Source organism: Schistocerca piceifrons, chromosome X (genome assembly GCF_021461385.2).
Source record: "Schistocerca piceifrons isolate TAMUIC-IGC-003096 chromosome X, iqSchPice1.1, whole genome shotgun sequence".
NCBI classification, from domain to species: Eukaryota; Metazoa; Arthropoda; class Insecta; order Orthoptera; family Acrididae; genus Schistocerca; species Schistocerca piceifrons.
In genome coordinates this window covers 499,061,907-499,277,382 of record NC_060149.1, presented here as the reverse complement: position 1 = coordinate 499,277,382, position 215,476 = coordinate 499,061,907, and the positions used below count along the sequence as shown (strand labels likewise).

The following is a 215,476-nucleotide window of genomic DNA, read 5'->3' as shown; positions in this document are numbered from 1 at the left end:
TTCAGCAAATTTACTGAAGAGAATGCCTACACTATATAGTCCATCCTCGTCTGGTGTACTGCAGCGTAGTATGGGATCCTTACTATATAGATTTGGCGGACGGCTCGCTTTGTATTATCATGAAACAGGGGAAGGAGTGTCACGGATATGATACATGAGTTAGGGTGACAATGATTTAAACAAAGACATTTTTAACTTCAGGAGATTTTTTCGATAAATTACAAATACCAGATTTATCTTCTGACTACGAATATACTTTGTTGAGTGCCACCTGAATAGGAAGAAATGACGACCATGGTAAAATAAGAGAATTCAGAATTCGCACAGAAAGATTTAGGTGTTAATTTTATCTACTTACTGTTCGAGAGCAGAACGATAGAGAAATAGTCTGAAAGTGGTTCTATGCACCCACTGCCAAATATTTGAGAGTGGATTGCCGAATAAACATATGGATGTAAAAGTAGTCTGGCCGTTGGAAGGATCAAGCGTTGTCATGTGACAATGACATCTGCATCTCCGCAAGTCACCATGAAGTGTGTAGCAGAGGGTTCTTGTTATTGTATCATAGATCAAGGTTTCTCTTCCGGCTTAACGGCAAGCGCCGGCACGAAGATGAAGAACGCAAGAGAAGAGAAGGCTGTGAGACAACGTCAGCCAATAGCTCGCTGACTAGCACCGTACCACGACAGGGGCGACCTCTGTACGAAGAGAATATAAGCCTCGCTCCTGCCAGCCTCGGCCGGACAATACTAGACCGGCACTAGCAGACCCGGACACTAGAAGACGGATGTCAGCAGAGGCACTAGCAGAGAGGCAATGATATTAACGATAGAAGTGACTTACGAGCGAGTGAATAACTTACATGGACATTGTAATTAGCGAAGGACGCTGACTGTTTGCATGTCACCAATCACTTGCGACACGTTCTTGTCAACCGAAGTTAAGAATTGTCAATCTACTTTATTATAATAACCATTAATGTGATTTGCTTGAATTGTTGTATAGCTAACCAAGAAAGCGGCATCCTTTAGGCATCCTATAAGAGACGAGTGGGCAGGACCCCTCAGTTTCTACACTTTCTGTTCTTTCTGTAAAAGAATGGAGCGCCTAAAGAACTACTAGACATACGACCCTATGTGATATATATATGTATGTAGAGGTGAATACTTGTAATTTAAACAAAACTGAGTAGTATGTAATTTAAAGTAGGTCAGTTTACATACATATTATTATTTAGAGTATATGCAATGAGTAACCAACACCTCGTCAGCTGAACTATCCAGTCATGCCACATCGCCTAATTTAAAGAATCAGTTTGCTGATAGGACGAAGAATTCCGCCTTATGCAAGACACCTTTTTTTGTTTTGTTTCACCCAGACATGTTTCAGAACTTTTTGTGCTATCTTCAGTGGGTTATTTTTTATTTTCTAACTGTAAAATTGTTGTTACATATTACCATTTAACGAAGCTTTTGGTACATAATATTTTCAATTGCGAATGAATAATTGTTGTAAAATAGTATACATCATTTCTCATAGTTCACAGTTGAGATATGTATTAACGACTTGATGCACTGAGTGTTGTTAATAACATTATGCCAAAGTTCTACTTACAGCTTAACTGGCAGAAAGAGTGGATGTATGCATTAGTTTACATACCTTACATTATGTTATTAGACATTTATTATGGTAGCTACTGCGCTACACAATCTACAACTTCTCATCTGCAAACAGCAAAACATAATTTTTATTTTCCTGTTTATTATGTATTACAAACGGAAATGAGTGTATATTACGTTTTTTGTGTGTAACTTACGGTTTTGATATTGTGGTGCTTTCTCATATGTTGTTGGCGAAGTGAATAGGCTGATTTCGTGACCTATGGTCGCTTGACACTGCACTTTCTCCGATTTTTCAAAACATTGGCAGAGTTTTCGCCGTCATTACGTGTTGTTGTGGCTGTGTAGTATTCAATTGTTTCGTAGCGTGATTGGCTGGGTGAGGCGCCTGATTTTGAAGTGTATTTGGCGTCTGTGGTGTTTGGTTTGTGTTTGTGTGTGTGTGTGTGTGTGTGTGTGTGTGTGTGTGTGTTCAGGACTGGGGTGGAGGGGGAGAGAGAGAGAGAGAGAGAGAGAGAGAGAGAGAGAGAGAGGGAGGGAGGGAGGGGGGGGGATGGGAGGCAGAGAGAGAGAGGGAGAAAGAATTTTTTTTTCCCCATGAGTAGTTTTGGTGTGGGTGTTATTTGCATAGTTCTTCTACTGTGGCGAAGAAGGTTTTCTTGCACGGTGATGTGTATTCATTGAGTACTTTCTTTCCTTGGTCTATTGATTTTTGGATGTGATAGTTTTCTTCTATTGTTAATTTTTGCTATAAGCTGCTACTAGTTTTAAGGATGTGTGAGTCAGTTTCAATGTTTGTTGGGTGGTGATTGTGTGCTATAAGGTGATCTGCAAATGTTGAGTGTGAGCTATTGCTTTTCAGTGCTGTGAGGTGTTCTGTATACCTAGTTCTGAAATTCCTGCATGTTTGGCCCCATATACAGATTAAAGTAGTTGCAAATAAGTTGGTGTATACTGGACAGGCTATATTTGTCAGTGTTGGTGGTATTTCGTCCAAGCCCGTTTTGTATTGTGTTGTTGGTTCTGTGTGCTATGTTGAGCCCTTGTTTCTTTAGTATATTACCCACTCTGTGTGTGACTCTCTTGTTGTAAGTCATTATGTGCAAGTTGTTGCTTACGGTCTGCTGATTTATTGTGTGTTGTGTAGTGTTTGTTTGTGTGTGTGTGTGTTTGATGGTTATATGTTGTTCGTTTTTGTATTTTGTGGTTTATTTTACCTACTCTCTTTGCATCATAACCATTCTCCTCTGAAATTTGTTTTATTGTGTTCAGTTCTTGTGTGTAGTCATGTTTGTTTATGGGTATTTTGTTCAGTCTATGTAGTAAATATCCGAAGCTGGCTTCTTTGTGAGTTATGGGGTGGTTGGATTGGTTATGAATAATGGTGCTGGTGGCTGTGGGTTTTCTCTACACTGTGAATTCAATTTGTTGTTTCTTTTGTGTAGGGTGAGATCCAAGAAATTAAGCTTTTCATCTGTTTGTGTTTCAATGGTGAACTGTGTTTGTGGGTGGGTGGAGTTTATGCTGTCATAAAGTTCTTTTATGCGAGACTGTGGTTCATCTGTTAAGCAAATTATGTCATCTACATATCTGTACCAATATATTATTTTGTACTGTTTTGGTATTACAATTTTGTCAAATATTTGTTTTTCTATATGAGTGCGGAAAATGTTAGCTAGGAGGCCACCGATTGGGAATCCCATGGTTAATCCATCTTGTTGACAGAAAAATCTGTTGTTGAATGTGAAGCAGTTTTTCTCTGCGATGAGCCTGAGTATGACTGATATTTCTTGTATGTTAATAGTGGGTATGTTTCCTCGTATTTGGAGGTTTGTTTATATGATATTGATGGTTTCTTCAGTTGGGATGTATGTGTACATGGAAATTATGTCAAATGAAATTAATGTTGCTGTGTTTGGTATGTTTTCATATCTCATTTTTTCTAGTAAGTCACCTGACTTTTTTAGACTTCTGTTTTCAGTGTATTTGTAAATTGTCTGCAGCCAGAGTGTGTATGTGTGTGTGTGTGTGTGTGTGTGTGTGTGTGTGTGTGTGTGTGTGTGTTTGGCTAAGTGGTATGTTGGTTCAAAAAATGGCTCTGAGCACTATGGGACTTAACATCTGAGGTCATCAGTCCCCTAGAACTTAGAACTACTTAAACCTAACTAACCTAAGGACATCACACACATCCATGCCCGAGGCAGGATTCGAACCTGCGACCGTAGCGGTCGCGCGGTTCCAGACTGAGCGCCTAGCACCGCTCGGCCACACCGGCCGGCAGTATGTTGGTGCTTTGCTAAGTTTATTAATGGAAGAATAGATATTCCAGGTTATTGAACTTCAGGCAATGATTTTAGGGTGGGGGCCTTGGGATTTTTCTGTGCCATTCTTTTAATCTGTATTTTTGCGAAAATTGTTTACATGTTTTCCAGGGTTTTCTGTAACTTTGGTCGCAGTTTGTTGGATCACTTCTTAATTCTGTGATGTTATTGCTTTGGCTGTATTCTAATGTTTTGCCAATGTATTAATGTTTGTTTATGACTACTACTGAATTACCCTTGTCGGATTTTGTGATGATGGCATTTTCTTGTGTTAATTTGTTCTGTAGTTTTCTGTAGGTTTTTTCTTCAGCACTCATTGTGTTTTCTTTTATGGTGGTTTTGTTCTCTCTGATTATGTTTCTTATTTACTCAGCTACTAGTTCTCTTGTTAGATTTGCAATGAATTCAGGTGCGATTAGTTTTTCTTGTTGCTTTATGATGTGTTCAGTTTCTGTTATGATATTTTCTATTGTCCTGTGTGACACCATTGTGTTTATGTTATATTTGGGACCCTTTTTAAGTAGGCTGCTTTCTTGTTCAGATAATTTTATGTCTGTTAATCACTCTTTTGTGAAAGGTGTGTTTGTTGTATTGGTGGTGGGATTGGTAAGTGTTTGTGTGGTTTATCATTTTCGTGAGTTTCTTTTGTTGGTTTGTCTGTTTTCTGCCTATTTGGATATCTGTGTATGTTCTAACCATATACAGTACATCAATTGATCAAAAATTGGTGGATACTGTATGTGATTTGCTGGTTCCATATGCAATTTGTATAGTTCAATATTCAGAGCCTGTTTTTTGGAATGCAAAGACCGGATTTCATGCTTTATCCACATGATTTCAGCCTTACGTTTTGTCTGCTGTACTGCTGATGACATGTTGTTTACAGTTATGGTTACATAGTTACGTACTATTTCATAAGCCAAACATATTGTCAAACGAAGTAGTTTTATCATTTTAAAGTTTGTCACTGTAGTAATTGGGGCAGGAAACTTGGGGGGTTGTTGTACATCTGATGTTGAGAAAATATATTCTGCATTAGAATGTTAAGAGTGTTGCATTCTGCACAACTAATACTTCTGAAACCATATGGTTTTAACAATATAGCACTATTAGATGCAGACCCATGTAACCACAGGAGTGTGTGTTTATGCTCCACGATCATTTCTCTCATCCCAGTACCTTCCTGGTTCTGACTCCAGACAGTGGAATAATACTTCAGAATTGACAGCACGGTTAATTTACGTGAAATGTTTCAAACTCCAACTATCAGAAGCTTCATTTTGTATAAACCACATGTTTCTTCTTAACAGTCTGTTACATCACTGCAACACACTCACGTTTACTATACACCTGCAAAAGAGGTGCTACCCTTCTCGACATGCATGCATCTGCAGAAAACTTGTGCATTTGGATGGGTTCCATGGGTAAGATTGGTGCAGAACAGTCTTTACTGAAAAGCAGCTATGAACACAATTCGCCTTATTCCTTCACGAGATATGGAATGTAGTGAATGTTGGACCCTCATACTTCTTGTTAGTTACAGGTTAAATTGGCGACAGAGTTGCAGAGAGGATTGGTCGAGGACAATGTAGGAGTGATCTGTCAATCTCAGACTTTATCCTACGAATGCAAAAATTCTCTGTGATGCCCATCAACACAGAGAAAAATGGCAAGTCGTTATTGTAAATTCTGCACTGTGATCGATGTGATGGAAATATGTAGACAACCAAAATGCATCGGTATAGGACGCTGTCTGGTACAGTTTATTGTACATAGCCGAATGGAGATACTGCACAGTCATATATTTGCATTCGCAGTCTAGTATATGGTACCAGCAAAGTAGTGGAGGGGTGCTGTAGCAATGATACAGAAATCAGGAGGCATTCAGCTGTGGCATTGGCTGGCATTGAAATTACGGAACAACTGGTATGCTTTGTTTTATATAACTGAATGGACATACTGCACAATAGTGCAATGTAGTATAGGGTCTATATGACCGAATGGATGTACTGCACAGTCATCTATCTGCATTCGCAATCTACACTTAAAATTGCTACACCAAGAAGAAATGCAGATGATAAACGGGTATTCATTGGACAAATATATTCTACTAGAACTGACATGTGATTACATTTTCAAGCAATTTGAGTGCATAGATCCTAAGAAATCAGTATCCAGAACAACCACCTCTGGCCGTAACAACGGCCTTGATACGCCTGAGCATTGAGTCAAACAAAGCTTGGATGGTGTGTACAGGCACAGCTGCCCATGCAGCTTCAACACGATACCACAGTTCATCAAGAGTAGTGCGTGGCGTATTGTGACGAGCCAGTTGCTCGGCCACCATTGACCAGACGTTTTCAGGTGGTGAGAGATCTGAAGAATGTGCTGGCCAGGGCAGCAGCCGAACATTTTCTGTATCCAGAAAGGCCCGCACAGGACCTGCAACATGCGGACGTGCATTATCCTGCTAAAATGTAAGGTTTCGCGGGTTCGAATGAAGGGTAGAGCCACGGGTCGTAACACATCTGAAATATAACGTCCACTGTTCAAAGTGCTGTCAATGCGAACAAGAGGTCATCGAGACGTGTAACCGATGGCACCCCATACCATCACGTCGGGTGATACGTCAGTATGGCGATGACGAATACATATTTCCAATGTGCGTTCACCGCGATGTCGCCAAACACTGATGTGACCATCATGATGCTGTAAACAGAACCTAGATTCATCCGAAAAAATGATGTTTTGCCATTCGTGCAACCAAGTTCGTCGTTGAGTACACCATCGCAGGTGCTCCTGTCTGTGATGCAGCGTCAAGGGTAACCGCAGCCATGGTCCTCGAGCTGATAGTCCATCCTGCTGCAAACGTCGTCGAACTGTTCGTGCAGATGGTTGTTGCCTTGCAAACGTCCCCATCTGTTGACTCAGGGACCGAGACGTGGCTGCACGATCCGTTACAGCCATGCGGATAAGATGCCTGTCATCTCGACTGCTAGTGATACGAGGCCGTTGGGATTCAGCACGGCGTTCCGTATTACCCTCCTGAACCCACGGATTCCACATTCTGCTAACAGTCATTGGATCTCGACCAACACTAGCAGCAATGTCGCGATACGATAAACCGCAATCGCGATAGGCTACAATCCGACCTTTATCAAAGTCGGAAACGTGATGGTACGCATTTTTCCTCCATACACGAGGCATCACAAGAACGTTTCACCAGGCAACGCCTGTCAACTGCTGTTTGTGTATGAGAAATCGGTTGGAAACTTTCCTCATGTCAGCACGTTGTAGGTGTCGCCAGCGGCGCCAACCTTGTGTGAATGCTCTGAAAAGCTAATCATTTGCATATCACAGCATCTTCTTCCTGTCGGTTAAATTTCGCGTCTGTAGCACGTTATCTTCGTGGTGTAGCAATTTTAATGGCCAATGCTACAGAAATTGGAAAGCAAACTGGTGTGTCATTGGATGGTGTTGAAATTATGGAACAACTGGTAAAATTGCTAACACTGATCACACTATCAACTGTAGTTCATATTACAGTACATCGTCCCTTATCAATGGTGTCTTTCTCTCCTATTCGTCCACTGGTGTGCTGTTGATTACCACATAATGACTGACTGGCGCCACTTGGTTAAGATGGAGATAACCTTGGATATTTGCTACTTTTCGCTGTAGAGTGTCGGATTAATTGCAGAGGCCGTCTCCTTCAGACAGTTGTTCGGAAGTATTCCTAATTGCTACAGACTCATCCTATTTCAATATGCAGCAATCCCCTCCACATGTTTTTCTTTTTCACCAATAAGATAGTAGTACCTCTTTTTATTTCCGCAATTCTGCACGGGTTGTGAACTGCACCTTCTGGCAATGGTCAACACTCGAACAGTAATCATGTGGCTTACTTATTTACTGTTGGTACTGTTGGATCATAGAGCAGCAGTAAAGACCTTCCACCTGGTTCTGTTGGCAGCCAAACATTTCACATCACTCCATGTTTTACCAGCTTTCAAAGCTTCTTCTTCCACCGTTCTTTTCCATGTTTTTTTCAGGCGGCCACATCTCCGTATTCCTTGTGGGTTGCAATTCAGTGCTGCCTTTTCAACAGCTCCCTGTTGTTTGCGTATTGTGTGACCAATCCACCTCCATTTTCTTTCCTTTATTTGTCCATGGATTGATCGCTAGTTTGTCATCTCACACAATACGTCATTTGATATAACATGTGGCCACCTCACATTTATAATTGGCTGAAGACACCGGTGTATGAAAACTTGCAGCTGGTTTAGAATCATGCTTGTTACCTTCCATGTTTCGCAACTGTACTGGAGGACCGACTTTACGCTGCTATTGAACAAGCGCAGCTTGGTTCGTCTCGAGATGTTCTTATTACTCAACACAGGGTACAGTTGCACAAAGGCTCCATTTGCCTTCCGTATCCGACTCATTACACCCTCCTCGGCCGCTCCATCTTTACAGACGGTACTTCCTAGATATACAAAGAAGTCTACTTGTTCCAATTCCTTTCCATACACTGTTAGCTTAGATTGTTTTTCAGATCACATTCTCATTTACTTAGTTTTTTGAACATTTATTTTAAGTCCTGCATTTTCTGCTTCCTTTTTCGGTGTTTCCAGATTTTCTTCCATGTCACGCAATCTCTGTGAGGGCAGACAGATATCGTCAGCAAAGTCAAGGTCTTCAATCCTGTCTTGCATTCCCCACTGAATACCTCTTCTCCTGCCATCAACAACACTTTTCATTGCGCTGTCCAGTACCAACAAGAACAAGGTAGGTGCCAGAATACATCCCAGCCTCACCCCAGCATTTGTTTGGATAGATTCAGTAAGTTTCCCATTGTGTAGCACCCTACATTCATATCCATCATACATGGCTTTAATAATATCTATTATCTTAGATGGTATTCCATATTCTTCCAAGGCATGCCACATAACTCTCCTATTGAGAGAGTCAAATGCCTTTTCAAAATCAATAAATGTAAGGTAGAGTGTGTTCTGCCAATCCGCACTCTGCTCAAGTATTATACGCAGTGTGTTGATGAGATCGACAGAACTTCTGTGCTCTCTAAACCCAGCTTGCTCTTTTCTCAGTCGTGCTTCGACTGGGTCCTTGATACGATTTAGCATCAATCTACAGAGTACTTTACTTGGTACAGATAGGAGGGTGATGCCTCGCCAGTTATTACAGTTGGTAGTATCCCCTTTCTTTGGCAACTTAATAATCAGCCCTTCTTTGCAATCCTTTGGTATTTTATCTTCTGACCATATCTTCTCAAACAATGGATGCAGTAGATTTACAGTGGTGTCAATGTCTGCTTTTAGCACCTCGGGTGCAATATTATCCATTCATGGAGCCTTCCTGTTCTCTATCTGTTTCAGAGCTATTTTAATTTCAGTCTTAGCTGGTGTGTTTACATTGATTCTGTTACTGGTATCTGGAAAATTCCGTTGCCTCTCCCTCTCTTCAGGTTGCTCTCTGTTTAAGACTTCAGAAAAATGTTCTCTCCATCTTCTAAGTTGGTCTTCTCCTGTCATCAACAGTCGACCCTCCTTGCTTTTAACAGGCCTGTTCTTGTTGAAACCTTTTTTAGACAACATTCTAGTGATGCAGTACAGTTCATTTGTATCACCCCTTGCTGTAGCTGTCTCTGCTCTCAGAGCTTGCTCATCCATCCACTTTCTCTTAGCATTCCTCACACTCGTCTTTATTTGAGAGTCAGTTGCTGCATACTCAGCTTGCATTCGAGTTTTCTGCTGTCTTGTTTTACTCGTATTTAGTTTTGCCTTAATCTCCTTCCTACAGCTGATTAAATTCCATGTACACTCAGACATCCAATCTTTCTTCAAATGGTTTTTAAAGCCAAGGACCTGTTTGGTCACATTGCAACAGACGTTCTTAATCTGAGTCCATGTATCATCAACAATATTTTTACCATTTTCCTGTGCTTCTTGGAGCGCCTCGTAGCGGTTCCTTAGCTCAATACAGAAAGGTTCTTGTTCTGCTGTTATTCTAAGTTTTCCCACATCATATTTTTTGTTCCGCTGTTCGAACTTTCTATTTGTAGCCACGACTTTTAGTCTAAAATTTGCAACAATAAGGTGATGATCACTGCCAGCATCAGCCCCACGTTTATTTCTCACTTTCATCAATGACCCTCTAAATTTTTTGCTTGGCACTATATGATCAATTTGGTTTTCCGTTCTGTGATCAAGGGATACCCATGTAACCTTATGGCAACTCTTGTGTGGGAATAATGTACCTCCAATCACCAAATCGTCACTGGCACAGAAATTTGAAAACATATCCCCATTTTCATTCATTCCTCCGATACCGTGGACTCCCTTCACATGCTCTAGGCCTTCATTGTTCTTTCCAACTTTTGCATTTAGGTCTCCCATAATAATCAAGATGTCTCTCTTACTGGTACTTCTAATGGTGTCACTTAAGGAGAGGTGAAACTCTTTTATCTGTTCAGTATCTGAGGTTTCTGTAGGAGCATAGCATTTGATAACGGTGACATTTCGAATGTTTGTCATAAAACTTGCTGTCAGTAGTCTTTCTAAAACCGGCTTCCATTCCATAAGGCTCTTTTTCGCTCCTTTGGTTAACAGAAGTCCATTTCTGTGCTCTGCATCCTCTCCAGTGGGTCCAGAGTATAAAAAGGTGTATCCATCTTGTGTTTGGATTTCTCCTAAATCTAGCCATCTCACCTCACTAAGTCCGAGAATGTCCAACCTGTAACTCGTCATCTCCTTTGTAACCTGTTTCAGTCTGCTGGCATCTCTTAATGTTCTAATATTCCAGAAACCTATTTTTGTTTTCTTTTCATGCCAAAGGTCGTCATATTTGAGTCCGTCCGGTTGTTCTTTTCTGCTGTTTCTTTAATCATTTGTTTTAGGGAGTGCCGGTGATTGGTCCACAGCTCCCTAGTCTGGTTGTGGGGCTGCCAACTAAGAGTCCCTAGCTTGCCCGATTTTCTTTTAAGGGTTTATTCCCCTAGGGCGGCTGCCTTCCCTACGCCTAACAGTCCCCCCCCCCCCCCCCTACCCTTTATTATGATTTGAGATGGCAGGAAAAGGGTAGGATAAGGACAGGCTTGGGACAAGTAAAAAGGACCAGCGTCCCATTGTGGTTCCTCCCCTCTAGCTACAGTAATCATGTACATGACTGCAAAATGAGGAAACAATGCTCTTCGAAAGGGAGCACTGAGACATCCGCCACCTCACCGCTGTGGAAGATGAACTGTATAGGTCATCACCTTCAGATACCTGTTGGATATGCTCTACGATGCCAAAAACTCTTCATTTTTATGTGTTGCGATGTCTTCCACAGTTTTGTCAACGAGAAACATCACCTCTGTGTTTTATTTCTACCATCCCGCGTTTTGCAGGAAACTGCATAGTTTTACACTACGTGATATCCAGCTTTCTGTGAAAGCCAACGGATCGAAATATGTTAATGTTGATTTAGCACCTAACACAGATCTTAAAGTCATGAGAGAAAAACAATAAGTATGGTGATGTACAAAGCTGTAGTCCTACACAGCTTGGATGTATTACAGACGAACAAACAATGTATCGAAATCCTTATGAAGGAATAATACAGAAACCCTCTCTTGTGATAGATAGTCTGTTGAATACAGCCTTCCTCCAGTGCAGTCAACAAAACTTTATGTGGGTATGTGCAAGCAACTTAGACCACTGGCCATCTGCTCGAAAGGAGCGATATATGTATATGTAATACGCTCGACGCCAACAAGCAGACGGTATTTGTTTTTCGTTATATGTGGTAAAACCTTATACGAGGTTCTATTACAAGGTGTGGCATGACTTGTTAAAGTTTGGATTCATATAGTTCTCTCAAAACTACTCCAAGGTTGCTCATAAAACTAATAGAAATCGGCTGTATCTATTCTTGTGGAATCATGACTGTTTTTATTATTATTGTCACGATTACGTGTTTAAAAATAGATGTTACTGCAAGTCCTATATTATTTCATATTCCATAACCTCTAATTACACTCCTGGAAATTGAAATAAGAACACCGTGAATTCATTGTCCCAGGAAGGGGAAACTTTATTGACACATTCCTGGGGTCAGATACATCACATGATCACACTAACAGAACCACAGGCACATAGACACAGGCAACAGAGCATGCACAATGTCGGCACTAGTACAGTGTATATCCACCTTTCGCAGCAATGCAGGCTGCTATTCTCCCATGGAGACGATCGTAGAGATGCTGGATGTAGTCCTGTGGAACGGCTTGCCATGCCATTTCCACCTGGCGCCTCAGTTGGACCAGCGTTCGTGCTGGACGTGCAGACCGCGTGAGACGACGCTTCATCCAGTCCCAAACATGCTCAATGGGGGACAGATCCGGAGATCTTGCTGGCCAGGGTAGTTGACTTACACCTTCTAGAGCACGTTGGGTGGCACGGGATACATGCGGACGTGCATTGTCCTGTTGGAACAGCAAGTTCCCTTGCCGGTCTAGGAATGGTAGAACGATGGGTTCGATGACGGTTTGGATGTACCGTGCACTATTCAGTGTCCCCTCGACGATCACCAGTGGTGTACGGCCAGTGTAGGAGATCGCTCCCCACACCATGATGCCGGGTGTTGGCCCTGTGTGCCTCGGTCGTATGTAGTCCTGATTGTGGCGCTCACCTGCACGGCGCCAAACACGCATACGACCATCATTGGCACCAAGGCAGAAGCGACTCTCAACGCTGAAGACGACACGTCTCCATTCATCCCTCCATTCACGCCTGTCGCGACACCACTGGAGGCGGGCTGCACGATGTTGGAGCGTGAGCGGAAGACGGCCTAACGGTGTGCGGGACCGTAGCCCAGCTTCATGGAGACGGTTGCGAATGGTCCTCGCCGATACCCCAGGAGCAACAGTGTCCCTAATTTGCTGGGAAGTGGCGGTGCGGTCCCCTTAGGCACTGCGTAGGATCCTACGGTCTTGGCGTGCATCCGTGCGTCGCTGCGGTCCGGTCCCAGGTCGACGGGCACGTGCACCTTCCGCCGACCACTGGCGACAACATCGATGTACTGTGGAGACCTCACGCCCCACGTGTTGAGCAATTCGGCAGTACGTCCACCCGGCCTCCCGCATGCCCACTATACGCCCTCGCTCAAAGTCCGTCAACTGCACATACGGTTCACGTCCACGCTGTCGCGGCAAGCTACCAGTGTTAAAGACTGCGATGGAGCTCCGTATGCTACGGCAAACTGGCTGACACTGACGGCGGCGGTGCACAAATGCTGCGCAGCTAGCGCCATTCGACGGCCAACACCGCGGTTCCTGGTGTGTCCGCTGTGCCGTGCGTGTGATCATTGCTTGTACAGCCCTCTCGCAGTGTCCGGAGCAAGTATGGTGGGTCTGACACACCGGTGTCAATGTGTTCTTTTTTCCATTTCCAGTAGTGTATAAAGTAGACACCACTTGATTTCTAGTTCTTTGTGGAACCTCGAAATGACAGTATTTTTCTCGACATGTTAGTAGGTTACGTGAAACAGGCTGTGATGGTCAAATTGCTTACAAAAGTAGAACGCAAGAATCTACTGTATAATGGAAACTTTACCGACATGTTGATACAGTGGAGTATGAAGCAAAAATGTCAAATTTAAGCATGCACACGGTATTTGTTCTTAATGTACTGGAAGAGAGATATGCAGTAAAATCTTATAGGAGGTTCTCTTACAAGAAAGGCTCTCATGATTTGCTTTGTAAACGCCATTATGATATCAAATCACATTGGTAAAATGGGACCTGCCATAGTGTACAAAACAGCAGCGTCCTTTTGAATTATAACTTGCTTTTGTCCAACGTAAAATGATTGTGGTTTCTCCGACATTTGATCAAATGGCGTGAAAGATTGTATTCTCTAACGTTATTTCATGTGTCTGAAATGTCTGTATTACACATGTGCTTGACAGTTTACTTACAGACACTGATTTGAACGCAAGAAATGCTCTCAGGTAGTGTAATTTGTCCATCACGCCGAAAGAATATGCTTGTAGCGAGGACATTCTACAGTGATTGGTAGTTTTCACAGCAAAATAGTGCAAGTTTTTTCTCTGATTTTGTGCAGGGAGGCGGGGGAGGGGGGGGGGGGGATCATGTATATAGGAAGTGTATAGCCTGATCTCTGAGTTTTGGTCATTTGCAATCCACTGTGGTTCACTTCATTGGATGTTGAAAAATAATGAGATGCAAATTGTATCCTGCAGTTGCATGTAAAAACTATGCAAACTTTGCTCATAAAACTAAAAGAAAATGGAGTGCTCTTACTTTTGTGGAAGGAGGACATTTATTACCCTCACGATGGTGTTTTCCTTTTTAATAGAAGCTTGATTAGAGGAGGTCGTTGACGTTAAATTTATCTCATGTTGTTTAATTGGCTTTACATTCTTTTGTGCTGGTAAACGACCATCACCTCAAGGCGGGCTGGGTGCCACTCGTCTTCTGGTGGAAGGCCGATAGGTTACAGAAAAACAGCGAGGCGCTCGGTAGCAGTTGACCATTTGAAAAGCTTGTGCCCCACCGTAGGTGGAGGGAGGGAGGGAATGAGGAAGGGATGAAAGGAATTAGAAGTGCCTATAATTCCACTAGTTCTAGGCTGTACGTCGAGGAGAACGTATCTTCAACTGCTGTCCAACTGCAGTCTTTTGGGATGACGATTTTGCCTAGTACATGTGTTGCATTGTGAGTGCTGGTTTTCTTTCGCAACAGTTTCGGTGTGTAAGTAGAGCAGAAAAGAATTTTTCATCAGTTGCCGTGGCATGTTTTCGGTTCGATCACCTTGGCTTCAGGGTGATGCGTCTGTAGCGAACTCTGATGTCAAACAGCGAAAGATACAGTCCTCAGCTGTACTTTTACAGGTAATACACTCATTAAACTCCTCTCTGTCCAACACCAGCATCTTGTCAGTTGGACACAATTCCCACCAAAAAAAATAAAGATAGTACCTCCAACACCAGTCTTTTTCCCACCAGTTTGTAAGTGAAGGGTAAGGGTTGAGTACGTCTGCCACTAGTTTCGAGTGGTATTGTGAACTTTTTTTCCCCAGGAGCATAACACCAGTTGTATGGCATCGTCAAGTTTTGTGGTGTATTGCGATTTTAGGAAATCCTTGTGTAGCGTTAGCCACATAGTTGTGTAATTACGACTGACCTTTATTTACGTAATTAGGACCGATCTTTACATCAGTTTTCCAACCAAAATAAATTACATCAACCTAACTTTCCTCTTCAGCGTCTGGACAGTTTCCATGGTTTAGGGGGTGCACTTGGGATCTCCGTCCCGAAGGATCTCGGTTCGAGTTCCGGAAAGGGCACTGCCAATTTTTAATGTCACTCCAGTTGAGGAATGGGGTGGGATGTCATCACAACCATGGAACAAAGAAATTACCACTAAAATTAGAAATTCCCACAAAAATTCGAAATTCCCGCCAAAAGTCGAAATACCTGTTAACAGGGTAGGTAGGAGAGGGGGAGAGGAAGGGGGTTAGGGGGAGGGAGAGGGGAACAATGCGCCAGCTGAGAAAAACACTTGGTGTCATCTGGGGGTGGGGGTAGGTGGATGTTCGGGGGTGGGTGCCTGGTTGGGTGTTGGTGGGGGGCAATTAATTGATCAATTTAATTACTTTGCATATCAATTTCATATCGATTTGATACTGAAATTGGGGTGGTGCTGCCACCTCCCTACAACTTGTGAATATGCCACACCCACTGCAAATAAGCAGTTACGTGAGTTTCTGGGACTCATAAACCTGCATAAGAGTTTGAGCATTTCATCAACATGGAGGCATTGCCCACCCCACACATATGTGAGGTGACGAGAAAGAAGTAGCTATGGATATGGGACAATGGTGTGGGAAAAAGAGTTTCAGCCCCTAAATAAGGTATCGTCAAACCCACAAATTCTTGAAAAAATGGTTCAAATGGCTCTGAGCACTATGGGACTCAACTGCTGAGGTCATTAGTCTCCTGGAACTTAGAACTAGTTAAACCTAACTTACCTAAGGACACCACAAACATCCATGCCCGAGGCAGGATTCGAACCTGCGACCGTAACGTTCTTGCGGTTCCAGACTGCAGCGCCTTTAACCGCACGGCAACTTCGGCCGGCAAATTCTTGAACATCCTGACTTTTCTAACGAATTATGCATTATTACGGATAGTGCCAAGATGGGATTGGGCAGGGAGCTGTTCCAGGAGTTCGATTAAGATTGACAGCTTTTGAGAAAAGCGACTGCATTGGGCAGTATAGTCCTGTCTAAGAGTGAAAAAAAACTATTCGATTACGGAGCTAGAAGGACTCTTAATAGTGTGGGGCTTTAAGAAATTCCAGTATCACTTATACGGAACTAGGACAAGTATTAACAGACCAAAAGGCGTTGCAGTTCCTGTTAACCACGAAGTTATCGCTTGGATGCTTTCTTCTCTGAGTACCCTACCTTCAAGAATTTAACTTCACAGTTACTCACATGCTCAGTTCTGTAAACATTCTAGATGATGCACTGCCACATTATCCCGTAGGCTTATAAGAAAATGCCCTTGAAGAGCTAGGAGATAGCCAGAGTAGCCTCTTATATACGAAAAATGTGGTGTTCGAGGACTTCGCGGTGTCTTCGCTTCGCGAAATAGTGAGAGAGCAAGACTGTGACCCAGCACTGAATACGTTAAAGAATACGAGACGTTGAAGAAACGGCCATCCGGCAGTTCTGTCTTCCGTGAAAAGACATCTTGTTCCGCCATCGAAATATAGACGAATCAGTTTGGTTACTCTGTACCCCAGAAGAGCTCGTTAACAAATTATTCTGGTATACGCATTTTGGGCCACGAAAATATTTTTTGAAACTTGCTATTTTCGGAATACGGAACGCCGAATCCGGAGGGTGTTGGCAAGATGCAAGCGGTGTCAGAAGGCCAAACCCGCCACTTCATCCCATCAGACACCGCTGTTTCCCACTGTACTGGAAAAGTTACCTCCTAGGACATCTTCCGCAAGTGAGGAACAGATACTGTTATGCGCTCGTTACAACGGAACAGATGTCAAAATTTTTAACTTTGCTTGCTTTTCGTTAAGCAACGGGTAAAATGGTGTCCACTGCATTACAGCGCCGATTTAAACAACAAATGGGAAGAATGGTGCGCGATTTCGATCTTGGTGCTGGAAAAACCATTCTAAGGAGACACAGGATTCGTGCAGTTTTTATTTCGGCCTTTCAACAGAAAAATGGCTCTGAGCACTACGGGACTTAATTTCTGAGGTCATCAGTCCCCAAGAACTTAGAACTACTTAATCCTAACTAACCTAAGGACGTCACACACATCCATGCCCCAGGCAGGATTCGAACCTGCGACCGTAGCGGTGACGCAGTTCCAGACTGAAGCGCATAAAACCACTCGGCCACTCCGGCCGGCCTTTCAACAGAGCTCGAATTCCGCCGACGGAATCATGCGTCAAATGGCCACTCTCTACCACCTATACTGTGGAAAACAGCACGCGTCGCGGGACGTCTTCCTTGCTGACTGCCAAGAAGTGATGAAGAATCTTCCTCATACTGCCACCTAGATACCACCCATCACTGTACTCACGAATCACCTGTCAGTAGATAGGATCAGGGAGCTGATGCAATTTCCGCCCAGTGAGCGTCACTGGCATAAATAAATAATTACAAACGATTCACGAAGCTGGACAAAAGCGTAAGCAAAGAGCTCGTAAAAATTGGACTTTTTAACAGTATCACGTAGGGTAAAAGGTGCTTATTAAATCTCACAGTCGATTCAACAAGCTAAAGGCCTTGTATTCGAAATTCTTCACACTCTAGAATGGGCTTCTGGGCATTCGACGTTTTGTTAACACCAATTTTATTGAAGCTGAAACAATCAAATCACGTAAATCCCGCGGTATGCACCATTTGCGCTACGTGAAATCCTTCATAGAGTAATGTCACAGGATTAAGCGATGAGCATCGTTAAAATAAATTTTGTGAATAAAAATGGGTATGACAGTAAGGATAATTTGATCTTTACATGTTTGCAACCGTTGGTTTCAGGTTCTCAGAAGTGTCATGAGTACTGAGTATTACGGGGTGGATGAAGTGAAGCTGTGCCACGAAAACGACGAATTTTGTTTGTTTGCTGTTTGTCGATGTGGAATTGGTTAAGTTATTGAGGTTGACCTTCGGTAATGATTTAGTTTTTGATGTTACGGTACATAAAGATGTATTTATATAATAAAGATGAGATATTTTCTGCCGGCCGCGGTGGCCGTGCGGTTCTAGGCGCTGCAGTCCGGAACCGTGGGACTGCTACGGTCGCAGGTTCGAATCCTGCCTCGGGCATGGTTGTGTGTGATGTCCTTAGGTTAGTTAGGTTTAAGTAGTTCTAGGTTCTAGGGGACTGATGACCTAAGATGTTAAGTCCCATAGTGCTCGGAGCCATTTTTTTTTTTTATATATTTTCTACAGAGCACGAGGTGTGGTCCAAAAAGTTATTTGTGGAAGTGCTGAAGTAGTTTCGCATGTGATAGTTCACAAGTGTTCGATACAGGGAAAACATGGTGTACTGCGAGTGTGGTAGCTCGTGTCTGACGGAATCTTCGTTACACAATCTATGTGGGCATTCAGACGTAGTCCGTGTTGTTCGGGAGTTGCTGCTGTTTTAGGTTAGTAAGTACATGAATGAAGTTGTTGTACGCGTGTCAAGGAGTGTTGGAGGTAATACATGAGGTGACGTTGATTAGGCGCACTTCAAGGGAGTTGCAACCCTTTTGCAGTTTAGTTTTGAGGTAAAATTGACGTGGCACGCTCCAAGGGAGGTGTCGACTTTTTGCAGAGTAATGATTCTTGTAGTGTCTCAATGAAGCGGTGAATGACGATAGGAGATGAGTGGCAACGACCAAGCTTCCAGATGAAAGAGAGAGTCCTTGTTGCTTTATGGCGTGCAACTGCCAATTACGGAGACTAGAGACATAATACCGGTAACGACTTTACGTACTTCTTTGTCCATTAATAGTTGATGACGGAGATCCATCACGTGATATGGAGGTGAAGTAGCATATAAGGGACTAATAAAAGACATGACTCGCAGAGAAGGAATGTCATATAATATGCAGCATCAGACGTTCACTTATGCACAAATAGCCAGGACAAGTGGCGGCGGCATTAATGTTTCACGCCAAAAGAAAATTGGAAGGGGCATTATACAACTGGGTATTGTAAGATGAGGTAAGGTTTTCGGGAAATATGCAGTAGCTCGTCGTTTGTTTTTTAAAAATGTTACTAAATGGCCATAATAAATGTACTGTGTGAGGCGTTTATGCTTATTTTCCTTGGCGATGTGCACGTGTTATTTGATTTTTGGATTGTTACAGATGACATAATGGATCACATAAGCCAGATGTCATACTCATGGAATTACGAAACGAGCAAGACTCGACAAAATAATGTTTGGTTTGTCCAGCAGTATAGTTGGCAATAATAGGGGGGTACGATTATCAGAATTATTTGGCTGCAGCTGTTGTGTTAGTTGTTCTTAACGTGTTTATTAATCTGCTTGTAGTACCACACTATAATGATTCTCACTAATGATGTTTTGTCTCCCTTCGGGAATCTTGCAGGTGGTTGACCATTTGTTAGTTAAGGACGAAAATAAACGAATTGTTCTTATTATTTTATATATTTATAATTTGTGTTTTTCTGATTAAGATGCAAACATTTTAATCATGTCGGCTAAGGACGCCCTTGTAGACCTATAATATGCTCTTGAAGTCCCTTCAGGAGAGCCGTGGCACAAGATGCCACTCCACTATTTAATAATGAAGTAACGAAGATTAGTTAGATGATACAACTCTACACCTGCGTAGACGTGGACTTGCTTTGATTGAATCATAAAGTCACTCATGTAGTATTGTAATCCAGTATGTGAGGAGCCAGTACTGAGAACTGAGTAACTAATCTGTGCAGATGGTGTGTGTGATCAAGGAACGTGGAGGTCAATGAGAACTGCGGTTCTGGATATATGGAGGCGCAGAGGCGACATGTGGTGACACACAGGGGCGTGGGGTGCGACCAGTGGAATGGCTGGCTGCTAGGGAGAGTAGCGACCCACCCTCCAATGGGGCCTGAACCGCTCTGCGCGAGTGTTGGTGGTAAGAAGCGGCCCTCCAGAGCCAGCTTGCTACTGCGTCACACGTCACTGGTTGTAAACCGAAAACCACCTGATCGTACACAAGCGCCCGATCACAGACGCCCAGAACCGGCTTGCCGCTATGGCACACGCTACACCACCTGTCAACAGATGAACCAGCAGATTCAGCACAGATGACGGATAGATGATCCGCCAGAGCACCTGTTCGTCCAGCCAACTTTCTGCTAGGTCAGTTTAGCGCAAAATGGACATTAGTATATGTGCCTGTGCATGTTGATAAGGTACCTGAGTTGTTGGCCCCCAACAGTAATACCCTGCTTCAATAATTAAATAACTCACTCAGATGGCACAAAACATGACTGAAGCCAGTGCTCAAGTCAACTGTCTTCTCAGTGTGACAGGTCACAACTTTCATCTGCCAAGACATCTTGGCGCGAGCAACCAGCTACTCTTAATACATTCTTGGTCGGAAAACCACGTCAGGTGTCTCCGCTTCTACATACCCTTCTTTTTGTTGGGAAAGCACTAAGCTGCGACCCTCTCGTATCGCTAGTTCGTATACCTTGGTATTCCTTGGCCGCCTAGTCTATATTCAGTTCATAGAGCTAACAGTCCCGTCGCTCCCTGGTCGAGTAAAACATGCAGCACCTCCTGAATGAAGTTGGGTGCAATGCATGATAATCTGTCATCATTGTTGCTGAAGCAACGTGTAGCGGCATAGTACATGAATAACACAGGCCCAAAACGCTCTGGCAACCAGCAGATTGAGAGGAACCCGTGATGGTTGGCGGCCATGACGACGCTCACTTCAAGAGGGAGAAGCCGCAGTCGTTGACAGAATAGGCCGCACCCCCTTCCGCCAAACGAACTCCACAGATCTATGTTAAAAGATACTTGGTTTCACAATCTGCGTACGTACTTCCCACATGACATAAAACGTATTTTGTCTCTAATCACCTTAATGATATTTCCTACAGGTTATGCAAGTTCTATGCCTCACTTGGTACTTGTAGTAACAGTAGTTTTTGTCTTCAGGTCATGGCCGCTGATTAGGCGCTATACTTCGTCATGTACAATAAGAAACTTATAGATCCTTGTGTTTTGTATGTGGCCTGCCATCGCTCATCTTTAATTTCAGTCAGTAATTTTGGTCGTCGGCATCAGTGACTCACATGGGATAATTTAGCGTATTCTATTGTGTCATGACGATTTTTCGATGTCTTACCTTAGGTAAATCAGTAATTTTGGTTGTCGCATTCAGCGATTTACGTTGCGTTGTTTAATGTATTTTCGGGTACTGTGATGTTTTTCGGTGAATTACATGATTTCAGTCAATAATTTTGGTCGTTACCTTCTGCGATTGACGTATAATTTGATGTACGTTCCGGTACTGTGATGTTTTTCGATGTCTTACCTACAGTAACTACAGTAAATTTGGTTGTCTCTTCTGCGATAGATGCTGTGTAGTTTAGTATATGAGAATTTTTCTGGTAGCTTACATCTGTACGTACACATTCTGTTAATATGGACGCCCACTTGGGTCGCTGATGTAAATATGTCAAAGGATAAGTGCTATGTACATGTTCACGTACTGACGATGTTTCCTTATTGCTGTATTTTAACATATGTATTTTAATCTTACGGAGTTACGAGTGCTTACTTGAGAAAGCAATCTCTAGTTTGAATGACAGAGTATGAGTTAGAATAGTTATTTCAGGTTTTCTGCCCTATCTAGCCTGGAGTGTGTGTGTCCCTCTTTGAATCTGTTCCGAAACCAGCTCCAGGGACATGGTATATGTGTTGTTGTGTTGGTATCTTGCTCAAATCTATATGTAAAGTTAAAATTGTACCAACTTCGACTGACAGAGGGAGATGATGTGGCTAGTGCTTAAGACAGAAACAGTCATAAAGAAAATCAAACCGTAAGGCACAGTTCAGCACTTCCCTTCTCACCTAGTCTCTTACAACATACTCGGGACATTGTTGTTGTTGTGGTCTTCAGTCCTGAGAATGGTTTGATGCAGCTCTCCATGCTACTCTATCCTGTGCAAGCTTCTTCATCTCCCAGTACCTACTGCAACCTACATCCTTCTGAATCTGCTTAGTGTATTCATCTCTTGGTCTTCCTCTACTATTTTTTTCCCTCCACGCTGCCCTCCAATACTAAATTGGTGATCCCTTGATGCCTCAGAACATGTCCTACCAACCGATCCCTTCTTCTGGTCAAGTTGTGCCACAAACGTCTCTTCTCCCCAATCCTATTCAATACTTCCTCATTAGTTATGTGATCTACCCATCTAATCTTCAGCATTCTTCTGTAGCACCACATTTCGAAAGCTTCTATTCTCTTCTTGTCCAAACTATTTATCGTCCATGTTTCACTTCCATACATGGCTACACTCCATACAAATACTTTCAGAAATGACTTCCTGACACTTAAATCTATACTCGATATTAACAAATTTCTCTTCTTCAGAAACGCTTTCCTTGCCATTGCCAGTCTACATTTTATATCCTCTCTACTTCGACCATCATCAGTTATTTTGCTCCCCCAATAGCAAAACTCCTTTACTACTTTAAGTGTCTCATTTCCTAATCTAATTCCCTCAGCATCACCCGACTTAATTCGACTACATTCCATTATCCTCGTTTTGTTTTTGTTGATGTTCATCTTATATCCTCCTTTCAAGACACTGTCCATTCCATTCAACTGCTCTTCCAAGTCCTTTGCTGTCTCTGACAGAATTACAATGTCATCGGCGAGCCTCAAAATTTTTATTTCTTCTCCATGCATTTTAATACCTACTCCGAATTTTTCTTTTGTTTCCCTTACTGCTTGCTCAATATACAGATTGAACAACATCGGGGAGAGGCTACAACCCGGCCTTCCTCCCTTCCCAACCACTGCTTCCCTTTCATGTCCCTCGACTCTTACAACTGCCATCTGGTTTCTGTACAAATTGTAAATAGCCTTTCGCTCCCTGTATTTTACCCCTCCCACCTTTAGAATTTGAAAGAGAGTATTCCAGTCAACATTGTCAAAAGCTTTCTCTAAGTCTACAAATGCTAGAAACGTAGGTTTGCCTTTCCTTAATCTTTCTTCTAAGATAAGTCGGAAGGTCAGTATTGCCTCACGTGTTCCAGTGTTTCTACGGAATCCAAACTGATCTTCCCCGAGGTTGGCTTCTACTAGTTTTTCCATTCGTTTGTAAAGAATTCGTGTTAGTATTTTGCAGCTGTGACTTATTAAACTGATAGTTCGGTAATTTTCACATCTGTCAACACCTGCTTTCTTTGGGATTGGAATTATTATATTCTTCTTGAAGTCTGAGGGTGCTTCGCCTGTTTCATACATCTTGCTCACCAGATGGTAGAGTTTTGTCACGACTGGCTCTCCCAGGGCCATCAGTAGTTCCAATGGAATGTTGTCTACTCCGGGGGCCTTGTTTCGACTCAGGTCTTTCAGTGCTCTGTCAAACTCTTCACGCAGTACCGTATCTCCCATTTCATCTTCATCTACACCCTCTTCCATTTCCATAATATTGTCCTCAAGTACATCGCCCTTGTATAGACCCTCTATATACTCCTTCCACCTTTATGCTTTCCCTTCTTTGCTTAGAACTGGGTTTCCATCTGAGCTCTTGATATTCATACAAGTGGTTCTCTTATCTCCAAAGTTCTCTTTAATTTTCCTGTAGGCAGTATCTATCTTACCCCTAGTGAGATAAGCCTCTACATCCTTACATTTGTCCTCTAGCCATCCCTGCTTAGCCAATTTGCACTTCCTGTCGATCTCATTTTTGAGACGTTTGTATTCCTTTTTGCCTGCTTCATTTACTGCATTTTTATATTTTCTCCTTTCATCAATTAAATTCAATATTTCTTCTGTTACCCAAGGATTTCTACTAGCCCTCGTCTTTTTACCTACTTGATCCTCTGCTGCCTTCACTACTTCATCCCTCAAAGCTACCCATTCTTCTTCTACTGTATTTCTTTCCTCCATTCCTGTCAATTGTTCCCTTACGCTCTCCCTGAAACTCTGTACAACCTCTGGTTCTTTCAGTTTATCCAGGTCCCATCTCCTTAAATTCCCACCTTTTTGCAGTTTCTTCAGTTTTAATCTACAGGTCATAACCAATAGATTGTGGTCAGAGTCCACATCTGCCACTGGAAATGTCTTACAATTTAAAACCTGGTTCCTAAATCTCTGTCTTACCATTATATAATCTATCTGATACCTTTTAGTATCTCCAGGGTTCTTCCATGTATACAACCTTCTTTCATGATTCTTAAACCAAGTGTTAGCTATGATTATGTTGTGCTCTGTGCAAAATTCTACCAGGCGGCTTCCTCTTTCATTTCTTAGCCCCAATCCATATTCACCTACTACGTTTCCTTCTCTCCCTTTTCCTACACTCGAATTCCAGTCACCCATGACTATTAAATTTTCGTCTCCCTTCACTACCTGACTAATTTCTTTTATTTCATCATACATTTCTTCAATTTCCTCGTCATCTGCAGAGCTAGTTGGCATATAAACTTGTACTACTGTAGTAGGTGTGGGCTTCGTATCTATCTTGGCCACAATAATTCGTTCACTATGCTGTTTGTAGTAGCTTACCCGCATTCCTATTCATTATTAAACCTACTCCTGCTTTACCCCTATTTGATTTTGTGTTTATAACCCTGTAGTCACCTGACCAGAAGTCTTGTTCCTCCTGCCACCGAACTTCACTAATCCCCACTATATCGAACTTTAACCTATCGATTTTCCTTTTTAAATTTTCTAACCTACCTGCCCGATTAAGGGATCTGACATTCCACGCTCCGATCCGTAGAACGCCAGTTTTCTTTCTCCTGATAACGACATCCGCTTGAGTAGTCCCCGCCCGGAGATCCGAATGGGGGACTATTTTACCTCCGGAATATTTTACCCAAGAGGACGCCATCATCATTTAATCATACAGTAAAGCTGCATGCCCTCGGGAAAAATAACGGCTGTAGTTTCCCCTTGCTTTCAGCCGTTCGCAGTATCAGCACAGCAAGGCCGTTTTGGTTATTGTTACAAGGCCAGATCAGTCAATCATCCAGACTGTTGCCCTTGCAACTACTGAAAAGGCTGCTGCCCCTCTTCAGGAACCACACGTTTGTCTGGCCTCTCAACAGATACCCCTCCGTTGTCGTTGCACCTACGGTACGGCTATCTGTATCGCTGAGGCACGCAAGCCTCCCCACCAACGGCAAGGTCCATGGTTCATGGGGGGGGGGGGGGGGGGGGGACTCGGGACATGGTAGCACAAAATTTTTAGATTTTCTTGAGTTTACCATACTTGGACAAGTCTTGATAAAACAACCTCAATGCAGCTCTTAAAACTGGGTTGGCAGGTAATGAAACGTGCTAGGCTGTAGCCAGCCTCATGTTTGATTCTCCTTTTTACTCAGCACGCTGGATAAGATAGGTTTAATAAATCAATAAACTACCAAGTATAAGCAAAAGAGCAGTGTATAACCTGGGAGTGGGTGATAATTGTACAAGATTCCCATTAACTTCCCTTAATTCTAAAGTTCATGCTTAATTCAATTTGGCAGTTATCAGGAGGTGAAAACATGGCACTTAACAGTTTCAGCTCGCCTTGGCCTGGCGGCTGACTGGACGCACGCTGGAGTGTAATGTGGTCCACCTGAGTCTGGTGCGCGGCAACCTGTTGTCGCTTTCACCGCAGCATAGGGTAGCGTACCTCTCTGACAAAATCAGCAGAGCTTGAAAAAGAAGAGATCATCGAACTCACCCTGTCCTCGCTATTTGGCGAATAAGAGTACTGAAAGTTTCTCCGAACGACAGACCACCTACGCAAGTGGCGTGTCCCGTGCGGTAACATCGCAATATTGTGCAGAAACCACGTGGTATGCCGTCTCAGATTGCCCAAAATGGCAGTTTTGGCGGGCTTACACCCTGAAGCGGAAGGAGAGGACAGTATCAGACACTTCCTCGCTGGGAGCCATAGTAAACACTTTATCAATGGAAGCCAATGACAACATTTCTCTGCTGGGAGCCATAGTAGATGGACTTGGTCGTCACGAGGCTTAGATATGCAGAGAACGGCCTTCTTCACAGCAAGAGGGGCAGGCAGTTCATGATCAGATGGGCCACGTCATGCTAGCGTCCAACCCCACCTGAAACCTCACAATGCTTCGTCTCATGAAAAATGTGTAGCAGAACGGTATATAAAATTCGTACGGAATGACGGGCATGTTGGTTCAGACTGATGAATCTCTCATTGACTGGTGACTTTTAAGCCATGATTTTACTCTTTGGAGTTATATTTCTCTTTACTCACTAACCTTCTGAGACTATCATCACGAACACATCAATTTTGTGATTAGTAGTCAGTTAACACGATTTCTTGTTCGTTTGATATATTTTATAAGAACTTTTCCAGTCCAGTCTATATGAAGATCCACAATTACCACACTCTGATATGTGTATACATTGATGAGCCGAAACATTATGACCACTGCTTAATAGCTTGTGTGTCCATCATTTGAACGAAATACATCACTGATTCTGCGTTCATTGGAACGAAACACATCACTGATTTAGTGTATCACAGATCTGAAAGGGGTAGTAGAGCAAACTATGTATGAGCCCATTTTGTTAGCGTGGGTTGCCTACATCAGGGGCAAGTATGAACTCAAGGGCAAACCTATTGTTCTCCTTTGATTGGCAGGCACTTAACCTATTGTTTTTTGTTTTTCTTTCATTTACAGGTACTTAACCCATTGTTCTGCTAAAAGGATCCTTCCTTTTGATTGACAGGTCCTTAACCTATTGTTCCCCCACCCCTCCCCCCACCCTCATCCCAACCATCAGGAAACCTCACCTCTCGCTGCTAAAAGTATATTTTCAGGTCTAAATTACTGGAATAGCCCCTCACTCTTATCAATTTGATAAACTACTTAATTAAATTGATCAATTAATTAACCTGTCCTCCTCTGGTAAACCCCTCCCCTCCCACCCTCCCTCCCAAAAATTGGTTGCTCTGTGGTGGAGACGAAGGATTTCATGACAGAAAATTCAAGGACATACTGTTTGTTTATAAAAATTCTGTTTGCAGGGGTTGGATTTCTGTTGCTCATCATTCTCTGGTGTTTGGAGGGATGTAGGTCTTGTAAGAAGTAATTACATCGATTGCTTTTCTTTTTTTATTCCGGTCGCGCAAGGAAGACCGTCACGGGCCATCCATCGCACGTTATTACATTGGCAAATCTTTCAACCGCGAAGCACGCCCCCCCCCCCCCCCCTCCTGTTCACTGAACCGCACAGAACACCACCGCACACGCTCTCAAGAGTCAGGATGCACCGGCGGCTCCCGCAAAGTGACGACACGGCCGTCAGCTGCCAATCCACGTGCAGTTGTCAATTCGGGTCCCGCAAGGATGAGGTGGCGGCGTCCCTTTGATACATGACACCTGAGAAATACCTGTAGAAATACGAGTTCACCTACGCACCATTGTTGGCGTGATGACGCAGAGCTGCGGGTCCAGCGCTATAGAAATCTATTCCAATGCATCCCAGAATAGCTCAGCGTGCATTGTCCCTAGCGATCCTAATGGGACATGCAAGCTGACTCATCGCCGCGAAATGTTAGCGTAGTGACTCACCATCTACAAGGTTCTCGATGTTGTACTGAGGTATTATGGCTAATTAAATAAGAGCCAAGTCAGCCTCTTGGAAATTGTAAAGTGTCATAGAAATAGTTAAGTCGCTTTTGTAGGAGCTTCCGTGATATCTCAACTTGCCTGCATGGAAATCCTCGTCCTAACAGGACCTGTTCACGAAAATAGCCCAGAATAACACCAATTGCATTATTCCTCGCGATCCTAATGGGACTGCCCGTCCGTCACTGAATTTACCCGTCAAACTGTTACTGCTGCCAGTGTGGGAGCACTATCCGCCTTTTCTTTCTGGAGACGAGTCTTTCAGTGGCAAAAAAACTATTTTATACAGATCGCCATACTGCACTAATAGTTAAACCCCACAATGTTGTCAAGTACATCCCACGTACTCACCGTGCCACAGTGCAACGCCGACGGAAGAAATTACCGCCCTAAACGCGGCCCATGACCGCGGCCGCAGAAGCAGGTGTCAGTCAGAGAGAGGCCAGCCGGCCGTCAACCAATAACTTACCCACAATGGACAAAGGTTCCTCACTTTAACGTAGACTTCTACAAGTATGAACAGACGCGAGGTCTTCCTCCGCTGCTTTCCCTACCGTTTTCGTACAAATGTAAATGACCACCGTAGGAAGGCTACGTGATCTAGGACATAGTCTAGGAGAAATAACTTTGGAATGCAGCAGCGCTACGTTTCTTTTGTAGGAGCGCCCATTCACTATGAGCCCTCGAGAACAACTGTATCACAAACTAACTCGTTATTTTCTTTCGTCCACTCTATAGGTTAGAGATGATAACCGATCAACAGCGAAGGAAAAGCTGATGAGCTCCAGGTCTTGCGTCCAGCGAACGTATTAACAAATTCAAAATGATAAAGCAGTTTGTTGCGATTATCCTGCCTAGGGGCTCGCACCGTAAAACTTTGATGGGCAGAGAACGGTGGGCATCATTTTCCATTTTTCAATTTGGTCAACAAATCCGTAGATCAGTACTCTCAGTCACAACTGATGTGAACTGAGTTAAAAACTAGCAATGCCACTCGATGTGAAATAATTATGGCAAAAACTATCGAGCATTAAAATTGTTTTCAGGCAGTCATACTTTCACTCTCTCATCCTATATCTTCCGAAACGTTCCTAGAATTATCGCTCGAGTTACTGGACAGTAGTCACATCTATTGGCGTACACGGTTATCAGACAAAAATGTCAGAAGCACCCTCATGTTTCTAGTTACTTTCACAAACAAGTAGGATAACTCGAGGCTCTTTCGATCATTTCCCAGTCAAATCCTTATTTTTAAAAAATACAGTATTTCCTCTAACAAAATTTGTGTAGGGATAGAGCATTTTAGCATACAATTTAAATTTTAATGAAGTCTTCTAGGATCAAAAATACCACACAACTAACTACCTGCATTATAAGCGAATGAAAAAACTCACAAGGTAATTCGGAGCGTCACTGGAGTTATTCTGATCAGTATGAAGCGCAAAAAATAACTTCGTATACAAAATGTTAGGTTCTTCATGGGAAACAAAAAGAAACTTATGTCACAAATGTCACAGATGCACTTTTCCCCAGCTAGTGGTCCATGAAGGCTAGTGATATTCAGAGACGGAGTTCCAACTGCCATATCATGAACGTTGTCTTAGAGATGTTGCTGACCTCCTCCTAGATTTATTTTCTTTTTTTGGTTCGAAATGAAGCGTTTGGTGTACAAGACACCGACAGACACTCCACAAAATTTGGCTGAAGCTGCAGACATTATTCGTGAAAACACCTGCTTGTTCTGAACTGTTAGACACATGCTAGACACGCAGCTACCAGCTGTGTATTAATGTAAACCAGGTCCGACCACGGCGTGCTAAGCTTCACATGGTAAGGTGTGCGGGTCGCGTGTAGGCCAAGGCTCGGCTTTGCTCGTTCCTTCCCTGAAGTATTTTGCTGAGTGCGACATTTCACTTAGTTAGCTGAATGCGTGGGGTCTGTTCCTTCGGACATGTCTGAAAGAACACACACCACGCGAAATCCACAGCTGTGATACGTATTACGCAAACTGAAGGTAGAGGAAGGAAACGACAGGGAAGGAAAGGAACTAATGATACCAGCTCCATTGGGACTTAATATGCGGAATCAGCGGCGATGAGTGAAAATGTGTCCCAGACCAGAACTCCAACCAGGGATCTCCTACTTACTAGGTAGTTGGGTTAACCACTGCACCACCCGGACACATTGTTTATTGCAAATGCGCGGACTATCATGGCACAGTCCCTCGTCGACTCACACTCCCACCTAGCGCCACATTCTGCAGTCCCCGTCCATGTCCTCCATACTCGCTTATTTTAGATTCCAGCTCGAAGTCGAACATAAATGTGCACTCACACTGATCGTTGTGGATTTATTGCCCAGCGAGGCGAATAAATTATATGAATGTATGGTGTCTGTTTCTTTGGATGTGTGCTGCTAAAACTGTCTTGTGACTGATGATGCCAGGTTCAAAACACACAGCTTCAAAGATTTCAGGTCTATCTGTTGCCATTAGATCTGTCATGAGTAGTCTTTCAAACTACCTGCTCTAGGCAGTTTTCAGAGTGTTTTAGAAGTATTTCGCTGGATGTTTTGTCATACCCATCACTTACAAGAAGGAAATATTCCCAAACAATTATACAGTGACTAAAGTATCCTCCGAGGCTGAGGATTTGGCTGGGGAACATTCATACTAGCACACTGAGGTTTACTCTAAGTGTTTTCGGTTATATCTGGAGTGCACCAACGTAGTTTCAACTTCATAACACACGTATCATCACAACCAACTGATGCATAACATCATTGTGTTTAGTTTCATAGACCTGTTTCGTCAGGAAGCAGCAATATATTGCAGTCCTCATGGAAAAACAATGCATCGAATGACGTATACTACATTACGAAAAATGTTCATAAACTATCATTCCCATGTGGCCCTGCTTGAAAAAGGACAGTTACATTTTACCTAAATGTGATTGTCTCGACATCGTGCAGCTGACAACGGAAAAGCCATTCACAGTGTTTTAAACTGGTGGAATAACTGTAGGGGGCGATCAAAAAGTTTTAGTTTGAGGGCGTTGCTACAGCGCATACGCAGTACCAAATGTGCCCTAACAGGATCAACATGCTGCTGTTCTTTTCCTGGCTGCCGAAGGATAAACACCAGTAGACATCCATCAGGGAACGAAGAATGTTATGGGACAGCAATTAAGACGAAACGTCAGGGAAAACTGCGACAAATGGTGCTGCCGCTTCATGATAACGCACATCCCCATATCGCAAATGTCGTAAAGCAGAATTTGAGCTAAATCAAGTGGGAGGCACTAGAGCACCCGCCCTATCATCCTGTTCGCTCCCCATGCGATTATCACGACGTCTGTCCCTTCAAAAAGGCCTTAAAGGGTCGATGATTCCTGTCGGACGACGATGTGCAGCCCTTCGAACGGAAACTTTTTGATCGTCCTCTTACGTATTTAACCGCCATTTGTTTGCTAAAGTGGTAAAAATTTTAAATCCTGTACGCAAATTCCACTAGAATATGTGGTAGAGTTACTGGAAAAAATCGACAGTCTTGTTACTGATATTGGTAATATGCACTGCATCGAAAATGATATGCTGCTTAGCGATAGTAATTTAAATGTGTTTACTCTCTTTATATAACTGTTTCTGTAACAATATTGTAGTGGTTATAATTTGTGACATATTGGAATGCCAATAACTATTAGAGGTGGGCGATCAGCCACGAAATGTTGTGTTCTGTGAGTGGAATTTAAATCACATTTTTCTTTGTGCACGCTTCCTGCGCACGGGGTCCCGGATTCGATTCCCGGCGGGGTCAGGCATTTTTCCTGCCTCAAGATGACTGGGTGTAGTGTCGTCTTCATCATCATCATTCATCCCCATTACGGTCGGAGGAAGGCAATAGCGAACTACCTCCGCTAGGACCTTGCCTAGTACGGCGGTGCGGGTCTCCCGCATCGTCCCCTACCGCTTCTCGGAGTATGAGACATCATCATCACCACGTAACGAATAAAAGATAACTATGCCGTTTTCCATTTTAGCACATCAGCTTCGTTTTACTGTAAATTACACACGGCAATCTGGTGTTATAAAGACGGTATAGTGCTATACAATGGTTGGAGAAGACAAAACTAACACCCACACAAAATTCTGTAGAACCTCCTTTGATAGGCAGAACAGCTCATAGTGTCCTGGAGATCGATTCATACATGTCTTAGACGTATATATACATTATCATTGCTTGCAAAGGAACTATCCAAGTTACTTGAAAGTTGGCTGGGATAAGTATGAGACCAGTCACTATTATTAAATTACACACGTCGACGACACTTTAATATTCAAATGTGATAGTTCTTCAAATCAGAGGAGACGGACATTTCAACGCCACGATCGTCAAACCAGTCTCGGATATTTTCGATTGTAAGAGTTTGAATATTTAATCCTCTTGTGGGGAAGGGGGTTAATCTTGTGGCAATGAATAAACCGTCGTCTAAAGCAGCATCTAAATCCAGCTTGTGCTAAGGAATAGTCGCTGGCAAACATGACATGTTTTCATTCGTTGGTACGCTAAGATCTGGCTCTCTAGCGCTGCTGAAGCACTCTCTTTGTATTCGCCTGGTTTATACGAGGTTTGACAATAGCACCACTATGGCACTACAGATATATGTTCTCTTCAGTTACTGTCTCGCTTTTTTCGTTGATAAGATTCTATACGCACACATTAAGCCAAGCCGTTACCTCCACGGTCTAGAATGACTGCAGTCTTCTTTAATGCCGCCCTAAGCATACAACTGAATTTAGTCATTCTTCCTAAATTACACATAACTTATGATGTTTCCCCATTAACCATGTACGCTGCTTTAACACTGGATACAATATCTCTACATGCCTCTAAAATATTTGCGACGATTATCTCCTATTTTACTGGAAATTTGCTCTCGTTCAACGTCTTAGGTCTGATGTTTTGGCTTATTAACACAATCAGCAGCAGATGCACCGACACCTACAGATAGCCACCGACCAAGTATGTGTCTAACAGGTATTCAGATATTACACTCCAGAGAAGAGAGATTATACATACCACTTATTACTTTACCCAACCTATGTAATTGTGTGTGAAGTTTTGACGAAGAATGTGAGATTCTCTCAGTACTACGTTATGCATACGTTTCTCTAGCCACTTGTTTGCCAGTTGTTGTGACAGATCGGGGTGAACAAGTATTCTGTTCTTGTTTGCAGCATTAATACGGTATCTGCAGCATTATTTTAAGTTCAGACCTCAAACGCCGCTGTACTACCGCCTTTTCTGTCAAGAACCTCGGTTTCATCATATCGACCAGAGAGGTGCGTATTGATAACAATCAACTTTGTGAGTTCTCTACGTAAAGCTATACAGTGACACTGCAGTTACAGAGGAAAAAGAAACTTCATAATTTTTAGTAAAATTCGCTGTATGTGTGCACCATACCGTGTGTACGCATTTCGTAGTCTGTTGTACCTAGAGTCTTTCCCACACGCTTTCGTTTCAGTTATCTCCTACCTGATTTTCACACCACTTCATGCTTCACATCTTCCAACTGGCTAACTATCCGTAGTTCATACTCAGAATCATGCAATAGTAATCTAACGAGCGGTCATGTTGATGTCTTGACAACCAAACTCTTCTGATCTGAACCCTAGGGATGCTATTTGATGCCGGCTCCGCGCCTGCAATTTACGGAAATCATGTGAACACTTGATGCCACACACACACAGAAAACTACAAAGAGCTTGTGCAGACCACGCCCCGAGGTTTCTTGGCTAGGCCTTCGTGTTTTCTTGGAGCTTCCACGATTCGCTCAGATTCGGTGATATTTCTTGGACGGACACCTGTAGCCCAATTTTTGCCTGCTATGGAATCTTCTGCATTGAAATTATGGGCAATCCGTTTCGTACTGCAATTTCGAACGTACGTTTTCTTACATCTGACATAATTAAACCGATCATCATCTCTTCAGATGTAAGAACATGTTCCAATTCGTTTTCAACTTAGTTGGAAAACACTATACTACAGCCAAAAAATTTTCGATCCCCGTTTACATTTTTCTTTCTATTTTCAGAATGCCTCTGAATCATTGGCTTAGGCACATTTTATATGTGTGCATGTTCATTTAACCCCTGGTCCTCATTTAAAGATATTGAAGTCAGCTGTAACGTTTCCATCTGTCCCCCACTTCCTGTAACGCCCTCCTGTTGCGATAGTGCAATAAAAAATAATTAATTACTTAGGACGAAGAACGCATTAAAGATTCAGCACACCATTATAAACATAATGTTGTACTAACAATACTAAATTCAGTTTTTAAATCTCATTATAGGTCAAATGGTTGAAATGGCTCTGAGCACTATCGGACTTAACTTCTGAGGTCATCAGTCCCCTAGACTTAGAACTACTTAAACCTGAAATGAAATGAAATGTCGTGTGACGAGGGCCTCCCGTCGGGTAGACCGGTCGCCTGGTGCAAGTCTTTCGATTTGACGCCACTTCGGCGACTTGCGCGTCGATGGGGATGAAATGATGATGATGATTAGGACAACACAACACCCAGTCCCTGAGTGGAGAAAATCTCCGACCCAGCCGGGAATCGAACCCGGACCCTTTGGATTGACAGTCTGTCGCGCTGACCACTCAGCTACCGGGGGCGGTACTTAAACCTAACTAACCTAACGACATCACACACATCCATGCCCGAGGCAGGATTCGAATCTGCGACCGTAGCGGTCGCGCGGTTTCAGACTGTAGCGCCTAGAACTGCTCGTCCACTACGGCCGGCTCATTATAGGACAAGTTTCTTAGTTCGATACAAAATCGGAAGTTAATAGCGATACATTATAGGCAACGTCGTCATTACCTCTTTGTTAGTTTCCTACAAACGAACCATAACGAATACAAACTCATTATTGTCTGAAAACTAAAGTTATTCCATGTATACTCACCCATAGATAAATCATTATGTTAAAATTTATCTTATAATAGTAACTGTCTTCCATTGGTGCACAAAAAGTTAGATCGAAATTACAACAAAATCAATGGTGTCTTCAGATGATCTCATCCTCAAGACACAGAACTCATTGCTGACAACATGGCTCCTAGAAGCACATGGTTTATGTTGACGACACTGAATGTCAGACAGTACAAGAGGTACGAATCTTACTTTGGTGGTACAAAATACGAGACGTTACAATATAGGCAACTTCCCCCTACTCTGATCTTGACTGCTGGTAAATGCATGTAATTCAGCTTCACCTTCAGATACCTCAATTACTTTCAAAGTCATGTGACTATGATACAAAGAAAGGTTCGTCCGTCAGCGACCTGCTGATTTTGAATGTCAGTAGCTCGCTAGTTCATACACATCCCATTCAAAAGTACCACAGATTTTCTGTCCACTAACTTATGTTCATCAACTTAAGGTAGCTCTGTCTATGTCGAGAGAATAATCACCTAGATGCTCAAGCTTACCTGAGCAAGAAAGCCAAGAATCTCATTTTTTCAAGCTGTGCTCTTGATATCAAACTTTACAAAATGCCTCATCCTTATACAATAACATAACGCAATGCAATCTAAGGTCTGCAACTCTGGACGGGGACAGGAACTGATCTCAGGACACCGTGTACAGAAGACTTGCATGTCAGTCACCTTTTAACCGGTGGTGACAGCTTGATGTTAACATGTATTAATGGCAGCAGGGGGTAATAATTTAGTCATTAAGCTTGGCTAACTTAAGCTCTCCATAGACTGTCTGTAATTAAAAGGTATAAATCAGTACCGGTAGTCACCTTGTTGAAGGAACCACACAGACATTCGCCAGAAATAATTTAGAAATCCCATGAGAAAGTCTTGTGTTCACATGACACATACAACTACATCTTCGGCAGACGTGTAGTCCTGTCAGACTAAGTTGGCATTAAAATATGGGCCTAAGGAGTGTAGAATGGCGTTAAATAATACCACATTCCTGTTATGAGCTCTGACTGACGTTCAGTGCTATTACCAAACAACTTTTTGGTTCCCACATTCTCACACTCGGAATCAATGTTCACTGATGTCATTACAATCCCACTGGTGACAGCAGTCCTGAGGGCTTGACAGGTCATCCTGGCCCCTCCACATCTAACCACTGCATGCTTAACATGTTAACTCAATGGAACTGTAACATATTACTTTCCCCTGCCAGAATTACAACTGCTAATTTCCTACTGTTCTATGATCTGTGCTGCCTCTAAAAAACAAATTTCCCTGAATACCATTCTCTAAGTCTTTGAGGTTACCCTGCATTCTGTTGGAACAAGTATCTACACTATATTTTGCTTGCATCACAGTCCACCTGCAGCAGAAACCATAGTTAGTTAAAGAATATGAATGGTACCATTAAGTCATGGTGGGTCTTTGCCATCTCATTACCTTACTTGCTACGTGCTTACCTGGTCACCATCCGTTCATACATTTCAATTTTAACCACAATTAATCCATATTTGCCAGACATGAACAAAATGTTCTCTGTTTGTCTTTGAAATACGTTGGTGATGTCTTACACAATTACTTTCCAAGCTACCTTGGTGACTTGTTCCTGCACACTGTTGCTAATCCTTCTCCATTGATGACACTTTCAAAATGATTGGTTCTGTTATTAAGATGTCTAGAATATTTATTTTGTGTGTAGGTTGTCATATTAGTAGTTTGAGGCAGTTGTCAGGCAAAGTATAGTGCACACCTGACCTATCAATGGAGGATTTACAAGTTTCCACTGTGTAACTGAGTCAAGAAATTTACTATCTCATAACAGAACCAGTGAAGCCCCTGGTTTAGACTCTCCAGAGGGCCTAATCAGTCCTCGGAAAGAGGACACAAATCAATCACTGTGTATAGATCTCACAAGTGAGGCTAGCTGCCTTTATCACGACCATCAGTCTCTACTATACTAAGTTATTCTGTGGTATCATTACCATATCAACCAGTTTGCACAAGATCTGATGCTGCAAAAATTACATTATTTCCATTAGTCTCCGCATTTTCTCTAAAAAGGTTACTATTGCAGTAGTGGACAAGCACTCTGACCAATGTCTCTACAGACCTAGCTCTACCCAATGATGGAGGATGGTTGAAATGATGTCACCAGACTGTCCACAGTGTATGAACACACATTTCACAGGCACAAGTGAATTTTACCTTTAACACTTATATATATACACTCCCGGAAATGGAAAAAAGAACACATTGACACCGGTGTGTCAGACCCACCATACTTGCTCCGGACACTGCGAGAGGGCTGTACAAGCAATGATCACACGCACGGCACAGCGGACACACCAGGAACCGCGGTGTTGGCCGTCGAATGGCGCTAGCTGCGCAGCATTTGTGCACCGCCACCGTCAGTGTCAGCCAGTTTGCCGTGGCATACGGAGTCTTTAACACTGGTAGCATGCCGCGACAGCGTGGACGTGAACCGTATGTGCAGTTGACGGACTTTGAGCGAGGGCGTATAGTGGGCATGCGGGAGGCCGGGTGGACGTACTGCCGAATTGCTCAACACGTGGGGCGTGAGGTCTCCACAGTACATCGATGTTGTCGCCAGTGGTCGGCGGAAGGTGCACGTGCCCGTCGACCTGGGACCGGACCGCAGCGACACACGGATGCACGCCAAGACCGTAGGATCCTACGCAGTGCCTAAGGGGACCGCACCGCCACTTCCCAGCAAATTAGGGACACTGTTGCTCCTGGGGTATCGGCGAGGACCATTCGCAACCGTCTCCATGAAGCTGGGCTACGGTCCCGCACACCGTTAGGCCGTCTTCCGTTCACGCCCCAACATCGTGCAGCCCGCCTCCAGTGGTGTCGCGACAGGCGTGAATGGAGGGATGAATGGAGACGTGTCGTCTTCAGCGATGAGAGTCGCTTCTGCCTTGGTGCCAATGATGGTCGTATGCGTGTTTGGCGCCGTGCAGGTGAGCGCCACAATCAGGACTACATACGACCGAGGCACACAGGGCCAACACCCGGCATCATGGTGTGGGGAGCGATCTCCTACACTGGCCGTACACCACTGGTGATCGTCGAGGGGACACTGAATAGTGCACGGTACATCCAAACCGTCATCGAACCCATCGTTCTACCATTCCTAGACCGGCAAGGGAACTTGCTGTTCCAACAGAACAATGCACGTCTGCATGTATCCCGTGCCACCCAACGTGCTCTAGAAGGTGTAAGTCAACTACCCTGGCCAGCAAGATCTCCGGATCTGTCCCCCATTGAGCATGTTTGGGACTGGATGAAGCGTCGTCTCACGCGGTCTGCACGTCCAGCACGAACGCTGGTCCAACTGAGGCGCCAGGTGGAAATGGCATGGCAAGCCGTTCCACAGGACTACATCCAGCATCTCTACGATCGTCTCCATGGGAGAATAGTGGCCTGCATTGCTGCGAAAGGTGGATATACACTGTACTAGTGCCGACATTGTGCATGCTCTGTTGCCTGTGTCTATGTGCCTGTGGTTCTGTCAGTGTGATGTATCTGACCCCAGGAATGTGTCAATAAAGTTTCCCCTTCCTGGGACAATGAATTCACGGTGTTCTTATTTCAATTTCCAGGAGTGTGTGTGTGTGTATATATATATATATATATATATATATATATATTAATAGAGGGAAACATTCCACATGGGAAAAATATATCTAAAAACAAAGATGTCTGCTTGTGTCTGTATATGTGTGGATGGATATGTGTGTGTGTGCGAGTGTATACCCGTCCTTTTTTTCCCCCCAAAGGTAAGTCTTTCCGCTCCCGGGATTGGAATGACTCTTTACCCTCTCCCTTAAAACCCATATCCTTTCGTCTTTCCCTCTCCTTCCCTCTTTCCTGATGAGGCAACAGTTTGTTGCGAAAGCTTGAATTTTGTGTGTATGTTTGTGTGTCTATCGACATGCCATCTTTGTTTTATATATATATATATATATATATATATACATACAATGAAGACTCCAACATTTATAGAAGAGGACATGGTATTTGGTTAATTAACTGAAAAACTTTCAATTGGGTATAGCACATGTGACTCCAAGTAACGCAGACTTAGAAAGCTAACAGCAAATTTTGCTGAGAGATGTCAGTTAAGACAAGGAGGCAATAACCAACATATTAATTTGTGATATGATGCTGAAAGTTGGTAAGGTATGCAATGAAATACTATTATTGAACATCTGAACTCATGCAAAACAATACTGTGAGCCACCTACTTTGTGTTACTCTCAGTGGATGGACATTCAATACATGGCATGTTAATAAAGCACTGCGTCATCAGGCCAGGAGTGGCCTACCGGGACCATCCGACTTGTGTCATCCTCAGAGGAGGATGCGGATAGGAGGGGCGTGGGGTCAGCACACCGCTCTCCTGGTCGTTATGATGGTTTTCTTGACCGAAGCCGCTTCTATTCAGTCAAGTAGCTCCTCAATTGGCATCACAAGGCTGAGTGCACCCCGAAAAATGGCAACAGCGCATGGCGGCTGGACGGTCACCCATCCAAGTGCCAGCCATGCCCAACAGTGCTTAACTTCGGTGATCTCGTGGGAACCGGTGTATCCACTGCAGCAAGGCCGTATATGGAATGTTCATCAACATGATGTAAATGTAATACAATGAAAGTGAATAATGAACATAACAAACTTTCTATAAACAATGTGAAAGCACTGCTCAGAGTTACATATCTAACCCCGATGAATAAATGTGCATGTGAAAACACAGAGCATGCCACCGGAATTCTAAATGATTTTAATTTTAAAAATTGGGATAAATGTTGCAGGTGATGTCAACCAAGTTATCAAAAGAAAACAGGAGTGAGAGGGCTAAGCATGTATGTCAAAAATTTTGAAGAAAAATAGAAATCAGTTTCAACATTACACATCTTTTTGTTACAGATGTGTATTAAGCACATTCTTTTACCTTTTTGTGGTGATCTTTGGGAGGTCTTAGCTCCTTATCTGAAACAAATTTGTAACTTTTTGGAACACAGATTTTGCAATAAAGAAGTTATGTTCCAAAAACAATAAATTTTACTGCACATATATTTCATATCAAGGGTGCGGTTTCTGGGTTTATGGCAGTAAAAGGGAAAAGTTCTTTTAAATATTGGTTCAAAACAAATTTTATTACATAAAAATGCTAATAGGTACAAAATTTTAAATTTTTGTAACATCTTTATAGCATAGTTTTTGAGTATTACATACATGGTGTCATCTATTAACCTGTTCTTTTCCCAAAACATATTCTCTCTTTTGATGACATTTTAACCAAAATTTTCTGCATCAGCTACAATAGCAGATGCAATTGCAAGCTTCTAACAGCTTCTCTCCAGAAATGTACCACACGTTTTTCAGTTTTCACCCATACTATCTCTGTGGCATTCAGTTCATACAAGTATGGAGCTAATATGAGAACTGAAACTTCCTGACAGATTGAAACTGTGTGCCGGACCGAGACTCAAACTCGGGACTTCATTCTGGAAACATCCCCCAGGCTGTGGCTAAGCCATGTCTCCGCAATATCCTTTCTTTCAGGAGTGCTAGTTCTGCAAGGTACGCAGGAGAGCTTCTGTAAGGTTTGGAAGGTAGGAGGCGAGGTACTGGCAGAAATAAAGCTGTGAGGACAGGGCATGAGTCGTGCTTGGGTAGCTCAGTTGGTAGAGCACTCGCCCGCGAAAGGCAAAGGTCCTGAGTTTGAGTCTCGGTCCGGCACACAGTTTTAATCTGCCAGGAAATTTCATATCAGTGCACACTCCGCTGCAGAGTGAAAATCTCATTCTGAAAATATGAGAACTGTGCACCCAAGGCATTTCACTAATTTGTCAAAACAGTACCTCTTTACAGGACTTTCAAACTTCTGAATCAGTTCAAACTTAATTTTTCCTCCACATGGTACATAATTATTTTGTTGTTAATCAATGATAGTGATTTCAACAGCATATTTTGTGAGTGGTTTGTTTCTTGCACACTATAATAAGGAGTATGACCAAAAATTATAATACTACCAATGAGTAGATGGAGGAGGAATTGTTCCTATACCCACTTATCAAAATTATATCATTCATTTACCTGTGATAAACATCACTAGGGTTTCAGGCTCTATAAAAATCATTTCTGCTCCACTGATAAATTTGCTCCTGGTATTTGTAGTGACACCCATTATATTTTTGCTCTGCCTGCATTTACTACATGTAATACCATTGCTCACCCAAGACTCATCTAAAACAATGTTCTTGTTTTATGAATGGAAAGTTCTGATGCTACTGAAGTATTTTGCTTGCTAAGTAACAATCAGGTACTCAAAATTTTCCTGTTGCTAGCATGTCTTTTCCATTTTAACCCAATTGCATGCAACAGTTTTCATAATGTGACGGCAGACTGAAAATTTGATTCTTTTCAAACTTGTTGTGAGGAGCTTTGGCTCAGTTGCTACTTTATTCTCCACTATCTATTAGTGTCTTGTGTTAAATTCCTACCAAAATTATCATAGTAGACTGTATTCTTCACATCTTGAATGCTTTTGACAGGGTATAGTCAAGAGTCCTGCTCAGATAGCCTATTGATTATGAGACCACTCGTGATAAGCAGGAAATCCGGGTTCAAGTCACAGTACAGCACAAATTTTCATTGTCATCATTCTATTCTCCAGCTTATGCTTGCCCTTATATGCAGTCGCGAATACATTTAATGTATTTCGTAATGGCTGCAGTCACCGCAGTGCCTGTTCCTTTGGACATGTATACATGTCCGAAGGAATTTTGCACTGTAACCAGAATAACACAGGCACTGCAATACTGTATTTCTCTGCCAATAGCAGGCAAGAGTGACTTTCGAGTACAGTGTCTGACCTGTACAGGAATATACATAATGGATGTACAGCTACAGGTCATAGATGCATGGTTGACGACATACGGAAGTTTGGGTCTGGCCGTGGGACATGCACAGACAGAAAAATGGTAAGGCGACAGCTCATGATAAGAGGGAAATCCAGGTTCGAGTCCCAGTCTGGTACAAATTGTCACTGTTGTCATTCCAATCTAAGCTGACGATTGCCCTTATTCGCAATTGCAAATACATTTACTGTATTAATAATTGTGAGAAATAAAAGGGGAGCCAATGACTTCTTTGTTTTTTGTTGGTTTGTTTTACACATTATTAGAACTGCACACTGTTCAGTATTATTCCACTTATTCTTTTATATTCTTACAAAATATAAACTGCATTTTATAAGTAATAAAAACTAGCTGAGCGTGTTAGTTCAGCATTTTTATGTAACCCAAGCAATGACGACTCAAGTGCAGTTTGCATGCACAAAAATAAAAATTATCTACATAATTATTGTTGTTATTTTGTATTCAACAGGTCATTCTTCCTCATGATCATAGGCAAGACTTTCCTGTTAACACTGACAATTCCTGAGTCATTTGTGAAAAACAGAAATATGTTGTATATAAGCTCAACAAAGTATTGAAGCAATGTTTGCTATGACTTTTATTAAGGAAATTGCACCTTGTAGCAGTATTTTTTTTTCTGTTACATCCCTCCGTTTCACATTAAAAATCAACAATTTTCAAATAAAACCAGAATTAAACTTTGACAATTTCAATTTTGCAATACATACTGTGTATTTTTAAGTAAAAGACAAAAGGATAATTATGTAGAACAAAAATGTTTCATAGGTTATGCAGTGACTATCTTCAGTCAGTTTCTAGATAGTCCACCACTTCTGGTTTCTGTGGGAATCTAATAAGAGACTGACAGTATATGCAAACAAAGCAAACGAAATGAAGTGACACATGATAGGTAAGCAACACGCCTAATGTACAGGTAACGAAAATGGTTACAACCTAAGCTGATGAAAGCTACTAGGAGAAATACCTACTCTGTGCTTATTTATGGTAATGTACAGAAGCCTATGGTAGTTTTACAACTCTGCACACCACGCATATTACCGACATTCACACTGCTGTGCAGTACGGATGCAAAGATAAATGGGGTAATACATCAAACAAAATGTAATTACTTTTTAATGAGCTAATGGAGACCATGGGTCCTTTATACCAAAATACTCAAAGTATCACTGAAAAACTTTCTAGATTTGTCCATGTAGTTGGAGTTCCTTTCCACTTTTATTTCCTAAGGAAATTGCATTTACTAGCACTATATGATAATTTTTTTTTTTACTTTTATTGCTCTCTGAAAACAATATCTTTCTTTATGAGTCATCAAATTTTCAACATATTGTTCTATGTTCCCATCATTTTATTCATTTCACCATTTGATTGTGCATTAAAATAGCTGTACACACTTTTTATGATGTTTGGCATTTCGTATGTAGTGGGGGGGGAGAAAGTGCAATGATAATTCCAGTGCCAAATTTGTTATTGTCTACACCACTGTGACAGTTTGAGCTCTGAACTACTTGCAAAATGTCTTCATCCATCATAATTGACACTGAACACACATCATCCTCAACTGCAACATATTCAGCCAGCAATATTATAGGACTGTCCAATAACATAGACACTTTGCAAAGCATTTCATTAAATGTCAAGTTTAGTTTGAATATTCACCAACTGTGAAGAACCCCTCATAATGAAAGTAATTTTCAATCATCTTCAGCATCAAAATGCATTCACCAAATTCTGACATTGATTGAAATGTTGCGACACTGGCACTACCTAAGAGACATGCAGAAACATAACAACCATTGTTTACTTTGACTTGTCTAATGACAAAATTATATACCATAAATCTCAACGACGTGGCAACTGCAGAAGGAGGTTTATTTGTTGTTCGGGAAACTGCATGTTTTCATTCATGTTAAATGATTGTTGTTTTGTGTTACAAGAAAAAACTGTGAAATGATGAGGGGTGTTCAATAAGTAATGCAACAGAATGAGATTTTCACTCTGCAGTGGAGTGTGCGCTGATATGAAACTTACTGGCAGATTAAAACTGTGTGCCGGACCGAGACTCGAACTTGGGACCTTTGCCTTTCAAGGGCAAGTGCTCTACCAAATGAGCTACCAAAGCATGACTCACGCCCCGTCCTCACAGCTTTACTTCTGCCAGTACCTTGTCTCCTACCTTTCTAACTTTACAGAAGCTCTCCTGCGAAGGCAAAGGTCCCGAGTTCGAGTCCCGGTCCGGTACACAGTTTTAATCTGCCAAGAAGTTTCAGTACTGCAATACCTTTTTTCTGCAAGCAGGTTGGTTTTATTTAGGATTCCAAAATACCATATTATTCCCCACTCTTTTTTCTACAAAAACGTACTGCCTATCAAGGAGTGCATCCTTCACTGGGCCACTGCTGGCTGGATAAGGAAGAGCAGACCAATGAGGTTTTGTGAGCTGCTCTTAGGTGCACAGACTTGTGCGAAGCCTTGCATGCTATCCAAGCATGACTCACGGCCCACTCCCACAGTTTCCCTTCTGGCAGTGCTACTACTTGTACCTTCCAAACTTCACAGAATTTCTCCTGCATACCTTGTGGAACTAGCATTCCTGGAGGAAAAGATATAGTGGAGAAATTGGTTAGCTAGAGCCTTGGGAATTGCTTCCAGGATGATATTTCAGTCTGCAATGGAGTGTGTGCCAATTTGAAACTTCCTGGCAGATTAAAACTGGATTCTACAACAGGACTTGAACAGTGGACTTTTGTATTTCACAAGTAAGTGCTCTAAGGACTCTCACAGGCAATAATTAATTTGAAGAACTTTGAGAGGCTATGAAAAATATCTAGGGATTCCACCTTTCGTGTCTGCCTGGTGCGTGGCAGGCAGAACTCTCTCTTCCACTTCTGCTACCAAATCTTAAGCTTCTGCTTTGACATGGTTTTAACTTTTACAATTTTTTGTTCCTAGCCCTCTTCCTGCAGCTTTTCCCGCATATACATTTGAGACATATATTTAACACATCCCCTCCTACCCCTCTCTGTCTCTTCTTCTTCCCTCTGCCTGTCTGTCTGTCCACCTCATTGTCCCACATTTATCCATCTGTATATGTCTCCCCCCCCCCCCCCCCTCTCTCTCTCTCTCTCTCTCTCTCTCTCTCTCTCTCTCTCTCTCTCTCTCTCTCTCCCCCCCCCTCCTTGTCCCCTCTCTCTAACCATGTTCCTCTCCTTCCCTCTGGCCATATCCTCCTCCCCCTTCCTCTTTCCATCTCTGCCTCCTCCTCTTCCACCTGCCCACCACCTCTCTATATCTCCTACCTGCTTCATTCAATTATTTGCCCCTGATGAATAGGGTGCCATGCAAAGCAGGTCGATAAAGCTGATCAATACTACAATATAACACATCTGTCATGCAGATTAGTTTACATGGCAAGGCTCACAAAACAGTTTCTTGCCCCTGACATGTACACTTACCTGCAAACCAGGTCGATTTGGCAGTCTGGTTCTGTTCCCACACAACAAATCTGTCTTGCAGTGCAACCTATACATCATAGACTGGAAAAAATACGTTTGAGTCCGTATCTCCACTCCTATTTGAGCTAGGAGGTTATAAACCCCACACATAGGTTAAACACACAGCAGCAGCATGACCCAAGCTCAGGCATTTGAAAAATTTAAATATTTAATTATCAGGTCCGCCATATATGTAATTATCAGGTTGAGATATTAAATAAGCATAAGGATGAACATCATGCTGTCTAGTTAATAAAAAATCTTTTTTTACCATTTAAAGAAGCATCTAAAGTGGTTTTCAATGGAATTGGGCATTTACTATGGAGGGAGGTGAGGGGTCAAACAAATTCACAATACTAATGCTTATTCCAACATCCCGGTCTTCAAGAGAGAGAACTATTGCAACAAATAGAAGATGCTCAAATATTCTCAAACTTTACAGTAAGAGAGGACTTGTTACACAAAGCAACTTCCAGCACAGGAACCTAGCAATCTCTGTATGAGCTTATGAGCTTCTCATCCAATACAGTCAACAATCATGTGTAATCCAGCATTATTCTACCTCTATACAATTCAATTTAGATGTATCTACCATTGCCTACACTTCATTCAAAATAACTTACAAGTTAATCTGTTGTTGCTCAATATTGCCAAAAGATTAACAGTTAGCTTGGAATATACAGAGTGTTTCACTAAATGTGCTTGCCTCCTTAAGTTACGAAGCAATAGGCAACAGAAATATTTATTGTGGTAGGTCACCATAAGAAACGTTACACTGTCTGCGGAACTATTAACATAGTTTATTGTGTTGTTATCCAAAGAATTACAGCAAAAAGATACAATTCTTTAAATGGAATAATCGTCGTTTCTATCACGCAATGGAATCAGTAACACCAGCAGTGTATACATCAATTTAAATTGCATTCCTATCACTTTTAGTTTGGGAGCTACAACCCTTCAAAGTTTCAGGGGCAGATACCACACGTTGTACATAATACATGGCTGTGTTGTGGGTGATGGATGTTCTGGAGGTGGGAAGTTAATTCAATGTTCAAATGTGTGTCCATGTTCCTGAATGCCAATGCAATGTGCCTTCTAAAGGATCTACGGACGAGATGTAACATCACCAGTGTCACAGAGCAACATGCATCCTGTGCCGTTTCAGATCATCTGGGGATGTGGGCTCAGTGACATAAACACGATCCTTTAGATATCTCCACAAAAGGAAATCTAATGGTGTTAAATCAGGTGATCTTGCAGGCCATGAATGAGGACCATGGCATCCCAACCACCTTCCCGCAAACCTGCTGTTTAGTTCTTCCACAACAGCGTGCGCAGAATGGGCTGGGTGACCATCGTGCTGCATCCACATACGGACTCTCATGTGTAGACACACACGTTCAAGGAGACCACCCAAACTGTCAACTATAAACGTGCAATATAATTCACCTGTCAGTGTACCTGGGAAGTAGTCTTGACCGATGATTTCATCCCCACGATTCCACAACATACACTAATAGACCACCTACATTGCCGGTCAACAGGTCGTACCCACCAAGGATTGTCTGTGGCCCAGTAATGCATGTTATGGCGATTCATTGTACCATAATTTGTGAACGTGGACTCATCTGAGAACTAACACCTTGCAAAGACTCCAGCATGAAATTACGCACGGTTCATTCACAGAATGTAACTCTTGCACGGAAATCATTCCCATGCAGCTACTGGGTCAGTGACAGGCAGTACGGGTGAAACCTGTGGGCATGTACTATACGCCACACAGATGTGAGACTGACACCAGCGACTGCAGCAACGGCATGTGGATCGTGGTGTACTGCAGCCAAAACCAACTCCATAAGAACGTAATGGCTGCCAGATCTCTTCACCTAGGATATTTCACAGCGTATGCCATGGCTGCTTCAGTGGCATCGTGTCGGCACTCGCCGAGCATCAGCAACATGTAAACGTAGTCATTGTTCGTACATGCTATATTCATCCGATGCCAGTAACTGTGGTATATTGATCACCATTTGTTTGTGTGGCTCGAACTGTGAGGTATAGGGCTGTGTGCGGTGACACTCGGCAGTCTAACAGCACATCGAGGAAGCTTCTCGCTCCGTGACACCAGCGACATTACAAGTCAGCCACACCACATCTAGAAGGTGCATTGCGTTATGCGCAGTGTGTGTGGTATCTGTGCCTGAAACTTTGAAGGGTTGTAGCTACCAAATTAAAAGTGATAGGAATCTAACTTAAATTGATGTATATACAGCTGGTGTTACTGATTCCAATGCATGATAGAAACAACTATCGTTCCAATTAAAAAATTGTATATTTTTGCTGTAACTCTTTGGATAATAACACAATAAACTATGTCCACAGCTCTGCAGACAGTGTAACATTTCTTATGGTGACCTACTGCAATAAATATTTCCACTGCCTATTACTTCGTAACTTACAGAGGCAAACACATTTAGTGAAACACCTTGTATATATTTACAGCTGTATAGCATGTCAGTTGGTTGAGAGCAAATCAGCTGTATTGAACACATCACACTGACTTTTAACTTGAACATTCCATTCACATTCTAACTGCAAAGTTTAATTACTGTAGCACAAAGATTTTACTAATGTTTCAATCACTGTCACTTTCTGAATCACACTGGATCATTATTAAATTACTTATAGATCTCTGACATCCTCATATTCACAGCAGTGTTTCTTTGTGTTTAGTTACTGCATCCATAGTGAAACTGCTTTTACAGGTTATCTAATGCTTTGAGTTGCACTTCCTGTCAACTGTGGTGGATGTTACATAGATGATCATGTTTACTTGTCACCAGGCACCTGTAAGCAACAGAAACACAGACAGCTATAGTAACAATTTTATTAAGATGTTTCCAATATAACAGTGCAGCAAGAGTCAACTCAAGTGTTAGATACCACTTGTTTGCTTTGACCCATGACATATCTGTATTGTGTGATATCCTGCTGGTGTGGCATATTTGAAAGGTGTTGGGTCTGCAGAGGGTGTGTTGGAGTATGCGGTGACACACACTAGTGTGGGATGTTCATGATTCTGAAACATTTGTGGGTGGTGTTAGTGCCACTGGAGTCTCTGACTGCTGTTAGTGATACTAATATTTGAAGAGTTTATGGTTGTCTGTTATTGACATATTTTGATATTGGCAGTTAAGGGCAACATATTCTTTTTCAGGTTTTTATTTATTAGTGTAGTATATTGTTTATGGGTACATGGGTAGAGATTTAATTTTATGGCTTTTTTTTTCCTCGTTATGGATGTGACAACTAAAATGACAAGCAGGTTCCTCCGTGTCGATATGGGGGACAATTTGTTAAGCATGATTAAATTTCTGTTTTGCTTCTGAATAATGGTACCACCCCAAACTGCAACTACAAACATCATTTGCAACTTTGAATTACAATGCAACAGCTCAGCAAACATTTCAAAATTATGTAGAATGCAAAATAAGTTACTGCAGACATGTCTTTCTACACCTACATCAATACAAATATTCCACAAGCCACTGTATGGTGCTTGGTGGAGGGTATCCTGTACCACTACTAGTCATTTCCTTTGCTGTTCCACTTACAAATAGTGTGTGGGGAAAATGACTGCCTATATGCTTCCATATGAGCCCTCATTTTTTTGTACACCTTATCTTCATGGTCTTTACAATCAATGTATGTTGGTGGCAGTAGAATAGTTTGGCAGTCAGTGCCAGTTTTCTATATATTCTCAATGGTCTTTCTTGAAAAGAACATATTCCCTCCAGGGATTTCTGTTTGAATTTCTGAAATCTCTCTATAACACTAGTGTTGTTTGAACCTACTGCTAACAAATCCAGCAGCCTGCCTCTGAATTGCTTTGATGTCTTCCTTCAATCCAACCTAGAATGGATCCCAAACACTCTAGCATTACTCAAGAATCTGTCTCACCAGCATCCATCCTATAAGCAGTCTCCTTTACAGGTAAACCACTCTTACCTAAAGTTCTCCCAATAAACTGAATTTGACCATTTGCTTTCCCAACAACAGTTCTTACACGCTTGTTCCATTTCATATCGCTCTGCTACGTTATGCCCACATATTTAAAGAACTTGACCGTGTAAAGCTGGTCACAAGTAATAATGTACCTGACCATTAAAGGTTTGTTCTTTCTCCTCATCTGCATTAACTTATATGTTTACACATTCAGAGCTAGCTGCCATTCATCACATCAACTGGGAATTTTGTCTAAGTAATCTTGTATCTTCTTACAATAACTCAACTTTGACACCTTACTGTACAACACACAATCATCAGCAAACAGCAGCAGATTGCAGCCCACTCTGTTTGCCAAAGCATTTATGGATATCAAGAACAACAGTGGTCCTATCACACTTACCTGTGGCATTCCTGACAGTATCCCTGTCTCTGATGAACACTTGCCATTGAGGACAACTACTGGGTTCTACTACTTAAGAAGTCTTCAAGCCACACACATATCTGTAAACGTACTCCATGTGCTCCTACCTTTGTTAGCAGCCTTCAATGTGTTGTTATACACACTGGGACAAATCCACTAAAAGCAGCAGTAAAGACGAAATTATTCATGAGACAAGAAACCTAGTTCATTAAATGAGAAGTGTATATGTATGATCAAGGTTCATAATTAAGCAGTAACACAAAATCGAGATCAGTGAGTGAATATGGTAACCTTGGAGCAGTCTTCACAGACGTGAATAATTTTCAAAATTTACAGTGCCTATAAGAAGATGGTGTGCATTTAACTAGGTTGGTGTCTGTAATATTCAAGGTGTTTACTCATATCTGCAAAACAGTCAGAAACTAATATGGTCTGATAGGAGTGAAAAATCAGATGTGCTAGCTGAAAAAGACAAATATACGCCTTATGACCCCATAGTGAAAAACTTTGGTATATAAAAGTATCACACAACACTAATTTCATAAAAATGGTGGTAGGCTTATGTACAGAAGAAGATGACATGAAAAAGATTGTGAACCAAAAGAAAAACACTGGTAAATGCTCAACCACGCAATACTGAGAAATGATACATTACTATGTTTATCCATCAAAACGTTCATTCTCCATGCAATAAATTAATTTGAAATTATACTTATAATGAATTAATAAATGATTATGCCAAGTGTCTAATTGAGTAATAGTTGAGGGAGGATAAATCAGTGACAGTAAATTAGAGACCTATGAATTGTTGTTGCTGTTGTTGTGGTCTTCAGTCCTGAGACTTGGTTTGACGCAGCTCTCCATGCTACCCTATCCTGACCAAGCTGCTTCATCTCCCAGTACTTACTGCATCCTACATCCTTCTGAATCTGCTTAGTTTATTCATCTCTTGGTCTCCCACTACGATTTTTACCCTCCATGCTGCCCTCCAATGCTAAATTTGTGATCCCTTGATGCCTCAGAACATGTTGCACCAACTGGTCCCTTCTACTTATCAAGTTGTGCCACAAACTCCTCTTCTCTCCAATTCTATTCAATACCTCCTCATTAGTTATGTGATCTACCCATCTAATCTTCAGCATTCTTCTGTAGCACCACATTTCGAAAGCTTCTATTCTCTTCTTGTCCAAACTATTTATCATCCATGTTTCACTTCCATACATGGCTACACTCCATACAAATACTTTCAGAAACGACTTCCTGACACTTAAATCTATACTCAATGTTAACAAATTTCTCTTCTTCACAAATGCTTTCCTTGCCATTGCCACTCTACATTTTATATCTTCTCTACTTCGACCATTATCAGTTATTTTGCTCCCCAAATAGCAAAACTCCTTTACTACTTTAAGTGTCTCATTTCCTAATCTAATTCCCTCAGCACCACCTGACTTAATTCGACTACATTCCATTATCCTCGTTTTGCTTTTGTTGATGTTCATCCTCCTTTCAAGACACTGTCCATTCCGTTCAGCTGCTGTTCCAGGTCCTTTGCTGTCTCTGACAGAATTACAATGTCATCGGCGAACCTCAAAGGTTTTATTTCTTCCCCATGGATTTTAATTCCTACTCCGAATTTTTCTTTTGTTTCCTTTACCTATGAATTAGCAGTTTACAATTCTAGAGGGGTGGAAACTGCATCTTCACTGAAAAAAGGAGTACTGTAAAACTACTTTGTGTCTGTAACTCTTCTTGTGACTGACAGATTGCAGTGGTATGCAGGAGAGGGGGGGGGGGGGGGGGCATATAGGTGGTGTGCTGCCAGCTATATTTGACAGAACTGGCAACACAGCAAACAAGTGGCACTTGATAAAGAGCTACAATTGGCTAGTAGTTGGCTGCTACAATTTTACAAAGAAGCAACTTATTAGTATGACATTGCACCCGCCTATGACCTAATTGTGTGCTCCAATTCAGTTGGAAAGGGTGTCGAAATCGTTTTAGCCTTTCAGAAGGCAAGCTGGCCCATAATTTTTGGAAATGGTATATGCAATTGCAGCTGCTACTGCGAGACAGAGTTGACATCCAAGCTGGTCGCACACATGCTCTATTGGGGGACAGATTTGGATATCTTCCTGGGCAGGGGTGTACCTCACCATTACAGAAGCTTCCTAGGCACATGTGCCATGTGTGGATGAGCACTGTGTGTTGAAAAATGGCACTACCATACTGTTGTACCTGAGGTAACACATGAGGACGCAGGATGTTCATGATATGCTGTTGCACCATTAGCATTCCTAAATCACTACCAGCTGTGACCTACAGTCATACCCGATGGCTCCCCACACTATGATGCCTGCAATAATACTGCTGTGCCTCTTCAAAACATTTGAAAAATAGGACCTCTCCAAAGATCGATACTATACTTGCCAACAATAATCATTTGGGGTAGTGCAGAATCACTATTCATTGTTGAATACAATGCAGTGCATCTGTAGTTCATGCTCCCCAGTCATAGCACCACTCCAAATGCAATTGTTTGTGTTGTGATGTTAACAGCAACCTACGCACTGTGCAGCAATTTCCTAGTCCGGCTGTTGCACCAATGGTGCAGCATGGAACAGAACGTTGCATGGAGTCCAGAGTGATCACTCAACTTCTGACGCTGTTCATGCCCCTTATATACCCTACCAGACCTGGTAAAAAGACTGAACACAAACAACATTAATGCAGTTCTACCTGTCATGGAGAATTTACATATCTGACAATCATGTGCAAGTGTAGGAAAAGTTCTATTGACATCCAACTACTACTTCTGGGTGCTCCACATTCTTTGTGTCAGGATATGTACATTAAAAAAGAAAAAGATGACGAAACCTTATTCATTTGTAGGTACTTTCATATAAACTGTAAAAAAAACGCATAATGCAAGAACTGAGATAATGAATCTGTTCATCTCTTACAACCTAGAAATCAAGTTGCATTACCAAACATGAGAAACTTCTTGCACAGAAGTCCAGTTTCAATTAAATAATACTTAATGTCCTTCAGCATCAATACAAATCAGAAACACATATACTTAAGGTAGAGGTAGAATACTACTACAGCCAAACCACAAGGTTCCACTTGTAAAGTAATTAATCACAGAACAGCAAACCAACCACGCCCAGAACTAGATCAACTGGATTTTACAGCGAAAAGGGAGTCGAAGCATTTATACATGATTCACAATGCCTATGTCGTACAAGCTCAACACTTCCTGAAGGACATGGCGGTGAAATTCATCTTTCATCTTATCATCAGAGCAGAACCACCATTCACACAAATGTTCCTTTAACTTTTGGAATAGGTGGTAGTCACTGAGTGCCATGTCTGGACTGTATGGCGGGTGGATGACAAAGTTTTTGCATGAGACTGACGGTTTGACAGGCGAACTGTAGGTGGGCGTTCTCATGGAGAATGCTTCTGGCCTTGGTCAACATTCGTCTTCTCCAGTTCTGAATTGCCCTTTTGAGTTTCTTCAGTGTTTCACAGTACCTATCACCATTCATTCACTGTTGTCCCAGCAGACAGAATGTCGGCCAACAGTACCCACTTCTGATCCCTAAACACAGTTGCCATGACTTTACTGGGAGGCACTGTTTGTTTGAATTTTCATGGCTTGAGTGTAGAGGGATGCCACAAACCACATGACTATTGTTTCAGCTCAGGCATGAAGTGGAATGACCGCTTTTATCACATGTGACAATCGAGTCCAAGGAGCTGACCTTTTTGACTGCACTGCGGTGAAGAAATGCGCAGGAAGAATCAACTCACTGCCATTGTGGTCTTCTGTCAGGGTATGCAGTATCCACCTTGCACACATCTTCAGATATTGCAATTTATCTGTTAAAAGCCTTTAGATGATGCTTCAGGAAATCCCAGGAACCAAAATTCAGTGAGCATCCAGAGTGATCCTCTGAACTTTGTGCATGGTTTCTACAACCTTCACGACTGCCTCTTTGGAAACTGACCCCTACCACTCCTGCAGTAGCTTGTTTTGCATATCGCATGTTTTTAAAATGTTTGTTGAGCTGGTGCACTGTAATTCAAAGCTGCAAATGGATTTTGCAGTGACAGGTGATAAATTTCAACCAGTTTAATGCTTTTTGCATTGAAAAATTGAATAACTGTTAACATCTCATTTGATAGTAGCATTCAATGAGAGCCCCCTTTTGAATGGCTGTCAAACCAAGACTGAGCTTCCAAGTAACATTCAAGTGATGTGCGCGTCTGTTTAGGAGTGAAAGAAACAGGACTCAAAAATGTCACCAACAACCGTATTAACAATTTCACTATGTCCCCTAAAAATAGGAGACCTCACTTCTGGGGTTGTTCTTGTAGCTTTCCCACTTAAAAATAGAAATTTAAAAATAACCTACATAAACAACTGAAACACTCTTAGTGTAAAAAGGGGTCATGTGCTTAGAAATGAGAGTCTACAGCATTTCTACAATGAGCAATAAAGCCTGTCAACTGATTGATTTTTAGAAAGTATAATGCATGACTGTGGAGCATAACAAAAAGTGCCACAATGTTGGAAACTGACAGATTCACAAGAAATTCACACAGTAAAATCAAATAGATTTAAAACATTATAAAATAAGAAAATAACAAAGAATATTAATAACACTTAGTCGAATGAAAATTCTTGAATTACCAGCAATACAATGGATCTTTTTAGCAATTTTTTAATGTAGTTGAGAAGTTTGCTGAGAAAAACGTAACTCATGAAAGTTATATGCATACAACACCAAATACAGAGTAAGTACATCAAACAACATTTCTAATGGTGATGGACATACAGGAAGTACAGCAAGAAATTTGGCTAATGTGCATAAAAGATACCACAAGAGATGGGTCACTGGCTACGCCATCATCGGTATACCATTCTTGGTCCCTCGAGGTTCAATCAGCATGATAGCAGAGAATCTACCTAAGATAACTGTCAGAACCAGTTTACGGCATAATGGGGGAATGTATTTGGTATTAGGGAATTCTGACAAGAGTATGTTAGGGAGTGTAATGGAGTTGAATTAAGAGGCATAGGTTGTAGCTGGTAGATAGGTCTGTGGCATTGTAGTGCTCATGAAGCACAGTACCCTGGACGGGTCTCTTAAGGATGAGACGTAGAGTTTAGGATCTAAGTGATAGTTCTCTTGATATTAAGATCAGAAATATGACTGTACTGGTTTTATCATGGACTTCTTTTTGTAAATAATTAATGTTAATCTCTTCTTACACAACTTGTGTGTGTTTCACAATGTAGTGATAATACACTATTATGTGTTTTTTTTTTTTAGTGGAAGAAAAGTGTGTAATACTTAAGGACCAGTACAGCACCTAATGTACAGAAGTACCACCTGGACCATGAAACAAACAAAGCAGCAAACAAATTCTGCAGGTAGCACTACCAAGAAAAAAAATTACAAATGCCATAGCTATCACTTCAATTCAGATGGAATATGGCACAATCTCATAGAATTTTTTTTCAATTCCCACAACGAATGCAAATAAAATCACAACTTACGCAAATTTACATGCTCACACAGCCTTACAATGAAGTATCAATATCATCTCCTGAGGCTTAGTGGCTTCCACTAGGTCTTTGCCCTTCCTGGTTACCTTTTCACTGTCACTTTACATTGCATCTGAAATTTGTACAGAGTAGCATTTTCTTTGTATATCACCAAGCTATATTTTTATTTGGTTACTATGTGGTACTTCTCGGAGGCCGAAAGCTAACAAGGGGCAGATGGTAGCAACCTTGAAAATCCCTGTTTGAACAAAGGAGAAAAAGAAAGGGCTATCATGGGTATCAACCTTTTAGAAACTATTTCTTTTTTACTTACCAATGAACATTAATTTTCAGACAGGAGAAATCCAACACTGGAAAAATGAACGGTGGGGTCAAAAAATTCACGAGTAAATGCACAAACCTGGAAAGGGGCACTTGGAAAATTAAGCTCAACACAGAAAATGCTGGTACAGCCTCGTGTACTAGGTAGTGGAACAACTGACCATTTATTGCATACCATTACATAAAGACAGCAAAAATACAAGACAATGGCTGGCAAGTACATACCTTCAGGAAGCGAAATTTTAAATACTTTAATTTCTGCATTTTAAAGTAGAAAATTTGTCTCCAATTGCCCTCACAACAGGTGGGTTTCCTGCAACCTGAGGTCTAAGTGAGCTGTACATGAGGAAGGAATTAACATGTTTGAGAGCTGGAACATTTTTTCTGCTTTAAAATATTTTTAAATGTGTTTCTCAGCAGCAATTGAAATGCCACCCCCTGAATGTAAATACTGACACGCCATCCTGCTTTGAATTTGACAGTTGACTCAAGTGAACTTTCCTTTTGATACTAAAAAATAATTATATAAAGACTGACTAACATATACATTGCTACCTCACAATAACTACAACTCACTCATAGTGTGTTGGCTATACCACATCCTGTGCACTAGTAAATATTTATGCTGGAAGAACTAGAGCAGTGATATTCAACCTGCATACACATACCCCCAGGGGTACATGATGACTTCATAGGGGGTATGCAAAATTTAAAATATACATACTATGAGTATACTGTAATATGTTTCCTGAATTATCGCAAATAATGAAAACTATTACAGCTAGAGGGATCTGAATTGTCTTCTATCCAAGAATCCATTTTACTTACTCTACTGGTATACCTAACAATAATGTTTTACAGCTGCACTAGCTAATGATTTATACTGTTTGTTTCAAAACACTGTCAACAATAACAGTGTCTCCAAATGTACATTACTGACTGATTTACAATCTTTCCATACCCAGTGTATTTTCATGACTTATGTGCAGGTTTGTTTTCTTTACTCACAGGCCTCACTTCTCATTATTTATATTTGTGAACTAACTTTCAGATTATCACTGCTGAATTTATTTTCATTATTGTGGTATATGTTTTAACTTTCATTGTAAGATGGATAAATTTGTTACAGGAGGAAAACATAAAATCAATTATACAAGTAATAGTGGTGTTCTACCATCACCAGTAAAAAAACAATGTGTGTTCCATCAAAGGGCATCACTGAAAACAGTGTTAAAGTTGAACCACCTATGAGCAAGTCAAAAAACCCGAGAAATGTGACAAACAGATATTACAGTGAATCTTACATTAAATATGGATTTGTATCAAATATGTGTGTTGCACTACGTCCCCTCTGAATTATTTACAACCAAACTCTGTTGAATAATTCTATGAACCCATCCCCACATCACCAACATTTGGTAACCAGTCCCGCCTATCAAAAAATACAAGTCGATAAAATTTTTCAGATGCATAGTAGAAAATTTCAATAAAATTTCAAATGTAATAAAAAATGACAAAGCTGGTACTGGAGAAATCTATGAGTAGGTGTTGCTAGTTGCAAAAAATAAATCAGCTCTTCTTATTCCTGGTTCTTTGATTATAGCAGAAAAAGTTACACAAAAATTCCACTAAAGTAATTAAATATAACTCCAAATTCTGACAGCTGTAGGGCATAGAATTCATGATATGGCACAAGATATTGTTGATCAAATAGCAGAAAATAATAAAATGAACAAAAGATTTCCCATTCAAATCAATGAACAGGTGGCCGTGTCTGATGAAGCTGAACTACTTATACATGTTCGAAATTCTGAGATGCTGATGAAATTCTAGGATATATACAATTATCAAAATACAACTCTGGAGAGGAAATTTTTTAATCTCTCTACAATTTTATAAGATTAAAATTAAGTTTGTCATGAGACTGGTGTGTAAGTTTGTCATGGGACTGGTGTGTAAGTTTGTCATGGGACTGGTGTGTAAGTTTGTCATGGGACTGGTGTGTAAGTTTGTCATGGGACTGGTGTGTAAGTTTGTCCACAGATGCTGCTGCTTCATTGACAGGTAAAAAGTGATCTTATTGCTCATATTCGTGATATCCATCACAATATAATTTGGGAAAATTACATTATACACAAAGAAAATATGGCTGTGAAAAAAAAAAAAAAAAATAACTCCTGCTTTACACAAAGTATTGAATACTGCTATAAAAGTAGTTTATTTAATAATGTCATGTGGACTGAATTACTGTCTTTTCAAAAGTGTGTGGAGTTAGGAGCTAAACACAATTGTTTTTGCATGCCAAGGTACACTGTTTATCGTGAGGGCACATACTGACTTGTCTTTCTGGACTTAAAAATGAGGTAAAATGATTCCTTACAAAACTGGAATCTGATATGGTTAAGCATTTTGAAGATGGAAAGCGGATTTCCCAGCGAGCTTATTTGCAGATATACAGCGTGCGTCAAAAAAATGTATACACACTTTGAACTGTCACAGACAATTTATTTCCCATTCTACAAGGTTAAATACCTGTGAGAAAGGAATGTTATGTTTCTTCAACAGGTGGCAGCAGTGGCAAAGAAGTAACTGCAACATGGCGGACGTGCGTTTGAGCTTTGAAGCACGGAAGCAGATAATTAAGTGGTACTGGAAGTTTGAGAATGTAGCGGCGGTTCAAAGACAGTGGAGAAATGAGTATGGTACAGAACCACCTTCAAGGTTAACAATTACATGTCCATGAGACAAATTCGAAATTCATGGAACGGTGTGTGATGTGCATAAAGGTCGATCAGGGCGACCTCGTACAGCTACAAGTGATGATTCCACAACTACGGTCTTGGAACTGTTTCAGCGTTCGCCTCAAAAATCTTCACGGCAAGCGGCACGTGAGAGTAATGTAAGTGCTAGTAGTGTGCTACGCATTCTGAAGAAAGGCAAGTTTCGTGTGTACATTCCAAGGCTGGTGCAACAGCTAAGTGACGACGATCCAGATCGAAGGTTAGAATTTTGTGAATGGGTTCAGGAGATGGTGAGACGTGAACCGGGATTTATGGGTAGCATAATTTGGCCAAATGAAGCCCAATTCAAACTCAATGGAACTGTCAATAGGCACAATTGTGTGTACTGGGCTCATGATAATACTCACATAACAGTTTAAAAGGCTGTGAATTTGCCTGGTGTAAATGTGTGGTGTGGTTTGTCTGCAAGGGGACTCATTGGGCCTTTCCGCTTTGAAGGTAGTGTTACTGGAGAAACGTACCTAACAATGCTTAGTGGTGACTCGTACTCAGAAATTTATTGATGCTGAAGGCCACCAGTTTGAACATTAATCACATTTGCAAAGTACATTTATTTTTCTAATTGGACTTTAAGTTTTCCATTTAGAAATTTAACATTGTAGAACAGGAAATAAATTTTCTATGAAGCTTCAAAGTGTATATACATTTTTTTGACGCACCCTGTATTCAACAAATTTAAAAAGCCCAACCTTCAACTCTGAGGTTTTGATTATATTTTTGAGGCTTATGAGAAAGTAAAGGGATTTTTATTTTGGATTGATTGTGTTAATAAAGAGGATATTGCAGTTGCTTCAACTGTGTTAGAAAACAATGGGAAAATGACGTTAGGCTTGCTGATGGACTTTTGGAAACAGTGAAATGCCACCTAAAAAACCTCATGTGTCAGTTTTTAAAATACTTTCCAGAAATTGAGAAATGCAATAAACCACAAGAATGGATTACAGATTCATTTTGCATCACCACCAATTCCCCCTATCTCCTTACAAAATTAAAAGAAAGTTTTTTGGAAATGTCCATTGACAGTTCACTGAAAATAAAAATAGAAAAACATGTCACTATATGATTTCTTGTCTAATGCACACAAAAAGTAAACTGAACTCCACAACACTGCAATTACACACTCACTTTTTACTAATTTTATAATCTATTTTAGATATGGTTATGTATAATTTGAAGTAAGGTTCACTCTTTGGACTCTGCCTAGGAGCACAGACTAAAATGGAAATTTTTTTGTAAGAAATAACAATGGGCTAGAGGATCCACCAAAAGCATAAGCACAGACATAGATGGCATCAGATCCGGGAAAAGTAGTAAAAATGGAAAGACTAATTATGTGTCCAGGTACACTAACTGCAGGATAGAATTTAATAACAGACAGGTTCTTGTTAATATGAGCAATTACCTCACCCGTTTATTCATGACACGGGAGGGGTAGAGTAGAATCTAAGCAACTTGGTGTAGTGCTATAGAATACAAAATGAAAGTCACTACTGGTACTGGTTCTACCAGCTTCAATGATACATGATGAGTTAGTTAAGAATGGAATTTTTATTACAAAATTTTATGTGAAGTATTCAAAATTGTGTCGACACAACTTGTTATTTCTTTGTTCCATGAGAGAAACAGCAGCAGCTTAGTGAAGAGCATCTTCAGAGCTGTAAGAATTCAAAACAAAAACCAACAGCACAGTTCCATCTCACAGTCTGAGGCTACCCGTTTGAGAATTGGAGCACCGAGTTCCTTCTGTGGGTTTTATATTTTAACAACAACAACAACAAGAATAATAATAAACTTTTGATATGTTAGCATTTATACATGAAATGTGTATTGTGCACATGAACATGGTGTATGTGTTATGCCAATAGAACTGTGATGAGAAAGTGTTTTCGTGAAATCTGGCAGTATCAATAATGTAACAACAAAAATAATCAATTATTGATAATATAAATGGACATATAAAAAAATCTACTCACCAAGTGGCAGCAGGGGAAAACACACACACACACACACACACACACACACACACACACACACACACACACACACACACACAAGGGCAACACTTACAAGCTTTAGGAGCCAATGGCTCCTTCTTCTGGTGGAAGAGTTGAAGGGGAAGAGGGATGAAGGAAAAGGACTGGAGAGGTTTAGGGAAAGGGCTACAGTTTAGAAAAGAAGCACAGGTCAGGGGAGACTTACAGGACAGGATGAGAAGGAAAGACAGACTGTTGGAGGTTTTCAAATCTCGTCTGGTGCAGTTCCAACAATCAGTCTTTCCTTCTCATCCCATCCAGCAAATCTCTCCTGACCCAGAGTTCTGGGTAACTTCTAAACTGTACCCCTTTCCCTCAGCCTCTCCAGACCTTTTCTTTCAGCCCTCTTCCTTCCCCTTCAACTCTTCTGCCAGAAGGAGCCACTGGCTCCGAAAGCTTGTAAAACATAATCCTTTTGTGTGTGTGATTCCCTGCCACCGCTTGGTGAGTAGACTTTATCAGTATCAATATTGTAATTTATAAAGTATTTTGAAAAGATCATATTAGAGGAATTTCTCACCAAATTGAACTATAGTTCAAGTTTAAATCTTGGTGATTGAAAATGTGTAAGATTTTTGGCAAGAGAATAATATGCAATCTAGTGACCAAATATTAAAGGGTTATTTTGGGGAGAAGCAACTAAGTTCGTGGAAGGCAATTTTAAAGTTAAAAAGGGAACGATGAAGGGCAATAAATGTAACTAGATTCCTGGGAAGTAGATTCAGTTATAAATTTGACTTCTCATTAAATTAACATTTTGGTTACAGAGGTCAGAGGTGATAGGATTTAATGGCTATGAAATGGTTATTATCTCTGATCAATTGGATTTATGACAGTTCTTTTGCGAAGAAGTAATTGCTATAAAGTGACAGTGAGGCGTAGCGCAGTATACCGATCCTGCCTTGGAGGCGGTTAACTGGTGACGCGAGACTGGATGTGCACGTAGTTTATGTATCAGCCGACAGAGGACAATATTGGATAGGGGGACTGTGATTTTAGTTTTGACTGTGCCCACTAGAGTATTTTATAAACTGTTCTAGTATTTTCATAAAGTGTTATTATATCTTTTTGTGTATGTAAAATGTTATAAATGTGTTTTAGCAGTATGAATGATGCATGAGTGTGGTTTAAGGTTAATATGGAGATAATCCATTGTCTAAGGGTAGCGTCTTTGATTCATAATCAAAACGTCTTCGGTCCCCGGTTCGATCCTCGCCACTGCCTAAATTTTGATAAATAATCAGCATTGGCGGCCGAAGACTTCTGGCATAAGAAGTCAGCCTCATTCTGCCAACGGCCTTGTCAAAGAGGGCGGAGGAGCGGATAGAGGTTCAGGGCACTCTCTTGTCCTAGGGGTGGGAAATTGCCCCTAAAGGCGGAAGAATCAGCAATGATCAACGACATGAGGATGCAGAAGGCAATGGAAACCACTGCATTAAAGACACGTAACGTGTATCCACAGGACATGTGGCCTGTAATTCAAGAAGTTTCATGACGATCTCTCCATTGGCAAAAGATTCCGGAATAGTCCCCCATTCGGATCTCCGGGAGGGGACTGCCAAGGGGGAGGTTACCATGAGAAAAAGATTGAATAATCTACGAAAGGATAACGTTCTACGAGTCGGGGCGTGGAATGTCAGAAGCTTGAACGTGGTAGGGAAACTAGAAAATCTGAAAAGGGAAATGCAAAAGCTCAATCTAGATATAGTAGGGGTCAGTGAAGTGAAGTGGAAGGAAGACAAGGATTTCTGGTCAGATGAGTATGGGTAATATCAACAGCAGCAGAAAACGGTATAACAGGTGTAGGATTTGTTATGAATAGAAAGGTGGGGCAGAGGGTGTGTTACTGTGAACAGTTCAGTGACCGGGTTGTTCTAATCAGAATCGACAGCAGACCAACACCGACAACGATAGTTCAGGTATACACGCTGACGTCGCAAGCTGAAGATGAACAGATAGAGAAAGTGTATGAGGATATTGAAAGGGTAATGCAGTATGTAAAGGGGGACGAAAATCTAATAGTCATGGGCGAGTGGAATGCAGTTGTAGGTGAAGGAGTAGAAGAAAAGGTTACAGGAGAATATGGGCTTGGGACAAGGAATGAAAGAGGAGAAAGACTAATTGAGTTCTGTAACAAGTTTCAGCTAGTAATAGCGAATACCCTGTTCAAGAATCACAAGAGGTGGTGGTATACTTGGAAAAGGCCGGGAGATACGGAAGGATTTCAATTAGATTACATTATGGTCAGACAGAGATTCCGAAATCAGATACTGGTTTGTAAGGTGTACCCAGGAGCAGATATAGACTCAGATCACAATATAGTAGTGATGAAGAGTAGGCTGAAGTTCAAGACTTTAGTCAGGAAGAATCATTACGCAAAGAAGTGGGATACAGAAGTACTAAGGAATGACGAGATACGTTTGAAGTTCTCTAATGCTATAGATACAGCAATAAGGAATAGCGCAGTAGGCAGTACAGTTGAAGAGGAATGGACATCTCTAAAAAGGGCCATCACAGAAGTTGGGAAGGAAAACATAGGTACAAAGAAGGTAGCTGCAAAGAAACCATGGGTAACAGAAGAAATACTTCAGTTGATTGATGAAAGGAGGAAGTACAAACATGTTCCGGGAAAATCAGGAATACAGAAATACAAGTCGCTGAGGAATGAAATAAATAGGAAGTGCAGGGAAGCTAAGACGAAATGGCTGCAGGAAAAATGTGAAGACATCGAAAAAGATATGATTGTCAGAAGGACAGACTCAGCACACAGGAAAGTCAAAACAACCTTTGGTGACATTAAAAGCAACGGTGGTAACATTAAGAGTGCAACGAGAATTCCACTGTTAAATGCAGAGGAGAGAGCAGATAGGTGGAAAGAATACGTTGAAAGCCTCTATGAGGGTGAAGATTTGTCTGATGTGATAGAAGAAGAAACACGAGTCGATTTAGAAAAGATAGGGGATCCAGTATTAGAATCGGAATTTAAAAGAGCTTTGGAGGACTTACGGTCAAATAAGGCAGAAGGGATAGATAACATTCCATCAGAATTTCTAAAATCATTGGGGGAAGTGGCAACAAAACGACTATTCACGTTGGTGTGTAGAATATATGAGTCTGGCGATATACCATCTGACTTTCGGAAAAGCATCATCCACACAATTCCGAAGACGGCAAGAGCTGACAAGTGCGAGAATTATCACACAATCAGCTTAACAGCTCATGCATCGAAGCTGCTTACAAGAATAATATACAGAAGAATGGAAAAGAAAATTGAGAATGCGCTAGGTGACGATCAGTTTGGCGTTAGGAAAAGTAAAGGGACGAGAGAGGCAATTCTGACGTTACGGCTAATAATAGAAGCAAGGCTAAAGAAAAATCAAGACACTTTCATGGGATCTGTCGACCTGGAAAAAGCGTTCGACAATATAAAATGGTGCAAGCTGTTCGAGATTCTGAAAAAGTAGGGATAAGCTATAGGGAGAGATGGGTCATATACAATATGTACAACAACCAAGAGGGAATAATAAGAGTGGATGATCAAGAACAAAGTGCTCGTATTAAGAAGGGTGTAAGACAAGGCTGTAGCCTTTCGCCCCTACTCTTCAATCTGTACATCGAGGAAGCAATTATGGAAATAAAAGAAAGGTTCAGGAGTGGAATTAAAATACAAGGTGAAAGGATATCAATGATATGATTCGCTGATGACATTGCTATCCTGAGTGAAAGTGAAGAAGAATTAAATGATCTGCTGAACGGAATGAACAGTCTAATGAGTACACGGTATGGTTTGAGAGTAAATCGGGGAAAGACGAAGGTAATGAGAAGTAGTAGAAATGAGAACAGCGAGAAACTTAACATCAGGATTGATGGTCACGAAGTCAATGAAGTTTAGGAATTCTGCTACCTAGGCAGTAAAATAAGCAATGATGGACGGAACAAGGAGGACATCAAAAGCAGACTCGCTATGGCAAACAAGGCATTTCTGGCCAAGAGACGTCTACTAATATCAAATACCAGCCTTAATTTGAGGAAGAAATTTCTGAGGATGTACGTCTGGAGTACAGCATTGTATGGTAGTGAAACATGGACTGTGGGAAAACCGGAACAGAAGAGAATCGAAGCATTTGAGATGTGGTGCTATAGACGAATGTTGAAAATTAGGTGGACTGATAAGGTAAGGAATGAGGAGGTTCTACGCAGAAACGGAGAGCAAAGGAATATGTGGGAAACACCGATAAGGAGAAGGGACAGGATGATAGGACATCTCCTAAGACATGAGGGAATGACTTCCATGGTACTAGAGGGAGCTGTCGAGGGCAAAAACTGTAGAGGAAGACAGTGATTGGAATACGTCAAGCAAATAATTGAGGAAGTAGGTTGCAAGTGCTACTCTGAGATGAAGAGGTTAGCACAGGAAAGGAATTCGTGGTGGGCCACATCAAACCAGTCAGTAGACTGATGAAAAAAAAAAAGAGAGAGAGAGAGAGAGAGATAATTGTTTAATGAGTTATGTAGTGGGATTTAGTGTGGGAACATTTCGAAGAAGTATGGATATGGACAAAGGGGGTTTTTGTAGAATAGATTTGTATCAGTACTATCATTTATACAGAAATAGAGACAGTCAAATACGTTTAAAGATGTTGTATGCTGATAAAGTCAATGTGTAACAGAAAAGCACAATTAAATGATTTTCTAAACTCTAACAAAGGGATAACATTGCATCTGAGAGATTGCAATTGTTAACGAAGAGGCAAGCTATAACATATCTGTTGAAGTGAAATTAAACGTCTGAGGAAGCCACTTAGTTTTCATGCGTGTTTAATGGACATGTCTCACTCAGTTTTGGTAAAGCAATGAACAAAATAGACTATTTAAAAGGATTTACTATATCAATTAAACATCAAGCAGTAACACATCTGAAGTTAGTGGAGATGAGACCACTGCCAGTTGATATACTAACGGAAATCAACGGAGAATAAAGAATTATGAATGCAACAGATTTGAACATACAAGAGTTGTCTGGTAGTGTAATTGAATTTGTTTCCCAAGTTCAGGTCTGTGCAGACAGACATGAAGTTGCTAATATACAGGTGTATGACCTCATAAATGTATCTTGCAAGCAACAAGAAAAATAAGACAGATCAGCAACAAATTATTAACTAACTAACACAGTTACACTAACTGGTCAATGAATGTACCCCTGTGTACTTGGTGACTGTCAAGAAGGACAGGCAGTGTGGGAAGAAATGAGAGTACTGGAATATAGTCATCTCTAAAGAAAACTCCATCCCGAAGATTGAAGATATTTTGATGAGACAAGGAGCAAGAAATCTACGAAGTCTGAAGAGAAGAAGGTGAAGATTGTGGAATAGGGGATTTTGTTTGTGCAGGTGGCGATCGAGACAGCCGATCAAGTGTGTTGAATCCCTACCAGCTGCCTACAACGTACATTGGAGCTAGCGCAGTTTCCCCATGCAGCAGTTATGAGCTGTTGCACTCCCTCGAGTTCATGGTAGTAAATGCTGTCTCTCCACCACCATGGGTTCGAGACAGGGAACTCTGGAAGCTGCCTTTACCCACTGCGAGTTGCTGTACCACTTCACTAGTGCAGTCCTGTTATGTTAGGCTTTGGCTAAAGTCGGCGAACTATCTTCAGAGTGTTCACTATGGGAGAGTTCGGTTGTTGCTGACAACTGGTGTTTTGGTCTTTGGGGACAACGAAAGTTTTGAGGGAAACTGTAAATGCTATGTAACTGAGACTATAAGAAACTGAATAGAATTGTAAGAGTGATATATCACCAGGGTTTGGTTCATAACAATGCAAATAAAATACTTCACATTTAATATATGAAAGAACAAACTAAAAACACAACTGAAGGTACCCTATTCTTACAGGTGATGACCAAAAAATCCGATTTTTGCTTGATAATTAATGGTATATTGTTTTGGAAAATGTGTGTTTCTTGGCAGATAACATGGAAAATGGCGGAAAATGTGTGTTTCTTGGCAGATAACAATAGATCAGCTAATCTCTCATATTCACCATGGTTACGGCCACACTTTGGCATAAAAAATGTGTGAGTCATATGAGTAAATATTACCACTGCAAAAACTTAGGAAGGTTAGTGAGGCAGAATTTTACACTGTTTATCACACGAGGGTGGTTTGAAAAGTTCTCGGAATGGAATAGAAAAAAAGTATTTACATCGCAAACTTTTTTTATTTTTGAATGTACTCGCCTTGTAGATTAATGCACTTGGTCCAATGATGTTACAGTGCCTTTATCCCATCTCAAAAATGAGTTTCCTCCAGGACTGCTAAATAGTTGTGAACGCCAGCTATCAACTCTTCATATGAAGTGAATCTTTGTCCAGCAAGAAAAATTTTCAGTTTCGGGAAAAGATGGAAGTCTGACAGAGCCGTATCAGGTGAATAGGGTGGGTGTGGCAAAAATTCATATCTTAGCTCATGTAATGTTGCCATGGTGACGGCACGTGTGCGGACATGCATTGTCTTGATGGAAGAGGACTTTCTTCCTTGCTAAACCTGGCCTTTTTTTGCGTATCTTTTGTTGCAATTTGTCCAGGAGGTTAGCATAGTATTCTCCAGTAACTGTTTGCCCAGCGGGGAGATAATCTACAAAAAGAATCCCCTTCAAATCCCAGAACACTGATGCCATGACCTTTCCTACTGAAGGAATTGTCTTTGCTTTCTCTGGTGGTAGAGAATCAGCATGTTTCCACTGCTTTGACTGTTGTTTTATCTCTGGTGTATAGCGATGTGATCACAAACTGGCACAAGAAATTTGTTCGTTTCTCCTAAAATGGGCCAAACATTGTTCTGATACGTCCATTCTCATGTGTTTTTGATCCAGTGTCAAGAGTTGTGGCACCCATCTTGCAGATAATTTTTTCATTTCTAATTCTTCAGTTAAAATGTGATATACCCTTTCAGATGACATCTGGCAAGCATGAGCAATTTCACACACTTTCAATCAGCAATTTTCCATGGCCATTTTGGGCACTTTTGCAGTGATTTCTGGAGTAGTGACACATCTTGGCCGACTGCATGGATCATCACGTAAGCTCTCCTGACTAAATTTAAATTCATTTGTCCACTTGGCAACAGTTGAATATGAAGGAGCCTAGTCCTCCAGTGTATTCTTTAAATCTGCACGAATGTCTTTTGCTTCCATACGAAGTACTTAATCACTGCTCGAATCTTGATTTTTTTTTTTTTCCATCTTCACATATCACTATGCAGGAAGAACAACAGAGCCACATCGCCGCCACAGCTCCCTTCCAAGAGCACTGAGATGGTATGTGTTTACAGGCAACAGTCCAATGAATATCATGTAAACAAATCGTTGTGCTAGTGCTGACCTCTCATGGTGATTCTGAAAACTTTTGAAACCACCCTCATATGGGATATGTGATATGGGATTTGTGTACACTTGATTTTTTTGAGACCTTTGCCAAGAGGAAAAGGTGGGGTTGAGTACATGTTTGTGGTCAGTTAGTGCTGATCAAAGTAGGTTCATGACTAAGATGGCTACTTAGAGCAGATGACAGCAAACACAAATGTCATGTGAATATAAATATTAAGTAATGTTACACAAAAGCAGAACCAAGTTTATAACATAATTAAAACAGAGAGTACTATTGGCTACCACTACAGAAATTGTACTGTGATGGATTGTGTTTGCAAATACTGAGAAACCACAAAGGATATTTTGTGCTAGCAGGAGCCAAATTTTTTTTTGTTTGGGTGAGAATGCACAGTTATTAGAAAGAGAAATGGTAGTAAGATTATGTTTGCAAAGTGTGTGTGTGGGGTGGGGGGGGGGGGGGGGAGGGGGGGGTGTAAGGTGTATGCAGTGTGGCGTATTCTGATTCATCCACAGGAATTTTAGATGAATTAAATGCTGTGTCACTAATAATATTGCTTTGCAATTAAGAAATAATACTACTAGGCATACATCAAAAAGTTGTAAGTAGCAATCAGATCAAGCATAGTGGGACATGCAGCTAAATCTTTCAAAATCAGCTAGCTCTAGTTGGCTAGTGGAGATGGTATCCAGACTGTGCCATGCACGTGGTGTCTTCATCCATCCCCCCTGTCCCCCCATCACTAAGACATTATAGATAATGTAGTTAGACATACTAACAACAGAGTTCACTAATCCATTCAAGAAGAGGCATGCTGTATTGTTGAAATTGAAACTGCCAAAGTAGTACTGTTAAGTTGATTTTAAGTAAAGGTCTATAAAACTCATCGAAGTTAATTACAGATGTAGTAACCTCTACTAACAGCCTCTAGTACTCAATGAGTATTTAAGGTCACTTCTAAAAAAGAAAAAGGAATGTAATATCACGCATATTCTCGGATTGGGACTATGGACAACAGAGAATACTCTAAAAAGCAAAAACATAAAAAATCTCAGCTAAGATATAGTTTACTGGAAGAATAGGTTTTATTTTATTTGATGCAAACTAATTGAAACTCAGTGTCCATAAAATTAATAACAAAGGAAGGATCTGACTGTATTGTAGCCACAATGTCTGACAGTATTTCTGTTAATAAACTGGTAAAATCATAATTTGTAAGGACACAATACCCTTAAAGTATGCTATATAAATGACTGAAGACATTCTTAAATAGTGGAAAAAGAGGAAAGACAATATTTGTACATTTAATAGTTAGCATTAATGTGAATTTACAAGACTGATAGGATATTACGGCTAGCATTAGTAATATGAAACAAAAATGAGATGCATGCATGTGGGCTGTAACAAGTGGACATTTCAACATTACTTATAATGGTACTTTATGGAAATGAATATATTACAAAACTAGATTTATGAGAAGGATGAGAGATCAACTCCATTGAGAAGAGGCTCATGAACTAATAAGAATATAGTATCTGATAGAAAACAAAAACACTACGCTGGACAACCATAAGTGTTTCACATAGACTGGTGATTACGTATGGTGATAGGTAGTTACAACTATTACATGTATCTTTACCAAGTGTGTATAAATGTTTATTGATCCCCCTAATCCACATGAAGCCAAATAACAGACACTATAGCAAAATTAGTGATTATTCTCCATAAAGTAATCGCGTAAAGCCTCCAAAAAGTAATTTAACTGTGGGTGAGAGGAATGTCATAAAACGCCAGAATGAGGATGACAGTATTATCATTATCCCCACTGCAAGGGAAATGCAGCAGCTGTTTTGAATGTGACTATCACAGTAAAATTAAGGACTTATTAGATCCTCATACGTACAGGAAACCGAGTAAAGACCTCACTGACACATTTCTTAGAGCGGTTACACAGTTGATAAAAAAAAAAAAGTCATCTATGGAACACAGCATTCAGAAGAGTCTGTTGAATTCAGTTGTGCTACCACTTCAACTATATGGGTTGCTGAGGGTGCACAATGATGACGTTCCTCTAAGGCCTCCAGTGAGTGCTTTTCGTTCACCTACCTATTCAATTGCCAAGTTCTTGACAATATTATTATGACTGTATGTAGACTGTTTGGATTCATATATGAAGACTTCAGCACATTTTATCAGTAAATTAAATGGCATAGGGATTCAGCCAGATATTAGTTTTGATGTGGTATCACTATATACTACGGTTCCACTCAATAAGGTGTTGCTACAGCTGTATTGGATTTTTCCTCCCGATATTGCTGAACTGTTTAAATTTTGCCCCACAACCACATATTTCAAATGGAGCAAAGAGTTCTACGAACAGACGGATGGCGTGGCTAAGGCGAGCCCCTCAGGCCCAGTTACAGTGAATTTTTTTATGGAAAATTCAAGGAGCAGGCACTGAAAACTGCCAACAAGAAACCGAATATTTGGCTCACTGAATATTTGGTTCCAGTATGTGAACGATACGTTTCGTTTTGTGGAGGCACGGCAGAAAGGAACTAGATTGTTTTCACAAACATCAACAGGATCAATCCAAAGATTCAGTTTACCTCGAAGTAAGAGGCAGGCAGAAGATTAAAGTTTCTTAATGTGCTAGTTTTCAAGGAAGAGGATGGCAGCTTATGACTACATGGTTTACCATAAACCAATGCACACAGACCGTTATCTACACTGGGATTCAAACCAACACCACACCAGAAATGAGGCATCATAAAAATATTGACAAATAGAGGAAAGAACAGCTGCAAACCACAGCTTCTTGACACAGAATTAAAAATACCATCAATGCATTGCTGAGGAACAGTTATTCATCCACTTAGGTAAAAAGATCATCGAGACCACTGCACAAGTACATGTGAAATTGAAAATTTTCCTGTCTTTCATTAAGAACATTATTGACTGCACTGGAAAAAATCTTTGAAAACCGGAACATCATGGTAATCTACAAACCCACCTGGAACAAAAAGAATGGTCATAAAAAACTGGAAGAGCCCAAGGGCAATTACAGAAGGGAGACTCATCAATCAGCTGTTGCGGAATGTGCTTTGCAGCCAGGAGACCACCACATTAATTTTAAGGACTCGTGTACTGGCAGCCACAAGCGGACAGCATGACATGCTATACAGAGTGGCCATAGAGATTATAAAACACACCATGTATTTCAACAAGGAGGAGAGTGTGAAACTGAATGACACCTTCATTCTGGTGCTGAAGATGACGTGTACCAGTCTTCCACCACTGGGTTATGACAACAGCGGATGATGGCAATCATCAAAGACCAACTGCGCTTGGACATTCAAAACACGTGATGTCTTGCCACTGAGTGGAGGCATGCCAAAATGGAATTTTGCTGCAGTCAGTAGCGAGCCAGAGTGTGAATAGGACACTAAAAGAAGCTTGATCCCCCATGAAAATTTCATCTGCAGATGGGGACAAAATGTTGGATTTAATTGTGAAATACATTCAACCATGGAATAATAGCCCAGAGCATTTTATTAAATATGACATATCCAACTATCAAAGTTTACATTTTACTATTGTTTGCACGAAAATCGAGATGATCGAACACATTTCAAGATACTGTGTAAGTTAAGGCCAGGGTATAACAGACAAGGCTATTTAATGATTTTACAAACTTTACTGAAGGAATAACATTGTGTCTCAGGGACAGTAACAGTCAATGAAGAGGCACACTGTAACATATCCTGCGAAGTGAAATTACACCTGCGGGTACGCCAGTCTTCAAGTGAGTTTAATGGACAGATATCAGTTAGTTACAGTAAATCAATGGACAAAATAGACTATTTAAAAAGACTTACTGTACCAATTAAATACCAGTAGCATATTGAAAGTTAGTTGACAAGAGATAGCTGCTCATTGACATAGCAATGAGAATCAACGGAGAAAGAAGAATACTGAATTGTGACAGATTTTAACATAAAAGAGTTATCTGGTACTGAAATTGAATTCATTTCCCACATTCAGATTTGGGCAGATTGAAGCTGCTAATAAAACACAATTACTTCAGATTCTACAGGAATATGACCTCACGTAAATATAGCTTACAAACAACTCGAAAAATACAAAAGGAAGATCAGCTATAAATTATCACCTGGCTAACACTCTCTCATCATGTGGGTCTTCAGTTTCCTTTAAACTCCCTTAAATGATCTGCTCTGGACTGTAGTAGGGCTACATACAGAGGACATGGATGACGTCTCTGCACTTTTGTCTTCTTGATGTAGGGTCACAATCCTCAGCTCCCTATGTTACACCAACCAAGTGATGAAGGATGTGATATGGCCCAAAACAGCACTTTAGTAACTATTTCAGTAGTCCCACTTTCCGTACAGGTGTAAAAGTTAATACCACGTCACCCGGGCGGTATCTCATGGGCTGGTGCTTGGCATTACAGTGCTCTCGGTCTTTCTCGGGGTGTCCAGGGTCTATATGTGAGCCCACTGCCTTGCTTCCTCGTCCTTGTAATGAGGTATTTCATGCAGACCCCCTGAGTATCATCTGGCTGGAAGGGGAACAGTGTATTCATTGGTGTCTCGGCCTTGCAACTGCTGAGCAGAAAGAACAGTGTGAAGTCTGTATTGTTTTGCATCACCGTGTTACATGTGAATGTCATGACGGGTAGTATCAAACCCCAACCTCTCTCTTTGACATCAGTATATATCAAGAACATTTCTGCCCAACATCTTATTAAATCATTGAGGCAATTATCTGAGGATGGTTGGCAGTTTTCATCTTGTGGGTGACGTTGAAAAGTGAAGTTACAATTGATACTTTTCTAACTGAAAAATTTTTCCACAAGCAGAGATCGTAACATGGAGTGCTCCATATCTTAAAAATGATGCCTTCTATCATGAACTTTGTAATTTATGGAGCTTCAGCAGTCAACACAGCTTTGGCAACAGAACAGTGGCTGAGGTAGTCAGTGCAGACTATATTATCCATCAATTCTTGTTTTTTGACTTTTTGAACCTCCCAAGAGGTTGATTCCAATTCAGTGGAAAGGCACTGCTGCAGGAGGGATTGGTACCAGATGTCCTGGAGGTAACTGTGACCCTTGCTAGTGAACTGGTAGAGACCTGACCTTGTGATAACCTCGTCTGATTCTGTCCAGAGTCTTTTGAATCCCAGGTGACCATGTTGGAGCCTCTTGGAAATACTTTAGGACAGCTGGCCACAGATTTGATGGGATGGCAAGCAAACATTTCTGCACCACTGGATCATAGATCCTCTTATACAATGTTTTATTTAATAATTGGAATTCTCCTTCAGTTGGTTCATCCTCCTCCAATGCTTCTACGGCTTTCAGCAGTGCTGGATCTTCCCCCTGTTCAACAGCAATATCATTTAATGCACTCATGACAAATTTCATCCACGCTGCTATGTTCTGTTGAAGGATTCCTTGAAATGCAAATGCCATCCTTGTACTTGCATCCACTTTTGTGTAGTGTGATGTCATTCTGAAACCTCAGTGCTTATCTTGCTACTCAATGTGACGAATCCTTTAGGCTAGTCAGCCAACATAGAGAATAGTGGTCCATCACAAAAGTGAATGATTTGCTAAACAAATATAGCCAGAACTTGTTCATGGCCCAAATAACTGCAAGGCCCTTTTCCTCAATAGTAGAGCAGTTCATCTCTGACTTTGAGAGTATTTTGGATGCATGAGAACCCTCCTGAATTTGCACTAGAATTGTGCTTATTCAAACTCACTAGAGTCTGTGAAGTTCCATTTTGGTATTCTTGTCATACAATGCTAGGACTGGAGATGATGATACATCTCTTTAAGGACAAGGAAAGATCCTTCTTGCACCTAGCATTTCCTTGCAGTTCTTCTTGCAGAAGACATGTCTTGCTACCCAAGTCCTTTATGAATTGCTAGTGGTATGAGCCCATTCTGACAAAACTTCTCTTATCACAAGTGCGTTGATGAGCTGAAAAATCTGTCACTACTCTTAATTTCTCTTTATCAGAATATACTCCATCGTCATTTGCTAGATGCCCTAAGATATTCCACTTGTTGAGCACCAAAGGGGCATTTTTTTGGATTCATGCAGAGGCATGCAATTTGAACACACTTCAACACAAGTCCAATGCTACTTGGTCTGTAGTCCATGGAGGATTTGCATCTATGGTAGCCTCACCTACATAGATGGTCACCTCACTTACTTTACCTGAAGCCATCAGCTAGGAGAGTGGCTGGTATTACTGCAGGTCAATTGGGAACAGCTAAAGCATGTTGGGGCGTGACCTCACCCAGGACATAATAATAGGCTTATCATGATGAGCAGTTGACTGGCATGAACAGAACAGTTTTGACTGTTGATATCTAGCAGCACAGTAGTCATCAGAAACTATTTTGCTTTCTCTGCAGTAGTGTACAATGTGTCTAGGACTTTTATAGTGGAAACATACTGGCATGTTGTCCTTTGTCCTACAAATGTCCATTTTTTTAGGGAGCATAATACTTGACATATTGGCTGGTTGCACCTGTGTGTGTTGGGTGCTAGGTGGTTGGTTGATAGCTGTGGCTTAACTTTGAGTAGGTCAAGTCCATTCTTCCTGGTGCACTTGGCTGGCAGCAGAGATTGGTGCTGAGGATTGATGTACCTTTCCTTCAACATTCTCTATTGCCTACTGACGTATCGGCTCACAGTTCTGGTTGCCAGTAAAGTACTATACCTCTTTTCTCACTATTTGGTGTGCATGAGAGGATGTCATGGTCTTCCACAACTGCCATAGGAACCAATTTTGGGATTTAGTTACACTTCTTTCATCTGACTTTTTCTGTTGTATTACCTCAATGTGCTTACCTCACTTGACGAATTCCTCAGTCGTGATATCCTTTACCAGAAGAGATTGGTAACTGCCTTCGGTAACTCCCTTCTCAAATGCAAGATTTTGTCAGCTTCTGTGACATTTGGATTCACAATGTGGCATAGAGCCAAAACATTCTTCACGTAGGACTGTGCTTTATCAGCATGGTGTTGGGCCCGATTCTTCAGTTGTTCTACTGCTAAGTGGAGTGGCTGATGATTCTCAACAAATGTTTTCTTCAGTTCAGTCTGGAATTTGTCCTAGCTATTGAGCTTCCCTTTGTTGTTCTCTAACAACTGCTGGGCTCAGAGTACACATAAGCCCAACATGTTGTCATTCCACCTATTGTATTTGACAACTCATTCAAATCCTTTCTGCCATTTCCTTGGGTCCTGGCCAGCACACCTAGAGGACACCGATGGATGCCTGAAGTGTAGATGAATGATTGCTAGTTTGGAATCCATTGGTCTCCTGAACATACAGAACCTGGGAATGGTGAACTGCTTGTATTTCAGTACCTGTCCATATAGGTGACAGCTTTTATGTTGCCAAATCGGAGCCACAATGATGCAAATGTTTTGAAATACCCTATCACACAGTATCACAATACAACCACACTGGAGCCCAAATCTGAAAGCAGGATCATCAATGAAATACAGCACTTAACAACATTAATGGTCCATTTATTATGGACACCAATATACAGTCAGAATGTAATTAACCACATGGACAAGACGTGCAACTATTTGTACAAAAACCAAATATTCCATAACACTTGTATTTATACATGTCAGGTCAGAACTGTAGAACACTAGGACAAAAAAGGAGTTAAGAGCGACTACACGTTAAGCCCAGTCAATGGAAGGAAAGACAGCTAGAAACAGGGACTTGGGGAGAGGTCTATAAAATACACTAGAGAGACAAGGGAGGTCCTGAACTAAAGATTAAAAGTCCTTTGCCATATTGCTGCAAAAGATAAAAGTAAAAATGCAGTCAACAGCCCACCCATTGTTCACTAAAATGACCAATAACTCAGACAGCAAACATAATGAGAATGTAAGTGGTTAAAAAAAAGGGCTTTCCATCAGGAAATGGTGAACTGTCAAAGGCTGAGGACAATGAGCACAGAGTGGTGGGAGGATCAACACTTAACAAACAGCGCTAGCTAAAAAGACAGTGCCCAATATGCTACCTAGCTATAATGATCTCCTCGTTGCAAAAGGGCTGAGAGGAGGTCAGCCAAGCCACTGGGATGCAGCCTTGGCAGCTGCATTAGCAGCCTCTTTTTCCCATCAGACCGACATGGCCAGGGGCCCACATAAACATCACAATGTCTCCATCAACAGTACACAAGTGAAAGCTTTCTTGGACCCGTTGCACTAAGGGATGGATGGTGCACAGCACACACAGGCTCTGAAGGACACGAAGTCAGAGTGGATGACAACTGAAAAGCCTGTGTTGCCAGAAGTACTGCATGGCCTGATACAGGGTGAAGAGCTCCACCGTAAATACTGACCAGTGTCCCGGAAGCTGATACAAAAAATTATTGGTGCCAATGACGAAGGCACACCTGGGACCACAGTCAGTCCAAGAGTCATCAGTGTATACAAAAGTACTATCGCGAACTTCTGTGCGAGGGTTGACAAACTAATGGCAATACAGTGTGTCTGGAGTAGCGTTCTTAGGAAGTGAATGAATTCCAAGATGAACAGGAGCTGCCACATAAAGGCAAAGTGGTGAAGGGTTCACATCCATTGGGAAAGTGGCAGGTAGTGTGAAGTTAAGCTGCCAGAGCGATAACCAAAAGCGAACTACAGGAGATAACAGAAAAGAGGTATGCAGCCCTTATTGTCAATCAAAGAAGTCATCAAAGAAGGAGGCATAGGACAGGTGGCCACACATGGCAGACAAATGCCAGGTGTACATGCTGAAGAGAAAATCACGGTGGTATGACAGCAGTAGTTTGGTAGCTTCTGCATACAGACTCTCAGCTAGGCTAGTGTAAAAGGCGCCAGTGGCCAAACGAATGCCACAGTAGTGGAATGTACTGCGATGGCGCAAGCTACACGGATGTGAAAATGCATAAACGAAACATCCATAGTCTAGTTTCAAATGGACAAGGGACCGGTACAAACAGAAGAGGGTACTCCGAGCCGCTCCCCAGGAAGTACCATTGAGGACGCATACAACAATAAGGGACTGTGTATAGTGGAAGGCCACGTAAGACACACGGGAGGACCGAGAAAGTTTCCTATTGAGCATCAGCCCCAGGAATTTTGAGGTTTTGATGAACAGAAGAGCAACAGATCCAATACGTAAAGATGGTGGAAAAAACCAATTGCGCACCAGAAATTCATACAAACAGTCCTGTCAATGGAAAAGTGAAAGCCATTGCTGATGCTCCACAAGTAAAGACAACAATGAAGACGCCACTCAAGGAGCCAAGTCCATGGAGAACTGTAATAGAAGGCAAATTCATTAACGAAAAGGGAGCTGGAGATGCAATGCAGTAGACACGCCACAACAGGGTTATTGGCGATAGCAAAGAGGACGCCGCTCAGTACGGAACTGATGCACACTGTTTTCATGGATAAAGGTGTCCGACAAGGCAAAACTCACAAGTACATTGAAAACTCAGTCTTTTAAAAATTCCTGAAGGAAATGGAGTATGTGCCCTCGGAAGACCCACATGTAGAGAGTATGGCGGATACCAGTCCTCCAGCAGGTGTCGCAGGTTTTCTCCAAATCAAAAAACACAGCCACAGTCTGGTATTTCTACAGAAAACCATTCATTACATGGGTTGACAAAGTGACAAGACCATCACCTGCAGAACGGCACACTCAAAATCCAAATTGTGCAGTGGTTAGTAAATTGCGAGACTCTACCCACCATATGAGCCAGGCATGCATCAATGAGCCAGGCATGCATCATATGTTCCATCACCTTGCAAACACAGTTTGTTTTGTTTTAGGGCACAAAAACAACTGTGGTCGTATGCGACCAATTCAAAATTATAAAACATGAAGACAGAGAGGAGTTGAAAATCAACTACACATCAGTCCCAATTGATATAAGAGAAGACAACTAAAAACAGGGACGTGGAGAAAGGCCTACAAAAGACACCATACAGAAATGGAGATCCAAAACTAAAAATTAAGTGGCCTTCGCCATATTGCTTTGACAGATAAAAAGTAAAACGCCATCTACAACCCGCGCATCATTTGCTAAAATGGCTGATAACTCAGACTGCAAACCCAAGTGGGAAAGTAAACGATTAAAAAATGGGAATTCCATCAGGAAGTGGCAGACAGTTAAAATTTGGGCACAATGTGTACAAAGTGGTGGAGGAGTGCCACTTATCAAATGACAATGACTAAGTAGGCAGTGCCCACTACGTAACCTAGTTAAAATGACCTCCTCCCGGCGGGAGGGGAGGTCGTCCAAGTCGCTGAGAGAGGCTTAGTAATCTGCAGCTTACTCCCATGAAGCAATGACCAATGGCAATGCCAAAGGGATACCACCTCCTGACAGACGGCAACACAGAGGTCACTGGAGGGAACAGAGCAACTAGTGGGCTGAGGTATGAGGACTGGAGCCTTGGCAGCTGTGTCAGCGACCTAGTTTCCTGGCAGACTGACATGACCACGAACCCACATCACCATCACAAGTGGCTCCACCAAGAGTAAGCAAGTAACAGTTTTTCTGAACGTGTTGCATAAGGGACGGGCAGTGTACAGCACACACAGACTTTGAAGGGCACTGAGAGAGTCTGAGAAGAGGACACAACTGAAAACTCTGTGTCGCTGGATGTGCTCCATGGCCTGATATAGGGTGCAGAGCTTGGCTGCAAATACTGAGTAGTGTGCCAGTAGCCAATATCCAATATTGAAAGACGTGAGCACCAATAACAAACGCACGCCTGACACCACTGTCACACGAAGGTACTATTGCAAAGTTCCATGCAAAGGTGGTGAAACTGAAGGCAATAGTGCGAGGCTGGAGTAGTGTCCTTACGAAGCAAATGAAGACCAAAGTTAACATGGGACACTTCACGATGCCAAGATATTGAATGGTTCACACCCACTGGGAAAGTTGCAGGTAGTGTGAAGATAACAGGAGGTAACAGAGAACAGGAATGCGCCCCATACTGGTGATCAAAGGAATCGTCGAAGGAGGCGGGATAGGATAGGCGGCCACGCATGGCAGACAAACGATACGCATACCCGCTGAGGAGAAAGTCACGGCAGTAGGACAGTGGTAATTCAGCAGATTCTGCATACAGACTCTCAACTGCGCCAGTGTAAAAGGCACTAGTGGCCAAACGGATGCCACAATGGTGGATAAGTGTTGAGAGGGCATAAGAGGGATGGACATGCAGATGCATAAACAAAGCACCCATAGTAGAGTTTCGAACAGCCAAGGGACCGGTAAAAACAGAGGAGGGCGGTTCGATCTGCACCAAGAGAGTTTCCTATCGAGCATGAGCCTCAGCAATTTTGTAGTTTCAGTGAATGAAAGAGCAACAGGCCCAAGATGTAAAGATGATGGGAGAAGCCCACTGTGGTGCCAGGAATTCCTATAGATGGTTTTGTCAGTGGAAACACTAAAGCCATTGTTGATGCTCCAAGAGTAAAGATGATCAAGACATCGCTGAAGACACCACTCAGCGAGACAGGTCCAAGGAGAACTGCAATAGATGGCAAAATAATCAACAAAAAAGGCAGCTGGGAATTCCTGGTGGTAGACAGGTCATTATTGGGTTAATGACCATAGCAAAGAGGACGACACTTGAGGCACACCGTTTTCCTGGATAGAGGTGTCTGACAAGGCAGAACCCACACACACCTTGTAAACTCGGTCTTTTAAAAATTCCTGAAGGAAACGGGGCAGGCTGCTACAGAAATCCCATGCGTAAAGAGAATGGAGGATACCAGTTTTCAAACAGGTGTCATAGGCCTTCCCCAAATTGAAAAAAAAACAGCCACATTCTGGGGTTTCCACAGAAAACCATTCATGACATGAGTGGACAAAGTATCGAGATGGTCAACTGCAGAATGGTACGCTCGAAATCCACACTTTGCAGTTGTTAGTAAATTGCGAGACTAACCACCATACCAGCCGTGCATGAATCACAAGTTCCATCACCTTGCAAACACAGCTGGTGAGAGAGATGGGGCGGTAGCTAGAAGGAAGGTTTTTATCCTTACTGGGCTTAGGTATGGGTATGACGGTGACTTCATGCCAACGCCCAGAAAATGTGCCCTCCGCCCAGATGCGGTTATACGTATTAAGCAGAAAGTGCTTGCCCGCAAGAGAAAGATGCTGCAACATATGAATGTGGTCAGCGTCCGGGCCCTGTGGCAAAGGTTCAGGATGTGCCGAGCATAATCTAGCTCTCTCATAGTAGAGGCGGCATTGTAGCAGTCCCGAGTCTGAGAAGAGAAGGGTATCACCCGAGCTTCCTTCGTCTGTTTCCAATGGAGGAAGGCAGGGCGATAGTGGGAAGAGCTCACAAAATTTCTGCAAAATGGTGGCGTGGTGGTGGTGGTGGTTAGTGTTTAACGTCCCGTCGACAACGAGGTCATTAGAGATGGAGCGCAGGCTCGGGTTAGGGAAGGATTGGAAAGGAAATCGGCCGTGCCCTTTCAAAGGAACCATCCCGGCATTTGCCTGAAACGATTTAGGGAAATAACGGAAAACCTAAATCAGGATGGCTGGAGATGGGATTGAACCATCGTCCTCCCGAATGCGAGTCCAGTGTGCTAACCACTGCGCCACCTCACTCGGTCAAAATGGCGGCCCAAGGTGTTGGAGATAGCAATAGGGTCCATGATGACATCGTCTACTACTGTCAGGACGGAAACTGGAGACTGGATCTTGTTCACAGAGAGCCATAAGGGGTCGGCCCACACGACAGAGGAAGAGGTGGAACTGTTAAAAGAACTGGTGAATGAAATCCACCTAGCTTTTTTCCTATCCCATAGAATGTGACGACACTTTGCATGCATCTGTTTATAATAAATGCAGTTTGCCATTGTAGGATGGCAGTTGAAAATCCAGAGAGCACGTATCCACATGCAAATTACGTCGCAGCAAGCCTCAGTGTACCAAAGGACAGGGACATGGCGTGGTGAAGCGGAAGTGCGAGGAATGGAATGTTCTGCAGAAGTAAAGGTAGTGTTTGTGAGATATTCCACCTGATCATTACAACTGGGGAAATCTTGTTCTTCGAAGGCTGCCAGGGAGGGGTAAAACCATCAGTCAGCGTTAGTAAGCTGCCATTTTGGTGTGCACGGAGTTGGAGTAGGAGTCAGGAAAGGGATAGCACTTGGGAAACGGTCGCTCGAGTAGGTGTCAGAAAGAACGGACCCCTCAAGATGGTGGGCAAGCTGGGCAGGGCAGAAGGATAGGTCCAAATGGGAGTAGGTGTGCGAGGAGTTGGAAAAGAATGTGGGTGCTCCAGTGTTAAGACAGAAAAGGTTACGATGATTAAGGTCAGCCAACACGGCACCTCTCTGGCAGGTTCTGGGAGGGCTCCAAAGGGGATGATGCACATTAATGTCACCAAGTAGCAGAAATGAGGGAGGTAGTTACCCTATAAGCTGAAGGGAGTCTGCCCTGGTGACATTGAATGACAGAGGGACATAAATGATACAGAGAGAGAAACTCAGGTGAGGTAGGAAAAGGCGAACTGCAACAGCTTGAAGATGGGTAGTGAGGGAGATGAACTATCGATGAACATCATCTCGTATGAGCAGCATGATGCCTCCATGAGATGGAATGCCAACCTCAGGGGTGTGAGGTAATGGGCGAGTCATCATGCAAAAATAATATTCCAAGTTCGGAGGAAGCAGGGGCCGCACGGGCCACTTGGCAGGCCGACCACATGGTGCCAGACGCTGGCCGAAGCAAGAGGGGTCCAGCTGCATGGCTGGGAATTCCATGATGACACTATGTTGATGAAGGAGACACGCTGGGAGTCCCAAAGATGGCGGACTTTGTGAAACCTTAATGGCAGACATTTCACAGTTTGTATAGAAATTAATAGTAGCCAGATGAATAGTGATACCTCAAAAAGAAACATGTACATTACTATTATTTGCACAACAATTCTGATGGTGTAATCAGATTTTCAATATCTTTATTGGTTTAAAGTTAAGTATCTGACAGTAAATTATACAAGTAACTCCCAGCAACGAATTTCCAAAATATAAACACTTCATCCAATTTTGTCGATTGACATGTCTTTAGAAACCTATTAGTGTGGACCTAAATTGGTATGAAATACAGGCATGTAACTTAAATAGTACACGAGTTATTGGAGGTCACAGTGGCCAATTACTATCGATCGCATCAGGACACAAGTACTCCACAGTTACACAAAAAAACGGTAGCAGCATGCTTATTAAATACAATTATTCATCTATGTCTTTGTTTATATCCGATATATACTATTCATGAAGAAAATGGCTAAATATTTACTGTGTTTTAGAAAGCACAGAGACATTAGGCTACTGGCCTGCCTTTTGTTCTATTCCTTTGATATATGTTTGTTTAATTTGTTTATGTATCTAATGATGTGTGTTAGAGCATGTTTATGGTCCAGCCATAGGAATATTTATTTAATTTCAAGTTACTTAAATGTAAATCCAGTATTTCGTATGTTTCATTATGTTTGTTAGTGGGTGTTGGCTTGAAGACAGGGTGGGAGCACTCTAGCCAATCACAGTGATCGTCTCCGGGGAGGAAATGAGATAGTTATGCGCAGTGCAGCAGTTCGATGGAGGACAGCACACAACACGGGAAGTACTGGGACGGTAGGGGCGACAGATGCACAGTCGCGAGAGAGACTTGGCGTGTGGAGCGGTTTGCGCATGGTCGCGAGAGATAGAAATACTTCGGGGTGCAGACTTGTGAACATGTGAGATTTTCGAGGTTTCTACAGTGAAGACGTAGTGTGCATTTGGAAGTGAATATTTCGCGAGCTATGTTGTTGTTGTTCATAACTAATTATGTGCAGTAGGAATCTATTGTTTGCCCGTTATTCAACTTTTATTTAATTGCTAGACCATCGACACCAATAAGTCTTTTGCAGAGATATACCACATTCTTGAAAGTACTTCTACTATCGTGCTCATCATTTAAAGTCGTTAAGATAGTACCTGCAGATTTTATTTAATTGAAATCTTTCATTTATAAATTTATGTGTTACTTTCATAATTCGCAATTGCCGAGTGATAGAAACCTTTGACCATTTGATTCATCTGTGTATTCTTATTGTATACTGTAGACTCAGCAGTATTTGGCCTGTAATGTGGCAACTACGTATCCCAGCCCCTAGACAACGAAACCAGCCAAAACTTTTAATATCGCAACTCTGAGTCGGAAGGTGTGTAGTTATTTTGGAAAGCCCACAGGGGGAAGGTCAAAATGAATTGGGAAGAAATGTTCAAGCTCAAAGTGGTCATGAGGATGCCATTTTGTTTCCTGAAGGCAGAGTATAATGTGACTCTGCAATGCTAAAAGTAGCCGTAAATCCTCTTTGTGGGACCAAAGGCCATGCATGTTCCATTGGAAGAGTGTCATGATGATGATGAAATGAATGGGGTGTCACCTTGGCAGCTGCCACATGGCAGCCTGCGAAGACTCGCTGCTACAGGGCACAGAAGCAGGAGGATCCTGCTCCATGAGGTCCACAGAAGCATTGGCTTGCTTGTGCTCTCAGTCTGTGGAGTCCAACGCAGAAAAACAGTAGGTGGTGCACACCAGTGACATGGAGGCTGGCCAGGCTAACGTATCATGTGGCAACACCATCAAACAGTATCTGCAAGTCAGTGAAGAAGACCGTTTGCCTTTGTTGGACTTCTTCGAGCCTTTCCAGTTAGTAGAGGAAGACTCAGGAGTTGTTTGGCTGGAGGGCTGTAGGAAGTCTTCACAGGAGTACTCCTTCCATCCTATCCAGCCTACCGGTTGTGTAGCTGGTGGCTTCGCCCCTTGAGGCAAGAGTTTGATGGCTTGTTGCACAACTGGCTTAAGGGATGGCAATGTTACCTTGACAGTGGGCGATTTCACAACCTCAGAGCTGAATTTGAGGTCGTATGTCTGCATGGCCACCTCCTTTATGAAGCAAAAGGTAACAAGAACAGACCTATAAGTGCCAGATGGGAGATTGCAGGGTTTGCGACTAGCCAATAATTAGAGAGCAACTGGGTAAAGCAGTTTTTCCTTGACCCGGATCTCCTGGACAGCTCGCTCATCAAGATACATGGGAAAGTCCTGAGAGGCGGTGCCATTGCAGTTGATACAGCAGGGAGGAGGAGGCCGACAAACGCCCTCATGCACATCCCTACCACAGGTTACGCATTTGCATGGGTGTCATCAAGACACACTAGCATGGTTGAAACAACGACAATCGTAGCAGCGCAGTGCATCGGGTTCGGAATGTATAGGCGGACAGTGATTTTCATAGCCTGCTTTGATCTTGGACGGAAGCAGGAATCTACCTTTCTCATTGCCCAATGGACGGCAATGACACCCTGATCAGGGAGGTAAGATTGGATTTCAGCCTTGGTTAAACTGTCAAGCAGCCTAGTGTAAAAACACCACAGGAAGAATTCAATGGGCCTTGACACAAACATGATAGCTGTGGAGAAGTGAGGCGGCAAGCAGTTGTTGTGCTTGAGAATCAGAAGTAGTCTCCAAAAGCGAAGTGTCATTCCGTAAACAAGAACAGGATTTTACACGGCCAGCAATGGCATCAAGATCTTTCTGAATAATAAATGTATTTACCATTGCAAAGGACTGTCTGTCTTCAGTAAATGAAACCACAAGGAACCATTGGGCAGCTGGAATGGTTTTTGAATCATTAGCCTCATTGTGTTTACGTGTTGTAGATGTTGATTGTGAAGATGATAGGCTCACTGTGAGAAAATCCCCCATGATTGCCAGTGTCTCCAATGGTGCACTCCTTGCAATTGGATGCCCCTTTCACAAGGGGGCGCAACCACCTTATGTGATTGTTCAAACCTCAGGTCACACCTGCCTAACACCTGACAGAGGGACCAATCAGCAATTTGGGAAGGCAGCAGCTCAGCACTCATCCCTCCTTGGGCCTGGCGTGTACCAGGAGTATGTGCAAACCCTACCTGTCAACCCAGCGCTGCGAATTACGTGTTACCCAGTCACCTGTTATATGATAGGCGCGTGGACTGGCCGTCAGGAGCGCACAGGGAGGAAGAAGAAAAGAGGAACCTCAAATGCCACAGCAGAGGAACAAGAGGAGAAGGGAAACAAACACAGGAAAAGGAAACAATGGTGAGACTGTTCTTCTGGGAGTGACAGACAATGCAGAACATTCCCAACACCACCCCAGACATGTTCCCCAAGGGAGGGGAAAAAGAACAACAAGAGGATAGACATGCAGCACGGAAGAGAAAAAGATGCTGCGAAGGCTGAGGCCCCATGGTAGCTAAGCATGAACCCGCCAAAGGGTGGCGAGCCCCTGGGGGGCAAACACAACTTGTGAGAGAAATGGGGCTGCAGCTAGAAGGAAGGTGTTTGTCCTTACCAAGCTTAGGTATGGGTATGACAGTGGTTCCATGCCAGCATCTGGGAAATGTGCACACTGCCCAGATGCGATTGCACGTATGAAGGAAAAAGTGCTTGCTGCAAGAGAAAGGTTCTGCAACATCTGAATGTGAACATCATCCAGCCCTGGGGTGGAAGATCAGGATGAAGTGAGAGCATGATCTAGCTCCCTCATTGTAAAGGCAGCATTGTAGCACTCACGATTCTGAGAAGTGAGGGGTATCGCCCAAGCCTCCTCCACTCATTTCTGACGGAGGGACATAAACGGTATAAAGGGAAAAGGTGAAGTGAGGAACGAGAACACGGACTGCAACAGCTTGAAGTCAGGATAGTCAGGGAGAAGGATTGACTATGAAAGTCAAACTGGATGAGCAGCATGACTCCCCCACAAGATGGAATGCCGTTCTCGAGGGAAGGTCAAAGCGGACCAGAAAGAAATGCGAGAGGTGAGGACGCAATTTCGTTTCCTGGACACAGAGATCATGTGGACGCTGTGATTCTAAGTGCAGCCTAAGTCCTCTTTGTTGAATCCAAGTCTGTGAACATTCCATTGGAGGAGAGTCATGATGAGAAAAAATGAAGGGGTGTCACCTCGGCAGCTGCCGAGTGCCAGCCTTCGAAGACACTTGGCTACAGGGTGCAAAAGCTGGAGGTTCCTGCTCCATGAGATCTACAGAAGTGTCTGTATTCTCCCTCAGTCAGTCTGCAGAGTCCAGGGCAGAAAAACAGTTGATGGTGCGCACTGGTGACACAGTGTTCGGCCGGGTGAGGGTATCACGTGGTAACACCATTGAGGAGGATCGAGTCGGTGAAGGAGAAGATTGTTTGCCTTCTTTTGATTTCTTGGAGCCTTTACAGGTGGCAGATGACAGTTCAGATGTCTGCTGGCTGGGAGGACATAAAAAGTCTTTGTGGGACTAGTCCTCTTGTCTTTTCCGGCCTGGCGGTTGTGTAGCAGATGACCTCAACCTGTGAGGCAAAAGTTTGGTGGCTTTATGCACAGCTGGAGGAGGAGGAGGAGGAGGAGGAGGAGGAGGAGGAGGAGATGCTACCATGACACTGGATGATTTTACAACCGCAGTGCATGTCTGTGTGACCATGCCCTTCATGGAGCAAGTTGTAGCAAGAACTGTAAGTGCTGGATAATAAAAATCAAGGTTTCCGGGTAGCCAACAACTTCTGAGCAACACGGCAAAGCACTTTTTCCTTCACCTGGATCTCCTGGACGGCCCACTCATCAAGATACATGGGACAATCTTGGGAGGAGGCTTGATACAGCGGGGAGAAGGAGGTAGACAATCCCCCCCCTCGTGAGCACCACTATCGCATGTTACAAGTTTGGCTGGATGTCAACAGGATATTCAAGTGCGGTTGTATCAATGACACTGGTGGCAGCGCATCAGGTTCAGAATGTACGATTGGACTGTGATAACTTCATAACCTACTTTTTTGGAAGCACTACTTTATCATACATGGAAAAAAAGATTGTGTGTGTGTGCAGTAAAGATGGATCTGCCTTTTTCATCACCCGATGGATTGCAATGATGCCCTGATAAGAGAGGTACATCTGGATTTCTGCCTTGGGACAGACCATCAAGGAGCCCAGTGTAAATAACACCTCGCGAAGAATTCAGTGTTCGATGGCCTCGACACAAACAGGGTAGCCGGGGAGGAGCAAAGCTACAAGCAGTAGTTGTGCTTGAGAACCAGAAGTAGTCTCCAATGGAAAGTGCCTTTGCACGAGCAAGAGCAAGATTTCACAGGGCCAGCACTGCACCAACACCAATAAATGGATTTACTGTAGCAAAGGACTGACCGTCTTCAGCACATGAAACCACAAGGAACAATGGTGTAGCTAGGATGGTCTTTGAATTGTTAGCCTTATTCCGTTTATGTTTAGTAGATGTAGACTGAGAAGATGATAACTGGTTCATTGCGAGAAAATCCTCCTTGACTGACAGCATCTCTGATAGTGTTCTCCTTCCAACTGGGGGGACCCCCTCAGAGGGGGCACACTTGCCTTAGGTGATTGTTCACACCTCAGGGGTCACACCTTCCGAAGACAGGCAATCACCCCTCATTGGGCCTGGCCTGACCTATACATGAGGTAGCCAAGCATGAACCTGCCAAAGAGCAGTGAGCCCCCAGGGAGGGGGGCGGGGGGGGGGGGGAGGGGGGCAGGTTTGAACTGGTGACCAGCAACATGCCACCCAGAGATGACTGTGGTGTTGCCTGAGGAGTGAGGTGCTGAAGTAAGGTTGGTGCCTCATTATGCAACCACAAAAAAAAAAAAAAAAGATAAATGGCTGCAAGCCGCATCAACAAATGATCAACATCGGCATAGCTCTACCCAGAAATTTTTCTTAACACTGCTGCAATGGATCTTCCACTTATGACTGAACACAGTACCACTCCATCCTGTCATCATCATCATCATCATCATCATCATCATCTAGTAGGCCAGCAGTGTCATCAATACCTTAGAAAGAACTAAAAGTGAAATAAATGTACTCAGAGAGCGATTTGAATTTTGTCTGTATCAACTAATATGTTAAGGTTTAGATGCAGTTGTAAATATTCATGGCATTCCTGTGGAAATGGATTGTACAAAGTTAACGAATTCTTCTTATCTGTATTGTAAGAAAGTGAACTAATAATATCTTATGTGTTACTGTATCCATTTGGTCTCCTCCAAGAGCAAACAAAACAACCCATTGTTGTACAAGTGTATTTTTGTCCCACACAACACCAGCCAATATGTTACACTGTGTGCTGCACAGCACATGGAAATGACAATTTATTCCAAGCAAATAAGGAGGAAATTGTCTCACCATAACAAAAAAGCTGCTTCAGTCAGTCATAATTTACAGTTCATCATCTCTATTTACTTAGTATTTCAAAAATTCATGACTGTTCTTAATAGCCCATGGGACAGCACATTGTTGCACAGCATGTGCAATATAAGCTTCCTTGCCAGCTTAACAGACATTTTGGTGTTTTGTACCTCCATATGAATCAGATTCATACTCCTGTGCAGGAAGCCATCTTGAATTTTATTATGAATCCATTTTTCTTTCTCTGTGGAGAAAGCACTGCAGCAGTAACAACGGACCATTCCTTGAACATGCCTCATACGTTCTGGACATTAGTTTGTAAACAACTTAATTTCAGAAACTAAATGTGCCTACATATATTAATCTTGAAGACGCGATCAGGGAGAACCACAATGCAGGCAAGTTGTTCTTGCTTAAATACAATGACAATCTTCAATTAATATATTATGGAACAAGCATGATGGATCATAGGTAGAGCTTCGGTCTATGGAGTCAATGACTGACAATGCAGCCACTAATTGTTTCAGCCACTAATTGTCATATGATTTAACAGTTCCTCTTAAATTCACAAACAATTTTAGGTAATGTATAAATTATTTCTGACAGCATTGAAAATCTCTCTGTTTTGTAAGTACAATATAGGTGCACACTGCATGACATCCACTGTAGTGTAGCACTTAATGAGTGGTTGGGCATGCGAAGGTCACCACTTTTCATCTTTGCTGCCTATAATTATTTGTCATTTGTAATTTCTGGAAGGCTCTGAGAATTTATTTGTGGAATAACTGACTTCACAAGAACTCTGTGTATGTAATAATAGGAGCACACACTTTTGAGGCACGTATTACAGATCTGTCTGTACTTTTGTGTGGTCAATAAATCTGTGTTCATTTTGAAATGTTACTTCTTGTTAATGACTCTGCAGTTATAAACAGTACACATTTCCAAGTTCCATGTGAAATGCTTTTGTGGTTATGATGGGAATCTTGGACAGCGACATCCCCATGGCTCCACTATGGCTACATAGAAGCTGCCACCTTCATGAGCAGGAACCTGAGTTCCAACAGTAAATTCTTTACATTCCTCCTTCAGTCAAAACTGTCAAGATACCAATGCAAACAACAGTGTAGATGTGTCAATGCATATCACACATTCAGCAGTATTTATGGGACACATCTGTCACTAAACACAACATTTTAGATGACATAATATGTCTTACCAACATGTACTTTTACTTGGATAGTACAGCACAGCAGTAGTTTGAGAACAAGAAAGGAATGTTTAAGACCAGGAAAAAAAATTCAGGCTGAAATTCAGTAAACAGCTAATAGCATGTCCATATAACAGCTAACAGCATGGCCATATGGCCAAAGGACAACTAAAGAACAAAGCCCAATGCCATGAGGAGACGATACAGTCGTACATACAGTACAACCTGAAGGCTAAATATGGCAAAAGCCAACAGTGTTTCAATGTAACGAAGGGTGTGGCAATTGAGCATTTCTTTCAATCGATGTTATCACAAGACAGCTTCAGGTGGTGCCAGTACACTGATGCAATACACCAGAAAATAATACACCAAAAGATATTCGAAAAACTTCCAAATGTTATACTGATGACAACAGTGGAAAACTATCATCACAACCTCACACTGGGGTAGGGGGGTTGAAGAGGGGTGGTGGAGGGGGAAGCTACACTGCTCAATAAATAAGCACAAGCTGGAAAATAATTTTAATCAATGTTAGGCTTCCCTAATAGCAATATTGGAAGATTTTGATGTATGTTAATGATGAGATCAGTCTGACAGACACAGCAATTGTGACTTTTGAATTTGGCCAGTATTTGTTAATAATTCGACAAGAGGTTCATTAATCATTGGCATAAATGTCTGCAAGATACACCAACACTAAAGAATAGATGTTGAGTCCCTGGACATGTGCCACATCCTTCAGGCAGCATCCAAGGTTCTTAATGACACAGGTACAGTTGGCTCCCCTGACAATTCATCTGCCACACAGAAAACAGAAAGATGACATGCTGACATTTTCACCGTGGACCCTCTGTGCACATCTTACTCTACTCTAAGAAATGAAGAAGTATGTTCAGCAACTATCACACAGCAAGATTCCTACCAACAGTGCAGTTCTGTGCATACCACACAGCTGTAGATGACTACATCCAACCTACAGTTCAACGCACGTAGCAGAAATGTGAATGTTGCTCTCCAAAATGCCACTGTCATTCCCCATTGCCATACAGAGGTTCCAGCCACTTCCTCAGTAACCAAATCAGGAATACTAAGTGAGGTGACTACCTATGGAAGTCAGGCTCCCATAGACAGATGTCCTCCATGGACAGCAGTTGCCAACACGTCAGAAAACCACATCAATGTCACTGTCAACGACTAACATGTTCAGGCACTAGCTGATTCTGCATCATAATTTTCTATCATATCATATAAATATTGTCTTCGCAAAAGGAAGATTATGATTGTAGATTCAAAGGCCACTGTGCTGAAGGTTGCCAATGAAAAATGCTCCCAGCCGACAGGAACTTGTATTGGATAAAAGCTGAGTTTTCAGGCAGCGTCAATGCCAATGAAATTCCTGAGCTTTCAATGACTAGCTCTGCTATCGTCATCAGGAGTAAAACTACTGACTGCCAGGACTGGCACTATTTCCCGCTTATATACCTAGTTTTAGTCCTGCAACGATGGTGAAGCTAACCATCGAAAGCTTGACAATTTCATTGGAACTGACGTGGCTTGGAAAACAAAAAGATATTATCCAGTCATGCCACCACGAAAGACTGAGGACATAGATACTTGTATTGTAAGAGTAACTATCAATAACAAAATATAGTTCTTCAAATTTGCCAATTTAATAGAATGCATGGATAATTGTGTCACTTGATGGGTCTTCTTTCAGGCATTGCATGCAGTCATAGACTGAGGGAGACTTGAGATCCAAAATGACGGAACTACTCCAAACTAGTTTAGTTAACAATTGCCCTGGGCCTTTTCCTACCACTGAACACACTTACCCTACTGTCATTCATAACACAAGTTTAAATCAACAGTCTGTATGTTTAATTAAACAGTGAAGCTTTAGTCGAGTTCAAAATGATACTCAGCCTCACATAAGAAATCTATGAGCCAGTGATGATCATAAATATCGCAAGCTGAAAAGGAGAGATCTGGATCACCAACCACCATTAACAGTTGAAAGTCTTCCCTTAGAGTATGTGCTTAGGGACGATCAAACCAGTCCAGAAAGATCAGCTAAATGCCCCAGATGGACAATATGCCATGTCGCAATTACTAACTACCGATTAGCTGTTTTATAGCAATTTTAGGTTGAAGGTAAGTCAGGAGAGCAGACAAGGCAGGGGGGTTGGACAACAAGATGGAAACACCATCATCAGAAATGCATGCCTGCAAATAAACATCAATGCTACCCGAGATTTTGGGTTGAACTGTTACATCTGACAATGAATGGCACCTGTGCAATGTCCTTAATATGATGCCAGTGTCACTCATGGTCAGAATAGCATTTTTCACGGTTGCAAGTGCATTATATCGGAGATAAGTGACAAATTGTTGGTGCTCACATGATGGGTGCTCCCATAACCAAGGTAGCCAGTGTTTCGTGCTTCAAGAGGCAGAGTATCAAAGGTCTATACAGCATAGAGGGGAAGTGGAAAAACATTCTCCTAAGTCACAATGCGGATGAAAGTGTGTGTTGAGTGATAGTGGTCATTGAAGAAGATTCTGACCAAAAATAATAGGACAACAGCTGCAGAAGTCACAGCAGAACTGAATATCACACTCCCAAACACTATCAGGACCAAAACAATACAAAGCGAGCTCCAACACAGCATCTCCTTTGTTCCCCAAAGGACATGCTGCGTTCCAAGATCACAGCCCATGTTCACACAACTTGCATTGTCCAGTACTGTTTCTGTCATCACATGGAGGTCTCTGGCTACCACAGGCACCAGATTCTAATACTATTGGGCCTTTGTGGTCTATTTTGGAGAGAGAAGTGAGTAATCACTTTCCAACTCCCTCATTGTTACTTGAACTTGCAATTTTTTCATAAGAAGAATAGTATAAGATTCCTTTGAAAACCATACTGGATCTGTATTAATTCATTCAGAGATGACTGGGAGTTGTTCTGAATGCCAACAGTTTTCCTACACCACATTAGGTGTGGTAATGTGTACTGGTGTGATTCTGGTGTTTCCATATTTTTGTCCACCCTCTGTATATTGTGTCTCCATATGAAAAATGAATAATTAAAAATGTAGTGAAGAAGATGCAACAAAACAACAACATTCAGCTGTCAAAAGTTGTTGGTCCTCTCTCTGGGGTCCTTCTTAACAATACAGATGGTACATTGATGCACTGATTAGTGGCATCTGAACAATGTCACTAAAAAAGATATATAGCCACGACCACAAACTGATGGCACCCTGGTTTACCTAGAGGCAGTGAAGTGAGTCTCCACTCTGAATATGCAGACTAGCCACTGGTGGACCATGTTTGACAAGGCAGATCAAGGAAAGACTGCTTTCATAGTACCTGATAGCCTCAAAGTCAAAAATTATGATGTGCTGCTGTGTGTCCATGACACAGGTCTTCACGTGAATCCAATAATGTGCCTCTTTCTTGCCCAGAAAATTGAAATCTTGGGGCACTTAGTCAAAGGAAATGGAGCCCGCCATGATCCATAAAAAAATTCGAATCATAACAGATTTTTTAACTTCTCAATACATCTGTGATGGGTGAGGCTTCGTGAGAACTTGGTACTACTATAAACATTTCTAAAATGATTCCAGTACAACGCACAACAACTTTTAGGACTAATGCAGGGAGCTGCCAAATTTTCTTGGGACAAGGAGCAAGAAAGATCTTTCTGTATTCTTAAGGAGACACTGACACTATTGGCCTTGTACTTTAATACTTGAATGCCCAGGCAGAACTACCATGCACACTGATGCTGGAGATAATGGAACACACAGTTTTAGTGCAAATCAAGACTTCACTGAATGAGTGATTGCTTACCATTCTAGAGTACTCTCCCCAAGTCTGAAACGAATTACTGTAGGACTGAAAAGGAGTATCTTGCACATGTATGTGCCATCTGTAAGTTCCAAATATTTATATGACATATCATTCACCACTGTGACTGATCATCACTCTCTATGCCGGCTGTCAAGCCTGAAGGCTCCATAAGGATGATTGACCACATGGGTACTGAAGCTTCAGGGTAGTACACAAAAATTAACAGAAACAAGATTTCCAACTGTCTTTTGTAGACTCCCATTAGAAGATTATGATGATGATGGTGATATCCCAGTCACCACTACACTAATGATCATTGTAGGTGAACAGAGAGGGATATAGCATTACCGAAGACCAAACGAGCCTTAGGTAAGCAAGAAGCAGTCGAAAAGAGAATTGAGACAAATAGATGGAACATTGTTTTAACTGTGTAAGAGAAACTGAGTCCCAAGGGGACAGAAATGCTTGCCTGTCATCCTAGTTCATTTACAGTCTGCCATGAAGTATTTTCATGACACTCCAACTTCATCTGTCAGAATCAAAACTGGTATCATTGGTGAGGTCTCTAACATTCTGACAGACATTATGTAAGCTACAGTAGATAACATCAATGATGAAAGCATGAGCTTCAATTACCCTGAGGACAGCTCAAACCAATTTCTCCTCCAGCTGCTTTACACCACTGGATTGGAAAGGACCTCTTGGGGAGGTTTCCAAAGCTGACAAATGGGAATAAATGGATTGTAAAATGCACCAACTATCTCACAGCTACACTGTTCCCAATGTTCTGTCAACTGCTGAAACTTTTGAAATCACCAAGTTTCATGTAGAAGACAAAATTTTGAAGCATGGATCATTTCGAGTAATGACCCCTGATCAATGAAAAGTAATTCTGTCCAGACAGGTGTCAGAAGTAACTTCACCCTCAAGCAATGTTTTAATAAAACATTGGCAGACATTCTATTGAGGTAAATTGACATCAGTTAAAGATAATGGGATACAATACTGGGTTTTGAGACATTTGCACTCAGGACAGCAAAGCAACACACAGAGGTTTCACATCATTTTTCCTGAGCCACAGTTGAGAGCCAGGAACAACAATGGTAACTTTGCTTCCAGTTCTGTCTCATGCTGCTGCTGTATAGGATTACACCAAATACCTCATGAAAAACTGAAGAGACAACACAACTGACACAAATACAGACCATCAACAGCTGGGTAAGGACCACAAACATCAGGGAGTTGGTTAGTTGCATATTCCATGGACCATAGTTCCAACCTCCTGCGTCATTTTTTGCCCTATATGTTGATTAAAATGGGGGGGGGGGGGGGCTGTTCAGTACCTGATACTGATTCAAATTCCCTGTCTAGCCCAAGTATCAATAGGGAGAATAAGTCAGAGATACTCAGGCTCAATACTACAACTTAATTGTGTGGCTGCGAGAGGTGCAGCAAGCACCTCAGGTGGTGCCGCCCTCTGGTGAGCATTTACCACTAAATACCATGGCCTGTCTCTGGCTACTCAGTCTCATGCTAGTCTTTGAAGCCTTTAGTTAAAGTGTCATAGAATGGTGTAGTTTCAACCTTGCCTGATTTGTGATTGCTCCTTGGACTGTTTTATATCATTAAGGCAAATTTGCTACACTCTGGACTTGTTTTGGTTATCTGTTCACTTCATGAACTCCAGTGTCACTGATCTCAGGAAGCATCTATTTTCTTCTGCTGGTCTTTGTGTTACTACCAGTGCCAGTGAACAAAAACTATATTCAAACTAGCAAAGTATGATAGAAAACTTTTGTCACATAAGTCTCTTTCTTTTTGCTACATGATCTGCTATTGGTCACCTTACTTTCCTGCACCATCTTTTCCTCCTTGAAACACACTGATAATCTCATCTCAAGTTGGTTTCTTCTAAAGTTAACATATGAGTGTTCAGGGGTACACGAGTTTTCAGATTCATGGGCTGCTTGGCAAAAATTTTCAGAATTACATTATTATGAAGACATCAGTAATATATCTGCTGTGTGATGTATACTATATGAAAGAATGTTGTATGTGCATATGTTCTCATGTTATCTGTTTGACTTTTCCCATATTATGTTGTACACTTCTGTACATAGAATGATTGCATGGAACAATAAAGATACAATCAATGCAGACAGAATAAAATAAAGCACAATGCAATAGAAACAGCTCGTTCCCTACACACTAGCGTGATGTAACAAAATATTGGCATTAAAATACCTTGAAGTAATTGACAATGATGTCAGTTCATGAGTTTTAATCTTTAATTGCACTGAAGATTTAGAAATGTAAAATAGAAAAAGTATTAAATAAGTAAGCCAAAGAGTAAAAATGACCTGAATTGCATAAGGTAAACTGAACATAGTTTTCAGAATGAGGATTCTGATGTGTTTGAAACTGTAATTTAACAATTAACGTGTATTACCAGTTTTGGATTATGGCAGGAAGATGTGAACTTCCTATCACAAAACTACTCAAAACCAGTGTCACTCATCAAGCCTTGGAGAGATGTTTGGTGGAAATTACTATGATAAGCACAAAAAACAAATGGACTGGAGATAAGCTGAAGTGTAAATGTAATTATATCTTTAATGAGAATGACATGAATATAAGCAAGAAATGTAGAAAATTGAATGGACAGTAAATGGAACAAGCGAGTTTCTTGTTGGGTTCCAAGATGAACAAAGACCTAATAGAAAATGAGTAGATGACCTTAGAAAATATATAGAAGCAGCATGGATGTGTATCACCGAAAACCATAATCTACAGGATGCAGCAGAACCAACTAAGCAGTTACATGGGATAATTGCTTGGACAATGGCAAGGGGAGGCAGTCTCACTTCGTCTCCCTTTGATCCATTGGTGATCCCACTTCAGTAGCCAATAGGATGTGCACCAGTGCACATCAGGGCTTCACCGTGCCTGTATATTTTGAAAACAACGAATCTGTGATTGTGAGCAAAGAGCTTTCTGGTGACAGTTCCATATTCCGCACAGCAGTGCCATTCCAAATGCAAACACAAATCAGCCCTAGGTTTGGCAGCTGGGAAAACTGGTAGCACACTAACGAGACACAAATATGGCCTATGCAGATCCATCAGAACAGCAGAAAATGTGCAGCTGGTGAGAGCACTAGTTGAGCAATTGCCAAAACATTCTACTCAAAGGCATGACTTTGCTGTGTGGATTTCAGACCACAGTTTGCAGAGAATTCAGTATTTCAATTTGAATTTCCATTCCTTCAAAATAACACTGTTCAAGACTTGAGCTCAGCAGGCTACACCAAATGCCAAAATCTGTATGAGCAAATGCTTGCACAGATCCCCCCAGATGCACCTTTCTTCAGTAGCAATGAGGCACATTTTCATATCGGAGGAATAGTGAACACACAAAATTTTTGCTACTGGGCTGAAAATAATCCCAAAATTATTCACAAGAGACTGTTACATTCCTCCAAACTAACAGTGTGGTGTGGTGTACAATATCACAATTTGGTGTGACACACCCATACTTCTTCCAGGAGGAAGGTGTGGCCATTAATTCTGGACATTATGTTTAAATGTTACCAAATTACCTGCAACCCAGCATGGAACAGGCTGTTGAACAGGGATTAGGTGACTTGTGGTTCCAACAGAATGGGATTACAGCGCACAGAGTCCAAAATAAATTTAATTGTTTGAGAGGGATGTTTCTAGGACGTCTCATCTCCTTGAGGGTGGCCTGCGTGATCACCAAATTTGAGCATTTTGTACTTCTTTCTTTAGGAATATCTGAAGGAAAAGATGTTTTAACATTGCCCTCACACCCTAACAGAGCTATGGGTATGGATTATTGAAGATGCAAATGCCATACCCTCCAAAAAAAGTAAATGAGCAGTTCAAAATATCAGAGATCATCTCCAAAAATGTATTGCTGCTAACAGCTGCCATCTTGGGGACATTATTTTCAACACTGAGTGAATAGAAAATGGTATGAACTATTAACTTCCAACATACAAATTTTTTTTCTATATATAGCCCAATTTCGTTTTTTGTAACTCCTAAAAAATTGCTTAACTGGTCCTGCTGTACCCTGCATGCAAAAGGCTAATGCAGACCTTTATCCAGCAGAGGATGTTGAATAGCTGAGGATCTATACAATGCATTCATTATGCAGAAAATGACAGCTTTTCCAACAATTTCTTTTCTCATTACAATATGAAACTTGTTCTAGTTATTGATGTTTGGTCAAAGGGACTGTAGCCATTACTTCACTTGCTGAGCTGGTGTTAGTAGATCTAGCGAATCCAGTCAAACTTCCTGGGATGTTTTTGTATTTAGCAACAATTCTGAAGAGATTTGGAAAGAGAAAGAAGATAAGGAGCTGCAGACAGGGGAAGAGGTAAACAGAAGGAGGTGACGCAGATTTCTGAACTTATTTTCTCAGTGCCTTATTACTATGAGATTGAAGATCCTTTAAGACTTCAATTGACCTCTCAGAAAAATGAGAGAAAATGAAGAATCCAGACAAGAAACCAGTTGGCTTCCATTGTGGTCAAGCAAGACACACAGTACATTACCTTAGACAGAGAGTGATAATCTCTGGCAACTGTCATTCCAGCAGACCTCATACAACAGACAACAGAATTTGAGAACTGGAATAAAGTGGATTTTTTTTATTTATTTAGAGACAGGTCTCTATTATGCTCACCACACACAGATGAAAGAGGGTTGCTCACTGATGCACAAATCCAGATCCTCAATCAGTATTACACTTAGTTGAGGTCACCTACAAAGCTTGATTGTGACGCCAATAAACAAGTAACTCTACCTTTTGTGACTGTTGTAGAGGTGTAATATGGCTACACGTAAATTAATATGGATTGATAATCAGTAAGAGCTTTAGCTAACATTCAAGTTTTATTCAACCAAAAGCTGTTGCATAAAGGTACTGTTGGCTGATATTGAAAATCAAGTTCACCTGCAAAACAATCACCTCAAAATGCCTAGAAGAAAACACAGGATGAAGAACAAAATGCCATGCTATACTTGGCCATCGTCATGCAATTTGTTATCCAGATTCAAGACAAAAGTTTACCAAGCAAAATCAGATCGGGTGCATTTTGAAATACAGGTATGAAAATGAGGAGCTGGCAACACAATCACATCGTGCATAGTATCGGAACGTACAAAGGTACCTGTATCAACTCTCACTACTGTACCAGCAGTCACAGCTCACTATGTACGCTGTTGGGGCATCAAATCCACATCCATCATGGAACTATGGTTCAAATTGTCATTGGGTTAATTTTTTAATTTTTTAGACATCTTCCTTAGTTCTTATCATTTATAAGCAGGACATTGTTTTGTCACATGACAACAGCCTATCACATGACAGTGGGATCCATTAAATTGCATGCAAGTATCTACTAACAGTGCAGTGCACAACCATAACTGGTCCTGTCAATTTTATGTAGGGCAGTTTCCTGACGGAGTACACAAATGGCGAATACGTCGATATGCTTTTGGTGCTGAGTACATCAATAACCAAGCAGCAGCAGCTGCTGCTGCTACAACTTGGGCATACGCTGCACAGTACCCTCAAAGGCATCATCCCAATGAGAATGTTTTTCATTGCATGGAACAACTTCTTCGGGAAACCATTAATCTTCATCCACAAGTAATTGGCAAAGGTCATCAAAGGACTAGATATACTCTATAAAGAGGGTGTACTTCTTAAAATCATTCACTAATCACCTCAGTGAAGTACCCATCATATTGCAAGGCACTTCCACATATCTCACACTCACTGTTGAAGTGTTGCACGATGAAGAACTGCATCCATATCATTACTCATTAACTCAACACCGGCGACAAGAAGACTGCATTCAATGAATACAGTTTGTGAATGGCTCTTGCACCAAGTGGAAGGCAACGAACATTTTCTAAAAAATGTGATACAGACTGACAAATCTGTCTTCACTTGTGAAGACATTTTCAACCTCCACAACAGCCATTGTTGGCTGGAACACAACCTACATCTTACCTGTGAATGTGGTTCTCAGGCATGCTTTGGCACACTGCATCCCTGTATCTTATGTTTCTTTGCAATACTTTGCATGACAAATTAGAAACCCTTCCATTTCGTGTTTGGTGACAGCTATGGTTTCAGCATGACGGTGGACCACCACACTTTAGAATGAAGGTGCCTAGCTATATAAATGAAGCATTTATAGGGAAATGAATTGCTTGTGGAGGTCCAATGATCTGCCTTCCATATTCCACAGATCTTAATCCACTAGATTTATATTTGTGCAGACACTTAAAGGAACAAGTTTATAGTACTCCAGCCACAGACACATACAATATAATAGCTCACATGCATGTTGCTTCGACAATGGTGGATGCAAATGTATAACATAGGATCCAGCAAAGTAAGATCCAGTGAGTGGCTCAGCGTGATTTTTTTTTCCCTCTGCATTCTACGTATACCTCCTCTTTTGTATTTTTCAGTTGGTCTAGGAAACTTGCATTTATTATTTTTCCCTTTGCAAATTACTCAATAACAAGAATCCATTCTGCATCCCAGAAAATTTTCACTGTAATTTTTCCGGCAGATGAGAAATACTTAGCCTTCAGTGGTGCAGCGTTATTGGTTTCCATCCTCTGCTTCATTTGCTGTTTCACTTTCAGTGTGAAGAGGCAGATCCAAATCTGATTCAGAGTAACAAATGGACACACAAAATCAGTTGAATTCTATTTACAATGGTTCACACAACACATATATTTGTTTTAATGTCATTTTCTGATCAGCATTCAACTGATACAGCACTCAAGTTTCACAAAACCTTTCCAATGTTACTTTTTCATGTAAAATGTAGTGTACTCTTTCTTCTGTCACAAATACTGTGTCAGCTATTTTGTATGTCTTCAATCATCCAACATCCAAACTGAAAAAGATTGTGTGTACAGATCTGCACATTCACATCACAAATCCCATATCCATAAGTCTTTTAGCCACATCTGTGGATATTATGATTTTGTAAAACAATTCACTATGCACACCATACCTCTGTCAATAGGCTTGTGCCTGGCCTAAAGTTTTGTCTGCTAAAATCAGGTCTCGTAATTTACACTCCACAGACTAACAATGCAGACCCCAATCATGACCACATATAAATAGACTATCGCCTGTTATATTTCTGATAAATCCTGCATGTTACAACTTTTTGTGGTAATTACTGAAACAAATTTTACATAATTTCCTTTGGAACATTTCTGCAACATTTGGCAGTCAAATGAAATTGTTACGAGATACTATCACATCCTGCACACAGTAAGATGTTAATAACAGTGTTTGTCTATCATGTACATTAATCAGTCTTGTTAACATGCTGCGCATCTCAATGCATTAAGGATTTGTTAGATTTATTGAGTTTATACATGACTTTGTTCTGTATGTTACACACAAAAATGAGTAAAACCATGAAGGAAATATTTTAGTGGCTGAAGCGTCCTATAACAACCTTCATATTGTTTTTGATAACAGCATAAGTTATCTATATCTAAATCTACATCAATACTCTGCAAGCCACCATATGGTGCATGACAGAGGGTACCCTGTACCACTACTATTCATTTCCTTTCCTCTTCCACTTGAAAATACAGCAAGGAAAAAACCACTGCCGATATGCCTCCGTATGAGCCCTAATTTCTTGTATGTTGTCTTCGTGACCCTTATGCAAAATGTACATTGGTGGCAGTGGAGTCACTCTGCAGGCAGCTTCAAATGCTGGTTCCCTAAATTTTCTCAATAATGTTCCTCAAAAAGAATGTTGCCTTCCCTCCAGGGATTCCCATCTGAGTTGCCAAAGCATGTCCATAACAGTTGTGTTTTGTTTGGACATACCATAACAAATCTAGCAGCCAGTCAGTGAATTTCTTTGATGTCTTCCTTTAATCCGACATGATATGGATCCCAAACACTCTAGCAGTGCTCAAAAATAGCTTGCACTAGCGTCCTACACGCAGTCTTCTTTACAGATGAACAACACTTTCCCAAAATTCTCCCGATAAATTTAAGTTTCTCATGCGCCTTCCCTACCAGCCCTCACATGCTCATTCCATTTCATACTGCTTCGCGGCATTGCACCCAGATATTTAAATGACATGACTGTGTGAAGCAGGACACAACTAATGCTGTACCCAAACATTACAAGTTTGTTTTTCCTACTCATCCACATTAACTTACATTCTTCTGCATTTCAGGTTAGCTGCAATTCATCACACCAACTACAAATTGTATCTTCCTACAGTAACTCAACTTCAACACCACCCCGTACAACACAGCGAACAACTGCAGATTTCTGTCGACCTTGTCAACTATCTCTGTTACCATGAATTAAATCAAAATGATGAGACATAGGGCAGCTGGCACATTGTCATTTTTAGCCCTAGCAGATGGCAATAATACATTTATGCTCTCTAGGAAACAAGGCATTCAAGCCAATATAATGGAACTCCATCCTGAATTGCTAATAACAGTGGCTTAAGATAATAATTATTATTAGTGAGTGCATGTAATGCAAATAGACAACAATAATAATATTTACACAGTGGTAACTTTTGGCCACCATGTAATTATTGCTGCCAATACCTGCATCAGCACAGGCTTTTATCTACAAAGCAACTATTACTGCAGAAATCTGTATCCATGCATAGTGTGAGTTATGTATATATCACCTTGAGATACCGGGACTAAATGTAACCTCTGTAAAGCTTAAGACAATCCTACACTGCTTCTTTAGTTTTCTACATATAGTTGCAGTTTTGTGAAAGCCTCTAACAGAAGATTTTTTGGGGTAAATCTAAAGCAAAATGGAGGTAGTGTATTCGTTGTAGCAGTTAAGAAACTCAGATTCTCCAAGACAGAAGTTGAAGCTACATTCAAGATTGTTTTGACAAGACTCGTATACGGAATAGTATCAGTCACATGCTTCAGTGTTACTTCAGAGCCCAAGTCACCACTGTCCTGAAGATTGCCCCACTATCAACTGACAAAGCACTATTGCCATTAACATTAAATACATGTGACAGACTACTTACTACAAGCAGGCCATAGTAATCACTGTAGTTCTATAGACATTGTGTCAAATTATTCGTGTGGTAACTTGCTGTATGACTCCTGCCAGCTGAACATGAACATACAGTTTATCTGTAATTGCCAAACTCATCACACAATTTTTAGGTACACGACACAGAAGTATTCTTCTTCATTACATTACTTCACTCTATACAGGGTGGAGAAAAATTGTCATGAAATTTTAACCCTGGATAGCCGATGCCAGAGGGCACCGAAATAATTAATGTTGTGTAGGTCAACAACATACCATTTTTAAACTATGGAAACTTGGTGCCAAGCGCTCTGATTGGCCATGGGATTGCCTGTTGCTGTTCGTTGGTTGACAGGCAGCACTATGGTTGTCGGTTCACACATACACATGTCCCTCGCCCCGCCATGGCCCCAACATGATATGCACATGTGTCTAATAGGTCTAGCTGTTTGTCTCCATCTCACATCAGAGGCATTCACATGTAAGCTTTGCTTCGGAGCATACACACGTCACCTGTGGTCCAGTTATACAGTAAGCATGGCGGCACAGCCTTTGTTTGAAGAATGAGACACAGTTTTTGTTTCTGGACTAGACAACGACAATGCACATGAAGCTCGATGGTTGTATGAGGAACGGTACCCAGCAAGATGCCACCCACACCCCCAAACATTTACAGCCATTCACTGGTGACTTGGTGAAACAGGCTTGTTAGCGGGATATCATCGTGATGCTGGGAGACCTTGAACATGATGGGATGCTGCATTTGAAGAGACTGTTCTCGAGTGCTTCGAGGAAGCACCTGCAACAAGTACTTGAGCAGTTGGACATGACATGGGAGTCACTCATCAGTTAGTCTTGGAGGTTTTGAGGGACGATGGCCAGCATCCATTTAGTTTCCACCCTGTCAAAGACCTAAATCCTGTGGCATACTACAAACATAGGCTAGCATTTTGTTGGTGGTTTCTGCATTGTGTTGCACGAGATCCCGACTTCCGCACCATCGTGTTGTTTTTCAATGAGTGCACCTTCGATCGGGATGGCCTTTACAACACCTGAAACGTTCATTACCGAGCAAGGGGAAATCCTCACGGCACGTACGTCCACGGGTACCAGGAACATTTGGGCAGGCATTGTGGGTGATCATTTGATTGGGCCAGTCCGCCTACCTCCTCGACTTGCTGGAACAAATTACCTTCACTTTTTGCAAGAAAAGGCCTGCTGGAAGACATTCCCCTGGACATACAGCTATGCATGTGGTTGCAGTATAATGGGGTACCTGCACATAATGGTCGTGCTATGTACAGATATTTAAATGAACTCTTCAATGGCTAGATAATTGGCAGAGGTGCTCGTAGAACATGGCCCTCATGATCACCAGACCTCACGCCACTGAACTTTTTCCTGTGGGAATTCTTCAAGGTTCTAGTTCACCCACCTGGATACAAACCACCTAGAAACAAAGAGGAATTAATGGATCGCATTCAACATGCCGCCAATCACATCATGGCAATGGCAGGAGTATTTGAAAGAGTTCGGCAAAACACCGTTTGATGTTACCAAGCTTGTGTCACGTCAAGAGGGTCAACAGTTCAAGCACCTGCTTTAAGTAAACAGTGTCCTAGCTACAAAAAAGGCCCTTTTCAGGGCCGAGACAATTTATAAAAGACTTTCTGTATGTGAACTAATAGCTGTTGATTGGTTTGTCCCTGGTACATCTCATGATGAAACTAAAATGATGGATGTGTCGGGACCCTGGCAGGTTCGTCCCCAGCCCCCAGAATGAAAGGCTGGGATACTGCCTCTGAGCATGCGGGCCACCTTGGATACATCACAATCTCTGGCAGGCAAAGTATTCGCAGTCATGCATTGTCCAGAGCATTCAGCAACAGGGCATCCCACAGCCAATCTGAGCATGTGGTGCCAAGTTTCCATAGTTTAAAAATTGTGCATTGTTGGCTTACACAATATCAGTAATATTGGTTCCTACCCTCGATCAGCTATCCAAGGTTAAAATTTTATGACAATTTTTTTTCGCCCTGTATAAAATTCTAAAAATACAATTCTGCTCTACAGCAACATACCACTAACACCATCATTTCTGTTTACAGTGCTCCACATGAGCCATCAGAGTCTGGGGAGCAGTGTTCACACAGATCTGTTCATGTTTGACACTAACTATGACTGCATGACTCTTTATCCTTTCATGGCTCACATGTTGTTGATGTGGCAACTAGCATCAACTTATGAGAGGAAGTCAGGAAACTATGCAACACGGCTACTGTTAAAACCACTTTTTAGCTAGTGGCAAACATCAAAAGTGCAACCACAGATCTTTAGGTAAAGGGCAAAAATACGAAAGGAAATAACATTATGATTTAATGGCCTGTCAATGAACAGGTCATTAAGAATTGGACACAAGCTCAGAGGATAGAGTAGGAAATCGACTGTTGCCTGTTCAAAGGATGGTTCCAGGATTCTCTTTGAAATATTTAGCGAAGCACAGGAACACTAAACTAGGATGACTGTAATGACCAAATCATGAAAGGTTGCCAGAAAAAAAGTCACTGGACTATGAATATTAGCTGTAAGGCTTAACTTAGGTAGAGGCATACAGGGCAAGTACCGTTTGTCAGTCCATTAAGAGATCATACGCACTGAGAAACTGCTGATTTCATGCTTTCATGTTCACTAATGGTCAGTTGGAGATAAAACGGGATGCAGCCACGTCCCATCTGTAAGCAAACAGTCCCAAATGCCATGTACACATGCCCTCAATGCCAATCAAGGCAGAGTTTGAGGTCAAGAGTTCCAGTGACTACAGCTTCAAATAAACAATTCTGCACCAGATACTGTGCAAGTGAGTATTACACTCTATAAATTTTATATACGAAGACAGTAATTTGTTCTCAAAAGAACAGTTACTGTTGATGACCGTGCAGCTTTTCCCTGGAATAAATGATGACTAACTGAAAACCACAGCTGCCGATAGGTGTTGTTGATATACCTCGATGTGGACAGCTGAAAATGTGTGCCCCGACCGGGACTCGAACCCGGGATCTCCTGCTTACATGGCAGACGCTCTATCCATCTGAGCCACCGAGGACACAGATGAATAGCGTGACTGCAGGGACTTATCCCTTGCACGCTCCCCGTGAGACTCACATTCCCAACTGTTCACAATTCTACATATGTATTGTTGCCCAAACTCTTACAGGAATCACCAAAGCGTGCACGAGTAATGAGTGGTTGGGCAAATGTCTATAAGGTACAATACATATGTAGAATTGCGGACAATTGGGAATGTGAGTCTCACGGGGAGCGTGCAAGGGATAAGTCCCTGCAGTCGCGCTATTCATCTGTGTCCTCGGTGGCTCAGATGGATAGAGCGTCTGCCATGTAAGCAGGAGATCCCGGGTTCGTGTCCCAGTCGGGGCACACATTTTCAGCTGTCCACATTGAGGTATATCAACAACACCTATCGGCAGCTGTGGTTTTCAGTTAGTCATCATCTATAAATTTTGTACACCGAGGACAAATAGATCTTACCTGTAAGTACCTCTGGATTTGGGTAATTAGTTTCCTCATGTAGCTATGTCTATATGTCACTTGTATTGCAATGATTACTTGAACCTAAGGGCTCGATTAGAGCAACAGAATCTGGCACTTCCATGGTTCCTGGTCTGTAGTGCATGACATTATCGTGTATAGCTGGATCTGAGTAACGTTATAGGCTGGAGAGGCCTTTTATTCTAGAAATTTATTGGAGAATCTAGTAAGCCTCATCTATGTTTTTATAGAGTAGTGCCTGTGCTTTTTCGCTTGTTAACACGCGAAGAAGCAATAAAAAAGCACACCAGTAAACCAACTCACAGTCTCCTTTCCCTAACATCACCATACCCACCTCTTTAGCCTAACATCTATCTGTACTTTCTTCAACTGTTGTTGTTGTTGTCGTCGTCTTCAGTCCAAAGACTGGTTTGACGCAGCTCTCCATGCTACTCTATACTGTACATGCCTCTTCACCTCTGAATAACTACATCCTTCTGAATCTTCTTTGTGTATTCATCTCTGTCTCCCTCTATGATTTTTACCCTCCATGCTGCCCTCCAATACTAAATTGATGATCCCTCGGTGCCTCAGAACGTATCCTAGCAACAGATCCCTTCTTCTAGTCACACTGTGCCACAAATTTCTCTTCCCCCCAGTTCTATTCAGTAGCTGCTCATTAGTTACACCATCTACCCATATAATCTTCAGCAGACTTCGGTAGCACCACATTTTAAATGCTTCTATTCTCTTCTTGTCTAAACTGTTTCTTGTCCATGTTTCACTTCCATACATGGCTACACTCCATACAAATACTTTCAGAAAAACTTCTTGATACTTAAATCTATACTTGACATTAAAAATTCTCTTCTTCAGAAACCCCTTCCTTGATATTTCCATAGTCTAAATTTTATATCCTCTCTACTTTGACCATCATCAATTATTTTGCTTCCTAAACAGCAAAACTTATCTACTACTTTCAAGTGTCTCATTTCCTAATCCAATTCCTTCAACATGGCCTGATTTAATACGACTACATTCCATTTTCCTAGTTTTGCTTTTGTTGATGTTCATCTTATATCCTCCTCTCAAGTCACTGTCCATTCTGTTCAACTGTTCTTCCAAGTCCTTTGCTGTCTCTGACAGAATTACAATGTCATCAGCAAACCTCGAAGTTTTTATTCCTTCTCCATGGATTTTAATTCCTACTCCAAATTTTACTTTTCTTTCCTTTACTGTTCACTCAATATACAGATTGAATAACATTGGTGATATGCTACAACCCTGTCTCACTCCCGTCTCTACCACTGCTTCCCTTTCATGCCCCTCGACTCTTATACCTGCCATCTGGTTTCTGTACAAATTGTAAATAGCCTTTCGCTCCCTGTATTTTACCCCTCCCACCTTCAAAATTTGAAAGAGTATTCCAGTCAATTTTGTCGAAAGCTTGCTCTAAGTCTACAAATGCTATAAACGTAGGTCAGTCTTTCCTTGACCTATCTTGTAATTTAAGTTGTAGGGTCAAGTACTGCCTTGAATGTTCCTACATTTCTACGGAATAAAAACTAATCTTCCCCGAGGTCAGCTTCTACCAGTTTTTCCTTTTATTTCTAAAGAATTTGTGTTAGTATTTTGCAACTGTGACTTATTATACTGATAGTTCAGTAATTTTCACACCTTTCCGCATCTGCTTTCTTTGGGATTGGAATTATTATATTATTCTTGAAGTATGAGGGTATTTCGCCTGTCTCAAACATCTGGCTCACCACATGGATGAGTTTTGCCATGGCTGGCTCTCCCAAGGCTCCCAGTAGTTCCAACGGAATGTTGTTTACTCCCGGGTCCTTGTTTCAAACTTATGTCTTTCAGTGCTCCTTGTACACACCCTCAATATACTTCTTCCACCTTCCTCCTTTCCCTTCTTTGCTAAGGACTGGTTTTCCATGTGAGCTCTTTATATTCACACAGGTGATTCTCTTTCTCCAAAGGTTTCTTTAATTATCCTGTACCCTTTACCCCTGAATGAAATTTTCACTCTGCAGTAGATTGTGTGCCTCTATGAAACTTCCTGGAAGATTAAAGGGCAGTGCACTTTCTCGCAAAAGGCAAAGGTCCCGAGTTTGAGACTTGGTCCAGCACACAGTTATCTTACCCTAGTGCTATACACTTCTAAATCTTTACATTTGTCCTCTAGCCATTCTCACTTAGCCATTTTGCACTTCCTCTCGGTCTCATTTTTGAGACGTTTGTATTCCTTTTCACCTGCTTCATCTACTGTAGTTTTATATTTTGTCCTATCATCGATTAAATTCAACATCTCTTGTGTTACCCAAGGATTCCTACTAACAGTCACCCTTTAACCTAACTGATCGCCTGCTGCCTTCACTGTTTCATCTCTCAGAGCTACCCATTTTTCTTATACTGTATTCTTTCCCCTGTTTGTGTCAATCGCTCCGTAATTCTCACTCTGGAACTCTCTAGGACCTCTGGTTCTTTCAGTTTATCTAGGTCCCACCTCCTTAAATTCCTACCTTTTTGCAGTTTCTTCAGTTTTAATCTATAGGCCGTAACCAATAAATTGTGGTCAGAGTCCACATCTACCCCTGTGAATGTCTTACAATTTAAAACCTGGTTCATAAATCTCTGTTTTATGATTATATAATCGATCTGAAACCTTCCGTTGTCTCCTGCTCTCTTCCATGTATACCGCTTAAACCAAGTTTTAGCTATGATTAAGTTATGCTCTGTGCAAAATTCTACCAGGCAGCTTCCCCTTTCATTCCTTACCCCCAGTTCACATTCATCTACTACTTTTCCTTCTTTTTGTTTTCCTACTTTTGAATTCCATTCCCCACGACTTAAATTTTTGTCTCCCTTAACCATCTGAATAATTTCTTTTATTTTATCATATATTTCTTCTATCTCTTCAGCATCTGCAGAGCTAGTTGGCATGTACAGGGCTATTACAAATGAGTGAAGCGATTTCATAAATTCACTGTAGCTCCATTCATTGACATATGGTCACGACACACTACAGATACGTAGAAAAACTCAAAGTTTTGTTCAGCTGAAGCCGCAATTCAGGTTTCTGCCGCCAGAGCGCTCGAGAGCGCAGTGAGACAAAATGGTGACAGGAGCCGAGAAAGCGTATGTCGTGCTTGACATGCACTCACATCAGTCAGTCATAACAGTGCAACGACACTTCAGGACGAAGTTCAACAAAGATCCACCAACTGCTAACTCCACTTGGCGATGGTATGCACAGTTTAAAGCTTCTGGATGCCTCTGTAAGGGGAAATCAACGGGTCGGCCTGCAGTGAGCGAAGAAACGGTTGAACGTGTGCAGGCAAGTTTCACGCGTAGCCCGCGGAAGTCGACGAATAAAGCAAGCAGGGAGCTAAGTGTACCACAGCCGACGGTTTGGAAAATCTTACGGAAAAGGCTAAAGCAGAAGCCTTACCGTTTACAATTGCTACAAGCCCTGACACCCGATGACAAAGTCAAACGCTTTGATTTTTCGGCGCGGTTACAACAGCTCATGGAAGAGGATGCGTTCAGTGCGAAACTTGTTTTCAGTGCTGAAGCAACATTTTTTCTTAATGGTCAAGTGAACAGACACAATGTGCGAATCTGGGCGGTAGAGAATCCTCACGCATTCGTGCAGCAAATTCGCAATTCACCAAAAGTTAACATGTTTTGTGCAATCTCACGGTTTAAGGTTTACGGCCCCTTTTCTTCTGCGAAAAAAACGTTACAGGACACGTGTATCTGGACATCCTGGAAAATTGGCTCATGCCACAACTGGAGACCGACAGCGCTGACTGCATCTTTCAACAGGATGGTGCTCCACCGCACTTCCATCATGATGTTCGGCATTTCTTAAACAGGAGATTGGAAAACCGATGGATTGGTCGTGGTGGAGATCGTGATCAGCAATTCATGTCATGGCCTCCACGCTCTCCCGACTTAACCCCACGCGATTTCTTTCTGTGGGGTTATGTGAAAGATTCAGTGTTTAAACCTCCTCTACCAAGAAACGTGCCAGAACTGCGAGCTCGCATCAACGATGCTTTCGAACTCATTGATGGGGACATGCTGCACTGAGTGTGGGAGGAACTTTATTATCGGCTTGATGTCTGTCGAATCACTAAAGGGGCACATATCGAACATTTGTGAATGGCTAAAAAAACTTTTTGAGTTTTTGTATGTCTGTGCAAAGCATTGTGAAAATATCTCAAATAATAAAGTTATTATAGAGCTGTGAAATCGCTTCAATCATTTGTAATAACCCTGTACACTTTTACTGCTGTGGTAGGCGTGGGCTTTGTGTCTATCTTTGCTACAGTAACGCGTTCCATGTGCTGTTCGTAGTAACTTATCCATGCTCCTATTCTTTTTATTCATTATTAAACCTACTCCTGCATTAATCCTATTTGATTTTGTATTTTAACCCTGCATTCACCTGAACAGAAGTCTTGTTCCTCCTGCCACTGAATTTCACTAATTCCTGCTATATCTAATTTTAACCTATCCATTTCTCTTTTTAAATTTTCTAACCTACCTGCCTGATTAAGGGATCGGGCATACCACGCTCTGATCTGTAGAATGCCAGTTTTGTTTCTCCTGATAACGACTTCCTCCTGAGTAGGTTCTGGCCAGAGATCTGCTTGGGGATTTTTTTTTACCTTCGAAATATTTTACTGAAGAGAACGCCATCATCATTTAACCATACAGTAAAGCTGCATGCCTTGGGGAAAAACTGTGGCTGTAGTTTCCCCTTGCTTTCAGCCATTCACAATACCAGTGCAGCAATGCGGATATGGTCGATGTTACAAGACCAGCTCTTTCAATCATCCGGACTGTTGCTCCTGCAACTATCGAAAAGGGTGCTGCCACTTTTCAGGAACCACACATTTGTATGGCCTCTCAACAGATATCCCTCCATTGTGGTTGAACCTACGGTATGGTTATCTGTATTGTATCACTGAGAAATGCAAGTCTCCCCACCTACATCAAGATCAATGGTGGTTTTTTTTTTTGGGGGGGGGGGGGGGCTTCAACTATACACACACAAAAAAGATGCAGCCACACATTTCACACATTTACCACAAAATCGATGACCAAAAATCCCATTTCACCTCTGATCTGAGTGTGAGTTTATAAGCAAGTATGCCATGGCCCGTGTCAGGTTACGACATGTAGAACTGGAGTCAGATGTGGGGTCCAGGACTCGATGCTGTATTTACTAAGTAGTAAGGTGCCTTAGGGTATGGAAAATTGGAGTTTCTTTTAGGAGAACTAGCAAGTCCTGTCTTACAATGAACTGGCTTTCAAGGTAGAGCAGGTACAGTGCACAGGATGTGCAACCCATTTTAGTGTGCAGCAGGAGAGAAGCAGGAAAGAAAAAAGAAAAAGAAGAAGTCACCATCTTGTATCAAAGAATTACGAGACTGCAATGAGCAGCAAGCAGCAGTAAAAAACACACGGTGTCTTCGCAGTAGTTACAAAACTGATGTCGGGTCCACCGACTTCTAAATCCATGGCCAGGTGTTCTGATCACACCAAATTCCAATCTTACACCTGCATGCGACACCAAAACAGCTCCTTTAGCGGACTGAAAAATGCAGTAAGTAGATCACAACAGAGTATGTATACAAGGTCAACAACAGCAAGAAATGAGGTACAAAAAAAGCTAATATGAATCTGGAAGGTAGTGAGATGCTGGCTCAGTATATAGTCTCATCTGATGCATTTAAGTCGATCCTGAGAGTTTTTCATGGAAATAAAAATGAACTTCTGGAATTCGTGGGCAACTGTAACCCAGCATTCAAACTAATGCCAAGCCATAGTCATAGTCATAGTGTGTTGTTAAAATTTGTTAAAACTAGAATTATGGGTGCAACTCTAAGTAAACTACTCTTACACAATTTGACAGCAACTTGTAGAGATTTGAAAGGAATTTTACTGGGGAACTAAGAGTCAAAATGGACTTTGTACCATGCATGTTTATCATTCTTTACCAGGCAGAACGAGGTTGAAAGTATGGCTGAATGGGAGAGCCATGTTGACACAGTGCAGCACCAATTTTGAGAAGCCATCCTGAGAGTGACCAGGAACAGACAACCTGGGAAATCATGCTCTAACTGAGAAGGTGGCAAGAGCAGTATTCAAATACAGAATTGGAGATGAAATGATTAAAACAGCTGTGAGAGCACAAGGAGAGAATTTAACATCAGCATAGGCAGAGGATCTAGCATTAACAGCAGAAGCTACCATTGCCTTTCATAAAGAGAAGTTTGGTGGATCCTGCTGCCAGGGAAATTATTGTTTTTTATGTAAGAGAGGAGGTCGTCAAGAAAGATTGGCATTATGAAGAAACACAACAGGAAAATAGACACCATGCAGCCAAGTCATACAGGAGCAGAGAAGCAGCCATCCCATCCTCTGTTACCACTGAGAAGGATAGAGGAAACTATATGCAGAGGTCATCACAGGAAATTGGAAGTATGTGACTGAGAATGTGTCATCAATGCAATCTTCAAGTGCATCCAGAGCCATGATCTGTGCTATGTTAAGTTAGTAAGGACCAGGGACCCTTAGTTTGACAGTGTGATATCGATGCCCAGCTAGCAAATAAGAAGATTTAGAAACTGGCAAATGAAAGAACAGAATAAGTATTCAGCTGACATGTGCCACACAGTTGTACTGAATCTGATTTCATAAATATAAGATGCACATAGGAAAGCATGGGAATTGCATATTTCATTGCAGATCAGGTGAGGGTGATAAAGGAATCAGCATTGAAGAGTACGATGGGCAGTAACACTAACAAAAGGATAGAAGTTAAAGGGATCACTAAGGAAGTAATACAGGCACATGGACCCATGACGTTAACACTGAGGATGACAAACAAGGTAATAGAGACACGCAGAGCTATCATGTAAATGCTGACGACAGATGATGATGTCATCAGTGTCATACAGGGGAGGGTGAGTTAGACATCCTGTACGAAGGAATCTTCATCAGAGACTTCTGCAAGAGTTTAGGAGTAATCACAGATTACACAATCAAGATACAAGGTCACAGATTAGTACTGTAAAGGACATGGCCCACATCAATCACTTAAACAAAGAAGACAGGACTTTGATTATTGAATACTGCATTGTGTATCATGGTGTATTTTACATGCCTGGAGATATATCAACACACAATGAGACAGTGAAGCACAAAATTAAGTTGAAACCAGAGATGCAAGAAAAAAATGATAAATATCTGGTTGTATAAACTATGAGAGGTCCAAAAGGAAGCCCTCTGAAATGAAATGGATGTGATGATAGAGAGGATGATGATATGCTGAGCACAAGTGGGTGGAATTTTCTGTTACTGATTATCCCAAAGACATACAGACATTTCAGGTAAACAAACGTTGAGAAATGTTGCAGACTACCAGATACTAAATGACATCTGTATTAACACTGTATTTCCACTAACCCGTATTGATGAGATTTAGATAGCTTAGGAAAAGCCAAGTACTTCATACCTTAAGAATGTGTAAGGGTATACCACCCGCTACAGCTGAATGAGGAAGCAGCATTCTCCACTACAGAAGGACATTGTGAAATACAAAAGATTACCAATTGAAATAACCGACAGTGCAGTCACTTTTCTGCGACTGGTGAACACAGTACTACCAGACTTCATGTACACAAGATCGTTGTATATTTTGACTGATGTGGTCACGTCTGGAGCTACTTTAGAAGAGCATAAATAATACCAGATTTGGAGAAGTGTTTGAGAGGTTCTTACTGCACAATTTAAAATTACAGGTTGGCAAGTATGAGTTCCTATGGAAAAAAGTAACTTGCTTACCTCAAGTAATTATGATAAGATTAAAACCAATCCTAAGCCACAGAAGATGAGTGCAATAAAAGAGTATCCAAGACCCAGTAACAAGAAGTAATTGAAGAGCTTTCTAAAGAATGTGTCATTTTATTATCATTGTTTCATCAAGGACTTCAGTCAGATACTGAAGCTGTCAAATGAATTACTGAAGAAAGAAGTAAACTATGAGTGGTCAACTCAGCTAGAATGAGCTTTCCAGGAACTAAAGGGGAAAATAGTTAGCCTTCTGATCTTACTGTAGCCCAATTTTATGAGGCAGTTTGTAATTATAACAGACACTAGCAAGGCATCGAACTGTGCCTTACTGAGTCAAAGAGACTTAGGAAAGGATTTACCTTTGTGTCCAGAATGTTCAAGTGTGCCGGAGAGAGGATGTATTACAATCAAGCGAGAGTTCCTAGCCACAGTGTGGACTGTAAAACAGTACCAATATTATGTGTATGGAAGAAAACTTGCTGTATGTACTGATCAAAAACCCTTGAAATGACTGGTGCATAAACTGATCTGTCATCAAGATTAATGAAATTCAGGATTAAACTGGGAGAATATGACTGTGATAACATACAAAAGGGGATCGCACAGCACAGTAGCAGATGGATTGTCAGGCTTACAAGGAGAGCCAGTTGCAGTCATTAGGAATGTGGAAGAGATTGAGAGAGGAAGAATAAAGCCCAATTCACACTGGCCCTCATGGCATGATCATGTACAGGTGGATTCACACTGTCTGACACGTCACATGAATTCATAACATGTGATCTTAACTCTAATGGCTGTCATCTACTGTTTTCGGTGGGAATTGCAGTCTTTGCAAGATGATTCTTTTGGAATATGATTCTTAACTGATTTTATGTGCGAAATGAACATACAAAACACGTTAACTTATGTACGCTGATAATTGAGTCCACATTTGTACGTAAATGAAATTTAGTGGAGTCAAATAGTTTGCAGCTTGTAGAGATGGCTTCTATATTAGAGAAAAAAGACGGAAGTGCAACATGATGTGAAAAAGTTTGGGTGCAATAAAAGTTTGGGTCCAAACAATGTCATTACATGGTAAACACTATGAGCTCAAGGAAGAATCTGCATTTTATAAATATTTTTGAAATTTGGGCACCAATTTTATCAGTTGTTATGACAAACTGCAACCAGAATTACTAAAAGGAACACATTGATATGAGCTGCCATTACACTCTATGAGAAATTGGTTTGTTTAGGGCTAAGTTCAGTTGCCACTCCAGTGCACATTTTTGTGTGACAGTCATATCTCCCTCTATACTTTTTCCTTCCAGATTTGTGTATATCCTTTACTTCTTGTATTTGGCTTTTAGTACTTCAAGTAATAGGTTGATTAATGAAACTGCATCAATGATGACCACTGATGCTTGCAAAACTGTTTCACACACAATCCTGAGAGCTACTTAACAATGAATAAACCTTCCACAGACGAATATTTAAGAAAACCACTCTAATGTATCATTTGATGCATACTTCACAAATAAGCATGTTGCCATTGTTGCAATGTGTAAAGGGTTCAGTCCATTTCTTTATCAAACTTTACAAAAGAATGACAACATACAAATAAATTCCACTTACTAATAAATCTGATTCTACCCAAAGTGCCTTTTGAACTTCAAGTTGCAGCCATACTGCAATCCATTTCATTACAAAACATTAAATATTGTACTGGTATATACAAAAATCCAACCCAGGAAACAGCAAGTAATTTGGTACGACCATGTCATACATTTCACATTGCTACCTCACTGCTTCAATTAATCTTCTGTCATTCAGTATGAACTTATAAATTTTAACAAAAGAAATAACAAAATTAAACAATTTATAACACATAACAAAATTAATGACTTCGAATAACCACTGATATCAACCATGAAAAACATGACGAAACGAAGTACGGAGATGAGTGCATGGCTGTGTGCTGGGAGGAAACGAGCTTTGAGGTCACGTCATCAACAATGGTTGATGACGTCGGCACCCAAACTTTCTTCCTCAGAAACCTTGACAGTGCTGTGATGACCATAGTGGATGCTGCGATTTGAAATGTACCTCAGAATGTTTTGACAGGACATGACATTACAGCCTATGTGAACTGGCCTTAAAGTGACCAGTACGGAGTGATTACTGAAGAGGAAAAATGAGCCATCCTTAAGGAATTTCATGATTTGCAAATTGATGGATACCAAGGAATCAGCCAGGCATACAACTGTCTTAAAGGGTACAGAACATGAAGAAGTTTGATAAAAGGTACAGCGGAGTGCATTTGAAGTTGTGAGAGAAGTGTGAAAAACTAGATTATGCACAATAAGGTAAAGAGCACTTATTGCTGACTGAAATACCTAACCAGGTGTCTGCTCATTGTGATATAGACATAGTTGGATTCCTTCAGATAACAAAGAAAGGGAACAGATACATCTTAACATTTCTGGATGCCCTCACAAAATTTGTGGTAGCAAAGCTTATGGTACAACATGATGGTGACAATAATGCACATCTTAGTACACAGAATAATTTGCAATTAGGTATAACATCACCACTATTAAGTGACCCAGGATCAATAATGTCCTAAGTAACATCTTAAAGAGAAGTTTGTCATTTACAAGGAGTGGAGGTCGAAAAGTTTCTAGCCTAACAAATGAAAAATGACAGAAATTTCATAATACCAATTTATTTTTCAATATAATGCCTACGTACGCTAATACATTTGTGGGCACGCTCAGATAACTTCTGAAAACCATTCAAATAAAAGGTCTTCCTTCGATTTCGAGTCCTACGAAGCGTTCACACCATCAATCACGGGATCATCATTGTCAAATCATCATGCTTTGATATCTTTTTTTAGGTTTGGGAAAAGAAAAAAGTCTGATAGAGCCAAATCTGGAGCTTATGGTGGATGACATGACAACAACTCGAACCCAAGTTGTGCAGAATTTCCAGTGTTGTGAGGGCTTTGTGTGCTGGTGCATTGTCCTGATGCAGAAGAACTCTGCATGCCACTTTTCCACATCTTTCTTTCTGTACTACTTCTCTCAAGTGGTGCAGGAGGGGGGGTTGCAATAGTATGATGCATTGATAGTTAGCCCTCTTGCAAGTAATCCACCAAAACTATCCCTTCTGCATCCCAGAAGACCGATGTCACCACTTTACTGGCTGATTTTTGCATCCAGAATTTTTTTGGGGTAGGGGATGAAGGCGTTTTCCATCGTTGTGACCTGTTTCGCCTGTGACCTGTTTCGCCTGTGACCTGTTTCACCTGTGACCTGTTTCGCCTCAGGACCAAAGTTGTGAACCCATATTTCAACCATTGTCACATATCTTGCAAGAAAGCTGTCTTCATCCGCTTCAAATTGGTCGGCGATTTCTTCACAACACTGCTCACGCTCCTGTCTCTGATCTGTATTCAAGTCTTTCTGCCCCACCAAGATGAAACTTTCCGCATTCCCAAAACATGCACAACAATGTCATGAGCACACTGATTGGAGATTCCAAATGTGGTTTCAATGTGCTGCAATGTTGTTCAATGATCCTGCCAAATCATATCGTGAATTGCAGTCACTGTTTCATCAGTGGCAATGGTGGCAGGCCTTCTGCTCCTTGGTGCATCTTCCACATTTATTCTTCCAAAGTCAGACACTCAATTTTTCACTGATGCATAAAATGGAGCAGTGTCCTTAAGTGTATTCCACATGTCCTCTGCAATTTCCTTCGGCATGATTCCCTTCAACTGAAGATATTCAATCACAGCACAGTTCTTGATTCTCCTGATATTCACCATTTTGCTTACACTACAGTATACAACACGTCTTAGCAGCAAAAGTAACAAAGCTGGAGCTGAGAAATTTGACTTGCATACCCACAAAGGGTCACCATAAAAGCAGATGATGGTGTTTGTGCGAGACATCACAGTGCGTATATCAGGATAGAAACTTTTCAACCACCCCTCATATTAAAGATTAAATCATCTCAATCACATGCATACCATCTGCCAACAAATGGAGCATTCGAAAGATTGCATTGAACACTAACAGAATATCTACACTATTATGTTGGAACAAAACAGGAAAACTGGGATGAATGGTTGCATTTTCTCACTTTTGTATATAGCACCACACCACATTCATCAACTGGGTTCACTCTATTTGAATTATTTTTTTTTGGAGAATATGCAACGTACCTGGGATCCTACAGTGTGTGGTCGCAAGTTAATGCGCAATAACAATTATTGCAGTAAGCTACATTGCAGTACCGCTTGCAGTATTGAAGCCATTGGCTGTGAAGGAGACAGCAAGTTGTGTCTTAGCAATGAGTCATTCGCACCTGTCGCTAATGCTAGCCATGAGATACAGTATCTGCATCACTGCAAGTGACTGTATTTTCATGCCACCTATGAACCTAAATAAACTATATTAAATATTATTCAATCATTTGCAAAATCGGTACACTACCTTTTGTTATCCAAGAGAAGATTGTATAAACATTTCAACCCTTTAACTATCATAGTTATGGAGATACAAAACATTACTTAAAAAGACAAAAACCAACACGTAGGGAATTAAAGTCAGTTAGGTATTATAACAGTTTACCTTTTGTTATCATTCGAAAACATAACCAGAACCCTCAATGGGCAGAATTATTTAATTTAGATTTTAATTTAAAAATCTTAACTACTTTTCATTTTCACAATATAAAAATCAGATAAAATTATTATTTGTGTCTTATGTTATTGTGGGAATAAATGAAAGTAAATGTGTGTATGAGAAATATATGTTAAATTTCAAGATTAATTTTATGTAATGCATTATGCAATCATAGCATGGGAAAGTTGTTTGACACACATTGCTGATGACATATGTCTAAGTGTACTTGCTTTTGTAAGGAGTGTGGGCTTTCAAAAAATATAAAATGAAATGATAGCGGCCCTCCACCACGTACCCACTGGCTCAGAGCTGAAATATTAAAAGTTTTGGCTGGTTTTGTTGTCTAGGAGCTGGGATACATAGTTGCCATATTAAAGGACTAATACTGCTGAGTCTACAGTATACGATAAGAATACAAACATGAATCGAATGGTCTAAGGTTTCTATCACTCGATAATTGCGAATTATGAATGCAACATATAAATTTATAAATGAAAGATTGCAATTAAATAAAATCTGCAGGTACTACTTCAACGACTTTAGATGATGAGTGCGATTGAAGAAATACCTTTAAGACTGTCCTTTTTTACTGTAAAACACTTATTGGTGTCAATGTTCCAGCAACTAAATAAAATATAAGTTGAATAACAGGGAAACAATAGATTCCTACTTCTCGTAATTAGTTATGAACAACAACACAGCTCGCGAGATATTCACATCTAAACGCACACTACGTCTTCACTGTAGAAGCCACGCAAATCTCACAAGTGCACAAGTCGGCACTGTAAAGTATTTCTATCTGGCACGACCACGCGCAAACCACTCCACACTCTCCAAGACTCTGCCGCGACCCAGCATCCATCACACCGTCACATCCAGCACTTTCCGTGTCCTGTCCCGTCCTCTCCAGAACTACTGCACCGCTCATAACTACCTTGTGTCCTTCCCGGAGATGATTTCTGTGATTGGCTAGAGTGCTCCCGCACTGTCTTCAAGCCAACGGCCACTCACAAACATAATGAAACATACAAAATACTGGAGTTACATTTATAACTTGAAATTAAATAAATATTCCTATGGCTGGACCATAAACATGCTCTAACACACATTATTAGATACATAAACAAATTAAATTAACATATATCAAAGAAATAGAACAAAATGTAGGCCAGTAGCCTAAGGTTTCTGTGCTTTCTAAAACACAAACATAGAGATAGATGAGTAAGTATATTTATAAGCACGCTGCTACCGTTTTTTCATGTAGCTGTGGAGAACTTATGGCGCGACGCGATTGTTAGTAATCGGCCACTTTGACCTCCTATAACTCATGTGCTATTTAAGTTACATGGCTGTAATTTATATCAATTTAGGTTTACACTAATAGCTTTCTAAAGACATGTCAATTGACGAAATTGGATGAAGTGTTTACATTTTGGGAATTCATTGCTGGGTGTTCCTTGTCTAATTTACAGTCATATACTTAACTTTAAACTAATAAAGATATTGAAAATCTGAGTACACCATCAGAATCATCATGCAAATAATGGTATTGTACATGTTTCTTTTTGAGGTGTCATGATTCCTCTGGCTACTAGTAATTTCTATATGAACTGTGAAATGTCTGCCATTAATGTTTCACAAAGTCCGCCATCTTTGGCACTCCCAGCATAGAATCTCCTCCATCGACACAAAGCACCATCCTCGTCACAGTGTCAACATGGAATTGCCAGCCACGTGACTGCTGGACTCCTCTTGCTTCGGCCAACGTCTGGCACCAAATGTTTGACCTGCCGAGCAGCCCGCGCCCGCCAAGAGTCCTGTGTGGCAAGCCCAACTCCAAACACATAATATTTCCAGGGCGCCACAACTCGCCTGTTACCTCACAGGAAGCAGCCAGAATATTGGTATAAAGTAAAATCAATTTCTAAATTTATTTCAAGATTACTTTTCTTTTTGTTGGTTTTATTAAATCTTATATTAGTGTTTGCATGTTGGAATGATGTACATGCATCTGTGAACAGTGATTGGCGCAGGCCAGTTTTAGCGCCAAAACGATCAGCCAATCAGAGTTGAGCAGTACCCACACACTGCTAGATAGATATGCTGTGGAAGAAACAGCATCTGGGGAGTTGCTAATTAGCTACTGGACATGCAGGTCATGTTGAACATTTCAGTCTGTATTATGTGTAAAATGAAGAAGTAACTGGTTTCCCGCATCCCGATTGTGTTGCCATGAAAGCAGTTGCATTTGCGGACAGATTGGTGAAAGCTGTAAGTTTCGGAATTGTTTTGTTGGAAAAATAACCACGTGTGAACTTTCGGCCTGTGTGTAAATTTCACGTGGCATGTTTTGTATTCATATATACAATATTTGGCGAGCAGTTTCTGTTAAATAAATCCACTGAAAAGGATTGAGAGGGAAACTCACTATTAGTAGCAGAACTGTAACTGTGAAATCGTGTAATTATTCAGGTCAGACTTATGTACATTTCTTGCTGCTTTGCGTGTGATCTGGGTTGCATGAACAGTTAACTGAGAACAGTGATCTTGTTAGTTAAGTACATTTGGACTCGACGGCAGATTTTCTTCATTTGAGCTAAAGGAAATAAAAAGACTTTTATCAGAATTTTTGACATTTTACTAAAAAAATGAAGCAACCATCTTCCGCCCATAATTATTATAAGATATTTACAGGTTAGTTGGCTACTAGAGTTACGCAGACTTTGCTACATAAGTATCGGCGACATTTTCATCAACGCGGCTTTTATGCCGTCTCAACAGTACATACATATGCAGAGAACAGAGATGGGGAGCTGTCGCCATACTGAGGAAGGTGGAACATTTGCAGTGAACAGTACGACGAATGAGCAAACAACTTTATTATAACCCGCCTTGCCGCAACTGATGTATTGGCCGGGAAAAACAAGAGTACAGTTCGGATGGGTAGGGACTTTATAAAGGCAGCAGTGTCAAGTGAGCTCGGGAAGTATTCACACATGTGGGTAAAGGAACTATAGTAAGACAATAGGCGCGAGTGAAATGAACTTTCATCAGGAAACAGCAATAAGTGGAATGAGGTGGCAGGCTATGTCTGCGACTGCTGAACTTCGAGGGGCGGCATTCTACAGTAGCAGCCAGGTGGACGGAGCAGTTGGCTGGTACATAAACTGGATCGATGGAAGCAGGGCCTGGTGTACGGACGCGCTGTTTCATCTCACCATACAGTCAGCTGGACAAGGCAAAAGATAAGTAGTGTTCTACTAAGAGTTTTGGGTGTGTATGCGCGCCAAGAAACTTTGCAAAATGGCTGAAAATGATTAAGAGACAATAGATGAGAAACTGAAGTTAGATTTAGGTAATTTAAATTATGAAAATGACTCCATGATCGGTAATTTCAGTTTTGATGTATCACAAACAGAGGACAGTGGTTTACCTGAGTCTAGGTCATGTAACTATGGTGTAGATAATGAACTGAGCACAGTGGAAGCCGATGCTAAATACATACCTGTAACTGTAAAAGAAATAGAGCAGGAACCAGTATCAGTGGCTTGTGAACCAAGAGAGAGTGTTTCAGATATGTTAGTAAATATTCTAAAGAATATGAATCAGATGAATATTAATTTGAAGGAAATGGGTAGTGAAATTAAAACATCATTAAGTTCCAATGTTGACAGTAAAATTGATACATTGGGTACTGATATGGAAACCAAAATGAATAAATTAGGTACTGATATGGGTACCAAAATGAATAAAATGGGTTCAGATAAAAAACTTCCTTAAGTTCTGAAATAAACGAGTTACATACTGAAGTTGATCAGGGGTTTACTAACTTGTCAATAGAAATGGAAGCTAGGATGGAAGATAAAATTTCAAATTTCAGGGATACTTCGGAAAAATGATATGACTTTGTTCAGTAAAAATGTGAAATTAATCAGATAAAACAAGAATGTAACCAGGCTGTTGTAACAGCAAAAGATGAATTGACTGTTCGGATTAAACAAGTTGCTGAGGTTAGCAAACAATTGGAAGAGTAAGTAAATTCATAACTAAATGAAGTTCATGTACAAGTTCAGAATATAGAAAAACACTGTAAGGATAGCCATGTTGCATTAGAAAGTCAAGTTAAAGATGGTAAAGATGTGTGTGCTAAGTTTGGTATGCAAGTGGCTAGTAACATTACTAACACAGAAACTAATACCAGCACTTCAGTACCAGTGTGAATGAGCAATTGGGTGAGCATGACGGTAGACTAATGCCAGTAGAGCAAAATGTTAACAACCGTAGTGGCTGTGTAGTAACTAATGGTGTAGTAGAATCATCTGAAATTGCTTATGTAACACATTGCCAATTTTTGAGATTTGAACCTAGTAAAAATGTTCATCTAAAGGAATTTTGGAGTGATTTTGAGGATTCTTTGCCTAAATCTTGGAATGGTAAGCAAAAGGTAGGACTCATTATTCGAAATTTTATGGGAGAGGCAAAAATTTGGGGAAACTTGGCCTAAGATAAATATGACCGATTCGTGGAGTTCAAACAGGCTTTTCTCGATGAGTATTGGGGAAAAAGAAAACAAATTGAGGTTTTGAATAAATTCTGGTCACGGGAGAAGTATGATCCTAATAAGGAAAGTGATACAATATTTGTACAAAAGTGGGTTATGACTTTGTCATACTTGAATTCTAAAGTGGAAATGGAGCAAATAATTATGGGAATCGAAAACAAGATGCCACTGTATCGGAGGAACAAAATAATTTCTGCACCTATGGATGACGTTGACCAGTTTGTTCACTATTTGGAAAGAGTTGAGAACCTTTCGAAAGAGGATGAGAGTGCTAGGAGAGATTATAGGCCTCCCACTAGACCCAGAGCTGAAGTTAATGTAATCAGGATCGGCGTGCAGCAAGCGAACAATTATCGAGGAAGAGGAGGTGCTGTTATGAGCCTGTTCAACAACCGAGCTCGGTACTTTGACCGCCATCAGCTGCAGTCTGGTGACATAACAGATAGGCGCAGCCCACTCGCTGACAGGAATGTCAGATGCAATGACAGGGTACAGGAGGGAAACAAATAGCAGTCTGTAATAACGCTAGTATTTGCAGACTGAAACAGTACAAATTAAACCTACTAGTGACACCCTTTGTAAAGAAGGTACCTAATAAACAGCACGGGGGTAGCATGATAGAAAACAGTAGGGCACAGGAGAGTGACACTGTAATGAAGTTTGTTTATTGAGGAAATGAAGTAGCATCTGGTGAAATAAACAATGAAAATAGAGATCGCAGGAACCATGGTAGTGAGGAACCTGGTATAGAATGTGAAGACTTAGATCAGGAGGTGGGGGTGAATCAGCACTGCAAAACAGATGAGAGGCCTACCAGAGATGGTGGAAGTAGCATTATTATCGGGGATACAGTTGCGGAAGTACCCATGGAAGAGTATAATAGAGCATAGGAGGTTGTGAATAGGCTGAATCAAGTAATTTCAGAGAGTGAGGAAGAGGGGTCAGAAGAACAGGAAGAAGTAAATGATTTTGAAAATTCTGACAACACCTTGGAGAGGGTTGTGGAACTAGAGGCTATTAAAGAGGGTGAGAAGCTAGAGAAATATTTTATCAATAGTGGACAGGACAGTTAAAGCTGCCACTACTAATAAAGTGAAAGAGGACCCAGTTAAGGTATGTGTACATTCCACAGAAGGGGTAGGTTTTGACAGGTGTGAACTGGTGCAGGATTTACTAGATGAACCTGAGTCTGTAGTCAGAAAAGAATATATTGGACAACCTATAATTGAAGTGATAGTGTTTAAATAAAAGGTTCCTTGTTTTATAGATAGTGGTTTTGAGGTGTGTGCAGTGTCACAAAATTTGTAAATGCTCTACCTGAAAGTAAAGTAGTAGTAATCATGCCAGTGACTGGATTAAAAGTTATTGTGGCTACGGCAAAAAGTAAAAAGGTAGTTAGACACGAGATTAAGTTACCGATCACCTTAGGTGGGGAGCAAATAGAACAAAACTTTTTGATCATTAATGGACTAAGTGTGGAAATGTTAGTAGGGGCTGATTTCTTGACTAAATACAAAGGCTGGATTAATTTTGGAACTAATGATGCGATGATTAGGATAAATGGAAAACTGGTAACTATTCCTTTCGTGGGCAAAAGACATTGTGAAGACAATGAACAAAGCGATACTTCGATACGATACTGTAAGACCACAGAGTTGATCGAGGGTTATAATGAATGTGGTAAAAGTAAGGAAGTAGGGCTTTCTGAGAAAAGGGGAAGGCGCAATGTCAATGATTTGAGGATGAAAAACATACAGAAGGAAGATGGAGAAAACAGCAACTAGGAGGCCTCAGAGGATGTTGCAACCTATGCAATGCTATTTCATTTTCCTTTCATGTTGTCAGTCTTCCTCTTCTGACATTCTGAGCTGAATCTATCACCTTTAATTTTCTTTGCCATCAGTGTAAATAGTGTACCTAATATAGTACAAGAGTAGAGAGGTAGGAGAAAGCTAGTGTTTTGGTAGAGAATTAAAACACTAACCAGAATGAATGAGGAGTGGAAATGGGAGAAAAAGAATCCATTAAAATGACTATGCAACAGATGATTAGTTTTTCAGAAATCTGTGACCTGTAAAGATGTTGTAAGAAATGCGTTCAAGGCAAGAGAGAATTGCCTACTAAATAAGTAAATTAAGTTGTACAAAAGTGTGTTGTAGAGCCATAGAGGAGGGCTTAAGTGGATTCTAGTAATTTTAATAATATGTATTCTCTTTGAATTTGGGTATGTGAGATACAATGAAGAGCCACAGCAGTTGGCTAGTGTAGAAGGTGTATTTACAGAGCCACAGAAGTTGGCAGGAGTCATGTTCAAATGTTTCTATAGAGTATGTATCCTTTGTGTATAATAGTATGTAGGATGTGCTTCAGAGCTACTGAAGATGGCTAGAATAATTTTCAGTAATTTTACAAAATTGTTTTCTCTTTTTGTAAGGTGTCTATGAAGGTGTTGCAGAGACGCAGAGGGAGGTCAGAATGAATTTCAGGGTGTTTAATGATTTTGTATTCTCTTATATGATGTGTAATGATGTTTAGCAGAACAACTGGAAGTGGTAGAAATTTATTTTCAATGTATTTAATGATGTTGTATTTCTTTATGTATAGAATAGCTTATTTTATGTAAAGTTATGGGGCTTAATCAGTAACTGTAGAAGAATTTTTTGCTGAGAGAATAAGTTCAGAGAAATAATATTTGTGGATTTTTTTTATCAGCAATATTTGTAACAGTAGCTTGCTTATGATAAAAAGGAATTTGGAAAAATAATTTATTGGTAGTACTAATTTTGGGTACTGTTTTTTTTTCTTTTTTGGGGAAACAGCTAATTCACATTTTACTGAGAGGATTAATATGAAAATGTAACTACAAGAAAGTTTGGAACAATTTTGAAAAAAAAAAAAAAAAAATTCTTTGGAAGAGTTCTACTTTTGAATTTGAGAAAAGATTTAAAAAAGTGTTTACTACGATAAATGTATGTGTTAGGTTAGGAAGTAAATACTAAGAATGGACATTTAGACGTGCTGTATTTTGCAAGTAAAAAAAAAAAAAAAACGGACCCAATACGAGACTGTGAGTAACTTTATGTGAAACAGAGCTGAACCTGTACCCCAGTGACGAGCCATGATGTGAGCCATACGTAAGTGTTGAATAGAAGTGATCCGAACCCATTTTATTCAATGGAGACAGTTGTCAGAACCCCAACATATTGTCAGAGAAATGTTAGGTAAAAAGATGACCCCCATATCAAAGTGAAAATGTTGTTAGAATTTAGAGACAACCCCCATATCGAGGCGAATATTTTGTTAGAGTTCATGAACGCCATGTGGAGCGAATTGAAAAAATGTAATACTGTAGGAAATATTGAGATAGGAAACGACACCCTCCACAGTGCCGAAATTATATTTGTAGTGAATTTTTTGGACACTGATAAAGTGGAGTGTTAATGAATTGTTTTTGCTTAAAGTCAATGAGAAAGATAGAGCTTTTTGTTCCGAGAAAATTGTAATTTCAAGAAGAGTTCAATGTAAACATTTTACTAATTCAGTTTTGAGAAAAAAATTCAAGAATATAATTTTGTGAGAAAAATGTGATTTTGGAAAAAGATGGAAATTTTTTTATAATTAATTTGAATGAATGCCATCAAGTCCTAGCCCTTGACATTTAATGTAATTATGTATAATGTTGTAACATAATTTTAGATGTTTTGTTTATTTGACGAAGACTTCAGTTAAAAATAGATTTTAGTAGGAACAGTTTAGAATTGACAGTGTTGGTTTAGTTAACGAAATCATTACTAAAATACTCGTCCGCAATAAGAACCATAAAACATGCTCGGGAGAAATTTTAGGTTCTTATGGGGTGTGTGATGTCACAAGTTAATGCTCAATAACAATTATTGCAGTAACCTACAGTGGAGTACCTCTTGCAGTATTGGAGCCATTGGCTGTGAAGGAGATGGCAAGTTGTATCTTAGCGATGAGTCATTTGCCCCTGTCGCTAATGCCAGCTGTGAGATACAGTACCCGTGTCACTTAGAGCGACTGAATATTCATGCCACCTATGAACCTAAATAAACTATATTAAATATTATTCAATCATTTTCAAAATCAGTACATTACCTTCTGTTATTCAGGAGAAGACTGCAAAACTCTTTAACTATCACAGTTTCAGAGATAGAAAAAAATTGCTTAAAAAGTAAAATACTGACACTTATGGAATTAAATTTAGTTATGAACTAGAACAGTTTACCTTTTGTTATCATCTGAAAACATAACCGGAACTCTCAATTGGCAGAATTATTTAATTTAGATTTTAGTTTAAAAACTAACTACTTTTCATTTTCGTAATATAAAAATCAGATAAAATCATTATTTGTGTCTTATGTTATTGTGGGAATAAATGAGAGTAAATGTGAGACTGTATGAGAAATGTAAGTTAAATTTCAAGATTAATTTTATGTAATGCATTATGCATTCATAGCATGAGAAAGATGTTTGTACCCACAATATTAAAGATGTACGACTAAGTGTATTTGCTTTTGTAAGGAGGCAGCCAGAATATCGGTATAAAGTAGAATCGATTTCTAAACTTATTTCAAGATTAATTTTCTTTTCGTTGGTTTTATTAAATGTTATATTAGTGTTTGCATGTTGGAATGACATAAATGCATCTGGCACAGGCCAGTTTTGGTGCGAGAATGATCTCAAACAATTCTTCTGATTGGCCAGCCAAAATGATGAGTTAATCAGAGGTAAGCAGTTCCTGCACACTGCTAGATAGGTATGATGTGGAAGAAGCAGCATCTGGAGAGTTGCTAATAAGCTACTGGACATTCAGGTCATGTTGAACGTTTCAGTCCGCATTATGAGTAAAATGAAGAGGTAATTGGTTTCTCATGTCCAGATTGTGTTGCCATGAAAGCAGTTGCATTTGCGGACAGATTGGTGAAAGTTGGGAGTTTTGGAATTGTTTTGTTGGAAAAATAACCACGTGTGAACTTTCGGCCTGAGCGTAAATTCCGCATGGCATGTTTTGTATTCATATAGGGAATATTTGGCGAGCAGTTTCTGTTAAAGAAATTCACTGAAAAGGATTGAGAGGGAAACTCACTATTAGTAGCAGAACTGTAACTGTGAAATCGTGTAATTATTCAGGTTGGACTTATGTATATTTCTGGCTGCTTTGCATGTGATCTGGATTGGTTGTTAACTGCGAACAGTGGTCTTGTTAGTTAAGTACATTTGGACATGATGGCAGGTTTTTTCATTTGAGCTAAAGGAAATAAAAATACTTGTATTAGAATTCTGACATTTTACTAAAGGAATGAAGCAACCATCTTCCACCTGACATTTAAGATATTTACAGGATAGCTGGGTACTAGAATTACGCGGACTTTGCTACGTTTGACATTTTCATCAATGCTGCTTTTACACCGTCTGAACAGTAGATAAGTATGCAGAGAACAGGGATGGGGAGCTGTCACCGTACTGAGATAGGTGGAACACTTGCAGTGAACAGTACGATGCACGAGCAAACAATATCTTATAACCCGCCCCGCCACAAGTGCGATCTGGCAAAAATACAATACAGCTACAAGATTAGATAAAGGAACTAAAGGAATGGATGAGTCAGTGGCCTTAAGCTGCAAGTAGTTTTAATAAACAATGTAAAGAGAAGGATGAAGAATACTACGATCACACAACCCCAATGAATTCAAGGTGGGAGACAAGGTAAGAACTCGTGGACCAAAGGTAGTACTACAATTAATGAAATAGTAGTTCGCAACAGTACATGTGAACAGTTTAAAGGATTTCCGCCAACTTTAGACATCTGTTCTGAAATATTCAGGAGAACGTATATGCTAAATTCTATTTGAACACTGACTAAAGAGGGATTAACATATAGTAATTGTAAAAGTGTAGGTGAGCAAGACACTGATCAGTCCTTAGGTACAGGCCAGCACCCAGTCACTTTGACTCTATTAGCCTCACCCTGGTAGCAGTAGCAAGCAGAAGGGATAGGACAGCATGTGCATGAATCCGAAAATAATTTAGGTTTTCATAAACCAATATCAGTAACTTAGAGATACGATTGGAAAAATACATATTTCCATCTATGTGTTAGCAACCACCATCACCACCAATTGCAACTGTAGGAGCGACGATTAGACATCTCAGCTGCAGAATCCAGTGCTGAAAGTGTATAAAGGAGAAATGTTAGGAGTGTGTGTGTGTGTGTGTGTGTGTGTGTGTGTGTGTGTGTGTGTTATCCAGCTCATGAGAAACTCTTACACAAAGTGCATCCCTAACACGAAATTATTCCTCACCCCAGTGTTTAGTCATCAGACATACAGGATCACAGATAAATGATGGAGAAGGTGTGATTACTTATTGTACATATTTGTGTTACACAGATGTATTAGGTGTGTCAATTGAAAATCTATGTGGTGTATATTCATATGCAAAAATAAAAGAAAAACTCATGTATCCGTGTATGTATGTGTACATATCAATGTAACTTGTGTATGTGTAAAAATAAGAGTCTAAGATTTGAGGACCAATCTTCCCCCGACAAGGGAGGTGTAATGACTAAATCATGAAAAGTTGCTACAGAAAACCATTTAAGATTATTAGCTATAATCCTTGTAACTTAGGTAGAGGCAAGGCATACAGTGCGAGCCAGTTTTGTCAGTCCATTGTGAGGTCATATGCAATGAGTAACTGCTGATTTTACACTCACTGATGGTGAACTGCAGATAAAAAGAAATGCAGTTATGCCCCATCTACAAGCAAACAGCCCCAAATGCTGTATACAGAAGCCCACAAATGACAAGCAAGGTAGAGTTCAAGAATTCCACTGACAGCAGCCTCAGATGAAGGAGCCTGCAGCAGATACTATGTAAGTAAGCATTAAATTCTATTACTCTTGTACACTAAGGAATTTCAAAGTATCTCTGAACTAGGGTTATTGGCTTCCATCATACAGCTATGCCTGAATGTCACTTGCATTATGATGAGTAACTGAACCTAAGAGTTTGATTAGAGTAATAGAATCTGGCACTTCCATTTTCTGTGGTCTGTAATATCCAACGTTACTTTGTATAGCTGAATCTTAGGAAAGTTACAGACCAGAATGACCTACTGTTCTGGTACTTTATTGAAGAATCTTGTAAGATCCATCTATATTTTTACAAATTAGTGTGTGTGCTATTCCACATATTCAACGTTAACATGTCAAAAGCAATAAAAAGCACATCAGTACACCAACCCAGAGTATCATTTGACTACCAACAGCATGTCTACTTCCTCAGCCTAACATCCAAGTCTTCCTGTACTGTCTCCAAGCACAGAGACCTGTAAAAACTCAGTTTGACTGCAATGTCATTTCACTCCAGCATGCAGCTGCTCATGTACCAAAGAATGGATTACCAAAACTCCTTCTTTATCTCTGATCTACACTTGAGCTTTTAAGTATGTATGTTGCAACCCATGTTGGGTTACAAGATAAACATAGTATTTACCAACAAAAATCACCTAACAGCCGTATGTTTTGAGGATTTATTTTATTTAGACAACCAGTTTTGGCATCTGATTAATGCCATCTTCAAGTCCCTATGCACTCCTTGTACAGGCATCAAATATATCAATACTTGCACAACTGGAGCCAACAATATCTGGATTCTATGAATTTGTTTTTGGAGAATTTACTTCAAAAACTTGTGGTAAAGTCTTTGAAGTAAATGCTCCAAAAATGAATTCACAGAAATCAGATACTGTTGGCTCCAGTTATAGTGTATACATGGAATGCATAGGGGCTGATGATGGTATTAATGAGATGCTGAATCTGGCTGTCTAAATAAAATAACTTCTCAAAACATACGGCTGTTTGGCAATTTTCCTTGGTAAATATCTGACTAGCCACTGTCCCGTATCCACAATGGATCAACAGAAACTGATTAAATGGAGATTAGAGTCTAGGGCTTAGCTCCTGTACCATCTCACTCGGTGGGAAATATCTGAGTAGCTGCAAATTTTACCACAAAAATTGGAGTAAAAAAACTAATACAAAGAGTTTACTTTACTGCAGGCGTTTAAAATTCCATTATAAAGATTACTGGAGATGGAGCTGTTGGTCAGGTGGTTGAAAGGGATAATTCAGACCTGCTATGCTCTCAATGAGTCCTTCATTTGTATGGAGTGACCTTTTTTTTTTTTTTAAAGTACACCTGAAATATAAACAATATCTTAAAAATGAGTTAAAAGACTGAGAAGAATCAAAGAGTATACTTGTTATGATAAAGATTTTCTGTGGGAATGCCTGAATGACTGTCACAACTTAAGCTAAGGAAGCCCCGACATTAAGATCACAGTAGGAATTTTACATAGAATGTGTAACAAACTCCAGTATCTCAAAGTCAAGAGTACATACATTGCACTCCTTTCACTATGATGTACAATAAATGGAAGGAAAGGAAAGAACATTGGGATTAAAAATCCTGTTGACAATGATGTCATCAGAAAAAGAGCACAAAGATGTGGGACAAGACCCGCCATGATCTTTTCAAAGGAAACACTCAGGGATTTGCCTTAACTTTCGGAAACCATAGAAAACCTAACTCTGGATGATCAGATGGGGCTTTGAAATATTGTCCTCCCAAATGTGAATGTAATACCTGTTGGAAAATCACTGTACATACGTATGTCACCTTTTACTCCGAACAAACATTAATAATTAGTGCTCTGAAAGAGATGAATGGAAACACTAGCAGCATCTAAAAAGAGTGTAAATTATTTAATAAAACCAGTAACAACTTTCTGAGTCTCACATGGAATTATCTGCCATACAATGATTTCCCCAGATCCTCAAATGTGAGGAAATAGCAATTGGTAATGGCCACATACTGCTAAATTGTGTCCAGCATACAGTACACACTCCTGGTTATTTTGTTTAGCAACTTTTCTTCTTTCTTCACATCCAGATACCACAGTAATATTTCACATCAATGTCATTGCAAAGATAAGCTGGTGTATACTACCTCTAGCACTTTTGTTACGAGTAATATCCACTGCAAAAACAGGAGAGCACCCGTGGGAAAGTCATGCTAGTATCATGCTCTATACACCCAAGTAAACTTAAATTTAGGCAGAGCTTAATTCTGAACTGAATCAACTCTAAAACTTCTGGGTCTTATGGACATTTGCCTGTAAGTTTTTCAGATGTGCAAGATAATATATATTTTTGCAAATTTTTACTCATAAAAATTATCAAATTCTGAAAACTTAGAACACTATCCCTCATCTGGAGTACATGTTAGTCACAAACTAAATGTGAACCAAGCAGTTTTTTTGTTTTTTTTGTCAAACTTATTTTTACTACTGTGCCAATGCCAGTCTTCCTAAAGCAGTTACCATCAATGAAGTACAGTGAAGGAAGAATCCATATATGTGAACAGTAGTTTCCTGACTGGAAGTTCAGCTATTTAAAGATAAATGTCCACACAAAGAGTGCTATGCAGACCTGTAACTGATATATCTCCAATAGCACAGATTTCACATTAAAAATATATTTCCAAAGGATGTGAGGCTGTGAGTTCCCATACATTAATCAGTACATCACAACCAACAGTGACTAGTAATTACAAAGATAAGATACTTGTTTACAACATTAGAAACACTATCCATCCTATTTATTGAAAGCTAACATTTCTAATTTTTGCATTCTGAAGGTGAGATTACAGGACAAATGTTGTCAGTATATAAGCAGTTAAATTATGTAGCTGCATTAACTGTACCATCAACTATGGTTACAAAAGTTTTTGTAACAGAAGTTACAAATATGATAAAATCGTAAGGTCCACTTGGAAATGAGCACAGAATTTTAATCTATCTGAATAACAAGTTCCTCCTTTGGCAGATAAAAGATTATGGGAATATTGGTGCGCAAATTATTCTGTCTAAATGAAATTTGAAGAAATCAAAGAAAACCTAAAATCTGCATGGTTGGATGGCACTCTGAGCTCTATTCCTCTGAAATACAAGTCCAAAGCTTTCAGTACTGTGTTACCTTGCTTGGCTGACAGTGAAAACATGAAGTGGTTTATGGAGATGTCCAGGACATAAGGTTAAGAGGTATTTGAATAGTTCTTTTACACTTTGGATCTGAAAGAATGCATTCTTGAATTTAGATGCCTGATACATTTAGTGTTCACATTCCAGTACATCTGCAAAGTATACTAGCAAACTTATATGTACTTGTTTGGATAAAGATTTTTCTCTGGGCATGTCTGAGGGACTTTATGTTGCAACTTAAGCTAAAGGTTTTCTTCCATTCTTCAGTTTTTATGGTTCTGTATTCAATTTGCTGTTTTCAATTAAATGACAGTAGCTATGTTGAGATAACTACCTATAAATCAGTATGTTAAATATAAGAAAAGTCAGAGTTGCTGGAATACAGTAAAGTTATTAAAGGCAATGATGGAAAGTTGTGAGTTCTCAGCATCAGTTAATACATCACAACCATCCAAAACAGAAAGATTGTTGGGTAGAACAGACCAATGGCAATTGTCATACTCTTCCCAGTTCTATAACTGTTCAATGAAATAAACTTATAATTTTGAATCTGCAGCCACCGACAAACATTCCATAATCATCAACATTACAGCAGAAACTGGGACACTGCTGTACCAATGAGAGATCAAACTGAAATATGTTTGTGTTAGCACACATTCAACTTTTGCCTGCACTCCATTAATGAAAAATTTTAACACATTATAGTACATGCAAAAGCATAGTTTAGCAAAAACTAAATTACAATCAGAACATAAATAACAGCAATTAAAATATTTTTACTGTAATAATAATCCTGTATAGTGGAGTACCACACATTTTCCTCATACTCCACCTGTATGGACTAAAAATGGACACTCTTCCTTATCTATACAACCAACATATGAACACATGATACACTGAATTACGACTGCACAGTGCTTATCTGAACTAATTATAACTCATTTTTAAAGGAACATATCCATGCATTTTGCTTTCACTCAATATAGTTCCACTGTTTCTTTCTATGAGCTATCTTTTCTACATGTTGTACTGCTTACAGACTGTATTCAAGCAATGCAACAAACTAGAAATGCTGTCTTCATTTAAATGTTACGGACTTCATGAAGCCACACTGTAAGTTAAAAACTGATTTTTCCTTTCTACTGGGTGTCCTGGTAATACATAAAATGACTATCACTTTAATGAAAACTATACGTGTCTAGCCATAAACTGGATTATCTGTGAATTTTTAAAGCTGTAAAACTTGCTAATGAATTTAATAATTTTTCACATGCATACCAGTACTCAATTATAAAGACTTGTGTGGGCCTCATACGCATGATTATTACTTACACCTTATAGATCAAAGTCCTCTCCAGCTGACAGAGCTGAAATCTAAAATTAGATAATTTCAGACATACTGTCATTCATCACCCTGTAAAATCTTATTACACTGGTTGATGTATGGTTATCTAGAAATGACAGTAAATGGGCTAAATTATTCCACTGCGCTTATTCTCTCACTTCGACCTGTGAGAATGTTTTACACATTAACTAAAATAATGCATACAATTTATTTTCATTCTTTGCTGCTCACTCCTGCTCCTACAAACTTAAAAATCCAGTTTTTCATTAAGTGTCTAACAGCTTTTAGAAATTACTGCAAACCATTCTTCTTTTGTGATGGTAGAATTTTTATTTTCTCATTACTGTTTTCAAGTCACCTAGAGACACATCATCAGATGGTGCAGTCTTAAGTGATTATTGTTGTGAACAATCATTAATAACTGTACTATCTGATGATGACGCACTAGAAAACTTGAAATCAGCAATGGGAAAATAAAAATTCTACCACTACGAAAATCAACTGGTTTAAACCACTTCTGAAAAATCTTTATTCATCAAAATTGCAGGGTTTCACATCTCCACAATAGATATGTTTTATTTATGTCTATTCTTTTTACAGAAACAGCTTCTTCTTCTTCTTCTTCTTCTTCTTCTTCTTCTTTAAAGGATTGTTATATCATAGTGTTTCCCAGCAGTGTTATTCATCATCCATTTGGCCATTTTCTACTTTCCCCAATGGACTTCATGATATTCACTGAACTATTCTATAACTTATAGCTTTGTTACACAAGTTTTCATTCCCTGTCTGAAGCATTCTCCTGATCCCTTATTCCATCAATAGATGTTTTACTTTAATTCCCCGCAAATTTTTAAACACCTGTAAGTTAATATCGGTTTGTGTTTGAACAATAAACATGGACTGAAGCTCCAACTTAATTTTTGTAAATGGATTCCTACACTACAAAAATCTAAAACTTTACCACAACTGAAAATTCAGATAAATATATTTCTCCCAACAAGAAACCAGTTAGTTGAGACAGTCACTGCAGAATGTTTGACTTTGTTGATGGAACCACAACCTCACCTCCGCTTGCACCAAGTCAGGATGACATAGTAGTAAGCATCCCTAACAGAGAACCAACTAAAAAATTTTAAAGCAAATAAATCACCAGGTTCAGATGGGGCCCCAATCCAGTTTTACAGAGATTACTCTACAACACAGGCCCCTTCCCTGGCTTGCACTTATTGTGAATCTCTTTCCCAACATGTAGTACCGTGTGACTGGGAAAAAACCACATGTGAGTCCAGTATGTAAGAAGTGTAAAAGAATGGACCTGCAAAGTTACAGACTAATATCCTTAACTTTAGTTTTCTGCAGAATCCTATAATATATTCTCTGTCCGAAAATAATAAACTTTCTTGAGACTGAGAAGGTTATGTCCACGAATCAGCTTGGTTTTAGAAATTATTGCTCATGCAAAACTCAGCTTGCCCTTCCCATGGAACCATGGACGAGGGGCAATGGGCAGATTCCATATTTATAGATTTCCAGAAAGCATTTGACACTGTGCCCCATCGCAGACTGTTAATTAAGGTATGAGCATATGCAGTAAGTTCACAGATATATGAGTGGCTCGAAGACTTCTGAAGTAGCAGAAACAGTATGTTGTCCTCCACGGCAAATGTTCATCAGAGACAAGAGTATTGTCAGGAGCGCTCCAGGGTAATGTGATAAGAATGCTGTTGTACTCTATGTACATAAATGATTTGGCAGACAGGGTGGGCAGCAATCTGGGATTGTTTGCGTACGGTAAGTTGTCGAAGTTGAGTGACTATAGGGAGATACAAGATAACTTACATAAAATTTCTAGTTGGTGTGATGAATTGCAGTTACCTCTAAATGTGAAAAATTTAATTTCATGGAGATGAGTAGGAACAATGAACATGTAATGTTCAGTTACAGTATTCATAGTGTCCTGCTTGACATAGTCAAGTCAGTTAAACATCTGGACGTAACATAGCAAAGTGATATGAAATGGAAGTAGCATGTGACAACTATGGTAGGGAAGGCATATTGTTGATTTCCATTAATTGGGAGAATTTTAGGAAAGAGTAGTTCACCTGTAAAGGAGACCGCATATAGGATACTGGTGCAACCTATTCTTGAGTACTGCTGACGTATTTAGGATCCGTACCTGGTTGGATTAAAGGAAGACATCAAAATAATTCGGAGACAGATTGCTTGATTTGTCACCAGTAGGTTCAAACAACACATGCTTACAGAGATGCTTTGGGAGCTCAAACAGGAATCCCTGGAGTGAAGGTGACGTCCTTTTCGAGAGACACTATCGGGAAAATTTACAAAACCAGCCAGCATTTGAAGCTGACTGCTGAATGATTCTACTGCCACCAACTTACATTGCGCGTTAAGGATCACAAACATAAGATTTGAGAAACTGGGCCTCATATGGAGGCATATAGACAATCTTTTTCCCCTCATTCTATTTGCAAGTATAATAGGAAAGGAAATGTCTAGTAGTGGTACTGGCAAGTCAATTCTGAGAGAAAACAGTTCTTCTGATCCTACTACATGCAATTAATTCATAATATTATTGCTCATTTTAGAGCATGCTGATACATTAGTCCACACTTAGCAATAAAATACAACTGATAGCTCGTCAATATATCTGTACCAAAGACTGGAAAGTTACACTGGTCACACAAATACCTAAAAAAGGAAATAGAAGTAATCCAATGAATTACAGACCCATATCACGAACGTCAATTTGCAGTAGGATTTTGGAACAAATATATTATGTTCAAACATTATGAATTACCTTGAACAATATGATTTATTGACAAATAGCCAATGTAGATTCTGAAAACATTGTTCCTGTTAAACAGTTGCCTCATTATTCAAACTGACTCCATATTTTTAAATTTCCAGAAAGCATTTGACATCTTACCTCACAAGCCAACTTCTAATCATACTGTGTGCCTATGGGCTATCATCTCAGTTGTGAAACTGGATTTGTGATTTTCTGTCAAAAAAGTTACAGTTCATATTCTGTCAAAAACAGGGTGTATACGACCCGGGACAACCGGGAGATCCAGGAAAAACCCGGGAATTTTTTCATCCGGGAGAAAACCGGGAAAACCCTGGGAATATTTTAGAATTTCAGGACTTTTTTTTGTTTTAGTTTTCAGCTAAATTTGTCATTTTGACTGGTAAGAAATAATATTCAAACAAAGAATATTACTGTATCCCGCTACTGCAGAATAATACTGCAGCAATAAAACATGAACGAGAGAAAAAAAACTAAAATAAAACTTAAGTTGCAAAGGAAATGTGCCATGTACAACAACAAAACACAGTGCTGATACAAGCATCTGCCAGCAGCAAAAGGTGTCAGAGGCTTTGGGAAGACTATGCAATGCTTCATAACAACAAATTGCCTCCGATGAGCGTGACGTCGCAACTGTTTACATTAGATTCGTGTAAGCAGTTGCGGGCAGGCCCATGCACATGCCCAGTTGCGTCGCGTGTGTGTAGTACCTTCTCCCGCTTCTGGCTACTAGAGTGTGTCTGTTAGCTATATAAGCAGTAGCAGCAAGATGCTATTCGGAAAAATTTTACTATCGCGCGCAAGCTGCCATATTCACTAGGAGCGAATCAGGGTATCTGCCCCGGGCAGCAGTTTCAGTCAAGCATTAATCGCCTTGCAGAACAATGAAGTTATTTTTGCCTGTTTGCTAAAGAAAAGTGGTTTTTATTAATCTTTTCTGCTGAGGCAGTCAATTTATTTGTAACGAAATGCTTAATTCCACACTATTGGCTAGTTTCAACTGTTCTCTGCATTTCAAAAGAGCATGTTTTCGTCTTTTGCAAGTATGGCATTATGCCATAATAAAGAACCAAAAATGAAATAATACAGTACTGGTATTCCACGAAAATTTACAACCGAATCTGGACGTACGAATGTGCACTTCAAACCGAATTATGCACGTTATTATGGTTCACGAAATTCCGATGCTCTTGGAATATCCTCTGATGTCTTGTTTCTTTTGTGGCGTAACGTAAGATCTTTTAAGGTTTTACATGTACGAACATACGGGCTTCTTGCGTCATCGTAGCTGCGCAAGCGGTGTGACGCCTATAATTGGCGCTCTCTGGCAACTGCTGAAACGAACCTCTTTCTAACAGGTTGCAGGAAAATATTGTGAATGATTGACTGAAAAGCGTTACTTTCAAAGTAAACTTCCTTTTACTCAAGATGAACTATGTGCGACAAATTTCTTTAATCACAGAGCGTCTGACTCTCATATAAAAATCAACTCTCTGAGGATGACCATTTAGAAAAATTTCGAGGCCAGAAGATCGTACATTTGTGTCGTTATTAAAAATTTTACTGGCACATTTGTGTGATGTATCTTAATGTGTAACACGCGCAAAGAAGATCAATGTTATACGTGAAAGTTAAGCTTCTCTTGCAGCTTATTAATCGTTGATACCAATATCGTATGTGAAAGCTTTGCTTTTCTTGTAGCAACACTACGTATATTAATTTAAACAGTTAACTTTTCCTGTTTGTGTGTACACGCTAGTTAACAGTGATAATGCTATTGGCTGACGACATGATGTGTCCTTTGCTTTGAATATCCGCTGTATCGGCTGGCGAGATCATGTGACACGAACTATGACTGGCTTACAAAAGCGCGTTGCAATCTCTATAAATTGGTAAGTTTAACAGTTCCGAGGAAAAGTATACTGTCACTTAACACGGAAAAAGTGTATTTTCACCCGGGAGAAAGCGTATTTTTTACCGGGAAATCCGGGAGAAATCTGGGAATTTTTTCTCCTTGTCCACGTATACACTCTGAAAAAGGTTACAGTTCATAGTAACTGAGGGAAAGTCATAAGACCTAATATCTGGTGTTCTCCAAAGAAGTGTTAAGGCCCTCTGCTGTTCCTGATCTACAGAAATGATTCAGAACAAGCCTGTTCACTGATCTGCTCATACGAGCTGGCTTGCGCTCAATCCTCGGCAGTGACCAACTCTCCGGCTCACAGGGGAAGAATACGGGAGAGCAGAAGGAATTGGAACAAGGCAGCTTGGCACAAGGAACTGTTGTCAACAAGTCTATTCTACGATGCTAGTAGTTCTACAGAGATTTAATACTTAACGGTGCCTTGTTAATGTCTACCATGGCAAATTTATTTCCTAAGACTGCTGCACTGATGAAAAATGACAATGAAATAAAACTTAAATTTCTTTCAATTGCTGAGGCAAAGAACATGCAGCAGCTACATATGAAACATGATATTTGTTGTGAATGATGTAGCCTTACGATGAATATCATTTTAGGAAAAAGTTCAAAACATCAACTTATAGTTCATAACTGTTTTATTCACATGTTAAAACAAAGAAACACTTCATTTCAATGAATACTACTTATTTCACTTTTCACTAAAGCATCAATGTTTGGTACTACTTTCTGAGCACTGATAATTCAATCAATGTTTAGTGCCACATTCTGAGTACTGCTAATTCGAAGATAAGCTTTTAAACTGAGGCCAGTCAGTGAGCTTCTGTGGGTAGATTCCATGCTCTTTATTGGGCGAAAACTGTTCGCACAAATATGCAGGTCCAAACATCAACGTTATTGTAGTTGCAAACCTCTGAAGTTGTGAAAATTTATGCCACAGAAAATTTTTTATGCAAGTCCACAACACTTATTTTATTACAAAACTTATCACTCAACTGGCTTGTCACACTACGGGCCTACAAGTTCTAACTGCAACTAGCCATCCTGCATTGATGTACTGTAAATTGATACTGGTGTGTCTAACCTTTGTTTTGAGGTTTCTAACCTGGCCACAATTCTGCTTTTCATCAAGCTGCTCTGCCATTATGTATATTCACTTGCATTTAAAACTATGGCAAACTTAACATATTATCATTCTTCTGATGACAGTACACTGAAATTCCCCTGCACTACATAGTGACATCTGACAGCCACATTTTACCATGAGTGCTCACTACTCAGGTGGTGAGACAGCTGTCTAGCTGCCCCCTGAATGGGCCTGATTAAGGAGACAATCCAAGCAGCTCTCTTTGATTCTTGGCATATGACACTGTCATTTACCATTTTGTCACCTTATCTGATGATCAAAACCAATTGAAAATTGATTCAGACAAGATATCTGAATTGTGAAAAAAATCGTCAGTTAACCACAAATAATGAAAAGTGTGAAGTCTTCCACATGCATACTAAAAATAAACCAGTAACTTTTGGTTAGAACATAATCACAAAAATATAAAGGCTGTCAATTCATGAAATACCTACAGATAACAATTAGGAACAACTTAAATTGGAATGATCTCACAGATAATGTCATAGAGAAGGTGAATGGAAGACTGCAGTTTATTGGCAGAAAACGTGGAAGATGCAACCAATCCACTGATGATACTGCCTATACTACGATTGTCTGTCCTCTGTTAGAGTATTGCTGTGTGGTACCTTACCTAATGGATAGGACTGACAGAGGACATCAAAAAGTTCAATGATGGGCAGATCATTTTGTACTATTATGAAATAGGGGGGAGAAAGCAATAAATACAATACACGAACTGGGGTGGCAATCATTAAAAAAAAATGTATTTTCCACTGCGGCAGTGTCTTCTCAAGAAATTTCAGCTACCAACTTTCTCCTCAGAGTGCAAAAATATTTGTTGGCACCCACCTATATAGGGAGAAATGAGCATCATAATAAAATAAATCGGAGCTTGCATAGTTAAGATTTAAGTGTCCGTTTCTCCCATGCGCTGTTTGAGAGTGGAACACTACAGAAATAGCTTGAAACTGACTCAATGAACCCTCTGCATGCACTTAATTGTGAATTGCAGAGTCATCATGTAGATGTACGTGTAGGTGCAGGTGAAGACTGTGAAACACAGTAACGCATTTTAAATGTTAATATGATTAACTGGACTATTAAATAATAAACAATATTCACAGTGTGGCCTCACAACTACACTTCACTTGTCAAACTGTACATGTAATCCTACAAGACCAAATCACCAATAAGAGCAAAATAAATGTAATGTTTTAAGTAGCTAACAGTGTAATGAAAGGTTAAAAAAATTAATATTCACCTTCATAACAACCAAGAGGATAACACCCAATTACAGTCACATCAGATGAAGTTGAGTCGTTTCCGTGTCATTTCACGTAAGTATTACAGCTGTGGTAAAAAAAGAAAAGAAATACACTTGCTTGACTTCTTCTGAATAAAGTTTTACTACTGGGTGATAAGTTGCATGTCTCCATGTGCCATTATTTCTATTAGCAACAACGTTTGTAATTTCTAATGTTAAAATTTGTTCACCTATAAATATAGTATAACGTAGTTTCATTACATGGTATATAACTACGTAATAACCAGCAGTTATGAGCAGCAGCCAACTTCTGTGTCAGTATTATGTTTGCTGAGAAATTCTTTCTAGACAATGATCACAAACTTTCTATGACAACTGAGTTATTTTACATCAGCATGGAAAGAACATCTACACTCATACCCTATACACAACAGTGAACAATTTGGACTTGTCAGTTTGACCACAGGGAACATTAAACTTCTTTATTCAAGTTGGGTTACCACCTGATATTCATAATGAATATACGAGGTTTGTCCGGAAAATACGTATAGAAGTTGAATAATGTCTTTATGTTACTGGTTGCAGTCACCGCCAGGTGGGACTACTGCTGTAATCAATCCCATCAACGCTCAGTTCGAGTCTGAGCACTCTGTGTGAAGGTGGGAGTCTGCGGCAGCTTGTTGCCAGTTACCATTTTGCACCTGCCATCGGCATGGAGCTCTCTCTGACTGAGGAACAGCACGTCAACATCAAGTTTCTTGCAAAGGTAGGCAAGAATGGCCATGAGATTTTTGAGTGTTTGAAACAGGTTTACGGAGACAATTCTCTGAAGGAACCAATCGTGAACAAGTGGTTAAAAAGGTTCCAGGATGGCCGAGAAGAAGTGAACGATGACCCTCACCCAGGACGCCCATCTAAATCGAGTTCTGATGCAAATGTTGAACGAATTCGGGCTTGTGTTCTTAAAGACCGTAGATTGACAGTCAGAACGATTGCTGACGAGCTGTCAATCCCCAAAACAATCGTTCATGAAATCCTGACACAAAAACTTGAAACGAAGAAACTGTGTGCGATATCGTACTGAAGCTCTTGACACCAGAACAGAAAGCAAAGGGGATTGAGTGCTGTGAGGATTGGTTGGAAGCAGAGGAACGAGGGGACTTTCTCAACCAAGTCATCACTGGAGATGAGTCCTGGTTTTACGACTTCAATGTGGAGCTCAAATCTCAAAGCAAGGAATGGAAACTAGCAGGAGAACCGAGAACAAAAAAGTCGCGAAAATCAAGGTCCAATGTGAAGACAATTCCACATTTATTGACCACACTAGTTTGTCAAACCTTCAATATATTGAACTCGTCAGTAATATTAGCAAAAATTGTCAGCTGACAATATGGTTTTACAATGTTAAGATGTCTAACACCCAAAACAGAGAGAGTGCTGCAGTTACATTAGCCATGGTGTGCCCACAACAGAAGACAGTGGAAAAGAGGAAATGCGTCTGAGAAATAGTTGGAAAAAAAAGGAGCGGTTTGTCTCATGTTACACTACTAACAAATCAAAAACACGGACTGGTAACCCGAAAGATTTCATAAAAAATATTTTCCTACGAGTCCTGTAGCGTACAAGTAATTAATGTTGTTACTGGATAAAATAGAGACACAAAATATGTTAATGAGAGAGGGAATCACAGTTGACAGGAGATTAGGAATAACTTTGACACTTCTGGTGACAGGAAGAATTCTCGAAGTTTAGTTCTGTATATCAGCAATCACAATTAGTAAAATTCTACGTAAACCTGTGAAGCAGATACATCCGCCTGGCAAGAATATGTTTTGGAAATTAATGTAAAACTTTCTTTTATATTTTATAATAATTTGTTGAAACTGACAAGTATTTTGGAGCCCTCCTACTAGCCGCTGCAGGTATATGTTGTACCTACTTTTCGCAGCAGAATTGTTTTCCCAAACTCATGTAATTCACCAATCCAAACTAGATTTTCAAATTAATAAGGTAAGCACTGCCACAGAGAATCTTCTGTTGACCATCCTCAAATGTTACATACAACGATTACCTTCACATTGGTCTATTAAAATTGTTTTGTGTTACAAGACTACTTGAAAAATTGAATCTGAGGTACGATATGCAAAAAAGCGAAATGAAAACAAACAGAGTACACTAATGGCATATGGCTGATCCATGAAGCTCTGGCAATATGTGAAAGGAGAATATTGTCAAACTGTCAATACTTGATGTTACACATCAATGTACTGACAATAGCGAATATTTTGAGTGCTGTCAAATTGTTCATTAATATTTCTAGTATTGACAAAATGTAAATACATGCTCTCAGACTGATAGTTTGACGATATTATTGTACACGTGAGGGCCCCTTAAATATGCCACAAACAGTCCCTGCTTACAAAAGTGAAGAGCTATTGTAAGATTGTTAGTGGAGTGAAAGTCCTAATTGTCCCCATCGGTAAGTCATTTTTAGGATAATTATGATGAAATATTTTGCCATTTTCTGTACAGTGCCTTTCAAAACTGTCTGCAAGAATTTCCATTCAGTATAGCTGACACATGATACCATCTTACCTTTCCATGGCTTTTTCCTCCAAAATGCCTCCACATTACATATATGGAACACATACAGGAACTCCTCTCATGATGTCTCCCAGTCCTCTTTAACAATACAGTGGAATATTTCTCCTGTGATCTTAAATGCCATGAGATTTTCCACGACAGATGTGGGCTTTGAGCTTCACAGTACTTCTTGTCCACCATGATTACAGAGTGACTGCCCTTATTCCAGTGCAGGATGAACCACTTTTTAAACAAGACCAAAGGCTTTGGGAGCATAAATTTCAATGGTTTGATAGATTACGTCTGTTAAATGATCAATTCTGTACCATTAGCTGTCTAAATGATCAAACAGTATCAACTTTCAAAGATCATTTAGTGTATTAAGTGCAGCTGAATTGAGAAGCAGGCACTAGAGGATACAAATTCTGGACCATATTTCCTCTGTGTTCTGTTTTCTAGAATAGTTGTACTGAAATAAGTTCAGAAGGCAGTGGCTGGTCCTCCATCTTTTAGCTTAGATAATATGGTTGGTTGCATAATGTTCTGGCCTGTAGGGTTTGATAATGATTTGCACAGGGTGGCTTGTTTCCTGTAACTGCACAAGCAAACATGACTGAACACAGCAGCATTTCGTGGCTACATCCATGTCAACATAGCAGTTTTCTCCAATTCCTTAACAGTAAAAGCAAATAGTGTTGTGAAGGGGAAGAGACTTAGTTCATGGTTGTCATGTGCTTGGACCTACAGTTTTTTCATTCACTACATTGAGTTCTTACATATATTTATGTTTTTCTTGAGGACACACACTGATGCATTTGGATTGAAGCCAAAGCCACTAACTCATTGCTGTTCAAAAGCTCAACATTTTTTTGCGTGTTGCTATTAACATCAATGCCATATAGCTGACCAAGTGGAAGTAGTAACAGTGCACTCAGACTTACACATAGGAGGTTATCTTACAGCAAATGAATGGAAAATACCATCTGGATCCGTGTGGATTTTTTAATGATCACAGGTTTCAATCTCACTAGCAGATTACCTTCAGGTCTAGTGCTGCAAGGTGCAATTTATTAGTAGTGGTGTCATTTTTACTGCTAATGACAAACTGCAACTTGCAACACTGAATCTGAAGATGATCTGCTCGCTACATCAAAACTTATCATTAATGACAACAAACAGTGACAGAGACAGTGTTTTTCATCCGATATACAAATGTAGATCACAGTTTTGTGCAACATAGCAAAAATTATGTAAATGTCTTCTCTCAGTGCCATCTCATTACAATCTACAAAATGACAGTTTTTCCACCACCTCGGCAATCACTCTTTATGCAGTATTTTTAACCCTGGTGATGTCATAGAAATCCGTTTCTAGCTTCCTGAAGCCATATTTTGTTATATCTTTGCTATTCACAACACCTGTACAAAAGCAGATCAGCCTATTTACAGGTGGGTAGAAACCACAGAGGTTAAGTGTCTGAAATCTTGCTACCAACTGGATGTTGTTAGTTTCATTTTCCATGAATCATTTGCACAATAAAATGTAATGACGTAACCCATGACTCTCTCAAAGGAAAGTCAAATTTCTGAAATGCTTTACTTATTAAGTTTCCAGTAATCTAATAAGTATCTTTCCAAACAGAGGGAGGCAAAATTTACTGGAAATTCCCATTTAACATATAACTACAAACATACTCTAACAAGCTGCTGGGCCTAAAAAATGTTCAGTGCATGAATTGTAAATTTTTTAAAGTTTAACTCCAGCTGCAGCCTCTCAGCAGGGACCAGTTCGGGTGATGCCCTATTCAACTACGCCACTGGACAGATGGGTTTGCTATAATGGGCGCAGGTGAGGTGCGTAGAACCGCGAACACCATAGCGCAGTGTGACCAAGAGTGACGTAATATTTTGTAACTCGGAGCCATTGCATGCTACTGAGAAACACACACACTGCAAATTTAACTGGGCCTATCAAACCATACTCAGGGCAGAGTGAGCTAGAAAAAGCTGACAGGACAAGTAATATGAGGGGCATTCAATAATTAATGCAACACATTTTATTTTCACCCAATTTCAGTTGAAAAAATGTCATATTTGTTGTGCAACATCATGAAATATTCCCACTTCAGCCACCTACAGTTTCATGAGGTTCTGGTAAGTGGAAGCAATATACACATCCTTCAAAATAGCATCTGTAATGGAGGTGCATTCCAAGCAGAGAACTGTCACTGAGTTTCTTTTGGGGGAAAACAATAGCATCACAGATATTCTTAGGCACTTGCAGATTGTCTACAGAGACCTACCAGTGAGCAAATGCATGGTGAGTCATTGGTTGAGGCATCAGTCACCATTGCAACTAGGTTGCGCAAACTTGTCTATCTCCTGCATGCTGGCTACCTGCCCACAGCTGTGACTTCTGAAATGTTGGAATGTGTGAACACACTCACCTGAGGTGATCAAATGATCACAATCAAACACCTCATTGCACAATTGGACGTATTTGGTGGTAGTGCTGACACACTTGTCCACCAACTGGGATACCCAAACTTGTGTGCCTGCTGGCTTCCTCACCACCTAACAGAAGACCATACAGAGCAACAAAGGACAATCTGTGCAGAATTGCTTGTGTGCTACAAGAATTATTGTGACAATTTTTTGTCAAACAATATGGTTGGTTGGGTGGATTGGAGAAGGGACAAAACTACATGGTCATCAGTCCTTCCGACCTTGGAATAACTAAAACTGATAAAACCTCACACTATAAGAGGGAACTACAATGGACATAAAATTACAAACTATCGACAGAGAAGGAAGGAAGAAGGCAGAAGAAGAGAGGAGGGAAAGAAAGTGACTAATGACAGGGACATGAAGGAAGAAGCACAGGTAGACCAGATAGACACTCAAGATAAGACAGACCCCATAAGGAAAGGAATGGGAAGGCAGAGGGCAGGCGTGAACCACCAAGCCCAGTCGAAGCCAGTCCAATCAGAGTGAAGGGGGCAGCAAGACGGCCTGCCATCCCCTCCACCCACCGATAAGGTTGAATCTCCCACCCTTAAATAAAGCGATAAAAACCTCCATCACAAAGAAACCGTAAAACAAGATCAGCCACTGAGGCATTGTCAGCTAACGCCAGGGGCAGCGAGTCAAGAAAGCTAAGAGTCCGTCACAGGGCGGTTAAGCTGGGACAGTCCAGAAAGAGGTGAACCACAGTCAACACTGATCCACAATAACAGAGCGTGGGGTCCTCACAATGGAGGAGATAGCTGTGAGTCACCAAGTATGGCCAATCCGGAGCTGGCAAAGGATGACAGAGGCCTTATGAGAGGCCCGTAAGGAGAACCGCCACATAGTTGTAGAATCCTTTATTGCCCTGAGCTTGTTTGGCGAAGAAAGAGTGTGTCATTCTGCATTCCAAAATCCCAAAACCTGATGATGTACTGCCGAATAAAGGTCTATTTCTGGAATGCCAATAGCAAGAGATGGCCTGTTAGTAGCTACTTTAGCCTGTCGATCGGCAAGTTCATTGCCAGGGATCCCAATGTGGCCTGGGGTCCAAATGTAAACCACTGAGCATCAACGTTGATCAAGGAGAGAAAGGAAGTCTTGGATAGCTATGATCAACAGGTGGCGAAGGAAGCTTGCAAACTGCTCAACAAGTCACTAGATATAGTGAACGACAGTCCTGAGCAGAAACGGACATGGTCCAGTGTGTGCAAGATGGCTACCAATTCTGCAGTAAAAACACTACAACCATCTGGCAAGGAACAAAGTTCCGTGTGTCTTGCAGAGGTGTAAGCAAACCAGTGTGACCAGCAACCATGGAGCCATCAATATAAATCACTTCTGAACCCTGGAATGAACAGAGGAGACAGTAGAATTGGAGGTGAAGGGCCTCTGGAAGGACAGAATCCTTTGAACTGATGGAGAGATCAAGACAGAGCTGTGGCTGAGAGACACACCACGGAGGGGTATGTGCACAAGTGGAGAAAAGAGGCGGTAAAGGGAAGTGCTGGAGCTCAGGAAAGAGCGACTGAATGCGGTCAGCCATGACAACCCCACATCGTGGCCGCCGCCACGGGCGGTTGATCTCCGTGTCTGGATAAAGGAGTCCATAATTAGGGTGCTTTGGGGTGCAGCGAATGCGGAGCGTGTAAGACATCAGCTGTTGTTGGTGCAAAACTCGCAGCGGTGGATTCCCTGCCTCTGCGAGAAGGCTAATTACGAGGCTAGCCTGGAAGGCACCAGTCGCAAGTCATACCCCACAATGGTGGATGGGGTCTAGTATCTGCAATGTCGAAGATGACGCAGAACCATAGACAGGACTCTCGTATTCTAAACAAGACTGGACCAGCACTTTGTACAATCGCAGTAGAATAGAGCAGTCTGCTCCCCAGGTGGTATTGCACAGACTCCTAAGAACACTGAGATGTAACCAGCACGTCGTCTTCACCTGACGAAGAGGAGGGAGCCATGTCAACCGGGCATCAAAGACCAGACCCAAGAAGATATGGGTGTCCACCACCTCGAGGGATTGGCCATCGATGAACAGGTCTGGATGGGGATGGACTGTACAGCAATAGCAGAAATGCAGAACATACAACTTGACCACCGAAAACTGAAAACCATGGGAGAGAGCCCAAGATCGTGCCCCCGGTAGATTGCCCCCTGTAGATGGCAGTCTGCAGTGCCCATGATGGAGGAAGTGACATAGATACAAAAATCATCAGTATACAAAGAGGGGGACACTGTCGGCCCAGCAGCTGCCACCAGTCCATTAATGGCTAAGAGAAAGAGAGTGACACTCAGTACTGAAACCCTGTGGGACTCCATTTTCTTGCCAATGGGAAGTGCTGTAGGAGGAACCAACTTAGACCCGGAAAGAGCAACAAGAAAAAAAGTTACGGATAAAAACAGGCAGAACACCACAAAGCCCCATTCGCAAAGGGTGGTGAGTATGTGGTGGCGCCAGGTGGTGTCATAGGCTTTATGCAGGTCAAAGGAGACTGCAATGAGGTGTTGCCGATGAGCAAAAGCCGACCGGGTAGTAGACTCCAAGTGGACCAAGTTATCCACCATACAGTGACCACAGCAAAAACCACCTTGAGTTGATGACAAAAGGTCGTGGGATTCAAGGATCCAGAACAGCCGCCGACTCACCCCGTGTTCAAGGAGCTTGCGGAGGATGTGGGTGAGGCTAATTGGACAGCAGCTATCCAACTGAAGAGGCAGTTTCCCAGGCTTCAACACCGGAATAACAATGCTTTCCTGCCACTGGATAGAAAATAACCCCTCACTCCACAGACTGTTGAAAAGGGTCAGTATACGACAGTGGCCAGCCACCGATAAGTGTTGGAGAATTTGGTTATGTATCCGATCCCGTCCGGTCCGATCCAGGAGCCATGTCGGGACAAAGGACGAGGACGCTGGTGAATTCCCACTCACTAAACGGGCATTATAAGGCTCCAAGCAGCAGGGAACAAAAGACAAAGGCAGTCGTTCCGAGCACCCTTTCAGGAGGAGGAATGTGGGCAGATACTGAGTCGATGCAGAGGCTTGGGCAAAGCATTTAGTGAAATGCTCTGCAACAAAGTCCGGATGGGTAAGGACAACACCATGCACAGAAATTCCAGCAATGACGGTGGGAGGACGATGGCCAAAAATTCGCCTGAGTTTCGCCCAGACTTGGGAAGAGGGGGTGTGCGGTCCTGTGGCAGCCACATATTGTTACAAGCAAATCTGTTTCTGAAATTTGATGAGATAACAGGCCCAGGCACAGAATCGTTTAAAGACCAGAAGGAGAGCAGTAGAAGGGTGCCACTTGAAGTGTTGAATAGCACGGCGGCGGTCTTTTATGGCCACAGTAATTTCTGGAGTCCACCAAGGGACCATCTTCTGACGGGGGGAACCCAAGGAAGAAGGGATGGCTGAAACAGCTGCAGAAAGAATGGCGGCAGTCAAAGTCTGTACAGACTCATTAATACTGCTGTGTGGTAGTACAGGGGGGATGGTAGCAGAGGAGAAGGCACCCCAATCAGCTTTAGAGAAGGTCCACCTGGGAGGGTGACGGAGCGAGATACACTGAAGGAGGGTCAAAACAATCGGGTAATGATCACTCTCACATAAGTCATCGTGGACATCCCACTGAATGGAGGGAAGAAGGCCAGGAGTGCAGATGGAGAGGTCAATGGCAGAGAAAGTGCCGTGTGCAACGCTAAAGTGTGTGGGAGCACCAGTGTTTAGTAAATAGAGGTCAAGTCCTGCCACAACAGCTTCAACTGTCCTCCCCAGGGCAGCAGTCGTATGACTACCCCAAAGAGGATTTTGGGCATTAAAACCCCTAGAAGCAGGAAAGGAGAAGGAAGTTGTTGAAGAAGGGTGGTTAGGGCAAGGGATGTGGGCAGCCTGTCAGGCAGGAGGTAGGGACTACAGATTATGGTTGGAGTGAGCAGATGGACCCTGAAAGCAATTGCTTCCAGAGTGCTATGGAGGGGAATCCATTTACTACCAATGTCCTTACGGACCAAGGTGCAAACACCACCAGAAGCCCGCAAGGGGCCCAATTCGGTTCTGACAGAAAGAAAGGAACCCACACACAATGGGTGAGTAAGAATTGACAAAATGGGTCTCCTGGAGAGCAATGCAAGCAGCAGAGTGGGAGGAAAGAAGGAGCTGCAACTCCAGGAGGTGACAAAAATATCCATTACAATTCCAATGGAGGATTATCAAGCTGGAGTCCAAATGGGAAGTGAATGGACAGGAGCCAATCACGCCGCCGAATTGGAATCCATCACCAATAAGGATGGGGTAATGTCCATACAGGTGGGGTCAGACTGTTGGTTCATTGGCTGGAGGAGGGGAAGGCAGCACCTCAGGGGTACCAGAGGGGCCTTGCCCTTGTTCTTGTGTTTCTGCTTCTTCTCTTGTGAAGGAAGAGAAGTGAGGTCGGGCACGGAATTACACCTGACAATGTTGGTGCCCACCAGCAGTGAATCACGCAGCAGATGTGGAGTTGCAGATTGCCTTTCAGGGGGGGGGGGGGGGGGTGCCTGGAAGAGGAGTCCTGGGAGGGAGCTCCAGCACCAGCGGCTGCCAAAGAAGGGGAGCACTTCTCCGGCGGGGGAGGGGGAGCAGCACCTGAAGGGGAGTGGGAAGGTGTGGGGCGAATGGGGCGGGGCTGGGAAGAGGAGGGGGTAGCAGGGGGAATGGACGTAACTGAAGCAAAAGTAGAAGTTATAGGCACGGAATGGAGCTGGTCATACTTTTGACAATCCTCTGTGTAGGTAAGTCGATCTAAGGTCTTGTACTCTTGAATCCATCCTTCTTTCACATACACTGGGCATGCTGGTGAGCGTGGAGGATGCAGTGCACTACAATTTACGCACACTGGTTGGTGAGCACAGGCACTCCCCTCATGGAGGGGGCACCCACATTCATCACAGAAGGGATCACGGGTGCAGCAGGAAGACATGTGTCAAAACCGTAAGCATTTAAAGCAATTCATCGGTGGTGGAATGTAAGGTTTCACATCACACCGATACACCATCACTTTGAATTTCTCTGGGAGGGTATTCCCCTCAAAGGCCAGGGTAAAGGCACCTGTATTGGTGTAATTGTTTTTAGGGCCTCGTACTTGGCAGATAAATCAAACTCCTCGCTGCTCGAGGTTTGCGCAGAGCTCCTCGTCAGTTTGGAGACGAAGATACCAGTGGAAAATGATGCCCTGCATCAAGTTCAAAGACTTGTGGGGTGCGACAGAGACTGGGATGTCACCGAGATGGTCACAAGAATGCAGGGCTTCAGATTGGGCAGCAGAAGATGTCTTACGAGCAAAGAACCAGACCGCATTTTACTCAAGGATAACATTTTGCCATACTTATCTTCAATCGTTTCCACAAAAAACAAAGGCTTGGTCGTGGCAAAACTTTCGCCATCTATCCTGGTACAAACCAGGTACCGAGGGAAAGGTTTCAACCCAAGCTGGCGAGCTTGACCCTCTTCTCAGGGGATGGCCATGGAGGGTAAGGTCGAAGGATCAGAAAGAGTGTCATGTCGTCTATCACTCTTCGAGATGGCCACAAAATGGCCAAGATGTTGATGCTTTTGTCGCTTCATGTGCAAGGCGTCCACCCTAGTACCACCCACTCTAACCAGGGGCTCACCCCGTGGGCGCCACCCAACCACAGCAAAGGGCCGTCTGGCACAGCGACCATTGCCGGGAGTTCTGATGCCCCAAAGTGATGAGCATCGACTCCTTGGCATACACGAGGCATTAACAGCTCAGGTACTAGCAGTGTGATCCCTGTGTTGTCAGGGGGCTCAGCCAAGTGGGCACTTAACAGCCACACCACACAGTCTGGCTGGTGACCTAGCAGGAAAGGGACCAGGGTGCAAGGCAAAAAGGGAGGGGAGGGGGAGAGGAACCTGCACCATGGAAACTAGTTTGGAAGTTCATCCCCAAATGGCTCACACTGAACGGAAAACATTGGAAATGAAGGTCAAACCCCAAGGGGACCAAAAATGTCAAAAAGGAGATGGAAACAGCAAACTAAACAATAGCACATACCAAAAGCAAGTAGAGTGGCACCACACCCCCTCTCCTCATAAGAAAAAGTTCAAAGTCGCACCCACAACCAGTAAAGTCATGGCGACATCTTCTGGGACTCAGAAGGCGTTATTCTGTTTGATATCTTTCCTTAAATCTCAAAAGTGGTTATCATCAGTTAGAAGCAGCGCTTGAGGATAGGTCACGGACAGCATTTACCATGCCATGCAGACGTTATCAGTATAAGAAGACACCATCTGGTTTTAAAAAATGCACCTGCTGCTTTTCAGCACTTATTACATGGGCTTTTAAGAGGGTTAAAGCCTAAGACTCATATAGTCTATTTAGATTAGTCTTGTCTCACAGACGCAATTCGAAATATTCCAGTACCACGGATGACCAAATGGATATAGTCTGTCAGTTTGTGCAGCTACTATATAAATTCATTAAGGATTTCACAAAAATAGCCAAAACTTTGAACAGATTATTCTGAAAGGGCATAAAGTTTCAGTGGACAAAGGACTGTCAGCTAACAGTTGAGGAATTGAAGGAGGCATTTATTTTGAATCTTGTACTGCTTTTTCCAAATTTTAAAGAGTGTTCATCCTCACTTCTAATGCTTCTAATAAGGCAATTGGCTGTATTTTGGGTCAGATATTTATGGGTGGTAGCACCCAGTAGTGTATGCTTCAAGGCAAAGTAAGGTGGACCATAATTATTCAACAACTGAAAAGGAAATGTTAGCAGTCATATACGGTATTAAATACATCTGATGTTACTTGTATAGCAAGAGACTAAGTTGTGCCTGATCACATGTAACTGAAATGGTTGCTTGGTCTAAATGACCCATCTAGTCTTAACATGTTGGGCTCTCCAGCTCAGCGAGTTTGATGATGAGGTTGTCCATAAACCAGGCAGAAAACACACAAATGTGGGCACAGTAAGTCATACAGTAGCCATGTTGAGGATATTAGGCAAGAGTGTGTTAGAATGACAACAAGCACAAGCAGAGGATAAAGTTTGTTAGGCTTTTAAGTCACAGCTGCATTTTTATCATACATGAGGATTTGTTGGGCAAGGTCATGAAATGTGGACCACATGTGATCCCAGCAGTTTCTCAAAAGGAAGTGTTACAAAAAGCTCATGACCATGTGTTGTCAGGTCGTGGTGGCCAACGAGCAATATATAGGTGTGTTGCAGAACAGTTTTGGTGGAGCAATAGGCAGCGCGACATGAAGCAGTATGTGAGACTGTGTACTGTGCACACAGAAAATCCCTCTGCAGAGGTTACCAGAGGCATCAAAGGCAATTCAGATGCTTAACTCGACATCTGGGATCATATAACTGAACACCTGGAGGGAATAACTAGATGCTTGTGGTCATAGACCATTTGCCATGCTTTCTGGTAATGATAGTAGTTCCACACCAAGATGCCAGTACTGTGGCCCAAGCATTAGTTAAAAGTTGGATACTAGCATTTGGAGTGTGCGATACCTTAGTCATGGATGAAGGTACAAACAGTTTCAGAACTTATGAAAAAGCTATGCCAAGTGTTGCATATTCAGAAGTTACAAACTAGCTCGTTCAACCTTCAAACCAATGGCAGGATGGATTATGTCCATAACACTACTTTTAAAATGCTAACCTTTTACGTGAACACTAGACGTAACAAATGGGTACCGATCTCCCACATGTCGTTCGCGTGTACAACTCAGAAATTCATATGGGAACAGGCATGTCACCACTTGAGGTAGTGGATGGGGCAATGAAGCTGTCCCCTTTTGACATTTTAAGTCCTAAATTAGGACCAAATTATGAATCAGTGAAGCAGTTTGCGAGAACAATATGAGAGGTGTGGAGAAATGTACAAAAGGCAAACACAAAGGCTCAGAAATGTCAGAAACAGCCGAATAGGTGCCTGGCAGACTACAACAGCATCGTGTAGGGCATTGGGTATCTGTCACTAATCCCAATAGACCAAAGGGAAAGGTGAAGAATTTCTGATCAAATATCATGGACCTTATCAGGTCACGGAGATCCTCTCACCACATAACGTAAAGGTACAGATTCCTAACAAAATTTTTGTTGTGTGTGTCAATCAGGTGAAACCATTTAAGGGTATGGTGGATGTGGTACCACAATTATCTGCAACTGGCCTGGTATGAAAATGTTCAGTAGGGAGAATGAAGGAACATCTAATGGTTAGACAGTTCAAGGCTCAAGACATGCCTTACGCTTTGAAAAAAAAAAAAGGTTTAAATGGCTCTGAGCACTATGGGACTTAACATCTTAGGTCATCAGTTCCCTAGAACTTAGAACTACGTAGAACTACTTAAACCTAACTAACCTAAGGACACCACACACATTGTTTTTGTTGTTTTTAATAAATGAAAAGCACCAGTTTTGTTGTTTTTGATTCTAGTTTATATCTGTCATTAGCTAATCATTTTGGAAGGAGGGAGGAGGTGACAGACAGCTTCTTTCCTCAGGTGGTGACTTGCAGCAGGAGGTACTTTTGATTTCGGATATTAGGGAAGCTCATGTTGTTATGCCAGAAGTGCATTTGGAGAACTGCACTCAAGGGAATATTGTTGTCAGTCTAGATAGACCAACAACGAGTGATATGTAGACATTTGAAGTGAATATGTTTTTATGGAAAATGAATGATACAAGCTATGAAAAGGTAATCTTGCCCACACGGGCTTACTTTTAGAAGGTTGGGAGGCACTGGCTGTACTTTTTCTTCTCGCTGGAAACTGTGCTGGAAAATTGCCATGAAAAAGGGAAACCTGATGGGTTGTGAGAGTTAGAGTTACAAAGTAGTTGTATTATCATTAACGGTACAGCTAGTCAGATAGGCAGGAAGAATTTCTGCCTTCCAACTACACTCCCTGGTACAACTGTCATGACACTGATGTGGAATACATTGCATTGGCCGGAAGAGTCACTAATGCTTAAGGCTATTATCCACCCAGAATTTAACTTACCTTAATCCCACCTTCAACCCTGAATGTATGCAGTAATTAGATAAATTTCCCGAATCACAGTAGGGGAAAATTTCAATTGAGCGGACGTTACAACACGTTCAGAATTTTCAGAAAAATTGTTAGTACAAGAGTATATCAATAAGCATTTCACCTACCAGTTGTGGTTTGTTTCTACTAGATAACTGCATATTTTGTTTCTGTAATAAACACAGACATACACAGACTGCAGCTCCACTAACGCGACACTTACCAGTTGAGTGGTTAGCTGGCATAAGCACTGGAAACAGTTGATGGAAGTAAAACCACCGTATTAAATAGTACAAGCATTAGGTTAAGGATTGCATTGTAGTAAGGTCTTTGAGACTGCACTTTACAAGTAGACTCACATTAGTAGTGGCTAAGGGAGAAATCGATGTGGGACAGCTCACGGTTGGAACTGTTTATTTTTTTTTCTGGTCAAGAGTAACTGTAATTAAAGACTTGTCTTGGAAGATTCAAGATGAATCTTTTGAAAGTGGGGAGGCATGCTGCACCCTGAAAAAGTTCAGCACACAAACTGTAAATGTTGTTTAAGCTTAATTCCAGCCCCACAGCATGGCAGTAGAAGCCAGCTCGGGCGATGTACTAATCAAGTGAGGCACTTGGCAGTATTGTTCAGCAAATGCCGCAACACAGTGTGACAAAGAGTGAAGCAATATTTCGTCACTCTGAGCACTTGCATGCTGCCGAGAAACTTAGAGTCACAAATTTACCTGGGCCTAGCAACCTGTGCTCGAAGCAGAATGAACTAGGTAAAGCTAACAGGACAAAGTAATATGTAGCAAACTTACTCATCTCCCTCCTGTAGGACTACACCAGCAGTGAAACTAGAAGGGTGCAAGGACTGCAAGGTGATTACAATGCGACTTGGGGACATGAGCCCTTGCAGTCTCCTAGACACCTAGACATCATCGGCCACTGTCCTGGTCTAATCCGGGGTGGGGTGACTGGGAAGGGAGTTGCTGCGCAGCACCAAGACATCTAGCTATCACATCCAAGAACAAGACACGGGGGATAACAAATACGCATGGGGGGGGGGGGGGGGGGTTACTTAGCCGATGCAACACTGGAAGGCATTGGTGACTGTGCTCATATTTGCCTCTTGGCTTACAATGGGCACCGTGGCAGCTGCCACCATAACCTGGGACAACGGACATTGTCAGTGTGATTGGGAAATCAGCACATTCCTTAATCAGCTGTATTTGCAAGCACACAGCGTGGGCCTTAAAGTAGGCTGGAGTGATGTATAATGCTGATTTAATAAACATCTGTCAATGCTATCACTGTTTCGCTGTATGTCTTGGCATCTTTCTCAGCATTTCTCTCTCCCATCCTGATTCATAGCAACCTGAAATACGCTAGGTCACTACAAAGCACTGTATGTCCCTACACTACTATTATTGCACTTTTTATGAACTGCCTCTTCTCCTGGATCACCACAATACCAGTATGTCATGAGGTATACTCACACATCTGTTTTAAGTTTACAATTATTAGCAGAATTCTTGTCAAATCATACAAAATAACTATAACTGAAGTGTGAATCGAAATTTCAAATGTAACATAGGTGCTCACATCAGTACCCACACCTGAATTAAGCAGGTTCTATCATCCTTCACAATGTGAAAACACTTTCTTGATGTGGAATGGGTCTCTTAAGTGGTGGGAAGAATGAAATGGGTGTCAGAAGAAACTTTCATGACAGAGTGTTTCATTTTCTATCATTTTAGTCATTTATACGGTGTTAAACCAGATAGACACATGTAAACTGTGGATAACAGCTGAAAGCAAGGGTAAACTAGTTATTACTTACCAAGAAGATGCAGCCCTGGTGTGTGGTTTTAACCATAGTAGCATTCTCTTAGGCAAAATATTCTGTAGGTAAAATAGTCCTTTACTCAGAACTCCAAGCAGGGACAACTCGAAAGGCTAGTGACATCAGGAAGAAGAAAACTGGTGTTAGGCCATGAAATATCATCAGATTCCTTAATCAAGTAGGCAATGAAAACTGCCTGCTTGCCCCCCCCCCCCCCCCCCTTCCAACAAATCCATGCAACACACACCACTGAACACCACCCATTCATGTTCCATAAGAAAAAGGTCCCTGTACTGAAGTAATTAGGAGGTGATAGCTCAAATTACAATGGAGCGAAATCTAAACGTCCCCTCAAAAGAGGGTGCTTTCTCTGTTCCAGTATGTCTCACTGGCTACTTACCAGAGCACTAAGTGAGCATTAACATCTATGGTTGTCTTCTAAGGTGATGAAAGACTGACAAAGTCAGCTCAGAAAATGGAAAGTTAATATCTGTAAAAATATATATGCTTTCAGTAAAATTTTTCTTTGGGTTGGCAGTACATAATCTCCATGAGACAGCTCTACCCCCTAGTAAACTGCTCCATTCAGAAGACACTCTGCAGCACATAAGGTATTAATGGAACTTAAATTGTTACCATTCACCACGATCAATACTGTAACAGTTTGAGAGACATCACACTTACATAGATGCTTGGCCACATTACAGGTCATTCTGTCACCTGAACCTACATTTCATATTTACATTCACTGGCTTTGGCAACTCACAGTAAACCTGCTGCCTTCCAACCTAACCTAGACCACAGGCTAAGCTACAGATAAGTCTCAACACAACCAGCATTCCACTTTCACATTCATTGGCTTTGCCAACTCACAACCAAACTGTTGTCTTCCAACCTAACCTAAGCTCAGGCTATGCTACAGGTCTATCAAAATTGAGTATTTTATGGAAATTACTTGAGATCAGACTGTCAGAAAACTAAAATTTACATAATTTAGACAGATCCCATAACAACAGCTGCAACATAAAATACACCAAACTGCTATATACACCAATAATATAAATGCCAAGATGCAGCAAAACTCAAAAATTAATAAAGAGCCATCCATTAAACGTGAAAAATTCATACCAGTCTGATACCAACACAACATTACACATTTCAGAATAAATCATTAGCAATATTTCACCACACAAATTTCTACACATATCAATAACAGAAACACCAATATGCTGCAGTAGCAAAAACTGAAGAAATGGCATAAAATGCAAATCATTCATGTGCATCCAACACCACAAGTAAAATTATGCATTTTCTACTAATTAAATCTAGACATCAGAGGTAAATGAAGATTTTTAAGGTTTTTATTGCATGTGGCTTGTTTAAGGCTTAAGTTCATAGTATAAACTATTGTATGTGCATGTTTCACAGAAGAGACTCAGCAATATGATACTATCGTTTGCGAGCAGAACACAGCACTAAACAATGGTATGTGATCATATGACAGTTGACCAGAATGTAGTTCTCCATGTTCCTTATCGTACTAACTGTTACAATATTTTACCTCTCAGTGATATATTACTTTCTTATTGTCATGTGTGTTGTTAATAAATTGAAAATCGATTTGCTGTAGGTTTTGATGTTTGGAGCAACATTTTATGACAGACTCTAAGAACAAAATGGATTCTATTAGTGGGAGAAGTAAAAGGATCATGGAATTGGCACTAAATTTAGTACTGGTAAGCATATGTACAAATATTTCAAGTATGACAAATTGCCTCTTGGCTTCTGTCTCGGGTTCTTTGGCCAATGTTTGTTTCATATTTTTTCTGACATTTTGTTAGCAAGAGTTGCTAACATTGTCAGACCTTCACCCTTCATTGCTGGCGGTGGAAGGTGAAGCTTTGACAATGCTAGCCACTCACAATGGTGAAACATAAGAAAAAATCATCAAAAATTGCTCAAAGAACCCTGGACGGAAGCTAACAAACAATTTTTCAACAAGTTAGCTAGGGTTAACAATTTTGTACTTCAAGTAATTGAAGAACTAATGTCCTATCCTACAATCTCAATCCATCTTCAACCAAGAACTTTCAGTCGGTATGTGATAGCTATTACAGATTGTAAAGATATTACTCGTTAGAATGGAAAGTAACAAAGCTCTTAATGCACATTCCATAATTTAGGAAACAATGACTTGGATGCTTTACTGCCAGTTGACAGTGCTAAAATGACAAGCTCTCTTGGAGCCTAAAACAACTACACAAGCAGCTCATTCTTCTGACAAAAATCAGTGGCTGTAATATATAGAACTCACACAATGGAATGTTTCTCATACGATCAAAGGTGCACCTCTATTACTCAGTGTGTCATTTGCACCCAGAAAAATTCATCATGTTTTGCATAATAATGTGTTTTTGCTTATTTACTTAGGAAAATGACACAGCGAATGGGCTAGATGTTGTCACATTACCTTTACGGTAATGTTACGGATGGAATCAATATGTTGCTAACGAATGGAGAATTCCAGGTATGCTATTTCCAATTATTGTTTATTTTTCGTTGGCCCTGCAATACACACTAACTTAGGTTTCAAGGAACCTGCCAATGATACCTGTGATGACTGATGAGTTGAAGGTGAAACTAAAGAATGATATAGCAGATGAAGAAGCAATCCAAATTAAATCAGATTATGATGCCCACTTGTCAGAAGCAAATATAAGATAGAAAAACGAATCTTCAATAAAAATCTGTCAAAAGAACCTGGATTGAAAACAAAGATCGCCGTGTTCAATATTCAAAAATTTTTGCCGAGACCATGCTTCACTAATTCCACTGTGCTCTATCTAAGAAAGCTCTGTACACACAATCTGATAATCACTGAGGCCTCTGAGCAAAAACTTATAGTACGGAATTAAACAGTTGCAGGTTGTGGACTGAAAGAAGTGTCATCCTGTTTGCTGAAGTGGTCCTCACCTAACCTGCCTGAATCTCAAATTGAAGTACTTACAATATGGACTGGGAAATATGGAAGCGTCTGATTCCACCCGTCTGCTTTGACCCATGACGTCACAAATATGGCGGAAAACAAAAACAAACACACACACTTTCCACAAGAAGCCTAATGACATTAACGGGACAAGTGCGGGAAATGGGGTGTTTTGGGTGGGTGGGTGGGGGGGGGGGGGGAAACTAAATATAACAAATTTAGATGCCTTGCATAGCTACAACGTGTTAAGTGAAGACCAGCCATGCATGAATACCCACCCACCTCCCCAGGGGTCGTAACCCCTGCAACCCATAGAAGATAAGGATGCTTCAGTAGCTGATTAGTGTTTTTTGTCTTAAAAACCTCACGGGATAGAATGAACAGATCAGAAAGATAAATATAATAAACTAAAACAGAAATTCGAGGAAACTGTGGAGGTCAGAATTGTAACTTCCCCATGACTGTGCACAATTTTTGGATTTCAGGGTGTGTTCAACTCAAATTGATTAACCATAAAGTCTTATTGCAGGGATACACTCATATGGAGGTAGATGGTGTAAATTGCTGTTACTGAATGGCCCATAAGCAAAGCGATCTCAAATACCATAATTCTGACACTTTGGGATTGGCAACATGTTATTGACCAATGTCGCTTCAAGAAACTGACCAATGTGTACAACATACAAATCGCATATTTCAAAGACTTTTCAAGTCTTGGATCATCACCACCTTAAGTTAAACGGACGACCAAAAACTTACCATCAAATATAGTTTTGGTTACCCAATTTGTGCACTACGAGTGCAAGCAGAGAGGTCACACTCTGTGTTCTACAAAACAGGAGAGCTTCTGTAATGTTTGGAAGCTAGGAGACAAGATACTGGCAGAAGTAAAGCTGTGAGGACAGGGTGTGAGTCGTGCTTGGGTTGCTCAGATGGTGAGCACTTGCCCGCGAAAGGCAAAGGTCCCGAGTTCGAGTATCGGTCCGGCACACAGTTTTAATCTGCCAGGAAGTTTCATGTCAGCGCACACTCCGCTGCAGAGTGAAAATCTCATTCTGGAAACATCTGATCGCAAATTTCAAGAGACTGACATGAAATGGTGAACAAGAGGGGCAGTATAGCCAGAAGAACTTCCAACTACACAGAATACTGTCAGACCCACTGCTGCACTGTGTGCCAAGAACGATGAACTGGATTTCAGTTTAGTAATGTGTGCCCAATAATTATCATAATAGTTACGTACTGGAATCCCACCCCAGTGAAATCTTTGTTTTGGTGACAGACTGACCCGTAGCACAGCCCAGAGTCAAGGTTTAGTTCGATGGTGACAGTTTGGTTCCGAGTTGGCAAAGCCAACCAATTTGAAAGCAGAAACTCTGTTTGTGGTAACAAATTGAGCGGTAGTGACACCTAATGTTTATGCCATGCAAGGTGGGTTCAACATGTAAATTTTACCAAATACTCAATCTTTTGCATTATCTGATAGAGGTTTTCTGGATTTACCTTGAAGTTTTAGTTTTTATGACAAAAAGTAAGTAAAATATGGAGCTGACATAAACATTACACAATGCCACTCATCGGTGTCTCAACAACAAAGATTTCAGGGTAGACCGAGGGGGGGGGGGGGAGGGGGTGGTGCATGTCACACTCCAGCTTACTACAGCTAAAATACACATAATATCCTTAAGTTTCAAATATGGTAACTGCTCTGAAACGATCAGATGCAACTTTAAAATTTATTTGTAATTTGAGTCCTGGGAGAAAACATTGTATGTAACTGAGGAACCGTCCTTCGAGCAAATTCGGAAGAAATGTCTTGCACCTACAACAAATATTCGAAATTATTAATACTTTCATAAAATAGGGTACGTATGATAACCTGGAAAGAAATATCATTTTCCGATTTCATGACATAATGGCAGAGTCATTACAAATTACAAACTTTTATCTCAAATGCGAGTTCGCTTTTAAACTTACAATAATAAATTTACACTGCTAACTACATGCAGGAAGCACAAATGGTTATTTCTGCAGTTACTTTTCATTTTGTATACAACAAGCAATGTTACTGACATATTCAATTTTGCGTTAGGACACTACCCGCAGTCTCACAGAAAGGTTTATGGAGTTGCATTAACAAGTCAATAATACTAATTGTTATATATAACACTGCTGTTGATCTCTTATTCTTCGTGCTAATGTGTTTATTTCGCATTGATATGGTTCTATAAGTCAACATTAGAGTCACAAGACTTACGTTCTCTTACCGTGTTACAATAGTATATCCTCTAATTACTCCAGAAACGACAGCACTTTCTGGTACAACTTTCTGGTACAATCTACGAAGCGCAACTGCAGAAATGCATATACACTTCAACAACCTTTCGTATATGCTTGTACCTCTGTAGGTAAACATTGCAGAGATTATAGCTCTACGGCTGAAGTCTACCTTACCGAAAGCGCCAACGTAGTTGTATCTGTGGATACCGAAAAGTTTTGGTTGTCACATCCTTTTTCGTCAAGAAGAAATGGTGGGCCATTTATCCTTTGATTATAAAAATTAATCAGTTAAATAATGTAAAAACTCACTTGAGCACCTATACAAACAATCAAAGTTACTGATATATTTAGGTCGATTCACATCAGACATTCACGTCACTTCACAGCAAATCCAAGATGCTCTCACACTGGATGTCGTGTCGCGCCAGTTCGCTTAGGCTTCGGTCAGCATGGCTCCGGCAACGGTCGTCAGAGGCCGTCGCCAAAGGGCACACGAGAACATCGGCCGACCGCTTGGTCACAGTGCGTCTGATCTTATTAGTCAACTTTTGATGGGTCGAAGAGATTAGATTAGAATCTATTTTGTGTATGAAGTAGGTTCTATTTTAAGTCTAAGGACGGGATACAACGAAGCCTCTGTGTTGATGACGAGTACTCAGTGCGGCTTTTAGTATTATAAGATGCACGTAAATGAACCGTGTCTATCTCGAAACGAACGTGGCGACTACTGTACACCACAGGCTAACATTACGTTAGACTGTGCTGTACAATGTATCTTCAATTATTGGAAGTACCAGTCAAGTTTTACGAATATGCGACATGTAAGGAAAAACACCATGCAACAAAAGTTAAAAACGCTTTTGCCCTGTGATGCCACTTTCCTTCTCTCACCAGCGACTAGCGTCAGAAGGGATCACCACCTTAGAAATTAACAGGTCATAATTGATGTTCTTCCTATTTATACTCGTGTATTACGAAAATATGTAGTATCAGGGATCATTGCACTAATGATCTCTCCAAAACACCTTGTTCAGAGTGTGGTTTATTACGCTATAGTGGCAGGATGTGCGACTTCGGTCTGTAAAGTTTTAGCCAATGAGGTCATGAGCGCATACTAATGGTTAATTTACGTGGTGAAAATCGATGTCTCTATTAGCTCTCTAAACACTTACCCAGTGGATCTGAAAAAGGAAGTAACAGTAATTCTGGCAGCAGTATTATTGCAGATTGAATGTTGCTTTTAATAAAGAAATCAACATTTACTGTCTTTTAGTACACTTGCACAGCTTCAAAATTCAGTTTATAAAAAATTAAAAATTCCGTAGAACTGGTGCAAGAGTGAAAACATTAGATTTTAAGTTAGTGTTTAGAGCATTGTAAATAACATCTAACATATCACACAAAAACTTTGGAACTGTACTTTTTAGAACGTGGTACAGGCCTAATTATTAGAAATATGTAATCCATATATGTCAAATATCAAATTCTCAGTTCTGGTTTTACTTGATCCAGAACTGCATCTTTAACGTGAGAACTGAAGTTTTTAATAGACCTCGAATCATGAGCCTACTTGAAATTAGTTTTGATGAATTTATTTGATGATGTGCAGGCATATGCCAAATAACCTTGAATGACTGTAATTCAGTATACAGCACGTGTGAAAGACAAACATAACATTTAGTGTAAGATGCTCTGAACACCCAAGGCACTAAAAAGTATAAACACATACGTACACCACATTTGCAAAGCACTTCATGTAACAGAATCACCACCCTACTGCCATAAAAAAACGCCAGTGAGCAGTAATAATAGTTTGTAGACAGTTGATGTCCACCTACCATAACCCAGAAAGATCCACTACAGTAACTGTAAATAAAAGATAAGTCACACTTGTCACTTAAATTATTTTTTCAGGTTATAATCCCACACCTAGGAAGGCTTTATTATTTCACAAATAACATGGTGAGTACTATACACTCTGTCCTCAGTTATTGGAATAACCAGACAAGTTATATGTATATATTAGATGACTGGAGAAACGTTCTATTACCTACTCGAGATAATTCATGGTGACCTTGCAGTGCAAGTTATAAATACCCTGTTTCGCTGTATGTATTTAAAGTTGTGCTGGCGTACATCAATGAACCTTAAGTGACTGTCATTTAGCACATGAGTGAAAGACAAGCATGAAATGTAGCATAAGGTACTTAAAAGTGGAAATACATATCGTACACCACATTTGCAAACCACAAGCACAGGCCTAAGCACAATGAGAAACTCAGACAGGAGAGTACTGCAAATGTTAGAATAAGGAAAGGTTCTCATAAAAGTATAATTAAAAATAATGTAAGTATATTTCATCAAAATATTGGGAGTTTAAAGAATAAAGTAGATGAGCTTCTGGTTTGTTTAGAAGATTTAGAAGCTGAGAATGAAATAGATATACTATGCCTGTCTGAGCATCACATTGTTACTGATATGGATAAGGTAAATGTAAGTGGATATAAGCTCTCTGCACATGTAATGAGAGAAAATATGGAGAAAGGAGGAGTTGCCATATATGTCAAAAGTTATCATTGTGCAAAAAGTATAGAAACAAAAAAGTTTTGTGTAGAGAAACATATAGAAGCATGTGCCTGTGAGCTTAAATTAAATAAAGGCACATTTATAATTGTAACTGTATATAGGTCCCCATCAGGAAATTTTCATCTATTTCTGAAAAATTTGGACTCCTTGTTGTGCTATCTGTCAGACAGGGGAAAGCAAATTATTATTTGTGGGGACTTCAATGTAGATTCTCTGAAAGAGGGTAATAGGAAAAATGACCTTGAAGTATTACTCGGTTCTTTCAATTTGACACTCGTTATTGATTTTCCTACTCGGGTGGTAAAGGATAGCAGCTCACTGATAGATAACTTCTTTATAGACCAAGATAAGTTTAACCAGATAGATGCTCAGCCTGTTGAGAATGGTCTTTCTGATCATGGTGCACAGCTAGTTACAATTTATGACATAGCTCCATTCAGCAATACTAAACAGTCCTCCAAAGTAGTACGTTCAGTCAACGATTTAACAATTGCAAATTTCACGGAAAGCCTACAGCAGTTAGACTGGGATGAGGTGTACCGTGAACCTGATGTCAATTTAAAATATAATTTATTTCATGACATTTTTGTAAATGCATTTGAAAACTGCTTCCCCAAGAAAATAGTTAAATATACTCGTAAGAAACCTTGTAACAAACCATGGCTTACTAAGGGTATAAAAATATCTTGTAACCGGAAAAGGGAAATGTGTCTGACAGCTAGAAAGAGTAGTGACCCAGAAACTATCAAAAATTATAAAAACTACTGTGTTATATTAAGAAAAGTTATTAAAAAATCCAGGAGTATGTGTATCATGTCTGAAATCAGCAACTCTGATAATAAAATTAAAACAATTTGGAATATTATTAAAAGAGAAACAGGTCAACCAAGAGCAGAGGAAGACAGTATTACCATCAAATTGAATGAAAACTTTACGAACAAAAAGTCAGAAGTTGAAAATATTTTTAATAATCATTTTCTAAATGTTGTGGATATAGTAGGATCCAGGTGTTCATTAGAAGATGCTAGGCTGTTAATGGAAGAGGCCATACCTATGCAATTTGATACAATTCAAATCTCACCCACTTCTCCCTCTGAAATTAGGAAAATAATAAACTTGCTTAAAAGCAAAAACTCACATGGAATTGATGGCATTTCCAGCAAAATACTAAAAGCTTGTTCTCAACAGATAAGTAAGATTCTCAGCCACCTGTGTAATAGCTCTCTGGAACAGGGCATTTTCCCTGATAGACTGAAATGTGCTATTGTTATACCTTTGCATAAAAAGGGGGATAGATCTGATGTCAACAATTACCGTCCAATCTCCCTTCTTACAGCTTTATCCAAAATTTTTGAGAAAGTAATGTATTCAAGAGTAGCTTCACATATCTGTAAAAATTAAGTACTAACAAAATGTCAGTTTGGTTTCCAGAAAGGTTTTTCAACAGAAAATGCCATATATGCTTTCACCAGTCAAATTTTGAATGATCTGAATAACCGAACACCACCCATTGGGATTTTTTGTGATCTCTCAAAGGCTTTTGATTGTGTAAATCATGAAATTCTGCTAGACAAGCTCAAGTATTGTGGCATGAGTGGGACAGTGCACAAATCGTTTAATTCGTACCTAACTGGAAGAGTGCAGAAAGTTGAAATAAGTAGTTCTCATAACATGCAAAGATCAGCACATTCCTCAAACTGGGGAACTATCAAGAATGGGGTTCCACAAGGGTCAGTCTTGGGTCCTTTGTTGTTCTTATTATATACACTCCTGGAAATTGAAATAAGAACACCGTGAATTCATTGTCCCAGGAAGGGGAAACTTTATTGACACATTCCTGGGGTCAGATACATCACATGATCACACTGACAGAACCACAGGCACATAGACACAGGCAACAGAGCATGCACAATGTCGGCACTAGTACAGTGTATATCCACCTTTCGCAGCAATGCAGGCTGCTATTCTCCCATGGAGACGATCGTAGAGATGCTGGATGTAGTCCTGTGGAACGGCTTACCATGCCATTTCCACCTGGCGCCTCAGTTGGACCAGCGTTCGTGCTGGACGTGCAGACCGCGTGAGACGACGCTTCATCCAGTCCCAAACATGCTCAATGGGGGACAGATCCGGAGATCTTGCTGGCCAGGGTAGTTGACTTACACCTTCTAGAGCACGTTGGGTGGCACGGGATACATGCGGACGTGCATTGTCCTGTTGGAACAGCAAGTTCCCTTGCCGGTCTAGGAATGGTAGAACGATGGGTTCAATGACGGTTTGGATGTACCGTGCACTATTCAGTGTCCCCTCGACGATCACCAGTGGTGTACGGCCAGTGTAGGAGATCGCTCCCCACACCATGATGCCGGGTGTTGGCCCTGTGTGCCTCGGTCGTATGCAGTCCTGATTGTGGCGCTCACCTGCACGGCGCCAAACACGCATACGACCATCATTGGCACCAAGGCAGAAGCGACTCTCATCGCTGAAGACGACACGTCTCCATTCATCCCTCCATTCACGCCTGTCGCGACACTACTGGAGGCGGGCTGCACGATGTTGGGGCGTGAGCGGAAGACGGCCATACGGTGTGCGGGACCGTAGCCCAGCTTCATGGAGACGGTTGTGAATGGTCCTCGCCGATACCCCAGGAGCAACAGTGTCCCTAATTTGCTGGGAAGTGGCGGTGCGGTCCCCTACGGCACTGCGTAGGATCCTACGGTCTTGGCGTGCATCCGTGCGTCGCTGTGGTCCGGTCCCAGGTCGACGGGCACGTGCACCTTTCGCCGACCACTGGCGACAACATCGATGTACCGTGGAGACCTCACGCCCCACGTGTTGAGCAATTCGGCGGTACGTCCACCCGGCCTCCCGCATGCCCACTATACGCCCTCGCTCTAAGTCCGTCAACTGCACATACGGTTCACGTCCACGCTGTCGCGGCATGCTACCAGTGTTAAAGACTGCGATGGAGCTCCGTATGTCACGGCAAACTGGCTGACACTGACGGCGGCGGTGCACAAATGCTGCGCAGCTAGCGCCATTCGACGGCCAACACCGCGGTTCCTGGTGTGTCCGCTGTGCCGTGCGTGTGATCATTGCTTGTACAGCCCTCTCGCAGTGTCCGGAGCAAGTATGGTGGGTCTGACACACCGGTGTCAATGTGTTCTTTTTTCCATTTCCAGGAGTGTATTAATGACTTGACATTCTATATTCATGAAGAGGCAAAGTTAGTTCTCTTTGCTGATGATACAAGTATAGTAATCACACCTGACAAACAAGAATTAACTGATGAAATTGTCAATACTGTCTTTCAGAAAATTACTAAGTGGTTCCTTGTAAACGGACTCTCACTGAATTTTGATAAGACACAGTACATACAGTTCCGTACAGGGAATGGTATGACGCCATTAATAAATATAGACCTTAATCAGAAGCATATAGCTAAGGTAGAATATTCCAAATTTTTAGGTGTGTCCATTGATGAGAGATTAAATTGGAAGAAACACATTGATGATCTGCTGAAACGTTTGAGTTCAGCTACTTATGCAATAAGGGTCATTGCAAATTTTGGTGATAAACATCTTAGTAAATTAGCTTACTATGCCTATTTTCACTCATTGCTTTCATATGGCATCATATTTTGGGGGAATTCATCACTGAGAAATAAAGTATTTATTGCACAAAAGCGTGTAATCAGAATAGTAGCTGGAGTCCACCCAAGATCATCCTGCAGACATTTATTTAAGGATCTAGGGATATTCACAGTAGCTTCTCAGTATATATACTCTCTTATGAAATTTGTTATTAACAACCAAACCCAATTCAAAAGTAATAGCAGTGTGCATAACTACAATACTAGGAGAAAGGATGATCTTCACTATTCAAGATTAAATCTAACTTTGGCACAGAAAGGGGTGAATTATACTGGCACTAAAGTCTTTGGTCACTTACCAAATAGTATCAAAAGTCTGACAGATAACCAACAAGTATTTAAGAAGAAATTAAAAGAATTTCTGAATGACAACTCCTTCTACTCCATAGAGGAATTTTTAGATATAAATTAAGAAAAAAAAGAAAAAATATTTAAAAAATAAAAAAAATAAAAATAAAAAATAAAGAAAAACAAAAACCACAAAAAAATAAAGTTGTTATATTAACTTAAGTATGTTGTTAAATTAACCTAATTATGTCATGTATTAGAAAATTCGACTCATTCCACATCATTACGAAATATCATATTCATGATCCATGGAACTAGTATTAATCTAATCTAATCTAATCTAAGTGACTGTCATTTAGCACATGAGTGAAAGACAAGCATGAAACGTAGCATAAGGTACTTAAAAGTGGAAATACATATCGTACACCACATTTGCAAACCACTTGATATTAACAGTTTCACTGCCCTAATGGCATAAAACGCCAGTAAGAAGTAATAATAACTTGTAAACAACTAATGATAACCCACCACCAAAAAGATCCAGTACATTAGCTATAAGCATATAAGATATGCTACACTCTTCATTTGAACAAATTAATTTTTGAGGCTATAATCTGTGCCTAAAATTTCCAATAAAGATTTAGCCTATTTGAGGTTTCGAATAAATCTATGATCTCAGTCCACAGATTTCGAACTATGTCCCAATTAGGATATTTTCATCCTTAGAATGCCACAAACTCAATGTTTCTTGGACTAAACTTTTCTGTTTCTTCACGCTCTATATTTCGTGTGTGAGAAAACAAAACGATTTGAATTTCACCGATTGTAGTCGGAAGCCTGTACGTTCGGGCGATAGGCTCGGCTAATGTGTGACCACGCACATAGTGATTTGAGAAGTTCGGCCGTCTCCAGACGATGTCGGCCATCGGCGGAATCCACTGATATCGGAGCCACTGTGACCGCAGCCTTAGCCCAGAGATATGGATGTATCGTTGACGGCAGAAATATACCAGCTGGAAATGCCATTCATTGTAACATGTGAAGTATCTTCATTATCTTTGCATACACAGGAATACAGTTCACAGGACCATTGCCTACTACCGTCGGGATGGGCTAAACCATAAACCATATGTGGTCTATGGACTAAACTGTGATTTTCCGATATCAGTGATTTCTGTGACTGCTACTTTTCGGTAACCACGGTTCAGCGATTTGACGAAGTTCAGAGTCGCAGTTAACGAATTCACAACTTGTATCCCTCTGCACTCCACTAATGCTGTTTCTGCGATTTTTGCTACTTCTGCAATTTACGCTATTTCAGTGACTTCTGCGCTTTCTGTGACTTCTGCAATCTCTGCGGTTTACGCGATATCTGCGAATTATCACTACAGATGTTACTCTGTCATTAGTCGTAAGTAATAAGTGAACTGTGTCAATACAATCAACAAATATGTTCTCTCCTGCATAAGCGATTACTTGTCAGGACCTAAGGTTAATGTTTCAGTAACCCAACTGACAAAAAGTTACGTGAATTGGTATTATTAATATTTTCAACGATTCTTCCTCAGTTGTCACATGATATACAAAAGATACGCTTGCCCACAGACAAAATTTCATATGAACAAACAGTCAGTAATATGTTTTACTTATGCCCTTCCTGTGGCCTTAATTTTGAATTAATAGAACAAATGTGAAAATACTGATAGTGTCAAATTGAGAATCATAACACAAATTAACACAGAGCATCATAAGAGTTCATGCTTAGAAAACATATTGTAACCACATTGTTATGTTTGCAGGTATCTGAACCACATTTTCAGTCACTCGATATATCAATAGTTCAAAATATCATTGACAGCAGAAGTAAGGTCAGTTTCTAAGTTTGTGAATAAACATTATGACATACTTTATACAAAGTGGGAAACCTGCCCTACTCAACAGCTTTCATCACTAGAAATATTAGCAGTTGTATAATGTGAATTTTCAGTCAGATTGGGATTTGAGTATGAGGAGACTGATATTTCCATAGGTGTAACGGATGAGAGAAGCATGTTTCAATGTAAGATGTTTTAACTATGGTCGTGCAAGACATGTACAAAAGAAATCCACCAGCCACAGAGGGGTAGAAATAGAGATTGTGTGGACTCCAGACGGTTTAATAGAAATAATACTGAGGGTGGTATGGGCCAAGGCAGAGATATAGGGGTAATGGGAGAGGTGGTCTGAGTAGTACGAAACACCCATTAAACTCAAGAAGGAACCCCAGAGCTGCTGGAAGGTGTTCACAGTAAAGAAGAATGCAGTAAAAACGAATGCAGAGACGGCATGTGGCATAATGTGTGTGATAAGATGGTAGGGAATGTAAAGTTTTGTTGGACACAAGGGCACATGTACCAGTGGCCTCAAGGAAGTTAGTAGGTAGGAGGCTTTGAAACTCACCATGTTACAGTTTGTACGGGTTAGGGGTCATGATACACGGCCATTGGAATCAACAGTGATGAATTTTTCGTTGGAGGCTGCAATCTCCCCCCTCGTTCCTAATTACAGTCATTGTCCACAATAAGCAAAGTCTCTTTCTCTTAGGAGCAAAGATTACAAAAACCTTATAGTTTATTTAGCTTTTCGTATAGAGTTGGCACCAGTTCTTCTTATCTAGGGGTCTGATTCTTGAAGCTGAAATTCTCACATTTTAGGTCCTCATGGTTGAATTGATCTAAATAAATTTGAAGATTGTTGTTGCGGAATTTTTGTTGTTACGTTAATATATTTTGTCACATTGTAGTATATCATACAGTCTTTTGAATTTTCACATTTACAAAGCCGAATTACGTTGTTCGCCCTTAATACAAAAATACGTCCAATCACATTAGAGGCATGCTTCCTACTACTTCACTGTGCGATAATAACCATGTCCCAAAGGCTTTATAATTTCTCTTGACAGATTAATTTCTATTAATTTTGATTATTATTTCATAAGTGAATCCATAAATAGACATAGCAAACAGTACTAGATTGCGTAATTAATAATAGAAATCTTAAGTGTGCCAAAAAATTTGTAATTTCAAATATTTATAAAAAAATAATTTTAAATGTACATTTAGAGCTAGTAGTTATCGATTGTAACATCGAGAATAAAGTAATTTCAGCTAGAAATATAACATATTGTGTATAAAATTATGTGACAGTTTTCAGAAAAGCAGTTGAGATAATACTGACCTGTCTTAAATTCGAAAAATAATACCGGTATCGACAACTACTGTTGAGGAAAAGTAATGTTGGAAGATGATGTCCCATCACATGGCAACCAAGTTAAGGCAGTGTGTGCAATCACTTTTGGAGGACTTTATAAAACAACAATTGGCTGATGGGATAATAGATGAGAGCAGTAGCCTCTGGGGTGTGGAAATTGTGATAGTGCTCAAGAAGTCTATGGATGGCTCAAAGAAGTATCCCATTTGTTGCTATTACTGCCACTTGAGTAGTAAGATTACAAAAGGTGCTTACCCAATTCCAGACACCACAGTGACGATAGATAAGCTAGGATAAAGCCAGTACTTTTTGACTATGAACTTAAGGAATGAATACCATCAGTTAGAAGTGGCTACTGGGGATAGACCGAAAACGGTCTTTTCTGTACCACGGGGACTCTACAAATACAAAAGGATATCTTTTGGGCTGAAGAATGCACCTGCAACATTCCAATGGTTGCTGGATGGACTGCCGAAAGGATTGGAACCGTGTGAATGACAAATGTATCTAGATGATAGAATCGTCTTTTCAGGGGACATGCACGATCATAGACAAAGTCTGCAGGAGGTGTTCAAGTGATTGCAGGAAGCCCATTCGGCAGTCAGCATGGAAAAATGTCACTTTGCACTAGACGAAGTTTACTGCATCCTTAAAAAAATATATATGCGGGCAAAGGAATTATCCAAATGTGACAGAAATTGGTAGATGTGATGCACACATGTACAAAGAAACACATGGTTACAATTTCAGAAAAATCGGGCGATTTATGTAAGAGAAATAGCTTGACAAATTGAGCAAGTCATCAACACGTTTTTCCAAAAATGGCCCCTATGCAAGCATTTATTCTGCTTGGCACTGATTGACAAAGTTGCTGGATGTCTTCCTGAGGGATATCGTGCCAAACTCTGTCCAAAGGGTGCTTTGAATCATCAAAATTCCGAGCTGGTAGGAGGGCCCTGCCCATAATGCCCCAAACGTTCTCATTTGTTGAAAGATCTGGTGACCTTGCTGGCCAAGGTATGGCTTGGTGAACACAATGAAAATCAGCAGAAGCTCTCGCAATGTGCGGACAGGCATTATCTTTCTGAAATGTAAGCCCAGGATGACATTCCACACCATCACTTCCAGCTGCTGGGCTGTAGCGCAGGCGACAGTCAGTTTGGTATCCCACAGCTGTCTGGGGCTTCCCCAGACACGTCTTCAGCCAGGAATCCCATTGACTGGGGTAGAACTGTCTTCAGCGATGAGTCCTGCTTCAAACTGAGCCCCGTTACCAGCAAAGACGTGTCTGGAGACACCAAGGACAGAGGTGGGAGACCATCCATAACAGTCATATGGTCCGACAATCAGGGTGGACGACCTAGGGTGCCATTTCCTTTCATAAGAAGATCCCTTTGGTTGTAATCTGTTGCACCGTTACAGCACAGTGGTACATTGATGATATTCTACTCTCCGTTTTTTGGCCTTCATGATAAGCCACCAAGAACTTACATTTTCGCGAGATAACTCCCGCCCGCACATGTCGAGAGTTTCTACTGGTTGTCTTCGTGCTTGTCAAACCATAACTTGTCCGGCAAAGTCACCAGATCTCCCCAAAATGAGAATGTTTGGAGCACTATGGGCAGGGCCCTCCAACCAGCTTAGGATTTTGACGATCTAACGCGCCATTTGGACATAATTTGGCACAGTATCGCTCAGAAGGACGTCCAACAACTCTAACAATCAATGCCAAGCCGAATAGCTGCTTGCATGAGGGCCAGAGGCGGAACAAGATGTTATTGGCTTGCTCAATTTGTGAAACTCTTTCTCTCGAATAAATCATCCAATTTTTCTGACACTATAATCATTTTTTGTGAGGTTTCGGGATTGCAGCTGGATCATGTTGACTTCTTGCCACAATATTTTGACTGGCAACCGTTCAGCCATCCTCAGGCGAGTGTCGGCCATTGGAGTCTGCTAGTTTTATTTTTCTTTTTCCTTTATTGATTTTAGATTTCCCCCCCCCCCCCTCTGACAGCAGCTTAATACGCTACTCTACAGCCGAGAGAAGAGTTAAACAAATAATGGTAAGATAAATAATATAAAAAAGGCGATAAAACGATGACTTCGTCAATAACACTAAAATGGCGGAAATTTGCGGAATTTAAAATATAAAAACATGGCTTGACGATGTGGATGAAGACACACAATAAGTAGATAGGCACAATTAAAAAACATGGCGACAGTATGGTGTCTGTTCGCAGGAGATAAAAAAAAACAAGCGATAGTATGGTAGCTGTTCGCAACAGTGACAGGGGATGCACAACATTGAACATTCACTGGAAACAGCACTATAGGTGACACGGCTGCAGATGGGGGCATGGGGAGGATCCGGACAGATGAGGGGAAAAAAGGGGGGGAGGAGTGGAAAAGAACAAAGGAGACGGAGGACATAGAGAAATGGGGGGGGGGGGCAGACGCGAGGAGTGGTGGTGAAGGCAGAGTCTGCTAATTCACTGTGTAGGTTTCAAAGCGAAAATTGGCGCTGTTACGCATGCACATCGGCGGCCGTCACAAGAGCGTCCTCTATCGAAACCCGCGCCCTCTGCAAATACTATTCCACCCACAGCGTGTAGGTGCATGCGTAAAGGTGAAAGTACATGTCCGCCCTCTGTCGGAATGCGCGCTCATGGCGCTAAAAACAAACTTCAGATGTCGCCAGACGTGTCATAATGATTAAAATGTTTCCTCTCAGAGGGTGTTAGAGAGTTCACCGAGTCCCAAGCCTTGTCTCGTAGAAAGCCGCCGTCCCAATTAGTAAGATTTTGTGCTAGACAATTTCCACAGATTCTTTAATTACTGAATCCCAAAAGGATTTAGCTGGGGCCAAGATACTTGTGGCAGAATAATTCATAGAGTGTCCTGTGGTAATACAATTCTTAGCTCGCCCCCTTACCTTTCACTGTTCCACCGACATCACCCATGCCTTTTCCTTTCTCCAGAAGACCATCACTGACTTTGTGGAGGCCCACGTTCCTACCAAACTGATTCACCCTCACTGCTCTACACTACCTCTACAGGCCATTCTCCTTCTTTGTGAATCTCACAGGCTCTACTATTCATTGCTCCGCACCCGTGACTGGGATACACTCCTCCGCCACCGACAATTACAGTGATACATTCGGAAGCCCCTTACAACAAAGAAACACCGAGACTGGCGCCAGACATGTACACGCCTCAACTCCACCCTCCCTGTCAACTCCTCCAAGTACTGATCAGGCTTCCACAGCCTTACTAGTACCCATGCCGCCCCGCACTACTGTCTTCTCCATGAAAACTGCCCCTTCCCTGACAACCTTAGTAGAGCTAACTACCTATCTGAGGTCTTCTCCATTCCTGACGATCGCCATTTTGATTACTCCCTCTTCCCCACCGTCCTTGAATGCAGATACGTCTGTCCCACCTCTCGCCCCTTTTTTCCAGTCCTTGGATTAATTACCCCCCTCGGACATAATCACTCCCATTACCGCTCGCGACATCACACTCGTCCTCCGCTCCAAACACAAAACTGCCCCTGGACACAACTGTGTCACCAATGGCCACCTTAATGAATCCCCCCGCCCAACACCCAGCATTCCTGGCTGCCCTTGCTACCCTGTACAACATCCTCCTCTCCACTGGCTTTTACCCTGACCTGTGGAAGACTTCCCGTGTCCTGCTGTTCCCTAAACCCAACAAACCCCCTCTGACACCTCTTCTTGTTGTCCCATCTGCCTCAACTCCATGTTCAGTAAGGTCTCTGAGTCCATCCTCTCCCGTTGTATTCATCACCACCTTAACCCGCACCACCGCCTTCCCCTTACTCAGTGTGACTTCCTGCCCTCCTTCTCAGCCGATGACCAGCTCCTTAACCTTACCAATCTTCTTTCCCTCCAATTTAACTAACATTGCTCCACTATCTTTGTTTCCCTCGACGTCCAGAACGCCTACGACCACGTCTAGCATCCCGGGCTCCTCTTCAAGCTCCAGATCTATGCTCTCCCCATCAGTCTCTCCATCTCGTTGCTTCCTTCCTCTCCCACCGTCCCTCCTATGTCAGTATCCACAATTCCAACTCCCGTACTTTCTATCCCACTGCCAGCATGCCCCAAGGCTCTGTCCTTTCCCCTCTACTCTATCTCCTGTATACTGCTGATATTCCCAAACCTCTCCCACCTGTTCACCTCCATCAATTTTATGATGACAAAGCCTTCCTAGCCCTTTATCCTACCCTTCAATGGTCCCATTATACCCTCCAAACCCACCTCAACCGGTTCACCACCTGGTGCCACCAATGGCTCTTTCACATCAACCCTTCCACGACCCAGGCAATCATCATAGGTCATACAACCAACTCCTTCCAGCTCCACGACTGTTACCTCACCATTTATGGTCGTCCTATCCACCTCACTCCTACCCTGAAATACCTTGGCCTCCACAGTGGCTAGCACACTCGACTCGCATTCGGGAGGACGACGGTTCAATCGGGCGTGCGGCCATCCTGATTTAGGTTTTCCGTGATTTCCCTAAATCGCTGCAGGCAAAGGCCAGGATGGTCCCCTGACTTCCTTCCCCATCTTTCCCTAATCCGATTAGACCGATGACCTCGCTGTCTGGTCTCCTTCCCCTACCAACCCAACCCAACCTTGGCCTCCCCCTCAACTGTCACCTCACCTAGAATCCTCATCTCCTTCAGATCCAATTTACAGCCCACAATAGACTCCGTCTCCTGAAATTCCTGTCCAGCCAGACATAGGAACTGCATCTTTCCACCATCTTTCACACCTATGAATCCTTGATCCGATCCATTCTCTGTTATGCCAGTGTTTCTTGGATTTCTGCCCCTCCCAGATTCTATAAAGGCCTCCAAATCCTGGAACGCCATGCACTCCACCACGAATTCTGTATTTGCCTTCCGTCCCCCACGTGAATCCTCTACGACAGGGGTGGGCAGGAATCTTGCACGTGTGTGGTGCACTTGCACACGTGCAGTTAACAGGTGTTCTGCGTGCACACAGGGGCAAGCTGGCCACCCGCTTATCTCCCCTCCCCACCATACCTCCTGTCCGCTCCTTCCTCTGCAATGCGTTTTGTTTCCTAGCTTGCTTTATTGAATGAAGGAATAAGATTAGTAGGAGTGCTTGAAAGATATCGTGGTTTGAAAGAGTACCTATTTCCTACGATACGTTTTATTTAATTATCACAGGTGGAGGGGAACAAAATAAGGTTAGTAGGAGTGCTTGAAAGATGTCGTGTTTTGAAAGAGTACCTATTACCTACGATACGTTTTATTTAATTATCACAGGTGGAGTGGAAGAAAATTTCTACATACAGACAAACGCAAACAGTTACTTAAATTTTCATCACTGATGTTTGCTCTTAACCGCTACTTACTAATTCAGCAAACGGTTTTCCAGCCGTCGCTATATTAAGCGCAATCTCATAACTCGCACATACTGCTGGGCTATTATTGTTGTCGTCCTGAAAACTTGAAAACGATGCTCCATAAAATGTTAAATCAGTTAGATGAGAGACATGACGAAAGGAAGTCGCAATCTCTCGCAACCAAAGCAACTACGACAGATTCATCTAGTATCGTCAGATCGTTCTTCTTAACTCAGTCAGTTTCCCCATCCGCTCAGAATCCGACAATAAATTGTACTCGTCCTTGTGAAATTTGTTATAATGGCCTTCAATACTAAACTTCCGCTGACCAGCGAGAATACTGCCACATATTAAACATTTCGAATGTTCACGTTTTTGCACAGAGAAAAAATGATTCTCTCATTACTTTTTAAAAGATAGGAAATCTCCACTTCTCCATTTCCTTGTTTCACTCTGCATTTTCCGGTTCTTGCAATACAACGTTCACTAAGTACTGGTCGCTACGCATCAACGTCCAAAGCTTAGCCTGGTACTACACTGCCGCAACCTGCCGGCTGTCGCCACTGCCCCAGTCGACGATTGCACGCGAGCAGCACACGTGCAGTGCTGCGCGCTCATGAGCTGCGTGCAACGTTTGCCCGCCCCTGCTCTACGACATCCCGTTCCCCCATCTCCTTCTTTTCCTCAAACACATCCACACCCTGTACATCGTCCTCAGACTCAATACCCCACACCACTTGGTGTCTTCCCTCCTCTTCACCCCCAGCCCATTGCCGCGCCTTTACTGTTGTGTCCACCCTCTGTTTATCTCCACACCCTCCATTTCCTTTCCCAATGCAGCTTCCAGTACCTAGCCCTCCTGGATGATGAGCGCTGCCCTGATATCTACCCCTCCTACCAACTCTAACCCCACCTTCCCCCCTACTCCTTAGGGCTCCCTCTCTCCTCCTCTTCCCTTCCCCTGAGTAGCTTTCCTCCCTCCTACACCCCCTCCCTTTCTGTGCCCCCTTCTCCCTTCTGTGTTTCTGCACTCTGTCCTGCCTTGTCTTCCACCTTCATCTCCCAACCTGCCCTTGTGCTGCCTGTTGGTGCACCCCCTGACCCCCTTTTTCCTCTTCCTCCCACCATGTACCTTCCTCCCCTCTTTGTTCCTCCTCTCTGTTTTCCCATCCCTCGGCAAGTCCCTATTAACGATTTTTATTCTTTGTATGTACTCTATCGTTTACACTAGTTTTTTAAGTGTCTCTCACTCTGTGTGTTTTTATACTGTGGCTGACTTTTAACTTGTGTATGACTCCAGTGTATATTAAGTGCCCCACAAATTGCCTGCTGTGTTCTTTTAACTTCATGTCGACTTTTTTAACTGTCTCCCAGTGAGTGTGTTAGTGTATATTTCAACTTCCATTATCCCCATTTACTGTGTTTTATATCCCCTTTTTTCGTCCTTTTTAGTAAGAGTCCCCTTTTTATATTTTTTGTAAGGCCACTCAGCTGATGAGTGGCGGACTGTGCCGCTGCCAGCCCTCCCCTGCCCATATGGGGCAGGGGCATAAAATTACAATAAAGGAAAAAAAAAATGCTTAGCTTCGGCTGACTTACTGGGGCTGCGAAAGGCGAGTGTGGTGCTCACATTAACACATCTTTAATGTACTGTGCATATCATCTGAATACATAGGCTTTGCCACACTGGCAAGGAGTTTAGTAAATTTCAGCCTTCTGCAGACCCAGATCGTCCTTTACCAAACCGAGAAGTGTACTAATCTTTGCCAGTGGCCGGAAGATTGCTTTAACTTGATGTTTCCCTAGGATCCTGCCAACATATGAAAGGAACGCCCTGGACTTGATCAGTTCTGTACCTTCTTCATGTTGTGGGAGGTCACATTTCTTCCTCCTTAGCGCTGTACTAATGCAATGTGGAGAGTCACCATTACCTTCGAACACTGACTATAGATGTCTAGCCACTTTGTAAGGCTGCCTTCATCAGAAACAATATGAGCCCAGTGTGTCAATATTCTAACGCACTGGTAGTTTGTGAAAGGTGATGGCAGCTCGGCACTTGCAGGTAAAGGCTTATGATAGACAGAATACCCAAATGGCTCATCCTCTCTCCTACTAAACAAGACGTCCAAAAACGGTAAGCAACCAACCTTCGCCACTTCCAATGTCAACTGGATGTTCTTGTGGATTGCTTTCAGATGTTGCAAGAAACCTGACAATTGTTCTTCACCATGGGGCCACACTACAAAAGTGTTATCTACATATCGCCAGAAAATCCTCAGTTTAAGGAGAGAGGCCTGTGGAGGAAGCGTAGGGCGGTGAGGGTGAATCAGTTTGATAGGAACGTGGGCCCAACAGCGTCAGTGATGGTCTTCTGGAGAAAGGAAAAGGCATGGGTGATGTCAGTGGGACGGTGAAAGGTAAGGGGGGGAGCTAAGAATTGTATTACCACAGGACACTCTATGAATTATTCTGCCACAAAAATCTTGGCCCCGGCTAAATCCTTTTGGGATTCAGTAATTAAAGAATCTGCGGAAATTGTCTAGCACAAAATCTTACTAATCGAGACGGCGGCTTTCTACAGGACAAGGCGTGGGACTCGGTGAACTCTTTAATACCCTCTGAGAGAAAACATTTTAATCATTATGACACGTCTGACGACATCTGGAGTTTGTTTTTAGCGACATGAGTGTGCATTCCGACAGAGGGCGGACATGTACTTTCACCTTTACGCATGCACCTGTGCACTGTGGATGGAATAGTATTGCAGAGGGCGCGGATTTCGATAGAGGGCGCTCCTGTGACGGCTGCCAATGCACATGCCTTTCCGTGCCAATTTTTGCTTTGAAGCTGACACCGTGAATTAGCAGACTCCAGTGGCGGACACTCACCTGAAGATGGCTGAACGGTTGCTATCCGAAATATTGTGGCAAGAAGTCAACAAGATCCGGCTACAATCCCGAAACCTCATAGAATATTCAGTAGGCCGTGAAAACTTCAAGAATCACTGTAAGCACTTGTTTATCTTTACATGTACATCTGAACTTCCGATTGCCATCCCATTCGGATAATTCCTACATGGTCCTTTGTTTTTTGTCATATAGTGTATTAAGGTCATATCATTAACAAGGATGGTGTAAGAACTGTTCCTAAGTTAGTGAAAGCAGTGCAAGATATTCCAGCACCAGGAGCAATAAAGGCGTTGCATTCTTTCTGTGCCTGTCTAGGACGTTCCTGAGAGGGTTTGAGGATATTGCAAAACTACTTACCCAATTGTTGAAGAAGGTTGTTATGTTTGAATGGTCGGAGAAACGTCAGGGAGCATTTGTTAAATTGTAAAATGTGTTAATATCGAGTTGCTCTTTCCAGACTTTCATGATCTTGAGCGAGTTTTAAGTCATAAAGTGAGGCATCAGAAACATCCTGTGCCTTTGCATTAAGATAGTTGAACGCAGCTGGAGGGAATTTCTCCACAATGGAGAAAGAGAGATGCTTAGCTTGGTGTATGATGTAACATACTTCTTGCATTATCTGGATAGTAGGAAATTCAAGGTAGTGGCAGATCATGCTGTTTTGTTACAAGGTTTGAAGATCCACAGTAGACTGGCGATGCGGGCATTGAAACTCAGTGCATTTGTTTACAAAGTAATCCACAAACCTGGAAATAAACATGGAAACGCAAACGGGCTGAGCAGGAAGATCACGGTAGTACAAGAACTCTGTCAGGACATTAGAGAATGGCAAGCAGCACAGAGCGCCGCCGAAGAGTGGAGACAGTATGGCAAGCAACAGTGGTTTGGCATGCATTATGGATTATGTAGAGAAACGAATTTATTGCCATGAGTGATGGTGGCAGCCTAAATGAAGCTGTAAGTTTTACTTGAGACGCAGATTACCTCTTATCAGGCGATGGGGCATGCACGACGACGAATCGTAGAGTAGCACAAAAGTGCTGGGGGAAGGGAAGTAGGAATAATGGTGATTACTGTATCAGAAATGGTATGGATTTTGCCCAGTGGACGGATTTAAACCGTGAGCTACTGTTACAGAAATTTCCAGAAGCAACAGAATCGTTCACTTTCATTCATGTGAACGTGTTGGGCCAATTGAAAAGAACACCAGCGGATATTTCTTTTGTGCTGACCATGATAGACCATTTTTCTAGGTACCTAGAGCTGGTGCCAATGCCAAACCAATAGGTAATCACAGTTGTGCAGGCATTGGTTAATGGGCGGATATTATGGGCAGTAGGGGGACAAGGGGGGTGTCAAGACATGTTACATTGTTACCAAATTTATTCAAGATGGCGGTGGTGACGTCATCCAAGATGGCGGCATGTAGACTTGGCAACAGCGCATGACGTCATCCAAGATGGCCAATTGTGCTACGTCCACTTACCTAACCTCCAGAAAAAATGGCGGCAATTTTGAGTCTTGGCGGGAAAATAGCCCAACTGGTATAGGTCCACTAACGTAAGCCTTCAGAAGAAAAAATTACGGGAAGTTTGAATTCCAACAGGATAATGCATGCAAAACCGTACTTGCCTTTTATTATTCTTGATTACCATTTACTAACATTCTTTACATTTATTATTAGTTATTATCAATTATCATTATTTATTATCATTTATTATAATTTATTATTATTGACCTGCCTCCACTAGAAAATTCCCTCCAAATTCAAATTCCAACACGATAATGGCTGCAAAACCTTACTTTTGTTTATTATTATTCTTTATTATTCATTATCATTTCTTAACATTTATTATCATTCATTGTAATTTATTATCATTCATTATTATTTAATATCACTCATTATCATTTATTATTATTATTATTATTATTATTTATTATTATAGGCCTACGTCCACTAGAAAATTTCGCCAAATTCAAATTCCAACACTATAATGTCTCGAAAACTGTACTTCTATTTATTATTACCATTTATTATTTATTCAAGATGTCCAATTTTCTCGGCAAGAAAGCCATTTTCCTTACATCCATAACAAAAATCTATCACAAGTTCATATCTGAACACCATAATTGATCACACGTATGAACTTTCACCATCACTTATCTCTTTTCACTGGTAGCCTATTATAATCGCATCAAATAATAAACTGCACTTATAGTAACGTAAGTCACGACCTTTGATTTTGCAGGGGGGAAGGTGTTGTGGATTGGCAAGACAGCCAACCCACTAGGAGGGAGCCGAAAGGCACGCGTTTAAACTCACGCAGGCTGGCATGAGGTCTGGAACAGGACAAGGCATGTATAGTAGCAAAGAACGTACGTATCTTCTGGAATACTCAACTTTAATCCATAATTGGTGAACATCGCTCGTGACAGTACATGTTTTACAGCATCAATAGTAACTGGTAATGGCGCCTTGCTAGGTCATAGCAAATGACGTAGCTGAAGGCTATGCTAACTATCGTCTCGGCAAATGAGAGCGTAATTTGTCAGTGAACCATCGCTATCAAAGTCGGCTGTTCAACTGGGGCGAGTGCTAGGAAGTCTCTCTAGACCTGCCGTGTGCCAGCGCTCGGTCTGCAATCACTGACAGTGGCGACACGCGGGTCCGACGTATACTAAAGTGTGCGTCATTTATGTTGGCGGCTGAGTTTAGGTTCGTTCTGCGCATCCGACGTCACAAAACGCAGTCAGCCAATGAACAGAGAACGACGTTGCCAGATCTCGACTGCAGTGCAGAGCATGGACGAGTGTCTTCAGTTTTAGAAACGTTCAGTCATAAATAAAGTACTAGAACAAAAGCAATGTCTTGATAGCAGACTTTCTTTTATACTGCTTTTTCGCAATAAAGAACAGCGGTAATTGTTTATTTCCTATTGTACTTCGACGAAGCGTGAGTAATTCATAGTTATACCAACAGTGTTTGTCAGTATTTTGCGTGACATGTTATAGACCTTATGGCATAATGTAAGCAGACGAGCCGCGATAGCATAGCGGTTAAGGTGATGGGCTTCTACGTGAAAGGTTATGAGTTCAAACCTTGTGTGGTGCTTAATATTTTCATTATTTAAAAACAATATCGAAGTGCCTTACTTCATGAATTATATTCGTTTGAATGCAATTTTTTGAAATTTCTAGTGCTTTGTCTCTTCATTAACCCTTTCGCTGCTGCAGACACGTGCTCCCCGCATTCCGCGCTGTGGGCGATTTTGTCATCACTGCACTGCTCGCCTGTGCAGACACATGGTGTTCCCACTGCTTTGACACGCTTATCATTCGATTTCACAAAAACTATTTGGCCCAAAACTTTGATTTTTACACGGCTTCTTGACTGATACCTTCCCCCCATAAATGACTTAATTTTGTTTCGATGTTCAACGCAGTTATTATGCAGCATTAAATGTAGTAAACCATTGCACGAAATTTTGAAGAGTTTGCGGAGGTAGAAGTCCATAGTGTATACTTTCCGTATGGTCGATTTTAGTTGCCATAATGTTGAGAATGAAATGTGGACAACATACCTAAATTTCATATAAAATTTACTGTATAACAATATCCCATTTAATCTAAGTACCACATAGGTGTCGTATGTAATATTGAGAAATATTCCGTCTTTCGCGACTGTAATAAAAGTTTTATTTACACCGGACGCGTTTGGCTTTATTTTAAAGCACTTCAATCAATGAAAAAGGTATGGCACATACACAATGGTACTCATGTTCTCTTTCTTGTTTTTGTTCCACAGTCGCAGTTTTACCAATGGTACTGAAATACAGGGTGATTCAAAAAGAATACCACAACTTTAAAAATGTGTATTTAATGAAAGAAACATAATATAACCTTCTGTTATACATCATTACAAAGAGTATTTAAAAAGGTTTTTTTCACTCAAAAACAAGTTCAGAGATGTTCAATATGGCCCCCTCCAGACACTCGAGCAATATCAACCCAATACTCCAACTCGTTCCACACTCTCTGTAGCATATCAGGCGTAACAGTTTGGATAGCTGCTGTTATTTCTCGTTTCAAATCATCAATGGTGGCTGGGAGAGGTGGCCGAAACACCATATCCTTAACATACCCCCATAAGAAAAAATCGCAGGGGGTAAGATCAGGGCTTCTTGGAGGCCATTGATGAAGTGCTCTGTCACGTGCTGCCTGGCGGCCGATTCATCGCCTCGGGATAAGGTTTCATAACTAACCTTTTTCGTAGGACTCTCCATACAGTTGATTGTGGAATTTGCAGCTCTCTGCTAGCTCTGCGAGTCGATTTTCCTGGGCTGCGAACAAATGCTTGCTGGATGCGTGCTACATTTTCATCACCCGTTCTCGGCCGTCCAGAACTTTTCCCTTTGCACAAACACCCATTCTCTGTAAACTGTTTATACCAACGTTTAATACACCACCTATCAGGAGGTTTAACACCATACTTCGTTCGAAATGCACGCTGAACAACTGTGGTCGATTCACTTCTGCCGTACTCAATAACACAAAAAGCTTTCTGTTGAGCGGTCGCCATCTTAGCATCAACTGACGCTGACGCCTAGTCAACAGCGCCTCAAGCGAACAAATGTACAACTAAATGAAACTTTATAGCTCCCTTAATTCGGCGACAGATAGTGCTTAGCTCTGCCTTTTGTCGTTGCAGAGTTTTAAATTCCTAAAGTTGTGGTATTCTTTTTGAATCACCCTGTATATTCCTCCTCTGCAACTGTAATAAGCGTCTTATTTAGACCATACGCGTTTTTCTCTTTTGAAGCATCTTCAGCAGACAGTATTTTGTCTCCTCAATTACCAAGTCACCTATCGTAGTTTTGTGCTGCGGTAACACAATGTTCATCGTTTGTGTCGGCTGATAAGTGTTTTAGCAAATAAATGCTGTTTGTGTGTGCCACACACAAAAATTGTATTTGACAAAGCTCAGAGCACTTCACTGATACACAGTATATTCAAGTCCTAATGTTTTTGTAAGTCCACAGTTTTGTTTAATGTATTTTGTCTACTTCCTTTTGATTGATTGAAGTGCTTTAAAATAAAGCCAAACGTGCTCAGTGTAAATAAAACTTTTGCTGCAGTCGCGAATAACGGAATATTTCTCAATATTACATACGACACCTTTGTGGTACTTAAATGAGAAATTGTTATACAGTAAATTTTATATGAAATTTAGGTATCTTGTCCACATTTCATTCTCAACATTGTGGCAGCTAAAATCGACCATACGGAAAGTATACTATATGAACTTTTACCTCTGCAAACTCTTCAAAATTTCGTGCAATGGTTTACTATATTTAATGCTGCATAATAACTGCGTTGAACATCGAAACAAAATTAAGTCATTTATGGGGGAAAGGTATCAGTCAAAAAGATGTGTAAAAATCTAATTTTTGGGCCAAATAATTTTTGTGGAATCGAATGATAAGAGTGTCAAAGCAGTCGGAACACGATGTGTCTGCACAGGCGAGCAGTGCAGTGACAAAATCGCGCACAGCGCGGAATGCAGGGAGCACGTCTTTGTAGCAGCGAAAGGGTTATTGCGGCCGTGGTGGCTTTACTTCATGAACTGCGCACTCCCCCCTAAACGTAAGCTTGCGAACTATGCTATACCATGGCGCTGCTTCTATTGGCGCGTGCGTCGTGTGCAACTGGCAACGCAGCAATCTCCCGCGTCTGGGCGGGCACGCGCGAGCCGCCAAGATAAAAGAATTGAACTATAACGGACCGCGGCCGATTTAAAGGTTACGACCTAGGAAGTGTGGTGTCTGGCGGTGACACCACAGAAGGGACTGAAGACTTTATTTCAAGCAGTACGGTCATCACTTGTCCTCCAACACAGTCAGCACACACATCTTTGATATCGCAGTGCAGTCGCCACGACGTCCGCGCTTGAACTGAATTAGTTCAAATCCTCGCCACCCCCTTGCCAGCGCACGGAGACACTGCCGACGCCTGTCACGTGAGGCGGCCGTCCGCGCTGGACTGCCGGTACGCTGGGGGGCGAGCCCAGCGATCGCTCCGACGTCTTAACATGTTTTCGCTGGAAACGCTGGAACTTGCCGAGTTTGACGTCACAGCTGTCCCTTGTCTGCTCACCACGTGTATTCGTCGCCTCCGCACGTTTCCCGCCAAAATTGTTTGCCTCAGAGCTGAATCACACAACGGTCGGCCGTTCCCTCCCACACTATTGGCGCCAAAGTTGTTTTCCTGGGCACGTTCAAACCTGTCGATGCCGACCGCTCACCATCCACCACATGTCCTTGTGCGAGCGATAATGCAGTGCTACACTTTTGGCGGCAAAGTTTGCTAGACAGTGGAATCCGCCATGACTATATAACAGTACGCTTGATCAGCACTAGAACGCTCACTAATTGACTCTCTCTCGCACGCGCATAATAACTGTACAATCGCAGCGCCACCGCCCCGTTTACGTCACACACCCTCCATACACGCGACGGACATAGTCTTCAGCAAATACTTAAGTACTTAATTACATTTCGATTTTAATCATATTAAAGAATTCAATTTACAATTTCATATACATATGCAAAGGTGTTCAACTACCAAATTTCAACTACTTTTCGAGGACCAGACAGCCACCTCTTCCCAGGAACCAGTGCCGAGTTTGAATTTTGTCAGTCAAGATAGGTCACTTCTGCTTTCTCTGCCAACCTAACAAAATTGTTGGAAAGAAAGGGCACTTGTACCAACCTCAGCCGCACGACCGCCACTTCCTCCTAGCATACAGCACCAAGTTTGAAATCTGCCAGTAAACAAAGCTCACTTGCGCTCCCGCCACCAACCTAAGAAAATTGTTGAAAACGAAGCTCATCACGACTAAACTAAGCCACCAGCACTCAACCTCTTCCTATACGTTTTGGCTAAATGGACTCATCCTGCACTAGGCCCATGGATGGAGGAACAATTTACTTTATTTAGGGAAGAAGCGTATGTACCACACCGACATGTTCCACACCATACAGACCTGCAAAACACGCCTACATAACTCATTTATAATGCTCTAGACACTCGCTTGGTAATAGTAAACAGTTAAAAATAACTCTTACCACAGCCTACAGACATGCGAACCGCTTGTAAATAATGCAAAACATTTTCGTCCAAATAACGAAACAACTGCTGATTCTCTCCAATAATTTCAGTGCATAGACTGATGGAAGGAGGAACGAGTGTACTTTATTTATTTGCGACATATCTTTTTGAAACTTTTGCTTCTCATTGGTTTCGATATGTAAGGCTGACGCAAACAGCTCCAAATTTCACCACTGAGTGAGGTGGCGCAGTGGTTAGCACACTGGACTCGCATTGGGGAGGACAACGGTTCAATCGCATCTCCGGCCATCCTGATTTAGGTTTTCCGTGATTTCCCAAAATTGTTTCAGGCAAATGCCGGGATGGTTCCTTTGAAAGGGCACGGCCGATTTCCTTCCCAATCCTTCCCTAACACGAGCTTGCGCTCCGTCTCTAATGACCTCGTTGTCGACGAGACGTTAAACGCTAACTACCACCACCACCACCACCTAATTTCACCACACAATAGCAAACAGCTTTTAAATAATGCAGTACACAGTATCAGCAGACGAGCTCTGTACTCTTAAACTCTCCAAATAAAGCACAGCACAGTGCACAGACATGCTCGCAAAATAATGCAACAGACGCACCCAAACTCCCCCAGCTGCCAAACCGATCAAAAGTCTCTGCTCGGCCTCCCCCAAACATGACCTCAACACAGTCACATTCCTACCAAACACTGGAGAAAATGATATCGCCCATGCGCCTTAGATTACGCTCCAAGACAGGCTCAGGCCGCGCGCGCGCATGCGGTTGGCTGGGGGAGGGCGTTCCAGAGCCTTCACTCAAGTTCAGCTTCCGAGTGCTAGTGACAACTGACCAGAAAGGGTACTCTTCTCTGACACATGTGAAAGCTCCATTGTTCTTCTCATGTCTACCGCCGGCGTCTCAGGACTGGACCTGCCTTCACGTCTATTGTCAGAATAGCTCATAGCTCGTTGACACACACGATTAATGCGGCCGGGAAAACATTTACTACTCGCATGCAACCAAGATGGTGACGGAAAACCAATCACTCTGACCTGAACTGCAGGCGCGTGTAATCATTGAGAACACTCTATTTTTTTTCGAACAACTTATTTAACCATACAGTATATCTATCACGCTATCACAAAACACCAACCCAGATGTACCCTGGGCCATGTTGCACAGCCCACAGACAAGCAAATTTCAGTACACACTATAGCAAGCTGCTACTAAATAATTCCTCACACAGATGTGTAGATGCGCTCAGTACTCGTAAACTATCCTAATAACGCATAGCAGAGCCTGCAGATCCGCTCGCAAAATAACTCAGCAGACGTGCGCGGGTACCCCCCACTCCGCACACTGCCCACAGGATCGTGAAGTCACCCATCCGTCTGATTTCAGACCTTGCACAGGCCCTGCTCGGCTTCCGCAAGCGTGAGTTGGCGCGGTCAACACGCTCGTCAGCGGTCAAAGCACACACATACGTCCATCCAGGACCGCGATCCGTCACAATCCCGAGCTGTGGCCACCGAACGCGGGTGAAAGTCAACTTTATTTCAACGTAGCATAATTCGAAATCGCAGCCTCTATGCGCTAGACACATCATAGCAGCACATGTCTTTACCTCCTATGACACTGTAGCAGACTGCGTGTTGCTCCTGACATTACATTACACAGTCCTTTAACTAAACTTAGTAATTACACATCCCTGCTCTTGCCTCGTCGCGTACCAGCCATCTAAAACCTTCTCAATATTATTCTAACTTTACAACATTTTTTTAAAAAAAATAGGATCTGATTTACACCTCCCATCGCACCTAACCTCACACCTGTCCCACCATCAACATACGCAAACGTCCTCAACCCTATCTTGACACTCATGTATCACCCCACAAATCATGTCCATCAATCAGTTTACCATTCTCATCCCATCTTTTCGAATTACAAATGTAGCCTCTATCTAAACACCAATCAATTCATCTTTCTCACACTTTCAACAGTAAAATTACTTTTACACACAGCCAGAAATACCAAACGCAATTAAAGAGTCAAACTTTTACACAGAGCATCAAGCACATACGACACTCACACCAATATTCAAAGCCTGGTCCATATTTACCACCTCCACCTCGAATTAAATACTATTACCATTGCCGCAACATTCTGACAGCACTCGACTTGTACGTATTTTTCCGCTCTTAACTGTTGTCACTAGCGGTCGAATATCACTATCTATAGATTGCATAAATTTCCACATAAAATAAATCTCGCCTCGCCGTTTAGAGACTCCTATATCCGAACACATAGCATCATTCAACTATCCCTTGCTCTTATCTAATAACTCATTCATCAGGTCTGGGGGCAAGGTCACCCCTTTCTTTCTTTCTTTCAGCAGCAGACAGCTATTTTTTTACAATGGTAGCTAAATTGCACCATCAGCTTAACATCACCATTCGCAAAACATATCTTCAAATACGTAAACTCTCTTACTCAATTACACAGCGGTCCCACTGAGGACATGACCTTCAATATTACAGTTATTAATCCAATAACCACCGAAACAAGTACTAAATGCTCAAACTAATCCTATAGCACCTTACAAAGCGAGTGTCCAAGCGCCGGCGGCGGCGTGTCAAAGCCACATAGCTGTCCATCTAAACAGCCGTCCATTCACCCCTAGGACCAGAATGCTGAAGTGGGCTCTCCCTATACCTGCTCTCCAGCTATTGTCTAACGACATACAGTGCACAAATGGATTCCTGAATAGCGCAGATCTCTATCTCCCCCTTGCATCTCCAACAGGACATGTAAACAGTGTCTCCACCAGCCAGCGAACCCGACATTCTTCACCCTTTACTGACAATTTCCACTCACAAATCTTAAACACTCGCATATATAAAACCATATTCACTCTTGCCAAAACTCACTTAATAATAAAAAAACATTCTCCCTTTCTAAGCATAAATGAGTATGCATTTATATTCAGCCATCTGATCTCTGCAATTTAAGTCGGAGAAAGACATATCTATTATGCTCTGCAACCTGTCTATAAACAGAACGATCTCAGTTACTACAACAGGACCTTGTTTTGACCATTCACCGGAAATGCGTGCAATGTTGTACGCCTCAAACTACGTACAAGTACAACAGATCCTCAACACCCTACCATCAAACAGTGAAAAAGTCATGAAGGTACCAATGCAATCCACCTCCAACGGAATTCACAATACTCTCCCCGAATAACTCAGAGCGCGACCATCCAAGAATTCCTAACAGCTCACCAAGTCCAACACCTCAAACTACAGATGCCTATATGAACAAGATCATATTAAATATACACACGCTGCAGAGACCCCTTTAAAGTTTGATCACCCATACTCTAAGCGAATGAGAAGCTGCCTTTGGCCCCTGTTCAAACAGTGTTTCCTAACACGCTTTTGCACACTGCCGAGCATTTCGTCTTTCTGCCGCGACTTCGAAATCAGTGTCTGATTCTAAACAGACATTAACACGGAATGATGCATGGTCTCTCCAGGAAACTATACCTTGCACCTTGTAAATCATATTCTTACAGTCGATAGCATAACATTGAATGATTTTAAATAAAGGACAGCCACAACACAAGGAGACTAGAAGACATTGTAGCGACTTCCCTTGAAAGTGATTGACCACCTCTACATTTAAACTCATATGTCGCAGTGACCGTATAGTTTATAACTCTGCGTTCCATTTCTAGTGATTGGTCGTTTTTGCACAAAAGTACGGGATCACTGTTTTCGGTGCTAGCAACCCTGGAAGTTGCGGTCCATCAACCAAAATTTGTCCCCCAACTCAAGCAAGCATTGTCAGTCAATCATTATGTCGTATCCAATGCACAGATGCGATGGATAAGACACCACCGATCTACTGTAATATTATCCATCACAGCTGATATCGAGAAAAATTTTACAGTAAATCGAACACTGGCCAATCATGTGACAGCTTGTTTTCTTAATTTCAGTATCATAGCTAAACCATACATCCTCAGCTTTGCAAGTATCATTGCGAACATTCGTAGATTACTGCTCAGCACGTCCATTCACACTTAATTCTCGAACACATAAAGACGATCAAATGATACCAGACAACGCTATACATATTTCTAAGACCTCGCGCATAGTACTCGATCAATCTCTATGCGTATGGCGGTCACAGGGCTATCTAGTCTTCTTACATTAAAAGACCATCCTCACCGCGGCATTGACCAACTTACCTCGCAACATCGCTACCCAATTATTCCTCAACCGAACAGACGAATACAGCTACACTCCACCTCTCTTGACTGAATAGAGCTTCCCTAGTCCTAACCCCTCCAAGTGCACCACATTTCTCGAAATGTAACAAAATCTGGGAGCTTAGCACACCATATCTATCTATAGTAACAGATCTCAAAGTGCCTTAATTTAATAGCATACAGTTAAGAAGAACAAGAACGGAGCGATATTTATACACAACGTAGTTGGATACATTTTTAAGTAAATCATCCAATCTATCATGTGTTAAGTATTGTTCTAGAGTTCATGATCGGTGCATCGAATGTTCTGGTAGGAGAGAGAGAGAGAGAGAGAGAGAGAGAAAGAGAGAGAGAACATAAACACACACACACACTCCTAAGACTACAACGTTCAGCACTTAAAAACGGGCGATAACCTTAGATTACTTACTTTTCCGTCCTGTCACACATACATCCTTCTCCCCGGTCCTCCTACGCTGAGCTATCTCTACCCCAATCGTAAAACTTTTCCTTTCTATGATACGAGCCCAATATAGCCCTGCGGACACGTCTAGTGCCCAATGATCACACCAGATCACGAGTCAGAAATAATACTATTACTCCATCAGGTCTATATAAAAATGACAGTTATTAGCAGTCGGTACATCCTACAAGCAGACAGATACACATAACAGCAGCATCCAACATGTGAAAATTATAAGTCATCCCGTCACCAAACTGTAAACACCCGTCTGTCGGGTAAGTGTGTACACAAATACCCACAGCTAACTTAGTCATGACGCTGAAGTATCGATTTTACACCAAGCATGCGACAGGGTGGGGATCGCGAAAATCAAAGTGCGTTTAGAGGAATGTGTCAACTTTCATCACACATGAGATGGAAGTCCTCTGAAGACCGACGGGTTCACCGTTAACGATCGCAAGTAGACAGTGCTTAAAACCACATACCAAACACGTAGCCGCATACGACTGGAACACTGGCCATACCATGTGACTAAAGCATCCAAATAGAATACTTGGAAAAAATCTACCTTCAGCAACTTGTCCTTCTCTAGAATAAATGAGTCAACGTTTGAATCGTACCTAGTAGCAGCTCTGTCTCAATCGATCATCCCGTACACCCTCTGTTATCATTTAACACAGATGTGAGTAAGTTTAGACGTGAATGATTCTCTGTCCTCATGAAAAGCATCAAATACAGTATTCAACTCGCATGTATCACTGCTACCTCAGTAGACATACACTATAATACGAACTAAACGAGAAAAAATTGACTGCCTTCCTTATTCCGCTCGCTTCGATGTCATCGTTTTCCTGCATTCCTCTTGTTGCCACATACTTGACTCCATGTACAAATTCCCCCCTGCGAACCAGAAGATAAGCAAGTACGTTCTCATTTTCACCGCATTTCGGTGTATATTAGGTTAGTTTATATCTATGCGCTAATCAGTCTTCGCATTTCTTCCGATTTTATGTCAGATCCATCCATGCGACCGCGACATAAGTCATCGTTCTGTGTTCTAAAATTGCCTCTAAATGCAACCAAGGCGTATCCAGTCACCTCCACATTCGGAGAGGACTTGCTCTTTTTTCTGTATCTCTATGTACATGCACACCTTGCAGAAGGCTCCCAGGACCGGCGGTAGAGTAGGGTTAACGTTCGAATGTGGATCCGCCGCGAGTTATATCGAGAGCGGTGTTCAGATGCGGATACACAATACGCCGCGCACGGTGCAGTGTTTGAAGGTGGATCCGCCTCGCACAAGATAGGAAGCTGTATTCGAATGCAGATCCACAGTATACAACACCCAAGTTAGCATTCGAGTGTGGATCTGCTGCGTACTATATATCTGGAGCTGTGTCCGAGAGGCGGATAGGGTTCGCGGGTGGACCAAGCACGCGTTACGTCCGGAGATATATTCTATGCTCGAAGTTTGGTCCACCAGCCGATGGGACCAGGTCCTGTGACGGATCGCGGTCCTGGACGGTCGTATGTGTGTGCTTTGACCGCTGACGAGGGCGTTGACCGCGCCAACTCACGCTTGCGGAAGCCGAGCAGGGCCTGTGCGAGGTCTGAAATCAGACGGATGGGTGACTTCACGATCCTGTGGGCAGTGTGCGGAGTGGGGGGTACCCACGCACGTCTGCTGAATTATTTTGCTAGCGGATCTGCAGGCTCTGCTTTGCGTTATTAGGATAGTTTACTAGTACTGAGCGCATCTGCACATCTGTGTGAGGAATTATTTAGTAGCAGTTTGCTATAGTGTGTACTGAAATTTTGATTGGGTGCGTGTCTGTGGGCTGTGCAACATGGCCCAGGGTACATCTGGGTTGGTGTTTTGTGATAGCGTGATAGATATACTGTATGGTTAAATAAGTTGTTCGAAAAAAAAATAGTGTGTTCTCAACGATTACACGCGCCTGCAGTGCAGGTCAGAGTGATTGGTTTTCCGTCACCATCTCAGCTGCATGCGAGTAGTAAATGTTTTCCCGGCCGCGTTAATCGTGTGTCAACGAGCTATGAGGTATTCTGACAATAGACGTGAAGGCAGGTCCAGTCCTGAGACGCCGGCGGTAGACATGAGAAGAACAATGGAGCTTTCACATGTGTCAGAGAAGAGTACCCTTTCGGGTCAGCTGTCACTAGCACTTGGAAGCTGAACTTGAGTGAAGGCTCTGGAACGCCCTCCCCAGCCAACCGCATGCGCGCGCGCGGCCTGGGCCTGTCTTGGAGCGTAATCTAAGGCGCATAGGCGGTATCAATTTCTCCGGTGTTTGGTGGGAATGCGACTGTGTTGAGATCATGTTTGGGAGAGGCCGAGCAGAGACTTTTGATCGGTTTGGCAGCTGGGGGTGTTTGGGCGGTTCTGTAGCACTATTTTGCGAGCATGTCTGTGCACTGTGCTGTGCTTTATTTGGAGAGTTTAAGAGTAGAGAGCTCGTCTGCTGATACTGTGTACTGCATTATTTAAAAGCTGTTTGCTATTGTGTGGTGAAATTAGGAGCTGTTTACGTGTTTGTGGGCTGTGTCAGATGACCACAGTCGGATCAGTGCGGGTGTTTTGTGACAAATATACTCCACTACTAAATAAAAGGGCTTGAAATAAATAGAGTGCAGTCCTTCCTTCCTTCCCCGAGCAGCACAGTGTAGTCTGACTGTTTTTGCGCAATAATGGCAATCTGGTCAGACTGTGAGTGAGTCGACAAATAACTGGACAAATTTATCTGTAGAGGAGTTACAAGTCTGGATTGGAATGAATATCTTGATGGGTGTGGTTGTGTTGCCAAGTGTAATGCACTATGGGAGTTCAGAACGTGCCTGAGGGTCAGCCTTACATATCGAAACCAATGAGAAGCAAAAGTTTCAAAAAGATATGTCGCAAATAAATAAAGTACACTCGTTCCTCCTTCCATCAGCCTATGCACTGAAATTATTGCGGAAAATTAGCAGTTGTTTGGCTATTTGGATGTAAGTGTATTGCGTTATTTACGAGCAGTTCGCAAGTCTGTAGGCTGTGGTATGAGTTATTTTTAACTGTTTACCATTAGCAAGCGTGTGTCTAGAGCATTATAAATGAGTTATGTAGGCGTGTTTTGCAGGTCTGTATGGTGTAGAACATGTCGGTGTGGTACATACACTCCAATCCTAAATAAAGTAAATTGGTTCCTCCATCCATGGGCCTAGTGCAGGGTGAGTCCTTTTAGCCAAAACGTGTAGGAAGAGGTTGAGTACTGGTGGCTTAGCATAGTCGTGATGAGCTTCGTTTGCAACAATTTTCTTAGGTTGGTGGCGGGAGCACAAGTGAGCTTTGTTTACTGGCAGATTTCAAACGTGGCGCTGGTTCCTAGGAGGAAGTGGCGGTCGGGCGGCTGAGGTTGGTACAAGTGCCCTTTCCTTCCAACAATTTTGTTAGGTTGGTAGAGAAAGCAGAAGTGACCTATCTTGACTGACAAAATTCAAACTCGGCACTGGTTCCTAGGAAGAGGTGGCTGTCTGGTCCTCGAAAAGTAGTTGAAATTTGGTAGTTGAACACCTTTGCATATGTATATGAAATTGTAAATTGAATTCTTTAATATGATTAAAATCGAAATGTAATTAAGTACTTAGGTACTTGCTGAAGTCTATGTCCGTCGCGTGTATGGAGGGTGTGTGACGTAAATGGGGCGGCGGCGCTGCGATTGTACAGTTATTATGCGCGTGCGAGAGAGAGTCAATTAGTGAGCGTTCTAGTGCTGATCAAGCGTACTGTTATATAGTCATGGCGGATTCCACTGTCTAGCAAACTTTGCCGCCAAAAGTATAGCACTGCATTATCGCTCGCACAAGGACATGTGGTGGATGGTGAGCGGTCGGCATCGACAGGTTTGAACGTGCCCAGGAAAACAACTTTGGCGCCAATAGTGTGGGAGGGAACGGCCGACCGTTGTGTGATTCAGCTCTGAGGCAAACAATTTTGGCGGGAAACGTGCGGAGGCGACGAATACACGTGGTGAGCAGACAAGGGACCGCTGTGACGTCAAACTCGGCAAGTTCCAGCGTTTCCAGCGAAAACATGTTAAGACGTCGGAGCGATCGCTGGGCTCGCCCCCCAGCGTACCGGCAGTCCAGCGCGGGCGGCCGCCTCACGTGACAGGCGTCGGCAGTGTCTCCGTGCGCTGGCAAGGGGGTGGCGAGGATTTGAACTAATTCAGTTCGAGCGCGGACGTCGTGGCGACTGCGCTGCGATATCAAAGATGTGTGTGCTGACTGTGTTGGAGGACAAGTGATGACCGTACTGCTTGAAATAAAATCTTCAGCCCCTTCCCCCCTGCAAAATCAAAGGACATGACTTACGTTACTATAAGTGCAGTTTATTATTTGATGCGATTATAATAGGCTACCAGTGAAAAGAGATAAGTGATGGAGAAAGTTCGTACGTGTGATCAATTATGGTGTTCGGATATGAACTTGTGATAGATTTTTGTTATGGATGTAAGGAAAATGGCTTTCTCGCCGAGAAAATTGGACATCTTGAATAAATAATAAATGGTAATAATAAATAGAAGTACAGTTTTCGAGACATTATAGTGTTGGAATTTGAATTTGGCGAAATTTTCTAGTGGACGTAGGCCTATAATAATAAATAATAATAATAATAATAATAAATGATAATGAATGATAATAAATGATAATGAATGATAATAAATGACAATGAATGATAATAAATGTTAAGAAATGATAATGAATAATAATGAAAAACAATAAACAAAAGTAAGGTTTTGCAGCCATTATCGTGTTGGAATTTGAATTTGGAGGGAATTTTCTAGTGGAGGCAGGTCAATAATAATAAATTATAATAAATGATAATAAATAATGATAATTGATAATAAATAATAATAAATGATAATGAATGTTAATAAATGATAATCAATAGTAATAAAAGACAGGTACGGTTTTGCATGCATTATCCTGTTGGAATTCAAACTTCCCGTAATTTTTTCTTCTGGAGGCTTACGTTAGTGGACCTATACCAACTGGGCTATTTTCCCGCCAAAATTCAAAATTGCCGCCATTTTTTTCTGGAGGTTAGGTTAGTGGACGTAGAATAATTGGCGTATTTTCCCGCCAAAATCCGTCTTCTTGCATGACGTCCTGCGCTGTTGCCCAGTCTACATTCCGCCATCTTTGATGACGTCATCACCGCCATCTTGAATAAATTTGGCATCAATGCAGCGTGTCTTGACACCCCCCTTGTCCCCCTACTATGGGCCAGAGATAATAATTACAGATCAAGGGACGAACTATATGTCGGAGCTGATGAAAGAGTTATGTCGATAACCAAAAAAAAAAGAGAACTAGTCCATTTCATCCAAAAGCTAATGGAAGGATAGAATGAGTTCCTTGGACAGTTGGAAATATGTATAGTTATTACGTGAATGCAAACCATTCAGATTGCGACACATATCTTTCCTTCATAGTGAGTGCATACAACCTCAAAGTACACACTAGCACAGGGTTGTCTCCATTCGGCATAGTTTATGGAAAAAAGGTGTCATCGCCATTGGACATGATTAGCCAGAGACGTGGCAGAAAAAGAGAGATGGTCTCTGAGTTTTCAAGAACTTTGCGCTAAATGGGGAGAAAGGTCCAGCGTGAATATACTAGGGCACTGGAGAAGCAGGAGGAAGCGGTGACGCGAGTGGGAACATTACCTCAGTATATCGAGACAGTTCAAGAAGAGCAGTACGTTTTGTATTATGGAGAAGTAGGGGAGAGAGTGTCACGGACATGATACAGGATTTGGGGTGGTCATCATTAAAACAAAGGTGTTTCTCGCTGCGGCAGGATCTTCTCACGTAATTTCACTCATCAACATTCTCCTCCTAACGCGAAAATATTTGTTGACCTACATAGAGAGAAATGATCATCATAAAAAAAATTAGGGAAATAAGAGATCGCAAGAAATGATGTAGGTGTTCCTTTTTTCCGCGCACTGTTAGAGAGTGGAATAATAGAGAATTATTGTGAAAGTGGTTCGATGAACCATCTGACAGGCACTTAAGTATGATTTGCAGAGTATCCATGTAGATATACATTTAGATGTAGATGTAAAGTAGGTCAGTGGGTGACGTTGTCAAGCCCATATACTCCAGAGAGAACGCTGAAGACGGGCCCGTACCAAGTAACTGAAACTTCATCCCACATAAATGTGAAGTTGTAGCTGCCGACAAGGACAACGATCATGATCCACTAGAGGTATTAGTGAAGGCGAGGAAAGAGGCAAAGTGGAGGAAGTGGAAGGATGAGCTACAGGAGAGGGAGACCAGATACCTCATACTCGGAATCAATTGAGGCCAAGGAAGTAACTCATGTGTATTGTAATTGTGTAATTTCGGAATATTTTTCTTTTCTTTATGTTTTAGATAAGGGAATAAGTCTTGTTTAGGTTAGATTTTATCATTGGTGTGTTAAGACGTGCTGTTCAGAGACAGCAGGCTTCTGAGGTGAGGGATGTTATATTATATCTGTCCGCAGGTTGCCGTGCAGAAGAAGGGCCGGAGAAGAAGAACGTTAGTTTTGGATGTGCTGTAAGTCTTTGCCGGGGGTGAAGTGAGGACGCTGCTAGATCGTCACTTGGACGGAGGAGTTTTGTTTTCCAGGCAACCAGATGTAATGTTATGCAGTCACAGATGATCATTAGGTTTAGTTTTTAATGCTTAGGAGTTGTGGAACGAAACTGGGAGGCTGAAGAAGGAGTTATCAGGGATACGAGGGTTAGCAGTTGGCAGCTCGAGACTGAGAGATGTTTCAAAGGAGCACAGGAAATAGTTCTGGGCATATGCAGGACTATAGGAGCAGATGTAGAAGGTGATGAAAGTGGCGCCGCAGGAATCCAGAAGAGTGAAGACGGTGTGATTAGACTTTGGGGGTAGAATACTGAAAATCATATTTGCGACAGCAGATGCAAGGAACGAAGCCAATTGAACGAAACAGCAGATGCCGCAAGGAATTTAGCGGACTCAAATAAAGTAACTATAGAGCGGCATTCCACACAGCACGGATTGTGAACTCGGAGAGTAGTGTGTTAAACAACACATGCATGGTTCGACAGGTGACTAAGGAAGTCATGGCTTATTCCACGGCTTCGGCTAGCACTCTGAACTGGAATTTGGACACGGTACAAACACAGATGGAAGTACTAAATGCAAGACTAACGCTGATGAGGCTATTGCAATCACTAAGATATAGTATCTGAGACGAACGAGTGGAGCCGGCCGGGGTGACCGATCGGTTCTAGGCGCTGCAGACTGGAACCGTGCTACCACTACGCTCGCAGGTTCGAATCCTGCCTCGGGCGTGGATGTGTGTGATGTTCTTAGGTTAGTTAGGTTTAAGTAGTTCTAAGTTCTAGGGGACTGATGAGCTCAGCATTTAAGTCCCATAGTGCTCAGAGCCATTTGAACAATTATTTTTTGAACGAGTAGAATTAACGAATTTGCAGGAAGCCGCCCTTCAAGTGCTACATGGGCAGTTAGGTCCCGTCTGTTGTCGCCTGGGTAGTATCTGAAATGGCTGAGAAAGGTGCAAGGAGAATTACCACCGGAACTGCAGCTAGTAGTGGCGACGAGCAGCCAGAATTTTCCACTTCAGTACCATGGTGCTATGGTGGGTGTAACGACTTAGAGTGCATGGTTAGATGTATCAGTGTTTAGGTGTTACAGAGTACACCCACCCAGTGAAGTTGGCAACAGTTGGGAAATTTGTGGAAGTGAGAGAGGAAGGGGTGCTACTTACTAGCAGAAGAGTGGGCTCGAGCTGAGGTTACGACTGTTGGTGAGCTCTAGCAACGTGAGAGTGAGGTAGTCACCATATGCCCGAATCGTGAGATTTGACAAATGGGGATACCTACATCGTGCATCTCTTCAGGGGTGAAATAGAGGGACCACCTTGTCAGAACGAGGTGACTGACCCGTAACCATACTTTCAGCGAGCAGATTTACATAGGATATAGTCAGTGTACAACGACGTGGTGTTGGTTGCTAGTTGCTATGAGGAAGGGAAACTCAACGGAGTAAGGCGTTTAGAATTGCAAGGTTGTGGACCGTTGGACACTTAATCAACGGGACTACGTGTGAAATTGCAGGACCCACTTTTCGTTTACCGGCTGCTATGATGGGAGTTACTGTGCTGAATGTAACACAGCCACAGCTGTATTGGCCAGACGAAAAATGGTTCAAATTGCTCTGAGCACTATGAGACTTAACATCAGAGGTCATCAGTCCCCTAGAACTTAGAACTACTTAAACCTAACTAACCTAAGGACATCACACACATCCATGCCCGAGGCAGGATTCGAACCTGCGACCGGTAGCGCGGTTTCAGACTGAAGCGCCTAGAACCGCTCGGCCACAGAGGCCGGCTGGCCGGACGAAGCTCTAGAGATGTTGTCCAGTCAAAACTTTATCTTCCTTAATGACGCCTGGGAACCGAGCCTGGCCTGTTCTTTAAGTCGGATGATAGCAGCACATGAGGAGCAGATCCACACAGCAATTTCTGCAGCATACGGAACAGTATTGAGATGGAAGACGTCAGGTAACTGTGACTTTAGGTATCGCTATTCCTAGCGCTGTGGTGACTCTGATTTTGCTCTGCCTAGTTCTTATGCATTTGAGACGGCGAGCCATGCATCTACCTCATTCAGCGGCAATTCAAATTACACAGACTGGATCCTCTGAGCGATGGATGGAAGACAGGCTGATGGGATCAGAGGTTAATACAGTAATTTTCGTAGTGATTAAGAGGAAACAATTTAATGTTGTGTACTTGTATTACAAATTAAGAGGCAGAACTAATTGCAATAGATAATCGGACCCCAGGGTGTGTGTTTCCTCCATGGAGGCGGCAGTGTAGTGTCACTGCCTACTGCATTAAAGTGATAACTCCTTAGCAAAAGCAAAGAGAAGTAGTGTGAAAGCTAGCATGAAGCACTGAGATAACGAGCGCAGGCTGGTACCCTCCAGTGTGACGACATGTGGGTCACAATAATAAATACGCAAGTGGCTTGCGGAACCAGGATAGCCGAGCACAGCAGTATATTGGATTGCACGGCGAATCCATGTACTCATCAGGGCGACATGACTCTGTGCTGGGTTTTAGTAAAATAAATGCGCCAGAGGCATATAAATAACTCTAGGTTTTGATGCGAGGATCACTTATTGTCGCCGGAAACCAGCAACACCACCACGATGCCAGAGCTACACCGGACAGCCGGACGACTGGACTCTGCCAGGAGCAGCCATGGGCTCGAGACCAGGTTGCGCCTGCCACCAGCTCTAAGTCTTTCACGTGACTTGCTGTGTCAACCCCATCGACCTGCCGTCCGAGCCTGCTGCTGCCTCCAACGCTCAGTTCCTAGAGGGACTTGGCGCCACAGTACCAGCCACCATCCGACTCTTGCCAGATGGCAGCGAGTCTCACTGTGATCACAGTCGTCTTCGCACTCTGTCACCGTGATGCGAGTGGAGTGAGAGGCCGTGTGGACTTCTCGATACCGAGAGAAGTAGCGCGCCGCTGACGTAAACACCCGTGGCCTCTATAGATTGTCGGACTTCCACTGGCCTGCAGTCAGCATCACAGGGGATGAGTTGGCCGACAGGGTGGAAGCTGCTGCCCATACGTCAGCGAAGACCAGAGGCAAGAGGAAGAGGGGTGGTCGCCTCACTACGTCATGTACTGACGTCATTAAAAATCGTTCTTAACTATGAACAGTGATCCACAGGGGACTTTCGCACTACGGCTCACCCCGTACCCTTCAACATTATCCACTAAGGTAAACCATGGTCATGACAATTTCGCCTCAAGTCTCAGTTATGGCGGTACACTACTAGTCATTAAAATTGCTACACCACGAAGATGACGAGCTACAGACGCGAAATTTAACAGACAGGAAGTAGATGCTGTGATATGCAAATGATTAGCTTTTCAGAGCATTCACACAAGGTTGGCGCCCCTGGCGACACCTACAACGTGCTGACATGAGGTAGCCGGCCGAAGTGGCCGTGCGGTTAAAGGCACTGCAGCCTGGAGCCGCAAGACCGCTACGGTCGCTCTGTTTGACTCAATGCCCAGGCGTATCAAGGCCGTTATTACGGCCAGAGGTGGTTGTTCTGAGTGCTGATTTCTCAGGATCTATGCACCCAAATTGCGTGAAAATGTAATCACATGTCACTTCCAGTATAGTATACTTGTCCAATGAATACCCGTTTATCATCTGCATTTCTTCTTGGTGTAGCAATTTTAATGGCCAGTAGTGTATATCTTGAAGGCTTGTGCTGTTGAGACGTTATTAACCGACATTTAATGATAAGAGTGACGTATTTGAGATAAATTTTAAACGTACCATTGCCTTGAAGTGACGTACTGCAAAACAGGTAAATATGCCAAAATGAATATGGCGCCAGCTGCACCGAGTCGAAGATAATACCAGTATGGTGCAATAGTCTATGATCCAAAACAGAAGTGATATAATTCTAGCGTTAACATATATCAGGAACTGAGATTAAAGTCACCATTTGTGATACAAAAAGTTGGAATATAATATCGGAAGTGAGGAACTAATAAGAGTGAAGTTGATTAATGACCAAAGAAAATTCCATTACGTATATTCTTGATCAATTATGTGTGGTAAAGTGATGAGAATTGAAATAACATTTAAAAACGTCGATATTTATTTGCTAGCGAGAATTTATACGTACAAACACATCAAACAATATTTATATGGGGATAAATAGAGCCTGTTTACATTATTCATTATGTTTTTATTGTGTAAGTAATAACGTCATAAGCAATTGTATTTTTCTCCTTAATTAGAGCTGACTGACTGACAAATCATAATTGTTTCATTAATTTATGCCCTTGTTTATATAGTGTTTGGACATCAACTATGTTCTCTTCGTGCAAAACCTAAGTAGTTTTTCACTTTCAGGTATCTGACTTCACTTCTGGAAGAACACTCAATGGAAAAAAATATCCAAGTCGTCATGTAACATTTGCAGTTAGCCATGAAAACCAAGGGCAATAATAAAATATACAAGGTGTTCGGAAATTCAGATAAAAACTTCTGGAACTTGTGGAGGGGAGTGAGTACATAATATTTTAAATAGGAGCCCATGTCTGGAAAAGTATCGTTTCCGTTTTACGACGGTTTCAATTCAGATGTTTAACGCATCCACTTCTGTTTGAGGAATTGAATTAGGCGTGATGCAGTACAATTGTTCGGTAAAAATTCGTAAGGAAACATAATCAAACATCCAATTATCATTTCGGTACATTTGTTTGTATTACCACTTTAAGAAAAGGAAAACAATCAACGTACTGTACGTACAGAACTGTACTGATGCATTAAAACAGCGGCTCGAAGTGACGGCCGCCAACGTTGTTAGATAAATCGTACCTACGAAGCATGTTCTGGTACACACCCTCCATACCACTTGGTGTCTCTTCAGTATCTAGTGCAGCGGCCAGAACTCGTGACAACAGAACTTCCTCTGTCTCTACAGGAGTCTCGTAAATTGAACTTTACATAAGACCCCACATCAGATGACCGTCTGAAGTAGTACTACTGTGGCATATCCCGGTATTATAAGCATTTTAAATGTGTAGATATAAAGTTAAGGCCGTTACTGAGAGTGCGTAAAGATTAATTATTTGAAATCAGAATTTGGCTTCACACTTTTCTCCATATTTTCTCAGTCTTGGTTTCCTTCCATGACCTTCAATTGATACAGCTGCTGCTTAGCGATTTCCTTTTCTTATAGAAGGCGATGTTGATGACACTTGTCGCAAATATTCAACAACACTGAACTTGAGTACCACCACTGACTGTTGGAACAAATCTGCCTTGTATTGAGTGGTTATAATTAATGTGTAGTTACTTACAGAGGTCCAATGTCTGCTGTAAGTATCGTATGGCAGCGTATCTTGGCAGATATTCTAAAGCATTAATGTGGAACCAATTTATGTTGGAAAAATTAATTCCAATTTAGGCCACCAGATGCAAATCTGGCGCTGTGAATGCAAGAAAAACGTATAGAAATGTTTCCATATATAATGAATTAGGAACGGGAAAGATTACGAACGGGAAGCGAGCAGAAAAGGTCAAACAAGTGAGAAAGACGTAATATTGATTTTATTATTAACTGATGCACACACAGTTTGTTCAACGTGAGCATCGGAGACGTCGAGGAAACTCTGCATCTGTAAAACGAAGCTCAACCGATCCTCACATCAGATCTGGTGGAATCTGCGCAACATGTACTTATATTAGTCGGAGGCGACTTCAACCTACCTAGTATAGACGGGGATGCTTATGGATTCATTACAGGTGCTAGAGACAAGCCGCCGTGTGAATTACTTTTGAACACATTATCCGAAAACTGTCTTCAGCAGCTGAATCGACATCCAACGCATAATGGAAATACAGGGTGATTCAAAAAGAATACCACAACTTTAGGAATTTAAAACTCTGCAACGGCAAAAGGCAGAGCTAAGCACTATCTGTCGGCGAATTAAGGGAGCTATAAAGTTTCATTTAGTTGTACATTTGTTCGCTTGAGGCGCTGTTGACTAGGCGTCAGCGTCAGTTGATGCTAAGATGGCGACCGCTCAACAGAAAGTTTTTGTGTTATTGAGTACGGCAGAAGTGAGTCGACGACAGTTGTTCAGCGTACATTTCGAACGAAGTATGGTGTTAAACCTCCTGATAGGTGGTGTATTAAACGTTGGTATAAACAGTTTACAGAGAATGGGTGTTTGTGCAAAGGGAAAAGTTCTGGACGGCCGAGAACGAGTGATGAAAATGTAGCACGCATCCAGCAAGCATTTGTTCGCAGCCCAGGAAAATCGACTCGCAGAGCTAGCAGAGAGCTGCAAATTCCACAATCAACTGTATGGAGAGTCCTACGAAAAAGGTTAGTTATGAAACCTTATCCCGAGGCGATGAATCGGCCGCCAGGCAGCACGTGACAGAGCACTTCATCAATGGCCTCCAAGAAGCCCTGATCTTACCCCCTGCGATTTTTTCTTATGGGGGTATGTTAAGGATATGGTGTTTCGGCCACCTCTCCCAGCCACCATTGATGATTTGAAACGAGAAATAACAGCAGCTATCCAAACTGTTACACCTGATATGCTACAGAGAGTGTGGAACGAGTTGGAGTATCGAGTTGATATTGCTCGAGTGTCTGGAAGGGGCCATATTGAACATCTCTGAACTTGTTTTTGAGTGAAAAAAACCTTTTTAAATACTCTTTGTAATGATGTATAACAGAAGGTTATATTATGTTTCTTTCATTAAATACACATTTTTAAAGTTGTGGTATTCTTTTTGAATCACCCTGTATTTTAGATCTGGTAGCCACGAACAGACCAGACCTCATCGACGGTGTCAGTGTTGAGACAGGGATTAGTGATCATGATGTTTTGCTATTACGACTATGTTTACGAAAGTTAAAAAGTCGGTCAAGAAGGCTAGGAGAGTATTCTTACTAGAAAGAGCAGATAAGCAGTTGTTAGCGGTACGATGGACGTGGAAGAATTATGGGCAAATTTTAAACACACTGTAAATCACGCATTGGACAAGTATGTGCCGAAAAAGTGGGTTACGGGCGGAAAAGACCCACCGTGGTTTAACAGCGCAATTCGGAGAATGCTCAGGAAGCAAAGGCAGTTGCACTCGCGGTACAAGAAAGATCGGGAGAATGAGGACAGGCAAAAGCTAGTACTGCTGTAAAAAGAGCGATGCGCGATGGCTTCCATCCAGTCACTCACTGATCAGTCTGGCCTGGCAACGGAAGACAGCAAAACGAAAGCTGAAATTTTAAATTTAGCATTTGAGAAATCTTTCACGCAGGAGGATCGTACAAACATACCGCCGTCTGAGTCTCGTACAGATTCCCGTATGGAGGACATAGTGATAAACATCCCTGGGGTTGTGAAGCAGCTGAATGGGTTGAAAATAAATAAATCGCCAGGTCCTGATGGGATGCCAATTCGGTTTTACAGAGAATACTCTACGGCATTGGCTCCTTACTTAGCTTGCATTTATCGCGAATCTCTTGCCCAACGTAAAGTCCCGAGCGACTGGAAAAAAGCGCAGGTGACACCTATATATAAGAAGGGTGGAAGGACGGATCCTCAAAATTACGGACCAATATCATTAACATCTGTTTGTTGCAGGATTCTCGAACATATTCTCAGTTCGAATATAATGAATTTCCTTGAGACAGAGAAGTTGCTGTCCATGCATCAGCACGGCTTTAGAAAGCATCGCTCCTGCGAAACGCAACTCGCCCTTTTTTCACATGATATCTTGCGAACCATGGATGAAGGGTATCAGACGGATACCATATTCCTTGACTTCCGGAAAGCGTTTGACTCGGTGCCCCACTGCAGACTCCTAACTAAGGTACGAGCATATGGGATTGGTTCCCAAATATGTGAGTGGCTCGAAGACTTCTTAAGTAATAGAACCCAGTACGTTGTCCTTGATGGTGAGTGTTCATCGGATGTGAGGGTATCATCTGGAGTGCCCCAGGGAAGTGTGGTAGGTCCGCTGTTGTTTTCTATCTACAAGGTAGGAGTAGACAAAAAGCAACAGGGAATAACAATATTAATGTGCTAATAGTAAACTGCAGGAGCTTCTATAGAAAGGTCCCAGAACTGCTTTCATTAATAAACGGTCGCAACGCCCATATAGTACTAGGGACAGAAAGTTGGCTGAAACCAGACGTAAACAGTAATGAAATCCTGAACTCAGATTGGAATGTATACTGCAGAGACAAGCTGGACAGTGAAGGGGAAGGCGTGTTTATAGCGATAAGAAGTGCTATAGTATCGAAGGAAATTGACGGAGATCCGAAATGTGAGATAATTTGGGTGAAGGTCAAGGTTAAAGCAGGCTCAGACATGGTAATTGGATGTCTCTATAGGCCCCCTGGCTCAGCAGCTGTTGTGGCTGAGCACCTGAAGGATAATTTGGAAAATATTTCGAGTAGATTTCCCCACCATGTTATAGTTCTGTGTGGAGATTTTAATTTGCCGGATACAGACTGCGAGACTCAAACGTTCATAACGGATGGCAGAGACAAAGAATCCAGCGAAATTTTTTTAAGTGCTTTATTTGAAAACTACCTTGAGCAGTTAAACAGAGAACCGACTCGTAGCGATAACATATTAGACCTTCTGGTGACAAACAGACCCGAACTATTTGAAACAGTTAACGCAGAACAGGGAATCACCGATCATGAAGCGGTTACTGCATCGATGATTTCAGCCGTAAATAGAAATATTTAAAAAGGTAGGAAGATTTTTCTGTTTAGCAAAAGTGACAAAAAGCAGATTACAGAGTATCTGACGGCTCAACACAAAAGTATTGTCTCAAGTACAGTTAGTGTTGAGGATCAGTGGACAAAGTTCAAAACCATCGTACAATATATGTTAGATGAGTATGTGCCAAGCAAGATCGTAAGAGATGGAAAAGAGCCACCGTGGTACAACAACCGAGTTAGGAAACTGCTGCGGAAGCAAAGGGAACTTCACAGCAAACATAAATATAGCCAAAGCCTTGCAGACAAACAAAAATTACGCGAAGAGAAATGTAGTGTGAGGAGGGTTATGCGAGAGGCGTTCAATGAATTCGAAAGTAAAGTTGTATGTACTGACTTGGCAGAAAATCCTAAGAAATTTTGGTCTTATGTCAAAGCGGTAGGTGGATCAAAACAAAATGTCCAGACACTCCGTGACCAAAATGGTACTGAAACAGAGGATGACAGACTAAAGGCCGAAATACTAAATGTCTTTTTCCAAAGCTGTTTCACAGAGGAAGACTGCACTGTAGTTCCTTCTCTAGATTGTCGCACAGATGACAAAATGGTAGATATCGAAGTAGACGACAGAGGGATAGAGAAACAATTAAAATCGCTCAAAAGAGGAAAGGCCGCTGGACCTGATGGGATACCAGTTCGATTTTACACAGACTACGCGAAGGAACTTGCCCACCTTCTTGCAGCGGTGTACCGTAGGTCTCTAGAAGAGCGTAGCGTTCCAAAGGATTGGAAAAGTGCACAAGTCATCCCTGTTTTCAAGAAGGGACGTCGAACAGATGTGCAGAACTATAGACCTATATCTCTAACGTCGATCAGTTGTAGAATTTTGGAACACGTATTATGTTCGAGTATAATGACTTTTCTGGAGACTAGAAATCTACTCTGTAGGAATCAGCATGGGTTTCGAAAAAGACGGTCGTGTGAAACCCAGCTCGCGCTATTCGTCCACGAGACTCAGAGGGCCATAGACACGGGTTCACAGGTAGACGCCGTGTTTGTTGACTTCCGCAAGGCGTTCGATACAGTTCCCCACAGTCGTTTAATGAACAAAGTAAGAGCATATGGACTGTCAGACCAATTGTGTGATTGGATTGAAGAGTTCCTAGATAACAGAACGCAGCATGTCATTCTCAATGGAGAGAAGTCTTCCGAAGTAAGAGTGATTTCAGGTGTGCCGCAGGGGAGTGTCATAGGACCGTTGCTATTCACTATATACATAAATGACCTTGTGGATGACATCGGAAGTTCACTGAGGCTTTTTGCAGATGATTCTGTGGTGTATCGAGAGGTTGTAACAAGGGAGAATTGTACTGGAATGCAAGAGGATCTGCAGCGAATTGACGCTTGGTGCAGGGAATTGCAATTGAATCTCAATGTAGACAAGTGTAATGTGCTGCGAATACATAGAAAGATAGTTCCCTTATCATTTAGCTACAAAATAGAAGCTCAGCAACTGGAAGCAGTTAATTCCATAAATTATCTGGGAGTACGCATTAGGAGTGATTTAAAATGGAATGATCATATAAAGTTGATCGTCGGTAAAGCAGATGCCAGACTGAGATTCATTGGAAGAATCCTAAGGAAATGCAATCCGAAAACCAAGGGAAGTAGGTTACAGTACGCTTGTTCGCCCACTGTTTGAATACTGCTCAGCAGTGTGGGATCCGTACCAGATAGGATTGATAGAAGAGATAGAGACGATCCAACGGAGAGCAGCGCGCTTCGTTACAGGATCATTTAGTAATCGCGAAAGCGTTACGGAGATGATAGATAAACTCCAGTGGAAGAATCTGCAGGAGAGACGCTCAGTAGCTCGGTACGGGCTTTTGTTAAAGTGTCGAGAACATACCTTCACCGAAGAGTCAAGCAGTATATTGCTCCCTCCTACGTATATCTCGCGAAGAGACCATGAGGATAAAATCAGAGAGATTAGAGCCCACACAGAAGCATACCGACAATCCTTCTTTCCACGAACAATACGAGACTGGAATAGAAGGGAGAACCGATAGAGGTACTCCGGGTACCCTCCGCCACACACCGTCGGGTGGCTTGTGGAGTATGGATGTAGATGTAGATGATCTTTTGGATAGGGTGGATAGTAATGTGCGGCTGTTTGCTGATGATGCTGTGGTGTACGGGAAGGTGCGTCGTTGAGTGACTGTAGGAGGATACAAGATGACTTGGACCTGATTTGTGACTGGTGTAAAGAACGGCAGCCAACTCTAAATATAGATAAATGTAAATTAATGCAGATGAATAGGAAAAAGAATTCCGAATGTTTGAATACTCCATTAGTAGTGTAGCGCTTGACGCAGTCATGTCGATTAAATATTTGGGCGTATCATTGCAGAGCGATATGAAGTGGGGCAAGCATGTAATGGCAGTTGTAGGGAAGGTGGATAGTGGTCTTCGGTTCATTGGTAGAATTTTGGGAAGATGTGGTTCATCTGTAAAGGAGACCGCTTATAAAACACTAATACGACCTATTCTTGAGTACTGCTCGAGCGTTTGGGATCCCTATCAGGTCAGATTGAGGGAGGACATAGAAGCAATTCAGAGGCGGGCTGCTAGATTTGTTTCTGGTAGGTTTGATCATCACGCGAGTGTTACGGAAATGCTTCAGGAACTCGGGTGGGAGTCTCTAGAGGAAAGGCGTCGTTCTCTTCGTGAATCGCTACTGAGGAAATTTAGAGAACCAGCATTTGAGGCTGACTGCAGTACAATTTTACAGCCGCCAACTTACATTTCGCGGAAAGACCACAAAGATAAGATAAGAGAGATTAGGGCTAGTACAGAGGCACATATGCAGTCATTTTTCCCTCGTTCTGTTTGGGAGTGGAACAGGGATAGAAGATGGTAGTTGTGGTACGAGGTACCCTCCGCCACGCACCGTATGGTGGATTGAGGAGTACGTATGTAGATGTAGATATATACTGACCTTCAGATCAGGTAGAGACCGAATGTGTCCCTAGTAAAAGAGTTATTTTAGATATCCCCTCTCACATGACTTCAGGTCAGGTGATCCTGCAGGCTACGCATCTGGAAAACATCTGGAGATAAAACGTTCGTGGATGGTTGTTCAAACAGATATTTCACTGAGCAAGCTACATGATTTGTTGCCCCGTCTTGCACGAAAACTGCGGTTTCAACACAGCTACGCTCTTCCAAAGCAGGAATAACATGCTGTACAAGCAGGTCTCGATAACGTGCAGACATCACGGTGCACTTGACATGCCTTCTGGGTGCATTCTGTTCAAAGGAGAACGGACCGAGAATAAAGGTGCTCGTGAATGCGCACCGCACAGTCACATACGGCGAGCGCAATGGCTAATCGTAGACAACATCCAGTTTAACAGTATTCCAAATTCGGCAGTTCCGTGTATTCACTGCATCCGGTAGTGTAATATGTACCTCGTCATTCCATGGAACATTGCCAGAGTCAGCGCCTGCATTGTCGCCTGTGGAGGCTACACCGCGTACTAATATGGGTGTTTAAGCATTGTTCGATACTTGGTACCTCAGAACAGTTTCTGCTACTGATCTGTAAACGTAATCATTTCATGTATCCATATGCTGTGTTGCAACATTAAGTCTTGAGTGTATTGGATGCTTGTAAAAGGGTGTACTAATTTTTGTCCAGCAATGCATATGCCATGTGGGAGGGGTTTACTGATGTTACTAAAACCATGCTTATATTATAGGATCTTTGGACACTATGAAACTATTGGCTTCATCAATTTAAGACTTTTGGTGCCATATGTGGCTTAAGCACACTTTCCATTTTAACTGGCAAGACAACTATACGTTACATGATATTTCCATTAGAGTGCTGATACTCTACTATTGGTCGAAAACTTGCAGATGCGCACACATTCCAGGGCAGCTGAATATACTATCAAGTGGTGCCCTACTTACAATGCTAAATACAATTACTTCAAGTTTTTTAAGCAAATGTGTCTGTGCTGTCTCTACCTGCACTTGCTGTCAACATGTCCTCATTCTTCCACCTAGATGCAATGTCTGTCACTTCTTAGTCTGATATTTAAATGTGGTTCAAATGAAGGAGAGCTTCTGTAAAGTTTGGAAGGTAGGAGACGAGGTACTCGCAGAAGTAAAGCTGTGAGAACGGGGCGTGAGTCGTGCTTGGGTAGCTCAGTTGGTAGAGCACTTGCCCGCGAAAGGCAAAGGTCCCGAGTTGGAGTCTCGGTCCGGCACACAGTTTTAATCTGCCAGGAAGTTTCATATCAGCGCACACTCCGCTGCAGAGTGAAAATCTCATTCTGGAAACATCACCCAGGCTCTGGCTAAGCCATGTCTCCGCAATATCCTTTCTTTCAGGAGTGCCAGTTCTGCAAGTATCGCAGGAGAGCTTCTGTAAAGTTTGGAAGGTAGGAGACGAGGTACTGGCAGAAGTAAAGCTGTGAGAACGGGGCGTGAGTCGTGCTTGGGTAGCTCAGTTGGTAGAGAACTTGCCCGCGAAATGCAAAGGTCCCGAGTTCGAGTCTCGGTCCGGCGCACAGTTTTAATCTGCCAGGAATGTTTCATATCAGCGCACACTCCGCTGCAGCGTGAAAATCTCATTCTGTGGTTCAAATGGCTCTGAGCACTATGGGACTTAACATCTGAGGTCATCAGTCCCCTAGAACTTAGAACTACTTAAACCTAACTAACCTAAGGACATCAAACAAATCCATGCCCATGGCAGGAGTCGAACCCGCGACCGTAGCGGTGGACTGTTCCAGACTGAAGCGCCTAGAACCGCTCGGCCACACCGGTCGGCTCCCCGCATTCCGCGCTGTGCGCGATTTTGTCATCACTGCACTGCTCGTCTGTGCAGACACATGGTATTTCGATTGCTTTGACACACTTTATCATTTGATTTCACAAAAACTAATTGGCCCAAAAATTTGACCTTTACACATCTTATTGACTGATACCTTCCCCCCTAAATGACTTAATTTTGTTTCGATGTTCAATGCAGTTATTGTGCAGCATTAGATGTAGTAAACCATTGCACGAAATCTTGAAGAGTTTGCAGAGGTGAAAGTCCATAGCGTATACTTTCCGTATGGTCGATTTTAGTTGCCACTAGAAATTTCAAAAAATTACGTTCAAACGAATTAAATTCAGGAAGTAAGACACTTCGATATTGTTTTTAAATAAAGAAAATATTAAGCATCAAACAAGGTTTGAACTCAGAACCCATCACTTCACAGTCATACGCTTTATTCATTACACTAACGCAGCTCCTCATTCAAATGACTTTCCGGAGGACTTTATAATGTCACGCAAAATACTGACAAACACTGTTGGTATGACTATGAATTACTCACGTTTCGTCGAAGTGCAATAGGAAATAAACAATTACCGCTGTTCTTTATTGCGAAAAAGCGGTTAGTGAGAATGATACAAACACCTTTCCTTGTTGTGGCCTGAATTAGGAGGCTTATTGCTTGTTTGGCTTAATTAATTAATAGAATACGAAGCAATTGGTATAAAGAATGTTTTTTCCAAACTTTCTACAAAAGAAAGTCTGCTATCAAGACATTGCTTTTGTTCAATTACTTTATTTATGACTGAACGTTTCTAAAACTGAAGACACTCGTTCGTGCTCTGCACTGCAGTCAAGCTCTGGCAACGTCGTTCTCTGTTCATTGGCTGACTGTTTTGTGACGTCGGATGCGCAGAACGAACCTAAACTCGGCCGCCGTCGTAAATGACGCGCACTTTAGCACAGCATAACATGCAAGGAGATGAAGTGCTGCTACCAGCATATTATCAACAGACGAGAAGTAGAAAAACTGTCCAAACATTCTCAGATTGTTTAGATAATATGAGAGACTATATTGCTGTTGATTCATTTATCTCTAAGGTTTATCTGTTGTGTTCAATAAACTAATGAAAAAACTGTATTTACCATGCACTGTACTAATACAAATGAATTACAAGGAATCGAGATAACGTTACAAAGAAAGTATTTTTCAATAAATATCACGAATTAGCTTTTGTCTTCGAAACGGTCTCTGTCTACGTTCAGTCCACACAGATACTGAAGTAGCGTTGCAGGAAGGACTACCATGAAAATATATACATGTAGCAATTAGACTTAGATACATAACGAAATCCATTTAAAAATATTCAGTGCTACAATTAAGTCAATGCAGTCACCAGAAGCAGAAAAATCAGGCATTAACAAGTGAACTATTCTGAACAATTTTCACCCTTAGTTACAAAGGGAACAGAATCAAGATACCGACAAAACTTACGGGGGAGAAGTGGTCTTAGAATTTCTATATTGATTTGCGATCTGCTTGCTAGTGGCTCTTTTACAGAAGAGGTAAAAATGTTGTCTCCATCGAGATTAGAACCGAAAAATAACGCTCTCTGTCGTTTAGATAGTGGACACTTTATCGGTAAGGTAGCACAAAGTTGCGCCAAGAAGTGCTAAATTAGTGTCTTAATGATGTCCAAGGCAGAGAATTCGCGACGTAAATGGCGAAATAAGCTGAAGTTTCCACTGAAATGAGCGGACTCAGTACCACAAATTTTCTACTCCTAAATCGACCATTAAGTGAGAATAATTCAGCATATTTAATCTAAATTACAAGAAATTATCGAGTGAATTTACCAGAAGAGTTTTGAACGAAGCCCACAAGTAAATCAACGGTTACACAGTTGGCAAAAGTATTCTACGTTGTTGCAAATTCCCCATTAGACTAGCGACAAGCAGAATACGGCTGCTCAGCCGATGTGAATCTCGGACTGGCTCGTACTGGTAAAGCTCGCCCTACGAAGGCGCAGTGTCGCCGGCTGCCACTACATTGAGAGGGAACTTACTGTTAAGACAATGAATTTTTACTCTTCTCTGTAACTTTGGCTCTAAATGATAGTTGGAAACAGTATCCAGATGCACCGACTGGAACTCCAACGTCATAAATAAAGAGCAAGGAAAATTATTTCGGCAGCTCTACTCTTCTGCAGCTATCGAAGGTATTTTAGTTTATCTGCCTCAAGGAAAAGGTCACGCACAAAATTTTTTTCATCATCAGACGCTATTAACATTATGAATAAACAACATTCATTTTAATATTATAAACTTCAGCAAAACAGTCATTCATTCTGCATGGTGTTTCAGAATTCATGTTACAGACTTCAAGAGCTTGTAGCGGGGACTTAGTAGATCAAGTTTTACACTGGAATCCATGTCCAGAAACGTCATCCAACGACGCTCCAGAACATCAAAGTTATAGGCGTTGGAGCCTGTAAATGTATGCATATACAGTGTGATACCCAGCGATGTAACAGACTTTCGAGGATGACGGAGACGGATAAAT

The 215,476-nt window shown here is 41.5% G+C and overlaps 1 protein-coding gene, 1 long non-coding RNA gene and 1 other non-coding gene across 3 annotated transcripts; all 3 read right to left on the bottom strand.

The window, feature by feature from the left end:
* Positions 1-9,303: 9,303 nt before the first annotated feature.
* LOC124722461 lies at positions 9,304-10,104 on the bottom strand. The gene has a single exon (XM_047247619.1). It carries the CDS (start codon positions 10,102-10,104, stop codon positions 9,304-9,306), a length of 801 nt encoding a protein of 266 aa, XP_047103575.1.
* A 37,585-nt stretch (positions 10,105-47,689) lies between these two features.
* LOC124721373 lies at positions 47,690-163,223 on the bottom strand. Its single transcript, XR_007006324.1, has 5 exons — positions 163,112-163,223; positions 162,790-162,999; positions 157,534-157,649; positions 141,565-141,653; positions 47,690-48,156 (listed from the first exon to the last, which is right to left on the bottom strand). It is a non-coding gene; the product is annotated as an uncharacterized LOC124721373 (long non-coding RNA).
* On the bottom strand, positions 105,385-105,458 carry Trnat-ugu. The gene has a single exon. It is a non-coding gene; the product is annotated as a tRNA-Thr (tRNA).
* Positions 163,224-215,476: the final 52,253 nt, after the last annotated feature.

Coding starts and splice junctions, on each gene's coding strand:
- LOC124722461 (XM_047247619.1), bottom strand. CDS start 10,104: ATGAAAGTGAGAAATAAACGTGGGGCTGATGCTGGCAGTGATCATCAC.